At 43.2% G+C, this 242,125-nt stretch overlaps 3 protein-coding genes and 1 long non-coding RNA gene across 6 annotated transcripts; 2 read left to right on the top strand and 2 right to left on the bottom strand.

The window, feature by feature from the left end:
- Positions 1-8,804: 8,804 nt before the first annotated feature.
- On the bottom strand, positions 8,805-34,569 carry PDSS1 (decaprenyl diphosphate synthase subunit 1). Of its 2 annotated transcripts, XM_077268440.1 has the most exons (11): positions 34,397-34,569; positions 27,765-27,814; positions 25,817-25,952; positions 17,474-17,604; positions 17,217-17,358; positions 16,671-16,782; positions 15,922-16,031; positions 13,175-13,255; positions 12,143-12,256; positions 11,322-11,402; positions 9,869-10,151 (listed from the first exon to the last, which is right to left on the bottom strand). In XM_077268440.1, the coding sequence occupies exons 1-11, from the start codon at positions 34,520-34,522 to the stop codon at positions 10,011-10,013; spliced, it is 1,224 nt and encodes a 407-aa protein (XP_077124555.1). In that variant the 5' UTR covers positions 34,523-34,569; the 3' UTR covers positions 9,869-10,010. The 2 variants fall into 2 exon arrangements, with proteins under 2 accessions (XP_077124554.1, XP_077124555.1); XM_077268439.1 differs by lacking the exons at positions 25,817-25,952; positions 27,765-27,814; positions 34,397-34,569 and adding exons at positions 21,187-21,322; positions 23,123-23,253 and having other exon boundaries at positions 8,805-10,151.
- A 46-nt stretch (positions 34,570-34,615) lies between these two features.
- Positions 34,616-60,608, top strand: LOC143781696 (protein nucleotidyltransferase YdiU-like). The gene is made up of 20 exons (XM_077268426.1): positions 34,616-34,640; positions 37,595-37,872; positions 38,079-38,197; positions 39,579-39,707; positions 39,852-39,916; positions 41,372-41,428; positions 43,279-43,377; positions 44,332-44,399; positions 45,595-45,682; positions 46,250-46,319; positions 47,153-47,225; positions 54,009-54,092; positions 56,128-56,257; positions 57,081-57,125; positions 57,201-57,282; positions 57,374-57,466; positions 57,822-57,901; positions 58,828-58,871; positions 59,107-59,186; positions 60,142-60,608. Exons 2-20 carry the CDS (start codon positions 37,656-37,658, stop codon positions 60,262-60,264), a joined length of 1,746 nt encoding a protein of 581 aa, XP_077124541.1. The 5' UTR covers positions 34,616-34,640; positions 37,595-37,655; the 3' UTR covers positions 60,265-60,608.
- A 27,355-nt stretch (positions 60,609-87,963) lies between these two features.
- APBB1IP (amyloid beta precursor protein binding family B member 1 interacting protein) lies at positions 87,964-213,959 on the bottom strand. 2 transcript variants are annotated; one of them, XM_077268449.1, is made up of 14 exons: positions 213,845-213,959; positions 170,245-170,316; positions 163,052-163,139; positions 161,687-161,949; positions 158,653-158,730; positions 137,343-137,502; positions 134,869-134,990; positions 119,796-119,870; positions 114,768-114,911; positions 110,840-110,950; positions 96,424-96,522; positions 93,643-93,745; positions 92,295-92,386; positions 87,964-89,749 (listed from the first exon to the last, which is right to left on the bottom strand). In XM_077268449.1, exons 2-14 carry the CDS (start codon positions 170,314-170,316, stop codon positions 89,204-89,206), a joined length of 1,953 nt encoding a protein of 650 aa, XP_077124564.1. In that variant the 5' UTR covers positions 213,845-213,959; the 3' UTR covers positions 87,964-89,203. The 2 variants fall into 2 exon arrangements, with proteins under 2 accessions (XP_077124564.1, XP_077124565.1); XM_077268450.1 differs by lacking the exon at positions 213,845-213,959 and adding an exon at positions 181,441-181,478.
- Positions 120,715-140,809, top strand: LOC143781705 (uncharacterized). Its single transcript, XR_013216794.1, has 3 exons — positions 120,715-120,880; positions 127,038-127,128; positions 140,673-140,809. It is a non-coding gene; the product is annotated as an uncharacterized LOC143781705 (long non-coding RNA).
- Positions 213,960-242,125: the final 28,166 nt, after the last annotated feature.

The raw sequence follows: 242,125 nt of genomic DNA, 5'->3' as shown, positions 1-242,125 counted from the left end.
CTACCCAGAATCTCTATACGATGCACCTAAAGGCCCAGTCCTCCAGACGGCGCATTGATTTTACTGGGAAACGGGTAATACTTCATTTGTCCTGTGGTGGCACTGCAGGGAAGTCGAACACTTCCTGCTAGATTGATAGACTGATCAGCTTCTATTCAGGGATCCATTCCAGTGAAAAGAAAAGAAACTGAACTATCCAATCTAAGCAAAGCTATGAAAGAGAACCTGCCATCAGGATTTTGCTAAGTAAACTACAAGCATTGTCAGGTTGGCGCTGTGAGGGATCGCTCCCACTTGCGATTAAATCGGATTGCATTTCTACCAATTTAATCCTATGCTTCTGTTTTCAGTGGCTTTTTTTTTTTTCCTCTCGTTCCAATCGCATAGGAAATAAAAAATCTGCGGATTGTATGCACCCATAGAAGTCTATGGGTGCGTGTGAAACATCACACTGTAGAATATCACCTGAGTCCGGTGCTATTCCCACCGATGCTGGCAGCAGAGGAGGAGAAACCCACCGATGCTGACAGCAGAGGAGATGGAGAAACCCACCGATGCTGACAGCAGAGGAGATGGAGAAACCCACCGATGCTGACAGCAGAGGAGATGGAGAAACCCACCGATGCTGACAGCAGAGGAGATGGAGAAACCCTCCGATGCTGACAGCAGAGGAGATGGAGAAACCCACCGATGCTGACAGCAGAGGAGATGGAGAAACCCACCGATGCTGACAGCAGAGGAGATGGAGAAACCCACCGATGCTGGCAGCAGAGGAGATGGAGAAACCCTCCGATGCTGACAGCAGAGGAGATGGAGAAACCCACCGATGCTGGCAGCAGAGGAGATGGAGAAACCCCTTGATGCTGGCAGCAGAGGAGATGGAGAAACCCTCCGATGCTGGCAGCAGAGGAGATGGTCCTCCGTCGCTGCTCTCATGCCAGAGGTTCGGCTCAAACTCGCAACTGAGGCCAGAGCGCCGAAATGCCTCACCCCGAAGCATGAGGATCTCATTAACTCAAAACTACAAAGCTTAATCCTTTTACCACCTTGGGTTTTTCAGTTTTTGAGTTTTCCTTTTTTGCTCCCAGTCTTTCCAAAGACGTAGTTTTTTTTTTTTTTAAACCATATTCACTAAATGCTAAAACTGACCTGCCATTATGATTCTCCAGGTCATTACGAGTTCGTAGATGCCAAACATGTGTAGGTTCTTTTTTTAAATTTAAGTTTGTGCCATTTTCCCAAGACACGCAGTGTCTCTATTTTTCGTGACCTGGGGCTGGGTGAGGGCTTATTTTTTGCGTGTCGTTCTGACGGTTTTATTTACACCATTTTGGTGTGGATAAAATGTTTTGATCTCCCGTTATTGCATTTTAATGCAGTGTTGCGGCAACCAAAAAAAAAAAACCAACCATGTAATTCTGGCATTTTGATTAATTTATTTTTTTTTCTCGTTACGCGGTTTACCGATTGGATTATTTATTTTTATACATAGGGTGTTTTTTTTTAATTGTTTTACTTTGAATGGGTCAAAAAGGGGGTGATTTAAACATTTTAGATTTTTTTATTTTTTTATTTTTCTTAGTATTGTTTATAGTGTCCATGAGAAACTAGAATCTGCGATCAGCCCAGCTATGTTTAGCTTAAAATGCTCATCTTCTATGAGTGCTGTCCATAATGCAGTGCTAATAACTATCTGGCAATGACAACCACATTTACCATGTTAACAGCCGCGGGTGGATCGTGATTCCATCCGCGGCTGTTAGGGGCACATGTCAGCTGACATGTGCTGGACAAGTTGTGGGTTCTGCGCTGTAGCCCACAGCAAACTGGGAAGCGACCTATGTCAGAGGTCATAAAGGGGTTAAACGACCACAAGATGGATTTCTTCAACCCAGGCATCATTTTTAATCAGTATAACGGCGCTGACCTGACATGGTCTGTAGTTTACTGAGCACAATCCTGATGAAGGGTTCACTTTAACTGGGTTCTCTATCTCCTTTTTTTAAAGAGTCTGTCTGCTTTTGTTATAGCTGGAAATTAACCAACTTGCCATAGCTGGTTAGTTTGCGATATGCTCCATCAGCCCTGTACTATAAAAAGTCTTATCAGCACAAAATGACTGATCACTCCAAATGCCTGTGCTTGGTTTGAACAAACAGATCAGCGCACCTTCCCTAACCTAATTTCTTTTTGCATCTATTGCCTCTTCCTTGATTGATTCTACAGGAAGACGCAGACAAATGAAAAACAAGTAGGCGGGAAGGAGTGCCTGTGCTTGGTTTGAACAGTCATTTTTTGCTGACACACCTATTTAAAGGCAGAAAGCAAAGAAATCTGTTTTAGCTTTTTGTATTGTGAAATAATCCTCGTATTTTGGGGGATTTGGATGCGATCAAAGGACTTTTAAGCCATCAGCCCTGGAGCTTCAGATCAGTAGGGGCAAAAAATGAAACAAAAATTTGTACTGAATCCTAAGGGTTAACCAGTTCCTTTTGCAGGAGCATCTCTTCGGCAGAATGTTAGGTAATTTTTTTTTTTTTTTTGCAAGGCCTGCACCACTTCCTCTCCTGAGAACATTGGCCTGTAATGACCGGAGCTGTAGATAGTAACGCTCCGAGGTGGAATTACACAACAGGCGGCAGAGTGCCAAAGGTTGGTGGAGCATATGGTTGACAAACGCGAGGTGGGAACTGTGTGTATTTTTTAGATTAGCGCCCTTTACACATTGTAAACCTGGTTGGGATCCATAACCCCCATCTTTACCCTCTCAATAGTATGGAAGGGGAGCTGCGCTGCACCCAAGTGTTACACTGTAAATGTAGTTCCCACTACCCTGTTGTTGCTATACCCTGGAAGTATTTAATGCCTCTGCATATGGGAAGTGATATTGTACATTTTTGGAATAATGTTTAACAAAACTGCCAATTTTCCATTTCATTTTTTTTTTTTTAACCTCATCATTTTAACAAGTAACCGTGTTTTTTTTTTTTTTTTTTTTATAATTTCATTACTCGATATAGTCCACATGGAAAAAATACTTTTGTAATTAATCTTGAGACCTCTGCTCCCTTCTCCTGGACTGATCATTCATTCTCAATTCACACACAAAATCTGGTTTTCAGTGAATGCAGGTACTCCCATTACTGAGACGACAGTTGGTGCTTATAAAGTTCTATGGCAAAGTTTCCGAAAAGTCTAGCGTCTCATTCCTCTCCATAGAATTTTAAAAGCACCAACTGCCATCTTGGTAATAAGAAATCCTGTCTTCACTGAAATAAATTTTTACTCTTCTTGATTATGCAAATTGTCTCATCGGAGAGGAAGAGGACTAGAACTCTAGTGCCACCTATTGGAAGGTAGCAATCCTACAAGTCAGTCGACCCTTTAACGAGCCTTGTCACGTGACTTGGGATAATAGCCAAACCAGAATCTCAATTTGCAGACACTGTGTTTCGGGGTACTGCCCCTCATCAGTGCAAAGTGGAGATCTGGTTTGGCTGTGTGAGAGGCGTCCGACCGATATCCAAGAAGTATCGTTTCTCCTTGCGGAGATTGACATGCTAAGCATGCCGAGGTGAGGAGACTGAAAGCTTTAAGTTTCCTCATCTCGGCATGCTTAGCATGTCAATCTCCGGAAGGAGAAACAATACTCTTTTATTGAGAAAGATCAGACCAGGAGGTGCAAGATTTCTCTGATAATGTCTATCACAAAGCTTCTTATTTTAATGTGGACTATTGATTTGTGAAGTAAAAATTAAACAGATGGTTACTCTTTAAAACTTTTCCAATACGATTTATGTAAATTGATTTTAAAAGGTGGGCTGATGCTGCACTGGAAGGGTATTATTCAACAGGCAAATGCCAAAACGTTCGCAGATCTACCAATTTTCTAATCCTCCCAAACCACTGATTGGAAAATTCTTGTGCGCTGTGCATAGGCAGAAAAATGCAAATTTATGATGAGGCTGGGGGTTATACAGAGCTCATAAAAAGGGAAGACTACCTGACCACATGGTTACTAGTCCTCAAGTGATAATCTACCTGTGTATTTTCTTATAATGGATGCTGGGAAAATCTCTTGACTCGCACATGAAACATGTTCATATTTTATTAGCTTGACAGAGGCCAAGAGTGTAATTGCTACAGGGTATTATACCACTGTATGGAATACTGTGGTAGACTATGGTATGTCATACACTGGTATCCAATAAAGAGTCACAGGTTCAGCAGTCACATCTGTAGCCCGTATCTGCTGGATCAGAGCCCTGTGAACTTTCTCTTATCTGCCATCATCCCATTTGATCATCCGGCCCAGCGTGTTGCACATATGATATCACGCTGGGCCTACAAATCAGCACGGATACCGACAAGTAGGAAGAGGTTTTCAGAGCGCTGTCCTGAGGTCACAGCCCGTATCTACTGTATCAGAGCCCTGTGAACTTTCTTACCTGCCATCATCCCATTTGATCATCAGGCCCAGCGTGTTGCACATATGATATCACACTGGGCCTACAAATCAGCAGGGATACTGACAAGTAGGAAAGGTTTTCAGAGCGCTGTCCTGAGGGGGTCACAGCCCGAATCTACTGTATCAGAGCCCTGTGAACTTTCTTACCTGCCATCATCCCATTTGATCATCAGGCCCAGCGTGTCGCACATATGATATCACACTGGGCCTACAAATCAGCAGGGATACTGACAAGTAGGAAAGGTTTTCAGAGCGCTGTCCTGAGGGGGTCACAGCCCGAATCTACTGTATCAGAGCCCTGTGAACTTTCTTACCTGCCATCATCCCATTTGATCATCAGGCCCAGCGTGTCGCACATATGATATCACACTGGGCCTACAAATCAGCAGGGATACTGACAAGTAGGAAGAGGTTTTCAGAGTGCTGTCCTGGTGGACGCGGAGTATCGGTGTGGCCACTGGACCATGGTCATGCTAGTCTTTTTGCTTAACTCTAGTATCCATTAAAAAAAAAAAATATGTATGTTTATTGCCTGTTTGGATGATGGATGCCACTGTATTGCATCTAAGGTTTCCAGTTATCACATAGTAAGGTAGCTCATCTTCAGCATATACCAAACTGAGGCCTCAGATGTAATGTGAACATAGCCTTACCTGCGGCTACCCGCCTCTGTTAGGACAATATTGCCAGTCATAGTATCGGGGAACACAGAATTTTTCCGAATTTAAAGCCCAACTCCAAAACTGGTCTATGAAGGGGTTTGAGAAGCTGAAATAAGGTTCTCACACTGTAAAATGGATTTTGCAGTCACGGTCTTAAAGAAAAAGCCATTAGTGAATATTTTATGATTGGCAAGTTTGTGTTTTTTTTTATATAAAGAGGCAACTAAAAACAAACCATTAGAGTTTTTGTACACAGTTCTGCTATGAAAAATTTTAATAAATCCCAAATTTTGTAATATGGCCACATGCAAAATCTCCACATAAGCGCAGTAACCACTTGCACACGGAGTCTTTCAGTGTGATCGCGGACACTGGGCCGCTTCGGGGAGGTTCTCCTGAATCCTTCGTGCTCTTTTTCTATAAAGTAACCCGTACGTTTAGGTTTAGTGATATTTCGAGGGGGTTGTTTTGTATTTAATGCAGAGCTTTGCTGTGAAATCTTGTTTGTATCATTCTAACGCTCTTGTTCTATACGACCTCTTATCAAGTAATTGTTCCTTTATTTTCAAAATTGGATTTTTCTTCTTTCTTCATTTGTATATAACCTGTTTAAAAGTTTATGTACAGTCTTTTATAATAAACCATTCTCCTATGTAATCCGAGGCAGCATTTATTTAAGAACATCACTCGTCTTATCACAGGAGGAATGACCAGAAAAAAAAAAAAAAAACAAAACACAAAAAGTGTCATCTTTTATTGTTTGCACAGGTTTTGGACACAGAGGGGGTAAATGGAGAGCGGGACACATGAGGGCAGATACATTCAGTGCATGGAGCGGAATACAAAACCAGCAGCTCTGGCACAAGTGATGGCCGTCTGATCCGTACCACCTCCTTCACACACTCCAGCATTCTTGTAGAAAACGCCACAAATTTCAAGCGCTTTTTAATTTTCTGACATAGTTCAAGTCTATAGGAAAAATATAATACAGAGCATGATGCCTTTATATTTCACTGCCTGCAACATTTTAGGCCAAATTTTTTAAAAAAAGAAAAAAAAGTGTGTGTAATATATATATATATATATATACACACACACACACACAGAGTTGGAGACCTTGATTCCAGCGATGTGTCACTTATTGGGCTGCTTGCTGCGGTTTTGATAAAATCCCTGTTTTCTCTGCTGCAGATCTAGTAGTTCTCTGAATGCTGAGGTCTGTATAACTCCGCCTACAACACTGATTGGCAGCTCTCTGCCTACACACACAGACCAGCCAATTAGTGGTGGGGGTGGAGTTATACAGAACTCATGAATAGGGAGGACTCCATGGCAGGAGGGATAATAGTCCTCTAGTGATAATCTCTTGCTAATAAAACTGGGAGTTTATAAAACCAACAGCGAACAACCTAGTAAGTTACACAAAGCCCCCTACTCTGATTACATGGAAAAAAAACCTGGTGCCAATTCCCTTTAAAAGGGGTTTCCAGTCCAAGAAGAAAACTGAAGTCACTTGTGTAACTGCCGAATCGCGTCAGTGTTTGTGCAGACTGACACAATTTCCCTGTATTCTTCGTACTGGTGGGCAACCACATGTTTTCGGTTTTGCATATCTATTGTCACCTGCCAATTAGATTCTCCCTTTCTTCTCATTGGTCTATTGGAGGAGAATCTAGTCCGCAAGTAGTCACATGACTGGCCACACGAAGGGGAGCACTACACACTTTCCTTCCGAGTCTGGAAAACTCCTTAAAGGCAGATCTATCCTTTCTGATGGCAGTAAACAATAAGGGGAAAAGTAGTGCAAAGTTCCACAATTTATAATTTTACAACAATTTTATGAAGTTCATCTTTCCATCACTGACAGATGGGGGGCGGCGAGTGTCTGACTTCCTCCGATCTATCAATTACCTATCCTAAGGATATGTCAGCAATATTAATTTTCCAGACAACCCCTTTAAGCCTAATTGTTTTTTTTACGAGTCTTATTGGTGGATATTAGACCATTTAAACAATATTCTTTTAGATTTTAATGTCCTAACATACAGACTTATTGTAAGAGGTCATCCAAAAAAAAAGGAACTAAAAATACATACCGTATATATATATTTTTTAATATCCTAATGCTTTAGTATTTTTGTTGAGTTTTCTCATGGATATGGCTCGGTCGACCCCATTTAGCAACGACCCTATTAAATATAATTGACTTGGCGGAATTCATTCGAATACTGAAGAAACCAGAGACTAACAATATCTGTAAATTCCGGGTCTTACAAAGCCGATGACATAGTTACCATGTAAAATAAACCAATCGTGCAGGCAGGTCCTGGCAGAAAACGGGGGCAGCTTCAGATACTGTACCTGGCACTAGGTTGGGTACCTACAAAGTGATCAGTAGCATTGCAGGAAAAGGCTATAAGCAAAAAAGTCACCAATAACAATCACCAGGTTTTCTGTTGCAGTGCAGAAAATAATCATGGAGTCTGACTGATTGCTATGGGCAATTGCTCCACTTTTCATGTGCAGGAGGTCAAAGCTTAAGTAACGTCCCATATTTTTAAGGGTTGTATATAAAGCCTCTTCACTCCTTTCCTATCAGCTGAGTAATGACAGATGTCCGTGTTTATTCAGCACCAGTCACATAAGACCAATAGTTCTGCTCTGATTATTGGAATGATGGCGGTGCCAGTCCCTGTATCCTGAGAATTTTCCTTCCGTAGGCTTCCTGAACATCAACCAGAACTAAAGTCAGAGCCATTAAAGAAGCCATCCCATCAAAGATTTTATCCTCATAATATTGCAATCATCATATTATACAGCACTGTGCACTTACAATTGCTCATTTTGCCTTTCTACCCAGATAATACTTCTCTTTTCTCTGCTCTATGTAGAAACAGGAGGTCATTTTTTTCCTGTACAAATCACTGCAAAAGTCTCTAGAAGGGAGAAGAAGAAGCAGGTGGGTCAGGAGTTAAAGAGGTGAATGATAAATGCAGGGACAAGAGACTTTCTGTTTCTACGCAGAGAAAAGAGAAGAATTATCCAGGTAGAAAGGCAAAATGAGCAATTGTAAGTACGCAGTGCTATATAATACGATGATTGCAATATATAAAGGATAAACATTTTGACGGGAGGACTCGGAGGAGTGCTTCTTTAACTTGTCATGTAGTTTTGGTTGCTTCTATATTTCTATTTTGGCCCAAAAGAGTTTGGAAAAATATATATCTAGGATTATTTGATAGTGGCTGAAATGACATGGAATAGTTCTCTTGCTTCTGTGTTGTGCTGTTAGATAATGTAACTTACATCAAGCTCAAAACCACTAGATAAAAATCTATATTATAACTTGGATTTGAGTGGAGAAACATTGAATTTGTGGTGGGGCTTAATCATTCTGAGAACAGTGGGGAGAGGCTCCTGCTGCAGCCAAATTGTTTTATAGCCAGAGACAGTGGTGCAAATAAAGACTCTGCAAGAGCCTAATTGTACCCAAAACAGTCTCTTCTATTGAAGACCTGTGACTGTTGTTGGGAACCCTGTTGGATTGTGACCCACAAGCCTCAAGTCAAACAAATGACTGAGAGGAAACGGTTAATTTCTTACGATAAATGAAAATTTGTCATAGGAGATTTGATTGTAAAATAAGAGTAAAAATGATCAACGTAAACGAGGAGCTGAATGAACTGCTCGGCTTTTTTTTATGTATTTTCTACATTTCCTTACAATAGAATATTTGATTGATGACATAATGCTGAAATATGGAGGCTAATGTGATAATGCACCCCGTGAGGCTTGCAGGGGTGTTCCACTAATAGGATACTGATGACATCCAAAGGAAAGATCATAATTACATCATGGTGGCTCTGGTGCCTTATCAGTGGTTGCCAGCTCTGGTAGCAGACAGAGTTCAGAAGCTGGTACCCACTGATCTTCCGATGTCAAACTCCCCTCCCCCCACCAAAAAAAATAAAAAATCTGGTGACCTATCGTAAGGGCTTGTGCAGACAACCGTAATAATCAGAGAAGTGCTATCTGTCAGTTTGACAAATAGCACTCATCCCCATGATAGTCTATGGAGCAGTGCAAGTCTCATTATCACTGTACCTTGCAAAGAGTCTGCCGAGGAAAAGATCCAGGAACATCTGAGTTCGATCCGGTGTTCAGATCGCATGCGGCCATGCTAATCAATGGAAAGTATCGGACTGCACTCGGATGACATCAGAGTGCAGTCCAATTTCTTTTTCTCATCCATGAACTCACTACATCCCAGCCTAAGCAGAGGTAACCAGTGGGAAACCCTTTTTCGCATAGGCCCCTTTATTCAAATTAGATGATTTATTACACCGGGTATCACCCCCCCCCCTCCAACACACTCACTTTGGATGATTTTTTGGTTTCATAAATTGGAAATATTTTTGTCATAAGCAGATAATCTGGGCTCGGATGTTCTTTTATATTATACGATTGTCCTGCACAGCCAGTAATAATATGCCTTTGGTTAAACTGTGAGGGATACCAACCAGTCGATGCCATTTCTGCCACTTCATCGATTCTGATAATATTGGTATTTAATTAATTTTTAAAATAAAAAATAAATAACTTTGCTTCAAGTTTCAGAATAGATTTTATCCCCTTGTAAATCTATTTTTTCCCCCCTCTCGTTCAGACATAATATGGCTTCCACTGATAAAATCTAACCATTAAAAAAAGAAAAAAATAATACAGTACTGTCATGTGAAAGGCATAATAAACATCTTGAATACATTTCTTTAAAGTCTTTTTTTTTTTTTGGCGGCCTGCACAGGAAACAAAACCGGCTGTGTTTCGGTGAGTGTTGCTTGAGGCACTTTTTGGTGGTAGCTGCCTGGTCCAGTTCTCCGTCATTTGTCCCTCGTGAGCACGGCTTCTGTCAACTGGATGAGGGCGTCTCTTTCGGGGGACGGCTGCAGCTTGCTGATCTCACGGATTGCTTCACTACAGTAGCGCTGGGCGAGGTAGGTGGTTTGGTGGACGCCGTCACTCTGGGTGGTGGAAAGAGAAAGTTACTAGTCACAGTTGGCACTCCACATACGCGGATCCTCTACAGATCTGCAAGTAGCCACATTTAGTTTGGAGTCATCTGTTTCTTAAAGACTTGCGTACAGATTAAAGCCGTCAATCTCAGAAGGATCGGCCGACAGATTAAGTAAAGGAAGAGAAGGATCTGGCCTGCTGATTTTCAATGGCGTTGAGATAGGTCTCTGCCAGAGGAGTCTGGCGGCAGCTCTCTCTGGGGAATGTTCACAGCTGGGTATATGGTGGAAAGAAAGATTTCTGAGAGTTCCCCAGACATAAGCAATGACACCTGGCGGTGTTGCATTCACCATTTTTATGCATAAATCTAAATATTTGCATGCACCACTCGCAGGACAAGACCTCAGGGACGTGGCTAGATCACAGTTATAATACAGTGCACGCAATCTACTGCTGGTTGTTAGGCTATGTGCACACGTTGCGGATTTCCTGCGGATCAGCAGCGTTTTTTTCTGCACAGAAATGCTGCAGATCGGCAAGTGATTTACAGTACTGAAAAAAAAAAAAGCTGTGCTAATGGTGCAGAAAAATCTGCACGGAAAACGCTGCGGATCAAAAGAAGGAGCATGTCATTTATTTGTGCGGAACTTCAGCGTTTTTGTACCCATTCCATTATAGAAATCCGCAGGGGTAAAAATGCATGAAATCTGCACCTGCGTTTTCTGCCAAGAGATGCAGAATCATACCCTTATACTGGGGTTTAAGCATAATCCATTACATGTTGTGCTACAATGGTATTTTATCCTTAATGCAATGGAGGAAAACACCGCGCTACATCACACAGTCTACAAGTCTGTAATATGGGCTGGTAGAGATGGTGCGCCCATTTATAAGGGCCACTGACACAGCTTTGCGGAAATTACCGCTCATATAGGGAGCTATTCCACTACTAGAAAGGTGTATTGCTGTTCAGGCAGCTCACTGACATTTATTTGTAGGTTTCCCTTTTATTCACCACGGGCTATACAACCTGATGAAAGTCAGCAAAATCGCCCCGAGTGTCAGCAGAGGGTAGATGTGAATGCATCCGCACAATTATTAAATATGGTGTGTAGAGTGCGTTTGCAGGGCTGTGGAGTCGGAGTCCATTTTGGTGGTCTCCAGAGTGAGCGTCTTACCTGTCGGACATACTGTCGCGCTAGTTCAACATCTCCCGGTGAAGTGAATCTCCGCATTATCATAGCGTTCAATTCAGGAAACTGCAAGCAGAGGACACGTTGGTTACAGTCGTTAAACCATTCCACAAAACATTGAGAAATCACAGCAAGTGAAAAATCAGCAGATTATGTGTGCAGTGTTTTCCTGCACTCATGTCTTGTACTTTCTATGTAGGAAAAGCAAAAAAAAGGTCCTTAAATCAAAGTAAAACATATGTAAAAAAAACAAAACAAACAAAAAAAAAACACAAAAAACAACATTCTCCTTGTCTGTCAGCACTGACACCTCTTGTCAATATAATCACACACTTCCCAGAGGAATAAGGGCATGTTTTCACGTTCAGGAAACAGTGCGTGTTTGACGCTGCGTAGAGCTGCAGCGTCCAGATGTTACAGCACAGTGCAGGGGATTTCATGAAATCCCGTCTCCACTATGCATTAAAAGACGCATGCGGCGCGTCTTTTCAGAACGCAGCATGTCCTTACAATGCTGAAACAATGCAAGAACAACGCAGGTGACCTGCCAGTGACCTCAGGTGCAGATTTGGTCAGGATTTTACCTGCATAAAATCCTGACCAAATCCTGATGCAATCCTGTATGTGGACACATACCCTGACAGAGGAATTTGTGAATGGTAAAGTTGCATTTCCTAGATTCCCGGCTCCGTTGCAATTTATTTCACATTATAGACCAGAAGAAGCTTATAGCTCTACACAATCGTGTACAAAATAATGTCTGTTACACACAGACTTACTGAAAGGTTTATTCTCTGGTACATTACCTGTTGACAAGCAAATAAAACTGGACCAGTGGCTAATCCTAATTTCAGATCTGCGGCTGCTGGTTTTCCCAACTGATCAGCACAAGAAGTAAAATCCAACACATCATCGATGAGCTATATGTGATGGGGAAAGAGAAAAAAAACACAACAAAAAACAGCTTTGTGAGATTAGGAATAACTTAAAAAGCAAAAAGTTTTGTGCTATTTATCAAATTGCAATAAAGAGGTTAGGTTGAAGTAACTGGGACCCCCACCAATCTAGAGAACAGGAATACAGAAGCGGTGCACATTCTCGCTCTCCACTCCAAGCTTATTTATTGTGCTTTGCCTATATAGCATCATATTCCGCAGCGCTGTAAAGACATCATCATCACTGTCCCCGTTGGGGCTCACAATCTACCTTCCCTATCAGTATGTCTTTGGAGTGTGTGATGAAACTAGAGAACCCGGAGGAAACCCACACAAACATGGGGAGAACATACAAACTCCTTGCAGATGTTGTCCTTGGTGGGATTTGAACCCGGGACCCCAGCGCCGAAAAGCAACAGTGCTAACCACTGAGCCACCGTGCTGCTCCGACAGACAATGCTCTTCATAACCAAGTTCAGGGGATCAGTGGGGGTCCCAGCAGTCAGTAAGTTTTCCCCTTATTCCTTATCCTATAGTTTCAATCATGAAAAATCCTTTTCAAGTGAAACTGAACAGGACTACTCTTAGCACATCACGTATCAGGCAAATACACAAAAAAAAGAAAGGATCACGGATGGTGATGAGCAAATGTGCTGGGATAAGGTGTTATCTGAGCATGCTCGGGTGCTAACCGAGTGACTTCGACGTGCTCGAAAAATATGTTCCCCACGGCTGCATGTCTCACGGCTGTTAGGCAATCACTGCTTGTGTCATGGCTGTCGAACAGTCGTGACACATGTGGATGCGACCATGCTTGGATAACTCCTTATCAGAGCACATTCGCTCATCATTAATGCCACACCAATTTCTTATAAACACAGGAGCAAGTATGGAGATGACTACCTGGAAGGCGATCCCTATGTTCTTGCCATACTGGTATGCAATCTCATGGACTGCAGGATCGGGACACGCCAAGATGGACACCTGAAATTACAGACAAATCCACTGTGAGTACCTGTAATTACCTTTTTTTTCCCTTCAACAACACAGACTATAATTTTACACAAGACCAAATCCATCTACACTTTTTTAAATATGGCTTCCATAATCTGCTATGGTGCTAATCCCAAGAAATCGAGCGAATAGGGGAAAAAAAAAAAAAAAAAAAAAAAAAAAATCACATGTCAACTGGTTACTAAAGGTAAGATGGCTATGAGGATATAGGTAAAAAACAATTGTAGACTTGTATCTGTCAGTAACGAGGATACTGAATGTAAGCCCTCAGTTAAAGCTCCTCTATCCTTTTAGGTGACTTCAGAATAGGTGGCCGTGTGTACACAAGGAATAACACTACTTCTGGCAGTATATGATGTGTGTCCTGCATTGTTCAGTTTTTCCCTCTCCAGGTGCCAGCGTTTCAGTTGTCGCTGAGCTTTTATTGGCTATGATGAAAAAAGAAAAAGAAAGCGGCATTCTTGTTCTGTTGTCTTTATGTAGCACAACAGCATGAAGGACATTATACAGCCATACAAAACAGTGTAGCTGTGAATCCAGCTCTGGATAGCACATCTATGCCTCTCTCTGCTTTTTCTCCCTTCTCCAAAGACTTCAATCGGCAGCTGTAATCTGAACCCTCAGTGATCTGGCAGTACACGTGGTTTTGACAAGAGATTAATTTGAGGTGTTTTTCAGAGGGAACGAAAGAGTTTATAAGGCAGGAGTGAGATGTGGCTCATAAGTGGATGAAGAAGCTGAATTCTCTGACAAGAGGTTTGTTTAAATGGCAGTGGCTATTTAAGAAATCGGGTCTCCTTTGGATGCTTATGTAAATAAATTAGTATCTGCAAAGATGGAGGGGTCAACACTCATGTCATAACTTTATAGTTTTCTATGGAGTAATTGAATGGACTATGAGAACCCCCCCCCCAAAAAAAAAAAAAAACAACAATTCTTAGAACGTTGTGGTGTTGCTCTGTTATTCCTCCTGGAAAGGACACAGCAATGGCACAAAACAGAATTCTATGAAACAATGAGCCTAAACTGTGGGAATGCTGGCATTTACTAAGACTGACTTGTCAGGGGGGCAAGATGGTCCCTAGTGATGAGCGAATGTGTTCGGATCAGGTGTTATCTCAGCATGCTCAGGTGCTGAGTGTCTTCGATGTGCTCCAAAAAATGAGTTCCCGCGGCGGCATGTCTCATGACAGTGTGACCGCTGCATGTGCTGCGGCTGTTGAACAGCCATGAGACATGAAGCCGCGGGGACTCGCACATTTTTCGAGCATGCTGAAGACTATTAGCACCTGAGCATGCTGAGATAACATCTTATGTGAGACTCTCGCTCATCACTAACGGGTACATTTAAAGTGGGATAATGCAACAATATACCATGTTAATAGAAAACCCAACTATTATTTACTGATGTTACTGCCAATCATTAGTGATAGAAAACAGCATCTATGAAGATCAAAATCAACATATAGGTGCCGCGCTAACAGGAGGAACTGTGACTACGAATAAATCTCAGTCACCTACCTCGCTGTTATGAACTAACGTCTCCACTCAGGACACTGGGCTGCTGCAAACCGTCCTCTGTAGTCTTGAAAGATCAATGATCCACACAGCGCTGGCAATGCACTACCAGCCAGGGAGCGTCCTCCCGTAGTGCTAGAACCCCACTAATCTCGCCGTTGTAGTTCCCGGCAGGCAGCTACGGCCGATAACGCCGCCGAGCAGTAGCGTGGTGAGTGGGGGGCGTGGCTAATAGGTGACGTCACCAGTCCGTATGACAGACACTCACAAGGGCCAATCCCGACGCGTTTCGAGGGTACCGACCCTCTTTCTCAAGGTATGGCTTCCCTGTCAGCGCTGGTTACTTTATAGCCACACTTCCTAATGTCATGCACAGCGTAAAGCCGCCCACCACCTGGGGACGTCTGCAGAAACCAGATCACAAGCAAATGCATACTGGCCACCCCTTCGGGTGACCCACTGGAGGATACCTAAACCCTGTGATGATGCCAGGGGAAAAATACTAGTGGAAAAATACTTATTACGTATACTACTTGGCGGCGTTATCGGCTGTAGCTGCCTGCCGGGAACTACAACGGCGAGATTAGTGGGGTTCTAGCACTACGGGAGGACGCTCCCTGGCTGGTAGTGCATTGCCAGCGCTGCTGCACTGTGTGGATCATTGATCTTTCAAGACTACAGAGGACGGTTTGCAGCAGCCCAGTGTCCCCAGTGGACACGTTAGTTCATAACAGCGAGGTAGGTGACTGAGATTTATTCGTAGTCACAGTTCCTCCTGTTAGCGCGGCACCTATATGTTGATTTTGATTACTGGTTGGCAGGGTCGCACACTTCGTGCCAAGGTGCCTGCGGCTGGAGTTTCGGGCCAGAACATAGCGCCAGTGTGTTACTTTACAGTGTCTAGCATCTATGAAGAACTGTAGACGAGATCTGTCAATGGTGTAAGGAGCACGAAGGCAAATCTGGAGGAACCTTATGTAAGCAGCCCATAGAATACTGCATTTGGCTGGGTCTGATAGACATGTATGGGGCGACTAGCCTAGTACTAGAAACAATAGACCGATCACACGAGAGCTCACACGTTGCATTTAGCTACAGGAAATGCGGAACGTACATACTGCTTTACAGCTGTTGGCGATCAGACTCGCCGTCTTCTTAAACGTCTTTTCAAGGTAGTGAGCGAAGCGTTCATTTTCATTCTCTTTGGAGCCCAATTGAAGAAATTCACCTTAGATAACACAAGAGAACCGAGATTAGCTTGGCTACATTGACTTGATAAAAATCATTTAATTTTACCACTAATAATATATCTTCTACTACTGGGATAGGGAATTGCTTACTAGTCGCTGGGGGTCCGACCTCTGGGACCTCTAAAGATCCCGAGAACAGGCCTGTCTGAATGGAGCAGATGTCGAGCAAGTGCACTGCCACTCCAATCATTCTCTATGGGATTCCCGGAGACAGTCGAGGGTTATGCCCCGCTAGATCCCATAGAGAATGAAGCGGAGGTGGGCATGCCCCATTCTGATGTGGCTCTTCAGATCTTAGGATCTTCAGGGGTCCCAGCAGTTAGTACATTACCTCCTATTCCATCGATAGGGGACAAACCCTTTAAGTATTACATGGTGCCCAAAACCTCTAGAGGTGGGGATCCTCTATATCATCCCAATCTGGAGAACCACTTTAACATAAGGGGGAAGGGGGGATTTCCTAATTCCTTACCACTTACAGCAGATCACCCCCTCAGTAGTCAGAGCAGGTCTTCCTCCAGTTCCTCAGTAGTCACAGCACACCCCCCTTTCCAATAGTGATCATCTTGCCTCAAGAAAAATGTAAATTATATAAAATATATATCTTTCATACTAACCACGTACTAAATCTTCGATGACCTGAGATAATACAGAAATCACATTGGCATTTCCAATCCGTGCCAGGGCTACAGAGGCTGCAGACAATATATAATCGCCTGCTAGGACAGCCTAAAATGGAAAAATAAGAAGCATTAACACAGGTTTGACATTAAATCATGCAATCAGCATAGGAACGGCAAAGGGCCGTACATAGGAGCTGCACCCCAATCCTGGCAGGTAGGGACGGCTATGGGTTCTGGTCTGCTACAATCAACCCAAATTCCCCAGAACTGCGCTCAACATACAGAAGGCAATCTGGATGTTTGCTGTAAATATGCATCTATTCTGGTAAGGATAGCGACCGCCATGTACGGAGGCTGCTCGGCACTAGATCTGCTGCCAATAAAGAGAATCAGTCCTCATATACGTGTGTGACAGCAGCACATCGCCATTATCATGTATGATCTGCTGTCATCTATAATAAGCCATACTGCAGCAAGCCGTATCATGGCATAATGGCAGTTTTTTATGGGGACCTCAAATCCCCAATAGCCCCCGCTTACCTTTCTTTCACCCCATATCTGGTTGACGGTCTTCTTTCCCCTCCGTGAGTTCGAGCCGTCGATGACGTCGTCGTGCACCAGACTGGCCGTGTGGATCATTTCGGCAATGACGGCGATAGATCGCTGGCCGGGGTGCATTTCCCTGCAAGGGCACAGAGAGGAATACATCATTTTTACATAACTCTGTTACGTCCCTGATAATTAGCAGATTTTTTCCCCCCTCACTTCTAAGACGAGGACGATGGTGTCACACTTACCGACAATTGTTATAGTGGATGTTGCAGGCTCGTGCCATTAACACCACCAGTATTGGTCTCAGTGCTTTTCCTTTCCCATCAAAATAATATTCGCACATTTCCCTCAGCTCCTGCGTCGTCATAAACAGCTCCTGTCATCAGGAAGAAGAAAAGATGTCAATGGAGGTCACATCACTGCCTGCATGTGCTGTAGTTATAGGAATGAGGAATATGCAGCACAGAGGACCACTGCTGCGGTCCTACACGTAATGACAGACCACCCCATGTAGTCACAGGACCTCGCCTTCTTCCCCAATAGACACACTAGACCACCCTGAGACATCAGAGCAGTCATAGAACCCAGCCTTCTTCTGCAACAGACACCGGGCCACCGAGACATCAGCGCGATCATAAAACCTCCCCTCTATTCCCCAATAGACACACCAGACCACTGAGACATCAGCGCAGTCACAGAACCTCCCCTCTATTCCCCAATAGACCAACCTGAGACATCAGTGCAGTCACAGAACCCCCCCCTCTTCCCCAATAGACCAACCTGAGACATCAGAGCAGTCACAGAACCTCCCCCCTCTTCCCCAATAGACCAACCTGAGACATCAGTGCAGTCACAGAACCCCCCCCCCTCTTCCCCAATAGACCAACCTGAGACATCAGAGCAGTCACAGAACCTCCCCCCTCTTCCCCAATAGACCAACCTGAGACATCAGCGTAGTCACAGAACCTCCCCCCTCTTCCCCAATAGACACACCAGACCACCGAGACATCAGAGCAGTCACAGAACCTCCCCCCTCTTCCCCAATAGACCAACCTGAGACATCAGCGTAGTCACAGAACCTCCCCCCCTCTTCCCCAATAGACACGCCAGACCACTGAGACATCAGAGCAGTCACAGAACCTCCCCCCTCTTCCCCAATAGACACGCCAGACCACCGAGACATCAGAGCGGTCACACAACCTCCCCTCTATTCCCCAATAGACACACCAGACCACTGAGACATCAGCGCAGTCACAGAACCTCCCCCCTCTTCCCCAATAGACACGCCAGACCAGCCTGAGACATCAGTCCAGTCACAGAACCTCCCCCTCTATTCCCCAATAGACACGCCAGACCACCGAGACATCAGAGCAGTCACAGAACCTCCCCCTCTATTCCCCAATAGACACGCCAGACCACCGAGACATCAGAGCAGTCACAGAACCTCCCCCTCTATTCCCCAATAGACACACACAGACCACCGAGACATCAGAGCAGTCACAGAACCTCCCCCCTCTTCCCCAATAGACACGCCAGACCAGCCTGAGACATCAGCGCAGTCACAGAACCTCCCCTCTATTCCCCAATAGACACGCCAGACCACCCTGAGACATCAGCAGTCACAGAACCTCCCCCCTCTATTCCCCAATATACACCAGACCACCCTGAGACATCAGCAGTCACAGAACCTCCCCCCTCTATTCCCCAATATACACCAGACCACCCTGAGACATCAGCAGTCACAGAACCTCCCCCCTCTATTCCCCAATATACACCAGACCAGCCTGAGACATCAGCAGTCACAGAACCTCCCCTCTATTCCCCAATAGACACACCAGACCACCGAGACATCAGAGCAGTCACAGAACCTCCCCTCTATTCCCCAATAGACACGCCAGACCAACCTGAGACATCAGTCCAGTCACAGAACCTCCCCCTCTATTCCCCAATAGACACGCCAGACCACCCTGAGACATCAGCAGTCACAGAACCTCCCCCCTCTATTCCCCAATATACACCAGACCACCCTGAGACATCAGCAGTCACAGAACCTCCCCCCTCTATTCCCCAATATACACCAGACCACCCTGAGACATCAGCAGTCACAGAACCTCCCCTCTATTCCCCAATAGACACACCAGACCAACCTGAGACATCAGCGCAGTCACAGAACCTCCTCCTCTATTCCCCAATAGACACACCAGACCACCCTGAGACATCAGAGCAGTCACAGCATCTCCATGTTACTTCTACTGGCAGGTACCACCGGTCCCTTACTAGTCACACCAGAACACCTACCAGTCACAGCAGACCCCACTGCTAGTCATAACAGGTCCTCCTACTTTCCCTCTAAGTACATCAGACCACCCCCTATTAGTCAGAACAGAACTTAATCCGATTTCCTAGCAGTTACAGTCATCACGTCCCCAATAGTCACAGCAGACCCCGCTACTAGTCATAAGAGGTCCCTTTACTGACACAAGACCAACCCCACATAGTCAGAGTAGGCCTTATAGGGGTTGTCCGCTTTAGAAAAATCTTGGGTCAGAGAAATCAGTCGCTGCGCACAAGTGGACACAACTTCCCGTGCAGAGTCGCTGTGGATCACAGATTGCCTGCCGCTCTGTTGACGTGATAGTCAGCCAGTAGCAGGGGCAGAGACTCCATGCTGGACCTGGGGACCATGAGTGTTTTTTTTTTTTTTTTTTTAATTATTAATAAACTGCACCCAGGTACCAAGATTTTCTTACAAGGGACAACATCTTTAATCCAGTTCCCCAGCAGTCCAAAGTATCCCTTCATCACATCCACCATATTCACAGCAGACCCTCCTGTTCTACTATAATCCCACGGTTAGTCACATCTACCCACTGTACGCTCAGCCCTCAGGACGCCACATATGAAGAGTCTCTGCTAACATGAGGGGCACAGCCCTGGGATATTACAGCTCGGGTGTTCGTTCTCTGCCTGTTATCACCCAGCTGCCGAATCCCAAAATCCCCTGAGGTAAATGGGAGGAGGATGTAGGCCCTAGATCGATGGAGCGAGATTCTAGCAACTGTTCCCAAATTATCTCCCTGTGAGGCCCAAAGTCTCTCACCTAGATTTATTTCACTGAGTATACAGAACTCCAAGCTTCTTACACAAGATAGGAGTAGATAATGCCCTCGGGGTGGGATGGATGAGGCACATGTGATGTGGGAATGTAGACAGACTGGCCCATTTTGGAACAAGGTCATCTCCTTGATATAAAGGGTGCATGGAGTGAAATTGGTAACAGATCCCCATACATGTATATTGGGATTATTTTAAGATGGAGTGGGTCCCGACTTGTCCCTACTCATAGGTTTCTCTCGCATCTTATTCCCAGCATGTAAACTTCTTACATTTCATTGGTGAGATGCAACCTCTATCTACTGCGGAGCTACAACGAGGGAGAAATAATAGAACCTGGTTGGAAAGAGGCGTCCATCATAAACGGAACTCGATTTGCAAATTTGAAAAGACGCGTAGTCCTTGGTTGGATCCTCCAGGTAGGCCACAAATCCTCTAATTACAGATAGCATCATAAATATACTATCCCTTAATTATTACTCCTCTTTTTTCCCCTTCTTCTCCCCCCTTCTATGAGTTTTATACTCCGTTATTCTAGAACTGATCTGAAAATGGTTCTCTGGGATGTCGGGATTTGGGTGGGTTATTGGGGAACTGCAGTTGAGTTGCTTTGCTTCTGTTTCATACAATGATTATGTTATTTGATCGATGGAAATTTGGAGTTGGAGTTTTTTAATTACAATGATTTGATTAAAAAAACAAACAAAAAAAACAAACAAATCCCCTGTGCAGGTTTCCCAGTGGCCACAGCTTTGCTAAATGTTTAGAATTGGACTGTACAGGTGTCCCGGCTGCAGAACGAGCCCAGAATCCCACATCTAGTGTAATACACAGGACACATCACCTTCTTGATGTCCTCGTAGAGATTCTTCAAATCGCTGCTCCCAAGTTTGAATGGATCCTTGTATTTGGCCTCGCTGTTGGTTTTGCTATAGCAGCACGCTACACGAGAAGAATAGAGGAGTCTGGATTGCGGCCGACTGACAATGTGAAGAGAGAAAAAAAAACAAAAAAAACAAACAAACAATACAAATAATTAGGAGCAGATCAGAAAAGGGGTCAACTGAATAGGCATCAGATGCAATACCAGACACAGCCATTAGACAAGAGGGGCGATGTGCTTGTAACAAATCTACAGAAAGTCACCTATACCTAGAATCTAATTATCAGTCCTCCCCAAAGGCTTATTACATGTGGCCCTATGATACATCAATAAGTGGCTGCTCCTGGTCCGCTCCCCCATAGACTGGGGTCACGATCAGCCCGGACCAGTATGAATGCTCCATATTCGAGGATCCCATAATACAAGGACGCATTGATTAAATAAATCTGAATACAGTGAAACCTCGATTAGGTGGTACGTTGGCGAGAAGACCACCCTAAACATTTGTAACAGATTTCTGGTTCCAGAATTAGCCCCTTAAGTAGGTAGAACATTTTCATATTTTTTTTTTTCTTCTCCACTTCTTGCAAGATACATAACTTTGGGCTGGTTAAAAGAAAGGAAAAATAAACCCCTGAGTGAAACGTAACCCAATTCCACCATTTTTCTTGGGTTTCCATTTTATGATATTCATTGTGTAATATCAGAACTGTATAGTATTTGGTTTCTTTATGATAAAGTGATTTAAAAAAAAGTTTCAAAGTTTGCAAAACCCATAACTTTATTCATGGTTTTATCAGTGAAGCAGTGTGAGGACTTGGTTGGTTTTTTTTTGCATGCCGAGATTTAGTTATGATTGGTGCCATTTTGGGCCATCTAATTTGATTGCATTTTATCCATTTTTTTTTTCTTGGGGAGATGCAGCAATCTAAAGACTACAATTCTGATTATTTTTGTTCACCTCTCTTATGGCCAGCACACACATTGCAGATTTGTAGCTTTTTTTTTTTTCCTTGCGCAAATTTGTCACAAAATCTGTAGGGTTTCCTGACTCCAGGAAAGTGAATGTGAATGAGAATCCTGAAGCCTCATGCACATGTTACTTATTTTCGACATGCAGATTTGGAGCACATCTAAATCTGCAGCAGGTCAATTCTTTCAGTGTTTTTCTGCAGATTTCACCCGTACTAATGAGTGGGGAAGAAAAAAAAAAAAAAAAGGAGCCAAAAATACATGCAAAAACACAAGTTTTTGATGCTGCGTTTTCCTACCAAGAGATGTGTCGTAGAAATTGTGCAGAAATTTCTGCACCACATACCTAACGTGTGCACAGACCCTTACAACGTGTGCCTTATGGATTTAGTTTTTCTTTTTATACTTTGATAAATCAGTCTGTAATGGACATGACGATACAGATTTGTATTGATTTTTGGATTGTGAAAATTGTAATTCAGGTTTATGTTTCATTTTAATATTTTTGAAACTTTTTCCCCCTACTTTTAGCACCCTAAGGGGACTTGATCCTGTGACCGCTTGTTCTATATCCTGCAATACTCCAATACGGCAAGATATAGTAAAAAGCACGATTTCTATGAAGTGAAGAAGCACCAAGATGGCAGGAAAGGTCCTTGGCCATCTCTTCCATACCCTCACCCACCGAAAGGGGGCAATTATGTATACTTCTCCCCCATGTGCCCAGACACGCACATTTGCCACTTTGTGACTAGCGATGTGCTGGTGTCACTATGGGGGAACTATCAGTGTCCTGATGGGTTTTGGCAATTGATATCACCACTGTGGGCTGGGGACAATGGGTACGGCTAGGAATAGGGGTCTTTATATCCCAATAATCCCCTAGACCCAGGGATAGAAGACACGAGAAGTGATTTGCACTCACCACATAATTGTGCTTATCGGGCTTCTAAATAACATTGGCTTCCACTGTACCTGCAAAAGAAGAAAAGGTGAAAGTCACACACCATCCAAAACCCTACAAAAATCAGTATCGACCATAAAGTCTTCAAATGTCATTTCCCTGGAAATAGTTTTGTAGCCATGTTGTGGGGGAACCCCGAATCTGGGACTGAGAGACCCCGACATTTCTAGGAAACAATAATGTCTTCTACACATGACCACATTGCGTTACCGGCCAGTAGATTACAGCGTCACCCTCCTCGTCAATCAGGCTCATCGTCAGACACTGATTGCACCAATTTAATAGCACACACCCCTTTGACAATTTTTGGTTAGACTGCAAGGAATGGCTTGAAGCAAGTTTTCTACCAATACATGATGAAGAGTAGCTTTGTCACTGAACACAGACAAGTTAGGGGAGCAGTAATACATGACTTATCTCATACAGATCCCAAAACACAGCGCGTGTTATACTCCAGAGCTGAACTCATTCTTGTGCCAGTGATTAGAAACAGCCGGTGAGCTTATGATCAGAACAATCCCAAAAAGCAGTGGGATATTTATTCCTTCCGATATCACATTACTGTGCAATTCCTAGTGAAAAGACTCCGATAAGGCAAACGATAGAGCAAGCTCTGAGCCAGCAAGGAATGCTGGGAGATTGCAGCTCTGGAGTATTATACAGATCATTAAGCTGTACGTGAGATCACTGCCTGTGGTAGACCACGACTTTGGGTCTTCCTAAAAATGACGGAATGGAGGTCAGATGGCAGACATCGTGAATGCTTGCTTTTAGGTTCCATTCGAATACTGTTTTTTTGGGGGGGAATGCAGACAGAAGCCCCTAATAGAGTCGTAAACATGATGTGAGCCCTGCGTATGTCTTCTGTACATCATAGAACATGGAGGACACTAGTACCTGGCTGGAAAGATTATCAGGATCACTCCTAGAGACTTCCCCCCTGCCGACACCTATAGATCATTCTGTGAGGTTGGAGTCTGCACTTGTCCTTACACAAGGTCAGGACACAGATCTGTCACACACCGGGAACAAGGGAGGAAGAAGCTGCTGTGTGAACCCTGTGGGTCGTAAAATCTGCTATTTATTACACGTACAGCATTGTGGGTGAGATTTTATCATGTGCATGATGCAGAGAAAATCAGAGGCAGAAATTAACTTGTGCTGCAGACCCCCCCCCCCCCCCCATCCTTTAACACATACCACGATTCATGATGCCAAGATACAGCAGAGAAACATAGGTATAGTACAATGCCAGATTTCACTTCTTACATGAGTGGTAGCTATTGTAAATTCTGCAGTGTATATATACAGGACAGGAGGAGTGGTACTGTACAGTGTATATATACAGGAGAGGTACTGTACAGTGTATATATGCAGGAGTGGTACTGTACAGTGTATATATGCAGGAGTGGTACTGTACAGTGTATATATACAGGAGTGGTACTGTACAGTGTATATATACAGGAGGAGTGGTACTGTGCAGTGTGTATATACAAGGGAGAGGTGCTGTGTGGTGTATATATAGAGGGGAGAGGTACTGTGCGGTGTATATATACAGGGGAGAGATACTGTGCGGTGTATATATACAGGGGAGAGGTACTGTGCAGTGTATATATACAGGGGAGAGGTACTGTGCGGTGTATATATACAGGGGAGAGATACTGTGCGGTGAATATATACAGGGGAGAGGTACTGTGCGGTGTATATATACAGGGGAGAGGTACTGTGCGGTGTATATATAGAGGGGAGAGCAACTGTTCCCAAATTATCTCCCTGTAAGGCCCAAAGTCTCTCACCTAGATGTAATTCACAGAGTATACAGAACTCCAAGCTTCTTACACAAGATAGGAGTAGATAATGCCCTCGGGGTGGGATGGATGAGGCACATGTGATGTGGGAATGTAGACAGACTGGCCCATTTTGGAACAAGGTCATCTCCTTGATATAAAGGGTGCATGGAGTGAAATTGGTAACAGATCCCCATACATGTATATTGGGATTATTTTAAGATGGAGTGGGTCCCGACTTGTCCCTACTCATAGGTTTCTCTCGCATCTTATTCCCAGCATGTAAACTTCTTACATTTCATTGGTGAGATGCAACCTCTATCTACTGCGGAGCTACAACGAGGGAGAAATAATAGAACCTGGTTGGAAAGAGGCGTCCATCATAAACGGAACTCGATTTGCAAATTTGAAAAGACGCGTAGTCCTTGGTTGGATCCTCTAGGTAGGCCACAAATCCTCTAATTACAGATAGCATCATAAATATACTATCCCTTAATTATTACTCCTCTTTTTTCCCCTTCTTCTCCCCCCTTCTATGAGTTTTATACTCCGTTATTCTAGAACTGATCTGAAAATGGTTCTCTGGGATGTCGGGATTTGGGTGGGTTATTGGGGAACTGCAGTTGAGTTGCTTTGCTTCTGTTTCATACAATGATTATGTTATTTGATCGATGGAAATTTGGAGTTGGAGTTTTTTAATTACAATGATTTGATTAAAAAAACAAACAAAAAAAAACAAACAAATCCCCTGTGCAGGTTTCCCAGTGGCCACAGCTTTGCTAAATGTTTAGAATTGGACTGTACAGGTGTCCCGGCCGCAGAACGAGCCCAGAATCCCACATCTAGTGTAATACACAGGACACATCACCTTCTTGATGTCCTCGTAGAGATTCTTCAAATCGCTGCTCCCAAGTTTGAATGGATCCTTGTATTTGGCCTCGCTGTTGGTTTTGCTATAGCAGCACGCTACACGAGAAGAATAGAGGAGTCTGGATTGCGGCCGACTGACAATGTGAAGAGAGGAAAAAAAAAAAAAAAAAAAAAAAAAAAAAAAAACAATACAAATAATTAGGAGCAGATCAGAAAAGGGGTCAACTGAATAGGCATCAGATGCAATACCAGACACAGCCATTAGACAAGAGGGGCGATGTGCTTGTAACAAATCTACAGAAAGTCACCTATACCTAGAATCTAATTATCAGTCCTCCCCAAAGGCTTATTACATGTGGCCCTATGATACATCAATAAGTGGCTGCTCCTGGTCCGCTCCCCCATAGACTGGGGTCACGATCAGCCCGGACCAGTATGAATGCTCCATATTCGAGGATCCCATAATACAAGGACGCATTGATTAAATAAATCTGAATACAGTGAAACCTCGATTAGGTGGTACGTTGGCGAGAAGACCACCCTAAACATTTGTAACAGATTTCTCGTTCCAGAATTAGCCCCTTAAGTAGGTAGAACATTTTCATATTTTTTTTTTTTTCTCCACTTCTTGCAAGATACATAACTTTGGGCTGGTTAAAAGAAAGGAAAAATAAACCCCTGAGTGAAACGTAACCCAATTCCACCATTTTTCTTGGGTTTCCATTTTATGATATTCATTGTGTAATATCAGAACTGTATAGTATTTGGTTTCTTTATGATAAAGTGATTTAAAAAAAAGTTTCAAAGTTTGCAAAACCCATAACTTTATTCATGGTTTTATCAGTGAAGCAGTGTGAGGACTTGGTTGTTTTTTTTTTGCATGCCGAGATTTAGTTATGATTGGTGCCATTTTGGGCCATCTAATTTCATCGCATTTTATCAATTTTTTTTTTCTTGGGGAGATGCAGCAATCTAAAGACTACAATTCTGATTATTTTTGTTCACCTCTCTTATGGCCAGCACACACATTGCAGATTTGTAGCTTTTTTTTTTTTTTCCTTGCGCAAATTTGTCACAAAATCTGTAGGGTTTCCTGACTCCAGGAAAGTGAATGAGAATCCTGAAGCCTCATGCACATGTTACTTATTTTCGACATGCAGATTTGGAGCACATCTAAATCTGCAGCAGGTCAATTCTTTCAGTGTTTTTCTGCAGATTTCACCCGTACTAATGAGTGGGGAAGAAAAAAAAAAAGAAAAAAAAAAAAAGGAGCCAAAAATACATGCAAAAACACAAGTTTTTGATGCTGCGTTTTCCTACTAAGAGATGTGTCGTAGAAATTGTGCAGAAATTTCTGCACCACATACCTAACGTGTGCACAGACCCTTACAACGTGTGCCTTATGGATTTAGTTTTTCTTTTTATACTTTGATAAATCAGTCTGTAATGGACATGACGATACAGATTTGTATTGATTTTTGGATTGTGAAAATTGTAATTCAGGTTTATGTTTCATTTTAATATTTTTGAAACTTTTTCCCCCTACTTTTAGCACCCTAAGGGGACTTGATCCTGTGACCGCTTGTTCTATATCCTGCAATACTCCAATACGGCAAGATATAGTAAAAAGCACGATTTCTATGAAGCGAAGAAGCACCAAGATGGCAGGAAAGGTCCTTGGCCATCTCTTCCATACCCTCACCCACCGAAAGGGGGCAATTATGCATACTTCTCCCCCATGTGCCCAGAAACGCACATTTGCCACTTTGTGACTAGCGATGTGCTGGTGTCACTATGGGGGAACTATCAGTGTCCTGATGGGTTTTGGCAATTGATATCACCACTGTGGGCTGGGGACAATGGGTACGGCTAGGAATAGGGGTCTTTATATCCCAATAATCCCCTAGACCCAGGGATAGAAGACACGAGAAGTGATTTGCACTCACCACATAATTGTGCTTATCGGGCTTCTAAATAACATTGGCTTCCACTGTACCTGCAAAAGAAGAAAAGGTGAAAGTCACACACCATCCAAAACCCTACAAAAATCAGTATCGACCATAAAGTCTTCAAATGTCATTTCCCTGGAAATAGTTTTGTAGCCATGCTGTGGGGGAACCCCGAATCTGGGACTGAGAGACCCCGACATTTCTAGGAAACAATAATGTCTTCTACACATGACCACATTGCGTTACCGGCCAGTAGATTACAGCGTCACCCTCCTCGTCAATCAGGCTCATCGTCAGACACTGATTGCACCAATTTAATAGCACACACCCCTTTGACAATTTTTGGTTAGACTGCAAGGAATGGCTTGAAGCAAGTTTTCTACCAATACATGATGAAGAGTTGCTTTGTCACTGAACACAGACAAGTTAGGGGAGCTGTAATACATGACTTATCTCATACAGATCCCAAAACACAGCGCGTGTTATACTCCAGAGCTGAACTCATTCTTGTGCTAGTGATTAGAAACAGCCGGTGAGCTTATGATCAGAACAATCCCAAAAAGCAGTGGGATATTTATTCCTTCCGATATCACATTACTGTGCAATTCCTAGTGAAAAGACTCCGATAAGGCAAACGATAGAGCAAGCTCTGAGCCAGCAAGGAATGCTGGGAGATTGCAGCTCTGGAGTATTATACAGATCATTAAGCTGTACGTGAGATCACTGCCTGTGGTAGACCACGACTTTGGGTCTTCCTAAAAATGACGGAATGGAGGTCAGATGGCAGACATCGTGAATGCTTGCTTTTAGGTTCCATTCGAATACTGTTTTTTTGGGGGGGGAATGCAGACAGAAGCCCCTAATAGAGTCGTAAACATGATGTGAGCCCTGCGTATGTCTTCTGTACATCATAGAACATGGAGGACACTAGTACCTGGCTGTAAAGATTATCAGGATCACTCCTAGAGACTTCCCCCCTGCCGACACCTATAGATCATTCTGTGAGGTTGGAGTCTGCACTTGTCCTTACACAAGGTCAGGACACAGATCTGTCACACACCGGGAACAAGGGAGGAAGAAGCTGCTGTGTGAACCCTGTGGGTCGTAAAATCTGCTATTTATTACACGTACAGCATTGTGGGTGAGATTTTATCATGTGCATGATGCAGAGAAAATCAGAGGCAGGAATTAACTTGTGCTGCAGACCCCCCCCCCCCCTATCCTTTAACACATACCACGATTCATGATGCCCAGATACAGCAGAGAAACATAGGTATAGTACAATGCCAGATTTCACTTCTTACATGAGTGGTAGCTATTGTAAATTCTGCAGTGTATATATACAGAACAGGAGGAGTGGTACTGTACAGTGTATATATACAGGAGAGGTACTGTACAGTGTATATATGCAGGAGTGGTACTGTACAGTGTATATATGCAGGAGTGGTACTGTACAGTGTATATATACAGGAGGAGTGGTACTGTGCAGTGTGTATATACAAGGGAGAGGTGCTGTGCGGTGTATATATAGAGGGGAGAGGTACTGTGCGGTGTATATATACAGGGGAGAGATACTGTGCGGTGTATATATACAGGGGAGAGGTACTGTGCGGTGAATATATATATTCAGGGGAGAGGTACTGTGCGGTGAATATATACAGGGGAGAGGTACTGTGCGGTGTATATATAGAGGGGAGAGGTACTGTGCGGTGTATATATACAGGGGAGAGATACTGTGCGGTGTATATATACAGGGGAGAGGTACTGTGCGCTGTATATATACAGGAGGAGTGGTGCTGTGCAGTGTGTATATACAGGGGAGAGGTGCTGTGCGGTGTATATATAGAGGGGAGAGGTACTGTGCGGTGTATATATACAGGGGAGAGGTACTGTGCGGTGTATATATACAGGGGAGAGGTGCTGTGCGGTGTATATATAGAGGGGAGAGGTACTGTGCGGTGTATATATACAGGGGAGAGATACTGTGCGGTGTATATATACAGGGGAGAGGTACTGTGCAGTGTATATATACAGGGGAGAGGTACTGTGCGGTGTATATATACAGGAGGAGTGGTGCTGTGCAATGTGTATATACAGGGGAGAGGTGCTGTGCGGTGTATATATAGAGGGGAGAGGTACTGTGCGGTGTATATATACAGGGGAGAGGTACTGTGCGGTGTATATATACAGGGGAGAGGTACTGTGCGGTGTATATATACAGGGGAGAGGTACTGTGCGGTGTATATATACAGGGGAGAGGTACTGTGCGGTGTATATATACAGGGGAGAGGTACTGTGCGGTGTATATATACAGGGGAGAGGTACTGTGCGGTGTATATATACAGGGGAGAGGTACTGTGCGGTGTATATATACAGGGGAGAGGTACTGTGCGGTGTATATATACAGGGGAGAGGTACTGTGCAGTGTGTATATATACAGGAGGAGAGGTGCTGTACAGTGTATACATACAGGGGAGAGGTACTGTGCGGTGTATATATACAGGGGAGAGGTATTGTGCGGTGTATATATACAGGGGAAAGGTACTGTGCGGTGTATATATACAGGGGAGAGATACTGTGCGGTGTATATATACAGGGGAGAGGTACTGTGCAGTGTATATATACAGGGGAAAGGTACTGTGCGGTGTATATATACAGGGGAAAGGTACTATGCAGTGTATATATACAGGGGAGAGGTACTGTGCGGTGTATATATACAGGGGAGTGGTACTGTGCAGTGTATATACTTCAACAGCCGCCCAGCCCAGGCCCCCAGCACTCCTGTATATATATTATATACACTGTATCTATACAGGCTGTGCTGGGGGCCTGGGCTGGGCGGCTGCTGTAGTATATATATATATATATATGTCAGCTGCAGCCGCCCAGCTTATGGCCGCCCCAGGTCACCCAGACTGTCAGAATATACAGCGATATAGCATGGCACTCACTCAGGTGCCGGTAGGAGCTCCTCCGGAATCTGCCTGTGCCTGATAAGTTCAACAGTGCGCGCAACCAGCGGCGGGAGAGCAGAGCAGGAGAACATGCTCTCTCCGCCCACAATGTCACCCTGGCTGTGTCCTTAACCCCGATGTGCCTAGCCCTGCACTGACTGAGAAGATGCTTGTGCCAGCGCAAATTGGAATCTATGACTGCGTGAGTGGGCCCCCCTGTCTCACCAGGGCCCCGGCACTTGCCCGGGTGCGCCGGGTGCTGACGCCGGCCCTGGCTGCAGATTTCCCTCTTTGTGATGCGAACCTTGGCTGCTCTAACTGTAAGGCCATGTGCACACATTGCGGTTTTTGCTGCGGATCCGCAGCGTTTTTGATGCTGTTTTCCATGCGGTGTACAGTACAATGTTAACCTATGGAAAATAAAAACCGCTGTGAACATGCTGCCGAAAAAAACGCGCGTTAACGCTGCGGTTTATTTTCAGGCAGCATGTCAATTCTTTTTGCGGAATCCGCAGCGGTTTGACACCAGCTCCATATTAAAAAACCTCAGGTGTAAAACCGCGGTAGAATCCGCACAAAAACTGCGGTAAATCCGCGGTAAAACCGCAGGAAATACGCAGTGTTTTTGCCCTGCGGATTTATCAAAATCAGTGTGGAAAAATCCGCACACCAGTCCGCAGCGTGTGCACATAGCCTCAAGGATCCTTTATTATAGAGAGAGCACTTTATTACCTACAGTCTTCTAGGATGAGCAGTCAGCTCGCCGCCGGAAAATGGCCCATATGTGCTGCGCCTCCAAGGTCTACAGAGCTGATGAACAGAGCAGAAGTGTAAGGGCCCGCTCCGCACCTTCACGAAAGACTTTGGGCCCAATAACGGTGACTGGTGGAGGTCTCAGCGGCAGTTATCACCTATCCAAGGGTTTGACAATATTTTGCCTTTACCAGAATACCCCCTTAATGTTTCCATTGTGTAGTTCTTGGAATAAAAGAAAACAAAAAAACAGCCTAATATTTTCTCACCTTTCACAGTAAGACTGTCAGGGTCATCCCATTTACTGACCTGGTTGCCCACCCGTGAACCCTCTCCAGCTCCCCTATAGCCATGATACAATGTGCAGCTCCAAACTGGACCTTGTACGTGAGAGGTGATCTTACACGGGACCCCCAAAAGGAGAAGATTTAGAAACTTTTTTTTAAAATATGAGAAAAACTTAGGAAAATAGAAAAAAAACCCACACTGAGTGAAATCAATCATTTCTATATAAACAAGAAAAAAAAAGGAAGTCTGAATGAGGCCTTAAGCCCAGCTGAGGACATTTCCGTAATAAATGGGTGTGGGGACGGGAGCTGCACCCAGGACATAGTATACAGGGCAATAAACACCGTGCACGAGGCTATAAGCAGCGCTGACGCAGAGGTAAGGAAGACACATCACCCTGGGAAATCAATGTACATCATCCAGGTCTCCTCATTCATCCCAGAGTGCCAGGATCCAGGACCAGGACCAGCGAGGTCACAGATCAGACAAGTGATGTCACATAACGATCTCACACTATACACATCTCTATAGAAATCACTGGAAAATGTGCAAAAGTGACAGCGACATGACAGCAAAGGGGCGGCTAGACCTGAACTGCAAAATCAAATTATTGTATGCCCCATAGAAGAACATGTAATGTCCGGCATGGCGCACAGTAGTACACTATATACAGGGCGCACACAGCAGTACACTATATACAGGGTGCACACAGCAGTACACTATATACAGGGTGCACACAGCAGTACATTATATACAGGGGTGCACACAGCAGTACATTATATACAGGGGTGCACATAGTAGTACACTATATACAGGGTGCACACAGTGGTACACTATATACAGGGTGCACACAGTAGTACACTATATACAGGGTGCACACAGTAGTACACTATATACAGGGCGCACACAGTAGTACACTATATACAGGGCGCACACAGTAGTACACTATATACAGGGTGCACACAGTAGTACACTATATACAGGGTGCACACAGTGGTACATTACTTCCGTTGCACACAGCAGTACACTATATACAGGGCGCACACAGTAGCACACTATATACAGGGTGCACACAGTAGCACACTATATACAGGGTGCACACAGTAGTACACTATATACGGGGCGCACACAGTAGTACACTATATACGGGGCGCACACAGTAGTACACTATATACAGGGCGCACACAGTAGCACACTATATACAGGGGTGCACATAGTAGTACACTATATACAGGGTGCACACAGTGGTACATTACTTCCGTTACACTATATACAGGGCACACACAGCAGTACACTATATACAGGGTGCACACAGCAGTACACTATATACAGGGTGCACACAGTGGTACACTATATACAGGGCGCACACAGCGGTACACTATATACAGGGTGCACACAGTGGTACACTATATACAGGGCGCACACAGCGGTACACTATATACAGGATGCACACAGTAGTACACTATATACAGGGCGCACACAGCGGTACACTATATACAGGGTGCACACAGTGGTACACTATATACAGGGCGCACACAGCGGTACACTATATACAGGGCGCACACAGTAGCACACTATATACAGGATGCACACAGTAGTACACTATATACAGGGTGCACACAGTAGTACACTATATACAGGGTGCACACAGTAGTACACTATATACAGGGTGCACACAGTAGTACACTATATACAGGGCGCACACAGTAGTACACTATATACAGGGCGCACACAGTAGTACACTATATACAGGGCGCACACAGTAGTACATTACTTCCGTTGCACACAGCAGTGCACTATATACAGGGCGCACACAGTGGTACATTACTTCCGTTGCACACAGTAGTACACTATATACAGGGTGCACACAGTAGTACACTATATACAGGGCGCACACAGTAGCACACTATATACAGGGTGCACACAGTAGCACACTATATACAGGGTGCACACAGTAGCACACTATATACAGGGTGCACACAGTAGTACACTATATACAGGGCGCACACAGTAGTACACTATATACAGGGCGCACACAGTAGTACACTATATACAGGGTGCACACAGCAGTACACTATATACAGGGTGCACACAGTGGTACACTATATATATGCAGGGCGCACACAGTGGTACACAGTAGTACACTATATACAGGGCGCACACAGTAGTACACTATATACAGGGTGCACACAGTAGTACACTATATACAGGGCGCACACAGTAGTACACTATATACAGGGTGCACACAGCAGTATACTATATACAGGGTGCACACAGTGGTACACTATATACAGGGTGCACACAGCAGTACACTATATACAGGGTGCACACAGCAGTATACTATATACAGGGTGCACACAGCAGTACACTATATACAGGGTGCACACAGTAGTACACTATATATATGCAGGGCGCATCACAGTGGTACACAGTAGTACACTATATACAGGGCGCACACAGTAGCACACTATATACAGGGTGCACATAGTAGTACACTATATACAGGGTGCACACAGTGGTACATTACTTCCGTTGCACACAGCAGTACTCAGCTGCTCGCCAGCTATGAATGGGCGCCGCACACAGCAGCATGGTCTCTGCCGCTGTCACTGTGACCTTCCCCCTTGTCCTCACCTTGCCCGCCGTCGCCGCTCGGCTCCAGCCTCCTCCTTGGCCGCTGTGCACACTTCGCACCCCGGGCAGGGCAGCCGCATGATGTGCACAGCACCGTATCCTCCAGCCCCAGCCACCGCTCATCATCAGCCTTCACCGCCGCCACCACCCGGCGCCCGACAAATGTCAAGCCCCGCCCCTCCACCTTGCACCGGATGTGACAAACCGGAAGTCGGAAATGCTTTGTCGGCCATTTTTACTGAGGGTAAGACTGCATTCTGCTTTAGAAAACACGTACGTTGTGTTTATGTCGTAAATAACTAATATAAGATGACGTAATTAGTAAGGAAGTACTGGCAACTCTAATGTGACGGGGTTAGCAGGATAATACGTCATCATAAGTGGACTCGGGCGCCGCCGGAAGATTTTATGACCCCAATTTACTTCCATATATGGAGCGAGCACGTCATGTGACCTGCTCTCCTGTGCAGCATTGGAAGAAAATGTGCTATGTATAGAAAAGGCAAAGTTTTCCTGCCTGCAGCCGCCACTAGGGGGCGGTAACTGCACACGTAATTATCCCTTTACAGGCGAGGCCAATTTTCTTTTTTTGTATTTTCGTTTTTTTCTTCCAAGAGCCATAACTTTTTAGATTTTTTTTGTCAATATAGATGTATCAGGACTTGTTTTTTTTGCTTGGACAAGTTGTTATTTTTTATGACACCATTCATTTTACCATAAAAATGGGGAAAAAAATTCCACGTGGAAAAAAAAGGCAATTCCCAATTCTCCAGGTCCGTACAATAACGGTGATCACAAACTTATATATATATATTTTAACAACGAAGAAAAAATGTGTCGCCTTTTTCCGAGACTTGTAACTTTTTTATTAAAACCATTTTCAAGTTTCTACGACATTTTGATCTTTTTTTTTTTTAATACTTTTTTTTTCTTCGGAAAGGAGATGCAGTGAGCAAAAAACCTTAAATTTTCATTTTTTTATTCTTTACGATATTAAGTAATTTTATATTTTGATACATCTGACTTTTATAGAATTAGCGATACTCAATATGTTTGATCCTATATTTTTTATATTTCTTCACATTTAGAGAGAACCCGTCACCAGATTGTGAGGGACCAGTCTTTGCGCTTATTTTATTTCGGTAGCTCCTCTGAGTTTACCGCTTTTTTTCTTTTTTTTTAAATCCCCCATGTGGTTCCAGATATGTGGCCCTTTTTATTTAGTGCTATCTTCTTTATATATTTCTTTTTACACAGGGGGCGTGGCTTATACAGAGAGGCCTAAAGACACGCCCCATAGAATCCTGTGAGCCACGCCCCCTTGTAAAAATCATAAAAATCGGTACTGAATAAAAAGGCCCCAATATTTCCATAATATGGGGGGGGGGGCGCAACTAAGAGCAAAAACTAGATGCTCTTAGTGGTTTGTCCCCTTTAAATTGGGAAGAGCTGATTATTATTATTGTAGCGCCATTTATTCCATGGTGCTTTACATGTCATTAGAATGTTTACGGTTTTATTTTTGTAATATATTTACTTTTTTTTTCCTCCATACTGTATTTTTCAGTCCCTATGGAGGAATTAAACCTGCGATCGCTTGTACTGTGTACTGTAATTCTCCAGTATTGCAGTATGTAATGATAGTCATGGTCTCTTATGAAGACCATCCTATGGCTGGGCTTTATGAGGGTGCTAGATGATGGCGATGGGGGGCTTTCAGCAGGCCACTGGAAGTCGTGGCAAACCATCGGCACCCCACAATCTCATCATAAGGGCGCTGAGCGCTGCTGCACTCTGATTTCTGCTGCGGATTTGCAGGGTGCTTTGCTGCAGGTCCAAGCATAGTTTGGAAAAGCAATGGCAGCCGCTTTGTGCCCGGAGATCGCAGCAAAATCTGTCTGAGCATTCCAGGGTGTGAACGTACGTCCCTCTGTCTGTGTGATTAGTACCATACAGATTAGGTGGTGCCGCTTGTTTGAGGAGTCGTGATGTGTCGGACCGCTTGGTGCCTTCTGTTTGCCTCTTGCTGCCTCCTTTGCTCAGACTGACGTTCCGATCCTTCATCCAAAATGGCTGCTGCAGTCATAAAGGGAACACAGTGGTAATAGTACTACATAGTGGTAAGTCTGAACTGCCCCAATGCAGGGAAGACATGGTTCAGACTTCGTGCTCCCCCTGGCAGCAGCCATTGTGAATTTAGAAGGAGAGGAAGAGCCAAACCATGGACACCATGTAGGGTGACTATACATGATAAATGTGCAATCACTTTTAAAGGGGTTATCTAGGACTATTTATTTTTTTTACTACAGACCTATGAACAAACAGGCAGGTACTGGGTATAAACCGTCCTGTTGTGATCAGCGCAGATCTCTGCCGGCATAGAGAAGGCACAGACGGCTCCTGCCGGTGATTCTGCGGCCTCCGCTGACATCATGTCAATTGAGTAGCGGCTTCTTCTCTGCTCTGTCAGTGCTGCTTGCCTGGTGGCGTCATGCTGATTGACAGCCGGCTTCCTACTGCCTAAGTGCAGGGAGAAAGCTGTCAATCAGCATGACGTCGCCAGAGCAGTGTGGAAGAAGAAGAGCTGCTTTGTTGATGTGGAGCAGCTACATTTCTGGCTCCGCTCTGTGACCCCTGTGAGCCGGGTAGAACAGGCAGATAGTTACCTCTGTTACCCACAGCCTTCCTGGTAGTTTTTAGGCCCATAATAAAAAAAAAATTGTCCGGGATAAGCCTTTTATGTTAAAAAAAAAAGTATTCCGATAAGAACCCATTTTTTAAACTTCATGATCCATCAATAGGCAGGTCTTAAATAGCAAGTTAGATGAGGTCCAACCTCGGTGTACCCTAGATTGCAGTTTTTGTTGGGGAGCAGGTTGAGCATGCGCCGTCCACCCTTAGATGGACCAATAACAGGTGAATGGAAGCAACACATTTATTTCCGATACTCCCAATCATCTCTATGGAAATGGACTGCACAAAGTCGTCAGTAGAGAATGGGTATTTGGCATGTGGGGGTGACACAGGTCAGACCCTAACTGATCTTGCTTTTATGGTCTGTCTGAAAATCCTCTTTTTACAGCCAAATCTAAAACAGATGCGCTACAGAGTCTCAGACAAATGGTGGCCAGTCTTGTTGAAATATTTGCTGTTTATCCTAAATGTATCGCAGTAACATCCGCTCTTATTTCCCAGCAGAGGAAGAATGAAGCAGCTGATATCCTCCTGTCTTATTGGTAAAGGACCAAGTAATGACTAGATGAGAGCGGGCGTCATGGTGCAGGGCAGCTTTATTGCTCTAGCTTGTATATGGACACTATATGGAGTCTACTGTCTGTCCGGGGATCAGAACATCAGCCCAAAGAACAGCAAGACGCCATTCATCATTACCGCGCTGAACAGCAGTGAATCCTGCGGAATAAAGGTGCGAGTATCCTCTCTGGGTTTATGGAGCGCATCGCTGGATGATGATCTAGGTGCGTCCGTTTCTTTGCTCTGTGTTCTTTAGCCTGTGTTCACACATAGATACAAATTCATTATTGATTTCCCATTAATTTGTATTGAGTGTTTTCGGATCATTTTTTTCCTGTAGTTTCTGCATCAGAATCTGTCTGTAAAAGACGTCGTTTGCACATAGCCCTCTAGATTCCCATAATTAGGAATTTGCATTTCCTCTTTGCAGCTAAATTACCGATTGACTCAATCAGAGGAAATTATGTAAGAAAAGTAAAAGACTGCGTCTTCTCTGGTGTCTACCCAACTCCATTCATGTCAGATGTGCGCCTTGTGGCAGTCTCGGAGGTAAGCGACCATCCTGTAAGTAGAAATCGCACTTGTTCCCTCTGAGCGTCATTTTTCTAGTTTACACAACATTGAAATCACTTTGTAAATTACAGGCTGCGTTATAGTCCAGAGCTGCGGTCCCAGTCCTACAGCTGAAATGTGATTGTCTGCAGGGTAGTACAAAGTAAGGGTGCTGTCACTCGGCCTTACCGGAACGCAGAGGACGGACTGGCCGGCGGCTCTCCCCACCCAAGCGTGACGGCTTCATGTATTTTTATGCAGCTGTCATGCTCAAGTATGGGAAGCTGCCGGCCAGTCCGAGCGTGACGTTCCTCTCTTGCCTGACCCTGTCCTTACCAACATGATGTCAACCATAGAACAATGTTCACAAATGGACGAACCCTCTTTAAAGAGCATTCCACCCCCATTATTAAACTGCCCCTGGGGCTAAAAAAGTGGCATCTAGGATATCTACTAGTGATGAACAAACGTGCTCGATTAAGGTGTTATCTGAGCATGCTCGGGTGCTAACCAAGTGTCTTCGGGGTCCTTGAATAATATGTTCGAGTCCCCGCAGCTGTTCGATAGCCACAACACGTGGGGATTTCCTGTTTGTTAGACAATCCCGGCATGTATTGTGGCTGTCGAACAGCCGCAAGACAGGCAGCCGCCGGAACTCGAGTATATTTTTTGAGCACACCGAAGACATCGATGAGCACCTGAGCATGCTCAGATAACACCTGATTCGATCACTTTCGCTCATCACTAATACCCACTAAGGTATGTGAATGTGGAAGTCTTCAGGATTATAGACGGTTGCCCAATTTATTAGAACAGTCACCATGTAGCTACATTTTTGTGGTCAGTGCAGGAGAATTGTACAACTACTATTATGTATTCCTGCAAAAACAGCCGGAACCACAGATCGCCAGACTTTTTTGCACTTCAGACCACCCGTTTTTTCATGAAGGATTCCTTGACCGGACCCATGCTGGTATATCTTGCATGATATGTTGGGAAGCCTGGCAGTAAGTGTTCAGTTTCCCTGCAGCGCCTTTCAGAGGAACGGTGAAGCATTACACACGTGATTGGCTTGTCTGTGTAATGCAGGACAGAGCCAGACCTCCAGCACAAGAGGTGGTCTTTGCAGCCATTATACACTTTTTTTCTCTGCCAATAAATGAGGATCTCCTTCATCAAACGAGTTATCGCAACATGGGTAAAATTGCAAAGTTCTTGTAAAAATGTATTTTTCATCTCCGTTCTCAAGAACTGAGGGATTTTTGAATTCTGTAGTTTATTGCTCATCGCCTAGGTTTCCGGCCACCTCTGCAGTCCATCACCGGTGGCCGATCTCCTGGGCGAGCTTCCAAACTCAGAGTGGATTGTTATTTTTCAGGATGTGCTGGAGAATCTGCTGGATCTGGACACGTCTGTTACCAACACAAATGATTTCCTAGAGTTTGTTAGTGGACGTAAATCAATTTCCGGATTTGTCCCTCTGGCGCACAGATACGGGGGCCACCAGGTGACTATACATCGCCATATGGGAATTTATAGACCTAGATGTATGATGTCCTTATTAAAATTATTAATGCAGACATGGTAAATTATTGCAGATTGCTTTTCATTTTATTTTTTCAATGTTTTTTTTTGCTCTGTTCACTTTTAGTTTGGTGTCTGGGCCGGCCAGCTGGGAGATGGCAGAGCACATTTAATTGCCACTTACATCAACAGGTAGCGTACAATTACATGTCTGATAAAATCACAGTCTCTTTAATTTATGAAGGCGCATTAGTGTAAATTATACAGCGCCACAACTGTGCCAGGTCGTGTCTGGTATTGCGGTTCTGCTCCAATAAAGGGATTAGGACCACACACAACCTGCAGTATTGTTTTTGAGAGAAAGCAGTTATGTTTTTCCAATCCTGTAAAATTAAAGGGAACCTGTCAGCAGGATTGTGCACAGTAACCTACAGACAGTGTCAGGTTGGCGCCGTTATACTGATTACAATGATTCCTGGTGATAAAATCTGTCTTGTGGTTGTTGTGTAATCTTTATTTTCAGTTTTGTGTTATGATATGCCCGTGCTCCGGGGCGGCCTGTGGGGGTCTTCATGTGGTGCTCTGATCAGGTATTCATATTGCAGACTGCTGACAGGTCACAGATCCCTCACTGTCCTGCCCCCTAGTTTACAGAATGAATATTATATATACGCATACTAAAAAAACAAACCTTCTGCATGCAAGCGCCAGCCGTGGCATACCGTGTACCGGAGACTAGCCATCGCGAGTGAAACAAATGCTCCAGCTAGGGGTAATTGAGGAGTCCCAGAGTGACTGGGCTAGCCCATTGTGCTAATCCCAAAGCCAAACAGATCATTACGGTTCTGTAATGATTTCCTTAAATTGAATGAAGTGTCGAAGTTCGGCCTTTATCCAATGCCCCGTTCACGTTGCGGTTTTATTTGCACCCTTACATGAGGCTCCGTGACAATGTCATGCTATGTCGTGTAGTTCCGAGAATACATCCGTATTAAAGGGAACCTGTCAGCAGATTTTGCCGCTATAAGCTGCGGCCACCACCTTTCAGGGCTTATCTTCAGCATTCAAAAATGCTGTAGATAAGTCCCCAGTCCAACATGAAAGAGAAGAAAAATAAGTTTTATTATACTCACCTGGGGGGTGTTTCTGTGCGGTCCGGTCCTATGGGTGTCGCAGGTCCGGTCCGGCGCCTCCCATATTCTTGTGATGCAGCCTTCCTACATCTTCATTGCTCCCCGGCATTGGCGCTCCTGTGCAGGCGCACTTCTCTGCCCTGTTGAGGGCAGAGTAAAGCACTGGTGTGCGCAGGCGCTGGGAAAGGTCAGAGAGGCCCAGCGCCTGCACACTGCAGGTGCTGGGCCTCTCCAGACCTGGGGTTCAGGTCTGGAGATTGGGCTGCCCATGACAGGGTTTTGATGTGGCAATCTCTTAATTTTTGCCTGAGCTGTATCTGTTATCTATCTATCTGTTATCTATGGGCCACTAAACTGCACGTGGATCCTTATCTTTTTGGATCTATTACAAGGTTTGATACATGCCTGGGAGGCTTTGGCACCCAGGTTGCACCTTTTGTTTTTTCTATCTGCTATCTATCTATATATTATCTATCTATGTATCTATCCAACTATTTAAGCTTTTTTTTGGCAGGTATGGAGAAAGATGGGAACTTCAGTTAAAAGGATCAGGAAATACCCCGTATTCTAGGTAATGCTCTTCTATTCTGTGTTTCTTCTATTGTTACGTTCCCTTAGGTTTGCATTACTCATTGGTTATGAGCATAGCTGCCGCTCTGTTCTAGAAAAACGGAACCCAATGGACCCACAAAACAAAAAAACACACCAGTAATTCTAGGTTATTGGATTGTCCACTTTTATCAAGTCATATGAAATCGTTTCCAACTGATTTTGAATTATATGGAGGACAGCCATTATGGACATCACTCGCAGGATGGTAGCAACCCAGCTTTCTTAGGCCATGTTCACACGTTCAGTATTTGGTCAGTATTTTACATCAGTATTTGTAAGCCTAAACCAGGAGTGGGTGATAAATACAGAAGTGGTGCATATGTTTCTATTATACTTTTCCTCCGATTGTGTCACTCCTGGTTTTGGCTTACAAATACTGATGTAAAATACTGACCAAATACTGAGCGTGTGAACGTGGCCTTAGGCTCCTTATCGTGTCTGCATCTGTCTAGTATAGTACTGGCATAGTACTCTGGCAGAGCTAGGTGAATTGTAGTAATGGCCATACTGGTTGTCATCCAGTTTTGATTTTTTTTTATAGGAAATGTGTCATTCTAAAATGGCATACTGTTGAAATCAAGTTTTTCGCGTTAAATGTGTTTCTTTTAAATGCTTTGATTTTTTTTTTAATTTTTTTTGAACATATCACAATCTGAGCTACCAAAAAGAGAGCGAAATCTTGCAATGTTCACACTGACCAATGGACTTTTTTAAGACTCTAATGTTATGTTCTTTCAGGAAACTGACATGTACATTAGCAGCAATAGACCCACTCCAACCCTATCTTCTGTATCGAAGCATCTAATGTGCGTGTGCTCAGGTCATTGGGAAGGGAGGAAGACAGATCGGTTACTGTGATTGGTGGATCCTGTGTTATGAGCTGTACATAGTGGTGTTACCTGTCATTGCAATTCTGCCACTGATGATAATGAGGCTTCTGAAAAGTTTTTTGTAAAGAGCAAAAATGATCAATGTAACATAACCCTAAGTGTCCAGTGTGAAAATCGCAAGATTTTTTTTTTTTTTTTTTTAAATACAGATCGTAATATGAAAAAAAAAATATTGCCAACATTTTGTAAAAAAAAACCTCTAATACAAAACCTGATAAATAAAATAGGTAATTTCCTGATGATTCACTTTTCCTATCTTAGAAATTTACTGCATGTCTGCAGGATAGCTGCTTCTGTGACTTCCATAGATGTCAATGGCGAGAAGCGCAGAAGTGTCCGTGCCCCCTCTCCATTCAGTCACCGCTTGGATGCAGGGACCAGCAGCAGGACAAGGGTTGGGGGCTTACTTTCTGGACATAGGGTCAGGTCCACATCTATCAGATATTTGGAATTCCCACTTTAGCATCCAATCAGATATCTAAGAAAAGCCAATACCCGGATCTTGGTCTGATTTTAGACGTATTTCTGCATTTATAAAATCTGTATATCTCTATACATCGCCATGGAGTCATTTCTGCAGTGTTTGCTCGAGTTTTTTCTCAAGACCCATTCAGATGAATTGGATGACCAGAGAAATCTGTGCAACAATTCTGCCACTTGTACGTATACCCAGAGGGGAGTTCAGACATGGCAGATTTTTTTTTTCCGACACAGATTTTCTCCCAAATCTGATGCAAAAGTTGTCTCATAAAATTCATGTCCTTAAAAATGGAGCAGAAAATTATTCTTTTTTTGAACATCCCATCCACTTATTGGGGCTTGCACTGCACGGTACTGTACATTTTGGATGGAGGATCTTCTCTGAAATTCTTCAATAAGTCTGTCGTGCCTAAATATTCCTTATTTTATGTCGTTCCAGAAGGGGAGATGGGAGAGCCGTGCTCCGCTCCTCCGTACGAGAGTTCCTGTGCAGCGAGGCTATGCATCACCTGGGCATTCCCACCAGCAGAGCCGCCAGGTAGACGCTGACATTTACATTCTGTGTGCCTTATGGATGAATCAATGATTTTTCATTTATGACATTTCTTACATTCAACATGAAGACCTAGCAGCAGCTATATCGTGGGAACCAGCAATATTAAAGGCCTCCATGCACGTCAGACTAAAGTCGGCCCAATGAGGGTCTCCTCACTGTCCCCGGTCAGATTGTGTTGGGGGAGTAGAGGCCTCTTAAAAGAAGTTAAAAGAAAAAAGTGACAAAATATGGAACATATACACAGCAAATGGATTTGACATTGCTGCGCATATCCTCATCATTTTGAATCTTTTTTGAGAGCTTTTTCAGGCAGGTATGGGGGATAGTCCACCTGAAAAAGCGGCCGTGTGCACAGACACCCAACACTGACTTTTATATGCAATACCCATGTTATAGTGGTGATGAGGATAACTTCTAATAAGTTACTTCTTAGTAATTTACAACAAGGTCATGTTCACAAGTTGCACCTTTAATGTGTTTTCTTTCAGCGTTTTTTATGAAAATTAAAAGCAGCATTTCACACTGCCAGCAAAATCGTAGAAATCTCATGCACACAATTGTTTTGTTTTTTTCCTGAATGAATTGGAAAACTTTTTTTTTAAATGCAATGCAATTAAAGATTTTGCAGTGCTTTTGGTGAACAAAGCTAACTTTATTAAACCTGTACTGTAGTCAAAATGTGTAATCTGCACAAAAAAGAGGCAAAAAACCACAGTGAAAACGTTGAAAAATGGGTATTTGAACACTGCTTTTTTTTTACTGAGAAGTCAGAATGCCAGCCTGTGCCAACGACAGTCCCCCCTCCCTGCTTCCCTGCTCTCCACAATGCCCTTCCATCGTAAAATAAAACAATTCCATAGATGGCTATGATATAAAGTGATACAGCAGCTTATTGATCTGGAATTGATCAGATCGTTTTTTTCTTCTGTTTATCAGTCTGGTTGTAAGCGATGATGCGGTCTGGAGAGATCAGTTCTACAATGGAAATGTTAAGAAAGAGCGGGGTATGTGCTGTAATAAGGTGGTCGAAGATGAGTCTATGTGCTGCTCATATCATCTTGAAGACTGGAGTAAAAGTTTCACCAAATTTTAAGTCTTAAATCTCCTTTCCTTTTTATTTTTTAAGATCCCATGAAATGCAGTTTGCAATCTGCTCTGTTTTTTTTTTATCGCGTAGGCCTAGCTCTATTCTCTACAAGTACTAGATGCTGAATATCAGTTCTGTGTCCAGAACAATGTTCCTAGCTCTCAGGTATAAGCACAGCTTCAGTTATAGACGTATTTCTCCTTCCAAAGCCATTGAAGAGTTCTTATCTTTTGTGAGAACTGACGATGTGATGCTTGGGAGTGTGTGATTCCTTTTTTTCCCCTATAACCTGTTGTAAATTCTCATAAATCGTTACATTTGTGCACAACCTAGATGACTTCTCCCACCTCCCTTTTCACACTGCCTTGTGCATGCTTTCCTCCCTATTCACAGCCTTGTCATCTGCTTACTCTGATAACTTGGATGCTTTCCTCCCTATCCACAGCCTTGTCTTCTGCTTACTCTGTTAACTGGATGCTTTCCTCCCTATCCACAGCCTTGTCATCTGCTTACTCTGTTAACTTGGATGCTTTCCTCCCTATCCACACCCTTGTCATCTGCTTACTCTGATAACTTGGTTGCTTTACTCCCTATCCACAGCCTTGTCATCTGCTTACTCTGATAACTTGGATGTTTTCCTCCCTATCCACACCCTTGTCATCTGCTTACTCTGATAACTTGGATGCTTTCCTCCCTATCCACAGCCTTGTCATCTGCTTACTCTGATAACTTGGATGCTTTCCTCCCTATCCACAGCCTTGTCATCTGCTTACTCTGATAACTTGGATGCTTTCCTCCCTATCCACAGCCTTGTCATCTGTTTACTCTGATAACTTGGATACTTTTCTCCTTCTTTATACTCTAATCTAGGAACATGTATTACAATGCCTGTGCTGATTGGCTGTGCACTACACCCCTTTATTAGCGCCCCTCTATACTACAATCACGGTACATTACTTTTTGTACTATATCCCTCTTTAACTGCACGGGATGAACTGCTTCTTCTGAACAAAGATATAAAAACTGCAAAGGCCCAGGATATAAAAAGTTACATTAATTCAAAGAAGAATAGTGGTTGCATAGTGAATATTCCATATCCTCTTCCTGTGTAGGGGCAGTGGTATTGCGAGTTGCCAAATCTTGGTTTCGTATTGGTTCTCTTGAAATTTTGACTAATTCTGGAGAATTTCACTTGTTAAGGTAAGAAGAATACTGAAAAGACTTTTTACTAAATATTTCTTTAATTTCACACAGATCTGTAGGCAGTAAATCCCATAGCAGTAGTGAGTAATTATGCTTTCTTTCCATATTTCTTTCCATCTATCTTTTTTCTCTTTCTCTCTTTTTCTCCCTTTCTCTTTTTCTTTCTCCTTTTCTTTCTCTCTATGTTTTTCTTTCTTTTTCTTTCTTTCTTTCTTTCTTTCTTTCTTTCTTTCTTTCTTTCTTTCTTTCTTTCTTTCTTTCTTTCTTTCTTTCTTTTTTCTCTGTTTTCTCTCTGCTTTTCTTTCTTTTTCTCTCTTTCTCTTTCTTTTTTCTTTCTCTCTCTCTTTCTCTCTCTGTTTTTCTCTCTCTTCCTCTCTTTCCATCCCTCTTTTTTCTTTCTTCTTTTCAAACCCCTTTAAACATTCATTGAATACATGTATATTTGAGCCTCTTGTTACACATTTATTGCTAATGCGATTATGCTAGATGGGAAATACTTGCATTAGCTGAATGTTATTCTATGTACATTTATACCGCTGCCTGTTATGCATTTTGTTTTTCTAGGGAATTAGTGGATTTTATCATTACCGAACACTTTCCAGCCATTATCCAGACAGATCCTGATAGGACTCTGGTGAGACCAGACCCACGTATAATAATTATTATTATGTAAAGCAATAATCAGCTCTCTGACGATGCCGCGAATAGAATGATGCACGATTGCTATGTATGTGACAGTGTACAGTAGGAAGCCATGATGGGGGTATTGCTCTCGCCCCTTCTAACAGCTCCTTGGTCCGGGTTAGGATCTTGGCACCTCTAACAATTTTAAATATGATGGTCTATCTATTGATTAGGAATCATGTGAAAGTTGACGAACCAATTTGTCAAATCTAGAAGGGTTAAGAAAATAAAAATGTGTCCACATTGGTGAACTATTCTGTGTATATATAAGGGTAAGGCCAAGTGAAGCTGCTTGCAGACAGCAGAGCTGTGACTGCAGTGCAGGTGAAAACTGCTCTAGTGGGTTTTATCCGCGAATCCGTGTTTTCCAAAACGATTGTTAATGACCGCATGATTTTGCAGGTAAACAGTTATTGCCCAGTATTCGTAGAATACAACAGTTGACTAAGAGTCTAAACAAGACCAAATAGCTGTACACTGGTGATCGCAATGATCCCTTCGCCGCCAAAGCAGGTGGAATTGTGCATTATAAAGAGCTATTGGCCAGCAAAGAGCCCAATATACTGTACCGGGACAGTGGTCCTCTGCTGTCTTAGTCCACTACTGACCAAGCGGTTGTGTGTGCAAAAATTGCCCTCCTTCAGGTGAATTGTGGCCTTTGGAGATGTTTAGTGTACCAAATAGCTATCGGTAGAAAAGTATCCTTCACAGGTCTGTAATTATTGTCTGGGGTGCCTACAGTATTTATGGATACCCAGGTTGTAACAGAACTTATCTTTGCAGGCTTTCTTCAATATAGTAGTGTCTCAGACGGCAGATATGATTGCACGGTGGATGGCCATAGGTTTTGCACATGGTAAGTCTACACGAAAACTACAGTATAGTCCAGCTACTGATTGCCTGTAGGGCTCAGCTTGCTTTACAATGTCACGCAAGTCTTGGGGGACAAGACGCCAACATTGGTTTAATGGCGCTGGTACAGGAGGTGAGTATAGGGTATTTTTATTTTTCAAGGGGTGATATAGTATTTAACAAGGAGTTCTCGTAGTATTGGGCGTCAAACAGATGACAGAGGAACCCGGCCTTTTATTATTCATTTTATTATTATTTATATATAGAGAGAGCACTATTGATTCCATGGTGCTGTACATGAGAAGGGGTTACATACAAAATATAAATATAGTTTACAGTGAACAAACTAACAATGACAGACTGGTACAGAAAGGAGAGGTTCCGCCCTTGTGGGCCCACAGACTACAGGAAAAGGTGGAAGGAGCCAGTAGAGTAGGGGGTCGTGGCAGCGCTGGAACTGGTGAGGTGATAGCGGTGTCATTGCAGTCTGAAAGCTTTCTTGAAGAGATGGGTTTTCAAGTTCTATCTTAAAGTTCGAAGTGTGAGGGATAATCAGATCTGTTGATTCACAGAATTCCAGAGGATGGGGGATACTCGAGAGAAGTCTTGGAGGCGATTGAGTGAGGAAAATAGGAGTGTGGAGGAGAAAAGGAGGTCTTGAGGTTGCGTGGTGGAAGATATCGGGAAATTAGTTCGGAGGTATACAAAGGACACAGATTATGGACGGCTTTGTAGGTCAGCTTGAGTAGTTTGGACTTGATACATTGGAGAATTGGAAGCCATTGAAGGGATATGCAGAGGGGAGAAGCAGAGGAGTAGCGTGGAGAGAGGTTGATTAGTCAGGTAGCAAAGTTAAGGAGGTACTGGAGAGGTGCGAGTGTGTTAACAGAGAGGCCACAGAGTAGGATGTTACAGCAGTCTAGGTAGGAAATGATAAGGGCATGTACTAACATTTTGTGAATAAGAATGTTTTAAGGCGCTTCCTTCAGAGGATCCTTAACCCAACTTAGAATGAGAGGGTTATATATCCAAAGAACTATGTATCTCTGATGTTGAATCAGATGATATTTTATTGGCTATGTGCAGCAAATAAAAAAACTTTATAAAAGAAAAACTTATTAAAAAACACAACGCTTTTCGGCCATGTAGGCCTTCATTAGTAGATTTGGGGTTGAGGAAAGGACGGATTCTCTAAATATTTGGAGGTGGCACAAGGTGGCAAGGGCTTGGATGTGTGGTTTGAAGGACGAGGCAGAGTGGAGAGTAACTCTGAAGCACCCGATTTCTGGTACTATGGAAAGGGTGATGTCATTAATCGTGATAGATCGGGTAGTGGGGTGTTAGGTGAGATGGAGGAAAGATGATGAGTTCCGTTTTGTCCGTATTGAAAATTAGGAAGCAAAAGGAGAAAAAGGAGGATATGACTGATAGACACTCTGGGATTCTAGACAGCATAGAGGTGACGTCTGGGTCAGAGAGGTAGACCTGAGTGTCATCAGCGTATGGGTGGTAATGGAAGCCATGGGACTTTGGCCAGGGACAACTCAAAAAAGGGAGTAGGAGAGAAGAGTAGGGGTCCCATGACAGAGTCTTGACTGTCACCAACAAAGAGAGGGTGGGATGAGTAGGTAATGTTGGTGTGTGAGCACTAAATGTGCAGTTGGAGAGGTGTATGAGGAGATCCAGGAGAGGGCGAGGTCTTTGACGCCAAAGGAAGAGAGGCTTTCTAGTCGGAGGGAGTGGTCAACTGTGTCAAAAGCAGAGGACAGGTTTAGAAGGAGGAGTATACAGAATTACCTACCTTGAAGGAAAGGTACCAGAAGTTAACAATAGGTTAAAGAGATGGGTTAGGGCCAGGATAAGTGTGTTGGTGAGGCTGGGGAGGTGGGATGGGATTGAGTCTAGTGCACAAGCGGTAAGGTACGATTTGGAGAGGAGATAAGTGAGCGCTCCTTCAGTGATGGTGGGGAGGAAGGTTATGGGGGAGGTGCAGTGGTAAGTTATACATAGGGGTTGTAGTAAATATGCAGTAAAGACTTGTCTTGTTTGGTTAATCATATGTTTGAAATGTGCGCCAAAGTCTCCTGCAGAGATGAGTGACGTTGGAGGGTGCAGTGATGGGCAGAGGGGTCAGTGATGGGCAGAGGAGAGCGTTAAAAGTGTTGAATAACTGTTTGAAGTTGTGGGATAAAGAGGATATGAGGGTTGTGAAGTAGGTCTGTTTAGCAGAGGTGAGAGCTGACTTGAATTTGAAAGTTGCTTTTTTGAGTGCGGTGAAGTCTTCTGGCGAGTGTGTTTTCTTCCAGCGCCGCTCCTCAACCGTGGATGCTTAGCATAGCTTTTTAGTGAGGTTGTTGTGCCAGGGTTGTCTATTGATTCATCGCACTCTGCTATGCATGAGAGGGGGAACAAGTTAATGGCTAACGCAAGTGTGGCATTGTAGAAGACAGAGGCACTGTCTGGGTCGTGGAGTGAAGATATGGAGAACAGCGGTAGAATAGAGTCAGAAAATGTGTGGATGTCTAAATGTGCGATGCTTATGACGTGACGTTTTAGTTGCTGTACATGAAGGCAGGTGAGGAGGACTGGGGTGAGAATGTGAGTAGATGGTGGTCAGAGGGAGAGATGAGGTTATGAAGTTAGATAGGGAGCAGATGCAGGTGAAGATAAGGTCTAATGTATGTCTGTCTGTGTGGGTGACTGTAGTGGACCACTGAGTAAGACCAAAGGATGAAGCGAGCGACAGGTGTATGAAGGTTACCAACTGGCAGGTGTCAGTGAGGATGTTGAAGACGCTCATGATGATGGTGGTAATTAGTGATGAGCGAGTGTACTCGTTGCTCGGGTTTTCCTGAGTATGCTCTGGTGTCCTCCGAGTATTATGGCGTGCTCGGAGATTTAGTTTTTGTCGACACAGCTTCATGATTTGCAGCTACTAGACAGCATGAATACATGTGAGGATTCCCTAACAAACAGGCAACCCCCACATGTATTCAGGCTGTCCAGGAGCTGCAATTCATGCAGCTGTGTCGACAAAAACTAAATCTCCGAGCACACCAAAATACTCGGAGGACACCAGAGCATACTTATTATACTCGCTCATCACCAGTGGGAATGTCAGCAGAGAGAAAGTGTAGAAGCCAGATGGAAGAACTAAAGGCAGCGTCCGGGCCCAAGGGTCAGTATATGATGGCCACTTGTGTAGGTTAGAGGGAGAGTAGATGCGGACCGAATGCACTTCAACAGTAGGGAGGATGAGGGAGGGTAGAGGTGGGATGGGGTTGAAGGTGCAGTTGTTATAAAGGAGAAGACCCACTCCACCACCATGTCTATTGCCACGGCAAGTTGTGTGGGTAAATTGAAGGCCACCATAACACAGAGCAGCCAGGGAGGCTGTATCAGCGGGCATCAGCTATGTTTTGATGAGGCCCAGAAAAGATTGTGAGACGTTGTGGCCGTTACTATTCAACTTCTATATTGGGATCTTGACTTACTGCGGGGTCCACAGGGTTGGGTCCACCGACTGGCTGCTGGCCAGAGGAGCAAGACTGAGGCCAGGTCAGGATAAAGATCAGGAGAGGCACCAGGTGTAAACCAAGTAATAAATGGCAACTCCTTGGCTCACCAGTGTACCTGTTTGTACCGACCCTGCACTGTTCAGCGATTTTGGCCCCAACATCACCTCTATCACCAGCGCCTATCGCAAGATGAATAACGCGGTGCCTGGAACACAGAAGTTGCCGGACGAGGTTTGGGTAGAGATGTAGTGCTATACAAATTTGGTGTCTCTGTAATGATACTAACCTGAAGAATCATGTTGTCAGGTCTGTTTTAATGCACATTGAATGATATAAATATGAAACTCAAAAAACAATGGCAACTTCACCATTTCACTCCCATTTTTCAGTACATTGTATGATAAAGTGAGTGATGTAATTCAAAATTAAAAGTTGCCTCTCAATAAGAAAAAAAACACTTGTAAATCTGCGTTCACGGAAAAGTAAAAAAAACTAAATTATGGATTTTGAAGCAAGGGAAAAAATGCAAAGATTGGCTCAGGCGGGAAGGGGTTAAGTTGAGTTTGCTAAGGTACTTGTGAATGCTATTATCAGAGGAGACCATGAGTTCAGGAAAGATGTCTGCTGTCATAACCATGTGCACAAAATAGAAGAAACAAAACCTACAGATGTAGAAAACGCCAAACGGAGGCAGTAAGAGTATGCTGCTGGGTGAGCGCGGCTGCTGCACAGCTCAGGCAATAAATGGTGCACTGCACAGATACTTGGCCTCATCTCTATGATCAGGAGGTAAATAATGGTTTTTGATAATGTGAATGTGGCTGATACATTCCTTTTTAAAAGAATTTTACTCCATAATATTTTCTGGCATGGTGTAAGTTTTTACGTTTTACACTGAAGATGATAGAAAAAAGCCACAATGCTTTATACAGAGGGTGTTATATTCTTCATGGCCAACACATATCATAAATTTACTAATGCGTACACTCCTCATACGGGAACCACGTGCTGTAGAGGATTCAGGCTGAGCGATCTCAGAGACGGACTGCCGGGGCTTCCATGTCTCATCATTTGTCCAGCTGATGTAGCCTGCCTGTGATTGCTGCTCTGAAGCTCTCTCCATCACAGCGCGTCTGATCGGTGTTATCTTGTCCTGCGCTCAGTATGGATGTGAGACACTGTGACCTTCCTTCCAAATCCTTATCTCTGCTTTCATGTAGCTTAGTGCTTGTCACACATTTCTATAGACACAGCAGAGCGTGTAATCATTACAAATTATTTATTTCCTTCTTTTTGCTTCTATAGCGCCGATATATTCTGCAGCGATTTACAAAGACTTAAATACACAGGGGCCGCAATCATAGGAAGTATTAAATAGGGAGAAGAACGTACAAACCAACAAAATTTACACCCAAGACCCTGGTGTTGCATTAACTCCCAAGACACGTTTTGGCACAAATGTACATTAAGTTGTCCACATTTTCAAGGTCTTTTTCTTTTTCTCAGCCTGTATCACACCTCCATCCTTATGACTGACATCTTTATATTCTCGCCTGTTGCTTGTGCATTCCCACGTGTCTATAGGCCACCAACGTGCACAGTAGTTTTGCGGAAACCAGGATTGTGTTCCATTGCGCATCCGCCAGTAAATGGTGATCATTGCAGGCGCAAAATTCTGATTGCAAATCTACCTCATACACAAGAACTCTCCGCCAGACTTTCCTGTGTTCTGTATGAAAGAGTCACTGCCAAAGGACCCTGGCAGCGGCTTATCTTGTGGACAATAAAAGGATGGGCTGTCGAAAATTCGATGTTCCAGATCTTTCCTTCCCCTGGTATCATCTGTCGGACGGACATCCACATTCATATTAGACTGTTGGTGGATCCCGCCAATATTAGTGGGTTTGGCCAACTTTAATATAATGTGTATTGGGGTCTGGCCACCTTCACACGCTCAGTATTTGGTCAGTATTTTGCAACAGTATTTCTAAGCCAAAGTCGGGAGTGGAACAAGTGGAGAAAAAGTATAATACAAACACATCACCACTTCTGCCTTTTTTAACCCCTCCTGGTTTTGGCTTACAAATACTGGTGTAACATGCTGAACAAATACTGAACATGTGAACGTGACCTCTTAGTGAGTCACAAGCCTTTGTATCATCTATGATAATTACCTAGTAAAGTTGGTTGATTCACAGGACCCAGTCCATTGCCAGTAATCTGTGGCCTCTTATAAAAAGAAGAGCCGCGGATGCTGTCAGGTAAGAAGCGGTTCTCCCCCTCCTGCCATCGAGTAAGAGGCGGTTCTCCCGCTCCTGCCGTCAGGTAAGAGGCGGTTCTCCCGTTCCTGCCGTCGGGTAATAGGCGGTTCTTCCACTTCTGCTGTCAGGTAAGAGGCTGTTCTCCTGCTCCTGCCGTCAGGTAAGAGGCGGTTCTCCCGCTCCTGCCGTCGGGTAAGAGGCGGTTCTCCCGCTCCTGCCATCGGGTAAGAGGCGGATCTCCCGCTCCTGCCATCGAGTAAGAGGCGGTTCTCTCTCTCCTGCCGTTGGGTAAGAGGCAGATCTCCTGCCGTCGGGTAAGAGGTGGTTCTCCCGCTCCTGCTGTCAGGCAAGAGGCAGTTCTCCCGCTCCTGCTGTCAGGTAAGAGGCGGTTCTCCTGCTCCTGCCATCGGGTGAGAGGCGGTTCTCCCGCTCCTGCCGTCAGGTAAGAGGCGGTTCTCCCGTTCCTGCCGTCGGGTAATAGGCGGTTCTTCCACTTCTGCTGTCAGGTAAGAGGCGGTTCTCCCGCTCCTGCCGTCAGGCAAGAGGCGGTTCTCCCGCTCCTGCTGTCAGGTAAGAGGCGGTTCTCCCGTTCCTGCCGTCGGGTAATAGGCGGTTCTTCCACTTCTGCTGTCAGGTAAGAGGCGGTTCTCCCGCGCCTGCCATCGGGTAAGAGGCGGTTCTCCCATTCCTGCCGTCGGGTAATAGGCGGTTCTTCCACTTCTGCTGTCAGGTAAGAGGCGGTTCTCCCACTCTTGCCGTCAGGTAAGAGGCGGTTCTTCCGCTCCTGCCATCGGGTAAGAGGCGGTTCTCCCGGTCCTGCCGTCGGGTAAGAGGCGGTTCTTCCACTTCCGCTGTCAGGTAAGAGGCGGTTCTCCCACTACCGTTGTCACAGATTACTGATGTGGCTGATGGACTGGGTCCTGCGGATCGACTCTAATACCTACCCAATTTTAAGACACTGGACATTTATAATTTCAGTACCTGAAGTTTCCCATTTTCTTATTGCAGGTGTGTGCAATACTGATAACTTCAGCCTCCTGTCGATCACTATTGATTATGGCCCTTTTGGTTTCATGGAAAGTTATAATCCTGGTGAGTCTCCACTGCCCACATATACTGATCCTCTGTTCTTCGTTGTGGAAGGATGTGTTGTGTATGCCTAGGAGCAAGGGCAGATTTACTAATCCTGTGCAATGCTTAAGGCCCCGTCTCACTTAGCGACGCTAAAGCGATCCCGACAACGATACGACCTGTCAGGGATAGTTGCTGCGTCGCTATGTAGTCGCTGGTGAGATGTCAAACAGTGAGATCTTCCCAACGATCGCTGCTGCGATCTCACTGTTTGACATCTCACCAGCGACCTGTAGCGACCTGTACAACGATGTCACATGGGAGCTATTATGACGATTCAGTGTCTGAGTCGTCAACGAGGTCATTGGTAAGGTGTCAAACACAGCGATGTGTGCTACCCAGCGGGACATCAACGATCAAAAAAAGGTCCAGGCCATTCCGACATGACCAGCGATCTCACAGCAGGGGCCTGATCGCTGGTACGTGTCACACATAGCGAGATCGCACTGAGGTCGCTGTTGCATCACAAAACTTGTGACTCAGCAGCGATCTCGCTAGCGATCTCGCTTAGTGAGACGGGGGCTTTAGACTAGACAGACTTAATATGTGCCTCCTTTGATGCCTTTGTCTAACTTTATATCACCTTTTGGATGGCTCACCCTTTTCACACCTACATTTTGGGCCTTTTGTGTTTCATGGAGGGGCATTTTAAGCCTTTCCTTTTCAACAAAGTCAGGCCCACTTTTCGAGTGAGCAGTGAATAGTGTTTAAGACCCGTTATAAATGGGTCTTAAATTAGATGCACCAAAATCTAGGTTATTCTACGCCAAAGTTGAGGTGAACTGAGACTAGTGAATCTGCCCTATCGAGCTGGTCACGGAATTTACAGATGTCTAATGCTGAGGCTACACAGCAACTTTGGCCATGACATCAACCAAAGTTCTCCAGGTGTTTCTGCTACAATGCAGCGCAATATGGAGTCTCTTCCTACAGGTTCATTCAGGCGTCCAAACAAATCGGTCCGAGATTGGACCGCAATGTCTGGACGGACCGTGGGTCTCCTGACCCGAGTGTGACAGCTTCATGGCCATATATGAAGCTGTTATGCTCGGGTCAGGAGACCGGCGGTCTGATCTTGGACCGATTTGTATGATGTCTGAATGTTCCCTGGCCCTGAGAGCAAGGTTCAAAAAAATCTGATGCGGTTGAACTTCTTGCACCTTGCTTGCCGCAGATGCAATACCCTCGGTCTAGCAATGTGCCCCCATTGACCTGTATTGTGCTGCGGTCCAGCAACGGCACCATGCAAATTCTGGACCGCTCGACAGGTGTCAAAGCCACCTTGTAGCCCCAGGCTTAATTGCACAGTGCTGGACCTAAGATGGAACCAACAAAACTTGCTGATCAGAGTAGTATGGTTACCCTTGCCAATCCTGAGAATAAAGCGACTCAACACTGTTTTAGCGCTACTGTCCTGTCCTTCTCAAGATCATTTTGGGGGTGTCATATGTCGGACCCCCGACAATTACAAAGAAATGGCATACCATAGTGTAACTTAATTTATTTGTACACTTCATAATACACAACGGTTGACCCTTCATCTTGTTTGCAGCAGTCTCTTCTGTGCAGATCAGAAACGCGCGCTGGGTACCTTGCCCCCCAGCACAGAAGGATTTAGCATATTTTACAAAGAAAATAAATGTTCCAGATGATAGATGAGCATTATGTGCCTGCCACGACTTACACAGATTACTCTGGTTAGCATAACAGGGAACGTTTATCATGTACCACTAACAATCATTTGCGTTACCGTTCGTGTCTGCGAGGAGGAGGACGGCGGAGAGCATCTGGAAAGCTGTAGCCTCTCCTGCGAAAATAAATACCCTATAGCTTGCAGCGCTGGAAACCGGGAGACTTCGGTTCCTTCTAAGTTTCTCATGCAGTTACCGAGCCAGAAATAAGGTCCATTGTTGAAATGGTTGCAATTATTATTTATTTTAATTAACTTCTTTTTTTTTAGTTCCTTGGTAATTTGCGCTCTGTTTTCTTTAAATAGATTACGTTCCAAACACATCTGACGATGAAGGGAGGTACGGGATCGGGAACCAGGCCAACGCTGGAATGTTTAATCTGAACAAGCTGCTTGTAGCTTTAGGCCCCATGATGGACACAAGGCAAAAACACATGTGAGCAATCCCCCCCGGTGTCAGGACCCCCCAATCCAGTCTCCCCCCCAGGATGCATCCATACTGGTCTTGTGGCATCGGAGACTGCTGCTGACGGGTGTGAACGTCCTGTCACCCTCCTTTGATCATGTTGATCCTACCGATGACCGATGGAATTAGGTGTTTATTTTTTACAAATGAAAACTGACCCGTTTTTTAAAGAGCGACATGGCAGCCTGCTGGAGGCAGAACAAGCATGTGACGCTAAATGCCGATTAACGTCTATAGGTGCCATCCCAGGGTGTGCGTATGGACTTATGATCCATTGGTGCGCTTGTATTATAATGGTCATTGTCATGGTGCAGCAGATCACCAGCAGTGGTGTGCGGCGCGCTCCATCCAGGCTGTTGTACGCCATGCTGGGTTAGGAGACTCGGCACTCTAAATGAAAACCGGCTGCCCAAACCTTCATATGGACCCACGGTCCTGGGCTTAGTTAGTTCCTGATGGTCTGTTAATGATTCCGATATATCTGGATGCCTTTTTGATCTCCTCTCATTTTGTCTGCTGCCCACCCTGACCACTACTTACTGTACATATATACGAGGGTCATAATGGGCAGACCACCTGCTAATCAGGTATCCTAACAATGTGATAATCAGCCCTAAGGGTTTGTTTGTAGTCTGTAACCATGGAGACCCATTAGTCTGCATCAGAGCTGCATGCCCAAAACGATATGATTTATTTATGATGTATTTTACCTTTATTGGTGCAGTAAAAAGGTGACAAAACAGTAAACACTTGCATCACTGCCAACTTACTGACCGTTACACTTTCATTTCAGAGCCTCCACAATACTTGCAGGGTTCTCGGACCTGTATTACCAGAGGTATGTCATAATTCGGAATATTAACTCTTTATGTTCCCATACAAACCCATTTCATGTTCTTCTCCTTGATTACAGATTCACAGAGCTTTTTAGGGCCAAACTGGGATTTGTGGGTGCAAAGGACGAAGACTTGACCTTGATTGTGACTTTTCTTACCGTATGTGATACTCGGCACATAATGGGTAAATTGGCTGTTCAGATTGGATCACGTATTAGATTAAATATATTTATGTATTTTTATCCTATAGATGATGGAAGACACAAAGGCTGATTTTACAATGTCATTTCGCCAACTGAGTGAGATAACAGACTACCAGCTATGGAATACCACTATCCCGGAGGTATCGGTATAGTTAAAGGGTTTTTTGGGACGTAGATACCGATGAACTATCCTTATTATTGGAGTCAGCTGCGGGTCAGTACATTAAAAGGGCACCTTCATGGATTACATAGACACAGTACCAAGCAAAGCAGTACCAAGCAGTACCTACAACTGCACCCCTGTCATTCTCCCGATCAGTGAGGTTCTCGGGAATTGGTTGCCCACCGACCTAATATTGATATTGATAATATTAATATGTAACTAAGTTGTATTAGAAGGGTCTTATGACAATAATCTGATCACAAAGTTTTTTGTTTTTTTTTTATTTGCGTCTCGCCAACTTTTTGTTTTTATGTTTTTGCTTCTTGTTACAGGAATACTGGGCACTTCATGACATCAGCCAACATGTGGAATTCGCAGCATGGGTCACTGCATACTCACAGAGATTAAAAAGGTAAAAAGTATAAAAATCTGAATATTTACACTTTTAGGCCTCATTCAGACGTCCGTTTTTGTCGTACAAGTGCTGTCCGTGGTTTTCACGGATAGCACATATGCATTTGATATTCTATGAGGTTGTGCACATGTCCGATTTTTTTTTTTTCTCCTTGGATCGAATGTCCATATTTGATCTGTACGTCGGATCAAAATCAGCAATGCAAGTCTATGTGTCCGTGAAACAAATCAGACTGCACTTATCCTCCTAGCGTCCATCGCAGTGTCTCCATCATTGTACTGGTCTCCATTATTTAGCTGCAGTGATGAGATCCCTGCAGCCAGTCAGTGAGCCACTCAGACCCGCCGAAACATGTGCACAAAATCCCAACATCTGCATTGTTATTACGTTAATGGCTTGTGACGGGGCCGGGGCTCGAGCATTTCCAGATGCTTTGCCTCCAGTAACCACAGGGATCAGCAATAGATGCCATCTATTATACGGAGCTGGGGTCTTGTACAGATCCGGTAAGATAACACAAGGGTTCTCGGAAGATGTGTATATTTTTATGTTCATGGTACAATCTTAGAAAATATACAGGAGCATGAAAGATGACGACACGGAAGCTGCTACTGTAAGTGCACAGACTCCGGGGGAATCATGTCTGCCCAGTGCTACAGAATAGACTCCGCCCACCAAATAGGCCACACCCTAAACCATGTATGGGAAGGCACACAAAGACCATAAATAAGTGGGGCCACTATGATTTTATTTTTCTGTTTAGTATTGGTTCTTTTGTTATTTTATAGCAATTCTTTTATTTTACCCAATTTTTTCCAATTTCGGAGAACCCCTTTAAAATGTCTCTCGGCAATGATCCCTCAGTCTGCAGCATATAATGAATTCTTCCTATTGTTTACTGTTGTTTTTTCTAAATTACTTAGTTATCTCGATGACTCGGACTCTAAGAGAAGACAACGGATGAAAGGTAAGATCTGTGAGTGACCTGGTGGAACAGTGGTTTCTATGTGACCATGTCTTGTCATTGCCTTTGTACCGGTTTCTTGCTGCTGGCATGTAGTATCACAGTCACATGAACGGCACATGGCCATGATGTGACCGTGGGGATCGCCCTGTTCTAGCGGACGTCGGGGTCTCACTAATGGGCCATACAGTGGCACTTCCCTGGGCTGTCACTGACAATAAGCATCATTTGTTTCCAGCTACAAACCCGAGATACATATTACGGAACTGGATGGCAGAGTCTGCAGTCCGCAAGGCACAAAACAATGACTTCTCAGAGGTTCGTTTCAGATTTTATTTCTTTGTTTCTTCCTTTAGTTTTTCCTTTCCTTTATCTCTTCAGTTTTCCCTTTTTTGTCCCTTACTTTATTTTATTTTTATTTATTTGTTGTCTCCTTCCTTTTTGCTTCATCCTTTTTTCTTCCTTCTTTTTTTTTCTTGCTTCCTTTTTTCTTCTTACCTTCTTTCTTCCTTTTTTTTTCTTTGCCCCATTTCTTTCTTCCTTCTTTTTGTCTTTCTTTTTTTCCCCTTTTGGTCCCTTCCTTCATTTCTTTCTTCCCTTTTTCCTACCTTTTTCTTGTTTTCTTCTTCCCTCGTTTTTTCTTTTATTATTCCTTCCTTTGTGTTTTCATTCTTTCTTCCTTTTGCTCCTTTCATTATTTTGTTTGTTGTTGCTCACTTTTTATTTTTACCTTCTTTATTCCTTCTTGTTTTATTTTTTCTTTTCCCCTTTATTTCTTCCTTTTTTCTTGCTTTTTTCTTTCCTCGTTTTCTCTATTTTCTATTCCTTCCTTCCTTTATTTTTTCTTTCTTCCTGTTAATCCTGTCATTCGTCCTTTTCTTCCCTTTCCTTTCTGTCCTGTTGGAGCACAGATACACAGGCTAGGGTGCCATATTTTTGGAACTGGTGTCTCTATTTGCTAGAAATAAGAATTCACATGAAAATTAATATTTCAGCTATACGTTTTGGGAATGTGTTTCCTTGAATAATGTGTGGGCATACTGAGCACATAAACCCCAGTGTATAGGCTACATTCTGTATACTAAGCGAAAATAGAATGCAATAACCACAGCTTAGAAGGGTCTTATATGATGAAATTGATAAAATTATGGAAATTCCCACCAGAAAGAAATCTAAAGCTTACAACTGTCTGAATGGGTTTAATTCATGTGGACAAATCTGCTTTGCATAAACTTTGACCAAACTATTGACTCTGACTCTGACTCTGACATAGGTTCACCGTCTGCAGAAAGTGTTAAAACGACCTTTCGAAATACAGAAAATGGCTGAAATGGCTGGATACTCCCAAAAAACTCCAGAATGGGCCAAAGATTTGAAAGTCAGCTGCTCATCCTGATATGGGCCGACCTGTGGATGTAAGAATCAGCCATAAAAAATCTTGTCTATATGATAAATGTCCCATTGGTATAAATAATAATCCCCTTGTTGTGTCATGCTTGTGTCCCGTGCACGGCCTATGCAGAGGCGGCAGTGACGCTCTCTGTCCATGCAGGTATTAAAAGAAAAGAAAATGTATTTATTATATATATTTCCATATTTCCTATGGAATATTTTTACTTAGGACTTGAGGATACAATGGCGCCCAGTGTAGAATCCCTGGCTCCATCACAACGGACCACACTCGGATCAGAAACAATTCACTGAAAAAAATGAGTAAAATCCAATAACAGATATGAGTATAAATATGTGCTATAATTTATGATTATGGTCAATGTGAGCAACAGTGGCTCTTCTTCCTTGACCAGCGCTTTTCTTGGTGGAATTAGTAAAAAGTCGCAAATTTTATTGCATCTAAGGCACGCTCCAAAATTACCAACTATTCCGGACCAGAAAAAAATGGCATAAAATGTTTGATAAATGCCTTCCCGCAGATTTGCCTGTGCAGGCAGCTTGCAGCAGATGAATCTCATTTGCCCCTGGCTCCAGACCAGCAATCAGTATGTTTTTGCAGCTTAAGGGAGCATTCAGATATCAGATTTTCACCAACGAGTGCTGCGTTCTTCAAAATAATCAGCCTTTGTTTCTCGTACGTGAAAAAAAAAAAAGGATGTCAGAATGAGCCCTAATGCTAGATCGACACCGTGAATTTGAAGTTTTCTCAGTGCCGCTGTTCCATCTTGGCGCTATAGAAGTGAATGGGGTCGCATTGCAAAACCTACACTACTGCAACCATGGCAAACAAGACCTATATAATTCAATAAAGTCTGATTTTTTGCAAATTACTGGCGGCGCTCATGCAGATGTCACAATGTGGCCCCATTCACTTCTATAGCGCCACAATGTAGCAGCGGCACTGAGCAAACTTCAGACACGCAACGGCTGTCACAGCCAAAATCGGCGTGTAGATTAGCCTAAAAGGAGTCTCGATAAGACAGCACCCCACCATATGCCCATCCTGGAAATAACAGAAGGAGGGTCCTCCACTCATTGCCCCATGAATGCAGCCCTCTGTTAGACCTCACCCAACCATATATTACCTGGTTGGCCATTATTTCAGTGGCTGGCGTACTACAGTTCTTCTGCAGAGCCCTCCATGGGTGCAATGTGTGGGTTAGGCATGGGGCTCAGGAATAGCCATGGTTAGACAACCCAATGCACGCTCTCCAACACCTTGTGCACCTGGATGTGACTGGTAATATTGAGATGATAACAACATGTACCATGTCTAATTCATGCTGCCTGTGACTTTATGCATCCAGTGTTCATTTTCGGTTTGCGGACCACTTACTGTATCGGCTGCTAATCGTCACTTTTCATTTGATTTCGGGCAATGCCCATGAGTTTTTTCCCCATCTTTCCCAGAAGATTTTTATTTTTATTGGAAATTCTACTGATCTATAATTGCTGCCATTAATAATGTGCCAAGCGCAGCTGCCTGACTAGGTCTGTGCTCATTTGGAGCAGGTGGTCATTGTCGGTAACGCCGGCCCCTCCTGCCTGTAGCGGTAGCATAGCGAATGCATTGTTTGCCAGCATCTTTTCTGGACAGATTGCCTTCACCTAGGGTTGTGTGCGCAGAGAACGCTCACTTTACATTTGGCAGCTCATTTTCCATTAAGTTATGAGAGTCTGTGGAATTTTAAGTGTTTCCTATTAAGCGTAGCATTACAATTCTGTTCACTTTTACAACATGATTATACACAGTTATAGCCAGAAGTTTACATACACTATATAAAAAGACATACCGTATGTTTCGGATTATAAGATGCTCCGGATTATAAGACGCACCCCAAATTTTGAGGAGAAAAATATATTTTTCTTTAAATAAAATGGTGGTGCTTCTTATAATCCATGTGTTTTATTGCTTACCGGGGTGGTGGCTGCGGTGAAGTGGGGTTGCTGCTGGAGGAGGCAGGAGTGGGGTGATGCTGCAGGCTGGGATGAGGGGGTGTTCCGATGTGTGGTGCTCCGCTGCGGGGGTCTCCGGTGCCGCTGCGGGGGTCTCTATAAAATTTTCACGGAGTCCACCGCACAGGAAACCATGGAACTGTGGGGAGCTCTCGCCTTTCACAAAATGTCGGCAGAGCCCCCCGCAGCACCGAAGACCGCCGCACAGCACCGGAGACACCTGCACATTACCATCGGGCACTCGCAGCACCGCCGGACACCCCCTCATCCCCCGCCTGTGGCCTGCAGCAACGGTACCGGTAAGGTATATACGCATTATAAAATTTTTTGGGGAAAAGTGCGTCTTATAATCCGAAAAATACGGAATATACATGTTTTTCTCATCTGACATGAAATCAGAATAAACCTTTCCCGTTTTAGATCAATTAGGATTACCATAATTATTAATATTTGCCACATGCCAGAATAATGAGAGAGAGAATGTTTTAAGTCATTTTTATTACTTACTGCAAATCAAATAATGATATGCACCAGTCTATTATGATGTCGGAAGCAGGGTGTGACCAATAGTATAAAAATTAACTTTTAATACATATCTATTAAAAAGTTGGTATGTCCAACTGGGTAAAAAACATAGAAGACTCCACAAAAAATTCCCAAATTAGGGGAATAGTATCAAAATCCAACCCTCGAGGTTACTAAACACACATCAGTGCATCAGCAACACAAGGGGTACAGTATGCGCTCCTGTGTCGGAGTATTTGAGCACAACCATAAATCACAAGGTTTATATATCTGTGACCTATCGCATGTCAGCTGCCCCCACCTGTCATGTGGAGATGCAGTATTTGAACACAAACGTAAATCACAAGGTTTATATGTCCGTGACCAATCGCATGTCAGCTGCCCCCACCTGTCAAAAGGAGATGCAGTAAATGCGAACAAGTGCCAAAATAATTGGAACGATCTCACCTCAGAATTTCCTGTGATGTGGGTGAGAGTTCCCGTGATAACAGCATACAGAGGGGGGGGGCCTATAATTCTGGCCGCACATCAACCCGTCCACACTGTTCGAGCAAATAGTCTAGACCCCATAAATCACCGCATATTTCCCTACGCGTTTCGTTATGATCAACTCATCAGGGGAAAATTAGAGAGGGATCCTTGCCAGTTCCGTGGAGGATCCGCAATATAGGGGTATATCGGCATTCACTGTTAGTCAGTATTGCACGTGTTTAAATAGCCCGCCCCGAGTCCTCTGGGCTGGGTCTCCTGACGTGGGTTCAAAGCGCCCCCTCTGGAGCGCTATTGCTGAACCGCACGCGTCACTTCCGGCGGCGCGTGCTCGTCAGGATACTGAGGTGGCACACTATCAATTTGTGACGTAAGTTCAAAGCGCCCCCTCTGGAACGCAAATGCTGGACCGCACGCGTCACTTCTGGCGGCGCGTGCTTGTCAGGTTGCTAAGGTGGCACACTATCCACTCCTATCGCAGCCCTTAGGATTATGTCCCATACCGCCCACATAATTTCCGGCGGTGTGTGTTAGGTAAGGTTGCTATGGTAGCGTGTTTTTTTCATGTCCTAAAGCAAAGTGACGCGTGCGGTTCAGCAATAGCGCTCCAGAGGGGGCGCTTTGAACCCTCCACGGAACTGGCAAGGATCCCTCTCTAATTTTCCCCTGATGAGTTGATCATAACGAAACGCGTAGGGAAATATGCGGTGATTTATGGGGTCTAGACTATTTGCTCGAACAGTGTGGACGGGTTGATGTGCGGCCAGAATTATAGGCCCCCCCCTCTGTATGCTGTTATCACGGGAACTCTCACCCACATCACAGGAAATTCTGAGGTGAGATCGTTCCAATTATTTTGGCACTTGTTCGCATTTACTGCATCTCCTTTTGACAGGTGGGGGCAGCTGACATGCGATAGGTCACAGATATATAAACCTTGTGATTTATGGTTGTGCTCAAATACTCCGACACAGGAGCGCATACTGTACCCCTTGTGTTGCTGATGCACTGATGTGTGTTTAGTAACCTCGAGGGTTGGATTTTGATACTATTCCCCTAATTTGGGAATTTTTTGTGGAGTCTTCTATGTTTTTTACCCAGTTGGACATACCAACTTTTTAATAGATATGTATTAAAAGTTAATTTTTATACTATTGGTCACACCTTACTTACTGCAAAGTCAAAAGTTTACATACACTAAGATTACTATGCCTTTAAACAATTTTGGACTGCCCATATGATGATGTCATGTGTCTGGAAGTTTTTGATCTTCCAAATGGATAATGACCAGAAGCATACTTCCAAAATGGTAACAAAGTGGCTTAAGGATAACAAAATCAGTGTATTGGAGTGGCCATCACAAAGCCCTGATCTCAATCCAATTGAAAATTTATGGGCTAAGTTGAAAAGGCCGGCGCAAGCAAAGCGACCTACAAACATGGATCAGTTACACCAGTTTTGTCAGGAGAAATGGGCCCAAATTCTGCACAAATATTGTGAGATGCTTGTGGAAGGATATCCCAAACGTTAGACCCAAGTCATTCAGTTTAAGGGCAATGGTTCCAAATACTGATGAAATGTATCTAAACTTTTGACTTTGCAGTAATAAAAGTGCCTTAAAACATTCTCTCTCATTATTCTGTCATTTGGCTAATATTAATAACTAGCTGCAGAGCCTGGCGTTGCCTGGGCATAGTAACTAACTGTGGTTAGTTAAAACACCTCACTTCTCTCATTTTCCCTTTACGCCTCTCATTTTCCCCCTCACATCTCTCATTTTCCCCCTCACACCTCTCATTTCTCCCCAACACCTGTCATTTTGACCTCACACCTGTCATTTTTCTATCACTCCACTATTTTCTCCTCACTCCTCTCATTTTGCACTCACACATTTTCATTTTCACCTCACTCCTCTCATGTTCACCTCACACCTCTCATTTTCCCCTCAGTATATACCTATATGTCATCTCCCCTGTATATAGTATATACCTGTATGTCATCTCCTCCTGTGTCTAGTATATACCTGTATATCATCTCCTGTATATAGTATATACCTGTATATCATCTCCTCCTGTATATAGTATATACCTGTATGTCATCTCCTCCTGTATATAGTATATACCTGTGTGTCATTTCTCCTGTATATAGTATATACCTGTATGTAATCTCCTTCTATATATAGTATATACCTGTATCATCTCCTCCTGTATATAGTATATACCTGTAAGTCATCTCCTCCTGTATATAGTATATACCTGTATGTCATCTCCTATATATAGCATAAACCTGTATGTCATCTGCTCCTGTATATAGTATATACCTGTGTGCCATCTCCCCTGTATATAGTATATACCTGTGTGTCATCTGCTCCTGTATATAGTATATACCTGTGTGTCATCTCCCCTGTGTATAGTATATACCTGTATGTCATCTCCTCCTGTATATAGTATATACCTGTGTGTCATCTCCTCCTGTATATAGTATATACCTGTGTGTCATCTCCTCCTGTATATAGTATATATCTGTATGTCATCTCCTCCTGTATTAGACCTCGTTCACACGTTATTTGCTCAGTATTTTTACCTCAGTATTTGTAAGCTAAATTGGCAGCCTGATAAATCCCCAGCCAACAGGAAGCTCCCCCCCGGCAGTATATATTAGCTCACACATACACATAATAGACTGGTCATGTGACTGACAGCTGCCGGATTCCTATATGGTACATTTGTTGCTCTTGTAGTTTGTCTGCTTATTAATCAGATTTTTATTTTTGAAGGATAATACCAGACTTGTGTGTGTTTTAGGGCGAGTTTCATGTGTCAAGTTGTGTGTGTTGAGTTGCGTGTGGCGACATGCATGTAGCGACTTTTGTGAGATGAGTTTTGTGTGGCGACATGCGTGTAGCAACTTTTTGTGTGTCGAGCTGCATGTGACAGGTTAGTGTAGCAAGTTGTGTGCAGCAAGTTTTGCGTGTGGCGAGTTTTCCATGAGGTGAGTTTTGCATGTGTGGCGAGTTTTGCATGAGCCTAGTTTTGCATGTGGCGCACTACGTGGTAGTGTGTGGCGCATTTTGTGTGTGTATTCATATCCCCGTGTGTGGTGAGAATCCCATGTCGGGGTCCCACCTTAGCAACTGTACGGTATATACTCTTTGGCGCCATCGCTCTCATTCTTTAAGTCCCCCTTGTTCACATCTGGCAGCTGTAAATTTGCTTCCAACACTTTTCCTTTCACTTTTTCCCCATTATGTAGATAGGGGCAAAATTGTTTGGTGAATTGGAATGTGCGGGGTTAAAATTTCTCCTCACAACATAGCCTATGACGCTCTCAGGGTCCAGATGTGTGACTGTGCAAAATTTTGTGGCTGTAGGTGCGACGGTGCAGATGCCAATTTCGGACATACACACACACATACATACACACACACATTCAGCTTTATATATTAGATATATAGTCATGGCCGAACGTGTTGGCACACTTTAAACTGTTCCATAAAATGATAGCAATTACACGTGTTTTGTTCTACACATATTTCTTATCAAAAAGTGTGCAGTGCGGTGGTTGTAGATGAACGTAGGTGGGTAGGATGCCGGTGGAACACGTCTTCGTAGGGACCACTAGAATGGCAGCCGCTGTATGAGACTATATTGTATGTGGTAGGCACAAGCACATCACACGTAGTTCCATCAGCCGCTTGGCACCTTCGCGATCCCACGTGCCCCACCAACCTCCTGAGCCCACAGGTCTATAGCCAGGCCTCACCGCACACAAACATATAGCCATCCCTCCGCTGTATTTATGCCCCAGTAATGGCAAAACTGTTAAATTATGGAGTCGATTTTTTTTTTTTTTTTTTAAATGCAGCGATAATGACCTGCTGACAAATTGAACTTACCCTGTTGTCCAAATGCCCTGACCCTGCTAAATATTTAGGAGAAAGTCGTTGAAAAGTTTATTTTTTCCCAGCAGCTCATTTGCATATATCACTGCGCAAGCGCTGTGATTGGCTGGCTGTAGAATGCTGATTCTTCTAGATTATTACAGTTGGAAGAGAGGTCAAAGGTCATGGTGTCTAAGCCCCTGCTCAATGCGCAGCACACGCCGGTCTCCTCATCACCACCGGTGAAGCCACTGCCACAGAGCCGACATCGTGGAAATAGCCCCGATCACATCAGACAGCGCCGCCCCTTACTCTCCAATAAAATGGCGTTGTAATGCGGTATGTGCATGCTCTGACTCCGGCGGCACAGTGCGCATGTTCCGGAGGCTTCTGACAGAAGGACACATCTCCGTTTATATTATAGACTAGCTGAAGAGCCCGGCGTTGCCTGGGCATAGTAAATATCTGTGGTTAGTTATAGCACCTCACTTCTCTTATTTTCCCATCACGCCTCTCATTTTGCCCCTCACATCTCTCATTTTCCCCCTCACTCCTCTTATTTTCCCCCCTAACACTTGTCATTTCAACCTGACATCTGTCATTTTCCGATCACTCCACTATTTTCCCTCACTCCTCTCATTTTGCACTCACACCTTTTCATTTTCACCTCACACCTCTCATTTTCACCTCACACCTGAGTTTCCCCTCAGTATATACATGTTTGTCATCTCCCTTATATATAGTATACACCTGTATGTCATCTCCTGTATATAGTATATACCTGCATGTCATCTCCCCTGTAAATAGTATATACCTGCTGTATGTCATCTCCTCCTGTATACTGTATATACCTATGTGTCATCTCCTCCTGTGTATAGTATATACCTGTATGTCATCTCTTCTGTATATAGTATATACCTGTATGTCATCTCCTCCTATATATAGTATATACCTGTATGTCATCTACTATATATAGTATATACCTGTATGTCATCTACCCTGTATATAGTATATACCTGCTGTATGTCATCTCCTCCTCTATATACCTATGTGTCATCTCCTCCTATATATAGTATATACTGTCGGGGCCGTAATACGACAATTAAATCCTCATTCACCAGTCATTCCAAATTAATATGTGTGCAGGGCATTTGGTACCGGATAAGAATAAATCAGACAGGTAGCTGGTTCAAACTTAGTTAATGCCCCGTGCATCCACACATGTCTGCAGCGGTCACACCAACTGGCTTTATTCTAAAATTCACAATACTATATTGAGTGTTAGGGGAAGGCGTGCATTAGGCGGGGTTTAAGCTAGCATCCAGTCTTTCTGATTTGTTCTGACGTCTTCTGGTGAATCCTCCCTTTCTTCACATTCCTGAGTTTCGATTCTGAAGAAATGGCTTAACCCTTCGGACACTAAAACCTGAAACGAAACTAAGCTCTGGCGGCCATCTTTAAATACAGTTATATCTGCAAGCATAGGAAAAACTTATTGTTTCACAGTATAAGAGTATAAAAGTACAGAAAGATATATAAGAAATATATTTTCACTTTGACAATCCCCCCTAAACACTAAGTTTTTCCCTTAAAGAAAGATCCTTCGAGACTGTCCATGTGATGGGGAAAAGGGAGGTGGATTTCTTCATCCAGACACCTCAGAAACTCTCCCCTAGCGAGAGGCCTCCAGGCAGCTGAACCCTTCACTAACCTCACATGGAGTTCTCCCACTGTCCCTAAACTAAATCTCTTAGCATCATCTGAGAATGGGGGGTTTTGTCTATTCTCTTGAGAGGAATATACTTCGGGATTTCCCCTGGATCAGTACCATTGTACTCTGGTGGATCTACTTCTTGATTGAGGAAGGTGCCAGTCGGAGTTGCTTTGGCAATAACCTTTTTGTACAAAGAATAACACAACAGAAAATTATCGATTCAACTATAAGGAGGGCAATTAGTACCAAACAAACTTATTGAAGGAATCCCTTGATCCCACCTAACCAACTGGAGAAGAAAGATGTGTCTATTCCAGCATACATGACACGTCGTCTTATTGTCCTAATTTGTTCAACTTCTTTAGAAACCTTCAGGTCTTTTGGATCTACATTTCGCCATTCAGGTCTGGCTATCTATATTTCGTCTCGTAAATCTTTGGTCATACCGTCAATGAATGTATTTACCAATACTCTAACATCAAGTGGGTTTATGGGACTGTTTTCCATGTCTTCCCATTTCAGCTGTAACCGTCCAACGTATAGCTCTACACTCTCTCCTTTGTCACATCTGTAGAAGATCTTAATTTGTATCCTAGCACGTCACCTGTTTTTGTGCTCACTAACTACCTAGGCCTGCCTAGGTGCACTTATACGTCCATCATATGATCATTATTTGTCTGTAGAATGAGAAAGGTTGGTTCTCAGGGTCAGCCAATTGCTTTTGCGTAGCTAGCTAGTCAGAGGGCCTCCAGGGATAATACTCCTGTATCTGTCTTACCCTACCTGATGTGGTTGGTTCTCTGGTGGTGGGGGCGACATGACATGCTGGTCTACAGCTCCTTCCCAAAAGGATTACTGTCAGCCTACTCCTAAAAGTTAATGTCCCCACTATCCGCCAACCACAATCCTGTGTCAGCTTCTTATATCACTGCATGTGATCTTGTCTGGACAGGATTCAGTGTAATTCTCTTAGGTCGGGTTGCAGCACGGGTCATACAAGTGTTAGGGCCCAAATCCTCAACTATACCCTAAAAGGCATCACAGCTATAATTAACAAATCTTTGTTCACTGTAATATATATATATTTGATCCATTCAACATTTTTATTAATCTGCACCTGTGGGATTATAGAAGCAATGCCGGCATAAATCTGGTTCTGGGCTTTAAACTGGTCAGGCACCCCCCTTGGCACTCCAATGGCATCAATATATACTAGTGGATCTTCTTCATAACTCATATGGAGCTGATCAAGACTTCTCCTCTTTCTGGTAGGTTCATCAGGTATCTTTGGATCCCAAGGTAAAATTTTGAACTGCATGGCTAGTTTAACAAGGGTGCATTGGCCTATCCAGGCATTAGGCAACCTAGGACGGAGCTTACCATCCCCACATAACCAATAAATGTCGTACATATAATGTGTATGTTTAATTAGCAAATCAGTATCTAGAGAACTGTTCTCCTTGCAGAAACCTGTCTCAAAAATCCCTACTGGTGTACCTGTTGTGTCGTGGGAATTATAGCAGGTGTAATTGTCAGCTAATACGGTTACTTTCTCCTGGGACCTTTAGTCTGGGTTCCCTATGAAATAGTGGGACATAATCTGGGCAATCAGTGGGCTTCAAACCTTTCAACAAATTCATGACACAGGCGGTGGTGTTGTCATCAGGAAAAAATAATGCATGTGTGTAGAGATGTGTGTATTCGCAGCAGCACAAGCAATACATCCTACAGAGATATTCTGGACGCTTACATTGTATCTCACCCATTCTAACCATAGGTTTTTCCTTGGGGCTGTTTGTGTTTCTATAGAGAAAACCTCTTGCCAACTGAGAGCTGGAATGGGGATCACTTCATTAACTACATTTTGCAAACGCTCACCTGGGCCTAAATTCCCATGGTATCCACTACTAAATACATAATTATAATGCCTTCCCAGTACGAACGTCTGCAGATCAGCAGATTGGGGCTTTCAAGATTTAGGAGGAGGGGGTGACAACTTTTACCCCATTTACAGCCCCTAAGTGGTTGCAGAAGGGCTGTTAGATGCATTCTCTCACGGAGACTCCTACCCGTCCCATCCTTAGGGAACATGGCTTCACTAGGTTTATATCCCCAATCATCTCCCGTATTCCAGGCAGCATCTGTCTAATAATAACAGTTATTGTTGTCATTTCTGGTAACACACATATAAAACTGGATGATTCCCTCTACCACCCGTTCAGTCTCGGGACACTTGACTACATCACAGAAATCAAATCGCCAGATATTCACCGGGGCTGTCAGGTTTATCCAGAGAATAGTGGGACCTTAGTATTTTCATTTACATTAGGGGCCGAGAAGGTAGGGTCGAGGATGGCCCTCAGTTCCAGGATCAAAAACAACAGCAACATTTCCCTTCAGTCACTACTGTGACTAAACACTGGTTCGGTCTCTTTTACAGTGTGAAGCGTGAATCCAGGTGCTCTTTCCTTCAAGTTTTACTGCAGTGGGGGGTGACCAGGATCACCGTGTGAAGTCCTTCAAATCTCGGATGGAGACAATCTCTGCCCACAAACTTTTTCACATACACCAGGTCTCCTGGCACAAAGGGATGGTGTCCAGGAACCTTGTCTGGGTCTGGAAGAGAACTGAAGACAGTTAAATGCACTTTGGCAAGGTGTCCATGTGAGGCCTGCACATAGCTAGTCAAGTCCTGGTACTTGAGTTGCAACTGTTGTGGAAAGAAACATTCAAGATTGGGGCTCCTGCCAAACAGAATCTCATACGGTGACAGTCCTGTCTTCCTGTTTGGGGTATATCTTACTGAAAACAAAGCTAGAGGAAGGCATTCTGTCCATGGTTTACCAGTCTCTGTCATTGCCTTCTGGATTTTAAACTTAAGAGTTCCATTTAGTCTCTCTACTTTTCCACTACTCTGCGGATGGTATGGAGTATGCAATGCTTGACTTACCCCCAGTGCTGCCATTACCTCTGACATGATCTCTCCAGTAAAATGGGAACTCCGATCGCTTTCAATGACTTCAGGAACTCCATACCTGCATATGATCTCAGCCATCAGTTTCTTCACCGTTGTCTTAGCCGTAGCTTTGGCAACTGGGTAGGCTTCTGGCCAACCTGAAAATAAATCAATGCAGACCAACACATACTCATACGTCCCTACCCTGGGTAACTGAATTTAATCAATCTGCAGTCTCTGGAATTGGTTAAAGGGGCCGGGGAGTGTGTTTGGATGGGGTTTTCACTGTCCTACTCTGATTATGTGTGGCACATATCATGCAGCTCTGTACCTGCCTTTCTGCGCAGGTGGAAAACTCGGGGGCAATCCATTGTCTCTGTAGGGTGTCACACATGGCCGTCTTCGAGTGGTGCACATTCCCGTGCAGAACCTGTGCCATCATTGGGTACAGTACCTGTGGTAGGCAGACCTTTTCACCCCTCCCCCATAGTCCGGTAACGGTATCAGAGCAAGCCCCTATCCTTTGCCACCTATCTTTCTCCTCCTTACTTGCCTGTTCTTGTAACCGGGCTAAGATGTCTTTCAACACAAGTGGAGATGGTGGGGTGTCTAGGTGATGTACTTTAGAGGGTACAGGAGTGCTTGCTGCTTTCTTGGCAGCCTGGTCTGCCAGTGCTTACCCTTTTGTCCGTCCATCAGTGCCTTTGCTATGTGCCTTTACCTTTATAATGCCTGCTTGCTTGGGTGGGAAACTGTAGTGCATTCATAAGTTGCTGGACTGCCTCAGCATGTTTAAAGGGGTGGCCATTTGCTGTCAGGAAAGCCCTGGCTCTCCAGATAGGCCCATAATCGTGTGTAATGCCAAAAGCATACCTGGAATCAGTGTAGATATTTACAGTCTTACCTTCTGCTAGTTTGCTCTGCTTCTTGTGCAGACATATGAGCTGGCATTGACTCTACCTTGATTATCTCATGTTCTGAGACCACAGCATATCTGGTACAGTAGCATCCTCGGTCATCTTGGTGACGGGATCCATCTACAAAAAGCTCAAAATCAGCATTAGAATAGGCACACTAGAGACCAGTCGTTTCCTGAGACATCAATTCTAGACAATCATGTGGTTTGGAAACCTAATCTTGTTCCTCTGGATCCATTCTAGAAAGAAAAAGAGTGTCCTTTTTCATGTCACCTACTCCTCCCCCCTTTGGATCCAGGGGAACTAGGAGAAAAGTAGCGGGGTTCAGAACAGTGCACCTTTTCAATATCACATTAGTAGGCCTGAGAATAGCACACCGAAGTCGCAGCTGTCCAGCCATGGACATGTGGCTAGATTGTACTTGGTTAGGGATACTATGTACATCGTGTGGGGTATGGACCATCAGTGGGTAATCCAAAACAATCTCTGAAGACTTGTGTAGCAACAGCTGGACAGACAACACAGTCCAAACACAGAAGGGGCTTCCTCTTGCCACCGTATCCAGGCGGCCACTATAATAAGCAACAGGTCTCTGTTTGTCTCCATGAAGCTGAATCAGCACACCTGTAGCATGTCCTGCATAGGTGAGCTCTGTCTGCAAGGCAGTCTGCAATACTGTACGGCAGTGCTCGGGTGTCTTGTAATCATATACGGGGCCTGCAGTGTGTAACACTATATCACAGGGCAAATTCCCTCTTTGGGTGGACATAGCGTCTCCTGGATGCAAGGGGCCATAAGCGGCAAGGTAGGCCTGGCACTCTTGGGCTATGGATGGGCCCCCTTTTTTTTTTTTTTTTTTAACGGGAAACACGGGTGTGTTACCTGGGGAAACACAGGGTATCAGGGCACCATTATCGAATAACATTTGTATTTGCCCCTTGAGACACTGCTCCTGATCATATTTCAAAGAGTATTGATGGACTTTAGAAAAAGGGGCACCAGGTTTGAGAAACACTTTTACTGGTTCTACAGGCATTATTGGGGGAGAATCTGGGTCTATCAGGACCATCATAACTGTGGGAAGGGCAAGTAGGATACACATCTCTTTATATTCATCTGCATAGGAGTTATATAACGCAAGGACCATCTGACCATCATCTTGGAATTATATCCTGGAGCAGAACTGTAATAATAAATCTGCCCCCAGTAAATTTACCGAACATATAGAAAAGATTACGAACTGAGCAGTAACTTCAGGGAAAGGTCCCACAGGGATAGGTTTTATAAGAGTATATTCATTGGGTCTGTCATCTACTCTAATTAAAACAAGCTCTTGATCTGAGAATTTGCATGGCGGGGCTGGGGAGATAATGAAATTCCCATACGGGGTTAAAGGCGTATTGGAATGTGAAGCTGGACTAAATTCTTTTGAAAACCTTTTACTATTTGCAATGCATCATCCGGAGTGGAAATCCCAATATCGGATCTACTACAAAAAGGTATGAATGGGCTTTTTATTACAATGGAAATCCCAGATCTTCAAACACTACCATAAGACGCCCATAGAACTTCTCGGCAGTCCAGGATATATTGGTGCCTTTTACCAATCTTTCAATTACTTACAAGTTTTCATCGAAGACTAGACACAGGTCTATTTCACTTCCAATCTCATACAGTACTTATTGCTTCAAATACAAATCTCTCAGTGTGTATTAAACCAAGGACAGAGAAAACTTTGGAATGCAATACATGGCCCCCCCCCTCCCCCGTAGCCCACAGCGCCGAGGGGAAAAATTGCAAGCAAATAGCGCAGGGGCTCACTCAGCCCCTCCCATCTAGTAACGCGGAGATAAGAAAAAAAAAAAATCACTGCATTCTTCAGCGCTGAAGGGAGAGCAAGAGCCCAACTCTATACCCCCCTTTCTCCAGCACGTAGCGCAGATAAGGAGAAAGAAGTAGTGACAAAGAAATCTCGCAGCTGCTCAGCCCCTCCCCTACAGTACACAGCACTGATACAAAGCTCCGTATCTTCTACAGTCACAAATTACAGCAGTTTTCAGACCTAATTTCTACAAAACTTTCCTATAATCCTCCGTGGTCTGGGCGGAGCCCCAAGGACGGTCCATACACACACACAAGGCAGGTCACCACCCAGGTTGGATTCTGCACAACACAAACAGGACACACCTACACTTCTGGAGAGCTCGTCTCGCCACCATTACAGGGCGCTGGCTGAGACTGCATTTTCATCATCAGTGGCACGGCGGCCATTTTACAATCTGTAAGATCACAGTTCACAGGCATTTTATAACCAAACACGGGCTCTACATTATCTGATCCTCCCTCTCAACCTATTTTCATCCTTCGTTCTTTAAGCTTCGCGCAACTCGCAGATAAGCTTCTTGACTGTCTCTTGCCCTCCCGTGACCATTGTCTTGACTTCCACGGCATCCTCATCTAACTTGTGGGGCACAGACTTCTTCTGCTTTAAGATACGCAGCTTGGCTCCCAGGATACTATGTCCTCCTGCAGTAGGCCACTGGCAGCGATCTTCAACAATGGTATTCCAAAAACACGGAGCTTCTCGCTCAACGTATAAGAAAAAGAGCCTCGCGCTCAATATTCTCTGTCCCTACCCTGAACACCAGTGATTAACAGACTATCCTGCCACGATATCCCAAACCTTTGGGAGGTGGTCTCCTAATGAGAGCCCTCCACAGAAATACAGGTGGTCCCCCTCCGGGACGTCTTAATTACCTAGCTGGTACAATATCACAGAGGCTGCGTCTCCTATCCCTTTCTCTAAGCTGCCCCACAATCTACAACTGGCTCAATCTTTCACTCCACTTCACTACTGGACAATAGTCACGGGTAGGGTGGTTGAACGGAGTACAATGACCGATGGAGGAGGTGTGGTGTACAGAGGTCGCACAGGATGCGACGTCTCTCAGTTGCTGGTTCAGAGCGTGGCACAGGATCACGTTTGATCTCACCACTCGATCATTCACCTCCCGGACCCAAGGAGACTACAGACAAACCAATAACGGCTGAGACACTAGCAAGTGTGACATATACAGTGTACATGATCGCCACTTACCGCGTGCAGAGGGTGATCAGTCCTCGAGGTCAGCCACTACGGGTATCATCCACAGACATCCAGGCATGGGTCCAGAGAGTCTCGGATCGCTGGCCACGCCCCCCGTTGGTCGCGCCAAAATTGTCGGGGCCGTAATACGACAATTAAATCCTCATTCACCAGTCATTCCAAATTAATATGTGTGCAGGGCATTTGGTACCGGATAAGAATAAATCAGACAGGTAGCTGGTTCAAACTTAGTTAATGCCCCGTGCATCCACACATGTCTGCAGCGGTCACACCAACTGGCTTTATTCTAAAATTCACAATACTATATTGAGTGTTAGGGGAAGGCGTGCATTAGGCGGGGTTTAAGCTAGCATCCAGTCTTTCTGATTTGTTCTGACGTCTTCTGGTGAATCCTCCCTTTCTTCACATTCCTGAGTTTCGATTCTGAAGAAATGGCTTAACCCTTCGGACACTAAAACCTGAAACGAAACTAAGCTCTGGCGGCCATCTTTAAATACAGTTATATCTGCAAGCATAGGAAAAACTTATTGTTTCACAGTATAAGAGTATAAAAGTACAGAAAGATATATAAGAAATATATTTTCACCTTGACAATACCTGTATGTCATCTCCTCCTATATATAGTATATACCTGTATGTCATCTCCTCCTGTATATAGTATATACCAGTGTGTCATCTCTTCTGTATATAGTATATACCTGTGTGTCATCTCCTCCTGTATATAGTATATATCTGTATGTCATCTCCTCCTGTATTAGACCTCGTTCACACCTTATTTGCTCAGTATTTTTACCTCAGTATTTGTAAGCTAAATTGGCAGCCTGATAAATCCCCAGCCAACAGGACGCCCCCCCTCCCTGGCAGTATATATTAGCTCACACATACACATAATAGACAGGTCATGTGACTGACAGCTGCCGTATTTCCTATATGGTACATTTGTTGCTCTTGTAGTTTGTCTGCTTATTAATCAGATTTTTATTTTTGAAGGATAATACCAGACTTGTGTGTGTTTTAGGGCGAGTTTCATGTGTCAAGTTGTGTGTGTTGAGTTGCGTGTGGCGACATGCATGTAGCGACTTTTGTGAGATGAGTTTTGTGTGGCGACATGCATGTAGCAACTTTTTGTGTGTCGAGCTGCATGTGACAGGTTAGTGTAGCAAGTTGTGTGCAGCAAGTTTTGCGTGTGGCGAGTTTTCCATGAGGTGAGTTTTGCATGTGTGGCGAGTTTTGCATGTGGCGCACTACGTGGTAGTGTGTGGCGCATTTTGTGTGTGTATTCATATCCCCGTGTGTGGTGAGAATCCCATGTCGGGGCCCCACCTTAGCAACTGTACGGTATATACTCTTTGGCGCCATCGCTCTCATTCTTTAAGTCCCCCTTGCTCAGATCTGGCAGCTGTAAATTTGCTTCCAACACTTTTCCTTTCACTTTTTCCCCATTATGTAGATAGGGGCAAAATTGTTTGGTGAATTGGAACGTGCGGGGTTAAAATTTCTCCTCACAACATAGCCTATGACGCTCTCAGGGTCCAGACGTGTGACTGTGCAAAATTTTGTGGCTGTAGGTGCGACGGTGCAGATGCCAATTTCGGACATACACACACATACATACACACACACACATTCAGCTTTATATATTACATATATAGTCATGGCCGAACGTGTTGGCACACTTTAAACTGTTCCATAAAATGATAGCAATTACACGTGTTTTGTTCTACACATATTTCTTATCAAAAAGTGTGCAGTGCGGTGGTTGTAGATGAACGTAGGTGGGTAGGATGCCGGTGGAACACGTCTTCGTAGGGACCACTAGAATGGCAGCCGCTGTATGAGACTATATTGTATGTGGTAGGCACAAGCACATCACACGTAGTTCCATCAGCCGCTTGGCACCTTCGCGATCCCACGTGCCCCACCAACCTCCTGAGCCCACAGGTCTATAGCCAGGCCTCACCGCACACAAACATATAGCCATCCCTCCGCTGTATTTATGCCCCAGAAATGGCAAAACTGTTAAATTATGGAGTCGATTTTTTTTTTTTTTTTTAAATGCAGCGATAATGACCTGCTGACAAATTGAACTTACCCTGTTGTCCAAATGCCCTGACCCTGCTAAATATTTAGGAGAAAGTCGTTGAAAAGTTTATTTTTTCCCAGCAGCTCATTTGCATATATCACTGCGCAAGCGCTGTGATTGGCTGGCTGTAGAATGCTGATTCTTCTAGATTATTACAGTTGGAAGAGAGGTCAAAGGTCATGGTGTCTAAGCCCCTGCTCAATGCGCAGCACACGCCGGTCTCCTCATCACCACCGGTGCAGCCACTGCCACAGAGCCGACATCGTGGAAATAGCCCCGATCACATCAGACAGCGCCGCCCCTTACTCTCCAATAAAATGGCGTTGTAATGCGGTATGTGCATGCTCTGACTCCGGCGGCACAGTGCGCATGTTCCGGAGGCTTCTGACAGAAGGACACATCTCCGTTTATATTATAGACTAGCTGAAGAGCCTGGCGTTGCCTGGGCATAGTAAATATCTGTGGTTAGTTATAGCACCTCACTTCTCTTATTTTCCCATCACGCCTCTCATTTTGCCCCTCACATCTCTCATTTTCCCCCTCACATCTCTCATTTTCCCCCTCACTCCTCTTATTTTCCCCCTCACTCCTCTCATTCCCCCCTAACACTTGTCATTTCGACCTCACATCTGTCATTTTCCGATCACTCCACTATTTTCCCTCACTCCTCTCATTTTGCACTCACACCTTTTCATTTTCACCTCACACCTCTCATTTTCACCTCTCATTTTCACCTCACACCTCTCATTTTCACCTCACACGTCTAATTTTCACCTCACACCTGAGTTTACCCTCAGTATATACATGTTTGTCATCTCCCTTATATATAGTATACACCTGTATGTCATCTCCTGTGTATAGTATATACCTGTATGTCATCTCCCCTGTAAATAGTATATACCTGCTGTATGTCATCTCCTCCTGTATACTGTATATACCTATGTGTCATCTCCTCCGGTATATAGTATATACCTGTGTGTCATCTCCTCCTGTATATAGTATATATCTGTATGTCATCTCCTCCTGTATTAGACCTCGTTCACACGTTATTTGGTCAGTATTTTTACCTCAGTATTTGTAAGCTAAATTGGCAGCCTGATAAATCCCCAGCCAACAGGAAGCTCCCCCCCGGCAGTATATATTAGCTCACACATACATATAATAGACTGGTCATGTGACTGACAGCTGCCGGATTCCTATATGGTACATTTGTTGCTCTTGTAGTTTGTCTGCTTATTAATCAGATTTTTATTTTTGAAGGATAATACCAGACTTGTGTGTGTTTTAGGGCGAGTTTCATGTGTCAAGTTGTGTGTGTTGAGTTGCGTGTGGCGACATGCATGTAGCGACTTTTGTGAGATGAGTTTTGTGTGGCGACATGCATGTAGCAACTTTTTGTGTGTCGAGCTGCATGTGACAGGTTAGTGCAGCAAGTTGTGTGCAGCAAGTTTTGCGTGTGGCGAGTTTTCCATGAGGTGAGTTTTGCATGTGTGGCGAGTTTTGCATGTGGCGCACTACGTGGTAGTGTGTGGCGCATTTTGTGTGTGTATTCATATCCCCGTGTGTGGTGAGAATCCCATGTCGGGGCCCCACCTTAGCAACTGTACGGTATATACTCTTTGGCGCCATCGCTCTCATTCTTTAAGTCCCCCTTGTTCACATCTGGCAGCTGTAAATTTGCTTCCAACACTTTTCCTTTCACTTTGTCCCCATTATGTAGATAGGGGCAAAATTGTTTGGTGAATTGGAACGTGCGGGGTTAAAATTTCTCCTCACAACATAGCCTATGACGCTCTCAGGGTCCAGATGTGTGACTGTGCAAAATTTTGTGGCTGTAGGTGCGACGGTGCAGATGCCAATTTCGGACATACACACACATACATACACACACACATTCAGCTTTATATATTAGACTAGCTGTACTACCCGGCTTCGCCCGGGTTAATGACTGCTGTTAGCAAAATAGAATGTGTTAACAAAAATTTATTCTGCACACAAAAACCACAAAACAAATAGATAGAAATGTAATTATTAAAAGGCAAAAACTAAGCAAATAGAAGCATTTCACAACATATATTAGCTTTGTTATACTGAGAATGTCTTTGTTGCCTATATTAACCAATCAGAGCTCAGGTTAATTAACTGTAGCAAAATAGAAGCTGAGCTGTGATTGGTTGCTATTGGCAGCCTGATAAATCCCCAGCCAACAGGAAGCCCTCCCCCCTGGCAGTATATATTAGCTCACACATACACATAATAGACAGGTCATGTGACTGACAGCTGCCGTATTTCCTATATGGTACATTTGTTGCTCTTGTAGTTTGCTTATTAATCAGATTTTTATTTTTGAAGGACAATACCAGACTTGTGTGTGTTTTAGGGCGAGTTTTATGTGTCAAGTTGTGTGTGTTGAGTTGCGTGTGGCGACATGCATGTAGCGACTTTTGTGAGATGAGTTTTGTGTGGCGACATGCGTGTAGCAACATTTTGTGTGTTGAGTTGCATGTGACAGGTTAGTGTAGCAAGTTGTGTGCAGCAAGATTTGTGCATGGCGAGTTTTGCGCGTGGCGAGTTTTATGTGTGGTTCATTTTGAGTATGTGCAAGTTTTGTGTGAGGCAACTTTTGCATGTGGTGCAACTTTTGTACATGTGGCAATTTTTCTGTGTGTGCAAGTTTTGCATGAGGTGAGTTTTCCATGAGGTGAGTTTTGCACGTGTGGCGAGTTTTGCGTGAGCCTAGTTTTGCATATGGCGAGTTTTGCATGTAGCGAGTTTTGAGTGGTGACTTTTGTGTTTCGACTTTTATGTGGCGAGGTTGGTGTGTGTGTGTGGTGAAATGTGTGCTGAGGGTGGTATATGTGTTCAAGCACGTGGTAGTGTGTGGCGCATTTTGTGTTTGTGTTCATATCCCCGTGTGTGGTGAGTATCCCATGTCGGGGCCCCACCTTAGCAACTGTACGGTATATACTCTTTGTCGCCATCGCTCTCATTCTTTAAGTCCTCATTGTTCACATCTGGCAGCTGTCAATTTTCCTCCAACACTTTTCCCTTCACTTTTTCCCCATTATGTAGATAGGAGCAAAATTGTTTGGTGAATTGGAACGCGCGGGGTTAAAATTTCACCTCACAACATAGCCTATGACGCTCTCGGGGTCCAGACGTGTGACTGTGCAAAATTTTGTGGCTGTAGCTGCGACGGTACAGATGCCAATCCCGGACATACACACATACATACATACACACATTCAGCTTTATATATTAGATATACCTGTATGTAATCTCCTGTATATAGTATATACCTGTGTGTCATCTCACCTATATATAGTATATATCTGTGTGTCATCTCCTGTATATAGTATATACCTGTATGTCATCTCCTCCTATACATAGCATATACCTGTGTCATCTCCTCCTGTATATACTATATACCTGTAGGTAATCTGCTCCTGTATATAGTATATACCTGTGTGTCATCTCCTCCTGTATATAGTATATACCTGTATGTCATCTCCTCCTGTATGTAGTATGTACCTGTATGTCATCTCCTCCTCTATATAGTATATACCTGTGTGTCATCTCTCCTGTATATAGTATATATCTGTGTGTCATCTCCTCCTGTATATAGTATATACCTGTGTGTCATCTCCCCTGTAAATAGTATATACCTGTGTGTCATCTCCTGTATATAGTATATAGCTGTATGCCATCTCCTCCTGTATTAGCCCTCGTTCACACGTTATTTGGTCAGTATTTTTACCTCAGTATTTGTAAGCTAAAATGGCAGCCTGATAAATCCCCAGCCAACAGTAAGCCCACCCCCTGGCAGTATATATTAGCTCACACATACACATAATAGACTGGTCATGTGACTGACAGCTGCCGGATTCCTATATGGTACATTTGTTGCTCTTGTAGTTTGTCTGCTTATTAATCAGATTTTTATTTTTGAAGGATACCAGACTTGTGTGTGTTTTAGGGCGAGTTTCGTGTGTCAAGTTGTGTGTGTTGAGTTGCGTGTGGCGACATGCATGTAGGGACTTTTGTGAGATGAGTTTTGTGTGGCGACATGCGTGTAGCAACTTTTTGTGTGTCGAGTTGCATGTGACAGGTTAGTGTAGCAAGTTGTGTGCAGCAAGTTTTGCGCATGGCGAGTTTTGCGCGTGGCGAGTTTTATGTGTGGTGCCTTTTGAGTATGTGCAAGTTTTGTGTGAGGCAACTTTTGCATGTGTTGCAACTTTTGTGCATGTGGCAATTTTTCTGCGTGTGGCAATTTTTCTGCGTGTGCAAGTTTTGCGTGTGGCGAGTTTTGCACGTGTGGCGAGTTTTGCATGTGGAGAGTTTTGCGCGTGGCGAGTTTTGAGCGGCGACTTTTGTGTTTCTACTTTTATGTGGCGAGGTTGGTGTATGTGTGGTGAAATGTGCACTGAGGGTGGTATATGTGTTCGAGCACGTGGTAGTGTGTGGCGCATTTTGTGTGTGTGTTCATATCCCCGTGGTGGTGTGATTATCCCATGTTGGGGCCCCACCTTAGCAACTGTACAGTATATACTCTTTGGTGCCATCGCTGTCATTCTTTAAGTCCCCCTTGTTCACATCTGGCAGCTGTTAATTTGCCTCCAACACTTTTCCTTTCATTTTTTCCCCATTATGTAGATAGGGGCAAAATTGTTTGGTGACTTGGAAAGCGCGGGGTTAAAATTTCACCTCACAATATAGCTTTGACGCTCTCAGGGTCCAGACGTGTGACTGTGCAAAATTTTGTGCCTGTAGCTGCGACGCCTCCAACACTTTTCCTTTCACTTTTTCCCCATTATGTAGATAGGGGCAAAATTGTTTGGTGAATTGGAAAGCGCGGGGTTAAAATTTCACCTCACAACATAGCCTATGACGCTCTCGGGGTCCAGACGTGTGACTGTGCAAAATTTTGTGGCTGTAGCTGCTACGGTTCAGATGCCAATCCCGGACATACATACATACATACATACACACACACACACATTCAGCTTTATATATTAGATATATAGTCATGGCCGAACGTGTTGGCACACTTTAAACTGTTCCATAAAATGATAGCAATTACACGTGTTTTGTTCTACACATATTTCTTATCAAAAAGTGTGCAGTGCGGTGGTTGTAGATGAACGTAGGTGGGTAGGATGCCGGTGGAACACGTCTTCGTAGGGACCACTAGAATGGCAGCCGCTGTATGAGACTATATTGTATGTGGTAGGCACAAGCACATCACACGCAGTTCCATCAGCCGCTTGGCACCTTCGCGATCCCACGTGCCCCACCAACCTCCTGAGCCCACAGGTCTATAGCCAGGCCTCACCGCACACAAACATATAGCCATCCCTCCGCTGTATTTATGCCCCAGTAATGGCAAAACTGTTAAATTATGGAGTCTATTTTTTTTTTTTTTTTTTAAATGCAGCGATAATGACCTGCTGACAAATTGAACTTACCCTGTTGTCCAAATGCCCTGACCCTGCTAAATATTTAGGAGAAAGTCGTTGAAAAGTTTATTTTTTCCCAGCAGCTCATTTGCATATATCACTGCGCAAGCGCTGTGATTGGCTGGCTGTAGAATGCTGATTCTTCTAGATTATTACAGTTGGAAGAGAGGTCAAAGGTCATGGTGTCTAAGCCCCTGCTCAATGCGCAGCACACGCCGGTCTCCTCATCACCACCGGTGCAGCCACTGCCACAGAGCCGACATCGTGGAAATAGCCCCGATCACATCAGACAGCGCCGCCCCTTACTCTCCAATAAAATGGCGTTGTAATGCGGTATGTGCATGCTCTGACTCCGGCGGCACAGTGCGCATGTTCCGGAGGCTTCTGACAGAAGGACACATCTCCGTTTATATTATAGACTAGCTGAAGAGCCTGGCGTTGCCTGGGCATAGTAAATATCTGTGGTTAGTTATAGCACCTCACTTCTCTTATTTTCCCATCACGCCTCTCATTTTGCCCCTCACATCTCTCATTTTCCCCCTCACATCTCTCATTTTCCCCCTCACTCCTCTTATTTTCCCCCTCACTCCTCTCATTCCCCCCTAACACTTGTCATTTCGACCTCACATCTGTCATTTTCCGATCACTCCACTATTTTCCCTCACTCCTCTCATTTTGCACTCACACCTTTTCATTTTCACCTCACACCTCTCATTTTCACCTCACACCTCTCATTTTCACCTCACACCTCTCATTTTCACCTCACACGTCTCATTTTCACCTCACACCTGAGTTTCCCCTCAGTATATACATGTTTGTCATCTCCCTTATATATAGTATACACCTGTATGTCATCTCCTGTGTATAGTATATACCTGTATGTCATCTCCCCTGTAAATAGTATATACCTGCTGTATGTCATCTCCTCCTGTATACTGTATATACCTATGTGTCATCTCCTCCTGTATATAGTATATACCTGTATGTCATCTCTTCTGTATATAGTATATACCTGTATGTCATCTCCTCCTATATATAGTATATACCTGTGTGTCATCTACTATATATAGTATATACCTGTATGTCATCTACCCTGTATATAGTATATACCTGCTGTATGTCATCTCCTCCTCTATATACCTATGTGTCATCTCCTCCTATATATAGTATATATCTGTATGTCATCTCCTATATATAGTATATACCTGTATGTCATCTCCTCCTGTATATAGTATATACCAGTGTGTCATCTCTTCTGTATATAGTATATACCTGTGTGTCATCTCCTCCTGTATATAGTATATATCTGTATGTCATCTCCTCCTGTATTAGACCTCGTTCACACCTTATTTGCTCAGTATTTTTACCTCAGTATTTGTAAGCTAAATTGGCAGCCTGATAAATCCCCAGCCAACAGGACGCCCCCCCCCCCTGGCAGTATAAATTAGCTCACACATACACATAATAGACTGGTCATGTGACTGACAGCTGCCGTATTTCCTATATGGTACAGTTCTTGCTCTTGTAGTTTGTCTGCTTATTAATCAGATTTTTATTTTTGAAGGATAATACCAGACTTGTGTGTGTTTTAGGGCGAGTTTCATGTGTAAAGTTGTGTGTGTTGAGTTGTGTGTGGCGACATGCATGTAGCGACTTTTGTGAGATGAGTTTTGTGTGGCGACATGCGTGTAGCAACTGTTTGTGTGTCGAGTTGCATGTGACCGGTTAGTGTAGCAAGTTGTGTGCAGCAAGTTTTGTGCGTGGCGAGTTTTATGTGTGGTGCGTTTTGAGTATGTGTAAGTTTTGTGTGAGGCAACTTTTGCATGTGTTGCAACTTTTGTGCATGTGGCAATTTTTCCACGTGTGCAAGTTTTGTGTGTGGTGAGTTTTCCATGAAGTGAGTTTTGCACGTGTGGCGAGTTTTGCGTTAGCCTAGTTTTGCGCATGGCGAGTTTTGCATGTGGCGAATTTTGCACAAGGCGAGTTTTGAGTGGCGACTTTTGTGTTTCGACTTTTATGTGGCGAGGTTGGTGTATGTGTGGTGAAATGTGTGCTGAGGGTGGTATATGTGTTCAAGCACGTGGTAGTGTGTGGCGCATTTTGTGTGTGTGTTCATATCCCCGTGTGTGGTGAGTATCCCATGTCGGGGCCCCACCTTAGCAACTGTACGGTATATACTCTTTGGCGCCATCGCTCTCATTCTTTAAGTCCCCCTTGTTCACATCTGGCAGCTGTTAATTTGCCTCGCCTTTTCCTTTCACTTTTTCCCCATTATGTAGATAGGGGCAAAATTGTTTGGTGAATTGGAACGTGCGGGGTTAAAATATCGCCTCACAACATAGCCTATGACGCTCTTGGGGTCCAGACGTGTGACTGTGCAAAATTTTGTGGCTGTAGCTGCGACGGTTCAGATGCCAATCCCGGACATACACACACACACATTCAGTTTTATATATTAGACTAGATGGTGGCCCGATTCTAACGCATCGGGTATTCTAGAATATGCATGTCCACGTAGCATATTGCCCAGCCACGTAGTATATTGCCCAGCCACGTAGTATATTGCCCAGTTACATTGTATATTGCCCAGTGACATAGTATACAGCACAGAGCCACATAGTATATTGCACAGTGACGTAGTATACAGCACAGAGCCACGTAGTATATTGCACAGCCCACGTAGTATATTAGCCAGTCACGTAGTATATTGCCCAGCCACGTATGACACAGGTTAAAAAAATAAAAAATAAACATGTACTCACCTTCCGCAGGCGCGTTGTAACTCTGGCCTGTGTGGGGTGCAGGCGGTAGCTTCCGGTCCCAGGGTGTGATGACGTCGCGGTCACGTGACCGTGTCGCGGTCACATGACCGTGACGTCACGGCAGGTCCTTCTGCCAGACCATCCTTGCCACCGGAACGTTCCGCTTGCATCGCAAGGAGCTGGAAAGGCGGCGTAGGTGAGTATATAATCATTTTTTATTTTTTTTATTATTTTTGACATTAGATGTTCTTACTATTGATGCTGCATAGGCTGCGTCAATAGTAAAAAACTTGGTCACACAGGGTTAATAGCAGCGGTAACGGAGTGCGTTACCCGCGGCATAACGCGGTCCGTTACCGCCGGCATTAACCCTTTGTGAGTGGTGACCGGAGGGGTGTATGCGCCAGGCAGTGAGTGCGGGGAGTAAGGAGCGGCCATTTTCTTCCGGACTGTGTGCGTCGCTGATTGGTCGTGGGCGTTTTGTCACGACCAATCAGCGACTTGGATTCCATGACAGAGGCCGCGACCAATGAATATCCGCGACAGACAGACAGAAAGACGGAAGTGACCCTTAGACAATTATATAGTAGATTATGATAATCCTAATTGACCTAAAACGGGAAAGGTTTATTCTGATTTCATGTCAGATATTGAGAAAAACATGCGTATGTGTCTTTTTCTATAGTGTATGTAAACTTCTGGTGTCAACTGTATATATATATATATATATATATATATATATATATATATATATAGCCAAACAAACACATTTTAGAGGGTTTCATGGAATCATAAAATCATAGAATATTAGAGTTGGAAGGGACCTCCAGGGTCATCGTGTCCTACCACTGCTCTATGCAGGGTTTACTAACCCATCTCTGACAGATGTCTGTCCAGCCTCTGTTTGAAGACTTCCATGGAAGGAGAACTCACCACCTCCCATGGCAGCCTGTCCCACTCATTGATCACCCTCACTGTTGAAAAGTTTTTCCTAATATCTAATCTGTATCTTCTCCCTTTCAGTTTCATTCCATTGCTTCTCGTGTTTCCATGTGCAAATGAGAATAATGATGATCCCTCTACACTGTGACAGCCCTTCACATATTTGTAGACAACTATTAAGTCTCCTCTTAGGGTACTGTCACACAGTGCAATTTTGATCGCTACGACGGCACGATCCGTGACGTCGCAGCGTCGTATGATTATCGCTCCAGCGTCATAGACTGCGGTCACACTTTGCAATCACGGTGCTGGAGCGATGCCGAAGTCCCCGGGTAACCAGGGTAAACATCGGGTTACTAAGCGCAGGGCCGCGCTTAGTAACCCGATGTTTACCCTGGTTACAAGCGAACACATCGCTGGATCGGTGTCACACACAACGATCCAGCGATGTCAGCGGGTGATCAAGCGACGAAAGAAAGTTCCAAACGATCTGCTACGACGTACGATTCTCAGCAGGGTCCCTGATCGCTGCTGCGTGTCAGACACTGCGATATCGTAACGATATCGCTAGAACGTCACGAATCGTACCGTCGTAGCGATCAAAATTGCACTGTGTGACAGTACCCTTAAACTTCTTTTTTGCAAGCTAAACATTCCCAAAAAAGAAGGTGAAGAGGAGACGTAATAGCTGTCACAATAGCTTCACAAATATGTGAAGGGCTGTCACACTGTAGAGGGATCGTCCTTATTCTAATTTTCACATGGAGACATGAGGAGCAATGGAATTAAACTGAAAGGGAGAAGATACAGATTAGATATTAGAAAAAGCTTTTTGACTCTTTGCTCCGGTGATCAACTGATCACTGTGGATCTGGCATGGAAAACTCCTTTCGACAAGTCGTATTCCCTAGAGAAGAAGCTGCATCTTCTCATTGCATCATTCAGATGGGGTATTTCCGTTTTCGGGATTGGTGAGATCATCCATTGATCAGGAATTCTGTGGCTAGTTGATGCCTTTCTAAGCTGGGAGATTCCATTTCAAGGGTTATTCCCACCTAATCACTGATGACCTATCCAAAGGATATAAGATGCGAACAACTCGCTATTAAAAGAACCAGCTGAAAACTTGGACTGGGCTGGAGAATAGATGATATTATCATCCAAAAAAGCAATGAGAATTTGATCATTGGTGCAATAGAAACATGTTTATAAACCCAAAGAATATTGAAGATCTCTTTCACAATTCTTTACACACAGGCCTAAAATTCAGGAATATGTCACGCATCTTTGTATCTCTTTGATCCATACATCAGTTGGTGATTAATTGACCACTATGGGTTTCGCTCCTGGAACCTGCAGAACATTTGGTTGATCTTTCTAGATAAAGTTTTGTTCATCCATACCTTACATACAGGACTATCCAATGAATGCTTGACCCTGTAATATGTGGCAAGGCCATGTCTGCCAGAATAGGAGCCGCTTTTCAACTCTCAGCCCTGGGTCATAAAGGGACAAGTCCGTCTTCTATATGAAGTTCATATCCTGATACTAAACTACCTACTATAACTATTGGGGGGAAAAAAGTGTGAAATATGTGGCCCAAGACAGACGATCATTTCCATAAATTGGTAAGTAGTACCTAATGAGGGCGCAGTCAGATGGCCGTGGAGATCGGACCACAGTGCATGGACTGGCCATCTCTGGTCTGTAGCATGACAGCTCTAGGTCGTGAGAGCCGCCGGCCAGTCTGTGCACTGCGTACTGATTTAGGTCCGATTTATATGGCCGCCTGACTGCACCATAAGGCCGTGCGATACACCATCTGTAGTCAGATAACTATATCTCGCCCAACTGGCCGTTGGTTCAGGTTGGGCCAGGAATTGCGAAAAGAGCCCGGACCGTACATCCAGGTTTTAAACTTTCCATTCTTGCCTTTTTTGCCAGTTAAACCGTGACAATGAAAGTCCTAACTTGCCTGTATCATACATATGGCCCTACAATAACAGAAATCTCACTCTTGGATCAAATCATTTTTAGAAAATTCTAAATATAATACAGTCTTTTTGTTCCATCGGTAAGTACAGTACGATGTCCATTTTAGTTTGTGTTTTCTCTCTTCTTCTGTAAGGCTTTCATCAAGTCAGACATAAAATCTGGTTGACCGCCGGCACTTCCATTTGCGCTAAGTTCCTTGGTATGTAACGCTGGACTGTCATTTCTTCTTGGAGGATTAGGAGGATGCTTTTTCACGGGAAGCTGTGGTGGAGCAGAAGCGGTGGGTGGAGGTGGAGGAGGAGGAGGTGCAGCTGTAGATTCTGTGATTGGAGCCACTAATTGGGGTGGAGGAGGAAGTGGAGCGTAATCAGATGTAGAATTATATGAAGATGGAGGAGGTGGAGGCAAAAAGTCAGGAGGTAAATCAAAGAAGTCGGGAGGAGGAGGGGGAAGGAAATCGTCATCTAGGTGGGAAACTTCTGTGGGTGACATCTGCAGTGGAGGTGGTGGCATATTTCCACCTAGTTTGGCTTTAATTGGTAATGGTGGAGTTGGTACTGCACTGGACGATGACCTTCTCGGTATGGCCGGGGGCTTTTTCGCTATGGTTGGTGTTGGCGGTTTAATAAATTCAGGCTTTGAAGTTTCCTACAGGAAGAAAATACAACAGGACAATACATAAGATGCCAATAAACTGCATTTTACATTTTTCTCTTATACATTTAGTGTCTATCATTTTATAATAAGTATTTAGAGTAAGGCTATGGTCACACGAGCGATGATTTGGATCGATTATGGTAAGGACACTCCGCTCAAGCTCTCGCATGGGAGAATCATATCACAGGCGCAGAGAAGACAGAACTTGATTTCTTCATCTTCTCCATTGTCTATTTCTGCGTAAATTAGACTGCACTCACATGACATCCAAGTGCAGTCCTATGTTTTACATGCCCCATATGGGTTTGTGTGATCCGATTTGCGGATCTACTACGACTCAGTCTGTAGAAAAAAAACGATGATCTGCACTGCCCCATAGAATAATATTGGTCCGAGTGCTAACCCATAAAACTTTTGATAGAACTCGTCCGAGTTATACGCCTGTTTGAGCCAGCTCTAAGAGGTACGAGCGCAGTGATAGTTTTTAGTTCTTAAAAAGGCTAATATGACTGAAAGCGTTATTACGGCTGTGAGGGAAATGATGAGTGGTTAAATATTTGTATGGCCAGGGTTGTTTTTATTGCATTTGTTTTTAGCTGAAGTTAGTGATCTGCCCTAAAACTTTGAAAAGAATAATGTGGAATACCAGGCTTAAGAAATAAAGAAAATAAAGAACTGAATCTTTCATGGTGGAATTAAACTTATCATTTGGTTTCTGTCTGAATGTAGATCCAATATAGAGGCACAAACATCCACATCCACAGGATAGGTGATAAGGTTCCTAATCGCTAAGGGTCTGATTACTGATTGAAAAATTATTAGATCGTGACTCTGAAATTCCCTGCTTGACTGGAGGGCAGGTCGAGCAGCCACACCGCTATCAGCAGAGCTCCGCTACCTCTATCAGTCCAATTGACAATGAAAAAAGCGGCAGTGCGCATGCTGAACCATCACTCCATTAAAATAGGGGATTTCCTGTTCTTGGGATCGGTGGGACCCAAAGCATCAGACTTCCCCCACCAATTTGCAACTTATCTATTCTATAAATCCACTGTTCGTCCTTCGTAGTTGAAGATGACCATGACTTTAGGGTTTAGAGGAGGCTCAGTGGCTGCAGGTCCGGAGGTGACTGATGAGGCCAATGCGGGACCTGAAAGTGTGGCACCCCAGGAGTCCGGTTGCCACAGTGGCATTGCCTCCCTCACAGGGGGTGATGTCATGCCTGGAAGCAAGGAGGGATCCCCTTTCCAGGTACATCAGCATGCAACACATTTCCTACTCCAGACCAGAAGGAGGAGCTCTATCACCTGATTTCAGGGGAGCTTCCCTATAAGTTCTGGCCTAGAGGCGGAATTAGTTAGTCTGACACAGTGAAGGAGGAAGAGGTAAGTGAGTCGAACCTGGGGAGATTGGAGATGCGACTGAGCTCACCCCAGGACTGTGCGCCAAAGACCGGACACTGGAGTCCGTGGTTGTGTGGGAACTGCAGGCCCACCAACTAAAACCGGAGGGCAGGAGATTGCAGGTGTCCTGGGACCAGCTGACACTCTGAGGTACAGCAGCATACAAGAGCCCGGAGCCACCACGAGGGAGTGACACCTGTAACAGGCTCAGGCTGCCTGCCATGCGGGTAGTGTTCCATTTAATGGACAGACAGTAAGAGGGACTTGAGTGGAGCATCAAGAACCCAGAGAACAGCGCAGTAGGGAGGCCGCTAACCCCATCTGGCTAGGGGGATTCTGAATTGCTTCCAGGCTGCCCGGATCTCTAATATCACCAGTTACCTGTGCTCCGGACTGCAGCTTTAACCAGGAATTAAAAGTAAAGAAAACTGCAGCCCTTGTGTCCTCCAGTCCTTTCCCGCACTCTCAGTCCTGCACCCCAACGTCCACGATCCCTGATAGACTGTACTCATAACCCTGGGCCCTTGCGCCACCAGTGGGGAACAGAACCATCTCAGCTGCGACACCATCGGCCCCAGCGGTCCCCTTAAGCAGCTACCTATTGCCGAACATCATAGGTGGCTCACGTGAAATCCCCTACCAACAGTCCCTCATATTTTTTTTGCGCGCCCAGGGCCACGGACTGGGTTCCGCTGCTGTGACCACCCCTTTAAGAATCGTCCGACCCGGTTCCAAGTACCCCATGGCCCTAGCGGATGTCGCAAAAGCTCGCCCACATACTGTATATAAGTATGTAGATGTGGTCAACACAGTAGATACCGCTTGTGCCTTGCAGACAGCTTGCTTTTTTACCTTTCTGCAAGGCACAAGCAGAAAAACAAAATTTTTCCGGACTGTACAGAGATGAGACGTCTCCGGCGCGATCCTTGGACGGCTTCTTCACGCCCAGTTCCAGTTGATTGATAGGTCTCTCCCTATGTACACACCTGTCAATCAGTTTGAGAAGCTGTGCAGTTCTTGGGGCAGCATGAATCTAGTGACTCTTCCCTTTCATGCCCATGTGAGTACCTAATCGTAAAACCGAGACAATCTGAAAATAGGATATTTCCATATATGTTATTCTATATACGCACCTTAGCTGTTTCACCACGTTTCCAGGCATCTGAGAAGCTGGAGCTGACATTTGTGACATTTTGTGTTATCTGTCCATTTCCTTGAGATTTACCTAAATTAAAATAAAAGCTGATAAGTTAAAAGCAAACACATATACTAATATACTTTTGAAAGTTATGTCCTACTTTGAGCAGAATAGAAACAGTTTATATACAAATATAATCTTTATAACATATTGCGGATGTTTGTATATACTGTATATGTACTGATCCTGTGTTATACTCCGGAGCTGCATTCACAATTCTGCTGATTGTCATTTGAAATCAGTTGTAGAAGGCGATGTCTCTTATTGCAATGTCATGCCTTCAGTGTAAGGTCACTTTTATCAGTACAGATACCATATATTTGCTTAAGGCCGGGGTCACACTTGCGAGTGCATGCAAGAAAATTGCGCTAGTCTCTTGCTCAATACCCGGAACTGCCACCGGCACTCAGGACTGGAGCGTGTGGCTGGATAGAAATACATGCAGCTGCACGCTCCAGTCCCAAGTGCCAGCGGCAGTGCTGGGTATTGATGAGAGAGACTCGCGCGAGTTTCTCGCATTGCGCTCGCAAGTGTGACCCCGGCCTAAGGCGTAGTGTGACAGGAAGAGCAACATGGGACTTAAAGGGGTTGTCCAGTCAAAACCGATAAGTCTGCAGTCACTCTCTGTGCACTGTGGGGATTCGACGGTGTCGGACCCGGGACTGGAGGGTATGTGTGAGTTATACATACCCGGCCAGTGGGCGCATCCTCGGTCCATACACTTGTATTGAGCCGAGGCTTTTATCCTCGTTAGATAATGGAGCAGGTTGGATGATCGACAGCCGCTCCATCCATTCTCAGTAATGAGAAGCGCCTAGCAGGGCATGAATGGAGTGGCGCTCAAGCATGTGCACTGTTGCTCCCCTCTGCCCATCGAGCGGTTGGACACCGACAGATTAATACGTAAGCACTTGTGAATGGGCGATAACTTGTTTTCACCGGACGACTCTTAAGTGCGACCACTCAGACAGTGAATGGAGCAATGGTCGCACATGCTCAGTGCACAGAGGACTTTAGATCCTTGTTCTCGTGATTGTTGGGGTCCCAGCAGGTAAATCCTCTGGAGTTATGCGTTTTATAACGTTCCTGTGGATCGGTGATAACACATGTTGCTTATGGGATAACCCCTATACATAGGCAGAGTCATTTTTGGGTCACCCAAGCATCACGGGTCCTGTTTTAAATCACTAGAACAAAAGCTTTTTAAGGAGAGAAAAAGAACAGAAGTATCTAGAAGATGGAAGAATCCGTGTATCATTTCCCACGCATTGTAGCGCATTTACCTGCTGTGCCCGGTCCTGACGGATTGTTTAGAGAAGACCAGTGCGAGGCGAGGCCGGCTTTGTGGACCGCCATCTTATAGTTGTCATATAAGGTTTTTCCATACTGGAAAGAAAAATAAAGAAAAATTGAGTAACAAAAAAAACTTTTATTGTTGAGACCAGGAATGTGTGAAGAAGGAATCAGGGGCTCCGACCGCTCAATTCATGTTTATCAATTATCACAGTTTATGAAAACTACACTTTGATACTTTTTTGTTCTGTAATATTATCACCGTTATCAATGACTCGATTTTATGTCTTCTCTTATGTCGATTGGACAACTAGCTTAGTGATCGGCCACGGACATCATTGCTGCGGCAGAAAGAAGAGACTGGCAGGGTACCAGCTTATGTGGGAATGGGGGAAATTGGGATTTATGACCCTCTTTTATTTTTTTTTAAACTATTGGGACTTTCATAAATACCCCTTCCTCCCGCACAAAATTTTTTTTTACTCTATTGGAAAGGAAATCTATCAATAGGTTTTTCTGCCCCATCTAAGAGCAACATGATGTAGGGGCAGATACCATGATTCCAGCAATATGTTAGTTACTGGGCTGCTTCCTGTAGTTTTGATAAAATCATAGATTTCTCTGCTGCAGATTTAGCAGTTCTCTGTATATCCCCACCCACATCACTGATTGGAAGCTTTCTGTGTTCACTGTGTATAGGCAGAAAGCTGACAATCAGTGGTGGGGTAGAGTTATACAGAATTCATGAATATAAAAAAAATACATGGCAGCAGGTTTACTAGTCCTCAAGTGATAATCTCCTGCTGATAAAGCACAGATTTTATCAAAACTACAGCAAGCAGCCCAGTAACTGGGCTGCGCTATATTATGCTGCTCTCAGATTTGATTGCAAAAACCTGGTGACAGGGTCCTTTTAAATGGAATGTGTCTGCAAAATATGACATTCTATACATTTTTAATCTTAAATGTTAATTTTTTTATATTATTTACATTTTCTTTAAAACATACATTGCAGTTGGACACATGGATATTAGCAGCAATAGCTCAGACCCGCTCTTTTATAGAAACCTGAGCTTCTAATCTTCACTTGCTCTCATGAGGACCATGGTGCGAAGGAGGAGGTGAGCTGTGATATCACCTTCTCTGAATAGTGGATCCTGTGTTATCTACTGTGTATAGAGGTGTTATCAGTCATTGTACAGGAGGAGGAGGAGGTGAGCTGTGACATCACCTATTGTGAATGGTGGATGATCCTGTGTTATCTACTGTATATAGAGGTGTTATCAGTCATTGTACAGGAGGAGGAGGTGAGCTGTGACATCATCTACTCTGAATAATGGATTCTATGTTATCTACTGTATATAGAGGTGTTATCAGTCATTGTACAGGAGGAGGAGGTGAGCTGTGACATCACCTATAGTGAATAGTGGATCCTGTGTTATCTACTGTATATAGAGGTGTTATTGGTCATTGTACAGGAGGAGGAGGTGAGCTGTGACATCATCTACTCTGAATAATGGATTCTATGTTATCTACTGTATATAGAGGTGTTATCAGTCATTGTACAGGAGGAGGAGGTGAGCTGTGACATCATCTACTCTGAATAATGGATTCTATGTTATCTACTGTATATAGAGGTGTTATCAGTCATTGTACAGGAGGAGGAGGTGAGCTGTGACATCACCTATAGTGAATAGTGGATCCTGTGTTATCTACTGTATATAGAGGTGTTATTGGTCATTGTACAGGAGGAGGAGGTGAGCTGTGACATCATCTACTCTGAATAATGGATTCTATGTTATCTACTGTATATAGAGGTGTTATCAGTCATTGTACAGGAGGAGGAGGTGAGCTGTGACATCATCTACTCTGAATAATGGATTCTATGTTATCTACTGTATATAGAGGTGTTATCAGTCATTGTACAGGAGGAGGAGGTGATCTGTGACATCACCTATTGTAAATAGTGGATCCTGTGTTATCTACTGTATATAGAGGTGTTATTGGTCATTGTACAGGAGGAGGAGGTGAGCTGTGACATCACCTATTGTGAATGGTGGATCCTGTGTTATCTACTGTATATAGAGGTGTTATCAGTCATTGTACAGGAGGAGGAGGTGAGCTGTGACATCACCTATTGTAAATAGTGGATCCTGTGTTATCTACACTGTCACATGCAAGCAGCACAGCAAAGAACTTACAAGTGCATGCTCCTTGCCAGGGGAGCCGGCCACTGCAGCTAAACTCCATAGGTGGCTGAAAACCCAGGCAACTAGCAGTAAGCTATTAAACTAAACATTCCTCCATGATAGGATTTTTAATAACAAGTAAACTGCAAAGTTGTGTGTTTTTACAAGCACTTTGCAATTTTACCCATTTTAGAACATGACACAATCCGTTTAGGCTAGGTTCAGATTGCGTTAGGGCAATCGTTTAGCGCTAAGCGGATTGCGCTAACGCAATGTCTTTTTAGGTCTGCCAGAGCGGGGAACGGACCTCGGGCGCAAGCAGCGTCCGAGGCGCGCCACAAAAGAACGGCACATCGCTAGCGCGTGCTGAAAATGGCATGCGCTAGCGATGCGCTACAGGGAAAATTCACATTGCTGTCAATGGGTGCGCTAACGGACCCGTTGCACGGCGTTAATTGCGACAATTTCGCCGTGCAACGCAGTCCGTTAGCGTTAACCCATTAACGCAATGTGAACCTAGCCTTAAGAGGTGTCCAGACATTTAGTACCTGGGATTTTCTGAAGGCTTCTTTACGCTCTTACCTTTGCTATTCTGATACCAGTCACCCACTGGTGGAGAACCCACGGGTCGTCACAGCACAAGTATTTTATGTATTGGGATTCCTTTTGTATTTGTGGATGCTACAAAAATAACAGAAGAATCAGAAGACAAGATTGTGCATATAGGAAATGGTAAACCTGATCAACAGCTTCACAAATCATGGCCGAACGCATGTGGTCAGTCAGCAAAAACTCATCAAAAGTTCTCTAGATTTTAAGCTGAATGATTAGAAAGAAGAAAGCAGATTTTTTTCTATTGAATATTTACTGCAGATAACTGCTTGCCTGAATATTGCCCAATATATACCTCCGATGGAAGGCTCTGCCAATCTCCACTGCATAGGCATTCAGTAACATTTCCCGCTGACCTGCCCAGTGTATACCGTACCTAAAACAGCGCAGTCTGCAATGCCAAAGGTACAGTAAAAAAGGTGCACTGGCTTATAATAGTCCAACGGAGGCAAAAGTGGAAATTTTCATGAACTGATCACAAGCTTCTTTGATCTATGAGGGAAACTGACAACCGTTTGTCATGGTTTCATCTATTACCATACCTCCCAACTTATGAAGATGGGAAAGAGGGACAAAGTTTGCGCGCCGCGGCAAATTTTAGGCCACGCCTCTGATCACACCCATTCATAACTAGTCACACCCATATCCACGTCCCAACCACACCCATTTAGCACTGCTGATCACACTGTTTCATAAAGAATAATTATAAACAAAAAAAATATGACCACACAGTGCTTCATGCTGTATAATAGCCCCACATGATGCTCCATACTGCATAATGACTACACATGTTGCTCCATACTGTATAATGGCCCCACATGATGCTCCATACTGTATAATGACTGCACGTGATGCTCCATACTGTATAATGGTCACACATGATGCTCCATACTGTATAATGGCCACACATGATGCTCAATACTGCATAATGGCCACACAGTGCTCCATACTGTATAATAGCCCCACATGATGCTCCATACTGCATAATGACTACACATGTTGCTCCATACTGTATAATGGCCCCACATGATGCTCCATACTGTATAATGACTGCACGTGATGCTCCATACTGTATAATGGTCACACATGATGCTCCATACTGTATAATGGCCACACATGATGCTCCATACTGTATAATGACCGCATATGATGCTCCAAACTGTATATTGGCCGCAAATGATGCTCCATACTGTATAATGACCGCACATGATGCTCCATACTGTATATTGTCCGCACATGATACTTCGTACCGCAGGGGTGTCAAACTGCATTCCTCAAGGGCTGCAAACAGGTCATGTTTTCAGGATTTCCTTGTATTGCACAGGTGATCATTTAATCACCTGCACAGAATGATTCCAGCACCTTGTGCAATGAGAAGAAAATCTTGAAAACACGCATGGTTTGAGGCCCTCAAGGCATGCAGTTTGACACCCCTGTCGTACCGTATAATGGCCACACATAGCTACTCCTACACACGCGGCTGCGCTCCGTACACTTTGCACACATGGCTCCGCTCCGTACACACGGCTCCACTCCATACACCTCATACACACACGGCTCTGCTCCGTACACCTCATACACACACGCTCCGCTCCATACACCTCGTACACATTTAGCTCTACTCCATACACCTCATACACACGGCTCCGCTCCATACACCTCGTACACATTTAGCTCTGCTCCATACACCTCATACACACACGGCTCCGCTCCGTACACCTGGTACACATTCAGCTCCGCTCCATACACCTTGCACACATTCAGCTCCGCTCCATACACCTCATACACACCGTTCCACTCCGTACACCTCGTACACACACGGTTCCGCTCCGTACACCTCGTACACACATGACTCCGGTCCGTACACCTCGTACACACATGGCTCCGCTCCGTACACCTCGTACACATTTAGCTCCACTCCATACACCTCATACACACACGGCTCCACTCCATACACCTCATACACACACGGCTCCGCTCCGTACACCTCGTACACATTCAGCTCCGCTCCATACACCTCGTACACATTCAGCTCCACTCCATACACCTCGTACACACACGTCTCCGCTCCATACACCTCATACACACACGGCTCTGCTCCGTACACATTCAGCTCTGCTCCATACACCTCATACACACACGGCTCCGCTCCATACACCCCATACACACACGGCTCTGCTCCGTACACATTCAGCTCTGCTCCATACACCTCATACACACACGGCTCTGCTCCATACACCTCATACACACGGCTCCGCTCCATACACCTCATACACACACAGCTCTGCTCCGTACACCTCATACACACACAGCTCCGCTCCGTACACCTTGTACACATTCAGCTCCGCTCCATACACCTCGTACACACACGGCTCCGCTCCATACACCTTATACACGCATGGCTACGCTCCATACACCTCGTACACACACGGCTCCGCTCCGTACACCTCGTACACACACGGCTCCACTCCATACAGCTTGTACACACACGGGCTCCGCTCCATACACCTCGTACACACACGGCTCCGCTCCGTACACCTCGTACACACACGGCTCCGCTCCGTACACTTCGTACACACATGGCTCCACTCCATACAGCTTGTACACACACGGCTCCGCTCCATACACCTCGTACACACACGGCTCCGCTCCGTACACCTCGTACACACACGGCCCCGCTCCGTACAGCTCATACACACATGGCTAACTGCACAGACTTCTCCATACCTGATACGTCGATCTGCAATCACAGCAGCAGAGGCCAGTAACAGAGGAGGCTGTCAGGGTCCATCCCACCATGCTCAGCCCCACTCATTCCACGCACGATTAGTTTACTAGCCAGGCATGATTAGCTCAGCAGTCCACTGGTCTGCTGCTTATTGCGGCACCCAGGGCTGTGTTCGGCAGATAAGCCCTGGAGGTGGTGACTGACTGTGTTGTAACTTATGTACCTCAAAGAACAGAAGTGTCCCCTCTCAGTGTCTCCCTCTCTGAAGTTCTGTACTGCACGCACACTGGAGACTCACTCAGGAACATACTAGAAGGGGAAGGGGCGTGGCCTAACACAAGGGGGCCTGACACATACCTCAAACATGTCCCCTCTCTCTCCCTCTGAGCTGTACTGCACACACTGGAAGATAAACAGACTGCAGGGGGCGTGGCCTTACACAAGGGGGCGTGTTGGTTGCTTCTCCTGCTGTCTGCGGGAAGCAGAGAGTCCCGTGCTGGACAGCGGGGCAAAGCATCAAAACCGGGACAGTCCCGCACAATGAGGGGCGGTTGGGAGCTATGCTAGTACAATGATCTAGGGATGCTGTGAGTGACAGCCCAGCCGCCCTATGGGATCTGTAGTGTGCTGGACTGTCAGTTTTATGAGTAATAGTCCAGTTATCCAATGTAATACTGGGGCGTGCTGGGCGGTAGCATTTTGATTGACAGCCCTGCTTCTCAATGGGGCCTAGCCTGCTGGCGTCTCCCCAGATGCCTTCCATTCTTAGTGATTTGTTGGCTATTTAGCTGGCTCGCTGTGAGCAGTCCAGTGTCAGCTGTAGCTTAGCTTTGTTTGGTGTGTGTTCTTAGCTCTGTGTCTGTTTCTCTGGTCTTGTTGCTGGACCTAGGATTTGTAGTGACTATTCGTGTGGATTATCCCTTCTGCTCTTGACGTGATCTACTGTTGGAATAAGTTTAAATGCAACAACTCCATTCCTGTTGTAGTCTGCATTGAATGTCTATGAGTGTTCATTTGTCAGCTATGCTGTGATTGTTAAAGTTTGTAAAAAAAAAAAAAAAAGGTCACAGGACACTCACTGATTGCATCATTCTGCTGCTGTTTCCTTCACAGAGAGACATGTGTTACATGGACTAGATTATATCGGTAGTTACTGTCAAAGCTTTCTTATTTTGTTCCAGTTCAAGCTGCATATATTAAACACAGTTTGCTTTACGTTGGATTCTGCTGCTTATATGAAGCAACACGCGCTGCTGTGGTAATACTCCGGCTAACAGGTTATGGGCCCAGCCACCGGAAAGTAAATGGTAAAAAGCCCAGTCACCGGAATAAGCAGCGAGCCAAGCGCAGACAGCACAGAGGAACCCCCGGAATACAAGGACACCGGAACGCAAAGGTACCGCAGTGTACAGAGCACCGGACAGCGCAGCTTAAAGGGCCAGTAACAAAAAAAAAAGTGGTACAAGAGACAAGAATGTCTACAGAAAGGAATGCAGTGAAGTACACAGTGCCAAGTCTCACAAATCACAATTACAGCTCCTGGAAATTCAAGGTAAAGATGTTACTTATAAGAGAGGGTACATGGAAATGTATTGAACAGCCTGTGCCTGACCCAGTACCGGGTGATTGGCTAGAGACTGATCAGAAAGCACAAAGTACTATTTCCCTCAGCATAGATGATAACCAGATTGTACATGTATGCAAATGTGATACTGCAAAGAAAATGTGGGAAGAATTACAGAAAGTGCATGAAAGGTCAAATCTCAGCAATAAGCTATATCTTATGAGAAAGCTGTATCAGTCTAAATTAAGTGATGGCCAGCATATGCAGGACTATATCAGAAACACCCTAGAGATTGTGGAACGCCTAAGGGGTATTGGTGAAGAAATTAAAGATTTTCATGTTGCTGCATTACTATTAAGTGGTCTTCCAGAAAGTTATGACACGCTTGTGACTGCATTAGATGCCAGACCAGATGATGAACTCACACTAGAATATGTGAAAGGGAAACTTGCAGATGAATACAAGAGAAAGTCAGAGACTATTAGCAATAATATATGCAAAGCAGAAACAGCATTAAAGACACAGTACTTTTCTAAAGCTCAGAGTCATTTAAAGGAAACTCGTGAATGTTTTGTCTGTAAAAAGCCTGGTCACCTTAAAGCAGACTGCAGAGTGTGGAAAGCAAGAATGAATCAGTTTAAAAAGCAGGACAGTCATCAAAAGGTTAAAACAGCTGTAAAGAAGGAAGATGCATGTATTGCGACTGCATTTGGGGTCAGCACAAGCCCATATGCAAACCATGTTTGGTGTATTGACTCTGGAGCGACTGCTCACATGACACGTGATAAGGATTTCTTCATTAATCTAGATGAAAGCAAGTCTGAAAAGGTAATTTTAGCTAATGGTCACTATATGACATCAGAAGGAATAGGAGATGGTTATTTCCATTGTCAAGTTCAATCCTCAGCACAAGTCAGAAAAATCCCAGTTAAAGACGTGCTGTATGTTCCCAAACTTGAAAGTAACCTTTTATCTGTAAAGAAGCTTGCACAACAAGGAAATATAGTTACATTTAAGGATGACAGATGCATCATTTCAAAGAAGGGTCATACCCTTGCCGAAGGAAAAATCAAAGATGAACTTTATCAGCTGAAATGCAATGAAACTGTTTACAGTGCTAGACAAGATTTTCATAAGGACTGTATTCATGTGTGGCACAGACGCCTAGGCCACAGAGATCCAGAAGCAGTAAAGAAACTAGCTCAACTTGCAAATGGTATTGCAATCAACCAGTGTAATCAAACAATGAAGTGCACAAGTTGCCTAAAAGGGAAAATGTCCAGAAAATCGTTTCCTAAAGTAAGCACTACTAAATCTGCACAGATACTGGATTTGATACATACAGATGTGTGTGGTCCAATGAGTGTTCTTACTCCCAGCAAGAAGAGATATTTTCTCACATTCATTGATGATTATTCCAGATATACTGTTACTTACCTACTTCAAAGTAAAGATGAAGTTCCACAGAAACTTGAAGAATATCTTGCTGCAGTTCTTAACAAATTTGGAAGAATACCAAAGGTACTGCGAGCAGATAATGGAACTGAATATACAAGTGGTAAAGTGCAAACCATCCTGAAAAAGAATGGAATCGTGTTCCAGACAACCGTTCCATACAACCCAGAGCAGAATGGCACAGCAGAGAGAAAGAACCGAACTCTTTGTGAAAGTGGAAGAAGTATGCTATTTGATGGAAACCTACCTACAACATATTGGGGAGAAGCCATCATGACTGCTACCTATCTTCAAAATCGACTGCCAAGTAAAGCTACAAGTAAAACTCCATATGAGTTATGGAACTGTGAGAAGCCCAACCTGAAGCATCTCAGGATATTCGGAAGCAAAACTTTTGTGCATGTTCCCAAAGAAAAACGTTCTAAGTGGGAATCTCATGCAAAGGAAGGAGTTCTTGTGGGGTACAGTGAAACTCAGAAAGGATACAGAATCCTGCATCCACAGACCAACACAGTAACAATCAGCAGAGATGTAGTGATTGATGAAAACTCAGTATCGCTCAAATTTCATGAGGTTACGCAAATAATTCAACCTAAGGAACAAGAATTTCAGTCAGTGATTCCAGACATTGAAGAGAATCTCAAAGAAAATACTGAAGTCTGGATATGCTCTGAAAGTACTGAAAAAGAAACAGAAGAACCAAGCCAACCTCAGGAGATCAGAAGATCAGAAAGATCAAATAAAGGAATTCCAGCTAAACGCCTTTCTTATATGGTCAGATCAATTCCAGAAGAAGAGCCACAGTCATGGCAGGAAATGCAAAAACTGCCTATTCATAAGAAGCAAAAATGGATAAAAGCTGCTGATGAAGAAATGGAATCCCTTCATAAGCTCAAAACATGGGAGCTCACAGAGCTACCTCAAGGCAAGAAAGCAATTGGATGTAAGTGGGTCTTTAAGAACAAATATGACTCTGAAGGTAATATTCACCGTTTTAAAGCAAGATTGGTCGCAAAAGGATATTCACAAAAATATGGTGAAGATTATGATGCTACTTTTGCTCCAGTTGCCAAGCAAACTACATTCAGAACTTTATTATCCATAGCTGCTGTTCAGCAGATGAAAGTAAGACATTTTGACATCAAAACAGCCTTTCTACATGGAGACATTGAAGAAGAGCTGTACATGACTCAACCAGAAGGCTATGTTAAAAGGGGTAAAGAGAACCTTGTTTGCAGAATGCAAAAATCTCTCTACGGCCTTAAGCAATCAGCAAGAGCATGGAACACTAAGATGAACAAAGTGTTAATCGACGAAGGATTTAAAAGGTCTCAAGCGGATCCATGTTTGTATACAAAAGGTGTATCACAAGATTGGATGTATGTTATTCTATATGTGGATGATGTAATAATAGCGCATCAAGAAGAGAGAGAAATTTCAAAACTAGGTCAAATTCTGAACAAGCATTTCGAGACCAAGGACCTTGGAGATGTGACATACTATTTGGGAATCCAAATCCAGAGAGAGGAAGATGGAAGTTTTCTTCTTAATCAAAATTCTAAAATCTCCACAGTTCTAAACCAGTTTGGAATGTCAGAAGCCAAAGGCATATCAACTCCAATGGATCCATCTTACCTAAAATTGGAAGGAGAAGAAGATCTGCTACCCACAAATGACAGTTACAGACAAGCAGTGGGGGCACTTCTATACATAGCAACCACAACCCGTCCAGATATCTCAGCCACAGTGGGAATTCTCTGCCGACGTGTAAGCAAGCCACGCCAAAGAGATTGGAATGCAATTAAGAGACTTCTTCAGTATCTTAAGGCAACCCAAGAGTTAAGTCTAAAGATTTCTGCATCAGGAGATCTAATTCTCAGAGGATATGTAGATGCAGATTGGGCTGGAGACTCAAGTGATCGAAGATCAACAAGTGGTTACTTGTTCAAGTTAGGACACACTTCAATCTCATGGTCGAGTAGAAAACAAGTGTCAGTTGCATTGTCTTCTACAGAAGCAGAATATACATCAGCTGCTCATGCAAGTCAAGAGTTAATTTGGTTGAAGCAACTTTTGGAAGAATTCGGCAAACCACTAGCTGAACCAACTGTTATCTATGAGGACAACCAAGGATGTATCAAGCTCGCCAGCAGTGAAAGGATAAGTGCAAGAACAAAGCACATTGATGTTAAACATCATCACTTGCGTGACTTAGTAGAGCGTGAAGTTCTAAAGTTTGTTTACTGTGAATCTGACAAGATGTTAGCAGATGTTTTGACAAAGCCATTGTCAAGAGCCAAGTTTGAAGAATTCAGAACTGCAATGGGACTAACAGGATAAGCAGTTGTTGAGTGGGGGTGTTGGAATAAGTTTAAATGCAACAACTCCATTCCTGTTGTAGTCTGCATTGAATGTCTATGAGTGTTCATTTGTCAGCTATGCTGTGATTGTTAAAGTTTGTAAAAAAAAAAAAAAAAAAGGTCACAGGACACTCACTGATTGCATCATTCTGCTGCTGTTTCCTTCACAGAGAGACATGTGTTACATGGACTAGATTATATCGGTAGTTACTGTCAAAGCTTTCTTATTTTGTTCCAGTTCAAGCTGCATATATTAAACACAGTTTGCTTTACGTTGGATTCTGCTGCTTATATGAAGCAACACGCGCTGCTGTGGTAATACTCCGGCTAACATCTACCTTCAGACACCTGACCCCGGACTTAGCTGTCTTACGCATCTGTATTACATGCTCTCCTGCTATCTGACCTTGGATTTCCTAAGTGCTCTGTCTCGTGGCTTCTCTGTGAGTAGTGACTCAGCGTCACACCAGTGTTCAGATTCCCTGTAGCACCAACGCACGTAAAATAAAGTATTACACAATTCTGTTAAAACTAGTAGGCTGCCTATGTAACACATGGACATCTGGGTCCTCCATAGCAAGAGACCAAATAAAAATTCCCTTAGAGCAGATCTGTCACCACTGATTTCACCATGCAATCTGCATACATTATGAAATACAGAGGGTGAAGTGAGTATCGAACAGGTCACCAATTTTGTAAGTAAATACATTTCTATAGGTGATATTGATATGAAATAATCACCATATGTCCATAAAAACCCATCCAATCAAAGAAATTAAATTATAGATGGTCATAAATTAAGTTATGTGTAATAATGAGAAATGACACGGGGAAAAAGTATTGAAATTTTGATCTAAGTCCTCAAACGGCAAAATCTACACTCTGCTGTGTAAATCTGGTTTGTATGTTAAATATATTTTTCAACAATTTTTGGCAGCTTGTATTGGTCAGTATGAGATTCCAGCAGCAGCAGGGAGGAGGGACACTGAGGAGAGGTCAATCAGGCTAGGTGAGCAAAGATTCAGCAGCAGCAGGGAGGAGGGACACTGAGGAGAGGTCAATCAGGCTAGGTGAGCAAAGATTCAGCAGCAGCAGGGAGGAGGGACACTGAGGAGAGGTCAATCAGGCTAGGTGAGCAAAGATTCAGCAGCAGCAGGGAGGAGGGACATTGAGGAGAGGTCAGTCAGGCTAGGTGAGCAAAGATTCAGCGGCAGCAGGGAGGAGGGACACTGAGGAGAGGTCAATCAGGCTAGGTGAGCAAAGATTCATCAGCAGCAGCAGGGAGGAGGGACACTGAGGAGAGGTCAATCAGGCTAGGTGAGCAAAGATTCAGCAGCAGCAGGGAGGAGGGACATTGGGGAGAGGTCAGTCAGGCTAGGTGAGCAAAGATTCAGCAGCAGCAGGGAGGAGGGACATTGAGAGGTCAGTCAGGCTAGGTGAGCAAAGATTCAGCAGCAGCAGGGAGGAGGGACATTGAGGAGAGGTCAATCAGCCTAGGTGATTGGAGATTGAGTTTAAGCTTTCAAATAGGATGATGCCGCCTCATCAGGTATAAGACATCTAGCTAGTAATGTATGCAGTGCGTATCATCAAAACGGGGGACAGATTTGCTTTAAAAAGATATATCAAATTGGGTTTTCTAAACCAGATGATAACTTTTAAATAGGCAGAATTACAGTTCATGCAGATTTTGATTTTTCCAGACTTCTTTTATATCCTCTATTTACATACTGATGCAGCCTAGATTAACCATTCAGGTCCAAGTGAAAAGGAAGGTAAATTTTTAGATTTTAAGTGCCGTCCTAAACAGTTTTTATAATGATGTCTGTCTACTAATATTTACAAATATAAGTGTATCTCCTTGTGTGTAAGATTTTCTCTGGACAGTAGTGATGAGCGATCGTGCTAGGATACGGTGCTATCTGAGCATGCTCATGTGTTAACTGAGTGTCGAAAAATATGTTCGAGTCCCCGTGACTGCATGTCTCGCGGCTGTTCGATAGGCACAACACATGCAGGGATTACCTACCAGCCGTAAGGCGTGCAGGTGCGGACATTTGAATGTAATTTTCCAGCGTGCAGAAAACACTCTTTTAGCACCCGAGCATGCTCAGATAACACCTTATCAGAACACGTTCACTCATCACTACTGGACACCAATGAATGTGTATAAACCAATAATCCTGATAATAATAATAATAATAATGAAGTTGCTGTAGTTCCCACTTCACCAGCAGATGGCAGACCGTCCTCTGGAATATCCCCGCCAGCTCTGACTCCTACTACTACTACAGATAAAAGCATCGGATTAAAGTGAATGATGCTTGAACTCGAAGCTTAATTAGAAATATGACAAACATGTGTCAGATAGGAAGTACCAAACGGAATTATCATAATCCACTTTGTGTAACTCCCCGCAGACGTAAATCAAGGTCAGATGCTTTTACCGCTGGACACTGGGAGGACCCAACGCACCAGACGAATTAGAAAAGGGAAAGAAAAACGATGTCGGGTGGGAAAAACAGGATCAACCTGATGCATATGAGGTCGGCAAAATGCAAAATTTACTGTCATCAACTCCAGGGAGAACTTGACCTGCACATAATCGAAGGCGAGGTGCCCGCTGCGTCTGTGTACTTGGCTTACACTGTACGTCAGGAGCCTTTCCCCACTTTCCTGGAGGTCCCCATTTACAAGATTGAGGACAAATACGTGATCTTTTGTCCTCCGCCTGGTTGGTGTGCATCTGTAAACTCTATAGGAAATTGCTATACAAAGAGTCACAGCAGAAACACCCAAGAAACGTAAAAACATACCATGGAGTATACATTTTTTGGCAATGGGTCCCCATAATGGACAGGATGCCTGGGGCTCCATACTGACTGTCCACTTTCTGGCACATGCTTCCTGAGGGTCAGTATAGGAGAGGCTGGCTATCCCCAGGCATCAGGGGCTGGACTTGCTCACTTTTCACCTTTACTTTTCGCGGAGATACGTGTTGTCGGTTATGTCTGGTGGACGCTTCTCTCACCCCCCATAATCAGTTAACTGTTTGGCTACACTATATGGCATGTTTATGGGTTATCATAGCTAGTGACTTATTATTATATGATCTTATTAAAGGGGTTAACCTTTAAAGGATTTTATACTTGTAAAACAACAAACCTAGATAATACTCACCCTCCCCCGGTCCAGCGCCGCTGATGCAGTCTGTGTTTTGGCTGCAGAGGTGACGTCACAACTACAGAGCACATCATCCCCACAGCCAATCTCTACGTTGGGTGGCCCTGCTGATGTAGACTGAGCTCAGTGATTAGCTGCAGCGGTGATACATGCTGTAGTCTTGATGACAATGCTGCAGCCAAAACATAGAGGCTAGAGCAGCGGTGGAGAGGCGGCGAAGGGTGCGGACTATCTGTTGTTTTGATAGTATATAATCCTGCCGTGTATAGGTCTGGTGCCTGGAGCTGGCGCCGGCTGTGTTATACACCCAGCATCTGCTTCTGACAGCAGCGATTAGAGCCAGCTCTGATTGCTGATGTTTAACCACTTAAATGCCGCTGTCGATCTCTCACAGTGCATTAAAGTGGCGCGTTCCTGGTGGGACATTGATGCTGGATCCCATTGGCCCTCATGTCATGATCACTGACCATGGTCTGCCATGGCAGCTGGGGGCCTACTGGAGGCCTCGGCCAGCGCCATCTTGGTGCCCCATGAAGGAGATTGTACATTTCAACATATACTGCAGTAATGAAGTGTTCAAGCTTCTTAGGTGAAATTAAAAAAGATAAAGGCTTGAGTCATCCCCCTTTTACCAATTAAAAAAGATGATAATTAAAGTAAAAAAAAAAATTGGTATTGCCGTGTCCCCAAATGTCTGATCTCTCAATATATAGAGTCGTTAAATCAGAAGGTAAACATAGGAAAGAAAAAGACATGGAAACACCAAAATTTCCATTTTCCAATCGCCCACCTAGCAAACCATCTCCAAAAAAATGCAATAAAAAGTAATAAATATGTTGTATGTGTCCCAAAATGGTATTGACTAAAAACAAGCTCTCACACAGATCGATTGCAGGAAAAATAAAAAAAAAGTTTCACTTATCAAAAAATTGCAGCACAAACCCAATTTTTTATTTATTTTTTTTTACAAAATTCTGTATTTGGTTAAAAACAATTTACAGGTGTTTAATATCACCATAATTGTGTGGACCTGAAGGATCATGCTGCTCAGTCATTTTTACCGCACAATGAAAGCTGTAAAAAAAAAAGAATGGTGGAATTGTGTTTTTTTTTTCTCCATTTCACTTTTCTTTTTTTTTGTAGTATATTGTATGGTAAAATAAATGGTATCCATCAAACCACAACCCAGCATATGGCTGTGTCGATGGAAAAATAAAAAAATAAAAGTTATGGCTCTTTGGAGGAAAAGAAATGAAAGTGCAAGAAATGAAAATTGGTCACTGGGGGAACGTTTGGATGGGTTGAGTTGGGTTGCCCCCATAAACATTAACGGAGGCTCCATATTAATCATCTGGTTTAGCCTAAAGTAATTACAAACTGTATGCCATTTTTGTTTGGAAGTGATTATTCCTGGGACCTTCAGCACCCTTAATACAGTTCCATATGTAAGTGCTGAGTAGGGATCTTCTACCATCAGACCCAGTAGCATACCGCCAATGGCGGCAGATCACGCGGCCACTATGGAGCCTGTGAGTCAGGGGGGCCCAGTGCCAGTGCTAGCACCGGGTCCCCCTTGCATCGTACTCTCAACTGTATTCGCATCCTGGTCCTGGATGCCGATGCAGTTAAAAACAATGATGGGAAAAGAAGCCGTCAGCTGACTCTCCCTCTTCCATCATTCCCCCTCTGCGTTTTAACTCTGTGATGTCTCAGAGCAGACGGCGCGATTACATAATTACAGCGCATCCTGTGTGTTGACCAGTGCAGAGGGTCAGAAAATGTTCTGCAGAGACTGGAGCAGCGGAGGAACGAGGAGAGGTATTTGTTTATTTATTTTTTATAATTATAAATTATTTTTTGCCCATAATACTGTATGGAGGACTATATTGGGCCCATAATACTATATGGATCACTGTGTGTTGCCCATAATACTGTATGGAGGATTATGTGGTGCCCATAATACTATATGGAGGGTTATGTGGTGCCCATAATACTATATGGAGGGCTATCAGGTGCCCATAATACTGTATGGTGAGTTATGTAATGCCCATAATACTGTATTGAGGGCCATGTGAGGCCCATAATACTTTATGGAGAGCCATGTGGGGCCCATTATACTGTATGAAGGGCTATTTGGGGGCCATTATACTGTCTGGAGGGCTATGAGGGGACCATTATGCTGTTTGGAGGGCTATGTGGGAATCATTATAGTATTTGGCGGGCTATGTGAGGGCCATTATACTATTTGCAAGCAATTATACAGTGTGAAGGTTTTTTTGGGGTCCATAATACTGTGTAGAGGGCGCTGTGTGTGTCAGTAAGCTGTTTGCAGGACTGGGTGGGAGCCATTATACTATTTGGAGGGCTATTGAGGGTCATTATACAGTGTGGATGGTTGTATTGGGACCACAATACTGAGTGGAGGGCTGTAGGGGCTATTATACTGTATGGAGGCTCATTATACTGTATGGAGGGCTGTGTGGCGATTACAGTTGGGGCATCAGACTGTGCTGGGGTCACCATACATTACCGCGGAAAGATTGAGGGGGAGTAGGTTACAGTAGGTTCACCATACAGTGTGTGTGGAGCGTACTGTGGAAGAATTCACTGTGGGGGTATGATAATGTGTTTCAGGGGGACACTATATTTGTCATCACACTTTACAGGGATAATGAAAGAGGCTTCAATAGGAGGAAAATTACTTTGTAAGGGCTGCAAAGTTGTGAGATACGCTGTTCTGTGACTCCGCTAGATTTTAAGGTTTGTTGTTTTTTTCTTTTTGGGGGGGGAGCAATTGGAACTTCAACTTTGGGGCTCCATGATTTCTATGAATGCTTCTGATCAGACTATATTGTCCCTTATGATCACTGTAATAATGTTCAGGTCTGAAGTCATTCTTCATCTGCTGTAATTATTGATGTGAAAAGAAACAACTGAAGATTAAAGGTGAAAACTAAAACTAAGTCCCATTTGTAATAACAAACCATTTTTTGGTTTTGGTTTTTTGGAATTATCTGCCCGAGGGGCTGATTACCTTCGAGGGTATAATAATCAGTTCCACTGATTTCTATCCTTCAGTTTATGCCAGCGACATACCTTCAGGACAAAGCAGTGATCGGTGGGAGCTTTGTACTTGGCTTTATACTGCATGCCATAATAAACGTTGACATTATCAAACTGGATAAAGCAAGCCAAATCACGAGATGTCTGCAAAAAAACAAGCACATGGTTGTAATTGAGGAATTGAAGGCAATTATTATATGGGCGCAGCGCTCAGTCTGAAAATAAACAGATTGATAAACTCACTCTATAAAGTTATTATATAGGGACAACTCTGATCTAAGCCCTCAAACTGCAAAATCAGCATTCTGCTGTGTAATTCTGGTTTCTATCGTAAATGTATTGTTCATCAATTTTTGGCAACTGTCATTTTTAGTCTCATGACCTGTGTACAGTGCCTTGCGAAAGTATTTGGCCCCCTAGAACTTTTCAACCGTCTCCTACATATCATGCTTCAAACATAAAGATACCAAATGTAAATTTTTGGTGAAGAATCAACAACAAATGGAACACAGTTGTGAAGTTGAATGAAATTTATTGATTATTTAACATTTTTTTGGAAATTCAAAAACTGAAAAGTGGGGCGTGCAATATTATTCGGCCCCTTTAGTTTCAGTGCAGCAAACTCACTCCAGAAGTTCATTGTGGATCTCTGAATGATCCAATGTTGTCCTAAATGCCTAATGATGATAAATATAATCCACCTGTGTGTAATCAAGTCTCCGTATAAATGCACTTCCTCTGTGATAGTCTCAGGGTTCTGTTTGAAGCACAGAGAGCATCATGAAGACCAAGGAACACAACAGGCAGGTCCGTGATACTGTTGTGGAGAAGTTTAAAGCCGGATTTGGATACAAAATGATTTCCAAACCTTTAAACATCCCAAGGAGCACTGTGCAAGCGATCATATTGAAATGGAAGGAGTATTATACCACTGCAAATCTAGACCCGGCCGTCCCTCTAAACTTTCATCTCAAACAAGGAGAAGACTGATCAGAGATGCAGCCAAGAGGCCCATGATCACTCTGGATCAGCTGCAGAGATTTACAGCTGAGGTGGGACAGTCTGTCCATAGGACAAAAATCAGTCATACACTGCAGAAATCTGGCCTTTATGGAATAGTGGCAAGAAGAAAGCCATTTATCAAAGATATCCATAAAATGTGTCATTTAAAGTTTGCAGCAATCCACCTGGGAGACACAGCAAACATGTGAAAGAAGTTGGTCTGATCAGATGAAACCAAAATCGAGGAATCTTGCGGAACTGGAAGAATTTTCCAAGGAAGAATGGATGAAAAGCCCTTAAACAAAAATTGAAAGACTCCTGGCTGTGAAACTTGCAAAAGGGGTTGCTACAAGTGTACCACTATGGCCTCATTCACATGCCAGTTATTTTTATTATATATGAGACCAGGTTTCATCAGTGATGTTCATACGAGTTTCATCAGAATTTGATCCGAGTGTCATCAATTTTTCTTGTAAGTGAAAAGCAAAGCGTTTCTCCACCTTCTCCTATTTAACAGTGTGGGAAAATCATACAGCATTAGGATGCCATCTGAGTGTTGTCTGATTTTTTTCACGCACCCATAGACTTGCTGTCATGACTCTGTTGTCAGGTGTCACAGGACCAGGGGCTCCTTTTCTGTCTCCAACGCTAGGAGCGCCCTAGCTTGCCCTGTTCCCCGAATTACTTCTGATGGTGAAGGCGCCGTGGCCATGTACCTTGTCAAAGCTCCTGAATCCATCCTCAGTCTGTACCCTTTCCCCACCCAGGGAAGAGGGGAATAGTAGTGTACCATTGTACCATAATACAACAACCAGACTAACAAGGTAGTACAAACAGGGATAAAGGAAAATGCCAATCATATAAGTATACTCTCACAAACAGCACAGGTAAACACTGGGGAGTGGAGGATCGGGTAAAACCAAAGTAGGAGAAGGAGAGGGATTAGCACACACCCAAAACCTAGCAACAGTCTCAGATAAATCCACCAAATGGATTCTCAAACAACAACCACGAACCACCATCTCCTAACCATGCAGCATGAAGCTACCTCTGGCAATGAGTGCATGCCAGGGCCCAGATGATATAGGAGATGGGAGTGGCTAACAGTGAACAGCTAAATTTTCATGCAGGAAAGCTTCCAAGAGCTCTCAACTGAGCAGATTAACCCCTGCCCTGCTAAAAGAAACCTGCACCGTTTAATATGAAGGTGAAGTGCTTCTAAACAGTGAAGGAGTAGGAGAAATCAGACGCTGCAGTCTTCTGATGCCTCTCTCTTGCAGTAAATAAGACATGTTTCTGTGATTTTGCCTGATGACACCTGAATGAGGCTTTACTGATAGAAATATTGCTATCCTTTGGTGACAAGCCAAATGGCTATAGCTAGTGTATGACTCAGTGCATGAACTGTGCCTTTAGTATAGTTTGGCATCTCTGTTTGGAAAATAAATTCCTGATTTCCTAGGACAAGATGTGAGAATGCCATTAGGTATCTATATGAGGCCGAGAAGTGCTATAGGGGGAATAGTGCTTATGTTGGGTTCTCTATTTGGAAAATGTTATGTGAGCATTTTAAAGACCAAATAAAGTCCCTGGTAACTATTCTTTGAGTTAGGGCACAGATAGACAGCTGTATAACTCTTGTGAGGATAGCATCGCAATCCCCGGACTGGCTGTCTGCTCTCCTGACCTGAGCTTTACAGCTGCAGAGAAATACATCACGCTGTCACTCTCAGGTCAGGAGACATAACGGGCCAGTCCGGGGATTGTGATGTGACTCTCGCATGAGTTATAAGGCTGTCTGTCTGTGCCCTTAGGCTGTCATTCAGACGTCCATCACGTACAAGAAAAACGGACCAATTATTTTGATCTGAGTGTCGTATGAGTTTTGTCCGAGTGTCATCGGAATGTTTTTCTCGTACGTGGAGAACAAAAAAAAACTTTCTCCACCTTTTCCTTTCTAACATTCTGTAAAAATCAGACAGCACTTTGACGTGGGGGCGAATTTTTTTTCATGGACCCATTGACTTGCATTGACTATTTTGATCTAACCCTTGGATCATAATCAGGCATGTGTCCATGATCTTCTGCTTGGCCCACAAAAAATTACGGACATGTGAATGGCCCCATAGACTATCACAGGTACAAGTATTATCTGTGAAAACATGAATAGCACTCGAAGGCAAAAAAAGATGTTGGAATGAGCCCTTACTGGGCACTAATAGGGCAACGACCAGAACTTTCAATTTTTCCATCTCTGGTTAGGAAGTTTGTGTAGGAAAGTAATCTAAGGAGCTTTATATCATCAGAAAGCACAGTGCTGTCTTGTACTATAAGGCATAACAGGGTAATCCATTAAAACATGGTCCATTTTGTCCGCTAATAAAAAGAGAAACAACATTTTCACAATCTGTTTAATGTTGCATGAGCAAAAAACTATTGCCAAGAATGAGGTAAAAAAAACCTTCTATCAAGCTAAATGAGAGTCAATGTTTTCTTGTCTACAAGGAATGTGTGACCATATCAGCAACATCTCAAATGTCTTCTTTGACGATTTGCATTAACATAGGGCAATTTAACATATTTGGCCACCAGACAGTTGTTCTATTGATGCACACAGTGAGCCCGCGCTGCTTTGGTGACTATAAGTCTACGATGAAGAAGGTGCTCAAAAGAAATTTGTTGGCCATTCGCTGGGAAATAGCGTTAATGTACCTTCATTTCTAGAAAGAATGTCAAGGTCTCCATTTAAAGTGTTTTGGCTAAAATAAACCTAATACTCTTATGTCTGGAAATAGAACAAAACAAAAAACCCTAACAGGGAAAGGCTTAATATTTACACAAGTGGTGCAACTCTCATGTGCACCAGACATGCCCAGAAGAAACCACCTTGGGAATTCTTTTCTTTAACCCTCATGAATTCCTTTTTTTCCTTGAGCAATTTCCTTTTTTATATACCGACCTTCGTCTTTCCTTTAGGAACGTAATAAATTCCAGAAGCACGCAGGAGAAAGTATCTTTTTTTCCAAGACTTTTTGCCATCTTCTTTTAAATAAAAAGCTCCTTCTAGATCCGGCACTACCACCGATGCTCCACAGAAACTTTGCTGGAAGGAAAGAAATAGGATAGACATTTAAATGTAGTAGTTAGTGAACTACACAAAATCGAAAAAAAACAATCATCTGCTTGAAATACAGTTTTATTTTGGATAGGGGATCTCGATGGCAATATATTATTTTATTATATTATTTGTTAGGAGATTTAAGCACACTTACAGTATTTACAGAAGATTTCTCAGCCACAAAAACCAGAGTTGGAGGGAAAAATGCATACAACAAGTGTGTTTTTGCTAAGTCTGTCTTTGCATTTTTTGTGCATTTATACTTTGTTCCCTGATTCATTTGAATGGGTGAAAAATTCTGCAAAAACTCTGAAAGAATTGAGACTCTGCAGATGTGAAAGTTCAAATCTGCAAGGAAAAACTAAAGCAGCACGAGCATGGGAGTCCAGACATCTTATGTACTTTGCTGGTACTGTATACTGTGTTTTTTTTTTAATATATACTATTACTATTTACTTAGTACAGGGTATTTGCTCATTTTGTTTTTATCTTAGGTTCTGCTTGTTAAATGGCCACAATGTGATTGCACACCTCTTTATTGTACTTATCCTCTGGCTCAATATTTTGGTTTTGGTTTAGATTTTTTGCTCTCCTTTTTTGGGCTGTTCATTTTGTTGTTTAGCTTTCCACGGGTGGGTGTCTGAACCGTCGGGACCAGGTCCTGCTCTGCCCTTATCTTTTACCTTTACTATTTACTGACTTACTACAGGGTATTTGCTCATTTTGTTTTTATCCTAGGTTCTCGATTCAATAATTTTGTACTTTCTCAATATACAAATTCAGTGGATTCTTGCTCTGACACATATAGCATGAACCATGCCCAATGGAGTAATGCAAACATATTAAAGCTGATCATTCCATGCCAATCATTTTAGACAAAAAGGAAAGATGAGTACAGATAAGATAGATCTGTAGTTTTTTTTATGAACTGTTCTTCTCATGCTGGTCTTCTTGAGCCAAGAGGAAAAGTAATAAGAGACACATCAGTAGGTCTGTTCTATCATCAGCATCCGACACATATGATCATTGCACAGAGAACAAACCATGCCTGGGACAGACAGGAAAGTTTTGCTTGGTTTGTTGTCATTCGGTTGTCCTTCAGCATTGTCGGGGAAGCAAATTGTCAGATAAAGTCAATAAACCCTGGACACAATGAAACAGACTGGCACCATGAAATCACGACTGAGCAGTATACATTTGTGTAGGCATTAAAGTCTTACTAGGGACCCTTAGGATCTTCAGATTGATGGACTGAACAAGTACTATAGCTCCTTCACAGCTTTGTGATGTACATCAGTAACCCCTGTTCACCTCCTATACAGAAGAAAGCTATATCTTTTCCCTTTAAATGGAACCTATTAGCAGGTTTTGTTATGTAATCTGAAAGCCGGGGCTCTCATGATGTTGCAGCTGGCACCCTGATTCCAGCAATGTGTCACTTGCTAGGTTGTGTTTTGCTATTGCTGTAAAATCAGTGTTTTATCCTCAAGAGATTGTCACAAGAGGACTAGATGACTTGTGCCTTCTAGTCCAACCACGCTAGACACCTAGTCCTGTAGTGATAATATTGTGTTGATAAAATGCTAATTTTAGTTAAAGCAACACACAGTCCAGTAAGTGACACATTGTCACGGGGTACTGGGTAGACTACAGCAGATTACCCGGGCCCCTGCAATATCCCTCAAACTAGGGAAACCCTGTCTGTCCTTCTCCCAGAGTTTACACTGAAGGTGTGCATGTCTGGGCCGCCAGGCCTGACCCTGAGTCCTGTTTCAGTATTAAGCTGAAACCTCCACCCGCCACCCAGTGATAAGACCCCACACCAACCCCTACAGAAAGCACAGACAGGGAAAACTAAAAAACGCACCACGCCGCAGACACACAGGAAAACACTATAATGTGCACAGGGCAAAACAATACAAATATAGGAAGGAGAAATATAACAAAGGATAATACACCACCAGATACGATATTTCCTCTCCTAGACCACCACTCCAGACCGAGATCACCAGGCACAAGACACAAGCTATAATCGGCGACGCCCAAAGCCCAGCAAAACTATTTAAAGGCAATGGGCGTGACTAAGCCTCCAACCCGAGTACCAGCCAGATTAACCCCGGACAATCTGGATCAATCTAGCCGGCGCCACTGAGCATATAGTGGATGAATGAGGAATTACCGCTGTCTGTCGGACGCCCTAGTGTGAACAGCGTCCGACATGACACACATCACTGGAATCAGGCTCTGTCGCTACCTTGTGCTGCTCTCGGATTACATGAAAAAAACAAGCTGATATATTCCCTTTAATGGAGCAGCAATTTCCACTGTCATTTCATTGGGTAACAGGACTGACTCACCATACTGAGAAGGGCGTACTTGCCCCTTATATACTTGCCCCATATATTTTGTGGAGCTTTAAATTTGTGAACACGGAGCGAGGCGCGGGCGCTTTGATCTCCGTGTAAGAAAGGAAGTGAGGCAGCATGTCCCAATAAAATAAAGGTGCGGGTACAAAAGAGGCAACTGCATCCTGCAAACACTAAGGGATATATAAAAGAAATATATGGATTTTGAACTACATTACTGCTATATAGCTGCTTGCACTTATAAATGTGAGGGTCTTAGTCAACACGAGACCATTTACCAACGACAAGATGACCTCTAAGCCAAGAAGTAAGTCTATTTGGCTTGCAGAAAGCTTTACATGGTTTGTGACCATTGTGTGATCTCAAGACTGGGAACTAAGGTTTGGTCATGATGTATAGTTTGTGTGCGTCATTTATAAAGTCTTTTTTAAGTTGTTTTTTTTTGCCAAATTTATCAAAATGGTGCACCATGTTTGATTACATTTGCGAAAATTATTAAAAGATGCTCTTTTTTTATTTTTTGGGGTAAAAAAAAATATAGAAAAAAGTAAAACTCCAAAAGTATATTGTAGTTGTAATTATTGAATTGGGCGAATACATCTTGGGTTGGATAACCACATCCACATTGACAAATAAAAAAGAAAAGTGGAAAAGACCTGAAAAATGGTACAAAACTGATAATGAATTAGATAGGGTGTGGAAGGGAAGGATAAAAAAATAAGTTAATTAGGAAAAACTTAAATTCAACGATGAATTGACCATTAAGTGGCTCATTCTTGGCCAACTGGAAGTCCCCCAATGGCAAAAAGAAATAATCAGAACATAAGATGGGGATGGAACATAATAGAGGAACATATTGTAGAAAATACATACAACAAAGAGCCTTGGGGCAGCAGCAATGTCATACTAGATGTTCAATGTCACAAAAAGCAAATTCTCTACGTCTCTCTACGTCTACGATACAAGACTTTGATTACACATATGCCGGATAGAGAATTTGGTCTGAACCATCCTCCTATATGGGAAACAGAAAACTTGGAAGAAGAACAGAGAAGATCAATAATCTAATTTAGAATCATAAGACATATGTGGAGGCTTTCAAAGAGTATTATTGTCACAAAGGAGGCTGCAAGGAGGTCTCCAAATGTGAGACAGAAATAATGAAGGGATTATTTGGCAGGAGTGTAAACACAAGGGGCGAGGTGAGATAATTTTCCACAATTGCTGGAAATAAAAGGAAAGATTATCAAAAGTTCAATATGTAAAAAGTTTGTTATGGTAAAAGTCTTAAGTTCATACTTTGATAGATGTAATGGAATGACATACACTATTTTTGGGAATGGAAATAGTCAGCACACAGCAAGGCAAGACATATCATGAAGACAGACCATGTGGCTGCCATGAGGCCAAAAGACAGAGGCGGCTATTGGGGTTGTTGAGTCTTTTTTTTCTTACAACTGGACTCGTCATCTAAAAATAAAAACAAACCTATATTTGCCTACTGATCTCTCGTTGTCCCTCTCTACAGCTGCCTGAATTTCATGCCCATCTTCTTGCTTCCTTAGTCACTGCTGCAGCCAGTGATTGGCTGCAGCGGTCACACAACATGTTAAATTGTGCATTATTGGAATTCATGAGCAGATTTTTGCATCATTGGGGTATGCAAGCAGAGGAGTTTTGCATTATTGGGGTACTTGTGCAGGAATTGTACATTATTGGGGTACATGAGCAGAGAAGGTTTACATTATTGTGGTACTTGAGCAGAGGAGTTGTGCATTATTGGGGCATGTGAGCACAGAAGGATTACATTATTGGGGTGCACAAGCTGACTAGTTTCGCATTATTGGGGTATGTGAGCAGAGAAGATTTACATTATTAGGGTATGTGAGCAGGAACTCTGCATTTCTGGGGTACGTGAGCAAAGAAGGTTTATATTATTGGGGTAACATGAGCAGAGAAGGTTTACATTATTGGGGTACGTGAGCAGGTTTACATTATTGGGGCATGTGAGCAGAGAAGGTTTACATTATTGGGGCATGTGAGCAGAGAAGGTTTACATTATTGGGGTGCGTGAGCAGAGAATGTTTACATTATTGGGGCATGTGAGCAGAGAAGGTTTACATTATTGGGGTATGTGAGCACAGAAGGTTTACATTATTGGGGTATGTGAGCAGAGAAGGTTTATATTATTGGGATACGTAAGCAGAGAATGTTTACATTATTCGGGTACGTGAGCAGAGAAGGTTTATATTATTGGGGTACGTGAGAAGAGAAGGTTTACAGTATTGGGGCATGTGAGCAGAGACCTTTTTGATCACTAGAAAAAAGAAGCCTTTTTGCTTAAAGATCCTGAGATCTTTGTTGGCCACATTGAAAGACCACCATATTCGGGATGACTCCGATCCTAAACACTGTTGTATGCATTTTTACTTTTCTTTTTTTTCCCACAAGACATTAAAACATCACCAAGTCATTCATAAAATAATTTATTATTTCTTCTTACCTCTAGCAATGAGACTTTATTTTTCTCATTCATGTCTTTCACATCTGCACTTCCTTTCCTGGCCATGTAGAAATTCTGGAAAGAAAGGAAAACAAATGTGAGGGTCATAGAACTTTCCCTGGGAACACTCCAAAACTCAGTGGAACCAACCACTTTTTGGTGGCATTTATACAATCACTGCCACTTTGCAGCTTGAAATGATCCCAAGTGATTGTATCTGAAAAATTAGAGCAGCACCAGAAATTCCCAACTGTTGACAAGTGTTTGATGCACAAATTGATGTCGTGGCACAAAAATAAAGGCAATAATTATGTCACAGTAGGGGAATAATGGACATGTGCATTCTCAAAATCAAGACATTATGCCAAATGATGTCACAGCACATAAAATATATGATGTCACAGTAGAGAATAATATATCCAGTGATATCACAGATATAGTTAAAAAATTATGCCCAGTATATACTTTATGCCCAAAGTGATGGACATCACGTCACAGCGCAACAATCATGCACATGATGTCACAGCGCAACAATCATGCACATGATGTCACAGTGCAACAATGATGCACATGATGTCATAGCGCAACAATGATGGACATGATGTCACAGCGCAACAATGATGGACATGATGTCACAGCACAACAACGATGGACATGATGTTCCATTGCAACAATGATGGACATGATGGCATAGTGCAACAGTGATGCACATGATGTCACAGCGCAACAATGATGCACATGATGTTCCATTGCAACAATGATGCACATGATGTCACAGCACAACAATGATGCACATAATTATGTCACAGCGCAACAATGATGGACATGATGTGACAGCGCAACAATGATGGACATGATGTCACAGTGCAGCAATGATACACATGATGTCACAGTGCAACAGTGAAGCACAGTGATGTAACGGCTCCAGATTCGCACCCTTGATAATGCAGTGCAGGAATAATGTCTTTCCATTGTCACCTAGTGACTGGCATTCATCCATAGTAATTTCTCGCTGCATCTCTCCTCTAAGTGACGGCGGGTCACCTTGGCGAATACTTGCCTGTTATCAGGCTGCACAAGGCAATGTAAGTCCATTGCAAGCAGTAGCATGAATTGTGACTCTACAGAATACTTCGTTCCAGCAGCTGCTGGCCACATTGTAGTTTGCACTGGACATAGATTCATCTAGTTATTCCTTATATTTGCACAATTTGTGTCTTTCCTAATATCTAATACCTGTGTAATTTTCTAAATAATGATTTATCCCCATGGCGAGGCCAATTACCGTTTCCTATCACGGCGCTGATTATTTGCAGCCGTCATGGTGTTCAGTTACATGATATCTCACACAATGGAGCAGTCGGTCTCCAGCAGTGAAGAGAACAGCTTCACTAAAGCCTCCTCGTGCAGGAATTAATAGCTTTTCTGCGGCTCCAGTGACCGCAGCAGCAAAAGAAAATTCTAAAATGGGAATCTAAAAAATGTCCGCTTGTCACATTTATCATCATCATCACCCTTCTTCATGTGGGAAATCAAAGCAGATTACGAGCAGGGTTTCATGAAAGCAAATGACGACCTTCAACTACATAATACTTTTATTGCTACTTGATTCATAGCATTCTCGGTCACTAATTGTTACTCAGCCTAGGACATACTTGGTAACTTTGGGAAAGACACATCACTGAGATTCTGAAAAGTCTCAATTGAAGTGGTGTAGTGCGCAAAATTCAATTTACAGTCACATGTCCGACCTTAATCGCACTCCAGAATTAGTACAGATCCCAGACCAGATCCTCTTTGTAATATGAATCCCAGACCAGACCCCCTAAGTAAATACAGACCCCATAACATGCACAAAGTGATATAGACCCCAGACCCACTAATTAAATATAAAACTAGACCCCATAAATACTGATCCAGACCAATCCGACAAAACAAATATAGACATCAGGTCGCCTAATGAAATAGAGACCCCCTAACTACAGATCTATTCCAGACCTGATAAGGCTACCAAAGTGATACATGCAGTCCCCAGACCAGACCCCATAAATACAGATCAAGTCCAAACCCGCAAAATAAATATAGACACCAGACCAGACCCCTTAAGCAAATACAGACCCCAGAACAGACTTGAAAAGAAATACAGACCCCAGACCAGACCCCCCCAATCAATAAAAAATCTACCCCTAAACACAGATCCTGGCCAAACTCACAAAACAAAACAGACACCAGAGCCCCTAATCAAAAACAGATGTTTTCCTGACCTGATAAGTAAAGACAGCAAATTCATTAGATAAAGTCATACCCCAGACTAATCTCCAAAGTGATACAGTGAGGAGCAAAAGGGTAACAATATTTTGAACTTTTGACTTTCAGCCTCCAGATCTCACCATCCACTACTGCGTGGAACGTGACACGACCATCATTTTATAGACAATCATCTTGGCTATCTAATACATAAATTTGATTTGCAACTATTTAGCATATGATTCGTTTTTTATGATGTCAATGAATTGTTACTGTTTTGCTCCTAAACATCTAAATTAAAATTTGTATTATTTTGTCAGTATCCAAGAAGTATCGTTTCTCCTTGCGGAGATTGACATGCTAAGCATGCCGAGATAAGACTTCAAGCCGCAATGCTTCTGTGGGAAATATGCTAATTATGCAAATTGTCTCTTCATAGAGGAAGAGAACTAGAACTCTAGTGCCACCAATTGGAAGTAGCAATCCTACAAGTCAATGTCGACCCTTTAATGAGCTTTGTCACATGACTTAGGGTAATAGCCAAACCAGAATCTCAAATTTTGAAAATCCACTTTTGGTTTTCAACACTGCCTGAATCCTTCTGGACATGCTCTTGATTAGATTCAAACATGTGTCGACAGGTCTCTTTTACATGTTCCTAAAGTTGGTGCATACTGGTCGACTAACTTGGGTGTGTATACAGATTTTTTTTTCAACTCTAAAAACAAGTGTTTGATGGGGTTGAGGTCTGGGGACTGTGGCGGCCATTCCAGCACCTCTACTTCATAGTCATTGAACCATTTCTTTGCCAATCTCGCCATATGCTTCAGGTTGTTGTCCTGCTGGAACACTATGTCGGCCTTTTCATACCCATAGTACTCTAGTCTATGAAGTAACTCGCCTTGTAGGATACTCACATATAGCTCAGCACTGAGACCACCATCAATCCTGGTCAAGTATCCAACTCCTTTGGCTATGAAACAACCCCATATCCTCAGGATTCCTCCACCGAACTTGACAGTTCCTTTAATTTCTTGATCCGTTAACCCCTTTTTCCCTTGTTTCGTCCAGAAAAATTTGCACCCATCAAAGCCTAGTCTATTAACTTTCATCTTGCCAGACCAGATCCCTATATCAAATATATATTTATTTATTTAACTACCTTTGGCTTGATCTAGAGCCATGGCGACTTCATTGATCTGTAGGAAGATCAATCTTGTGCAAGCCTAGATAGGCCCACCAGGATTTTCTTCGCCATTATTTTGACTGTATCAAGCCATTATTAGGTTGCGGGTCTTCCTCTTTGCCTTCTTCTTTCTATTCTACTGACCATGATGTTCTTCTCCAGCAATTGCTCTAATCATATGATGTGTCCAAAGTACAGTAGGCAAGTTGTAGTTTGGTTATCCTTGGTTTGAGTGACATGCATGGCTTGATTTGTTCCAAATTGATTGTTCTTCTTGCCACCCATGAGATGCATAACATCTTTCTTCATAACCACATTTCAACGGTGTCAATTCTTTTTCTGTCTTGTTTCTTTATCATCCAGGTTTCATACCCATATGTTACTACAGAAAAGACCAAACTATGTACGAACCGTGTCTTTGTCGCTAGTGAAGACCTTGTCCAGTGACGTTGGTTTGCCCATAGCTATTTTCCTATTGACTTCTGGTGTTGTTGCGCATCTTGAGTGATCATCAACCCACATAGGTAGAAGTTCTTTACAACTTCCAGTTTGGCCCCATCCATCTCAAATGTGTTCCGGTCGTACCTGGCAGTTGTCATATCTTTCTCTTCTGTGTGTTGCATAGCAGTCCCATGCTTGAGCTTCCCATCTTGTCCTCTGTAATAAGTCCTTTATTGCATCTACACTTGTTGCTATCAATGTTGTATCATCTGCGTATTTAAGATTCTTCATGATTTGTCCAGCAATTTTCAAATATCAAATATAGACACCCTAAATACAGATCTCTGCCAGACCCACCTAAGAAATAAAGTCACCAAAATGCCTAAATAAATTTAGATCCAGACCGTATGAAAAAATTGAGGACCCCCAAACCAGTCATCATTAACAAATAGAACCCCAACCACTTTCAATAAATATGACCCTAAACTTGCTTACATAATACAGACGTAGTAGTAGATTAATTCAGACTGGGGGGCGAGTAGTCAAGTATGGCCTAAGGTTTCATGAGTATGGCTATATAATATGCATGTTGATGGGCCATTCCCATTAGATGATGTATACAGGGAATACTTTTGTATGGCATGATACGCCATTAATGTGCTACAGTTTATATTACGAAGCTGTGGATGTTTTCTGTTCATTATATGGTATACTGGATTGCGAATATGGTGCCGGTAGCAAACTGTAGTGTCACATTAAAAACATACAGTACAGTATGAGACTAATATAGGAATCAAATTCTCCCATTGACATGCAAGGAAAATAACAAATGAAAACTAATAAAAATCCAAATCAAGTACCCCTCCAGAATGTGGCAAGAAAGATGAATTATTGGATGAGCCATCCTTCATCTGAACCCTTATTGTTCCCGTTGATTTGCATGTTTGACATTTTTTATTTTAATCCTTGAAATGAAGTAAGACAATCACCTGTAGGAAATATCCGGAGCTGTGGTTGTATCTTGATATAGTAAAATCAGCAACACCACCGCACGGTGTGACTGAAGATAGGCTTAGGTTTTGGGTTGCTAGTTGGGTTTTACAAAGAAATGGTATGGCTATGGCTTGGGTGGCTTATGACGCGTATGCAGTCTATAGGAGAAACTATAGAAATTAGCAGTCGGATGAGTAACGGTTTTATGGAATTAATGCATATTATACTGTTCAGATTCTTGATTAATGGCCCACGCAAGCAAATAAATTAGCTGTGAGTTATTGGTGCAACCTAATGTACAAGCAGGGGCTTATTCCCATTGTATGCAATGTAATCCTGGCGATGTTTCGCGCTAAGAATGTCATTGGAAAGCTTTAGTCAAGGTCATAGATTATTGAACAACACTTCATATTTGTCCTGCTGTCTACAGCCGGTTATACACACAAGCTGACTGATGTCTGCACTGACCTCCACATAACCATCCGCGCCTAGCTCCGCTGAGCATGGGGGAAACATCAGAAAGGATGGGCATCTCCAATCCTCGCTCCTTGATGACTGCTATAGATGTCAAAGGGTTATTGCCCAAATCACAAACTCTGCCCTATCTAAGGATAGGGGATAACTTGCTGATCGTTGGGATCCTGTCTGCTGGTACTCCCAGAAATCCCAAAAATCGTGGCTCCACTGTATTCATTGTAAATGGGACTGTCGGAAATAGCCAAGTACAGAGCTCTGCTTTCTCCATCAGTCCTATACACAATGAGTGGAGCGAATTTCGAGCATTCACATTTCTATTCCAGACAGGGCTGCAGAGCTTTGATTTTGGGATCTGTGGGGGTCTCAGGAATCAGATCCCCAACAATCAGTTAGGGGATAACTTGTGACTTCTTCTTGTCATCGTATCATGGTCAAATGACAAATCATGCAGACATTGGTCATCCACTAATATAAAGGTGTTCCTATGCATTAGATGAAGTTGGGATGAGTATGTGGTTCAGACCACGAAAGCTCAAGACTTTTGACCACATCATTTGCGTTTGTCTTTTTTGCAATGGCGGATTTTCCGTCAAATGCATCAGAATTGGAGCACGATGTTTGATGAATTGGTAAAAAAAATGCTTATTTTTTGCACTTTTGCTTTTTGGCACTGTCTTAGAGTAAAAAGTCACACAATCTTCAGAATAAGCTTGAAAATGTAGGATAATAATTAGACCAAATTTGAACGCCACATGAATACTGGAGTATTATTATTATTATTTATTGTTATAGCGCCATTTATTCCATGGCGCTTTACATGTGAGGAGGGGTATACATAATAAAAACAAGTACAATAATCTTAAACAATACAAGTCACAACTGGTACAGGAGGAGAGAGGACCCTGCCCACGAGGGCTCACAATCTACAAGGGATGGGTGAGAATACAGTAGGTGAGGGTAGAGCTGGTCATGCAGCCGTTTGGTCGATCGGTGGTTACTGCAGGTTGTTGGCTTGTCGGAAGAGGTGGGTCTTCAGGCTCTTTTTGAAGGTTTCGATGGTAGGTGAGAATCTGATGTGTTGTGGGAGAGGGTTCCAGAGTAGGGGTGATACGCGAGAGAAATCTTGTATGCGATTGTGGGAAGAGGAGATAAGAGGGGAGTAGAGAAGGAGATCTTGTGAGGATCGGAGGTTGTGTGCAGGAAAGTACCGGGAGACAAGGTCACAGATGTAATGGTGCCAAAATTTTGCAACCTTTTGAAAATTCCAGTCATTATCAGGCATCGTGCAGACGACTGTATTTTTATCCAAAAAAAACATCAGATTGCACTCGGACCAATGTTATTCTAAGGGTCTGTGCACATCTCTGATTTATATCTGAGTCTGTCCGAGGAAATAAAATCTCAGCATGCACAATTTGCATCCATAAATCAGATTGCAGACGGCCATGTAAGTCAATGGGTCCATCAAAAAAATCTGACCGCACCTTGATGACTGGACATGCCGTCCGATTTTCACGGACTGACAGAATGGAGAAAATAGAGAATTTTTTTTCCCATCTTCGCCACATCTGCTAAAATCAATTCACACTGTGATCTCACTCTGATCAGAGTTTAATCCGAGTGTGATTTGCATAATCAGCCCGATTCTCTCAGATGCGATAAAATACGGTTGTGTGACCCTCGCCTAAAGCATCTGGATAACCAAAACCATGTCCATGTTGGCAAACAAAACAATAGACAAATCCACTTAAAGTTAACGGACTTATCCACTGTAACTTTAAAAAGGCAAAAAATAAAAAAAAGAATAAAGAATAAGGCGCAAATTAAAAACTCGCTTTTAGAACCCTCTTCAGAAAAAAGGAACAACGGCAATGATAACTTACTCCCTATATTTTTAGATGGTGACAGTGGTCAGCAGATTGGTGCATAGGGCATGGATATTTTCAGAAGGTTCTTGGAGGATATCAGCTGATTTTAGGTTTATAATGGGTGAGTAATGGTTGATCATGCATTATTCTTGAATATATACTTAAAGGGGTATTCTCATGTTTGGAAGTTATCCAACTTTGCCTATGGGATAACTTCCCAATTGCTGGGGGTCAGACCGGTACAACTCCACTGATCCCAAGAACCCCTGGCTCTTCGAGCCCCTTGTGAACAGAGGTATGTTCATCATGCCACCCCATTAATTCTTAATGGGACCACTGGAGAAAGCTCTCAACTGGTTTTTGACACTCCCATTAGAGTGAATGGAGCAGGAGAGCACATGATCTACAACCGCTCCATCACAGTAATCCAGACTTTAGCACTAATAGGTCTAGACTATATGTCTATGTATAAAGCCATTTCTACTTTGCATGGTGAAACAAAGAAAGCAGAATCCTTTTACTTGCATTGATTCAGTGTCGAGACTCGGGAGCATCGATGACATAATGATATTCAGATAATATAATATCTGTACGTCTGTAACAACCAGACTATCATTGGATGGTTGAAGCCACCATTATACATTTCATCCATAACCTCTCTTGCTCTTTTTCCATAGATATGATTATATTTCCATAATGCTGAATGGCTTACAGCTGTGGAAGAGGTCATGCAGATCATGATTTGACCCACTCATGCTTGATCATAGAGTTGTCCATAATCAGTAACCAGAGATGCTATAAAGTGCATTTAGTTACAGGATTGTTTTACATGAGCCATTTCCTTGCAAATCAACGTCCCACTGGGTCCTACCTGGTGGTCATGCTGTTCAGTCTGGTCTACTGTTATGGATCTGATTTGGGATCTGAGCAGACAGGGCAGAATGCAAGATTGTTTTTAACATTAGTTTTTGGTTTCTGGTGTCCAGATCGTAACACCCATGTGATGGTATCACAACGATTATCTCAGGACCTGGTCAACTTTCCATGAAAGAGACTTGATCTTAAAGTTCTTCAATGAGTGATATAGTAAAAAAAATAACCTAATGCCCCTTAAGGGGAATTTATCAAGATGATTAAAGAGAATCTGTCACCAGGATTTTGCTTTGAAATCTAAGCACCGCATTATGTAAGGGCAGAGAGCTTGATTACTGGCATTACTGGGCTGTTTGCTGCCTTTTTGATAGAATTTCATTTTTTTCTGTTGGAGATGTAGCAGTGCTCAGAATGCTGAACTCTGTATAACCCCACCCAAACCTATGATTGGAAGCTTCCTCTGCACACTGCATTGTTAGCCAGCTACCAATCGGTGACGTGGGCGTGTTTACACAGAATAGCCTGACTGTCCTGCACATGTGCCCTAGTCCTGTAGTGATAATTTCCTGCTGATAAAACACTGTTTGTATTGAAACTACAACACACAGCCTAATGAGTGACACATCACTGGAATCAGGCTCTCTTGCTCTACATGCTGCTCTCAGATTAAGTAGTAATAACCTGCTGACAGATTCCCTTTAAGGTTCTCAAACCTCTTATCTAGGACAGGAGAAGAGTATGACAAAGATCCTGATGATTCTACAGTATTGCCGATTCTGCAAAGCTTTAAAGATAGCGCTTCATATTCAAATTACTAGGTAGTCATGTGGGTCACGAGGTAGTCACACATATCGGTCCCATAGACTGGGATTGTAATCAAAATCCACATCAAGAGTTGTGCAGTGTACAAACCACAGCTTCCTCTGGATACTGAGCATGCTTTAAATGCTGCAGGAGGTGGCTTATGATGACCTGATGTGTGGAATGACAGTCCAGTCAGGAGGGAATCCAATATCATGGCTCTTCAGGGAAACAGCTTCACCCCATAACTATTTCCAGATCATCTGAATGTGTCTCGCTAACTTAAAGTATATCTGTCAGTAGGATAAACCCTCCTAAGCCATCTATATGGGCTGAAGAACTGTTTGTAGATCTGAAGTCTCCGTCACACCAGCTCTATTCCAGCTGTTAGTCAAGGAGGAGGCGGTGCTGGGTGGAGTATAGAGCTGGAGTGATAGAGGATTCAGATCTACCATAGCCCTTCAGCCTCATTTTCATATCAATTCAAATGCCAATTTCTTAGTAACAGAGGAGCGGACTGGCCATGTAAAGGAATTGCCGGAATTGTCTTTGAAAGAGCTACATGTGCATAGAAGTAGTTTTGGGGGGTGAAATCCTGCTGACAAACTGCAAGACTTGATTGAGATGTCAGAGATGTCTCCTGGGTGGTAAATGAACAGCCTGAGAGAACATGAAGTGTGTATAAAACCTACAGTTACAACGGCCGACACTGCAGTATAGGCACAGAAAGAAAAATATTTAGACATTTGGAATTATAGCGTCATGCTTTAATTACCGTGATCACCACTATTGTGTATATTGTGATGGAGAGGAGCCTGGCTTAGAAAAACACAGACACAAGTGTGTGCACGTTCCGCATCTAATGATTTGTTATTTCACCAAATATTACGTATATAGATTCAAATATAAAAATGACCCAAAAGATGCTGAGATGACCCCAACTAACAGTCTTATAGACGCCCCTTGTGGTACTGATGCGGCACATGGGTGGAGCACTGTAACTGTAACTAGTTTCAGGAGAACCTTCAGCAGAATGTCAGTGTCAGCCTCTAGCTCCTTCACTCTCTGTAGAATTTTAAAATCACCAATTGTCATCTCTCCTATCTCAGTAATGAGAAAGTCACTCGTTTATTTACTTATATATCTGTTTAGTAAAGCTGAGATAATATCATTCAGAACCAGGAGCCACTTTTTTTTCTGCTCTGTCTCCTCACTGTATTACGAACATCTGGTATGTATATCATAAGTCTGATGAGCCGAAATCTGTAGAGGAACATGGCAAAACGAGTTAAATTTCAGGACAGGACAAGTCTTCCATAGTGAGAGCCACTCTTTGTCGCCATTCTCCTAACCGGCCATGAAATGAAAATCCTGAACAGTGGACCCCCTTTTAAATCAGAATTCACTAATGAGGGATATGACAAAAAGGCAACAAATGCAATGTAGTTGTGACGCAGAGTCACTCTTCTCGGTCAATCTATAAGACAAGGAAGTCAAGGAGTCCAGATTTAGATACCAGGAGAGCATGTCAAAGGCAAAAGGATAAGGCAAAAGAATGGCCAAAATGCAAAGTCCCAGGTCAGGCAGCAAAGCTCAGAGTACACCAAAAGCAAAGGGGAAATACAAAAGAATGGTCAAAAGGCAAAGTCTGAAGTCAGACAACATAGATCTAAATAGCTAAACACAGAGCACAGGGCAAACATACCACTGAACTAAGCTACGACTGGCAAACTGGCAATAATCTGACCATTGTCAGACAGTTAAATAGCCAGGTAATCAACCAGGACAGGTGACACTTGGAGATAACCCGACCAGATGAGGCAACTGGGTCGTCACAATACTGACAGCCCAGCATGCCCCTCATCCCATAGGGCAGCCGAGCTGTCAATCACAGCGTCCATAGAACAGCCTAAGTGGTGGAATCATCACAGTAGTATTTTCACGTTCCAAAACCCAGTCCTTGTAACAACAGTCTGGGACTCATTGTGTTTTCCCTGCTGGAGGAGCCTGATGTTAGATGACAAATATTATTCCCAGAATTATGTATCCTTGTCCACAGGTGGAAATCATCACCAGTGACCACTGTTTGTTTAGTCTCCTGGCCCATTGTTAATACGTATTTAAAGTGCTTATATCCAGATATTTGCTCTGCTAATGAGACGTTTCAATACGGCATGATGATGGGAGGATGCATTGTAGGTTTTACGTTTTGTTTTTGCTCACTTGGTGGTCATTTATGTATAATTGTGACATGTAAATGTCTCATGATTTACAAAGCTGTTGCATTTCTTGCGGTGATTTTCTGGCTGCTCTGTGTGATGATGATGAACCCTGTGATGTTTACTCGTAAAGGTCACATTACTATGTAAATGAAATACAGCGAGAGGAAAATGCCAGATGTAAAAATCCTACAATCTATATATATAATTGGCTAAGGGGTACTTCCGTCTGTTTGCAACTTCCGTCTGTCTGTCTGTTTGTCTGTAATGGAAATCCCAGGTCGCTGATTGGTCATCAACCAATCAGCGAAGGCTTATTCCGGCCGCGAATTGGCCCCTCCCTACTCTCCTCCAGTCAGTGCCCCCTACCTACTACCCTCCAGTCAGTGCCAGTGTGTCGCCCCATCCCAGACCAACTTTTTACTATTGATGCTGCATATGCAGCATCAATAGTAAAAAGATATAATGTTAAAAATAATTTAAAAACACCTTCCGACGTCCACAGATGCACGCGATGCAGCCGCCAGCTTCCTTTCCCAGAGATACATTGCGAAATTACCCAGATGACTTAGCAGTCTCGATTATTTGGATTATATCTGGATAATTTGGATATCTGGATAATTTCGCAATGCATCTCTGGGAACGGAAGCTGGCGGCCGCATCGCGCGCTTCGGGACAGCTTTGGTGGACGACGGAGGGTGAGTATATAACTATTTTTTCTTTTATTTTTTTTTTTAACAGGAATATGGTGCCCACACTGCTATATACTACGTGGCCTGTGTTATATACTGTGTGGGATGTGTTATATACTGCGTGGGCAGTGTTATATACTGCGTGGGCTTTTCTTATATACTACGTGGCTGCTATATACTATGTGGGCTGTGCTATATATTACGTGGGCTGTGTTATATACTGCCTGGCTGCTATATACTACGTGGGTAGTGTTATATACTACGTGGGCTGTGTTATATACTGCGTGGGCTTTTGTCATATACTACGTGGCTGCTATATACTATGTGGGTTGTGCTATATATTATGTGGGCTGTGTTATATACTGCCTGGCTGCTATATACTACGTGGGTAGTGTTATATACTACGGGGGCTGTGTTATATACTGCGTGGGCTTTTGTTATATACTACGTGGGCAGTGTTCTATACTGCGTGGGCTTTTGTTATATACTACGTGGGCTGTGTTATATACTGCCTGGCTGCTATATACTACGTGGGCAGTGTTATATACTACGTGGGCAGTGTTATGTACTGCATAGGCTTTGGTTATATACTACGTGGGCTGTGCTATATATTATGTGGGCTGTGTTAAATACTGCCTGGCTGCTATATACTACATGGGTAGTGTTATATACTGCATGGCCTGTGTTATATACTACGTGGGCTGTGTTATATACTATGTGGGCTGTGCTACATATTACGTGGGCTGTGTTATATACTGCCTGGCTGCTATATACTACGTGGGTAGTGTTATATACTGCATGGCCTGTGTTATATACTACGTGGCCTGTGTTATATACTGCATGGGCTGTGCTATATATTATGTTGGCTGTGCTATATACTATGTGGCTGCTATATACTATGTGGCTGCTATATACTATGTGGCTGTGCTATATACTACATGGCTGTCTGTGTTACGTGGGCTGTGCTATAAAGTATGTAGCTGCTATATACTATGTGGCTGCTATATACTATGGGGCTGCTATATACTATGTGGCTGTGCTATATACTATGTGGCTGTGCTATATACTATGTGGCTGTGCTATATACTACGTGGCTGTGCTATATAATATGTGGCTGCGCTATATACTACGTGGCTGTGCTAAGTGCGACGTACATACATACACTGTGTCCCAAATTATTATGCACAAAGAGTTTAGGAGTGATAAGGTTAGAATTTTTTTGTTTGTCATTTAAACTCATTGATGGTGATGTGTGTCAGGGCTCTTTATATCACTGAAAGCAATTGCAGATACCTGTGCAAATTAGTTTGGCAGGTGTGTCCAAATAAAGGCAAGACTACTTGAGAAGGCTGTTCCACATTATTAAGCAGCCTACATTTTTTTGCCAAAATGGGAAAGAAAAAGGATGTGTCGGCTGCTGAGAAGCTACAAATTGTGGAGTATTTAGGTCAAGGCATGACTACAATCAACATTGCCAAGACACTTCATCGTGATCATCGCACAATCAAGAAGTATGTCGCTGATTCCCAGCACACACGTGTGCGTGCTGATAAGGAAAAATTGAGTGCCCATGTGGGCCTAATAAAGTCCACCTTTATTTTTTTGCTAAACCTGGAGTACTGCTTCAATTTTTTTTATCCTTAAATATTTGGCAAGTACAGTGGGTACGGATAGTATTCAGACCCCTTTCAATATTTCACTCTTTGTTTCATTGCAGCCATTTGGTAAATTCAAAAAAAGTTCATTTTTTCTCATTAATGTACACTCTGCACCTCATCTTGACAGAAAACCCCCCCCCAGAAATGTAGAAATTTTTGCAAATTTATTAAAAAAGAAAAACTCTCCAAACCATCTCCAAAAAGCTTGTCAGCAGAGGGAAGCATGAAGTGCTCTACAATTTCCTGGTAGACGCCTGTGCTGACTTTGGTCTTGATAAAACTCAGTGGACCTACACCAGCAGATGACATGGCTCCTCAAACCATCACTGATTGTGAAAACTTCACACTAGATCTCAAGCAGCTTGGATTGTGGCCTCTCCACTCTTCCTCCAGACTCTGGGACCTTGATTTCCAAATGAAATGGTAAATTTACTTTCATCTGAAAACAACACCTTGGACCACTGAGCAACAGTCCAGTTTTTCTTTTCTCCTTGGCCCAGGTAAGACGCTTCTGGCGTTGTCTTTTGGACATGAGTGGCTTGACACACGGAATGGGACACTTGTAGCCGATGTCCTGGATGCGTCTGTGTGTGGTAGCTCTTGAAGCAATGACTCCAGCAGCAGTCCACTCCTTGTGAATCTCCCCCAAATTTTTGAATGGCCTTTTCTTTACAATCCTTTCAAGGCTGCGGTTATCCCGGTTGCTTGTGCACCTTTTTCTACTACACTTTTTTCTTCCACTCAACGTTCCATTAATATGCTTGGATACAGCAATCTGTGAACAGCCAGTTTCTTTGGCAATGACTTTTTGTAGCTTACCGTCCTTGTGGAGAGAGTCAATGACTGCCTTCTGGACATCTGTGAAGTCAGCAGTCTTCCCCATGATTGTGGAGCCTACTGAAACAGACTAAGGGACCTTTTTAAATGCTTCGGAAGCCTTTGCAGGTGCTTTTTTGTTAATTATTCTAATTTACTGAGATAATGACTTTTGGTCTTCATTGGCTGTAAGCCATAATCATCAACATTAACAGAAATAAACACTTGAAATAGATCACTCAATGTTTGTAATGACTCTATCTAATATATGAGCTTAACTTTTTGCATTGAAGAACAGAAATAAATTAACTTTTTGATGATATTCTTATTTTGTGAGTAGCACCTGTATCTATCTATAATCTATATATCTAGCTATCTGTTATCTATCTATCTATCTATCTATCTATCTATCTATCTATCTATCTAGAGTCCAAAAAGTCAGAGGCAGCACACCATTGCAAATGAGTTCAAAAAGTGTTCAAGTTTAATGGCCCATCATGGCGACGTTTCAGCTCATGGAGAGCCTTTCTCAAGCCTTTTTGAACTCATTTGCAATGGTATGCTGCCTCTGACTTTTTGTACTCTCATTATCAGGTTTGTTACATGCCTGAGGGGCTTTGCACCCAGAATTTGTTTTTTCTGTGCTGCTCTCACTTTTTGCTATCTATCTATCTATCTATCTATCTATCTATCTATCTATCTATCTATCATCTACCTATCTATCTATCTACAGTATGTGTACCGTACTCTGATTATGAGATCACTTCCTGACTGAACAGTACATTTACACCCAGGTACTCACCTGAGGGTTTTTAAACACAGCATATTTTTCAGACTTTTTCACAAAGTAAATTTTGTTTTCGCTGTCTCTTGTCCAGTCTGAAAGAATTTCCACAATATTTTCATGGTCTTCAAAGAATCTCTCTAGAAGGAAAAAAAAAAGAATATTGCGCCATGTTAGTCTCCCACCAAACCAGATTTTCATTCTAATCCAAGGGGGCAGTATTAAAGTACTCAGTGCTGGTATATCAAATATCTGCTACATATACAATGACTGATATTTACTTACTTACTAGTAAGATGCAGCGAATGTATTATTTTATATTTGTGCAATATTTCTTGTTCTGTCCCCCCACCCCAACTGCATCGTGTAATCACCTATACAGGTCCTTCTCAAAAAATTAGCATATAGTGTTAAATTACATTATTTACCATAATGTAATGATTACAATTAAACTTTCATATATTATAGATTCATTATCCACCAACTGAAATTTGTCAGGTCTTTTATTGTTTTAATACTGATGATTTTGGCATACAACTCCTGATAACCCAAAAAACCTGTCTCAATAAATTAGCATATCAAGAAAAGGTTCTCTAAACGACCTATTACCCTAATCTTCTGAATCAACTAATTAACTCTAAACACATGCAAAAGATACCTGAGGCTTTTAAAAACTCCCTGCCTGGTTCATTACTCAAAACCCCCATCATGGGTAAGACTAGCGACCTGACAGATGTCAAGAAGGCCATCATTGACACCCTCAAGCAAGAGGGTAAGACCCAGAAAGAAATTTCTCAACAAATAGGCTGTTCCCAGAGTGCTGTATCAAGGCACCTCAATGGTAAGTCTGTTGGAAGGAAACAATGTGGCAGAAAACGCTGTACAACGAGAAGAGGTGACCGGACCCTGAGGAAGATTGTGGAGAAGGACCGATTCCAGACCTTGGGGAACCTGAGGAAGCAGTGGACTGAGTCTGGTGTGGAAACATCCAGAGCCACCGTGCACAGGCGTGTGCAGGAAATGGGCTACAGGTGCCGCATTCCCCAGGTAAAGCCACTTTTGAACCATAAACAGCGGCAGAAGCGCCTGACCTGGGCTACAGAGAAGCAGCACTGGACTGTTGCTAAGTGGTCCCAAGTACTTTTTTCTGATGAAAGCAAATTTTGCATGTCATTCGGAAATCAAGGTGCCAGAGTCTGGAGGAAGACTGGGGAGAAGGAAATGCCAAAATGCCTGAAGTCCAGTGTCAAGTACCCACAGTCAGTGATGGTGTGGGGTGCCGTGTCAGCTGCTGGTGTTGGTCCACTGTGTTTCATCAAGGGCAGGGTCAATGCAGCTAGCTATCAGGAGATTTTGGAGCACTTCATGCTTCCATCGGCTGAAATGCTTTATGGAGATGAAGATTTCATTTTTCAGCACGACCTGGCACCTGCTCACAGTGCCAAAACCACTGGTAAATGGTTTACTGACCATGGTATTACTGTGCTCAATTGGCCTGCCAACTCTCCTGACCTGAACCCCATAGAGAATCTGTGGGATATTGTGAAGAGAAAGTTGAGAGACGCAAGACCCAACACTCTGGATGAGCTTAAGGCCGCTATTGAAGCATCCTGGGCCTCCATAACATCTCAGCAGTGTCACAGGCTGATTGCCTCCATGCCACGCCGCATTGAAGCAGTCATTTCTGCCAAAGGATTCCCGACCAAGTATTGAGTGCATAACTGAACATTATTATTTGATGGTTTTTTTGTTTGTTATTAAAAAACACTTTTATTTGATTGGACGGGTGAAATATGCTAATTTATTGAGACAGGTTTTTGGGGTTATCAGGAGTTGTATGCCAAAATCATCAGTATTAAAACAATAAAAGACCTGACAAATTTCAGTTGGTGGATAATGAATCTATAATAGATGAAAGTTTAATTGTAATCATTACATTATGGTAAATAATGAAATTTAACACTATATGCTAATTTTTTGAGAAGGACCTGTATATGGTAGGTTTTTCTTTCAATTGGTGCTTTCCCCATGCTGCAATAGCATCCTGGCACCTCCAGTCAATAGCAGCTTGGTGCCAGGGTGGAACAAAAATGCTATGGGGAGAACTACCTTACAACAGCGATAAGTACAATTTAAGGGGTTGTAGACTTACAAGGGAAGGGTCACATGCTACTGTAACATCTGGACATGTCTCTATGGATTTTTCAATGTCTGGTGATCCTAGGGGTTGTGTATATTTCTAGAATCTCTTAGAAATCTAGGAGAGTGCACTGGGTAATCTATACAATTCAGATGAAAGAGCAAGCTACAAGTGTGGACACAGCCATTCGAGGCTGCTGGAGGAAGATGATGTTTTCCTGCTTCCAGAAGTAGGATGTTGGCCTCCATCAACCTTAATCCAGGCCTTCACATAATAATAACAATGAGAAATCTGAATACATCCTACACTAAGTATATTAATAGGTAAAGTTTCTCATTAATCAAGTACTCACCGGTTTGAAGCTCAGGATTTTCCTCATATAAACACCACTCAACTGCAAAATCACAGTGAGTCTTCTCGAACAGGTTGTCCAGTATCTCACGGACAGTCTGACGTTCATCCACCATCAAGGTCTTGGTGCTGCTGTCTGTCATGTGAACCTTAACAATCAGCTGTAGACAAAAAGGGACCGTGATATAATGTGCTACAGACCATGTTGAGACAAATATACTGTATATATAGGTCCTCCTTACTTAAAAATACCTCTGATATATTCCTATTGACTTGTTGATGCAATTTGTATATTAGTGCATGTAGATGAGTCTTCCTGACCTTTAGATGTCTCGGTAACACCATAGACTATAATTTTGGGCTGTAAGCTGGAAGTGAGTCAGTATTTTGCTGATATCAGAAGAGAAACATAAGTCACCTACGCTAATCTGAGAGACAAAAACTCAAGAATGGTGTAGATCCCAAAAAAAGGAGTCTCCGAGGAGCTTGGTATGAAGGATTGCAATGACCTGTAGCTCAGCTCCTGTGGGACACTCATGAGGAGATGCAGAGCATGGCGCAAGAAGACAACAGACATTAGGGCAATTGACTGCAGAATATGAGATTTTGTGTGAATTTGGGAGGGAGAGTGGGGATACACTTTTCTTTTTCTGGAGACCCTGTATCCATACTGAGTGTGTGTATGTGACTGAAAGCAGTACATGAAGAATATGTGTATTTCAACACCACCAGTCCTAATGGTTGAAGTGATACAAGTTGTAGTCTACGAGTAAGTGATGTAATCTGCATGCAAGACGTATGGCGAGTCTTGGCCCTTTCAGTTAGCGAAAGACACAGTGGTGCAATAGCGGGACTCAATGGCTAGATAGGGTAAGTTGTAGGTTTTTAGAAGAGCTGCTAGTCTTCTTCAGGTGAAACTGGACCAAAAGAACTCAACAAAGGGCTGTGTGCATTTCAGGACCATATGAAAAATAAAAGCAGAAATCAACATTTCCCATCAACTTGTTTTTACAAATGAAGCCCCAGGTTCACAAAAAATCATGATCATGCAATTTTAAAACTTGAAGGCCCATTTAGGTGGGGTTAGACAGGCCAGGCCTACAAGGGGATTCTCCACCACATACTCTACTTGAAGGCCCATTTAGGTGGGGTTAGACAGGCCAGGCCTACAAGGGAATTCTCCACCACATACTCTACTTGAAGGCCCATTTAGGTAGGGTTAGACAGGCCAGGCCTACAAGGGGATTCTCCACCACATACTGTAATGTAGTCCTCGCTTTAAAGAGCTCATGAGTTTAAGCAGAAGACAACCACAACCGATGTCTAAGCAGAAACTGCTTTTGATAAAAGTTAGCATAGATTTACATAAGTGTGGGTTTTAGCATCAGTTCTCTCTTTTTCTTCAATTGCGACAATATGTAATATTCCCAATCTTCCTTCTGATAAAAGATCACTTCAAATATGAACACCATATGAATTTACATAACTCTGGGTTGTCTTTTTTTATCTATGGTGACACTGAGAGGATATGTATAAATTCTAATTTGCCTAACAAATATTTCCAAAAGTAAAAGTCAGCATCCTTTTACTGCTCTCCTTACATATTCTGATAAAGAAATCTCTAAAGTCATTGATTTTGGTGAGATCCATAGACAATTGTACATTTGGTTATCTTTTCACTTTTTCTCCTCACAGTAATTGGTCAGGAAAATGAGATCAGACATGTTGGATTTCAGCATACCCTATCACTTCTTTTTGCAGGAGATAAGCTGATACACACTCAGAGGCACTCAGAGGGATGAGGATCCTAAAGTAAAGCCCTCCATACACTTTAGCTAACTCGCCTAACTCTCCCATCCTAGTGTGCCCACCCTAGTCCTCATCTTGTAGTAATGTCCCCATCCTGGTCCCCTTCTTGTAATAATGTTGCTTCCTAGTGCTTATTTTATAGTAATTACATCACAGTTCTGTGTTCTGCATTCATTTTGGGGTTTGGTCTGGGATCAGCATTACTTTACAGATCGGTAGGGCGTGGTTTACAGCCTAAATGTATTTTTGCGTGTGATATGGAGCTTAGGCCTCTTTCACATTTCCATCGGTATGGGGCTGACGCAAACCGTCGGCCCGACGTAAAGATGGACGTTGTGCAAATTTTGCACACCGTGGGCAGCGGAAGCAGTTTTCAGACGCATCCGCTGCCCATTATGAATTCTGGGGAGGAGGGGTGGATTCGACGGACGAAAAAACGTTCCCTTGAACGTTTTTTCGTCACGACGGGTTGCAAAATCACGAAGCATCCGTTGCACGATGGATGCGGCGTGTGCCTATTCGTCGCAATCCGTCGTCAATAAAAGTGGCAAAAAAAGGATCCTGCGGGCACATTTGCAGGATCCGTTTTTTTGCCAAAACGACGGATTGCGACGGATGGCTAAAAACGGAAATGTGAAAGAGGCCTTAATGGCTCCCTTGCACCCATTCTACATCACTAAGGCTACTTTCACACATCAGGTTTTTTGCATCAGGCACAATCCGGCAAGTTAAAAAAAAAAAGATCCTTTTTTTCTCATAGTTGTATTAGCTCCGGATTGCGCCTGATGTCCCAACGTTTCATCTGTTTTTTGCCAGATTTGTCAAAAATTAGTTTTCCGGTGGACGGAGAAAACGTCCAGAGCAACGTTTTTTCTGTCCGGCAGAAAACAACACAACGACTGATCCGACCAAAAACGTATTAAATGCAGGTATCCGACGACCGGATCCAGTTTTTAACAGAAATCATGCATTTTCCATTCTGGAAAATCTCTCTCTCTATTATTTTTGTTTTTGAGAATCTTATAAGGTTTCATTTCTGAACTGGCCCCTGAGAGTTGGAGGAGGGCGATACTGGCAGGTACTCAAAGAGGACCTGTTACTTGATGAAAAAAAAAAAAATATCGTATTTTTCGGACTATAAGACGCACCGGACCATAAAACGCACTGTCCTACAGTCCAGATTCAGCTTACCGTGGGGGATCCATTGCTGCGACGTGGTGGCCTCTGGGAAAATGGCCGCCGGGGTCGGCGCATGCTCGGATTGAGATCTCGGCAATGAAATCTCTTAAAAAGATATAACAACTAAATGTATCAGGCCCATAAATCTGTGCACACTGAAACAACCATAGAATGCAGTGTTAATACCAGAACACAATTATTTCTCTGCTCTGTCCACTATTGTGACCTTGCAGCCCCCATAGATGTAGCCCGCCACTTCTCGCTGCTGCCGTTACTACAATGTCTCACACACTGTAACGGTTCTTTCTATTTCTGTCATTATCAGAGATTTATTTTGCCGCAGGTGTTTCCTGAACCTCTGCAGCTACGGATTATGGGCTGGTTGGCTGTATCAGGATCCCAGGCGGCAGCAGGGCACCATTCATCATGTTTTAATTCTTCATTATACAGATGAGAGAATGTATTATGAAGATGGAATAAAGCGTCATCATGGTTTGTCAATTTAAAAAAGAATAATTATTTCTTTATATTCTGCATTGTTGTGACTAGGGTTGAGCGACTTTTACTTTTTTGGGGTCGAGTCGGGTTTTGCGAAACCCGACTTTGTCAAAAGTCGAGTCGAGTGAAATCGGCCGATCTTCTTGCAAAGTCGGGGTCGTTGTTCGGCTGAAACACGAAACCCAATGCAAGTCAATGGGGAAGCATAGTCGGCAGTGAGTGGAGGCCAGGAAAACACCTACAGTGCCCATTTTAATGCCAAAAACATCAATTCTTGTTACTTAAGCTTGTCAATCTTAATTTACCTTACAATAATAGGTAGCCATTGAAAATTGGGGGGTCATTTGGCTAAAGTTGTGGGGGGTAGGGCTGGTTCAAGTTTTCAGTGGGCCCAGGAAACGTGGAGTACGTCACGGCGGTGGAGCAGTTAGAGGTAAGTATTGCAATGTTGCAAGTGCTGTGATCCTGAGCAAGCAGGGGGTCCCACTCGTTCGCATTGGCACTGGCACAGGGCCCCTCACAGTACGGAGGTGTGTTTGCACGGCGGGGGCGCCTCCCACCGGCAGCGACACTTTGCGTACTATGAGGGGCCCTGTGCCAGTGACGTCGCCAACGAGTGTGCCCCCCCACCTGATGAAGGAACCTGCACTTTCACCTGCACCTTCCTCTTTATCCCCGTGTAAGGTGGTATAGTATGCGGGAAGAGGAACCTGACTTTCAGCAGGGTCAAATTCAGGCTGTGTAGAGTGCAAGGGGAATGTAGTGGTCTGGGTCAATGTACCAGCGGGCTAATCTAGCAGTGGCTGGTCAATGGGCAGGATGAGGAGGAAACACAGATCTAGGCCCAAATAATAAAGTGGCCTAAATGCAGTTCAAAATTGGTAACAGGACTAACCAGGCGGCATTGCTTTGTTCAGTGGAGGACCACTGTAATGAGAAGCTGACAGAGTGAGTAGGGCCAAATAAGTAACTAGGCTAAATGCAGTTCTAAATTGCTAACAGTAGGAAACAGGCGGCACTGCTTTGTTCAGTGGAGGAGAACACCAAGGAGCGGCAGACCCCGTTACTAGGCCCCAACCCAAGTAGTATGTCAACTGTAGTGTTAAATTCAAAAATACTTAATGAGAGCCGGAAGATTGAAGCTCAGACAAGGAAACCCGGAGGAGAACACCAAGGAGGAGGAGAACACCAAGGAGCGGCAGATCCCGTTACTAGGCCCCAACCCAAGTAGTATGGCAACTGTAGTGTTACATTTAAAAATACTTAATGAGAGCCGGAAGATTGAAGCACAGACAAGGAAACCTGGAGGAGAACACCAAGGAGGAGGAGAACACCAAGGAGCGGCAGACCCCGTTACTAGGCCCCAACCCAAGTAGTATGGCAACTGTAGTGTTAAATTCAAAAATACTTAATGAGAGCCGGAAGATTGAAGCTCAGACAAGGAAACTCGGAGGAGAACACCAAGGAGGAGGAGAACACCAAGGAGCGGCAGACCCCGTTACTAGGCCCCAACCCAAGTAGTATGGCAACTGTAGTGTTACATTTAAAAATACTTAATGAGAGCCGGAAGATTGAAGCACAGACAAGGAAACCCGGAGGAGAACACCAAGGAGGAGGAGAACACCAAGGAGCGGCAGACCCCGTTACTAGGCCCCAACCCAAGTAGTATGGCAACTGTAGTGTTACATTTAAAAATACTTAATGAGAGCCGGAAGATTGAAGCTCAGACAAGGAAACCCGGAGGAGAACACCAAGGAGGAGGAGAACACCAAGGAGCGGCAGACCCCGTTACTAGGCCCCAACCCAAGTAGTATGGCAACTGTAGTGTTACATTTAAAAATACTTAATGAGAGCCGGAAGATTGAAGCTCAGCTTTTTCAGTGGATTTAGTGGCGCAGACAGACAAAGGTAGTATCGTATGTGTTAACTAAAAAAGTTGGCTCTATGCAGTTTTAAATTGGTTACAGGGGTACACAGGCAGCATTGGTGTGGTCAGTGGAGGACAATTGCAAGGAGGGACCGCAGACAGACTTCCTAGGCCCAAAATAATAAAAGAGGCTCTATGCAGCTTAAATTTGGCTACAGGGGTGCACAGTTAGCATTGGTGTGGTCAGCGGAGGACAATTGCAAGGAGGGACCGCAGACAGACTTCCTAGGCCTAAAATAATAAATTAGGCTCTATGCAGCTTAAATTTGGCAACAGGAATACACAGGCAGCATTGGTGTGGTCAGTGGAGGACAATTGGAAGGAGGGACCGCAGACAGACTTCCTAGGCCTAAAATAATAAATTAGGCTCTATGCAGCTTAAATTTGGCAACAGGAATACACAGGCAGCATTGGTGTGGTCAGTGGAGGACAATTGGAAGGAGGGACCGCAGACAGACTTCCTAGGCCTAAAATAATAAATTAGGCTCTATGCAGCTTAAATTTGGCAACAGGAATACACAGGCAGCATTGGTGTGGTCAGCGGAGGACAATTGGAAGGAGGGACCGCAGACAGACTTCCTAGGCCTAAAATAATAAATTAGGCTCTATGCAGCTTAAATTTGGCAACAGGAATACACAGGCAGCATTGGTGTGGTCAGTGGAGGACAATTGGAAGGAGGGACCGCAGACAGACTTCCTAGGCCTAAAATAATAAATTAGGCTCTATGCAGCTTAAATTTGGCAACAGGAATACACAGGCAGCATTGGTGTGATCAGTGGAGGACAATTGGAAGGAGGGACCGCAGACAGACTTCCTAGGCCTAAAATAATAAATTAGGCTCTATGCAGCTTAAATTTGGCAACAGGAATACACAGGCAGCATTGGTGTGGTCAGTGGAGGACAATTGGAAGGAGGGACCGCAGACAGACTTCCTAGGCCTAAAATAATAAATTAGGCTCTATGCAGCTTAAATTTGGCAACAGGAATACACAGGCAGCATTGGTGTGGTCAGCGGAGGACAATTGGAAGGAGGGACCGCAGACAGACTTCCTAGGCCTAAAATAATAAATTAGGCTCTATGCAGCTTAAATTTGGCAACAGGAATACACAGGCAGCATTGGTGTGGTCAGTGGAGGACAATTGGAAGGAGGGACCGCAGACAGACTTCCTAGGCCTAAAATAATAAATTAGGCTATATGCAGCTTAAATTTGGCAACAGGAATACACAGGCAGCATTGGTGTGGTCAGTGGAGGACAATTGGAAGGAGGGACCGCAGACAGACTTCCTAGGCCTAAAATAATAAATTAGGCTCTATGCAGCTTAAATTTGGCAACAGGAATACACAGGCAGCATTGGTGTGGTCAGTGGAGGACAATTGGAAGGAGGGACCGCAGACAGACTTCCTAGGCCTAAAATAATAAATTAGGCTCTATGCAGCTTAAATTTGGCAACAGGAATACACAGGCAGCATTGGTGTGGTCAGTGGAGGACAATTGGAAGGAGGGACAGCAGACAGACTTCCTAGGCCTAAAATAATAAATTAGGCTCTATGCAGCTTAAATTTGGCAACAGGAATACACAGGCAGCATTGGTGTGGTCAGCGGAGGACAATTGGAAGGAGGGACCGCAGACAGACTTCCTAGGCCTAAAATAATAAATTAGGCTCTATGCAGCTTAAATTTGGCAACAGGAATACACAGGCAGCATTGGTGTGGTCAGTGGAGGACAATTGGAAGGAGGGACTGCAGACAGACTTCCTAGGCCTAAAATAATAAATTAGGCTCTATGCAGGTTTCATTATGTGGCAGGGGTACACAGGCAGCATTGGTGTGGTCAGTGGAGGACAATTGGAAGGAGTGTCTGACACAGTAAGTACTCCGAGTCCCAAAACCTAAAGTGATGTTAATGTATCCCAAACAAAAATAACCCCCCCTCCCCCCAAAAAAAGGGTGGCATACTTAGGTACAGGGGTGTGCTCCTATGCTGACTTTCAGACATTGTAATTTGGTGCAAAGTATTTACTGGTGCAAATGTAGGACAGGGCCCCTGACTATTTTAACTAGCATCATACATGTCAACAAACTGTTATTGTCTGTGCCAGGCATGGAAGGATTTCAGCGCCTATACTAAACAGTGGTGGAGCAGCGACAGATAATTTAGCAAGTGGTAGAGCGCTGTTTGACCTTGGGGGGGGGGACACTCTCTCCTGGCCGGCGGTACAAGCCCAGGGCCCCTCATGTTACAACGGTGTGTCTGACGTTGGGTGCGCGCCACCACCGCCAGAGACACTTCATTGTACTATGAGGGACCCAGTGCCAGTCCCGTCGACCAAAAGTGGGCACACGCACCTCTTCAGACAAACGGCACTCTGACGGGTGCTTGCGACAAGTGGCGAGACCACGGCCCCGTGGGGGGAGTTAGTGCATTTAGGGAGGTGAAAACATGTCGTATTCTGGACAAACAGCAGCTGCAAATTAAGAGATTGGAACAGTCAGTAACACCAGTCCCAAAGCAAGACCTTTTTACAGGAAAGCTAGGTGTCAGCCGGGAAAGGTGGGGCAAAATAATTTGAAATCCAGGAGTGGTTAATTTTAATCAAGGTTAGATCATCAACATTTTGGGTCCCCAGATGAGTCCTTTTTTCGGTCAGTATTGAACCAGCAGCACTGAATACTCTTTCTGATAGCACACTAGCTGCTGGGCAAGCGAGCTCCTGCAATGCATATTCAGCCAATTCAGGCCAGGTGTCTATTTTGGATGCCCAGTAATCAAAGGGGAATGACGGTTGAGGGAGCACATCGGTAATGGAGGAAAAATAGTTAGTAACCATACTGGACAAATGTTGTCTCCTGTCACTTTGAATGGATGCTGCTGTACCTGTCGTGTCTGCGGTCATTGCGAAATCACTCCACAACCTTGTCAGAAAACCCCTCTGTCCTACTCCACTTCTGATCTGTGCACCTCTAACACCTATGCCCTGGTGCCCCCTGCGGCTCGTGTGAGAACCATCACTGGCGCTGTGTGCTGGGAATGCCTGCATCAAACGGTCTACAAGAGTAGCTTGTTTGGTTGCCAATATCTGTTCGAGGTTCTCATGTGGCATGATATTTTGCAATTTGCCTTTATAGCGAGGATCAAGGAGGCAGGCCAACCAGTAATCGTCATCTGTCATCATTTTTAAAATGCGTGGGTCCCTTTTGAGGATACGCAAGGCATAATCCGCCATGTGGGCCAATGTTCCAGTTGTCAAGTCAGTGCTTATGCTGGGTTGAGGAGCACTTTCTGGCAAATCCACTTCACTTGTCTCCCTCAAAAACCCAGAACCCGGCCTTGCACCGCCAGCAGTTTCTATTGCCCCCTGAGAAGCTTCCTCATCCAACAAATAGTCATCCCCATCATCCTCCTCATCCTCCTCCTCTTCGCCCGCCACCTCGTCCTGTAGACTTCCCTGAGCAGACAATGGCTGACTGTCATCAAGGCTTCCCTCGTCCTCGGCTGCAGACGCCTGTTCCTTTATGTGCGTCAAACTTTGCATCAGCAGACGCATTAGGGGGATGCTCATGCTTATTATGGCGTTGTCTGCACTAACCAGCCGTGTGCATTCCTCAAAACACTGAAGGACTTGACACAGGTCTTGGAGCTTCGACCACTGCACAGCTGACAAATCCATGTCTGCCATCCAACTTCCTGCCCATGTATGTGTATCCTCCCACAAATACATAACAGCACGCCTCTGTTTGCACAGTCTTTGAAGCATGTGCAGTGTGGAGTTCCACCTTGTTGCAACGTTGATGATTAGGCGATGCTGTGGAAGGTTCAAAGCCCGCTGATGGTTATGCATACGGCTGGAGTGTACAGGCGAACGGCGGATGTGAGAGCAAAGTCTGCGCACTTTCAGCAGCAGGTCGGGTAACCCCGGATAACTTTTCAGGAAGCACTGCACCACCAGGTTTAAGGTGTGAGCCAGGCAAGGAATGTGTTTCAGTTGTGAAAGGGCTATGGCAGCCATAAAATTCCTTCCGTTGTCACTGACTACCTTGCCTGCCTCAAGATGTACAGTGCCCAGCCATGACTGATTTTCTTGCTGCAAGAACTCGGACAGAACTTCCGCGGTGTGTCTGTTGTCGCCCAAACACTTCATTGCCAATACAGCCTGCTGACGCTTGCCACAAGCTGTTCCATAATTGGACACCTCGTGTGCAACAGTGGCAGCTGCGGATGGAGTGGTGGTGCGACTGCGGTCTGTGGACGAGCTCTCGCTTCTGTTGGAGGACGAGGAGGAGGAGGGGGGACGAACGCCTACAGCCAACTGTTTCCTACACCGTGGGCTAGGCAGAACTGTCCCAATATTACTGTCCCCTCTGGACCCTGCATCCACCACATTAACCCAGTGTGCCGTGATGGAGACGTAACGCCCCTGGCCATGCCTACTGGTCCATGCATCTGTTGTCAGGTGCACCTTTCTACTCACAGATTGCCTGAGCGCATGGACAATGCGGTCTTTTACATGCTGGTGGAGGGCTGGGATGGCTTTTCTCGAAAAGAAGTGTCGACTGGGTAGCTCGTAGCGTGGTACAGCGTAGTCCATCAGGGCTTTGAAAGCTTCAGTTTCAACTAACCGGTAGGGCATCATCTCTAACGAGATTAGTCTAGCAATGTGGGTATTCAAACCCTGTGTACGCGGATGCGAGGATGAGTACTTCCTTTTCCTAATGAGAGTCTCATGTAGGGTGAGCTGGACTGGAGAGCTGCATATGGTGGAACTAGCGGGGGTGCCGGTGGACATGGGTGACTGAGAGAGGGTTGGTGACGGTATTCTTGATGGTGCCCTACATACAGTTTTTCCGACCACGAACCTGGTGATTCCCTGACTGCTTTGGCCTTGCGACGAAACCGCCACATTACCTGCAGGTGGTGTGGTAAACGGTGGGCTTACAGGGAGGGAAGGGATGTCGCCTTGCTTATTAGCTTCATTGTGAGAGGGTGCTACAACACTAAGGGACGTTTGGTAGTGTGTCCAGGCTTGCAAGTGCATGGTGGTTAAATGTCGATGCATGCAACTTGTATTTAAATTTTTAACATTCTGACCTCTGCTGAAGGTCCTGGAGCATTTCTTACAGATGACTTTGCGCTGATCATTGGGATCTTGGTTAAAAAAATTCCACACTGCACTCTTCCTATCGGATACCTTTTCAGGCATTGCACACTGAGCTACTTGAACCTGATGGCTACGCTGTCCTACAACTGGTTTTGGTTTTGCCACACGTTTTTGGCCAGATACGGGCCTGCCAGATGGAACCTGTTGCGATGTTGATGTCTGCTGCGGCTCCTCCTCCGCTTCAGAGCTACTGCAGCTTGCACCCTGTTCCCCCAATGGCTGCCAATCGGGGTCAACAACTGGGTCATCTATGACCTCCTCTTCTATGTTCTGTGCACCTTCCTCTGGGTCACCGTGTAAGCCGGTGCTATAGCGTTCGTGACAGAGATCCATAGTCTCCTCGGGGTCAGATTCTGGATCAATACACTGCGAGGGCAATGTTCTGATCTGAGTCAAAGGAACAGCATTATAATCTGGCTGTGGCTGTGCATCTGTGCACTCCATGTCCGATTCATCTTGTAATGGGCATGGCCTGTTAACAATTTCACTTTCGAACCCAGGCACGGTATGTGTAAAGAGCTCCATGGAGTAACCAGTTGTGTCGCCTGACGCATCCTTCACTGTTGTTCTGGGTGAAGGACGCAAGGAAGCGACTTGTTCCTGAGCGGGAGCATCCAATGACGACACACTGCTCTGACATTTGGCACTTTCCGAGGAGGAGGAGAAAGAGGTAGAGGCAGAGTCAGCAATGAAAGCCAATACTTGTTCCTGCTGCTCCGGCTTCAAAAGCGGTTTTCCTACTCCCAGAAAAGGGAGCCTTCGAGGCCTTGTGTAGCCAGACGATGACGCTGGCTGAACAACTCGAGACTTAGGGGCTATATTGCTTTTCCCACGACCACCTGATGCTCCACGACCACCACCACTAACATCATTACCAGCTGGCAATGAATGCCCATGGCCACGACCTCTTCCACCAGACTTCCTCATTATTGGAAAAATGTAATCAAACTAACAACCGTTATGTGGTCCAGTAAAACCAGGAAGAAGGTGTACGTGAACTGGTTGTGAATTTAAATCTCCCTTTTTTATGTGTGGGAGAATCCAGGGAAAAATCAGGCCCACTGTATTACACAACAACACAGTTTTGTTGGCAGAAAGAGGCTGGCAGATATGGCACTAGCCGGAATGACGCAGATGCACCCACTGGCAATAGAAATGTCCCTCTTTATGTGTGGGAGAATCCAGGGAAAAATCAGGCCCACTGTATTACACAACAACACAGTTTTGTTGGCAGAAAGAGGCTGGCAGATATGGCAGTAACAGGAGTGACGCAGATAAAAACACTGGCAATAGAAATGTCCCTCTTTATGTGTGGGAGAATCCAGGGAAAAATCAGGCCCACTGTATTACACAACAACACAGTTTTGTTGGCAGAAAGAGGCTGGCAGATATGGCAGTAACAGGAGTGACGCAGATAAAAACACTGGTGTCATGATCTCTGCGGGCAGAGATCATAGCAAGCCTATAGAGGGACAAGCTCTCGGAAGATGGAACTATACTGACCATGAACTAAGCCTGCCGCGCAACTAGAAATAGCCAGGTAGCATTTCCTATTTATTGCTAGATGCCCAGCTCTGGCCTAAGACCTAAATAGCTAGCAGAGGGAAATATAAGACCTGGCTCACCTCTAGAGAAATATTCCAAAGAAGACAGTAGCACCCCACATATAATGACGGTGAGTTCAGATGAAACAACAAACGCAGCAGGAAAATAGTCTTAGCAAATTTGAGGTCCGCTTACTAGATAGCAGAAGACAGATAGTATACTTTCATGGTCAGCAGAAAAACACTAACAAAACACCATCCAGAGATTACCTTAAACTCTGGCATTAACTCATAACGCCAGAGTAGCAATCCCTGATCAACGAGAGCTTTCCAGACACAGTAACAAAACTTCAGCTGTGAACTGGAACAAATAGGCAAAATGAAACATGGACAAAAGTCCAACTTATCTAGTAGTTGTCAGAAGCAGGAACAAGCACTGAGAGGCATCAGATAACATTGTTGACCGGCAAGAAACCACCAGAGAAATGAGCTTAAATAGCGACACCCACTACTGATGGAACCAGGTGAAACAGGAAAGAGGATGACAAGTCCAATTCCACAAGCGGCCACCGGGGGAGCCCAGAATCCAAATTCACAACAGTACCCCCCCCTCAAGGAGGGGGCACCGAACCCTCACCAGATCCACCAGGGCGACCAGGATGAGCCCTATGGAAGGCACGAACAAGATCAGAAGCATGAACATCAGATGCATTGACCCAAGAATTATCCTCCTGGCCGTAACCCTTCCAGTTGACCAGATACTGGAGTCTCCGTCTGGAAACACGAGAGTCCAAAATTTTCTCCACAACGTACTCCAACTCACCCTCAACCAACACCGGAGCAGGAGGCTCAACTGAAGGTACAACAGGTACCTCATACCTGCGCAATAACGACCGATGAAAAACGTTATGAATGGAAAAGGACGCAGGGAGGTCCAAACGGAAAGAAACAGGATTAAGAATCTCCAATATTCTATAAGGGCCGATGAACCGAGGTTTAAACTTAGGAGAAGAGACCCTCATAGGGACAAAACGAGAAGACAACCACACCAAATCTCCAACACAAAGCCGAGAACCAACACGACGATGACGGTTGGCAAAACGCTGAGTCTTCTCCTGGGACAACTTCAAATTGTCCATAACCTGCCCCCAGATGTGATGCAATCTCTCCACCACCGCATCCACTCCAGGACAATCCGAGGATTCCACCTGACCGGAGGAAAATCGAGGGTGAAACCCCGAATTACAGAAAAACGGGGACACCAAGGTGGAAGAGCTGGCCCGATTATTGAGGGCGAACTCTGCCAATGGCAAAAAAGCAACCCAATCATCCTGGTCAGCAGAGACAAAACACCTCAGATATGTCTCCAGGGTCTGATTAGTCCGCTCGGTCTGGCCATTAGTCTGAGGGTGAAAAGCAGATGAAAAAGACAAATCTATGCCCATCCTAGCACAGAATGCCCGCCAAAATCTAGACACAAATTGGGTACCTCTGTCAGAAACAATATTCTCAGGAATACCGTGCAATCGGACAACATTCTGAAAAAACAGAGGAACCAACTCAGAAGAAGAAGGCAACTTGGGCAGAGGAACCAAATGGACCATTTTAGAGAAACGGTCACAGACCACCCAGATGACAGACATCTTCTGGGAAACAGGCAGATCTGAAATAAAATCCATCGAGATGTGTGTCCAAGGCCTCTTAGGAATAGGCAAGGGCAACAGCAGTCCGCTAGCCCGAGAACTACAAGACTTGGCCCGAGCACAAATGTCACATGACTGCACAAAGACTCGCACATCTCGTGACAGGGAAGGCCACCAGAAGGATCTTGCCACCAAATCCCTGGTACCAAAAATTCCGGGATGACCTGCCAATGCAGAAGAATGTACCTCAGAGATGACTCTACTGGTCCAATCATCCGGAACAAACAGTCTATCAGGCGGACAACGATCCGGTCTATCCGCCTGAAACTCTTGCAAGGACCGCCGCAGATCAGGAGAAACGGCCGACAAAATTACTCCCTCCCCAAGGATACCTGTGGGTTCAGCATTACCAGGAGAGTCCGGGTCAAAACTCCTAGAAAGGGCATCTGCCTTAACATTCTTAGAACCCGGTAGGTATGACACCACAAAATTAAAGCGAGAAAAAAATAAAGACCAGCGCGCCTGTCTAGGATTCAGGCGCCTGGCAGTCTCAAGATAAATCAAATTTTTGTGGTCAGTCAATACCACCACCTGATGCTTAGCCCCCTCTAGCCAATGGCGCCACTCCTCAAACGCCCACTTCATGGCCAAAAGCTCCCTATTCCCAACATCATAATTCCGCTCTGCGGGCGAAAATTTGCGAGAAAAGAAAGCACAAGGCCTAATGACGGAGCAGTCGGAACCTTTCTGCGACAACACTGCCCCAGCTCCGATCTCCGAAGCGTCAACCTCAACCTGAAAAGGCAGATTCACATCAGGCTGACGTAACACAGGGGCAGAGGCAAAACGGTGCTTAAGCTCCTGAAAGGCCTCTACAGCATGAGGGGACCAATTAGCAACATCAGCGCCATGTCTGGTCAAATCAGTCAGTGGTTTAACGACATCCGAAAAACCAGCAATAAATCGGCGGTAAAAGTTGGCAAAGCCCAAAAATCTCTGAAGACCCTTAAGAGAGGAGGGCTGAGTCCAGTCACAAATAGCTTGCACCTTGACGGGATCCATCTCAATGGAAGAGGGAGAAAAAATATACCCCAAAAAGGAAATTTTCTGGACCCCAAAAACGCACTTAGACCCCTTCACACATAAAGAATTGGACCGCAGAACCTGAAAAACTCTCCTGACCTGCTGGACATGAGAGTCCCAGTCATCAGAAAAAATCAGAATATCATCCAGATATATTATCATAAATTTATCCAGAAAATCGCGGAAAATATCATGCATAAAAGACTGGAAAACTGAAGGGGCATTAGAAAGACCAAAAGGCATGACCAAATACTCAAAGTGGCCCTCGGGCGTATTAAATGCGGTCTTCCACTCATCCCCCTGCCTGATCCGCACCAAATTATACGCCCCACGAAGATCAATTTTGGAGAACCACTTAGCACCCTCTATACGAGCAAACAAATCAGTAAGCAATGGCAATGGGTATTGGTACTTAACAGTGATCTTATTCAGAAGCCGATAATCAATACATGGTCTCAAAGAGCCGTCCTTTTTTGAGACAAAGAAAAACCCAGCTCCCAAGGGAGAAGAAGATGGACGAATATGTCCCTTTTCCAAAGACTCCTTTATATATTCCCGCATAGCAGCATGTTCCGGCACAGACAGATTAAACAAACGACCCTTTGGATATTTGCAACCCGGTATCAAATCTATGGCACAATCGCACTCACGGTGCGGAGGTAACGACCCAAGCTTGGGTTCGTCAAAGACGTCTTGATAATCAGAGAGGAACTCAGGGACTTCAGAGGGAATGGACGACGAAATAGAAACCAAAGGTAAGTCCCCATGAATACCCTTACATCCCCAGCTCAACACAGACATTGCTCTCCAGTCCAAGACTGGATTGTGAGACTGCAACCATGGCAATCCCAGTACCAAATCGTCATGTAAATTATACAGCACCAGGAAACGAATAATCTCCTGGTGATCCGGATTGATACGCATGGTTACTTGTGTCCAGTATTGTGGTTTATTATTAGCCAATGGGGTGGAGTCAATCCCCTTCAGAGGAATAAGAGTCTCCAAAGGCTCTAAATCAAAACCACAACGATTGGCAAAGGACCAATCCATAAGACTCAGAGCGGCGCCAGAGTCAACATAGGCGTCCGTGGCAATGGATGACAAAGAGCAAATCAGGGTTACAGACAAAATAAACTTAGACTGAATGGTGCCAATGGAAACAGACTTATCAAGCTTCTTTGTACGCCTAGAGCATGCTGATATAACATGAGTAGAATCCCCACAATAGAAGCACAATCCATTCTTCCGTCTAAAATTCTGTCGCTCACTCCTGGACAGAATTCTATCACACTGCATACTTTCTGGCGTCTTTTCCATAGACACCGCCAGATGGTGCACCGGTTTGCGCTCCCGCAGACGCCTATCAATCTGAATAGCCATTGTCATGGACTCATTCAGACCTGCAGGCACAGGGAACCCCACCATAACATCCTTAACGGCATCAGAGAGACCTTCTCTGAAAGTTGCCGCCAAGGCGCACTCATTCCACTGAGTAAGCACAGACCATTTACGGAATTTTTGGCAGTAAACCTCAGCTTCGTCTTGCCCCTGAGATAGTGCCATCAAAGTTTTTTCTGCCTGAAGTTCCAAATGAGGTTCCTCATAAAGCAAGCCCAAGGCCAGAAAAAACGCATCCACATCGCGCAACGCAGGATCCCCTGCTGGCAATGAGAAGGCCCAATCTTGAGGGTCACCCCTGAGCAAGGAAATCACAATCCTAACCTGCTGAGCAGGGTCTCCAGCTGAACGAGACTTCAGGGACAAATAAAGCTTACAATTATTTCGGAAATTCTGGAAGCTAGCTCTATTCCCTGTGAAGAACTCCGGCAAAGGAATTCTCGGCTCAGATACTGGAGCATGTACCACAAAATCTTGTAAATTTTGTACTTTCGTGATGAGATTATTCAAACCCGCAGTTACACTCTGAAGATCCATTATCGTCAGGTGCACACAGAGCAATACAGAGATTAGGAGGAGAGAGAGAAAAAAGACTGCAGCAAGGCAAACTGGAGGAAAAAAAAAAAAAAAAAAAATTCCAGCAGACTTCAAATAACTCTCCTTTCTCAACCTGGGTCTTTAACACTTTATTGTCCGGTCAAACTGTCATGATCTCTGCGGGCAGAGATCATAGCAAGCCTATAGAGGGACAAGCTCTCGGAAGATGGAACTATACTGACCATGAACTAAGCCTGCCGCGCAACTAGAAATAGCCAGGTAGCATTTCCTATTTATTGCTAGATGCCCAGCTCTGGCCTAAGACCTAAATAGCTAGCAGAGGGAAATATAAGACCTGGCTCACCTCTAGAGAAATATTCCAAAGAAGACAGTAGCACCCCACATATAATGACGGTGAGTTCAGATGAAACAACAAACGCAGCAGGAAAATAGTCTTAGCAAATTTGAGGTCCGCTTACTAGATAGCAGAAGACAGATAGTATACTTTCATGGTCAGCAGAAAAACACTAACAAAACACCATCCAGAGATTACCTTAAACTCTGGCATTAACTCATAACGCCAGAGTAGCAATCCCTGATCAACGAGAGCTTTCCAGACACAGTAACAAAACTTCAGCTGTGAACTGGAACAAATAGGCAAAATGAAACATGGACAAAAGTCCAACTTATCTAGTAGTTGTCAGAAGCAGGAACAAGCACTGAGAGGCATCAGATAACATTGTTGACCGGCAAGAAACCACCAGAGAAATGAGCTTAAATAGCGACACCCACTACTGATGGAACCAGGTGAAACAGGAAAGAGGATGACAAGTCCAATTCCACAAGCGGCCACCGGGGGAGCCCAGAATCCAAATTCACAACACACTGGCAATAGAAATGTCCCTATTTATGTGTGGGAGAATCCAGGGAAAAATCAGGCCCACTGTATTACACAACAACACAGTTTGATTTGCAGAAAGAGGCTGGCAGATATGGCACTAACAAGAGTGACGCAGATAAAAACACTGGCAATAGAAATTTCCCTCTTTATGTGTGGGAGAATGCAGGGAAAAATCGGGCCCACTGTATTACACAACAACACAGTTTGATTAGCAGAAAAAGGCTGGCAGATATGGCACTAGCCGGAATGACGCAGATGCACCCACTGGCAATAGAAATGTCCCTCTTTTTTTGGATATGGGAGACAAGGGATTGAATCAGGCCCACTATATCACGGTATAGTTCCTGTGGCACAAAATGACAGATACCACAGACAGCACTCGCACAGATGCACAGGTTTGGCAAGATTATTATCCCTTTATTTTATTTTTTGGGGGGATATGTGAGACAAGTGATTTAATCAGGCCCACTGCTACACAGGTTTTCTGTGGCAGAAATTTTTTAAAAAAAAGATGCCACACACAGGACTGGCACTAATGCAGATTTGCCAATCTTAATCTCCCACTTTTATTTTTTTTTTCTGGGAGAATTAGGAAGAAATCAGCCCCACTGCTACACAGTAGGTTTTCTGTGGCAGAAATTAAAAAAAAAAAAGATGCCACACACAGGACTGGCACTAATGCAGATTTGCCAATCTTAATCTCCCACTTTTATTTTTTTTTCTGCGAGAATTAGGAAGAATTCAGCCCCACTGCTACACAGTAGGTTTTCTGTGGCAGAAATTAAAAAAAAAAAAAGATGCCACACACAGGACTGGCACTAATGCAGATTTGCCAATCTTAATCTCCCACTTTTATTTTTTTTTCCGGAGAATTAGGAAGAAATCAGCCCCACTGCTACACAGTAGGTTTTCTGTGGCAGAAATTTAAAAAAAAAAGATGCCACACACAGGACTGGCACTAATGCAGATTTGCCAATCTTAATCTCCCACTTTTTTTTTTTTTTCTGGGAGAATTAGGAAGAATTCAGCCCCACTGCTACACAGTAGGTTTTCTGTGGCAGAAATTAAAAAAAAAAAGATGCCACACACACGACTGGCACTAATGCAGATTTGCCAATCTTAATCTCCCACTTTTATTTTTTTTTTCTGGGAGAATTGTGAATAAATCTGGGCCACTGTATTAGAGTATATTTTCTGTAGCAAAAAGTGGCTTGAAGAGATATAACCAAAAAAAAAAAGGGACTGTACTACAATTACTATCTCCCTACAGTTATCTCGGAAAAGTATGTAGGCAGCAATAAAAAGGACTGCTGCACACAAAAGTCAAAAGTGTGGACAAACAAACAAGATAGATAGCTGTGCAGAGATGAAGGAGCAACAGGATTTGTGCTTTGAAAAAAGCAGTTGGTTTGCACAGCGGCGTACACACAGCAACGCAGCTATCAGGGAGCCTTATAACCTACAGAGCTGTTACACAGAAATCGAGCCTCCACTGTCCCAAAAAGAAAAGGTGGTGTTGGACAGTGGAAATCGCTACAGCACAAGCGGTTTGGGGCTTTATGTACCCTGCCTAACGCTATCCCTGCTTCTGACGAAGCGGCAGCAACCTCTCCCTACGCTCAGATCAGCAGCAGTAAGATGGCGGTCGGCGGGAACGCCCCTTTATAGCCCCTGTGACGCTGCAGAAAGCAAGCCAATCACTGCAATGCCCTTCTCTAAGATGGTGGGGACCAGGACCTAAGTCATCACGCTGCCCACACTCTGCGTCCACCTTCATTGGCTGAGAAATGGCGCTTTAAGCGTCATATGAAACGCGACTTTGGCGCGAAGATCGTGTACCGCATGGCCGATCCCACGCTGGGATCGGGTCGGGTTTCATGAAACCCGACTTTGCCAAAAGTCGGCGACTTATGAAAATGACCGATCCGTTTCGCTCAACCCTAGTTGTGACTGAAACAAGTCAGAAATAAACGAGGCGCTTGGAACATGACACAGTATTTGCAATTTTTAGTGCAATTAGCAGAATAAAATAAAGACGCGTTCCAATAAGGTTTCCATGGCACATTGACATCAATCAATAATAGCAACCGCAAGAATTTCCAGCCTGCTACGACAATGGAACCTTTATTTGATGGGACCCTAACTATTTCTTCCAGATATATCTCTCGGGCCAAAGATCTACAAATTTGAAGGACAGTTAGGATCCAGCAACAGGTTTTCTTTGCATTTTTACTGCACATCAGTGGTTCCATCAGAAGTTCTGTCTGAAGCCCTGAAAAACGAGATTCAGGGGCAATCTCTGACAAGGCCATTGACTTAAAGGGAATCTGTCAGAAGGTTTTTGCTATGTAATATGAGAGGAGCATGAGGTAGCAGCTGAGACACTGAGTTCAGCAATATGTCATTTATTGGGCTTTGTGCTGTTGTTTACATACAATTAAGGTTTTATCTCTAGGAGATTATAATGCAGACTACAGTGCACATAAGCCCTGGTCTGACTCCGCCCCCTCCTTTGATAAGCAGCTCACTGTCAATAGACAATGTACCTAGAGAGCTGTTGGGGTGGGCAGAGGCAGCTTTTTTTTTTTTTTTTTTTAAGCTCTGCTTGATGCTAAATCTAAGAACTCTGATTGTGTCACAACTGCTTTATCCAGTAGACTAAATGATACATAGCTGAAATCAGGGTCTCTGTCTCTACATTATGCTGCTCTCAGAAGAGGTAGCAAAAACCTGATGACAGATTCCCTTTAAACTATTGAGAGAAGATCTCAGCCAGCTAAGGAGGCAGTCAATTCCTCCAATGTTTACTACAAAAAAAAACTGTCCGGCATCTCCTAACAGGATGAAACAAGTGTGAACAGGTGCAAGCTGCTGTGACTGCAGAATATACATACCACAGAATACAACAGCCCTATTTGTGCAAAAAGATTTATGCAACCATTGAAAATGGGAAATGTAAGCTGCCATATAGAATACGCTTCTTAAATTGAGGTCCTTTGGGCACTTTGTGTGTGCACACCGGCCATGTCAAGGCGACCTGTCTGATGGGATCATAACCCTTGTTTTATCAGACATATCTCACCCAAATTTACAGGACATCTAGGATCCGTAGCCATGATGTGTCCTGAACGTAAAAAGTCTGATACTGGATTATAAACTGCAAAGGAACATTTGCCAAGTAGATTTTTTAAAATATCTGCAATTAGTACCAAAGATTGGGAAAAATAATGAAATGGACACTTAGGTAGGTATGTGTACACTCATGAGCCCACTCATATATATATATATATATTTGCCAAAATTCAATCACTATTCCAATATTTTCTAGAATTGGGGGCCTTTTTTTTATTTATTATTTGCATTTACTATCTGTTTGGAATCACTTTGTCAATGGATCGTTTGTCATTATTGGTTGCTATTGGCAACAGACACTCAAACACTTGAATCTGTTCCGATGATTCCGAGGGTCCCACCACGTGTGCGGAGCCCGTGCTCTATGTCATCATCATGACACACAAAGGCCGTATCATGAATAAAATCAAATATGTAATTCAGACCCAAGTTGTGATCCCCCAATATATTAATTCATTCTCACCCTGACAGCGTATGGGTTTTTTTTTAACCTTACTTACTTTTTTAACCTTGGCTTCCTTCATTTTGTCTAAAGCAAGCATTATTTTGTCAGCTTTGGCTTTTGAATCATCTTTGTCCTAGAATAAATAACGTGAAATAAAATAAAAATAAAGTGAAATAATTTCCCCCTTTTTGGCGAAACTAAACATGCAAACTATGGCATATCTTGAAAAACAATGCCCATTAAGAAAAAAATATTCAATGTTATATAATATTATATTAGCACTTCCCCATGAGATGGTACAGTCTGCTACCACTGCTGTTTTCAGTTCTCTTTATAAAGACTGGCATCAGCCGTGTATGCAAAACATTGTAATTCAGGAGCCCAATGGGGAGAACGTGATGTCCGTCTGTGTCAGTGGTAGTGGCAAATTGTGACTTGGGGTGAGTCTGAATTCCCAAGCATTACTACCAACAGTTCTGAATTTGGTGATTTTTCAGATAAGGTACAATTTTGGGGTTGTTCCAGCCCAAAAGGGGCAAGGTTTGGGAAATTCTTACCCTAAAATGGGCGTTTATGCTCAGGGCATGGCGTCCTCAGGTGGGTTGTGACAGTGGGCAGTAATAGGGGCAGGAATAAAATGTCCCTATGCCGGCAACATTAATTGTAAGTTTGGGAATGTGCTCTGTAGATGTATGATGAAATTGCACACTTACTTTATGATGCAGGTTCAGTAGCTGAGCCCGTTCTATATACAGCACAGGTGCCGGCTGTGCTGTACAGTTCGCACCCAAGAGTAACTACAATCGGTGCTACCTCAGAAGTGGAGGGTTGTTGTTAAGGTGGGGGGGATATGTGGGGAAGGGGGCAATTAGCTCCTAACGCCCATCATCTTTCTGTCCCTGTGATCTCCAGCTTGTAGTGAAGTGTAATGACAGCCAGGGACCTTCTGGCAGCCTCCACATCTTTCATGTTGCTACATCTACGAAGTAGGTCATTAATTTACCAATACACTGAAATACTACAGTAATTGCAGTTTATTGTATAGGTGATCAAGAGAGGTCAGGTTCCAGTCCCCTAATAAGAAAATTAAAATATGTGAAAAAAATATAACTCCCCAAAAATATAAAAATTAAAATCACTTCCCTTTTCCCAAAACTTAAATAGCGAAATGTACAAAATATTAAAATTAACACATTTGGTATCCCTGCATGAGTAATTATCCTAACAAATAAAATCTAAAACTATTTCATAAAATGAAAATAAAATCATAATGGCAGAATCTCTATTTTTGGTCTTGTCACCTCCTCCCTGAAGAATAGAATGAAAAGAGATCAAGAAGTTGTATGAAATGATACCATCAAAATCTATAGCTCTTCCTACAAAAACACAAGTTCTCATGCTGATCATTGTTGGGAAAAATGTAAAAAATTAAGTGTCTCAGGATATGGCAACTGAAACCTACTTTAAGTAGTAAAAAAATGTGGTATCATTAGAACTGTACTGATCCGTACAATAAAGATACAAAACCCCAAAACGAGAATTGCTGGATTTTGTCAGCTCCATCCCACTTAGAAAGTTTCTATAATAAAATGAATGATGCCATTTAAAGCTACAACCCAACCCTATAAAAAACAAGTCCTTAACCCCTTCAAGACTCAGCCCTTTTTCGTTTTTGCGTTTTCGTTTTTCACTCCCCTCCTTCCCAAAGGCATAACTTTTTCCTTCAATATGGCCCTGTGAGGGCTCATTTTTTGCGGGACGAGTTGTACTTTTTAATGACACCATTGGTTTTACCATGTCTTGTACTAGAAAACGGGAAAAAAATCCAAGTGTGGTGAAATTGCAAAAAAAGTGCAATCCCACACTTGTTTTTTTGTTTGGCTTTTTTACTAGGTTCACTGAATGCTGAAAATGACCTGTGTTTGTGATTCTTCACGTCATTACGAGTTCACAGACACCGAACATGTCTAGGTTATTTTTTATCTAAGTGGTGAAAAAAAATTCGAAACTTTGCTAAAAAAAAAAAAAAATTGAGCCATTTTCCGATACCCGTAGCGTCTCCATTCTCTGTGACCTGGGGTTGGGTGATGGCTTATGTTTTGCGTTCCAAGCTGCCGTTTTTAATGATACCACGTTTGTGCTGATACGTTATTTTGATCTCCCGTTATTGCATTTTAATGCAATGTCGCGGCGACCAAAAAAAAGTAATTCTGGCGTTTTTAATTTTTTTCTCGCTACGCCATTTAGCGATCAGGTTAATTCTTTTTTTATTTATTGATAGATTGGGCGATTCTGAATGCGGTGATACCAAATATGTGTATGTTTGATTTTTCTTTTATTGTTTTATTTTGAATGGGGCGAAAGGGGGTTGATTTAAACTTTTATATATATATTTTTTTTTTTTCATATTTTTTAAAACATTTTTTTTTTTTACTTTTGCCATGCTTCAATAGCCTCCATGGGAGGCTAGAAGCTGGCATAGCCTGATCGGCTCTGCTACATAGCAGCGATCATCAGATCGCTCCTATGTAGCTGAATTACAGGCTTGCTATGAGCGCCGACCACAGGGTGGCGCTCACAGCAAGCCGGCATCAACAACCAAAGAGGTCTCAAGGAGACCTCAGGTTGTCATGCCAACGCATTGCTGTCCCCTGATCAAGTGACAGGGGTCGGCGATGCGCGCATTTCCGGCCCTATGGCCGGAAGTGGTAGTTAAATGCCGCTGTCAACATTTGACAGCGGCATTTAACTAGTTAATTGTGGCAGGTGGATCGCGATTCCACCTGCCCCTATTGCGCGCACATGTCAGCTGTACAAAACAGCTGACATGTCGCGACTTTGATGTGGGCTTACCGCCGGAGCCACATCACAGGGGGAGACACGGCATGCGCTGTACTAGTACGGCACATGTCATGAAGGGGTTAAAACAGCTATGTTGCTGAAAAAATTTAAAAACTAAAAGCTGCATCTCCAGGGGCTTAAACTGGACAATCCCTTTAATATATACAATCCAATTTATTAAGCATTACTCGAATAATAATAGTTGCCCTTGAAAAAGATGTCCCCCCCTTGCCCTTTATCTTATCTACCTGAGTTTTTGGTTCTTCAGGATCTGGCGGTGGAGGAGGTAGATCTATTTCCCATGCACTAGGTGGTGGTGGCGGGAGAAAAGACAGGTCATCCATGGATCCAATAGTTAAATTATCTGTATAATTGAGATAACAGTAGTTTGCGGAGTCTACATTAGGAAATGGAGGGGTGCAGGTAACTTTCAATTCGGTGTCTTTACAGTCGGCCACAAGATCGGCCATGAGAGCGTCCAGATCATTGTCTTCAAGTGCATTAAGTGACTCTGCAAAATAATCAGAAATAAGTCAATTTCATCTACCAATATTTCAAGATTTTTTTTTCTCCAATAAAAATACCAATGCGTGTAAAATTTGTTAGGCTAGGTTCACATTGCGTTAGTGGGTGATCGCTAACGGACAAAATTTCGCAATTAACGCCATGCAACGGGTCCGTTAGCGCACCCATTGACAGCAATGTAAATTTCGCCAGCAGCGCATCACTAGCGCGTGCCTTTTTCGGCTCGAGCTAGTGATGTGCCGTTCTTCTGTGACGTGCCTCGGACGCTGCTTGCAGCGTCCGCGGCGCGCCCGAGGTCCGTTCCCCGCTCTCACAGATCGGGGATCTGCGAGAGCGGGGACGTTAACGCGACCCCCAAACGCAACCCCTAAAAATACATTGCGTTAGCGCAATCCGCTAGCGCTAAACGGATTGCCCTAACGCAATGTGAACCTAGCCTTATCCTATTATTTGTACTGACCGGGGTAGTAATGTTGCATGGTTATTTTTATAAACCCTGTTGAAAAAGCCATTTGGCGAAACGTGCGTTCGGGGGCGGTGAGAAGGAGGGGGCACTTTCTGTGATTATTGACATGGGTAAGCCTTTATGATGTTACACTTTATCTATGCTGGTTACATGGATGGGATACCTTTGGGACCCTTTGCCTGTTAATAGGTATTTGTTTGGCTTGCTCATATGACCCAAGAAATTTATTTATAGTGCCTCTCCCTACTCCACTTTCCGTCATGTGTCCTCCTTATTGTTCTTTTCTGTTCTGCAGAGTGTCTATAATACACTTCTGCATAGTTTGACTTATGTTTTTGTTGTTTTGTATTTTTTGATTGATTGTAATAAAACGCTATTATACATTTTATACATAATTATGTATTTATGGACTTTTTTTACTCTATTTTTTTGTATATATCTCTGCTTGGAGTGGTCCTATTTATTGGACGCCCTGGGGGTGTTCTGGGAGAGCTGAGGTTTTTCGCTCTCGGCTACAGTGTATAGTGCTTCATGATTGCGTGATTAATCATGGTTATTTTTATGGCAAAATGAAACCCCCAAAAACATTACAAGTACATTAAGTGTGTAAAAGATAACGCACCATTCAAGTCTTTGAACCCAAAGGAAAAGTTCATCTCTGTTTCTTTGCTGATGGCTTCCTTAGGAGGGTCATTTTCTATACCCAGGCTCTAAATACAGAAAAATGGACACAACAAACTTTAGACATCAGTACGCAACCTTGGTGAGTTAGAGATCTACTCGATATGCATTGATAAAAGGCTTTCAGACAGAAACAGAGACCATATTTTTCATGTTCTATACTACTTTAATCATCGCCTTGATGCCCATGAACCTAAAAACAAAAAGGGGCCCCAATAAGAGGGTCAGACCTGGATCGCTGGGAGAGAAAGGGTAGGCAAGTACTGATGATTTTGGTATTTTACAGCATTACTAGGTTTTTATAAAATTTCTAAAAACTGAATAACACCTTTAAAGAGGTTTTGGCACTAGGTCAAAAGTGGCCAGCTTTTGTTTACATATTATTCCTGCTGATCCTTTGAGTATTCAGATTTTTTTAAATTTATGTAGAGGTAATTTTTTATGGGCTTTAGAACGAAGGTGTGACCTACCGGGTTGCCCGTGGGTGTGTCTTTAGGCTGATTTGCATAATTACCCTGTGAGCCACACCCACTTATTGAGCACCATAAACATTAGCACTAAAAAAGGCCTATATCTTTGTATCTTCAGGGGTCTCTACCCCTGAGGATTTCAAGATATAGTCCTTTTTTAGTGCTAATGTTTATAGTGCTCAATATTATTTATTCGGTTCGGATTACGACTGCCGGTGAATATTGTATTTATAAACAGCCGATCGCCATTGGAGTCAATGGGAGTAGAAATGAGTGAATATGTTTGGAAACGAACGTCAAACATAAACAGGGTACCAATATGGCACGAGCAGTGTCAGACTGCGGTGACAAGGGCCCACCAGTACCATACATTGACTTTGGGGGCCCACTTTTCACCTGCATGCAAATATTACACAACCCTCTTTCGCAAATTTACCTACACCTATATATATAAAAATAAACTGGGTAGTAAGGTAAATGAATGATGATATGCTGCTTTTTTCAATGTAGAGTGTATCAAGTGAATTATACCAAGTACTGGCCATGGGGTTGGGGGCCCGTGTCTGCACATGGGCCCATCGGGGGATTCCCCTGTTCCCATATGGGCCAGTCTGAGCCTGGACACAAATATGGCAAATTCAGAGTCGGCGATCGTTTCCAAACATATTCGCTCAACTCTACTCAGGGGAGCAGCGAGAACAAAATAAGAACCAAAACTGGGCACTTTTGACCGGGGGACAGGTTCTCTTTAAGAGTAATGTGATTGTGAGCCTGGAATGGAGTAGTGAAGACAATGTTCACATTTGTGTCATGGCCTCTGTTCACAACAGGAACTACGATATGGCTGCAGATCTATTGTACTGTAAATCCATATGTCTCCCCATGGACAATTGTTGGTTTATAAAGGGATCTGTCCTTGTTCCCTTACAGTTTCTGTCATTTCTACAATAAGAATAGTGTTGCATGCTGTGATTCACTCGATTTTTGCCATCAAAAGAATGAAGAAAACCTTAATTGTAATATTGATTTGTAGAGAAGCAGTACGGTAAGTAGAAAAAGCAGAAGAGAGCATCAGCAAATATTATGGAAAGTAGGAACCTGAAAACTAATGGCATAAATTTGTCAGAAACATGGCATTAGTTGCTTGGGTTTCAGAAAGTACCAAAAAAATCCAAGTTAGTCGGAAAAGAAAAGCAAAAAAATTAAGTTTACATAGAAATATATATATTGAAAGGGATCTGAAACCGGAAAATATTGTTGAAAAGACATTCTAGACATGTTGACACCAATGTTTCTACTTCGAAAATCCATGTCGGGATGGCAGTATGATCCTTTTTAAAAGTGTAAAAATAAACTCTGCCTTCCTAGCCCGAATGACAGCTCCTCAGTGTCACCCGTAAGCTTACAGTCTATAAGGAAATAGGGAGGAAACAATAAGTAAAAAGTGCCTGTCATGTATGGTCCAGCCATCATTATAATAGAGTATGTCGAGTATCCGGTCATCAGAAGGATCTACGTACAGTTACCAAGTGCTATCGGTGCATGGAGGATGTGACACAGATAAGTCGGAGGGAGCAGGATCTGAGGTAAATTTAGAAAGGGGGAACATTGGAGAGCCATATTGGTGAAGTGAGGCGATAGGCCTGTCTAAATAGATGTGTTTTAAAAAACGCGTAAAAATGCAGTAGTTCAGATGAAAAAGAATAAGAGCAAAAGGTGAGAGAAGGTCGTATTACGAAAATGTTTCCAAGATTCATTTGGCATACCCTGAACCTGTGTGATCATCACATGACCAGGACATGTTTTTATCCACTGGAATTAAACAAAGTCAATTTAGGTGATCTTTATCTGGGATTATCATATTTGTAAGAAGTTAGAAGTAGAAATCATTAGCAAGTAGTTCTTAAATGACTGAAACTTCACGTAAATATTTGCAAGGAGATTGCATAGCTGCTCTAATGTAAAGGGAAACGTGATAGGGCATAAATCCCTTAAAGGGGTTAACCGGTTAGAATGATCACCTATCCATAGGATCAGTGATAACCTATTGATGGGTGATGGTCCGACCACTGGGATTCGCACAGGTCACAGAACAGGAAACCTTTATCCTCCTTCAGATGGAGTGGCAGTGAGCATGGTCAACCACTGCTACATTAACACGTTCATGACCTTGGATTTTCCTTTTTTGCGTTTCCATTTTTTGCTCCCCTTCTTCCCAGAGCCATAACTTTATTTTTACTGTCAATATGGCCATGTGAGGTCCTGTTTTTTTGCGGGACGAGTTGTACTTTTGAACAACACCAATGGTTTTACCACATAGAGTACTGGCAAATGGGAAAAAAAATTCCAGTGAACGGTGAAATTGATTTTTTTTTTTACCATGTACAATAAATGCTAAAACTGTCCTGCCATTATGATTCTCCAGGTCATTACACGATCACAGATACCAAACATGTCTAGGTTCTTTTTTATTTGTGTGGTGAAAAAAAGGTGCCATTTTTCGAGACCCGTAGAGTCTCGATTCTTTGGTATATGGGGCTGGGTGAGGGCTGTTATTGCATTTTATTGTAATCTTGCAGCAACCCCAAAATGTAATTCTGGCATTGGATTTTTTTTCTTGTTATGTGGTTTAACGATCGGATTAATTATTTTCATATTTTGATAGATTGGGTGTTTCTGGACTCAGCGATGCCAAATATGTGTATTTTTTTTAAATTTGTATTGTTTTATTTTGAATGGGGCAAAAGAGGTGTGATTAGAACTTTTATATTTTTTAATTTTTTTTTATATTTTTTAAAACTTTTTTTAATACTTTTTTATGGGCTTCAATAATTTTCTGCTATGAACGCCGGCCATGGGGTCTTCTGCAGACCACCAGTTCTCACGCCAACCCATCAGCGCCCCGCGATCATATGACAGAGGCGCAGACGGGTGGGATTAGCGACATGCTTCTAGTAGGCATGAATTAAATGCTGCTGCGGCATTTAACTAGTTAACTAGCTTCCACCTGCGGCTGTTAGGTGCACATGACAGCTGATCAAATAAACTGTCATGTGTCAGAAGAGCATCAGGACCTGCATCAAAGGGTGATACATGACCTATGACGTGTATGTATATATATATATATATATATATATATATATATATACACACGTCATGGGTTGAGAAAGGCTAATTATGATCTATGAGTGTTGCACTCAGATTTTTTCAGCATCCTCAGGGAATTAATTGAGCTACATATATTCGGTCATCTGACCTGTGGCTCCATTTTGTAACTGGGATTTAAGTTCCCCATTAGGGATAAAATTTCCCCTAGCGGGGTCCGAGCAGTTAGACCAGGGAAGACCATTTGTACAGTCTGTGTAGTCGCACAGGAGGCCAACTTCCAATTCCCAAGCAACTAGCAGGTACTGTCACAAACATAAAGGGGTGCATTATTATAAGCTACTGGACTGCAAAGGGCCCACATACAGTGGCATGTAAAAGTTTAGGCACATCTGGTCAAAATTACTGTTATTGCGAACGTTTAAGCAAGTTGAAGATTAAATAATTTCTAAAAGGCCCAAAGTTAAACATGACACATTTCCTTTGTATTTTAGACCCCCAAAAATATATTATATCCGGGTGAAGTGTCACTGAAGGCACTGCTGATAATTATATCAAACAAATATTTTCATTGAAAACTTTATTTTAGCAGGTTTAAAATAAAGTTTTCAAGGAAAATATTTGTCACTTATAATTATCAGCAGTGCATCCAGGGACACTTCACCCCGATATATTATGCTGTTATGGTTATGGCTTGTACACCATCATCATTAGGAAAGCTAAGGTGATGCAAATTTTCTAGCTTTATAAAAAGCCAGGCTCCTCTAACATTATGACAAAATACAGCAGCCATGGGTTCTTCTAAGCAGCTGCCTTGCACTCTGAAAATGACAGTGGTGAGCAGAAGTCTATAAGTAGATAGGAAAGCATTTTCAATTTGCCCTTTCTTCAGTTTGAAATGAAATTAAGAAATGGTAGTTAACAGGAACAGTGGAGGTCAAGATAAGGTTTGGAAGACCAAACAAAATTTAAGTGAAAGCTGCTTGTAGGATTGAGAGAGGCAAATCACAACCCCCACTTAACTGCAAAAGACTTTCAGAAAGATTTAGCAGACTCTGGTGTTGTGGTACAATGTTCAGAGGTACCTGCAAAAATACGGCCTTCATGTAAGAGTCATCAGAAGAAAACATCTCCTGCATCATCACCATAAAATTAAGCTTCAGAAGTATGCAAAAGAAAATCTAATTAAGCCTGATGCATTTTGGAAACAAGTCCTATGCACCAATGAGGTTACAAAAGAAATCTTTGGCCACAATGATCAAAGGTATGTGTGGAGAAAAAAGGGTGCAAAATTTTAGGAAAAGAACATCTCGCCAACCATTAAGCAAAGCGATTGATCATGTTTTGGGGGTTATGTTGCAGCCAATGGAAAGGGAAACATTTCATGGGTAGAGGGAAGAATAAATTAAATGAAATTTCAAAGAATTCTTGATGCAAACAAAACACCATGTGTAAAAAAGCTGAGGTTGAAAAGAGGATGACTTCTACAAATGGATAATAATCCTAAACATACGTCAAAATCCACAATAGATGACCTCAAAAGGTGCAAGCTGAAGGTTTTACAATGGCCCTCACAGTCTCCTCATCTGAACATCATTGAAAATCTGTGGCTAGTCCTGAAAATAGCAATGCATGTAAGACAACCCAGGAATGTGGGAAGATCGATCTTGTGCAAGCTTAGATAGGTCCACCAAGGTCTTCACCATTATCTTGATGGTATCAAGCCATTGGGTTGCTGGTCTTCCTCTTCGCCTTGTTCCTTCAATTCTTCTGACCATAATGTCCTTCTCCAGTGATTGCTCTCTTCGTATAATGTGTCCAAAGTAGGGAAGTCATAGCTTTGTCATCCTTGCTTCGAGACATGTCTGGCTTCATTTGTTCTTCTTGCCATCAGTGGTGTTGATAACATTCTTCTCCAGCACCACATTTAGAAGGCATCAATTCTTCTCTATATTATGTTATAAGGGGGCACTCAGAACATAAGTACTTTATTAGGAAACACTTTGACTATTATTACTTTAAAGGGGGCATTCTGGAATTATAGCCTTCAAAGGGTAACGCAAGGACTTGTACGATTTCTTCGCATAGAGTTTGGCTCAAAACATTTCTCAGATCTGAATGTGGCTCTCAAGGTAAGAAAGTTTGGGACTTGCTGATCTGGACAATATGAGGCTGGTTTCACACTTGCGTTTTGATCTGCAGCGTTTTTTAAAAAAAACGCATGTGGTGAAAAAACGCATGTAAACGCGGCAAAACGTCGCGTTTTTTAGACGCATGCGTTTTTGCATGCAGAAAAAAACGTGGCGTTTTGTGGCGTTTACATGCGTTTTTTCCTGCGTTTGCGTTTTTTAAACGCATGCTGAGAAGTGTGTGACAGCTGCCAATCATCAAAATCAACTAGAAAACCCACTATAAACAGAAATAGCTAGGGTTAGGGTTAGGGTTAGGATCCCTAGTAACCCTAGGGATCCTAACCCTACCTCTAACCCTAACCCTGACAAGCCACCCCCCACCATCAAGGTGATAAAAGCATCCAAACCCTAACCCTAACCCTAGGGATCCTAGGGATCCATAGGAATTGGCTATTATGTTGACCTGGTGACCAGGACATTCTTCTAATAAAAGGCTTAGTTCAATGTGGACACCCCAAGATATACGGTATTGCTATAGAGTACTAAAAATATAAACTCATAGAGTATTGACTGTCATATAGGGTTAGGGGTAGGGTTAGGGTTAGGGTTTGGATCCCTTTATCACCTTGATGGTGGGGGGTGGCTTGTCAGGGTTAGGGTTAGGGTTAGGGGTAGGGTTAGGGTTTTCTTGTTTTTTCTTGTGTTTAGGGTTAGGGTTAGGGTTTTCTTGTTTTTTCTTGTGTTTTCTTGTGTTTTTCTATAAAAACGCATGCGTTTTTAATGCAAGCAAACGCATGTGCTTAAAAACACATGCGTTTACATAGACAGTAATGCATTTTTTTGCCGCGAATAAGCGCATGCGTTTTTTTGCGGCAAAAAAACGCAGCTAGAAATTACTACATGTTGCATTTCTGCAAATGAACGCACGCGTCAAAAAACGCATGCGTTGCCGAAAACGCGTCAAAACGCACGCTAAAAAACGTATGCGTTTTTTACTGTTAAAACGCAGCGGACAAAAATGCAAGTGTGAAACCAGCCTTACCTAGAAACAAGCAAGTTCTTGCACTCCTAATTGGTTTTCAAGTATTTTGCTTGCTCACAAAGGCGACAATGTGTGTTAACATGGATGAGACTTTTAAATCGTTTGTCCGTAGTTTCGAGTAAATCTGTGTTCGTGGAGCTGAGATACAGCTGCTCTTTACAGTTTGCTCCTATGATGTCACACTGACTTTTCCACAATCGGAGAGGATGCCAAACAGACTGTACCAATTTATTTCTTTTCAAATCCCCTTTGTCAATATTTATTCAGTCTGGAAAGTCTCTACATGTAAGTGAAGCAGCCAGGGTGGGATAGGAACAAATACGGGATTGTGAGGGACTTTCGCCTGTCTTCCAGATTGTGCATTTCTACCATTGATTAAACTCACCTGTGTTAACAGGTCCATCTCCCCCAACAGATTACTAAACATTTCATCTATTTCTTCACAGGTCTGCTCCATCTGCAGAAGAAAGTATATACCAGTTACATGTATTCATGCAGTAATCATGTAATCTTATATTTCATCTTGTATTAGGGTAAACGCAGGAAAACACTTACAAAAATGAACATGTGAATGAGGCATTAATAGAAGAACGTGATGTCTTGGAGGCAAAATGCGCTGGATGCACGAGATGACTTTAGATTTATAATATAGTACAGTGAGGTTCACCACTCAGAGTTTTTAAGGTGTTTTTCTGAGTGCATTAGCTTTTAAAACATAGGGACTAGAGATGAGCGGATCACGTGAAATTCAAACTCGTCAACTTCGGCCATATATTTCCATTAAAATTAGATTTGCGGCAAATTAATTTGCATGAATATCAATAGTGTAAAGCTAGGAAAATCCATGTGGGGGAGAGGAGAGAGGACCTTGCTGTCATAAGAACGTACACTGTACAAGAGAGAGGAAGGAATCCGCTGACCATAAGAGCTTACACTCTACAGGAGAGAGAGGACCCTGCTGACCATAAGAGCTTACACTCTACAGGAGAGAGAGGACCCTGCTGACCATAAGAGTTTACATTCTACAGGAGAGAGAGGACCCCACTAACCATAAGAGCTTATACTCTGCAGTAGAGAGGACCCAGCTGACCATAAGAGCTTACACTCTACAGGAGAGAGAGAAAGATGACCCTGCTGACCATAAGAGCTTACACTCTACAGGAGAGAGAGACGACCCCACTGACCATAAGAGCTTACACTCTACAGGAGAGAGAGGACCCAGCTGACCATAAAAGCTTAAACTCTACAGGAGAGAGAGAAAGATGACCCTGCTGACCATTGGAGCTTACATTCTATAGGAGACAGAGATAGAAAACCCCACTGAATATAAGAGCTTACACTCTACAGGAGAGAGGACAACGCTGACCATAAGAGCTTACACTCTACAGGAGAAATAGAGAGGACAATGATGATCATAAGAGCTTACACTCTACAGGAGAGAGAGACTCATTCAGTGACTCTGGATATGGAAAATGACTCTGCCATACAAACTGTGCTCCACTGGGAACCACTGGTCTGCGATGGCCCAGGTATTGACTACCACCATACAAGGTATGATGATCCCTTGATGTCATAGCTGCAGGGCATTAAGGGAAGGCCCGCATTGCCACATAAAAGTATGTGAGCCCACTCTCAAATGCTTCAGTAATGTGGGAAATGGGGCCGGGCAAGCTTTTTTTGCAAGCTGTAAATGGGATCATTAAATGTTCAAATTTTGTGTGAAATTGAGAATAATTGCAAATTCGACTAGAACCTCATCCTCAGCTGATTGTTTCATTCATCTCTAATTTAGACATCTCCAGTAGCACAAATTTTTACTAAAATACATTTACTTATGTCTTCAGAGCATTTTTACAATGTTGTTTCATTAAAAGTTTTAAATCGTTTATCTTCCACATGATCTGTGCTTCACTGCCGAAGTAGAATGCTGAATGCATAAACCATGAATCTATCAGTGAGTATGATCTGATGGCAAGGTCTCTAATGCTAGATTCACACACATTCAGTGCTTTTCACTGAGCACTACATTGGGGTGTTTCTGTCGGAATTCTCAAAATACAGAATTCCGACATGAACCCTGACAGAACCTCAACGGAGCCATCCATTTCAATGAAGCCGACAAAAGCCACTTTGGATGCTGTATGGCCTCAGTCCTGGTGATTGTCTTTTTCAGTCGTGCACAAAAATGTAACATATTCAGTTACTTTACTGATCCAATGCAATGTTTGGGAGTTTTGACAACCAACACCAATTAATCTATAGATTGCACAAATTTAGAAGAAAACCGCATCTTGGCTACACCTCAGGCCACATTCACACGTTCAGTATTTGGTGAGTTTTTTACATCAGTATTTGTAAGCGAAAACCAGGAATGGGTGAAAAAGTCAGAAGTGATTGATATGTTTCTACTATACTTTTCCTCTGTTTGTTAATCTCCTGGTTTTGTCTTACAAATACTGATGTAAATACTGACTAAATACTCGACATGTGAACATGGCCTCAGCAACACTATGATCACTACTTGTGTCTCCAAACTAAAGCACCTATAAGTCCAAGATAACCGCGGGATGCTCCTCTGCACTAGAAACTTCTTCTACATCTGTATCAGCGAAGTTGTCATCATTCCCCCATATGTTTTTTATGGCATGCAGATTTATGGACGAGGGCGGGAAGAAGTCATGTGTTTCTGGTGATATGCATATGGCGCAGAATGCTTTGCTTGGGTTTTGCTTTTGTTTTTTTTCCAAACCTTTAAAGTTATGATAAGACCTCATGAACTTCACGTGCTCGTTACATTTGCTTAGAAAAGTTGATATCGTTGACCCTTAGTGTTTCAGTTTACGATAACACATGAAAATAAAATGGGCACCTGTATTTGTTAGTCTTGATACTGATCTTCACTAAAGTATGTAAAAAATAATGGTTATTTACATGTAGGTTCAAAAAGCCATCATTCATAAGAGACTATGTGATGCTTTCTGTAATCATCGTCTGTGATCAAAGCCATACGGTGCCGATTTGTAGAAAAAGTTGTAGGCTTAGAGACAGACTTCAACATGTGCTTAGCATTATGGCTTTTTTGTTTCCAAAATGCCGTCATCTCAGTGGTCCATTGTACTACAAATAAGTAAAATGTAAAGCATTATTAGGGTGCTTACATACTGCGCTTTTGTACACACTCTGAACCTCCCACAGTGGTGTCAACAGAGTCAACGTGTGATATGTCGTGCCTCATTTTCAGGCATATAGACCTAATGGAGGTGGACACTCAGATGTAGTAGACTCTGTAGGCAACATTATGGTCTATGGTCTTGTCAACGCATAATCCCAAATTCGTTTGGCGGGTGGTTTGGTTTGGACACAAGCCCCGATGGGACCACTGAACATGGGCAAGTACAATGTGAAAGCACCCTTACTGTGAAATCGTCTACACATATGTCTATTCATCATCTATATGAGTTGAGCAGCCTTTATATAGTGCTTTGGTATCAGCTATAGGGCCCAGAAAATGGACCCATTGGTTCAGACTAGATACTTGCACCATTGCTACTTCCAAGAACCACAAAGTGACACAAAGGGGGCAATCTAGTAAGATAGACATTTCATGCACCAGTATTAACAAGGTTTTCCAGTTTCAAATTTAACTCCATATACACAGAGACTTATAAAATAAACTGAACTTTTACTCACCCTCCCCGGATCCAACGATGCCTTTCTTCTACTGGTCTGGTCTGTGTTGATTGGATGCAGCAGTGACATAACATTGGCAGCACTGCTGCCAATCACTGGGCTCATTGGCTAAGGCAATCTACATCAGCAGAGCTACTGATCCCACTGATTGCCTGCAGCAGTTACAATGTACTGTAAGCATGACGATACTTCTGTAGCTGTTCAACAAAGACTGGAACAGTAGCAGAGGCATCACCGCATTGCTGGACCAGGGGATGTGATTCTGATACCTTGTGAATATGCTGTGTGTGATATCCATGTTATGATGGAAATATGTTGTTTCCAATCTGAGGCATTATCCATCCATGCAGCTTCTTTATCTATTTAGGTAGTGGCTGGCAGACCCTGGTTTTCGGCAGCCCCACCATGTTCTGCTTTTTGTAAGAAATGTCATTATGGCCCTGTAGAAGCTTTATATTGAGGTAAATAAAATAATCAGGAGTTGAAATGTTGCATAACAGTATTATTATATGTGGTCAAAAGGAGTGTAATTTAGAGAATGGCTTTGGCTTTAGTTACAAAGAGTGTAGTGGTGGTTTGACCATGTATGGTACATGGAGAACCTGAAGCCCAAAAAATGCAAAACACTATGTTTGGTGGAAAACTATTCCTGCACATCACCCTAAAAACACCATCCCCACCATCAAACATGATGGTGACAGCATGATGCTGTTGGAAAGCTTTTCTTCAGCAGGGACAGGGAAGTTGGTTAGCATTGATGGGAAGATGGATGGAGCTAATTACAGGACAATCCTGGAGGAAAGCCTGTTAGAACCTGCAAAAGACTTGCAACTGAGGCATAGGTTCACCATCCAGCAATAACAGACTGCAGAGCTACAATGGAGGGTTTAGATCAAATAATATACCTGTGTTTGAATGGCTCAGTCACAGTCCAGGCCTAAATCTCATTTAGAATCTGTGGCAAGACTTGAAAATTGCTGTTCACAGACTCTCTTGATTCAATGTCACTGAACTCTAGCGAGTGTGCAAAGAAGAATGGGCAAAAATATCAGTTTCTTCCTATGATGCTTCAGTATGAATGTACAATGTGCACATACCAATAATAACAAGGAAAATCAAGGCATGAACAAACACATTTCTGAAAATCCCATATAGGAGAATATGTTTAAGGTTTGGGAATATTCACACCAACTTGTTCTCATATCAGGCATGAACAGGTGTGTACAAATTTTTGACTGGTACAATATATATACATGCATAATTATGGCTCTAAAAGCCTCTACTTGTATAGAAGAATATTTGGCACCCACAGAAGAATATGGAACCATATTGTCCATGAGGACAAACTTTATTTCGATCCATAAGAAACATTTTGGCCGTCAGATGCCCTGTACTGAGATTCAGGTCAGGAGAGTTGGCAGGCCAATTGAGCACAGTAATACCATGGTCAGTAAACCATTTACCAGTGGTTTTGGCACTGTGAGCAGGTGCCAGGTCGTGCTGAAAAATGAAATCTTCATCTCCATAAAGCATTTCAGCTGATGGAAGCATAAAGTGCTCCAAAATCTCCTGATAGCTAGCTGCATTGACCCTGCCCTTGATGAAACACAGTGGACCAACACCAGCAGCTGACACGGCACCCCACACCATCACTGACTGTGGGTACTTGACACTGGACTTCAGGCATTTTGGCATTTCCTTCTCCCCAGTCTTCCTCCAGACTCTGGCACCTTGATTTCCGAATGACATGCAAAATTTGCTTTCATCAGAAAAAAGTACTTGGGACCACTTAGCAACAGTCCAGTGCTGCTTCTCTGTAGCCCAGGTCAGGCGCTTCTGCCGCTGTTTATGGTTCAAAAGTGGCTTTACCTGGGGAATGCGGCACCTGTAGCCCATTTCCTGCACACGCCTGTGCACGGTGGCTCTGGATGTTTTCCACACCAGACTCAGTCCACTGCTTCCTCAGGTTCCCCAAGGTCTGGAATCGGTCCTTCTCCACAATCTTCCTCAGGGTCCGGTCACCTCTTCTCGTTGTACAGCGTTTTCTGCCACATTGTTTCCTTCCAACAGACTTACCATTGAGGTGCCTTGATACAGCACTCTGGGAACAGCCTATTTGTTGAGAAATTTCTTTCTGGGTCTTACCCTCTTGCTTGAGGGTGTCAATGATGGCCTTCTTGACATCTGTCAGGTCGCTAGTCTTAGGGTACCGTCACACAGTGCCATTTTCATCGCTACGACGGCACGATTCGTGACGTTGCAGCGTCGTATAAGTATCGCTCCAGCGTCGTATACTGCGGTCACCCGTTGCAATACACGGCGCTGGAGTGATAATTTCATGAAGTATTTGCGATGTAGAAGCCGTTGGTTACTGTGCGCACATCGTATACAACCTGTGTCACACAATGCAATCATGCCGCCACAGCGGGACACTAGACGACGAAAGAAAGTTTCAGACGATCTGCTACGACGTACGATTCTCAGCGGGGATCTGGATCGCAGTAGCGTGTCAGACACAGCGATATCGCAAATGCATCGCTGGAACGTCACGAATCGTGCCGTTGTAGCGATCAAAATTGCACTGTGTGACGGTACCCTTACCCATGATGGGGGTTTTGAGTAATGAACCAGGCAGGGAGTTTTTAAAAGCCTCAGGTATCTTTTGCATGTGTTTAGAGTTAATTAGTTGATTCAGAAGATTAGGGTAATAGGTCATTTAGAGAACCTTTTCTTGATATGCTAATTTATTGAGACAGGTTTTTTGGGTTATCAGGAGTTGTATGCCAAAATCATCAGTATTAAAACAATAAAAGACCTGACAAATTTCAGTTGGTGGATAATGAATCTATAATATATGAAAGTTTAATTGTAATCATTACATTATGGTAAATAATGAAATTTAACACTATATGCTAATTTTTTGAGAAGGACCTGTAGTTATTTTTTATTTCATGATACACTTTATGATCCTATGAAAACTTCACGAAATCTTGCACGTTTCCTTTAGGCTATGTTCACACGGCCGTTTTTTTAGCCAAAGTGCAGTCTGTAAACAAAAGTGTCAACACTCGGACCAATATTAAGGCTGTTCAAATGATTTTTTTTCATGTATCAAGTGTCCACATGAAAAAATCATAGTATGGAATAGTTTTTTCCATATTTCTGATGAAACTCGCCCAGGGCCGGCCTGGACGTATAGGCGAATTAGGCTGCCGCCTAGGGCACCAACCCTAAGGGGGCGCCAGAGAAAAAATAGAAAAAATTATAAAAAATCTTTTCAAAAGGCAAAAGGTGTATGGAGCGGAGCTGAATGTGTATGAGGTGTATGGAGCGGAGCCGTGTGTGTATGAGGTGTACGGAGCGGAGCTGTGTGTATGAGGTGTACGGAGCGGAGTCGTGTGTGTATGAGGTGTATGGAGCGGAGCTAAATGTGTACGAGGTGTACGGAGCGGAGCCACGTGTGTACGAGGTGTATGGAGCGGAGCGCGTGTGTACGGAGCGCAGCCGCGTGTGTAGGAGTAGCTATGTGTGGCCATTATACGGTACGAAGTATCATATGTGGCCAATATACAGTATGGAGCATCATGTGTGGTCATTATACAGTATGGAGCATCATGTGTGGTCATTATACAGTATGGAGCATCATGTGTGGCCATTATACAGTATGGAGCATCATGTGTGGCCATTATACAGTATGGAGCATCATGTGTGGCCATTATACAGTACGGAGCATCATGTGTGGCCATTATACAGTACGGAGCATCATGTGTGGCCATTATACAGTACGGAGCATCATGTGTGGCCATTATACAGTATGGAGCATCATGTGGGGCCATTATACAGTATGGAGCATCATGTGTGGCCATTATACAGTACGGAGCATCATGTGTGGCCATTATACAGTATGTAGCATCATGTGTGGCCATTATACAGTATGGAGCATCATGTGTGGCCATTATACAGTATGGAGCATCATGTGTGGCCATTATACAGTGTGGAGCACTGTGTGGCCATATTTTTTTGTTTATAATTATTCTTTATGAAACAGTGTGATCAGCAGTGCTAAATGGGTGTGGTTGGGACGTGGATATGGGTGTGGCTAGTTATGAATGGGTGTGGTCAGAGGCGTGGCCTAAAATTTGCCGCAAACTTTATCCCTCTTTCCCATCTTCAAAAGTTGGGAGGCATGTTAAAAGTAGTAGGGGCGTAACAAAATAGTTTCGCCTAGGGCGCCGTAATCTCTCGGGCCGGCCCTGAACTCGCCAATTCAAGTCTATAGGAGTGTAAAACTAAAATCGGATCCCGTACGGATCAACTATATTGCATCTGATTTTTACGGGATACAATGCAATTCTTTAACATAGGGAACTGCATTTAGACTTGTAAGGCTTTATTAATGACTGATGTATAGAAATGGATGACAATACAGATGAAAAAACTTTAGTTTTTTTTCTGAATGAAAATTGTCCGATTTTGTGTGATCTGAGCATTAGAGTGACAACTTCAACTACGATTTCAGTAATACAATACAATACCATAAACTGTACTCCCAATGGAGGACATAACCAAACAGGAAAATATATAAAATTACCTTTAAGAAATGGTAAAGTTAATTTAAAAGAAAAAAAAAAACACATTAAAAAACTAGACAAAAAAGGTACAAATGCAATAATAAAACAGGCCCATGGTCTCGACGTGAGCCCCCAGATGTGTAAATTTAGGTAGAAAAACATTTACACATATGTTCGTCTGTGAATTGTTCTCCTGTTTGGCCTTCCCGGTGTCTGGACATCATTGACAGCCTCATTACTGAGCATTGATCGGGAAACTCCTTACGAAATTTTTAGTACTAGATCAAAAGTGAACTTCATAATGAGAATAATGCCGAGTGATTGAGGCTGCCGCCCGTTCCCTTCCCCTTAGAATCCGGGTGACATAATCCCAATGATGTCACTTCTGTATTTTCTTTTTAGGCAAAGAATTACTGATTTTACTAAAGATCAACCTTCCTGAATATCACATGTAGAAGAATATGTAGGTCCAGTTTGTGGTTTGGTATATAGCATAGGAACCATAAAACTTAACTTTTAATGTATGAGGGATAAAAATCTTTAAGCACCAATAAATCATATATATGACATAAACATACAAAAAAATTGCTCACGACGAACTAGTGCAGTACAAAATATATTGAGGGGATTTCATCAATTTCACTGGAGACCACCCTTGGAATGCTGTATAGGAGACAGGGATCAGTAATATAAAGAAATTCTAATATGCATAATTAGTAGTACAAAAGATAAGTACACACAATACCAATCCCAGAAGGTGTAAGAGTGTACCACTCATGCATGGACATAAGGATAACTGCACCAATATGGAAACAAACACCAAGAAGCAACCAAGCAGTCATAAGATCCAAATATATAATACTTTATTTAAATAGACGTAAATGATACACATAAAAATCAAGAACAGACAGTGTGTAGCAGGGCTAACTGATGGAAACAGCCACCAGCATCATGTGAAAAGAGCCCAAGGTTGGTGCTCACCCATAACCAGACAAGACCAGTTCATGGAGATAAAGTAAAGTGCATTACATAGTGGCAGACAGGATTACTGAACGCCACAAAGCAAGGAGATAATATACTAAGGAGAAATGACTCCTATTCAGTAACTAACAGCCATAGTAGTGGTTGAAGAATGCATACAAACACATAATAATTGCACATACCCGTAGTAACTGTGTTGTCTGGTACGGGGGCTCCAATCCACCCCGACGCGCGTTTCGGTATGAATACCTTCCTCAGGGGGCGCGGGATCAGTAATGTAGTTTGTTCCCTATAGCCCCTGTCCTGCCCGAATGCAGGACTCTCACTCTAACAAGGGCAGTACCCAAGTGTAGCCCTGCAGTACCCCAACCATTCCCTACGCAATCAGCCTTTTCTCATAGGCCTCATCAGTGGAAATTTTTAGCAGCGAGGTAAGTGCACCCCGGAAACACATTGAGAAGTCTTACTATTCTCTAGCGTGGCAGAGGCCTTTGGGCAACATGGGTTGCCAGGACATGCAGCAACTTCAGCTCATCCCGTATCTACATTACTCAATCATCATCCAATATTCCTGGTAGTCTGGCACACATGATCAAGAATCCCATTTCTTAAAGTCATTTAAGTGGTTGTCTGGTCTAAAGCTACAAGTCTGCAGTTACTCTATGTGACTGCAGACTTGTGAATCCTCTCATTGGGTGCTCTGCACGCTGTGATGGTTCCCTGGTGACCACAAGTATGCGATATGTATGCTGTTGGCCACATTTCAAATAGATGGGCGCGGCCTCGCTCATTGCAAGTGCATTGATCGAGGCCGAAAACAGTCTAGTCGGGATGTGTCTGGGAGTATGCAAATCACATACTTGCGGTCACAGGACGGCCACTTCATGAGCTGGCACTGCAGAATCCTCACAGCGTGCAGTGGGTGTGATGTGAGGATTCACAAGTTTGCAGTCACGTACAGTGACTGCAGACTTATAGCGTTTCACCGGACAACCCCTTTAAATTAAAATGAAAATAGAAAAAAACAATCCTATAAAATGAATTAAAAAACAATATTACTGTCCACAAAATCTAAGTGAACCAAACTTTTTGTAAAACACAGCAAATGATACATGTAACTGAAGTTATTCGCTGGGGCAAATATCTAAAAAAACAAAGATATTAATCCTAACTTAAAGAGGACCTGTCACCCTCCATAAATTTGCAACTTTTTACCTGGTGTAAATACCGCTGTTCTCCTGAATCTCACAATCTGTTGTTTTTTTTTTGCTTTTTACCTCTCCGTTCCTGAGATATGGTTCCCGCTTCCTTTTTGCATCCTGAATGAAAAGCTAGTCTTGCTAGCCAAGTGGGCATAGTCCTCAACACTTCTCTGCTGGCATCTTCTGGTAGACCACGCCACCTTGGCTAAAAAGACTAGATTTACAGGGTGCAAAAAGGAAAAGGGTCCATGTATTAGGAAAAGTTACATATTTATAGCATGTGATCTGTCCTTTTTAAAGGGAATTTGTCAGGAAGATCAACCACATATATAGAGATGCAGATCATTGAAAGCTAAATGCATCAACACCTTTATATCTTCTATCTATTGCTGCACTACTGAGAAATCAGCATTTAAGTTACTCTTTATCTTGATTGATAGCTCACTGTCTAATTTCCTTGCCTGACACTGCTGAGGTCACACAGACAGTGACATATTAATCAAGCTAAAGAGGCTTGTGCTGGGCAGAGAAACAACCTCAGGAGGCAGCTTTGCATATTAATTAAATTACTAAAATCTCGGGAATGCAGCAACAGATAGACGATCTAAAGGTGTGAATGGATTTACATATCAAAGTCCTGCATGTCCATATATTGGGCATGGGGAAGAGATTGATGTTACTGACAAATTTCCTTTAAGGACTGTAGATAGAACCCTGTAGATGTCAAACCCAAATTCAGTCAATGCATGTCACACATCTAAAAATTATAACCCGTTAATGGAATGGGCACAATGCCTCTCTCTGTAGGTAAAGTTGTTAAACTGTTACTGCAAAGAAAAAAACACAATGTCATTGCACAGGTCATTTAGTTAACAGGAAAAATCTCGGATTTACCAGTTGACTTTCCATTAATCAAAACTAATGAGCTCTAGTAGTATGAATTAACACTTTGCTCCCCACCATATGGCAGAGATTAGCCCACATTCACTAACGTTCATTAAAACAGATCTTATTATCTTTTATGGTGGAAACACAGCCTTCAGAGATGTTCATGAAAAACAAATGCATTGCATAGAGTATAATGGGCATTTGTATCCGGCACTGGCCCCTATCCGAGTCAACATTTACTTAAAATACCGTATTTGGCAAATATCAAAATGAGGTCTTGTCCTGTTGGTTCATACATCTACCTTCAACTCTTCCAACACTTGTCCCTGCTGAGAAACCTTCAAGATGAAGTAATTTATAGCTCCAATGCAAATGTAAGCCATAATTGCCACCAACATCCTGGAGGCTTAGAAGAAAGGGGGGAACCTCATGGATTACCAAGAACGTTGGCAAGACTACCAGGCACCACACAAACCTTCCCATCAGGGATCTCTCTGCTGAGAGTACAAGTGAAAACAATGCTGGGTTTGGAAATTTTCTTTTCCCAATTGTGGTGCTCCCCTATTTATTTATGTTTTCGGGTTTGGCATTCAGACACATTCAGGGGGAGGGATTGGTTATGCATGAAGCCTAGCTTGAAAAACGGTGTGAAAAAAGTGGCGTGTTCTGGAAAAAACAAAGAAAAATAAATGTACAAACAAAGTACTTGGCATGTGATATATTCAGATTTACCATTTTTGTAATGATGATTTGTTTTCTTTTTTTTGTGTCACTATTTATATACTTTTTATATCCTTATGCATTCATCACTGATACTTTTTGGTTAGATGATATATACGGCCAGGAAGATCTTCATCCTATGTGTCATAAACGGCAAAAGGCGGCCTAGTTCCTGACATGTAGTTTGCACACTCAGTTTGGTCTCTAAATAAAAGGCGACATCTTTTGCAACGTGTGAACATCTTACAAATGAACGAAGCACCCGTCTATTTCTAGAGTTAAACGACCGCATGCTGAATGCCTAAGATGCCCACAAGGCCGCACCCTGCGAGTGAACCACACAAAACTTTTAGAATATACATGATTTCCAGAAAATATGATTATGGTAACAGAATAGAGTGATATTTAAAAACGAAACAATAAGGGTAGGTGCACACGGTCAGTAAACGCTGCAGACGTTCAGTAGGTGGCAGCGCTTTGGACACAACACATGTCCGCTGTGTCTAAAGCGCTGCCGGCTATTGAACGCAGGTTAACCCATATGTGTTCATTGAACTGAATTAGTGCCATAATCTAAACTATTTTCTAATATACTTGCATTAAAAATTCCTTATTCTTCCCTAAGCACACTAACTGGTTTTCTATTTTTTTCTTTTACTTCCTTTTTGATGACATTTTGTTTTAGAATCCCAGTTAGGGGGCAGAGGCTGCGCCATTAGGGGGCAGAGGTTGTGGTCACTATTGCAGCCCCTACCAACTTCCTGAAACAAAGCATCGTCAGTGAGCCAGGGGCTGGGCTAGTTCCTGTGCGATGTACACTGTGTGATGTGCACAATGATAGCGCGCTCTCTTGCCGACACAAGAGCATTGTCTCAATACTCAGCATCCAGAGATCATTGACGTCACTTATGGGGGGTGGTGCTGGTCTCTGCATGCCAGGTATTCTGACACTGCTATTTTTCTGGCTCATTACTGCTGATCTAAGCCGGCAACAGAGAATGCGCTGTCATTGTGCACTTCTCACAGGGATTACCCCAACTCCTGATACAGAGGTCATTCTTTGGACCACCCCTTTATAAGTGAAAATGTAGACTTTCATCTGTCGATCCTTTTGTTTGGTCCGGAGATACAGTATAGGGAAGCCACCCACAAGCTGGATCAGAGCTCCCCCTTCTGGGCTGGAGTCAGAACAGTGTTGTGTGTACGTGCTACCTGTTAAAGGGATCTTCCTCGCTTCCAAGCATGGCATCACCCTCCCCATGAGGAAGGCAATACCACTGTGACAACCGAACTCCTGGGGTGTCACACATGCACATGACACTCCCTTTGTTATAGTATAATCTTGTAAAAGCAAAAACATTCATGCAACGTTATGTAGAAAATTTTCCTGTATCATTTTTTTAGTTAATTTTTTAAATTAGTTTTCATAAATAATTGAAGGAAACTTATTTTTGGAAACTTACTATAATACTTCTTGGTTTTTTTTTTTAGATATTTACTCATGCAATTGTAAACTCATAATCATCTTTACTTAAGAGCGTGTTACTAAGGCGGCCATAGTGAGTCAGCTAATATGTGGTGTAAAGTTATGCAAAAGTGTATGATCCAGAATAAGCCGCTGTGATAAATTTGATATATTTTCATATATCAATAAGAACAAGTAGTGCAATAAGTTTTCCTTGAGAAAGTTAGGGTGAAACATATGTCGGAATCTTGGGGTCCTTATGTACATGTTGTGTTCTATCTTCTATTTTATGTTGTTCTTTTGATGTGGCTGTGCTGATTCAAAGTGGTTTTCTTTACTCTGCTGGCAAACTAACAAGGATGGATGGACATTCATGAGACTCCACCTGTATTTGCATATCTGACCATTGTATATATATACAGCTCAGGCAAAAATTAGGAGACCACCACATCAAATCCCTGTCATGGGCAGCCCAATCTCCAGACCTGAACCCCATTGTAAACCTCTGGAATATAATCAAGAGGATGATGGATAGCCACAAGCCATCAAACAAAGAAGAACTGCTTAAATTTTTGCGCCAGGAGCAGTGTGAAAGACTGGTGGAAAGCATGCCAAGACGCATGAAAGCTGGGATTAAAAATCGTGGTTATTCCACAAAATATTGATTTCTGAACTCTTCCTGAGTTAAAACATCAGTATTGTTGTTTCTACATGATCATGAACTTGTTTTGTTTGCATTATTTGAGGTCGGAAAGCAGAGTTTTTTTTTATTTTGACCATTTCTCCTTTTCAGAAAAAAAATACAAAATTTATTGCTTGGAAATTCGGAGACATGTTGTCAGACGTTTATAGAATAAAAGAACAATTTACATTTTACTCAAAAATATTCCTACAAAGAGAAAAATCAGACAAACTGAACATTTTGCAGTGGTCTCTTAATTTTTGGCAGAGCTGTAGATAGATGATAGAAAGAAAGAAATAGATAGATAGATAATAGAGATAGATAGAAAGCGATAGATAAATAGATAGATATAAATATGTGAGTGACATACAGTATATAATTAGTACAGTGCGCATCTTACTGTACATACATTTAATTAATCAATAAATTGAAGAACAAAATGGCGTGGAATCCCCTGAAATTTTGTTAACCAGCTAAGGGAAAGCAGGCAGCTGAGGGTTGATGTTTCTAGCATGGGAAGGGGGTAATAAACATGGAGATTCCAAGGCTATTAATATAAGCTTACAGCTGTATACTTAGCCTTTCCTGGTTATAAAATTGGGCCCCCCCAAAAAATGACACGGGGGCCCCTATAATTAATAACCAGTAAAGGCTAGGTAGACAGCTGCAGGCTGATATTAATATCCTGGAAAGGGGCCATGGATATTGACCCCTCCCAGACTAAAAACATCAGCTCTCAGGCACCCCAGAAATTGCACCTCAGGGGCTCTTCCTGTAGGTCATGGCACCCTTAAAATTTAACAGCACAATCTGCACTACAATATGGCACTCCTTCCCTTCTGAGCTTTACACTGTGCCTAAAAAGTGGTTCCCGATTACATGTTGGGTATTAGTCCATTTTTTCTTATTAGCCCTTACAAAAATAAAAATTTGGGGGTAAAGCAACATTTTTGTGGTAAAAAAGTAATTATTCTTTCTTCACCGCCCAATGGCATAAAATTCTGTGAGTCACATGTGGTGTCAACATGCTCACTGCACCCTTAGATGAATTCATTAAAGGGGTGTAGTTTGCAAAATGGGGTCACTTATGGAGAGGGGTTTCACTGTTCTGGCACCTCAGGGGCTCTGCCAACATGATATGGCACCCTTAAACCATTCCAGAAAAATCGGAAATCAAGTACACTGTGCCTCAAAAGTAGTTTTCAACCAAATATGGGCGTACTCAGGAGAAATTACATAACAAATTGTACTGTTCAATTTCTCCTATTATCCCTTTTGAAAATTAAAAACTTGGGCCCAAAGCAACATTTTAGTTGAAAAAAATTGTAATTTTCCATTGACTTAGCCCAATGTTATCCAATTCAGTGGATCGCCTGAGAGTTAGCAATGCTCACTGCACCCCTAGATGAATTCCTCAAGAGGTGTACTTTCCAAAATATTGTCACCTGTGTTTTTTTCCGCTATTTTGACATATCAGGGGCTCTTCAAATGTGACATATCATCCGCAATCTATTTCAGACAAAATTGCACTCCAGAATTCAATTGCCGCTCCTTCCCTTCTGAGCTCTGCCGTGGGCCCAAACTGTATGATACATTTTCTTCTGTTACCCTTATAAATACGAAAAATGTGGGGCTGAATCAACATTTTTGCTGGAAAAATGTATTTTTTCATTTTCACTGCTCAAATTTCTGTGAAGCACCTGTGCGTTCAAGGTGCTCACCACACTTTTAAATAAATTCCTTGAGGGGTGTAGTTTCCAAAATAGGGTCACTTGTGGGTCACTGGCACATCAGGGGCTCTGTAAGCATGACATGGTGTCCTCTATCGATTCCAGCCAATTTTGCATTCCCAAAGTCAAATTGTGCTCCTTCCCTTCCGAGCCGTGCACCCAAATACTAGTATATTTTTGGTAGGATAATTATTTTAAAGGTAACTGTATATGGGAAATTGGCATAGTCAGGAGAAATTGCCCAACAAATTTGGGGTCAATTTTCTCCTGTTACCTTTGTGAAAATACAAAAGTAATAATTTTTTGTGAAAAAAAAATATTTTTATTTTCACGGCTTAACGTTATAAAATTCTGTGAAGCACCTGCAAGTTCAAGGGGCTCACCTCACCTCTAGATAAGTTCCTTGAGGGGTGTAGTTTTTAAAATGGTGTCACTTGTGGGGGGTTTCTACTATTTAGGCACATCAGGGGCTCTACAAACACGACATGGTGTCTGCTATCTATTCTTGCTCATTTTTGGATTTCAAAAGTCAAACAGTAGTCTTCCACCACATATGGGGTATCAGGGTACTCAGGAAAAATTGCACAACAAATTGTACAGTCTATTTTCTTTTTTTACCAGTGGAAAAATGCAAATTATGAGGCAAAAGCAACATTTTTGTGTGAAAAAGTAGCATTTTAATTTTTTCTTCCAGACTGCATTAATTCCTGTGATGCACCTGGAGGGTTAAATTTATTGAATGTGGTTCCACTTTGAGGGGTGCAGTTTTTAAAATGGTGTCACTTTTGCATATTTTCTGTCATATAGGCCCCTCAAAGTCACTTGAAATGTGATGTGGCCTTTAAAAAAATTGGTTTTGTAAATTTTGCTGGAAAAATGATAAATTGCTGACAAAAAAAGATGTTTAAAAAATGATGCTGATGTAAAGTGGACATGTGGGAAATGTTATTTATTAACTATTTTGTGTGGTATAACTAACTGATTTAAGGGTATAAAAATTAAATTTTGAAAATTGCGAAATATATCGACCTAAATTTGTCACTACCATAAAGTACAATGTGTCTCGAATAAACAATCTCAGAATCTCTAAGATATGTAGGAGCAATTCAGACTTATTACCTCATAGACTGACACAGGGGAGAATTGTAAAATGTGGCTAAGTCAGAAAGGTGAAATCAGGCTTGGTGGTGAAAGGGTTAACTAAATCAAATATGTTTCTCCACATGAAGATGTAACCATGGCCTACTGGATGATATGAATCCACTGGGGCACTTACAAATTTGGTGTAGGAACTAACCGGTGATCAGAGTCTAGATGAGCATAGAAAGAAAAATTGCATACATAAATCTTTTTATAGCTTAGTTTTAAAATGTATATCCCACCCAAAAATATTTGTCCCTTATCCTACTTGATTAAAGGGGCTCCTAGAAGTCAGATCCCAATGATCACAAGAATAGGTGTCCAGTGTCCCCGTGTGAATGGACAATACACGCATGACCACAACATCATTTATTGACCATGTGTACGACTGTTCCACTCACACTAGATTCAGGGACTTTCATTCTCAGGATCGGCAGGACCTCCAGAGATCATAAAATTTTGAAATATTATGGTTGAGTGACAAATTTTATTGATGGGATAATCAATTTTTTATCTCTTCTACTGGTCTTTTCACATATCCTTAATACGACACGGCTATGTGCACACGTTGCGGAATTGCCAGTGGCAATTCTGCAACTTCCTGCCGCGGGTAAAACGCATGCAGAATTGACATGCGTATTCCTGCTAAACACTAGCGTCTTGCAAGCATAATTAGCTTGCAGAATGCTAGCGTTTTCCAAGCAATCTGTAGCATCGCTTGGAAAACTGATTGACAGGTTGGTCACACTTGTCAAACATAGTGTTTGACGAGTGTGACCAACTTTTTACTATTGATGCTGCCTATGCAGCACCAATTGTTAAAAGATATAATGTTAAAAAAAATAAAAAATCATGATATTCTCACCTTCTGGCGTCCCCCGCAGCCTTCCCGCTCCTCGCGATGCTCCCGTTCCCAGTAATGCCTCCCGGCAATGACCCCACATGTCGTAGCATCACGCGAGACCGCTACATCATCACAAGTCATTGTCCCAAGGCATTACTGGGAACGGGAGCATCGCGAGGAGCGGGAAGGCTGCGGGGGCCGCCGGAAGGTGAGAATATCACGATTTTTTATTTTAATTCTATTTTTTTTACAGGGATATGGTACCCAGGGCCTGGAGGAGAGTCTCCTCTCCTCCACTCTGGGTACCAACCGCACATGATCTGCTTACTTCCCGCATGGTGGGCATAGCTCCATGTGGGAAATAAGCGGATCAATGCATTCCTATGTGTCCGCCTTGGAAAAATATGCAGCATTAGCACAGAATCGCGGTATCCCATTGAATTCAAAGGACTGTGTTGTGTATGCCTTTTCGCGGCAAAAATGCATACAATCTGCAACGTGTGCACATAGCCTAAAGCAAGAATAGTCTACTGAAAAAGAAAGGTTCTTAAAATGTTGATGATTTTAATCAATTTAGTCCTTAAAATCAAATCTTGGCTAAAGACCTCAATGTTCTTGTCAACTTTTGTTGGTCTGCAGTTGAAAGAATATGTCCGTATGAGCGAGTGTGCTCGTTACTTAGGTTTTCTGAGCATGCTCGGGTGGTCTCCGAGTATTTTGTAGTGCTTGGAGATTTAGTTTTTGTCTCCGCAGCTGCATGATTTGCGGCTACTAGACAGCCTGAATACATGCAGGGATTGCCTGTTTGTTAGGGAATCCCCACATGTATTCAAGCTGTCTAGCAACCGCAAATCATGTAGCTGCGGAGACAAAAATTAAATCTCCGAGCAATGCAAAATACTCGGAGACCACCCGAGCATGCTCAGAAAACCCAAGAAACAAGCAAACTCATCACTAGTCCTTATAGTTCCTCATCTATGCATTTATTGGATACACAAACAATGCAAATCCTGAACCCACATCCCTTAAAGTGAACCTGGCATTAGGATTTTTCTAAGTAGACTACAGGCATTGTCAGGTTAAGAGCAGATTATGTATTATACCGTATATACTCGAGTATAAGCCGACCCCCCTAATTTTGCCACAAAAAACTGGGAAAACTTATTGACTCGAGTATAAGCCTAGGGGGGAAAATGCAGCAGCTAGCGGTAAATGTCAAAAGTAATAATAGATACCAATAAATGTAAAATTAATTGAGACATCAGTAGGTTAAGTGTCTTTGAATATCCATATTGAATCAGGAGCCCGATATAATGCTCCATACTGTTCATTATGGCCCCATAAGATGTTCCATATTAAAATATGCCCCATATAATCCTGCATAAAGGTTAATAAAGGCCCCATGAGATGCTCCATAGACACATTTGCCCAATATAATGCTGCACAAATGCTGATTATGGCCCCATAAGATGCTCTATAAAGATATTTGCCCCTTATAGTGCTGCACAAACGTTATGGCCCTATAAGATGCTCCATACAGTCATTTGCCCCATATGCCGTAGTGCCCTACAAACGTTAATTATGGCCCAATACAGACACTTGCCCCATATAGTGCTGCACAAACATTATGCCCCTATATAGTGCTGCAGAAACGTTATGGCCCCATATAGTGCTGCAGAAACGTTATGGCCCCATATAGTGCTGCAGAAACATTATGGCCCCATATAGTGCTGCACAAACGTTATGGCCCCATATAGTGCTGCAGGAATGTTATGGCCCCATATAGTGCTGCAGGAACGTTATGGCCCCATATAGTGCTGCAGGAACGTTATGGCCCCATATAGTGCTGCAGGAATGTTATGGCCCCATATAGTGCTGCAGGAATGTTATGGCCCCATATAGTGCTGCAGGAATGTTATGGCCCCATATAGTGCTGCAGGAATGTTATGGCCCCATATAGTGCTGCAGGAATGTTATGGCCCCATATAGTGCTGCAGGAATGTTATGGCCCCATATAGTGCTGCAGGAATGTTATGGCCCCATATAGTGCCGCGGGAATGTTATGGCCCCATATAGTGCTGCAGGAATGTTATGGCCCCATATAGTGCCGCAGGAATGTTATGGCCCCCATATAGTGCTGCAGGAACGTTATGGCCCCATATAGTGCTGCAGGAATGTTATGGCCCCATATAGTGCCGCAGGAATGTTATGGCCCCTTATAGTGCTGCAGGAATGTTATGGCCCCTTATAGTGCTGCAGGAATGTTATGGCCCCATATAGTGCTGCAGGAACGTTATGGCCCAATAGATGCTCCATACAGACACTTGCCCCATTTGCTGCGATAAAAAAAAAAATCACATACTCACCTCTCCGTCACTCAGGCCCCCACACTTTCAATAGTCACCTGCTCCTCGTTCCGGGTGCCGATCTGTCTCCAGCACTGACTTTCAGCAGAGGGCGCACACTGACCACGTCACCGCGCCCTCTGACCTCAGCGTCAGTGCTGGAGACAGATCGGCGCCCGGAACGAGGAGCAGGCGACTATCGCGCAGCGCTGCGCTCCCCTCCCCGTATACTCACCTGGTCCTGCCGCTGTGTAGATCCTGCTTCCCCGACGCCGCAGCGCTTCATCCTGTACTCAGCGGTCACATGGTACCGCTGATTACAGTAATGAATATGCGGCTCCACCCCTATGGGAGGTGGAGCCGCATATTCATTTACTGTAATCAGCGGGACCATGTGACCGCTGAGTACAGGAAGAAGCTGAAGCTGCTGCTGCCAGCGCCGGGGAAGACAGGGACCTGCAGGGACCGCGCGTGGACTAGGTGAGTATTTTTAGACAGCCCCCGCTCCCCGCTCCCCCCTCCCCCTGCCGACCCCCGGGTATGACTCGAGTATAAGCCGAGAGGGCCAATTTCAGCCCAAAAAAGTGTGCTGAAAATCTCGGCTTATACTTGAGTATATACGGTACATTTTGTGTCACCTCTTTTTTTTAACAGAAATAGTGGAACTAGTTTTATTTCTTCTGTCATTTCAAAGTGTCAGGGGCGGACATAACATTGGTGCAACCTCTGCAACTGCACAAGGGCCCCAGAGGTTAGAAGGCCCACTTCCACGTCCAATTTAAACAACTTCCTTTCATAGAAAAATGTGAAAATGGTACAAAAATGGAAAATCTTTCTAAATATAATATGTCTTGCTAAAGCAGTTAGGAGGTCTCATTCAGACTGGTACTTGTATCATGATTTGTTTTCTTGGTGTCCAATCCCAGGGCAGAACAATCTCTTTTGACATTGAAGACAGATTTTAAGAAGTTGCCCATTGGCCACGAAGTTCATCAAGATACCAATCAAGATACTAAGTTGAATATGGGTACAATATAACAATGGATGGTCCTAGATTACCTACAAGAGTCAACTATTTTTCTAGAAGCATCCCCATTCTTGAGATGTGTCTGATATTGCAATTTAGCCTCATTCTCTTGAATGAAAAACTACTCGAGATGAGCAGTTCATACCAAATTCAAATTTTGCCAAATCGCATTTTTCTGTGAAACTGAATTTGCAGCAAAGTTATTGAATGCTCTGGGGTCTCCCCAACTCATGGAGCATAACAGACATAATATGTGAAAAGAAATAAAATATCATACTCACCTATCCGGTCGATCCTGCTGCTACCTGCCCAATGTATGGTCCTCCATGCCCCCATCGTGCTGCATCTCTGGCCGGTGTTCACTCTAGGCTAGGGCATGGGAGTTCACAGCACATGCCTACTTGGGGGCAGAAGCCACAGCCTAGAGTGAACACCGGGTCAAAGATGTAGTGTGATGGAGTGCCGGATAGCAGACATGGAGCAGCCGGAAAGGTGAATGGCCTGAAAAAAGGTTAAATAGAAAAAAAATCTTTCCTTTCACCTTTTGGACTGCCTACATTGCTGTCTAACTGCTGTCCAGTCCTCTGTGACTCCGTTGCGCCATATCTCTGGTCCGGTGTTAACTCTGTGCCGAGGCTTCCCGACCGCGGAGATTACTGCACATGCACAATGACTTTAAGGGCCTGCAGATGAAAGTTCTAGCCCGGTGTTGACTTTAGCCTGGGAGCATGTGCAGTAAAATATGGGTCCAGCTCGAAACTAAAAGGCCCCTTGGCCTAGAGTGAACACCGGACCGAAGATGTAGAGGACTGAAAAGTGGGCAGGGAGTAGTGGTGGAAGCTGGAAAAGTGAGTGGTGAGGTGAGTATGTTTTTCTCTTTCTTCCACGTTTCCTGGCCCTCTACTATTTTACGACCCTATTGATGAATTCGCACACTGTGAATTGCAAAATATCCTTATCCTCCCGAACCCAGATTGCGAAATTTAAATAGAATGCAATAATAAATAATAATACTTTTCCGCATCTCTAATAATTAAATCAGCAATACAGCTAGAACTACACCTTTATTGTATTCTCATTGAGGATTTGCCATCATTTGACAACTCATATGTGAAGTGATATTTACAGATTATGTTATGCTGTACTTACAGCATTATTTGCCCTCAAGGCTCATGGAGGGGAAATCCTTAATTATACTTTTTTACTCATTGGCTGCACATAGACTATAAGTCTGTAGCTCCGTTAAAAACTTTGATATTTCTTGTACAAACTGTTCTGAAGCAACATGAGGTCAGATCATAGATTGTTGTTTGGTACTTCTCCTTTCACAATCAAGATTCCTGATACAGAAATGCAGAATATATTAGCAATACATCCTACGTAGAAAAAGAGCCTAAACTTAGCCGGGGACCACTCACGACGAGTCAAAGGCATTTCCTTAAGTTTCTGGTTTACATAGAGAAAACCTCATGACAGGTTCCTTGCAAAGGGAATATACAATCATGGCCGAAAGTGTTGGCAGCCTTGAAATTGTTCCAGAAAATGAAATATTTCTCCCAGAAAATTATAGCAATTACACGTTTTGCTATACACATGCTTATTTCCTTTGTGTGTATTGGAACAACACAAAAAATCAGAGAGAAAAAATTGGAAATAATTTCACAACAAAGCCCCAATAATGGGCCGGACAAAATTATTGGCATTCTCAACATAATATTTGGTTGCACATCCTGTGGAATAAATAACTGCAATCAATCGCTTCCTATAACCATTAACAAGATTTTTACACCTCTCAACTGGAATTTGAAGGGTGCCAACACTTTTAGCCATGACTGTGTAAGGTTAGAAAAGAACAGCGCCATTATTACGAGTATCCCTCATCCTCTGGAATTCTGTGCCCCAACATGTCCGATTATTCGACACCCTCGGAACTTTCAGACGGAACTTGAAAACTCATCTACTCATGAAAGCTTACAGCCTGCAATGACCCCGCTGCCGCCTCACCATCACTGGAGCTGCCACAACCCATCAGCCTACCGTCTCCTTTCCCATTATCCCATTGACTATAAGCCCATAAGGGCAGGACCTCTCCTTTCTGGACCAGTCTGTCACTGTAATCTATATTCGTATTTTGTATGTGACCCCTTTTCAATGGTGCTCTAAAAAGAAATAATAATAATAATATACTATAAATTCATCCAATGCTCTGCTATAAGGTCCCATGAAGAGATGGAACCCAATCCTGGTTGGTCCCCTCTCCATTGCTTGTACGTGGCAAGTACATGTGAAGCCAATTTCATAAGAACTGCAATTGCAAGAATGGAGGATTTGAAATAAATCGTCAGATCTTAATTTTGTACTTTTTATTTTTTTTTTGTAATTTTTGAAATTATGCATCGGCTCAGTTTTTCCCAGTTGCTTCTCATTTTTCACGTGAAGCTTCACGTGGCTTCTCATGTAGAGCCATTTACATTATACAGTAAGTGTACCGACTCTATAATCTGATGATTTTCCTTTGCTTGTGCAAGGATTTTGGTAGAGCCTCACTAGCCACAAATGGGTTAAAGGCAAAATCTTTATCTATTAAGCAATGAGAAAATGAAGGGAAGTGTGAAAGCTCAGTGCTAATGATGTTGCAAGGGGAAATGTGATGTGTTTGTGAAACTGTTAAAGAGGTTGGGCTATACCATACTCCGGTACACTAAACATGCCGATTGCTACCAGTGCAAAATCAAACCTGAACCTTATCCATGTTGGAATATATTCAGTCTGATGTTGTTGGTCACATGGTCTAAAATGTGTTTTTTTAAAGGAGCATTCTGTAGTCACCAAATATTAATATTATTTCCATCTACACACATAAAAATCTAGATTTCTAGTCAGAAAAATGTGTTTTTTTCTCCGTGTTTTAGATTGCCAAGTCACGATGGTGTACAATGTACACCCTCACGATTCTCCTGCATTCCCAGCAGGAGTGGGTGATCACGTATGCAATTTACATTTGCAGATACAGTCATGTGCCGACTACCTTCTCATCCTCTTATTGTTTATTTGAGAGAAGCGGATGAGAATCTAGTCGGCACGTGCAAACTGCATACTTATAGTCACACTAGATAAAGAGCCCGGCGTTGCCTGGGCATAGTAAATATCTGTGGTTAGTTATAGCACCTCACTTCTCTTATTTTCCCATCACGCCTCTCATTTTCCCATCACATCTTTCATTTTCCCCCTCACATCTCTCATTTTCCCCCTCACTCCTCTTATTTTCCCCCTCACTCCTCTCATTCCCCCCTAACACTTGTCATTTCGACCTCACATCTGTCATTTTCCGATCACTCCACTATTTTCCCTCACTCCTCTCATTTTGCACTCACACCTTTTCATTTTCACCTCACACCTCTCATTTTCACCTCAGTATATACATGTTTGTCATCTCCCTTATATATAGTATACACCTGTATGTCATCTCCTGTATATAGTATATACCTGTATATCATCTCCCCTGTATATAGTATATACCTGCTGTGTGTCATCTCCCCTGTATATAGTATATACCTGTATGTCATCTCCTCCTATATATAGTATATACCTGTATGTAATCTCCTCCTGTATATAGTATATACCTGTGTGTCATCTCACCTATATATAGTATATATCTGTGTGTCATCTCCTCCTGTATATAGTATATACCCGTATGTCATCTCCTCCTATACATAGCATATACCTGTATGTCATCTCCTCCTGTATATACTATATACCTGTAGGTAATCTGCTCCTGTATATAGTATATACCTGTGTGTCATCTCCTCCTGTATATAGTATATACCTGTATGTCATCTCCTGCTGTATGTAGTATATACCTGTATGTCATCTCCTCCTCTATATAGTATATACCTGTGTGTCATCTCTCCTGTATATAGTATATACCTGTAGGTAATCTGCTCCTGTATATAGTATATACCTGTGTGTCATCTCCTCCTGTATATAGTATATACCTGTATGTCATCTCCTCCTGTATGTAGTATGTACCTGTATGTCATCTCCTCCTCTATATAGTATATACCTGTGTCATCTCTCCTGTATATAGTATATATCTGTGTCATCTACACCTGTATATAGTATATACCTGTGTGTCATCTCCCCTGTAAATAGTATATACCTGTGTGTCCTCTCCTCCTGTATATAGTATATATCTGTGTGTCATCTCCTCCTGTATTAGACCTCGTTCACACGTTATTTGGTCAGTATTTTTACCTCAGTACTTGTAAGCTAAATTGGCAGCCTGATAAATCCCCACCCAACAGGAAGCCCTCCCCCTGGCAGTATATATTAGCTCACACATACACATAATAGACTGGTCATGTGACTGACAGCTGCCGGATTCCTATATGGTACATTTGTTGCTCTTGTAGTTTGTCTGCTTATTAATCAGATTTTTATTTTTGAAGGATAATACCAGACTTGTGTGTGTTTTAGGGCGAGTTTCGTGTGTCAAGTTGTGTGTGTTGAGTTGCGTGTGGCGACATGCATGTAGCGACTTTTGTGAGATGAGTTTTGTGTGGCGACATGCGTGTAGCAAGTTTTTGTGTGTCGAGTTGCATGTGACAGGTTAGTGTAGCAAGTTGTGTGCAGTGAGTTTTGCGCATGGCGAGTTTTGCGCGTGGCGAGTTTTATGTGTGGTGCCTTTTGAGTATGTGCAAGTTTTGTGTGAGGCAACTTTTGCATGTGTTGCAACTTTTGTGCATGTGGCAATTTTTCCGCGTGTGCAAGTTTTGCGTGTGGCGAGTTTTCCATGAGGTGAGTTTTGCACGTGTGGCGAGTTTTGCATGTGGAGAGTTTTGCACGTGGCGAGTTTTGAGCGGTGATTTTTTTTGTTTCGACTTTTATGTGGCGAGGTTGGTGTACGTGTGGTGAAATGTGTGCTGAGGGTCGTATATGTGTTCAAGCATGTGGTAGTGTGTGGCGTATTTTGTGTGTGTGTTCATATCCCCGTGGTGGTGTGGTGATTATCCCATGTTGGGGCCCCACCTTAGCAACTGTACAGTATATACTATTTGGCGCCATCGCTCTCATTCTTTAAGTCCCCCTTGTTCACATCTGGCAGCTGTTAATTTGCCTCCAACACTTTTCCTTTCATTTTTTCCCCATTATGTAGATAGGGGCAAAATTGTTTGGTGAATTGGAAAGCGCGGGGTTAAAATTTCACCTCACAACATAGCCTATGACGCTCTCGGGGTCCAGACGTGTGACTGTGCAAAATTTTGTGGCTGTAGCTGCGACGGTTCAGATGCCAATCCCGGACATACATACATACATACACACACACATACATTCAGCTTTATATATTAGATGATCGACCACTCCTGCCGGGAATGCTGATAAATCATGGCAGTTTGCATATTGCACAGTTTCCATTAATTTGGTAATCTGCATATAGAGTGATGGCAGAAATTTGTCTAGAGCTAACCCTGTTTAGGTGTTTCTTCTCTGGCAAGAAAACTGGGCACATCCTAGGATAAGCTGTCTAAGAACATAAACTTAAAGGGGTTGTCCAGGACTATAATTTTTTGTTACTATTGGTCTAAAAACTGACAGGCATGTATTTTTTTAACTACCTGCCTGTTCTACCTGGCACTGACTCAGAGTGGTTACTGACCGCTTCTTCCAGCAATCCAGCTGCTCCACATCAATAGAGCATCTCTTCTTCTTCTGGGCTTCTCTGTCAACGGGGCATCACTGCTGATGTCATGCTGATTGACGGTCGGCAGTGGGGAGCCAGCTGTCAATCAGTATAATGTCAGCAGTCATGCCCCATTAGCAGAGCAGAAGAGAAGCAGCTGCTCTGTCAACGTAACATCAGCAGAAGCTGCTGAATCACCAGCAGGGGCAATCTGTGACTGCTCTGTGACTGCAGAGATCAGCATTGGGCACAACAGGCAGGTAGTTGGCAAGTGAGGTGTACTGGCTCCATCTCCATCAACAAACTACACATGCTTCTAATGCAACTGGGTGGCCTAGTAATGACAGTACATGACTGGCACTGCCCCCTTGACTGTTTGCAAGCAGTATACATTACTTTATTGCCTTCCTTAATATTTTAAGAATCATTTCAGAGAAGATCTCTCGACAAGCTCTTAATTTTGTTTATAAGCCCATCGTAGCAATTTAGAGATGTTATAATGTAACTCTTCAAAGGGATCTGTCACCAAATTTGACAATCCAACCAGGAATTATTCTTTAACGATCCCAGGAAGTCCGTGTTACAGTTCAGATTCGGCTGCCTGAACACCAGGTGTTTGTCTTGCTGTCATGTGCATGACATCGCAGCAAATACCGCTTCTGATTGGCAGTAAAATATTCCCCGCCGGTCAGAGAGCCGCGGTTTCCACGCTGTCAAAAGATCCCAGCTGTGATCGGAGGTATAACATTTACCTCCAGTCACTGGTGTCAGCTGATGGGACTACCGCTCCCATCAGCCGACACCTGCTGCCGCTAATAACAGGCAGAGCAGGAGCGGCTGATGGGAGTATTCATCAATCACTTCCTGCACTGTAAATAAATAATAAAAAAAAACGGCGTGGGTTCCCCCGTATTTTTAATAGCCAGCCAGGCAAAACTCACAGCTGGGGCTGCAACCCTTACCTGTCAGCTTCAGCAAGGCTATTTATCAAGAATAAAGTGGTCCCCAAGCTGTATTTTTTAATGATTTAAATATATAGTTTGAAAAAATGGCGTGGGGTCCCCCCATTTTTGACAACCAGACTTGCTAAAGCAGACAGCTGGGGGCTGGTATTTTCAGGCTGGTAAGGGGCCATGGATATTGCCCCCCCCAGCCTATAAATAACAGCTCTCAGCCGCCCAGAAAAGGTCATCTATTAGATGCGCCAATTCTGGTGCTTTGCCCGGCTCTTCCCACTTGCCCTGTAGCGGTAGCAATTGAGGTTCATATTTGTGGGATTGATGTCACCTTTGTATTGTCTGGTGACATCAAGCCCACAGATTACTAATGGAGAGGCATCTATAAGACATCTATCCATTATTTGTCCTATAGTTACAACACCAACTCAAAAGAAAACCTCCTAAAATGTATCCTTTATTAATATAGTTTAAAAAAAAAAGTTTAAAAAGATTTTTGGTGACAATAGCACTCACATGTAATGTATATATGAGAAAAAACTAAACTCACCCTAGTAGGCCCTAATGAGGCCCTACCTGTCTACGGAGGTTGGCACCCTAGCTGTTGACGACATGGCACCCCCGCTCAACGTCGGTGTCCATAAGGTCCCTAAGTCACCCTAACACAAAAGATGTGACACACAGAAAAACCACACACATACAAAACATGACCGAAAAAAAAGGAGCTTATCTCGTAGTAAATTCTAAATTGTACTTTCAAAAAAGTGGCAGAATCAGTGCCCACAATCAGGTATTCATTAAATAGTTTTCAGCTTTTCAGCTTCTAATAATGCGTAAAGAGAGAGAGAGAAAAAAACAAAAAACAACACACTCTTAAACGCAAAATGGCGTCAATGCACACTTGGATGCAGATATATAATAGGTTAACAGGCATATATCACTATTTTAGTTGCGTTACAACATCCAAATGAACATATGCTAGTGCAGCAGAAATAAATGCCGTCTATGCCATAAGTGTGCAAACAAAATCTCAATGCACACATAGATGCCAATATATAATAGGCTATCTAGTGCAAACCACCACTTTAAATTGTAGTGCTGAATTAAGTGAAAATGCACTAGTATGGCAAGAGGTGTGCCCCAGTTAGGACAACACAATATGGATGTGAACCAATCTGATCACATGAGCACATCTGAAGTATATGGTGGGCATACCACAAAAATACACCTTCTATATATACACATGTCCACTAGCCAATGTATGGACCTATATTTCCTATATGAAGGTATGGTAACATCAAATAAGATTATTAGGAACTACAATTAGCACCAAAGAGAAAAAACAGCATCCACATGTAAAAGCCAGTCACATAGAGTTAAATCAAATTAATTCCTCCAGACAATGCTGCTATGCCCAATCGCAGAAAAAATCAAGATACTTATCAGCCATAAGTCATCTGCTAGCAATTGAGGTTCACATTTGTGGGATTGATGTCACCTTTGTTTTATCCAGTGACATCAAGCCCACAGATTACTAATGGAGAGACATCTATAGGACATCTATCCATTACTAATCCTATAGTTACATGGTAAATAAAGACACAGCCAGATTAAAGGATTTTATTAGAAAGTAAACAAAACAAACTTTTACTTTTTTATAAAAAAAAAACACAGTTATACTCACCTAACACTCATTCATTCCACTGAATCCCTCGTCTCCTGTAAGAAAACAAAAAATAAAAAAACAACAATATCTCACACCTGTCCATCGTTCTGTCCCATGCTATAATCCATGTCTGGAGGATAAACAGTTTTCAACCTGGATGGTGCCAAGGTGCTACCGTCCAGGCTGAGAACCACTGGTGAATGAGTTGCCTCGAGTGCAGCCTCAGTGACAGGCGGTGACATTGGTTGCACACCCTTTGGAATAAATAACTATTGTAATGCATGTAGGTCATAGAAAGTTGAATACAATGATACCTTGATATTTGCGATCCGATGTCTTATTCCAGAGAAACCCACATTTTTCTTGATAAGTAAATGAAGATCTATGGGCCGGACATAGATCTTCCGGAGAATCTGCCTACAGAACATATAATAGATGAAAAGGGGCGTTACAAGTGTGAGACATGTAGATCAGGAGAGCAGACGGTCAGTCATTACATGTCTCCCACTGGTGATGCCCCTTTTATTTAAAATAAGCTCTGGAGGCAGATTCTCAGGGAGATCTAGGTCTGGCCCATAGATCTCAACAGCTCATTTACATATTAGGAAAAATGCTGAATTTTCTGGAATAAGACATTGGATCGCAGATATCAAGGTATCATTATTTTCAACTTTTTATTTTCTTTATAGATAACTTAGGAGGCTTAATCCTACTGACAGGTTCCCTTTAAGATGTCAATCAAATGGTGAGCCCACCCTATTGCTGCACCACCTCCATCCCTACTCTTGCATTTCCCACCATTTTTATATATATATGCTTGTGATGTACGCACTTCTGAAGATTTCTTGTGTTTAGTCTGATGAAGGAGAGCAGATCCCCAAAATGCGTAACCTTTTAAGACACTGCATCTTTTGCAGTATGTATAAACCGCTGCTACATTCTGTTGGAGTGACAGCGCCTAGTGTACTGTCTTTTTTCTACTATATACGTACCTACTATTGTTTGGTGCACAGTCCGGAACTCATTTGGAAAAAGGAAGGCACGTCACGAAATGCCAGGCATCAGGACTCACTACTGATCCTTTTACCCTTTGTCAGCCTTCTAACAACAATTTAAGAGCAGGGGCAGACGACCATGTAATCTCTCGTCTGAAAGAATCGGGCCGATTATACAAATCATACTCTGATCAAGCTCCAATTCTCTCAGATGAGGAGAAGATGGAGAAAAAATATTCTCCATCTTCTCCATTGTGTGCACAGAAATTGTACTGCATTCAGATGTCATCCTAGTTCAGTCCAATGATTTCTACGCTCTCATTGACTTGCATGGTTGCATGGCTGAGTGCGATCCAAATATATTCTTTCCATTGGTTTATTTTATTTAAACAGGCCAAACCCTACAGACAGACACTCCTTGATCCCTCCTCACCGATATCCCAAAATTGCCCAGTAGCATATATGAAAATAGGATTTCTAAGCACCCGACAATCATTGCCAGATGTTCTTCAATAAAATATACTCTACTCTATGATCTTCATGAATTAATAGAAATGAACATGTACAGCCACTTTGTATCCCAGTTCTTCTGAGAACCTTTCTCCTTCCCTTTTCTCATGATCTGAAGTATCCACAGATAAGAAGCCAGGAAATTAAGATCTGAGACTTTTCATCCTCCTTCAGTAATATAGTCACATCACAACTGTATGTCATTCCTGATGCAACAAGAAAATAGAATGTGCAAAGATGAATGATGTTTCCATCAGCATATGATGCATCGATCAGTATTATTATGTGGGTACGGCTCTATAGAAAGCGCCAAGTGAAGTGGAAGCAATCCAAGACTTATAAGTGATGATCAGAGTTTTTTTTCCCTTATATAGTAGTTCAGGAGTTAGTTACTAGTCTCCTAAATAAGATTTGTTTACCTTAAGGTCTAAAAATAATCGACAGTGGGAAGTCCTCATAAAAAATAAAAACATTGACAACCAGAAATACTGAGAATTACCGTATGTTCTCAGAGTAGCAGTCACTCCTTTTCCCCTATTCAGCACTAAAGTGCATCTACCACCAGATTGCACAATACAAACTGCATATATAATTAGAAAGATTTTTTTAGAGCTCAGGCAGAATGTCTATGTGAAAATTTCTGAAAGTGTTTTCAACCTGGACGATGCCAAGATTTGACTATCCAGGCTTAGAACAACTGATGACTGAACTTCTGCAAGCGCATCCTCAGTGACCGGCGGTGACGTCATCGAGGTTACCTCTGGTCACTAGGCTTACTCTAAATTTTGCTTTAAAACCACCTGCCGATACGACTGAAGATTTGTTCCTTAATTTAGTGGGGGTAAAAGTGCAGTATAAAAATAAATTTTAAAAATATACTTTATGGTATATAATGCATGAAGTGGTAATACTTAAAGGGGGTTTTCCATCTCCATGATCATATCCCAATATGTTCTAGGTGTAATAATAATAATATTAGCAAATACCTCCAATTAGAAGTATAGTATAGTTCTTCTGATTAGCTATATCGCTTACCCCATGAGCAGGGCATTGCAGTAGCTTAGACATTGTAAGTTTTTAAAAATGCAGAAAAATGTAATATGATGGAGGCATGGACATTCAACTTTAAAGAGGACTTATCCCTAGATCAAAGGTGTCCAGTTTTTGCTCTTATGTTATTCTTCTTTTTAATTCGCAACATGGTTCCAGAGTTATGGGCCTTTTTATTTAGTGCTAATTTTTATGGTCTTTACCAAGGGGGGCATGGCTCGCCGGATCCTCTGGGGCGTGTCTTTAGACTGCTCTGCATAATTGTGGGCCACGCCCCCCTAGTAAATACTATGAAAATTATCCCTAAATAAAAGGGCCATATCCATAAGGAGGATTTAAAAACAAAAAATTGAATACTCGGGAACAGAGGGAATAAAATAGGAGCGAAAACTGCCCTCTTTTTATCTGATGACGGGTCCTCTTTTAAGTCATTATTCCACCAACAATGTTACCACCTATGCTCAGAATAGGTGATAAATTTATGGTAGGTGGTGGTGCAGCCGTGGGACACCCATCAATCACAAGAACAGACGTCCTATGAGTTTGCATGACTCATGTGCCATTCACTGTACTGGGAGTGGCCCCTCATGCACATTACTAGTCCTATAAATACATAGGAGGGAATAGAATGGTTGTCAGACTTGTCCATAGCAATCTAGAACATCTGCACTGGCCATAAGTAAAATTCAGTAACACAAGATAACTTTTTTTTTTTTTTAAACTGTTTTATATTTTAATTTTAGGATTTTTAGGATATTGCAAATTGTACAGAAAAATTGCTGTTTAATATATATAATTACACACAAATTTCACAAGCCAATGACTTTAGTGTGTTGTAGCCCAGGCTGCAGTTTTAGTGTGTAACCACAATGCTCCTGTCTGTCATCGCAGAACATATTTCCTGTGTACACAGGGTTCCTCGGATGTTTGTTAGAGGGGTTGTTTTATGGTCTTAAATGCTTAAAAATGCCAAGTGCTCTGCAACTGTGCAGTTTACCTATTATTATTACTTATTTATAATTCTCTCCATTTTCAAGTACAGACAGATTTTTCATTCTATACTCAGAGTTAGTTATCTAGCACAGAGTGCACAATGCTTGCTGGTGCTATGCTTCATAGGCTGCAAGATCCACCTGATCTTGGATAGGCTGTCCGGCCACCTGAGCTTCTCCCAAGCTGTAGAGGAAAAGTGATTATGCTGCAGCATTGGACAGTTTGGACCAGCGGTGCAGCCATGCCTCTGATCCAAACTGTCAGCGCACTGACCCTGCACCCAGGAAGTCAGGAAGAAGTGGAGCAAGGGACCTGACGGACATCAGATGGTGAGTATGTACTGTTTTTTTTTTTTTTACATTTACGCTGGTAACCAGGGTAAACATCGGGTTACTAAGCGCGGCCCTGCGCTTAGTAACCCGATGTTTACCCTGGTTACCAGTGAAGACATCGCTGGATCGGTGTCACACACACCGATTCAGCGATGTCAGCGGGACCTCAACGACCAAAAAAAGGTCCAGGCCATTCCAACACGACCAGCGATCTCACAGCAGGGGCCTGATCGCTGGTACGTGTCTCACATGGCGAGATCGCTACTGAGGTCGCTGTTGCGTCACAAAACTTGTGACTCAGCAGCGATCTCGCTAGCGATCTCGCTATGTGAGACGGGGCCTTTAGAAACCTTATTTTAACAGTCAACACGTTTCAAGGTCAGCGTAGGACCTCCTCAGCAGGACAAAAACCTAAACTATAAAGATGAGATGCCCAGTGCACTTTAATTATCTTTATAAGACTTGTAATTCCATGTGACAACAGCTGCTCCTCACTGCTCCCCTCCCATCTGAGACACTGGTGTGCAGCTCCCCGCTGTAACAGCCAAAAGAAGAGCATGGCTACATCCCTTGTTCTCTGCAGGGAACCAGCTATTATTGGGACTGACTGATAGTAACAGCGTGAAGCTGCACACTGCTGTAACATCTCAGAGGGGTGAGCAGTGAACAGAAAGTCTGGTCACACCAGCCCCCTGATAATGTCTCCCTGTCTGCAGTCTGAGGTGAGAGGTTGTAGCCTGCTCCTAGCTTTTAGCAGCAGCATCCATCCCCCTGATAATGCCATGCCCCCTCACTTCAGGCTGCAGTCAGGAAGACATTATCAGGTTGTTGGTGTGACAGGAGCTGGTCTTCACTGCTCACCCCTTTATCTGGGACATTACAGCAGTGTCCAGCTCCCTGCTGTTATCAGCCAGTTTCCTGATAATTGTAGATTTTCAGCAGAGATTTTCAGACTGTCTGTTCTTCATAGGGGGGAAGCTGAACATTGATGTGTGACATAATGTCCCAGACGAGAGGGGGGAGTAATAATGGCTGTGTCTGACTATGCAGGAACATGGTCTGATCATGCCACATCTCCTGGGCAGGGTAGGAAACAAAAGAGAGTATCCAGACAGGACAGCAGGGGATCACAGCTGGTTCTTTCTCTGAGGTAAAACATTTCTATGTCTGTTTTTCAGCAATGTTTTACATGAGATAAAGAATCAGATGCAATCTTGTGCTGTCCTGTCTGTATCCTCTCTTTTGCTTCTTCCCCTGCCCAGGAGCTGTGGTATGAGCAGACTGTGTTCCGTGCATGGTCAGACACGGCCATTACACAGTAGGGACACATTTATAAGATTATCTGAGCACAGGAACAATTTTTTTAAACACATCCAATTGTGGAAATTATTATTATTCCAAGATCTATTGATTAAAATTTTGATTAAAATTAACTTTGTTCATAGGAAAACTTCTTTAGAAACTTAAGCAAAGTGGCAAATAATTGACAGGATGGAAATGATAATGCCATATACTTGCATTAAGAAAAAATAAAATCCAACCTGACACATCGCAATTTAGGTTGACGTAGTCTGCCGACGGCTCTAATGAGCAATCATTCATATATAGTTTCCAACAGATTAGCAGCAGAAATGGTTAAAAGTGGCCATTTTTATTGATTGACATTTAATTTATTTTACGTGTATGAGCAGCTTCAGAGGCTGTAGGTAAACTATAAACTGCTGTTTTTTACTATAAAAGTGTTGTCCCATTAGGAAAGTCCTCTGTCAATGTGCCCTAAAATGAAAGTATTTATCCTATACCAGGCAACTGCACAAAACATTGACTGCTCTTGCTGGCGTTTCAGCTTCTCCTGGTGAACATATAAGCTCTTTCTCTTCCCAGCTGCTTTGTCGATGGTGCATCTTGCTGATTGATAGCTGTCTACCTGCAATAAGGCAGCAGGGATCCCACTATCATTTATCATGACATCGGCAGTCACTCCCCATCAACAGAGCAGCTCTTCCTCTTCCAGGCTGCTTTCTAGATGGGGCTCATGCTGATTGACAGCTGGCTCCTTGCAGTTGAGCAACAGCAAGCCCCTCTATCATTCAGCATGACATTGGCAGTCACACACCATCAATAAAGCTGAGTGGTAGAGAAGCCACTGATCTGTCGATAGATGTCAGCACCAGCCATTGAATTACCAGCATAAGCATTAAACAGCATTTCTGTGATTAAACGTATTTCTTTGGAGGAATACCTAGGAACAGTGTTCAGTTTTTGAATAATTCTAAAGTAAAAGTTGAGTAAATATATGTTGCAGTGTCATGTTAGAAATATGGTATGCTACGTTGCTAAAATTGCACAATACATTATTGTCACGCTCGTGCCCAGACTGGTTGGCGCGGGCGTGCGGGGTGTGGCCCCACTGGACCACAGACCAAACTTCCCTGGAAGGGGCGTAACTAAGTAGCTTCCTAGGTGTTCGCTGGAGCCTCTGATCGTGAGGTCAGACTTGTGCAATAGGAAGCTACCAGGTACCACTCCAGGGTGGTGTCTGGCTGTGGCTGCTGATCCCACCGGGGAACGGAACGTAGACAGGCGAGGGGCACGGCTGGCACTCAGGCAGACAGGCGGGCACAACAGAGACACTGGCTGGCAGGCGGTCACGGCTGGCTCTCTGGTAGGCAGGCAAGCACACTGGAAGTACCGGTAGGGAACGGTCTGCAGGAAGGTATATAGAACAGGTAAGAACCTGTTCAGACACAAGGACTTAAGAATAGGTAGATAAAGACCGCAAGAGCGGATGCAGAGCGAAAGCACAAGAGCTAGAGCCAAGAACAGAAACACAGGAGGCGGAGCCAAGAGAAGGAGGCAGAGCAAACCGCAGAACCGCAGGAAGCGGAGCCAAGAGCTGGAGGTGGAGCCAAGTGCAGAAACGCAGGAGGTGAGCCAAGAGCTGGAGGTGGATCCAAGTGCAGAAACGCAGGAGGCGGAGCCAAGAGCTGGAGGCGGAGCCAAGTGCAGAAACACAGGAGGTGGAGCCAAGAGCTGGAGGTGGAGCCAAGTGCAGAAACGCAGGAGGCGGAGCCAAGAGTGGGAGAAATAGAACCGAAAGGAGCGGAGCCAGGTATAACTGCAAGGAGCAGAGCCTGGTAGAACAGCAAGGAGCGGAGCCTGGTAGAAACGCAAGGAGCGGAGAGCGAGAGCAGAGTGGATCCACAGGGCAGGGCCACAGAGTGCAGAGCAAAGTCAGAGTACAGAGCAAAGTGCAGAGCAAAGCTACAGAGAGCAGAGCTGAGAGCAAAGCCACAGAGTGCGGAGCTGAGAGCAGAGCAATGTCAGAGTGCAGAGCAAGACTCAGAGTGCAGAGCCGAGAGCAAAACCACAGAGTGCAGAGCAAGGTCACAGAATGGAGAGCAAGGAGCAAAGCAAGGTTGCAGAGAGCGGAGCCGAAAGCAGAGTAAAGCAAGACACAGAGGGCAGAGCAGAGCAAAGCAAGACACAGAGTACGCACAGCAGGGAAAGGAAACCAAGGCAGGGATATAATATAGGATAGCGTGAGAGCATCGGATGTGATATGTTATGGGCCGAGTTCAGTGCTCTGCGCTCCAATGCTCTCGCATGAGATAAAGTAATTTCTCCATCTCTACCATGACTTTATGGATATGGGATGTACCTCACTCCATCTTAAAACCACCATAACTACTGTAAACCTAGGCACTAAAATAAATACACAAAACACATTATTTTGGTTGTCAAAATGGCCAGAGCTTTAATTTAAATCACAGGATTAAAAAATCACAGTAGGAGTCAGGTGAAGTGCTAGTACATTGGGATTCACAAGTACTATGATATCCCCAGCTGTCTGACATACAGCCATAAAGGGTTGGCACGCACTGGCTTGCCATTCAGGCAGAGCCAGTAAACTTTCAGGGCACCAATGACCCTATTATCACTCCCGTGCTTAACCACTGTGCATGCCCCTGATTGACGTTACCATTACAACATCCTTGAGGCTGGCCACCAAAGCCGAGCCTGTTCACCACCATGAGGTTTTACATCCTCTATTAGTAAAAATTAGTCCATCTTAACTTGTCTGCAACTTCCACCTGACTCCTAAACTGCAAAGCTGTGACGGGTTATAAATTCCAAGTCACATTTGACTTTTTTGTTTTTAATAAATCATTTTTGTAAACTTATAAACTAGAAGTCCCTGCAAAAGCATTAAGGGGACTAAACTTCGCAAACCTCTGACTCACAAAGAGTCATCCTACAGCACTCAGGAGAGGAAAAAACCCCTGTGGAGGAAACCTCTAGGGAACCATGGCTGAAGGATTTCCCTTCCCTTGGGCTTAGAAGGTTAATGCTAATGCTAACTCTTTATAGCCATGATAAAATTCAACCTGGTACAAGATATACAATACAAATACAAAAAATACAATAAAGCATTCATCATTATACAAGTAATAATTAAAACGTTTTAGTGCAGTGATTATAAACAGGGCAGGAGGGCAGGTAATGCTTTCTCCTGTTCATCAGTGAGAGTAAGAGGGAGAGAGCCAGAGTTACCTCCTCTATATAATCCCCACCCTCCTCACAGTAACACGCCACGCACAGACACACTGAGCTCCTTTCTCTTAAAGCAACATCACTCTTGCTTAAAATCTACACCGCTATGCAAACAAAGCTGCTGGAGTTAAAGGTCCACCCCTCCCAACATCATGTCCTCCTCCGCTTAGTGCTCCGGTGTTTTTTTTCTGGCATCTGTGGGATTGACATTGCACTTGGTTGACATCCAAGTGCAGGGCAATGTTTCACAGACTTATATGGATGCGTGCGATCCGATTCTCGCAGCCTTTTAGAGCATGCTGCGATTGTTTTTGGATCCCAAATCAGAAAATAATTGCAGATGTGCACTGCCCCATGGTATAAACACTGGGCTGAGTGCAATTCGATTTTTAATCTGATTGCACTCATCCGATTTATTCGCTTGTGTGAGAGAGCCCCTAGAAGCACATCAGCTGTTTATGGCTAGCAGAAATATGAATACAGCTCTGGAGTGTCACACAGGCTGTAACTCTGACACAAGATAAGTCGTTCAACATGCTGCATGTGTATATATTATTGCCAAAGAATGTCTAAATTCATGAAAAGTGGTCATCAAAATGGTGACCTTTGGAGCACACACTGCATGACAAAGAATGAGCATGCTATACTATATATATAAAAGGGAACTTTCTGTGTACCAAGGTGCTCAAGGTGAGCAAATCAGTTCAAGGTAAATCTAATTAATCTTGAATTTTACCAAAAAACTTGGAAAGCGGTTAAAAATAAAGCAAATTGTACACTTACCTCGCTGCTCACCTGTCCCTCCTCCAACCTCCACATCTGGTCCTCTGTTGAACATCTCTGGCTCTGATGTCTTCTGGTCTTCATTCACTCTGCTGCGTAGGCTTCGGGCAATACATATCTTGACTTCAGGATGTCATGACTTGATTGGCACCGTCGAAGAGTGATGGAAGACCAGAAGAGACCAGATATGGAGACAGCCAATGGAGGAACGGGTGAGGAGCTTCAGCGGTGGCACAAGTGAGCGACAAGCTGAGTACAATATATATATTTTTATTTTTTAACCCCTACATTTATTATGCTCTGAGGTCTAGTGACGTTCCAGAACATATTAACGTGCAGTTTATTTGAATTTCCTGTCCAAATTTGAGCCAATTACCAAGTTCAAATTTTGGCAGGTGTACTCATACTGCAATGTACCCAATGTTTATCCTATAAAAAAAATGATATAAACTACTTCTATCAGTTTGTTAATTGTATTTTTGGGTTAACATTGGTTTGAAGGCCCCAAGTTCAACTCTGCACCCTCCATAATTACTCCCCACACAGCAATTAAAGGGGTTATCCAGACTTTTATATTAATAGATCTGTAGCTTCTGAGTGCTGTTTGAAGAGGACGTGGTGCTCTGGTGAGTTCTGCAGCCATGTCATCCTCAGTACATTTAGTTGTGGCACTGCTGGGGAATAAAACTTTGCACTTTTGGACAAAATTGCAATATTTGGCAAAGCTAAAAAAATACCGGGAGAGCAAATCCAAGTCAGCATAAAATACGATGTAAATAACGATGAGGCTGCAGCGCCTGTGCAAACTCCCGATCAGTCGGGGTGATGATACCCACTGTTGTGACATTGATATTAAAATTAAAGAAAAAAAAAGAAAATGATTTGGACCACCAAAGCCACATGCCACTGATATTATATGCAATACTTTCCATATCACAAGTATCAGACAGCCCTCCAATTGTGTCCATATTTGATATTTTCTCCAACCCTTCTTTGCATAGATGAAGGGTTAATTATATTGAGCATTTGGTGAGCGGGCACTAATTATTCACTTCATCAAACTAAGAATAATGTAAAATACAATGCCACTTAAAATTCATGATTAAAATTGCCCAGGATAATTAAACTGTGTACTGCACCGCTAAACAAGAGGCAACTTCTGAATTAATATTATTCATCTCTTCCACTAAATTTATTTAGAATATTTAACTTTTCTTATATGGTATTTTTATAGAAAAATTAATTGTAGGGGAAAAGAAGGATTGGTAGAATTAAGCCAAATGGGCCAGCATTTCTAATGATCTTATATACTTGAGTACAGTCTCTCTTTAGGGTAAGTTCTCACGGGGCGGATGTGCATTGTAGAAGTGTCTACAAATACAATTCATTTCATTCATAGCATGCAGGCTACACAGGCAGCTCCATTCACATATATGGATTAGATTTCAGCTGCAAACAATATCTGCCACGTGGTTAGGTAACCTAACCATATATTATACATTTTGGACAACAGAAAAGGTTAATTTAAATTCTGCAATATGCCACCACCATTTCAACACAGATTCAGTGGGGACAAAAGTATTTAGTCAGCCACCAATTGTGCAAGTTTGTCCACTTAAAAAGATGAGACAGGCCTGTAATTGACATCATAGGTCGACCATAACTATGAGAGTCAAAATGAGAAATAAAATCCAGAAAATCACCTTGTCTGATTTGGAAAGATTTATTTTGCAAATTATGGTGGAAAATAAGTATTTGGTCATTAACAAAAGTTCATCTCAATATTTTGTTAAATATCCTTTTTTGGCAATGACAGAGGTCAAACGTTTTCTGTAAGTCTTCACAAAGTTGGCACACACTGTTGGTGGTATGTTGGCCCATTCCTCCATGCAGATCTCCTCTAGAGCAGTGATGTTTTGGGCCTGTCGCTGGGCAACACGGACTTTTAACTCCCTCCAAAGGTTTTCTATGGGGTTGAGATCTGGAGACTGGCTAGGCCACTCCAGGACCTTCTTATGAAGCCACTTTTTCGTTGCCCTGGTGGTGTTCTTGGGATCATTATCAGGCTGAAAGACCCATCATGTTTCATCTTCCATGCCCTTGCTGATGGAAGGAGGTTTGCACTCAAAATCTCACGATACATGGCCCCATTTATTCTTTCGTGTACACGGATCAGTCGTCTTGGTCCCTTTGCAGAGAAACAGCCCCAAAGCATGATGTTGCCACCCCTATGCTTCACAGTAGGTATGGTGTTATTTGGATGCAACTCCGCATTCTGTCTCTTCCAAACATGATGAGTTTTGCTTTTACCAAACAGTTCTACTTTGGTTTCATCAGACCATATGACATTCTCCCAATACTCTTCTGGTTAATCCAAATGCTCTCTAACAAACTTGAGATGGGCCCGGACATGTACTGGCTTAAGCAGGGGACACGTCTGGCACTGCAGGATCTGAGTCCCTGGTGGCATAGTGTGTTAATGATGGCAGGTCCCAGGTCTATGCAGGTCATTCACTAGGTCCCCCCCGTGTGATTCAGGGATTTTTGCTCACCATTCTTGTGATCATTTTGACCCCACGGGGTGAGATCTTGCGTGGAGCCCCAGATCGAGGGAGATTATCAGTGGTCTTGTATGTCTTCCATTTTCTTATTATTGCTCCCACAGTTGATTTCATCACACCAACATACCTATGATGTCAATTACAGACCTCTCTCATCTTTTTAAGTGGGAGAACTTGCACAATTGGTGGCTGACTAAATACTTTTTTTCCCCACTGTATCTGTGGAAAAGTTGATCTGCCGTGTTTTTGTGATGCCAAATAATAGATCTGCCTCCTATTAATTTATACCCAGACTGAGCCACAGATAAAGGCATAACAATCAGATAACAGCCATTTAAAATCTCTAATATATGGCCAACTTTTGAACAATGCAGCTCTTACTGCAAATAATCCATCCTAATAGACAAAATGGCATTTCTAAAGATCATCAAGAAAGGCTCCATTTCAACATAATGTTAGTGTAGATTAAAAAAACAATATACGGTAATCAAAAAATGTTGTTTTAGATAATTTCCTAACAAACAGCATTTTGATTAATCTTTGCAAACGTTAGCATTACTTTTAGTATGAAGAATCCTTTCTAAGGCCTTCTTCACACATCCGTTTTTTATGTCTGTATGTGGTCTGTTTTTAAGGACGGAAAAACCCACAGACACGTCTTTTTTTTGTACAGCACGGACAAAATGTGTGTGGCAAACGTGCACACTGATGACACATGGATGACATGGATGAGGGTGTCTTATAGGTGCCTCTCCATTACTAACCTCTGGGCTTGATGCCAGCGGCCATAAAACAGTGGGAAGAGTGGAGGCTAAGCCCCAGAATTGGTGCTATTTCTGGGGCGGCTGAGAGCTGATGTTGGTCGCCTGGTAGGGGGCCAATATCCATGACCTCTTTCCAGGCTATTAGTATCAGTCTACAGCTGTCTGTATAGTCTTTGCTGTTTTTTTTATTATAGGGAGGACCCCACATCGATTTTTTTGGGGGGACTCCCCTATAATAACCAGTAAAGGTTAAACAAACAGCTGTGAGCTGATATTAATAGCCTGGGAACGTTTATGGCTATTGGCCCGTTCCCAGTATATTAACATCAGCCCTCAGCAGTTGGCTTTCCCTCTGCTGGGTCAAAAAATTAAGCAGGAGCCCACGACATTTTTTTTTCATTATTATTTATTTTATACATGATGTGCACAGCATGTGCTGAATACAACTAGCATCATTGTAGCCTGGTCATGCTGATCTCAGAGAGACCAGGTGACAATGATGAGAGCTGCCTTCAGCACCTGGCGCCAGGGAACAGCGCTAACTGTACCGCTTTTCCCAGGCGCCGGTACGTGTCACACAGATGCGGCACATGGACAACACATGGATTTCACACAGATGTGACACAAGGACACATGGACACGTACAGCAAATGGACACACGGCTGTCACACTGATGTCACATACGGAGACACGGATGGCACACGGACACAAACCACGGATCTCACAGTAATAGCTTTTTCAGAACAGGAATCACCAGGATGTGTTATGGAGGCCCAAGACACATTTATATAAATCACCAAGACAAACTCCACTTTAGCATAATGTTAGCATAAATTACAAATAGATATTTCAGAAAAATGTTATTCTTATATAATCAAACAATGTTTTTAATGATTCTTTGTCTTTTATAACATTAATATTTTGGGTCTCATACACACGTCAGTATTTTTGATCAGTATTTCATCAGTATTTGTTTGCGAAAACCAGGAGTGTCTCCAAAACACAGAACAGGTGTCAGTATTTCAATCATAGTTTTTCTTTGTAAGTTCCACTCCTGGTTTTTGATATACAAACACTGATGCAAAATACTGGCCAAATACTGACATGTGAATAAAGCTTTATTGTAAAGAATCCTTTCTGGAGCATAGAATGTAAATTAAATCAGCAAGGAAAGATACATTTCAACATAATGTTACTGTGAACTAGAAATATATACGGTATATTTAAGAATATGTCATCCAGACAATCAGACAACATTTTGGATGAATCTCTAATCTCTATCATAGTAAAACTTTTACTGTAAAGAATCCTAACTAGAACATGTAATAAAAAATGTATTCCATGTCACTGAGATTAGTTCAATAAAGTCATCAATTACATATTATTTCTCCTTTATGATAATCTTATGCAATAAGTAACAGATAGATGTACTAACAATAAATTGCAGATAGCCCCGTAAAAGATCTCACAACGTTTTTTGATGACTCTGCTCATGATAACATTATTACTTTTACTGTGAAGAATCCTTTCTCAAACATATATTGTAATTTATTTTAAATCAGCAAGCTTCATTTCATCATGTTACAGAAAACTATCAATATATTTAAGATATATGTCATTCTTAGATAATCATAAAACATTTTGGATGAATCTGTATAATCTTTCACTATATAGCTTTCACTGTAAAGAATCCTTTCTAGAACATATCATAAAAATCATATCGCAAGGCACAGAGATTAGTTCATTTGGAAACCCGATTTCAGATAATTTATCCTTTTTGATAATCGGATCTCTCTGAATAACAGACGTACATTAGTTACCATAGTGAAAGTAATAGATCGCAGATGGCCACTTACCTTTTTTTTTATAGGTTTAACGCCGTCCTTTCTGGAATAAGACAGAATCTATAAGAAATGTGTGTTACCTTTTAGACATGAGTATTTATGAGTCACTGTAAAACTTCTTCTTTGGGCTTACCATACCTTCCCCTCCCCCAAAGAGGAAGTGGTGTGCGTAATTAGCAAAGAGCGGGGAAGGTGTGTCTTCTATGCAGGCTTATCTTTCACAATCATCAGATGTATATTTTGGATTGTTTTTAACAACTTCGAAAACACGGTTGCCAAAAATGTGAAAATAGAGTCTTTTTTTGTAGACACAGCGCCACCCTTGACTTTCTGGCGATGTTTGGCATTAAAACTCGGCCCCAATCATGGACAAGCTGCAACATTATATGTTCTCACAAAGCGGAATACCTCTTTAAATAGTTCTCCTTTAAAAACAAAAGGATCCTTTAATTTACGAATCAGATTTGAAGAAATCTATCATCAAGTCAGAACTTTCTGTAAAAGTGTAACTAGGGGGCGCTAATGTAACTCACAAAATTTTTTAGAAAATTCTAAAGGGGCAGGTAAGCGGTTTCTGTAGCTGACTACTATAAGAAAGTTTATACATGATATCTAAAGTTTCTGTAAGGACATATTGGGTGTTGTAGTATCACTTTAGCTGGAGATAGGGGTTGGACTCAATACATAATAATACTGAAAAGAAAAAGCATCTAGAGATAATATATTACATTAGTGAAGTGAACATATATTTGCCTCCTTTAATGCACAATTTCTACAAGTCTCCGCAGAATGTGTGCAGCAGTTGGAGCTCGGCGATTACTGGCAGGCATCCAGCGGAGCCGCACGAGCCGTGTCAGCTCAGCCACCTACAGCCATTACCATCCCATTGATATTCCTGACATGTAGGGCCTTAAGGTACCTTCACACGAAACGACATTATAACGATATCGCTAGCAATCCGTGACGTTGCAGCGTCCTCGCTAGCGATATCGTTTCGTTTGACACGCAGCAGCGATCAGGATCCTGCTGTGATGTCGCTGGTCGCTGAATAAAGTCCAGAACTTTATTTGGTCGTCCGATCGCTGTGTATCGTTGTGTTTGAAAGCAAAAGCAACGATACCAGCGATATTTTACACTGGTAACCAGGGTAAACATCGGGTTACTAAGCGCAGGGCCGCGCTTAGTTACCCGATGTTTACCCTGGTTACTAGCGTAAAATGTAAAAAAAACAAACCGCACATACTCACATTGCGTCCCCTGCAGTCTGCTTCCTCCTCTGACTCAGCGCCGCAAAGTGAAAGTGAAAGCAGCACAGCGGTGACGTCACCGCTCTGCTCTCACTGTACGGCGCTCAGTCAGTCAGGAAGTGGACGCAGGGGGACGTGAATGTAAGTATGTGCTGTTTGTTTTTTTTAGATTTTACGCTGGTAACCAGGGTAAACATCGGGTTACTAAGCGCGGCCCTGCGCTTAGTTACCCGATGTTTACCCTGGTTACCAGGGGACCTCGGCATAGTTGATCGCTGGAGAGCGGTCTGTGTGACAGCTCTCCAGCGACCAAACAGCGACGCTGCAGCGATCGACATCGTTGTCGCTATCGCTGCAGCGTCGCTTCGTGTGAAGGTACCTTAAGTGAAAGCTACATGATCCTCTGCCAGTGATAACGGAGAGGCAGCACGGCAGAGAATTACATTATGTAAGAGGTGGCCGCACGGAAGCGAAAGATCCACCTCGTGCTGGACAAAAGAGCAACCTATAAAAATAACATAAATCATCGGAAATTCAGCGTTCAAGATAAGATGAGGCATCGTTATACCTGCGAAATGTTACACCTCACAGTCGCCATCTAGTGGAGCAAGAGATTGTTACAGAGTAGTGATGAGCGAATGTGCTGGGATAACATGTTATCTGAGCATGCTCAGGTGCTAACAGAGTGTCTACGGCGTGCTCGAATTATATGTTCAACTGCATGTCTCATGGCTGTTAGGTAATCCTTGCATGTGTTGCGGCTGTCAAACAGCCATCAGATATGCAGCCGTGGGGACTAGAACATGTAATTCGAGCACGCTGAAGACACTCTGTTAGCACCTGAGCATGCTCAGATAACACCTTGTCCAAACACGTTCACTCAACACTATTACAAATCTATTGTTTCACTCTGGAACCTATCTATCTATTTATCTATCTATCTATCTATCTATCTATCTATCTATCTCATATCTATCTATCTATCTATCTACAGTATCATCTATCTACTGTATCTATCTATCTATCTATCTATCTATCTATCTATCTATCATCTATCTATCTATCTATCTATCTATCTATCTATCTATCTATCTATCTATCTATTATCTATCATCTATCTATCTATCTATCTATCTATCTATTATCTATCTATCTATCTATCTATCTATCTATCTCATATCTATCTATCTATCTATCTATCTATCTATCTATCTATCTACAGTATCATCTATCTACTGTATCTATCTATCTATCATCTATCTATCTATCTATCTATCTATCTATCTATCTATCTATCTATCATCTATCTATCTATCTATCTATCATCTATCTATCTATCTATCTATCTATCTATCTATCATCTATCTATCTATCTATCTATCTATCTATCTATCTATTATCTATCATCTATCTATCTATCTATCTATCTATCTATCTATTATCTATCTATCTATCTATCTATCTATCTATCTCATATCTATCTATCTATCTATCTATCTATCTATCTACAGTATCATCTATCTACTGTATCTATCTATCTATCATCTATCTATCTATCTATCTATCTATCTATCTATCTATCTATCATCTATCTATCTATCTATCATCTATCTATCTATCTATCTATCATCTATCTATCTATCTATCTATCTATCTATCTATCTATCATCTATCTATCTATCTATCTATCTATTATCTATCATCTATCTATCTATCTATCTATCTATCTATCTATCTATCTATTATCTATCTATCTATATATCTATCTATCATCTATCTATCTATCTATCTATCTATCTATCTATTATCTATCTATCTATCTATCTATTTATCTATCTATCTATCTATCTATCTATCTCATATCTATCTATCTATCTATCTACAGTATCATCTATCTACTGTATCTATCTATCTATCTATCATCTATCTATCTATCTATCTATCTATCTATCTATCTATCATCTATCTATCTATCTATCTATCATCTATCTATCTATCTATCTATCTATCTATCTATCTATCTATCTATCTATCTATCTATTATCTATCATCTATCTATCTATCTATCTATCTATCTATTATCTATCTATCTATCTATCTATCTATCTATCTATCTATCTATCTCATATCTATCTATCTATCTACAGTATCATCTATCTACTGTATCTATCTATCTATCATCTATCTATCTATCTATCTATCTATCATCTATCTATCTATCTATCTATCTATCTATCTATCTATCTATCTATCATCTATCTATCTATCTATCTATCTATCTATCTATTATCTATCATCTATCTATCTATCTATCTATCTATTATCTATCTATCTATCTATCTATCTATCTATCTTAATATCTATCTATCTATCTATCTATCTATCTATCTATCTATCTATCTATCTATCTATCTATCTATCTATCTATCTATCTAGCTATCATCCCTAATCTATGTCTAGTTTTAAATCATCGCAGCTCTTATCCTTTGTAACAGATAAAATGACTTTTGTTTAATAAATTATCAAGAAAGGCTCCATTTCAACACAAAGTTAAAGTAGGTAATCCATATTCAGGACAATGGTGTTTTTAGATAATTGTCTATCAAACAATATTTTTGATTCATCTTTGCAGTTTAGTATGAAGAATACTCATGGTATTGCTCACCTTTTCTTCTTCAATCGTTCTTCCAGATGTCCTGAACAGTCAGATGTCCCAAACAGTTTGAATGGAGGTTTGATCAGAGAAAATAACTTTACCCCAGTCTTCTGCAGTCCAGTCCAGTCTGAAGAAATATATTTTCTTCTGATGAAGCCCCTTCAAACTGTTTGGGATATCTGTAAGAGTGATTGTCTGGATAAGAAAAGATGAGCGATGTGGATCTAACATAGAAGGTCATATGAGTCGCCCACCAGGGCAGGGTACTCGGTACCGGGTCCGGTCGGCTATTAAAGGGGATGTCACGGTGGCTGCAACCCGATCCGTGGCCCTTGGACTCACTGTAAAAGGGAACTGTCTTTAAAAGGGGAATTGTGAATAAGTCTGTCGTGACGCCACCTGTGGTGTTCGGTCAATAGGGGGACCGACGCTGCTTTAACCCCTTAAAGGGAACCTGTCACCCCAAAATCAATGATGAGCTAAGCCCACCGGCATCAGGTGCTTATCTACAGCATTCTGTAATGCTGTAGATAAGCCCCCAATGTATCCTGAAAGATGAGAAAAAGAGGTTAGATTATACTCACCCACGGGCGGTCCCGCTGTGGTCCGATCCGATGGGTCCGGGGCCTCCCATCTTCTTTCGATGACATCCTCTTCTTGTCTTCACGCTGCGGCTCCGGTGCAGGCGTATTTTGTCTGTCCTGTTTAGGGCAGAGCAAAGTACTACAGTGTGCAGGCGCCGGGCCTCTCTGACTTTTTCCGGCGCCTGCACACTGCAGTACTTTGCTCTTCCCTCAACAGGACAGACAAAATACGCCTGCACCGGAGCCGCAGCGTGAAGACAAGAAGAGGATGTCATCGTAAGAAGATGGGAGGCCCCGGACCGGACCGCGACGCCCATCAGACCCGACTGCAGCGGGACCGCCCCTGGGTGAGTATAATGTAACCTCTTTTTCTCATTTCTCAGGATACATCGGGGGCTCATCTGCAGCATTCCAGAATGCTGTAGATATGCACCTGATGCTGGTGAGCTTAGCTCATCTTCGATTTTGGCGGTGACAGGTTCCCTTTAATGACCGCCAATATGTCTTTTAACTGACCTGATATATAAGAGAATAGCCTCCCCATACAGGTGACAATCCAGCAGCTGTCGACAGTACACAATAGCTGACAACTTGCTGTATCAGCCACGATCAGTGTTGTCACCGTCCATATCCTGTTTAACCCCTTAGATGCTGCTGTCAATAGTGACTACATCATTATAAACGGTTAACAGAGTGTGGAGCTTCCTCTTTATCCCAATTGGTGCCCTCAGATCATGATTGTGTGGTCCTGATGTTTGCCATGGCAATTCACCACAAAATAGCGGCCTTAGAGTCTGACGGCTATAGTAATCTGTTCAGAAGTTACCGACATTTAGGTGGTAAAAATGCACATTTTCATTTCTGTCATGCCACTTTGCATTAACCCCTTAAGCCCGTATGACGTACTATCCCGTCGAGGTGGGGTGGGCCTTAATTCCCGGTGACGGGATAGTACGTCATACGCGATCGGCCGCGCTCACGGGGGGAGCGCGGCCGATCGCGGCCGGGTGTCGGCTGCATATCGCAGCTGACATCCGGCACTATGTGCCAGGAGCGGTCACGGACCGCCCCCGGCACATTAACCCCCGGCACACCGCGATCAAACATGATCGCGGTGTACCGGCGGTACAGGGAAGCATCGCGCAGGGAGGGGGCTCCCTGCGGGCTTCCCTGAGACGATCGGTACAAGGTGATGTACTCACCTCGTACCGAACGTCTTCTCCCTGCAGGCCCCGGATCCAAAATGGCCGAGGGGCTGTATCCGGGTCCTGCAGGGAGCACTTCCGGGTCGGAGCAGGCTGCAGATGAAAGCTGCAGCCTGCACGGCTGTAAGTGAGATCGGAGATCTCACAGAGTGCTGTGCACACTGTGAGATCAGCGATCTGTAATGTCCCCCCCTGGGACAAAGTAAAAAAGTAAAAAAAAAAATTTCCACATGTGTAAAAAAAAATAAAAAAAATTCCTAAATAAATAATAATAAAAAAAAAAAATATTATTCCCATAAATACATTTCTTTATCTAAAAAAACCAAACAAAAACAATAAAAGTACACATATTTAGTATCGCCGCGTCCGTAACGACCCAACCTATAAAACTGGCCCACTAGTTAACCCCTTCAGTAAACACCGTAAGAAAAAAAAAAAAAAAACGAGGCAAAAAACAACGCTTTATTACCATACCGCCGAACAAAAAGTGGAATAACACGCGATCAAAAAGACGGATATAAATAACCATGTTACCGCTGAAAACGTCATCTTGTCCCGCAAAAAACGAGCCGCCATACAGCATCATCAGCAAAAAAATAAAAAAGTTATAGTCCTGAGAATAAAGCGATACCAAAATAATTATTTTTTCTATAAAAGTTTTTATCGTATAAAAGCGTCAAAACATAAAAAAAATGATATAAATGAGGTATCGCTGTAATCGTACTGACCCGACGAATAAAACTGCTTTATCAATTTTACCAAGCGCAGAACGGTATAAACGCCTCTCCCAAAAGAAATTCATGAATAGCTGGTTTTTGGTTATTCTGCCTCACAAAAATCGGAATAAAAAGTGATAAAAAATGGTCACGTGTCCGAAAATGTTACCAATAAAAACGTCAACTCGTCCCGCAAAAAACAAGACCTCACATGACTCTGTGGACCAAAATGTGGAAAAATTATAGGTCTCAAAATGTGGAGACGCAAAAACTTTTTTGCTATAAAAAGCGTCTTTTAGTCTGGTTTCACACTTGCGTTTTTATCTGCATGCGTTTTTTTAAAAAACCGCATGTGTGAAAAAATGCATGTAAACGCGGTAAAACGCATGCGTTTTTATAGAAAAACACAAGAAAACAAGAAAAAAACAAAAAACCCTAACCCTACCCCTAACCTGAAATACGTGGCACTGAAATACGTGGCACTGAAATATACGTTTATATACGTATATAAGTGCCACGATATTTCAGTGGCCACGTATATAAGTGCCACGTATTTAAGTGCCACGTATTTAAGTGCCACGTATTTACGTGCCACGTATTTACGTGCCACGTATTTACGTGCCACGTATTTACGTGCCACGTATTTAAGTGCCACGTATTTAAGTGCCACGTATTTACGTGCCACGTATTTACGTGCCACGTATTTACGTGCCACGTATTTTTCAGTGCCTGAAATACGTGGCACTGAAATACGTGGCACTGAAATACGTGGCACTGAAATACGTGGCACTGAAATATCGTGGCACTTAAATACGTGGCACTTAAATACGTGGCACTTAAATACGTGGCACTTAAATACGTGGCACTTAAATACGTGGCACTTATATACGTGGCACTTATATACGTGGCACTTACATACGTGGCACTTACATACGTGGCACTTACATACGTGGCACTTACATACGTGGCACTTACATACGTGGCACTTATATACGTGGCACTTATATACGTGGCACTTATGACTGTCAGAAAATGTTCAGTAAACGGTTAGGGGTGAGGTTAGGGGTAGGGTTTCAGGTAGAATTGGGGAGTTTCCACTGTTCAGGCACATCAGGGGCTCTCCAAACGCGACATGGCGTCCAATCTCAATTCCAGCCAATTCTGCGTTGAAAAAGTAAAACAGTGCTCCTTCCCTTCCGAGCTCTCCCGTGCGTCCAAAAAGGGGTTTACCCCAACATATGGGGTATCAGCGTACTAGGGACAAATTGAACAACAACTTCTGGGGTCCAAGTTCTCTTGTTATCCTTGGGAAAATAAAAATTTGGGGGGCTAAAAATCATTTTTGTGGGAAAAAAAATATGTTTTATTTTCACGGCTCTGCGTTGTAAACTGTAGTGAAACACTTGGGGGTTCAAAGTTCTCACAACACATCTAGATAAGTTCCTTGGGAGGTCTAGTTTCCAATATGGGGTCACTTGTGTGGGGTTTGTACTGTTTGGGTACATCAGGGGCTCTGCAAATGCAACGTGACGCCTGCAGACCAATCCATTTAAGTCTGCATTCCAAATGGCGCTCCTTCCCTTCCGAGCTCTGTCATGCGCCCAAACAGTGGTTCCCCCCCACATAGGGGGTATCAGCGTACTCAGGACAAATTGGACAACAACTTTTAGGGTCCAATTTATCCTGATACCCTTGTGAAAATACAAAACTGGGGGCTAAATTTCATTTTTGTGAAAAAAAAAAAAAAAATTATTTTCACGGCTCTGCGTTATAAACTGTAGTGAAACACTTGGGGGTTCAAAGCTCTCAAAACACATCTAGATAAGTTCCTTAGGGGGTCTACTTTCCAAAATGGTGTCACTTGTGGGGGGGTTTAATGTTTAGGCACATCAGGGGCTCTCCAAACGCAACATGGCATCCCATCTTAATTCCAGTCAATTTTGCATTGAAAAGTAAAATAGCGCTTCTTCCCTTCTGAGCTCTGCTATGCGCCCAAACAATGGTTTACACCCACATATGGGGTATCGTCGTACTCAGGACAAATTGCACAACAACTTTTGTGGTCTAATTTCTTCTCTTACCCTTGGGGAAATAAAAAAATGGGGGTGAAAAGATCATTTTTGTGAAAAAATATGATTTTTTATTTTTACGGCTCTGCATTATAAACTTCTGTGAAGCACTTGTTGGGTCAAAGTGCTCACCACACATCTAGATAAGTTCCTCAGGGGGTCTACTTTCCAAAATGGTGTCACTTGTTAGGGGTTTCAATGTTTAGGCACATCAAGGGCTCTCTAAATGCAACATGGCGTCCCATCTCAATTCCAGTCAATTTTGCATTGAAAAGTCAAATGGCGCTCCTTCCCTTCCGAGCTCTGCCCTGCGCCCAAACAATAGTTTACACCCACATATGGGGTATCAGCGTACTCAGGACAAATTGCACAACAATTTTTGGGGTCCAATTTCTTCTCTCACCCTTGGGAAAATAAAAAATTGGGGGTGAAAAGATCATTTTTGTGAAAAAATATGATTTTTTATTTTTACGGCTCTGCATTATAAACTTCTGTAAAGCACTTGTTGGGTCAAAGTGCTCACCACACATCTAGATAAGTTCCTTAGGGGGTCTACTTTCCAAAATGGTGTCACTTGTTAGGGGTTTCAATGTTTAGGCACATCAAGGGCTCTCTAAATGCAACATGGCGTCCCATCTCAATTCCAGTCAATTTTGCATTGAAAAGTCAAATGGCGCTCCTTCCCTTCCGAGCTCTGCCCTGCGCCCAAACAATGGTTTACACCCACATATGGGGTATCAGCGTACTCAGGACAAATTGCACAACAATTTTTGGGGTCCAATTTCTTCTCTCACCCTTGGGAAAATAAAAAATTGGGGGTGAAAAGATCATTTTTGTGAAAAAATATGATTTTTTATTTTTACGGCTCTGCATTATAAACTTCTGTAAAGCACTTGTTGGGTCAAAGTGCTCACCACACATCTAGATAAGTTCCTTAGGGGGTCTACTTTCCAAAATGGTGTCACTTGTTAGGGGTTTCAATGTTTAGGCACATCAGGGGCTCTCCAAATGCAACATGGCGTCCCATCTCAATTCCAGTCAATTTTGCATTGAAAAGTCAAATGGCGCTCCTTTGCTTCCAAGCTCTGCCATGCGCCCAAACTGTGGTTTACCCCCACATATGGGGTATCAGCGTACTCAGGACAAATTGTACAACAACTTTTGGGGTCTATTTTCTCCTGTTACCCTTGGTAAAATAAAACAAATTGGAGCTGAAATAAATTTTGTGTGAAAAAAAGTTAAATGTTCATTTTTATTTAAACATTCCAAAAATTCCTGTGAAACACCTGAAGGGTTAATAAACTTCTTGAAAGTGGTTTTGAGTACCTTGAGGGGTGCAGTTTTTAGAATGGTGTCACACTTGGGTATTTTCTATCATATAGACCCCTCAAAATGACTTCAAATGAGATGTGGTCCCTAAAAAAAAATGGTGTTGTAAAAATGAGAAATTGCTGGTCAACTTTTAACCCTTATAACTCCGTCACAAAAAAAAATTTTGGTTCCAAAATTGTGCTGATGTAAAGTAGACATGTGGGAAATGTTATTTATTAAGTATTTTGTGTGACATATGTCTGTGATTTAAGGGCATAAAAATTCAAAGTTGGAAAATTGCGAAATTTTCAAAATTTTCGCCAAATATTCGTTTTTTTCACAAATAAACGCAAGTTATATCGAAGAAATTTTACCACTAACATGAAGTACAATATGTCACGAGAAAACAATGTCAGAATCGCCAAGATCCGTTGAAGCGTTCCAGAGTTATAACCTCATAAAGGGACAGTGGTCAGAATTGTAAAAATTGGCCCGGTCATTAACGTGCAAACCACCCTCGGGGCTTAAGGGGTTAATTCCTGTAAAGCACCTGAAGGTTAATAAACTGCCTGACAGCAGTTTTCAATATGTCAGGGGGTGCTGTTTTTAAAATGGTATCACGTTTGGGGGTTTCCCAATATATTGGTCCCCTAAAGTCATCCATAACCTGTCTCCTCCATATATCTCTGAACTAATCTCCCGATATCTTCCCTCACGTAATCTCCGGTCCTCCCAAGATCTCCTTCTCTCCTCCACACTTATCTGCTCCTCATCCAATCGCCTCCAAGACTTCTCCCGAATATCCCCCATCCTCTGGAATTCTTTGCCCCAATACATCCGACTATCAACCACATTTGGATCCTTCAGACGGAACCTGAAAACCCACCTCTTCAGGAAAGCCTACAGCCTGCACTGACCCCGCTGCCTCCTCATCACTACCGGAGCTACCGCCTCACCAACACCGGAGCTCCTGCAACCCTCAACCTATTGTCTCCTTCCCCATAATCCTGTAGAATGTAAGCCCGCAAGGGAAAGGTCCTCGCCCCTCTGTACCAGTCTGTCATTGTTAGTTTTCTTAGTGTGATATCTGTAATTTGTATGTAACCCCTTCTCATGTACAGCACCATGGAATCAATGGTGCTATATAAATAAATAATAATAATAATAATAATAATAATAATAATAAAGTCACTTCAAACATGGATAGTTCCCTAAAAAATAAATGTTGTAAATTTCCTTGAAAAACTGAAAAAATTGTTGCTACATTTTTAAACCTCCTAAAATGCTAACAAAATAAAATATTGTTTTGCGAATGGTGCTGCTGTAAAGCAGGCATTTGGGAAATGTTATTCATTAGTGTTTTGCTGTGGTATGACTATCTGGATTAAAGGACTAATCATTAAAATTTTGAAAATTGATAATTTTTTAAAATTTTTCTCAAATTTTTGATATTTTTTATAAATAAACACAAAACATATTGACCTAAATTTACCATTATCATAAAGTATAATGTGTCACAAAAAAACAGTCTGGGATTTGTTGAAGCGTTGCAGAGTTATTGCCTCAAAAAGTGACACTGTTCAGATTTAAAAAAATTGGCTCCATCACTGAGGGGTTAAAGGGGTCCTCTGGGGGATGTTGCTGCAGCAATGATGGTGAAGCGGGGTCCCCAGGGGTCCTAGAGTGTATGGTGATGATGGTGTGAAACAAGTGGAATCCCCTTGGCAAGTCAGGTTGGGAGCCTTCCACTACGCGCTTGCTATAGTCCCTTTCTGTGTGTAATGTCCTAACAAGGTCCTGGTTCTTTTCCCTGTCCTGGGACAGGTACCTGTATGGTAGGCAGCTTGAGCCGTTCCTTTTGGGGTTTCTGCATGGTGACTCCAGGCTCCAGGGTGCTGCTGTACCACAGGCTTAATTTGGGCAGTATACATGTAGTCCTGTGCCCTCCGGTTCTGCTAGGTGTCCTACAGTTCCCTCTAGCCTCAGGCTTCCGGTTCCCAATTTCTGCGCTTTGGCTCCTTGGAGGCCCACTTGCAGCCTCCTTGAGCCCTGAAATCTCTCCTCTGCTCCTTTCCTGTCTCTGTTCACCCTCAACTGATCTCGCGCCTCCTCCAGACCACGATCTTTATTCAGGGAAGCTGCACTAAAGCAGGGTTATGAGCTCCCCCTCCTGGCCTGGATTCAGAAGGTGTTGTGTGATTTACATGCCAAAGAGATCCCTCTTGTTTCCAGGCATAGCACTACCCTCCCCAAGAGGAAGGCAGCATTACTGTGGTACCCGAACTCCTGGGGTGCCACACATAAAGCTCCTGTAGATGGAGCATATAGGGTTGTGTTTTGCTGATTCTGTAGTATCACATTTTTAGGTATTGGGTTTTGTCTCAGCACAGAATTACTTCATACACTGGTGGGCCTCAGAATCAGATGAAAAGTTGCTTTCATTCATTATGACTTGACTAATTAGGGTGAAATCTCATGGTGCCACTGTAAGAATAGGGACAGTGCCGCGGGTACCTTTCTTGTGTGGGTCCGGAACTTTGCTGCAGAAAAAATAATGCTGAAAAAATGCCTAGTGTGAACTTACCCTAAGAAAAAGTTCTGCTCACAGGATGAACATGTAGTCTCATGACAGGGAAGGGGTTAAAGCAGTTTCCGAGCGCTTATGTGTAAATGAAGACATTAAAGGGATTGATCATGATTAGAAAATGATGTATGTTTTTTTTCTCCCCAAAACAGCACCATACATATACAGGTTGAAAGCAGTATTGTAGATTGGCACCATTCACTTCTTTATAGCGGACCTGCAATACTGCATACAACCTGTGGAGAGGTATGGTTCTGTTTTTTTTTATTTTTTGGAAACTGTGTTTTTCTATTCCCAACATTTAGGTGCCAGTGTCTTACATTGACTTATGGAGCTTTTCCTAATGCAGAAACAGTGCCACATTTGCTCATTGGTTGTATCTGGTAATGCAACTTAGACTCAAATAAATGGAGCAAGACTACAAAACCAGATAAATCCTAAGAAAAAGTGTAAAAAGTGTGACGCTGCTTCTGGGAAAAATGAAGGCACTTTTTATAATCTCAGTTCCCTGATATAGTCATCATAGATCATAAAAATCCCACAAAGCTAAGTCGATGACAGAATGCGCTCTATATATACATACACTGTAACTCTATATTAGATTTTCCGTCTCAGCGCAGCTGTTAATCTGCTTGTCGTGTCTTAAGGCTGTAATGCCCCCCACCCTAGAGGAGACAGAAGTCACACGTGACGTTGGCCTATCACGACTTTGCATGACGTCCCCGAGACGTGCTAATGCAGATAGACAGCACAGTCTTAGGCCAGGAACGTTGCAAGAGAACACGAGGGGGAGAATAAAACCAGAAAATGTGAAATCAGGAGCTCAATCCAATGTATTCTGCAATTCATTTACATTCTCAATTGCTTCCTTTCCTAATTTACATGACCGGGCGGCGGATGAGATAAAGGGCTTGTGAAAATAAAGGTCTGAATAAAGAGCAGAGATAAGGATTGCTCTGGAGCAGAATGATAATGGTCTTTACATATTGCCTAAGCAGCTTGTGTCTCTGATGACAGTTACGAAGGAGAATCGTTACCACATCCATCTTCTCCGTAGTCCAGGAGATGGTGCAACATTTCAGCAAATGCCAGCCGGTCATAAAAGCAATGGCAAGGGGTGAGATTTTCCAGATGGTAAATCTGCAACATTCTATAGTAGCAAGGGTGTGTGCGATATCTGAAGAATTTTCATGCACATGCTGCAAAAAAAATTCCCTAAATTGATCTGTGCTCGGTGGTATTACCAGAGTCTGATGGGCTCCGATGCAAAATTTGGACCTACGCCTCCACCTGTATGTTGGTTAGATGTATCGGACAGGCAGTGGCATTTTAAATTGTGTAAAAACATCCATGTTTGCTCCCCCATATAACAATGTTCCTCGTCCTGGTTGTTTCCTGTAATAATCTCCCCCATTGTGGCCCCCATCTTGTAATGTCTCTCATCCTAGGCTCCTTCATGTTATAATGTCTGCAATACTGTCCCCATGTTATGTTATAATATTCCCTGACCTGGCCCTCTTCCTGGTTTAATGATACCCGATCCTGGGCCACTTCCTGGTGCAATTACCCCCATCCTGGTATAATGCCACTATTCTGGGCCCCTTCTTTATATAATAGCCCCCATTCCTGGACTCCTTCCTTGTATAATGTTCCTCATTCTGGTCCACTTCTTGGTATAATGCCTCCCCATCCTTGGCCCCTTCGGAACACCCACTAGAACCGTTGAGTACTCGGGCTGGGTCCGACGGTTCTTCTGGGGATTGTCACAGCAGCAGGCAGTGACCCAGTCCGTGGCCCTGGGCGTCCAATAAAATTAATAAAATGAAGGGGAAATAAAGTCTATAGAGAGTTAGTTCATGCCGCCACCTGTGGTGGTCGGCAATGGATGGCCGACGCTGCTTAAGGCTGGGTTCACATTACGTTTCCCCAGTCCGTTAGATGGACTGCATTACACAGTGGCATAACACGGTGTAACGCAGTCCGTTAATGCCGCCATTAAGCCCTATGTTGGACGCATCGCTAGCGCATGCCCAAAATGGGCATGCGATAGCGATGTGCCGTCATTGAGTGACGGACCCTGGGATGCGTGCTGCAGCTTTTCCGGGTCCGTCACTGCTAGAGCAGATAGAGCATCTGCTAGCTCTATCTGCGCTAGCGCGATCACATTTCGGCACTTGCGTTAACGCAGCCCGTTTAACGCACGTGTTGAACGGGCTGCTTTAATGCAATGTGAACTTAGCCTAAGGGAACCGCTGGGGCCAATGGAGACGCAGCTGGAATGGTTCTGCTCCCCACAAGTGGAGTGGGGCCCCAGGGATACCGGTATAGTTGGTAAGGGATCATAGACAATGGGGTGCAGGACTGAGGGTGCAGGAAATGAGTGGAGGATGTAAGGTTTGCATTTTCCTTTATCTTTACTTGTTAGTTGCAGGTGCAGTCTGGGGCACGAGTTACAGGTGATGATGGGGTCCTGGCAGCCTGGAAGCAACTTAGGATTCACCTAACCAGGTGGGTTTTTTTGTCCTTCCTTCTGCGCTATTCTCTTAGGTCCTTGCTGCTTTAATATCTGCTCAAGTTCCTCTCCTGCGTATTGCTTCTAACCTGTATGGCAGACAGCATGAGCCTTATCAGGAGGTCTCCCTTTTCACTGGCAGCCCTGGTCTCTTGATCTGCTACAGTGCCTCTGGGTGTTCAGTGTGGCCAGGGAGCTTGCAGTTCCCTGCCCTCCAGATTCGACTGTCAGGGCATACAGCACCCACACAGCCAAGGACTCTGGCGTCCTATTTTGTCAGCGCTCTGTTCTGGAGTGAGCTTGGTCACAGCTCCACTCCCCAGGTTCTCCTTGACTTCTGTCCTCTCAGACATGACTAACTAACCCCACCTCCATGCCAGAACTTATAGGGAAGCTCCCCTGAAACCCGGTGTTAAAACTCCCCCTTCTGGCCTGGAGTAGGAAAAGTGTTGGATGCTGGTAGTCCCTTTATTCCGGGACCCCTCCTTGCTTACAGGCATGACATCACCCCCTGTGAGGGAGGCAATGCCACTGTGGCAACTGGACTCCTGGGCTGCCACACCTTCCCGATGTGATGCCCCAGTATCATGTTCTGTCGCTGTGTTTCCATGCACACAAAAAAAGATTCTTCTTACCTTCCTCTGCTCCTAATACATGCAGCGTCTGCTTCTGTAGCCAGCATATGACTTCAGTGTGCCAGCATGGGCAGTGCATAATGTCACTCTCATGCGCTGATCGTGACTGCATGCCGAAATCATCTAACGGCCTCTGATTAGCCAGCAGAATGTATTGAGGTGCAAGGAGCATGCGGGTCCTGGTGCTGCAATACCCTTCAGCTGAATGTGACCACACTCAGTTGAAATAGGCACTGCCATCGGCGGGCTCCCTCCGGCATAGGCCCGCTCACGGTCACACCCTCTGCAACAATGATCAGTGAAAGCAGCTTTAGGTACTCTGTGCCAAATAGGACTATTTGTAAATAGTCCTGAAAGCAGCTTTAGGCACATTTCACACCTGTGTTTTCTTAATTCTGTTGTTCTGCTATGTCACAGGAGCAAAGCAATGAAATTAGTGACAGAGGCCATATCTAATCTTCCGCACTAAGGGTACCGTCTCACAGTGGCACTTTTGTTGCTATGACGATATCGCTGTGTCTGACACGCAGCAGCGATCAGGGACCCTACTGAGAATCGTACCTCGTAGCAGATCGTTTGGAACTTTCTTTCGTCGCTGGATCTCCCGCTGTCATCGTTGGATCGGTGTGTGTGACACCGATCCAACGATGCGTTCGCTTGTAACCTGGGTAAACATCGGGTTACTAAGCGCAGGGCCGCGCTTAGTAACCCGATGTTTACCCTGGCTACCATCGTAAAAGTAAAAAAAACCAAACAGTACATACTCACATTCCGGTGTCTGTCAGGTCCCTTGCCGTCTGCTTCCCACACTGACTGACTGCCGGCCGTAAAGTGAAAGCACAGCACAGCGGTGACGTCACCTCTGTGCTCTGCTTTCACTTTACGGCGGCACTCAGTCAGTGCGGGAAGCAGATGGCAAGGGACCTGACGGACACCGGAATGTGAGTATGTACTGTTTGTTTTTTTTACTTTTACGATGGTAGCCAGGGTAAACATCGGGTTACCAAGCGCGGCCCTGTGCTTAGTAACCCGATGTTTACCCTGGTTACCTGGGGCCCTCGGCATCGTTGGTCACTGGAGAGCTGTCTGTGTGACAGCTCTCCAGCGACCACACAACGACTTTCCAACAATCACGGCCAGGTCGTATCGCTGGTCGTGATCGTTGGAAAGTTGCGGAGTGTGACGGTACCCTAAGTTAGCAACTTGCAATTCACCACTGTATCAGTGTCACGATTCCTCCGCTCAATGAATGATTGCTAAGCTGTTCTATGGAAACTGTCTTGCTGAGCTGTCTGTCTTGATTGACAGCTTTGTTGTCCAATTCTGTGATGGGCTTGCTGGACTGCTGGTGCCTTGATTGACAGCTCTGCTTTCCAATCTGTGACTGGGGCATGCGGGACTTTATGCGGGTGTTCAGTGTTCTGGTAATCGCATAGCTACTTAACTCAGCTGTCTGCCCCTGATCCCTGCCAGAGGTAGTTTGTGCTTCTTGGTGAGTGTTAGCCTGATTCTGTTGCTCTGAGTTCTGATCTTCTGCTGCCTAACCCTTTGGACCATGCTCTGACTACCTCTTTGTCTTGTCTTTCAGCTTTTGCTCCACTATCTCTTGCTATTGACCCTGGACTGTGACCTGACTTACCCCTTTGTCTTTTCCCTTGGTTATCTACGTACTCTCTCGGTATTGACCCCATAACGTCTGACTCTTGTGCCTCACAGCCTGTCCATGAGTAGTGACTAGTGTCACAATCGGTGTGAATTTGTCCAACCCACAGCAGTCTCAGGACTACCAATAGCTCTGCTCCATCATTGTTCCCAACTGTGCTGCCCTTTGAATCTCTCCCAGTTTCCCACTAATCTGTATTCATGTAACGTGGTGCGGGGTGATAGCCGTGGTCGAGGTACTAGTCTGTTGCGCCCCAGCACATTACATGAAAGTGGTGGTCATAGTTTCATGTAACTGATGTTGCTGGTTTGCCAGGACCTGATGTTTTCATATTCAATGACCAAGACCACCAATAAAAAATAGACTTTTAACTGAAAGGGAACTTGATAGGGATTATAAAGCATTTTCCTCACAGATTCCTCCCTTCTTTTACTCTATTGTTCTCTATCTTCACCTTTCCTTCTTAAGGCCCCGTCTCACATAGCGAGATCGCTAGCGAGATCGCTGCTGAGTCACAAGTTTTGTGACGCAACAGCGACCTCAGTAGCGATCTCGCTATGTGTGACACGTACCAGCGATCAGGCCCCTGCTGTGAGATCGCTGGTCGTGTCGGAATGGCCTGGACCTTTTTTTGGTCGTTGAGGTCCTGCTGACATCGCTGAATCGGTGTGTGTGACACCGATCCAGCGATGTCTTCACTGGTATCCAGGGTAAACATCGGGTTACTAAGCGCAGGGCCGCGCTTAGTAACCCGATGTTTACCCTGGTTACCAGCGTAAATGTAAAAAAAAACAAACAGTACATACTCACCATCTGATGTCCGTCAGGTCCCTTGCCGTCTGCTTCCTGCTCTGACTGACTGCCGGCCGTACAGTGAGAGCAGAGCGCAGCGGTGACGTCACTGCTGTGCTGCGCTCTCACTGTACGGCCGGATCTCAGTCAGAGCAGGAAGCAGACGGCAAGGGACCTGACGGACATCAGATGGTGAGTATGTACTGTTTTTTTTTTTTTACATTTACGCTGGTAACCAGGGTAAACATCGGGTTACTAAGCGCGGCCCTGCGCTTAGTAACCCGATGTTTACCCTGGTTACCCGGGTGCTGCAGGGGGACTTCGGCATCGTTGAAGACAGTTTCAACGATGCCGAAGTCGTTCCCCTGATCGTTGGTCGCTGGAGAGAGCTGTCTGTGTGACAGCTCCCCAGCGACCACACAACGACTTACCTTACCATCGATCACGGCCAGGTCGTATCGCTGGTCGTGATCGTTGGTAAATCGCTATGTGAGACGGGGCCTTTACTCTCTACTAGTCCTCTGTTTTCACTGTTTCTCGTTACTTCACCACAACTCAGCTCAACTTTGCAGTGTGTCATCCTTGTGTCCGATTTTACCATCAGTGTGGTCATCAGTGTTTTTCTGGTATGGATAAAGAAAGAATTAAATAAAAATGCTTCTCCTATACTGTGTCCATGTACTGTACGTGTTTTTTGTAGACACATAGACTTGTACTGTCCCTTTTCATCCGAGCTGCCAGAAAAAAATGGACATGTTTCCCAGTGTTCTGCACAGACACAGAGTTCATGTAAAAAGACTGACATGTGCACGGCACCTTAGCTTACGATGGGTACGTTTGGTATCATTGAAAAAAACAGATGCCTCGTGTACTGGAAACACAGATGTGTAAAGGAGGCTTCACAGTTATACATTACGGGTTTGCATATCTCAAAATTTGTACGACCCCCACGTGAGAGGCTAAATTAAGGTTTTACTATACAACTTGCTCCATGGACTCATTATTTACTCAACCCATAGACAAAGCCGACATTTGTTAGCTGAACCTCAAAAGGATCGAGGTCACCCAACACAATAGAGATTACTGAAGGAATCCCAAACATTTCCAGCTACATTATTTGATTTTAAAGCTGCAGGTGATGTTTTCTTAGTTCTGTTTGTAATGTCCTCTGCTATGGATGAAGCAGTTTTACATTTGGGAACCTAAAGAGCTCTGCAGATTTGACGACCCTCAGACTTTCTTATATACTGTGGTCAATGATCATACAATAACCATAATTCATAGTTATAGTCATAATAATCTCCCATTTTCGCACCATCCGAATGAAACACATGGCTTTTGAGTTCCATACGTGTTTTAGAGAAAACCTACAGAATAATTTGCAACTGCGATCATTTTTTCAAAGAAGGAATGACATTAAAGACCTGTAAAGAGCACAAGGGATAATAAATTATTATACAATACAATATATGCCCAAAGCATGGACTCCGCAAGAGCTTATAAGTGACCTGAGATGCTCTGGGTCTCCTGGCTATTTTCTATCATAGCCAGCATTAAATGGGTTATCTTCTATTGGAAAACTCCAGCTTAATCAATACAGGAATCTAATTAAAACAAAAATAGTGTGTGCTCACCTGTTCCCGGAGACAGACATGACTTGTGTTAAGTGCTCACTGCAGCCAAAGAGACCACTCAGTGAGGTTTGATGGAGATCGTTTGTGAACAGCAGTTTTCAGCTCTTTCCACAGATTCTCGATCTGATTGAGGTCTGGACTCTGACTTGGCCATTCTAACAAATGGATAAGTTTATTTGTGAACCATTCCATTGTAGGTTTTGCTTTATGTTTGGGATCATTGTCTTGTTGGAAGACAAATCTCCGTCCCAGTCTCAGGTCTTTTGCAGATTACAACAGGTTTTCTTCAAGAATGGTCCTGTATTTGGCTCCATCCATTCTCCCATCAATTTTAACCATCTTCCCTGTCCCTGCTGAAGAAAAGCCGGCCCAAACCATGATGCTGCCACCACCATGTTTAACAGTGGGGAATGTGTGTTCAGGGTGATGAGCTGTGTTGCCTTTACGCCAAACATATTGTTTGGCATTGTTGCCAAAAAGTTTGATTTTGGTTTCATCTGACCAGAGCACCTTCTTCCACATGTTGGTGTGTCTCCTAGGTGGCTTGTTGCAAACTTTAAACAACACTTTTTATGGATATCTTTGAGAAATGGCTTTCTTCTTGCCACTCTTCCATAAAGGCCAGATTTCTGCAGTGTATGACTGATTGTTGTCCTGTGGACAGACTGTCCCACCTCAGCTGTAGATCTCTGCAGTTCATGCAGAGTGATCATGGTCCTCTTGGCTGCATCTCTGATCAGTCTTCTCCTTGTTTGAGATGAAAGTTTAGAGGGACGGCCGGGTCTTGGTAGATTTGCAGTGGTATGATACTCCTTCCATTTCAATATGATCGCTTGCACAGTGCTCCTTGGGGTGTTTAAAGTTTTGGAAATCATTCTGTATTCAAATCCGGCTTTAAACTTCACCACAACAGTATCACGGACCTGCCAGTTGTGTTCATTGGTCTTCATGATGCTCTCTGTGCTTCAAACAGAACCCTGAGACTATCACATTATCTGCATCTCAAAAACATTTCTAGAATTCGCCCTTTTCTTACTTTCGACTCTGCAAAAACTGTTTCACTTATTCTTTCTGGTCTGGACTATTGTAACTCTCTACTAATCGGCCTCCCTCTTACCAAACTCTCCCCACTCCAATCTGTCCTGAATGCTGCAGCCAGGATCATATTCCTCACCAACCGTTACACCGATGCCTCTACCTTGTGCCAGTCATTACACTGGCTACCCATCCACTCCAGAATCCAGTACAAAACTACTACCCTCATCCACAAAGCACTCCATGGCTCAGCACCACCCTACATCTCCTCTCTGGTCTCAGTCTACCACCCTACCCGTGCCCTCCGCTCCGCTAATGACCTCAGGTTAGCATCCTCAATAATCAGAACCTCCCACTCCCGTCTCCAAGACTTTACACGTGCTGCGCCGATTCTGTCGAATGCACTACCCAGGTTAATACAATTAATCCCCAATCCCCACAGTTTTAAGCGTGCCCTAAAAACTCATTTGTTCAGATTGGCCTACCGCCTCAACGCATTAACCTAACTATCCCTGTGTGGCCTATTAAAAAAACAAAACAAAAAAAAAACAAACCATACATAATCAGGTTCCTTGCATCATGTTCTCATACACTTTATGCAGTTAATAGCACTCTGTGTCTGTACTGCTACACACTTAAGGTACCTTCACACGAAACGACTTTGTAACGATATCGCTAGCGATCCGTGACGTTGCAGCGTCCTGGCTAGCGATATCGTTTAGTTTGACACGCAGCAGCGATCAGGATCCTGCTGTGATGTCGCTGGTCGCTGAATAAAGTTCAGAACTTTATTTGGTCGTCCGATCGCCGTGTATCGTTGTGTTTGACAGCAAAAGCAATGATACCAGCGATGTTTTACACTGGTAACCAGGGTAAACATCGGGTTACCAAGCGCAGGGCCGCGCTTAGTAACCCGATGTTTACCCTGGTTACCAGCGTAAAAGTAAAAAAAACAAACAGTACATACTCACCTGCGCGTCCCCCAGCGTCTGCTTCCTGACACTTACTGAGCGCCGGCCCTAAAGTGAAAGTAAAAGCACAGCGGTGACGTCACCGCTGTGCTGTTAGGGCCGGAGCTCAGTCAGTGTCAGGAAGCAGACGCTGGGGGACGCGCAGGTGAGTATGTACTGTTTGTTTTTTTTACTTTTACGCTGGTAACCAGGGTAAACATTGGATTACTAAGCGCGGCCCTGCGTTTAGCAACCCGATGTTTACCCTGGTTACCCGGGGACCTCGGCATCGTTGGTCTCTGGAGAGCGGTCTGTGTGACAGCTCTCCAGCGATCAAACAGCGACGCTGCAGCGATCGGCATCGTTGTCGCTATCGCTGCAGCGTCGCTTCGTGTGAAGGTACCTTTAGGCAGTTAACTGGTTCATGCAGCTTTACATGAACACCCGAGCCTTACACTATGGCTGGTCCAAATAACTAAAGCAATTGTTACCATCCACCTCTCGTGTCTCCCCTTTTCCTCATAGTTTGTAAGCTTGCGAGCAGGGCCCTCATTCCTCCTGGTATCTATTTTGAATTGTGATTTCTGTTATGCTGTAATGTCTATTGTCTGTACAAGTCCCCTCTATAAGTTGTAAAGCGCTGCGGAATATGTTGGCGCTATATAAATAAAAATTATTATTTTTATCACAGAGCAGGTGCATTTATGCGGAGACTTGATTACACACAGGTGGATTCAGGGGCGTAGCTAGAGCTTTTGCCGCCCGGGGCTGTTCCCGAGTTTGGCGCCCCCCCCCCCCCCCTAGAACGTATGCGATTTTCACACTTAGTCATGTACCGACGAGCTCCTCTCCCTTAAGCTCCCAATGTTCAGTGAAAAACTGAGAGAAGCAGAAGAGAAGCTCGTTGTTACAGGACCATGAGTATGAAAATCGCATATGAGTGACGTGTCCCATGTGTCGACGACTGGAACCTGCAGAGGTGAATCCTGACATCGCAGCTTCTGAATTCTCACAACTAATGCATTGCACACTTTTAGGATTCTCCCTGGCCGGTGGACAGTCATGTCAGCACAAGCATGCGATTTGTATACTTCCGACCACATTCCGACTAGACGTGCCTGGCCTCGCTCAGTTCATTTTCATAGAGTGAGGCCACACATGTCTAGTCAGCACGTGACCGCATGTATGTAAATCGCCAGCACCAGAGAATCCTGACAGTGTGCAGGGTGCACTGTGAGAACTCAGAAGTCTGCAGTCACAAAGAATGACTGCAGACTCATTACAAACCTGGACATCCCCTTTAATGCTCCTAACATAAATAAAAACATGAGAGTTAGTCAGTATCACAAATAACATTTACATCCAGGTACCTTATAGATGACGTCGCCTCTGGAGCCGTTCTTCTTTTCTTCATCTTGTCCAGATCCCATGATGAGTTTTCTCATCCACAGCCGTCTCTGCAGACTTCCATCTTCTCCATTCTTTTGCAGAAAGTCTCCACATGACGCCCTTAAAGATACAAGTGTCATTATAATGCTCCTGAATAAAAAATTTCCCCGCACTATATTGTCTGCATAAAATATGACCCCCACACTGTCTGTCTTATGGTACTTGCTCTTCACACTGACCTCCCCTTTCTATACCGGACCCCTCTTCACACTGACCTCTCACACTGTGTCCCCCCTATAGGGCCCAGTATTTATACTGTACTCTCTCATCACACTCCCCCTCCTTTGTATCATATCCCCTCCTGGCTGTGCCCTTACACTGTCCCCCATGCTACGCATGCACACATCCCAACACCCTCACTCCCCGTACTCTGTCCACATACGTTTTTCACATCGCTACTCATACTGTGTCCGCATACATTCCCCTGTTTGACCCCAAGCTGTCTGCACCCATCCCCCATACTGTTTCCTCATATATGCCCCCCCATCTCCCCCTTTGCTCTTCATTTTGTGTCCTCAGATCTCCCCCACACATTAAATCCCCCCATCCCCATGACAAATCTCCCCCCACACACAATAAATACCCCATCTCCACTCACATTAAATCTCCCCCCACAATAAATCCCCCCATCTCCACTCATATTAAATATCCCCAATCCAATAATATATCCCACTATCCCCACTCACGTGAAATCCCCCCCCATCCCCACTCACAGTAAATCCCCCCCAGAATATATGCCCCCCATCCCCACTCACATTAAATCCCCCCCACAATATTTTCCCCCATGCCCACTCACATTAAATCCCCCCCACAATATTTTCCCCCATGCCCACTCACAGTAAATCCCCCCCACAATAAATGCCCCCATCCCCACTCACAGTAAATCCCCCCCACAATAAATGCCCCCATCCCCACTCACAGTAAATCCCCCCCACAATAAATGCCCCCATCCCCACTCACAGTAAATCCCCCCCACAATAAATGCCCCCATCCCCACTCACAGTAAATCCCCCCCACAATAAATGCCCCCATCCCCACTCACAGTAAATCCCCCCCACAATATATGCCCCCATCCCCACTCACAGTAAATCCCCCCCACAATATTTTCCCCCATCCCCACTCACAGTAAATCCCCCCCTGCACCTTCGGTGTCTTCAGCTCCAGCCTCCACTCACAGTAAATCCCCCCCACAATATATGCCCCCCTTCCCCACACAGTAAATTCCCCCCCTGCACTTTCGGTGTCTTCAGCTCCATTGGAGCACTTACCACCGCTCTGCATCTCCTGCTCTGCCGCGCAGGTGAGTGACGTCAGCAGCGTGATCACATGACCTGATCACGCTGCTGGCATCGCTCTGACCCGGCAGTCAGAGCTTCAATTGTACTCGCATCACAGATACGAGTACAATTGAACACTGGGAGCCGGCGCGCCGCAGCTTCTCTGTGCCGGCTGTCAGCTTGACAGTCGGCACAGAGAACAGCTGACTCCCAGCGCGGGGGGTGACAGAATGCAGCTGCCGGGGGAGACACTGCGGACCGCCGCTTTAGGCGGCCCGACTGCGCCCCCCTGCCGGCTGCTCCCCCCCTAGATACGCCACTGACTCACCCCCGCATTGTGCCGCCCCCCCGCACCTCCCTTCCTACGCCACTGGGTGGATTATATTTATCATCATTAGGCATTTAGGACAACATTGGATCCTTCAGAGATCCACAATCAACTTCTGGAGTGAGTTTGCTGCACTGAAAGTAAAGGGTCCGAATAATATTGCACTCCCCACTTTTCAGTTTTTGAATTTCCACAAAAATTTAAAATAACCAATAAATTTTGTTCAACTTCACAATTGTGTTCCACTTGTTGATTCTTCACCAAAAATTTACATTTGGTATCTTTGTGTTTGAAGCATGATATGTGGGAAAAGGTTGAAAAGTTCCAGGGGGCAAATACTTTCGCAAGGTTCTGTAGGTATCCATGGTCCTCTCATATGGTGAGAGTTAGTTAGTTACTGGTCGTAACTAGAAATGGGTGAACCTGAACAGTAAAGTTTGGCATCCGTACTGGATACCTACTGTTCGGGTACAGACACTGAACACGGACTTCACCAGGAAGTCCATGTCACTGTTCAGGTTCTGCCCCAGAACACCGGGTGTTAGTCGTGCTGTCATGCACATAACAGTGCGGCAAACACCGCTTCCGATCAGCGGTAAAATCATTACCACCGGGTCAGACAACCGTGGTTCCCACACTGTCAAATGACAGCATGGGCCTGCAGCTATGATCGGGGGTATAAAGTTTACCTCTGGTCATTGGTGTTAGCTGATGGGACTACTGCTCCCATCAGCTGACACCTGCTGCCGGTAATAACAGTGAGAGCAGGAGTGGCTGATGGGAGTATTCATCAGCCGGCGCCTGCACTTTAAATAAATAATAGTTTTAAAAAAAAAACGACGTGGGTTCCTCTGTATTTTTGATAACCAGCCAGGCAAAACTGACAGCTGGGGACTGCAACAGCTTTTTAAAATTAATTTTTCAAATAATTAAAAAATACGACATGGGAACCCCTCTTTTTTGATAACCAGCTTTGTTGAAGCTGACAGGATGTTGGGGTTTGGAATAGCTCTTTAATGTTATTCAGTGTTACTTGTTCCTGATTTTACTATTATTACTGTTGACGTCTGTTGGGACATCTAAGCTAAGTCTAAAAAATCAGACTATTCTGGAGCGGGATGCTCCATGTGAACATAGCCTAAGGATAGGGGTTTGAGACAATTAAAGTTGCTTTCCAAGAGCAATTTTGCATTTACAGTAGGTGTTCATTGTTAATTAAATTAGCGATCTCTTTTTTACATTTATTTTCCACCTTGGTATTTATTCTAGTTGGAATTGAAAAAATATACATGCCAATTAAAAATGTTTCTAAGTGGCCACAGAAAGAGAACTGTGATGTAAAATGGACAAATCTATGGAAAAAAAAAGAAATAGATGCATTTAATGAATACAATTGTGCTGTAATTATGGGGTTCCTGCTAACCATTAAATCACAGCAAGAAATGTTCTATAGCTTATTTAAAGTGCCCGGCAAAACATGTCTGGACAACGCTGATGATGTAGAAGTAGGGAAATAACACAATGCTCACAGTTCTGTGACCTGGAAAAATGTATCTGTAACACACTTCAAAGTGTTTTTAATTAAAGGTTTGGTTGGTTTCAACAGAAAAAACCCTTTAGGTATCGGAATTACAGCGTGTGATTTGTTCTGCAAGAATTTGTATATTGCAATTAATTACAGAAAACTATGTTGGTACATAGCAATGGCAAGATAACTGGTCTCTGAGCTGCATCCAATCTCAGAAAGTAAAATACACGTGCTCCTCACAAAACTAGAATATCATAATAAAGTTAATTTATTTCAGTTCTTCATTACAAAATGTGAAACTCATATATTATATAGACTCATTACAAATGAGAATGGAATTTCCATCTCCAAAAAGCTTGTCGGCAGAGGGAAGCATGAAGTGCTCTAAAGTTTCCTAGTAGACGCCTGGGCTGGCTTTGGTCTTGATAAAACACAGTGGACCTACACCAGCAGATGACATGGCTCCCCAAACCATTACCGATTGTGGAAACTTCACACTAGACCCCAAGCAGCTTGGATTGTGGCCTCTCTACTCTTCCTCCAGACTCTGGGACCTTGATTTCCAAATGAAATGCAAAATTTACTTTCATCTGAAAACAACACCTTGGACCACTGAGCTTCAGTCCAGTTCTTTTTCTCCTTGGCCCAGGTAAGACTCTTCTATCTTTGTCTATCGGTCATGAGTGGCTTAACACAAGGAATGTGACACTTGTAGCCCATGTCCTGGATAGTGTGTGGTGGCTCTTGCAGCAATGACTCCAGCAGCAGTCCACTCCTTGTGAATCTTTCCCCAAATTTTTGAATGACCTTTTCTTAAAAATCTTGTCAAGGCTGTGGTTATCCCGGTTGCTTGTGCACCTTTTTCTACCACACTTTTTCCTTCCACTCAACGTTCCATTAATATGCTTGGACACAGCACTCTGAACAGCCGGCTTCTTTAGCAATGCCCTTTTGTGGCTTCCCCTCCTAGTGGAGTGTGTCAGTGATTGCCTTCTGAGCATCTGTCAAGTCAGCAATGATTGACTACCTCTTGAAGCTCATCAAGAGAATGCCAAGAGTGTGCAAAGCAGTCATCAAAGCAAAAGGTGGCTACTTTGAAGAACCTAGAATATAAGACATGATTTCAGTTGCTTCACACTTTTTTGTTAAGTATATAATTCCACATGTGTTAATTCATAGTTTTGATGCCTTCAGTGTGAATGTACAATTTTCATAGTCATGAAAATACAGAAAAATCTTTAAATGAGAAGGTGTGTCCAAACTTTTGGTCTGTACTGGAAAAGCTGCGGATTAAAAGAAGGAGCATGTCACTTCTTTTGTGCAGATCTGCAGCATTTTTGTACTCATTCAATTATAGAAATCCGCAGGGGTAAAAAACGCATGAAATCCGCAGTAAATCCACACAAAATCCACATAAAAAAGGCATCAAATCCACACCTGCATTTTCTGTCAAGAGATGTAGAATCCGCACAAAAAATTCCAGAGGCAAATCCGCAACGTGTGCACATAGCCTTAGACACTTTAAATGAACAGACTGGAACTGGCTCTCAGATGTCACGTTGTTTTGATGTCTTGCCATCACATGTTGTTCTGCACAATTTCCTCCTTCTTTGTAGCAATGATCATGTAGATGTCAAAGTAACAGTTAATTTTATCAGTCTTTCATTTACTCATCTCTCTCTTTGTATCGCACCAGCAATTATGTTACCTCTCATCACTACACCAGCTCTTTTACTATTCTTTGTAAGGTATTGTGAGAAGGAATACAACTAATTTCTTCATTTAGAAATGGGCCACCTGCCCATAGACTTTGCTTATGAAGTTTAATGAAGTATTAAAGATGACCCTGAAATCTCTAATACGATGGTAGTGCTATGTTTTTCTATATTCTTTACTGCTACTCATTATATTGTGGTATATTCTCCACTACTACCCATAAGGTTAATGGCAGACAAAGATTTCTGTTGTCGTGGTAATGTGCCCATGTGAGGTCCTCAGTAGAGATGGGCGAACCCGAACAGAAATGTAACGGACAGACACTGTTCATGCCTGAATGTCGAGCACAGACTTTCTGCTGAAGTGTTCAGGGTAAGGAGAGAGAGAGAGAAGGAGGGAGGG

Source organism: Ranitomeya variabilis, chromosome 6, assembly GCF_051348905.1.
Source record: "Ranitomeya variabilis isolate aRanVar5 chromosome 6, aRanVar5.hap1, whole genome shotgun sequence".
In the NCBI taxonomy this organism is placed as follows: domain Eukaryota; kingdom Metazoa; phylum Chordata; class Amphibia; order Anura; family Dendrobatidae; genus Ranitomeya; species Ranitomeya variabilis.
The sequence above is the reverse complement of the archived record's forward strand: the minus strand, read 5'-3'. Positions and strand labels throughout refer to the sequence as shown.

What these genes read in the sequence shown, in the direction of transcription:
- PDSS1 (XM_077268440.1), bottom strand. Translation starts at nt 34,522, where the DNA reads ATGATGAGCGGTGGCTGGGGCTGGAGGATACGGTGCTGTGCACATCAT. An exon ending in ATCCACTATAACAATTGTCG is followed by an intron (nt 17,359 to 17,473) that starts GTAAGTGTGACA and finishes GTGCCCTTGCAG; the next exon opens with GGAAATGCACCCCGGCCAGC. An exon ending in ACATAGGGATCGCCTTCCAG is followed by an intron (nt 12,257 to 13,174) that starts GTAGTCATCTCC and finishes CATCACATATAG; the next exon opens with CTCATCGATGATGTGTTGGA.
- APBB1IP (XM_077268449.1), bottom strand. Translation starts at nt 170,316, where the DNA reads ATGGAGCAGACCTGTGAAGAAATAGATGAAATGTTTAGTAATCTGTTG. An exon ending in AGATGGACCTGTTAACACAG is followed by an intron (nt 163,140 to 170,244) that starts GTGAGTTTAATC and finishes TTCTGTATTTAG; the next exon opens with AGCCTGGGTATAGAAAATGA. An exon ending in TTCCTAAAGGAAAGACGAAG is followed by an intron (nt 110,951 to 114,767) that starts GTCGGTATATAA and finishes GTTTTTTTGCAG; the next exon opens with ACATCTCGTGATTTGGCTTG.
- LOC143781696 (XM_077268426.1), top strand. Translation starts at nt 37,656, where the DNA reads ATGAGAGCGGGCGTCATGGTGCAGGGCAGCTTTATTGCTCTAGCTTGT. An exon ending in GCCTTGTGGCAGTCTCGGAG is followed by an intron (nt 38,198 to 39,578) that starts GTAAGCGACCAT and finishes GTTATTTTTCAG; the next exon opens with GATGTGCTGGAGAATCTGCT. An exon ending in CATGGAAAGTTATAATCCTG is followed by an intron (nt 54,093 to 56,127) that starts GTGAGTCTCCAC and finishes TTCTTTAAATAG; the next exon opens with ATTACGTTCCAAACACATCT.